Genomic DNA, 262,356 nt, shown 5'->3' with positions numbered 1-262,356 from the left:
AGACCAAACGTCATGTTCATTTTGCGATCTAGCTAGTTTTCAGTCAGCTAGTAGCCTGCCTAATGTCAGACCTCTTTCTCATTGAGACATGGTCTGGGAACCACATGTTCATTTTCTCGTATTTGAGGCGTGGTTTACGAATGCCCAGAGCCGTTTATTGGACGCTACGAATGTCTATCAAATGCGCCTGTACATAGCTCATAGCCAATCGTTTCAATTATACCAGATGACGTATGTAGAGCGAGAGAAATTCGACGAGGAAGAAGAATAAACTTGCGTTCTAAACTACTTAGAACACTATCTAAGGCTGCATCGAAAGGTAACTTCGTGTCTGCTGCCATGTTAGATCCATAGATGTAAACAAACTGCTTCGGTGTGTCGCATAGACGTCGTCATCGTCTTGCTGCTCCCTCCCCGTTCTGTGATTGGTCCCCTCGCTGAGGCGAAAATCTAGTCCGTGGAATCCAGGCTGCCTAGCAGCGTGAATAAAATTGCCCTGCGCACAAGGCAGCATGGGGAAACCCAGGCTAGTCAGCTAGTGCCATGCTGGTGAAATTCAGGGATTGTATGACATTTTCTATGGAGGTGTGTTAAGGGCAGGTTTTAGGATAGCGCTTCAGGGCTACTGGCCCCACAGTGTAAACACAGCTTGATTTTGGCCTTGAGGTCCAAGGCTATTGGCCCCGCCGGTACATAGTTAGCCCTGGCTCGCACTGGCCCGACATTGAAAAAAACGGCTAATGTCACTTTACTTGGAGGAGGGTTAGGGAGCTGCTTTTCCAGGCTTAAGAAGGCTTGCACACCCAGGTACATTTGTGTGCAAAATGTTATGGCTCTACCAAAAACTAAAGGATGCCAGCTTGGCATTGCAGTTTTTTGGTCCATCTTATTGGTAAGGTCCTCAGTCTGGTGGTGGTGCGACTGCAATCCCTCCACTTGTTTCACCTGGTATCTTAGGTCTCCTGCATCATATCTATTTGTCTCAGTCCAATTTCTCCCATTGTCTATTTCTTTCCTCCATCCCCCATTTTGTAGAAGCTTTCCAGTGTACACCGTAAGGAGGATGCTGGATTCCAAGCACAGGAGTGGAGGGATGCTGGATTCCAAGCACAGGAGTGGAGGGAATACCAGTATCTTTTGGACCTTTGAGGGGTACAGCATTAAATGTCACCATCAAGAGCCCTACTTAACTGGTCACTTATCCATGGGTTCCATAGTTCCATACTGTTAAGACTCAGCTGATCTCTGGGTTTTCTCTGCTTGTCCTGTTTGTCTAAGTAAGCTACTCTGTATTCTTTTTGTGTTTGCTTTTGTTTTCCTTTCTTAGTTACTGATTGTTACCTGCTGCACTTGTTCCTCATTTCCTCCCCTATAATTCTCCCTTTGACTGCTGTGTTGTGCTGGACTGGACTGTCTTAAGCCATTTTACCTTGCCAGTCCAGCATTTATTGTTCTGTACTACCTGTATGTTTGCCTGTTACCATTCTCTGTTTGACTCTGCCCTGTCTGTGACTTAATGAACCCTGACAGCATTGCACATTTATGAATGAATGGATGAATTGTTCTATTTATTTATTTTATTTGAACTCTCTTTAATAACGTGAAAGTGAAAAATGTGAATTTGGTAGGTCAGTATTATTTTCAAAAAGCTTAACAAAAGTATACATTTCTTCATTAGTAAATATTTTTATTTTATTTTAAATGAACAATGCATTTCTTAAACTGATCATTTTACATAATGTTACTCAGAACTTGTAAGTATTATTAATATAGTTTTTTTTATTATTAGTTTATATTTATTATTGTTAAAATTATCTATTCAAGTAAGTTCACTCTGCATTCATTGACTGTTTTATTTAGAAGTTGGGACTCACTGAGGTGCTATTTGTGAAATTTCAATTTTTCCCATTTATTGTAATATCAGTGGCCATCTTAACTATATACTGTCGCTGGAGTCTGCACATTCTTAAATGAGTTAAGTAATTCTGATTTTATGGTTTCCACCCATCTATTCATCCAGCTATCCATTTTCTGAAACGTTTTTCCTATGTATAGGGTTGCGGAAATGTTGGAGCCTGTCCCAGGGTCTCGCAGGGAAATACAGAGCAGTTGGTCTACCAAGAACCAAGAAGGATAAGGATTCCTGAAGTCCAAAGAGACATACAGTATAGAGGAATGGCAGACCACCTGCATGCTCCCAATCACCCTTCAAACTGTTTAGATTTTAAATTTCATGGAATAAAATATTGCTTAACTTGTCAAAATGTACTTTAATAGCACATTTCAAATGTGTGTTTCAAATGGCAATTTTAAATGGCATTCTGGTGCTAAATGCAGCTATGATTCACAGGAATTGTAAGTTTTCCTCTCTTTCACCAGAAAACCTTCCGGCACAACAGGATTTGGAGAACACTTGTGTAGGGCTTCAAAGCACCAAGATCAAATATTCTCTGTGAATGTTCAGTATTTTAAACAAAAACAATGGATTCCTATGGACCTATTCACACTGGGTACGGACATTATAGTATATGCATATGTAGTATGCTATAACAGTGCTTATTTTCTCATCTCATAAAGAAAGTGGTAAACGATCCTTTTGATGTTTTTTCTCACTGTTTTCCCTTCATTTCATCTAATATTTAATCTTTTTTGATAATGTTATAATTAAGTTATACATTATAATGGGAAACTGTCCCATGTTTGAAACAAAACAAAAACTGTCTGTGATGTTCGGTTTAGTTCAATATGATTAAATCAATAGTTTTAATAACTGTCAAATATGTGAAAGGGTAGTATTTGAGTCAAGAAAATATCAAATAATAAACGTGTTTTTATAAAAGATAATTTGTTTACCATTTGCTAAAGGGCTACTTTTTAAGTATACTTAAATGTTGTTTACATATATCTTGCTGTTTGGAGCTATGTATTTGCATGTAATGCCATTTTTGCTGTAACACTATCGTCCATGTATCTACACCAGTGATTCTTAAACTTCTAAATACCACTTACACCAACTAAATACCTTTGTCTGGGTAGATTGCATTTTACATGGGTGAAAGTATTAGGGATATTACACAGACTTACAGTCTTATAATGGCACTGTAGGCACTGTTACATATAATTTTCAAAACTCAACTGTTTTATGGAACTTTTGTCAATCGAAAGTTTTTTTGTTGTTGAAAAATGTTTAATCATCTAATTAATTGCCATGTTGTTAAACAACAATACACCTACTGTCCCCCTGAAGCAAGGTGTCCCCCAGGGATCCGTTCTCGGGCCATTATTATTCATAATATACATAATACCTCTTGGTCAGATCTTCCACCGTCATGGTTTTAATTATAATTTTTACGCTGATGACATTCAATTATATACTATCTGTACACCTGCTCTATCTGTCACAAATGACAAAATCTCTGCTTGAGTGCATGAAATAAAACTATTGGCTTTATTCAAATTTTCTAAAACTTAACATGGACAAAACTGAGATTATTTTTACTGGACCTCCGTCACTCACTAGCAAAATTCCTACCAACTTCACCTGTGAGATTGCTGGCTCTCACATCAAACCATCTAGTACTGCTAAAAATCTTGGTGTAATCTTTGACTCCTCTCTCTCTTTCCAGGCTCATATTAATTCTATCACTAAATCAGCATTCGTTCATTTACGTCGCATCGCCCAGCTCTGTCCCTTCATCAGTATCAAAGACGCTGAAACTGTCATCCATGCATTTGTCACATCACGTCTTGATTACTGTAATGCCCTTTTCGTTGGCCTATCTGCTAGCTCCATTTCCAAATTGCAATACATTCAAAACTCTGCTGCCAGAATACTCACCCACACCAAACGTTCTGCCCATATCAACCCAATTTTGTACGATCTTCTTGGCTTCCAGTGGCTTATCGTATTAAATTCAAAATCCTCCTGCTCAGTTTTAAATCTCTGCACAGCTTGGCTCCCCCCTATCTCTGTAACCTGCTCCACCCCTACACCCCGACTCGCTCTTTACGATCCTCTGACTCTAGCCTTCTCGTTGTCCCTCGGCATCGCCTAACTTTAATGGGGGGCAGATCATTCAGTGTTGTTGCACCCAAACTATGGAACTCTCTCCCCCGATCACTCTGTTGTGTTAATACTATTTCTGAATTTAAAACTATGCTCAAAACTCACTTATTTTCTGAATGTTACTATTTTTAAGTTGTACTACATTTCGTTGTGTCTGATTGTATTCTGCTGTATGCTGCCCCATCTACCGAATTCTCCTTTACTGTACTTTTACTCTCATCTACCTACTGTTGTTTTGTTTGTTGTCATTGTCCCTTGCCATTATTGTTGCTTGTTCATTGTAAAGCGTCCTTGAACCCTGGAAAGGCGCTATATAAATAAAACGTATTATTATTATTATTATTATTATATAATCCATTAAACATACTGTACTTCTGTCCATCACAGCCTCTTGACTGGCCTTTGCAGGCATATGGAGAAGCCTATTAATAGTAGCACAAGCAATAGTAAACAAGCATACATTCACCACAATCAAAACATTTAGAAGCTTTGCAACTGAATTCAAACTAATTATTTTGCAAATGATTCCAAAGTTTGCAATCAAATTCAATCACATAATAATTTAGGAATTTGGCCAGTGTAGTCTAAAAAAATATCTTGTGTGTTTAGAAGCATTTCGAACTGTACTGTCCTGTTCAAGCTTCATTATCAAAATTAAATATAATTTTCATTATTTTTCTTTTTCATTATTAAAGCCGTTTCACTTGAATATACGTCACAATAGGGAGACAATTGAAAAGACAATTGCAACTTCCATTTCATACCAACTTTAAGAGCATTAAGGGCAACCAATGGGCAACTTAAAAAGAAATCAGGTATTAGAAATATAAACACACACCTGAAGGCACTTTCATACAACTGGTTGTGAACTTACCACAGTTTGAAAACCACTGATCTCTATTATTTCACTAGATTGAAATTAAATACACTGGGGGCCTTATATCCAAGCAACAAATGTGCTGGAGCCCAAATCCCACCATTTACTCAGATATACATCCATCCGTCCACCCAGGGCTTGACATTAAAGGGTTAGTTCACCCAAAATTGAAAATTCTGTTAGTAATTACTCACCTTCATGTTGTTCCAACCCCGTAAGACTTTCGTTCATCTCCGGAACACAAATTAAGATATGTTTGATTAAATCTGAGAGCTGGATCACTTCTCTATAGGCTTCTATGGGATCGAAACTTGCCGGCCCAGAAAGTTAGAAAAGACAATGTTTAAAATAGTCCAAGGGCCCTATTTTAACGATCTGAAACGCGAGTGTCAAGCGCAAAGCGCAAGTAACTTTGTGGGCGGATCTCCGGCGCTGTTGCTATTTTCCCGGCGGGATAAATGCCTCTTGCGCCCGGCGCAAATCTAAAAGGGGTTGGTCTGAAGTAGCTTCATTATTCATAGGTGTGGTTTGGGCGTAACGGGAAATAAACCAATCAGAGCGACATCTCACATTCCCTTTAAGAGCAGGCGTGCTTGTTCTAAAGCGGATTCCTATTATAACGGCGGATTTGCCAGGCGCGCAGCAGGAGCGGTTCACAGCCGAGGAGACCGACGTTCTCGTCAGGGACATTGGGGATGGAGAAACCAAATTAACTTCGGTTAAACATGCGTATGATAATTTGGGTAAATGTGTAAGTTAGATGTATGCTTTTATAATAAATTGTCTATCTATCTATCTATCTATCTATCTATCTATCTATCTATCTATCTATCTATCTATCGTAATAATGTATGATTTGCAAAAATGAAAACTGCTGCTTCTGTGTAGATGAGAGAATCAAAGTGCGCGTTGTGCACATGCTACATTGATTATGGCCAAGCATGCCATGCGCCCTTAAAATAGCATATGAATAACATGCCACTGACTTTAAACTATTTTTTTCTGGTTAGTGGCGCAATTGTTTTCTAAACCTTCAAAATAGCATGAAGGAACGTTTGCGCCGGAACACGCCTCCTCTTTGCGCTGAACCGCCCCCGGGAGCGCAAGTGTATTTCTTAGTTAAAGCAGCACTCATAGCTTCGGGACTTCTTCGCTGTATTCTCGCTTTTTGCTCGCAGGTTTCTCTCTAGAGCTCCCCCCACAGCTTCGGAATAGATATTTGACAACACTGTTGTAAAAACTCGTTGTTGATTCTCAGACACCAGAGGCTATAGATCAACGACATCAAAGCAGATGGGACGTTCTTTAAAACATCTTCTTCATTCGGGTTCGGACAGCGTGAGGGAGCGCAATAATGACAGCATTTTAGCAGATTTCTTTTGGCCGTAAAGCAATTGTTTACATCGCGAGACCTGATATCACGTGAGACTTCCTGACGCAGCGGCCGGCGGCCCGCCGGATCAAAGTTGCAAGTGCGTATTTTCCGCTCACGGGCACCAGGGGGGTGCGAAACGACCACCATTCAACCCGAAATAAGTAATATAACCATTCCAATGACTCCGAAGCTGTTCAGTTAAGGTAAAAAAAGTTACTTAGTTCACCTTTAACCGACGTGCTTCTGTGGAGGGAAAAGTCCGCTTTGCGCGGGTGCAAAATAGGAATGATACATGCGTCGGTGCACAAAGTCAATTGCGCTGGGTGCAAGATAGGGCCCCAAGTGACTACAGTGGTTCAACCATAAGTTTATCAAGCGACAGTGTGATCTGATGTGAGTTCACGTAGTGTAACAGCGCAGCGCTTCTGTGTTGTACGTCACCACGTAGGCTACATGTAACTATTGGCTGACGCTGGTCATGTGTGTGATGCGTGTGACGTACAACATAGAAGCGCTGCGCTGTTACACTATGTGAACTCACATCAGATCACACTGTCGCTTGATAAACTTATGGTTGAACCACTGTAGTCACTTGGACTATTTTAAACATTGTCTTTTCTAACATTCTGGGCCGGCAAGTTTCGATCCCATAGAAGCCAATGGAGGAGTGATCCAGCTCTCAGATTTAATCAAAAATATCCTAATTTGTGTTCCGAAGATGAGCGAAAGTCTTACGGGGTTGGAACAACATGAGGGTGAGTAATTACTGACAGAATTTTCATTTTTGGGTGAACTAACCCTTTAACACCCGCCAAATGTGGGTGGATTTCAGCAGTGGCGTGTAACACAGTCACATCCACTAGCCACTCTGGCAGGCTGAATTTTATATTCAATTAAATAAATACTAGTGCAAAGTGCCCGTGCAAAATCCGTTTTTGTGTGTGTTTTTTGTAATTGTTGATTCGGTGTGTTTGAGTGCTCATTGTTACAATTACACAGCAAAAGTTCAGTGACATTTTTATTTGTGCATGGTAGAAAGCAAATACTGATACTGACATAATGACATACAATAAATATGGAAAATTGAACTACACGATTGATGGAGCAGGCTACACAGTGAACTCAGAGAAAACACTACGCTTGAGCAAACAGTTTGTGAGGCTACTACAAATGATGGCCATGAAAGAGACTGTGAACGCATTGAATAGGATATGTTTAGTTGGTGAATAGCATAGGCTACTATTACACAGTAGCGATAACGTGAAGCGCACCAGAATAAAATATAATATTCAGAAATAAACAGTGTAGCTGACTTACAGATTCAGTTAACATCCACAAATGAATAAGCGCGATGATTCAGGGAGCAGGCTACACAGTGAACTCCGAGAAAACGCTACTTAAGCTCAGCTGCTTTCTTCGACCCTCTCTGTCTCTGGTCCTGCGCTGTGCTCACTCAGTGTGCAGTGTGAGAGGGGGAGTGGCCAGCTGTGTTCACTCAGTGTGCAGTGTGAGAGGGGGAGTGGCCAGCTGTTCTCACTCAGTGTCAGTGTGAGAGGGGGAGTGGCCTGCGCTGTGCTCACTCAGTGCGCAGTGTGAGAGGGGGAGTGGCCAGCTGTACTCACTCAGTGTCAATAGGCTTGTTTGAGATGTGCCTTGCCTCGCCTGAAATGTATGCGAGAGTAGGCGGCTGCAGTGAGAGGATGAGTGAAAAAAGTGCAGGCAAGCCGGACAGTTCTCTCTTCTCGTAGTGGATCTGACACCTGCGAGATCAAAGATGGATATCGTGGGATTCACGCTCGTGCACAGTGTTGCTAATAAACTGGATGCAATTCAAGTTCTTTTGCTTTTATATGAAAATAAATAAAATGAACAAGACACCAAAAGTACTTGTTATTTAATTCCATTCCAAATACATGTTTATCAATATTTTTTTCTTTAATACAGACATATGTTTTATTATTTTTATTATTTTTATTTTTTTATAAAAATGTAATTGCATAACCCAAAGAGATCGCACTGTCAGATAGTTTGGGAATATTCACACATAACATATCAGGTTTTATGTGTATATTAGAGTTTTAAAATCAAACATTTTAAAAGAGAACAATACATCACGGTTGTTTAAACCAATGAGCATTAAGCTGTGTCGTCAGCAAGTCGTTTCCCATCGTGCTTTTGATCAGCACAGTCTGTGGAGGGCAACTGCACTCGACTGCAGAATCCGACATGTGCGCCTTGCGCTTGCAAGAGATTTTTGACATACGTCAGCATGACATCAGAGCAAGGCGGACCGCACTCGGACACATTTCTAACCGGCATGCATCTCGTGCTGATCACCGGTGATCGGTTCTGCGCAGATTTTGCTCATCTCAAACAAGCCTATTGTGAGAGGGGGAGTGGCCTCTGGTCCTGCGCTGTGCTCACTCAGTGTGCAGTGTGAGAGGGGGAGTGGCCAGCTGTGCTCACTCAGTGTCATTGTGAGAGGGGGAGTGGCCTGCGCTGTGCTCACTCAGTTGCTGCGTTCCAGTCCACTTTTAGACACGCACTCGCGAACTTCCCTAAGCACTTCCCCTCGGGGGAATCCCCGCCGCCATTTTCAAGTGCGTTCCACTTCGTGAAGTGGACGAGGGAAGTTTAGATGGACAGACCCTCGTTCCCTCGATTTTGACAGAGGGAGCGAGTCTACTTCATATGTACACTTCAGGCACCTATATGTCCCACAATGCAGTACGATTGTGACGTCACCACAGATCTCGTCTAATCACCACCACAACAAACAACTCTATGATATATTAATTCAAAATTTTTTTATTGAAAACAACCCAAAAACCATATATACATTTGGATGCTGCATTTAACAAATTCTTAAAGGGAAAACAAATGTAAATAATAAATAAACTCCACAGCTGATTCCAAGTGATCAAGGGATTAGGACGTTCCAATTCAGCCCATTGCAGTTTCCGCCAGTAGTGGGCACTCGCAATGACGTACAGCCGAGTGAACGAGATGGAGGGAAGTTAGCAAGTGAAGGGCATGACAATTTTGGACTGGAACGCAGCCAGTGTCAGTGTGAGAGGGGGAGTGGCCTCTGGTCCTGCACTGTGCTCACTCAGTGTGCAGTGTGAGAGGGGGAGTGGCCAGCAGCTAGAGCGGCAAAAGCCGATGTGTGCTTCTTTTACCGATATATTTACCGATATCTTTTGCATTTCTAATCCAAGCAACGTCAAACTTGGCACTGCACTTACTCGTGCCCCTAGCAAGACACCTGTCAAGTTTGAAATCCATCTGACTTACGGGTCGAGAGATATGCGAATAACAGACATACAGACAGACATACAGACAGACACACACACAGACAGACAGACTGACGTTTCTGTAATTTATATTTCATAGAAGCATGCCGCTTTTTTTTACATGCATGCAGGTTATGTGTTTCTTCCAGTGTTTCAGAGCGGCTCCGTTCACAGTAAATGCTGCTCCACAACTCTGTCTCTACATGTGCTGTTTGTTTGGGGTTCCAATAACGTGCATTTAAAGCATATAGTCTGATGCGTTTTGTGTTCAATAGCGAAGTGTTGCACTGTTATTATCTTAGCAGCTTGGTTAACAAACTACATATCTCTGCATATGCTGTGAGTTTGGGTTGCTAATAAGGTTCATCTGGGAAAGCAGTGTAATTTCACCAGATCTGTAACGTAAATTATATAAACCTACACCAAAACAGGAGAATACATCAATATGTTTCTAAATATGCGAAATTGTTGTTTAAACGACAAAAGTTTAAACCCTCGCTCTGTGTTTTGATTTCCACATTTTCTTGTTCAAGCTGTAGCATTTCTATGGTAAATAAGTGGCCAAATATTAAAGATTAAGTGGACATTTGGATTAAATGTTTGGACAATATTAAACAAGGATTTGATCAGGCTGTAAAGTGTAACAACGACAATCACCAGGCCATGGTGCCTCTGCACGCTTTTGTTATAATACATAACGTACATAAATTGATTATGTTTATAATGTATATGACATTATGTATTTTAAAAGGGTTGTTCAATAGAAAAACAAATGATTACTTCATTTTTATATTTTATTTGAACCCATTATTGTTATAATTGTTATAATAGCTTATAGCCTCCCATAACACCTGATGTACACGTTACATCATAAGAAGAATGGCATCTACGCTGATATTAGTCTCTGTGTTTTTCCAGAGGTTTACCGTACTCAGCCAATCCGGGCCGTATCCAGATCAGGTGGAGGACCTGCGCCTAGACACGACCACAATGCAGCCCTGAAGTGTCAGCAGAGACCGTGTCAGCTAGACTATCCCCTGCGAAAGCCTCACAACATCACAACGTGTTGACATGACAAAAAAAAATGTGTTGTCCTCTGTACAGATGAAAACGTTATCAAAATGATTCCCGTTCACACGCATCCGCGGAAACGACTAAAAACACTGTATTATGCATGCCAGACAAGTAATTGGCGATGCCACTTTGTGAAAAGAAAGACTACGTGCCTGCGCACATCGCATTCAAATGCGCATGCCTAGACTAAACACGTGCATACATTTCCTATTATCATATCACTGTAAAACTGCTTTGAAACAATCTGTATTGTAAAAAGCGCTATATAAATGAAGGTGACTTGACTTGACTATAGTATATGTATTTTAAGTCATTTTAAAGGAGACATATCATGCTTTTAAATCGTTCCTTTTTACATATAAATCATACATTTGTGGTCTATATAAAGCGGAACTGCAATGCTTGGGTCTGAATTCCTCATTATTATAGCTCCACAGGCCCCTTTTCTACCCCTTTTCTGATGTGCGTCTGAGAGCACCTTGTTTTGGTGCGGTCTCTTTAAATGCAATTGAGACACTTCATACCCCGCCCCCTCTCCAGGTTGCAGAGGTGACACTCGGTTCAACTCCACCCCGTTCGGCCATTTTTGTAGTTTGATAGCAGAGAGACGATTATCTAGCGGCACAGAAACTTTTTATTCACACGTTATTAACAAAATGTCAACAATGGAAGACTTGTCCATCCAGCCTTACATGTTCGAGCCAGAGTCGGAGCCGGAGCGAGATGAAAATGAAGACGACGAACCTGCAGAACAACGTCTTCATATGGATGGATGTATCGCAATGGTGTGTTACTGTATTTACACTAGGGCTGTCCCCGACTATGGATTTTCATAGTCGAATCAGAATCGTCATGTCTTGCCTATAGTCGACTAATAGTCGAATCATGTGTATGTGGGTGGGGCTGGGGGCGGGGCTTTAACGTTTCAAAGCCGCGATGTACAGAAAAAATAAATAAAAAATCACACAAAGATATAGAAGAAAATGTATAAAAACATTTTTGATCAATAAAACTAAGAAATAACATAAATAACTCCAGAAAGGCCACACTGCAGATTTGCATTTCACATGCAAATCAAATTAAATCGGCTAAATTACCTGTGCGAGCAGGCCAGCCTACAGCACAACATCGATGCACCGAAAAAATAAACCATTAATTCACTAAATTAAATTAGAACAGAATATACCTTTCTAATAAATAAAAATACAAAACGAAATAAATCAGAATCAAGTCAGAGGATGAGGAGCAAATGTGTGCAAAATGCCTAAAGAGCAGGGGAACATAATATTCAAAACACAAGCCACAAATAGTTAGATTAGATAACCCTGACAGATTAATAAAGAAAAGAAAAGAAAAAGAAATGATTAAAATAACGATAGTAGCCAGAATTTTCAACTTTGTCTTTTTAACTGCAGAAACAACAAAAATGCTAAACTGGAGAGGCAGTCTTTTTAGCTAAAAATGTTCACAGCATCCAAAAATAAAATTAGAACCGGCTGAAAAGTTTTGAAATCACTTGTACCTGATCGAGAGAACAAATCCTGAAAGTCTTTCACTATGTCTGTCCGTTGGAGTCTTTTCAAATTGTGCGCGCGGATAAAATACATTCTAACGTGAAACCCATGCGTGAAACATGTTAACGTTGGCCGGCAGAAGTGCGATCACTTTCAGATTTTCCTGATGCTAAATCCAGCCTTGGAGAATATCCTTTCTGATGGTGTACATCCACACTTTAGATTTTCTTATCCCAGACATTGTTAAAGATTTAAATCCTTGCCGCCAAGACGCTCCTCTGTCGGTCACGGATTGAAAGTGAAACTTAAATCTGTCACGGGGTGTTTGGATTTATTCACGCACGTTAAAAAATATTTATTAAAAGCTTCTTTCTTTGCACATTTTTATATACAGCATTATCATAATAGGCTGAAAAATAACTGAAAAATCGGAACAGGTTGAAAAATATGACCAAAACAGAAAATAAAGATATCAACGAAGCACCTGAAGAGAATAATTTCAACTTTTCTGTAGCCTACTTCTAAACACTCCAAATATACAACAAAATGCATTTAAGGGCTAAAAAAGTGGATTTAGCATGATATGTCCCCTTTAAATGCTATTGTTCATTAGGTATATTTTTATTATCGCAAAAAATAATTGATTACACGATTTATCGTCGAGATAATCGACTGATTACTCGATTACCAAAGTAATAGTTATTGACAGCCCTATATTAGTTAAACCATTTTACATTTCACCATTTTGGCACTTTCAGTTGAATAAATGAATATTTTTCCAGTTATATATTTTATCATTGAAGATTTCTTTCAAATAGTGTAAAAATAACGTTGCGTCTCGTGAGCTAAGTGAATCGGCACCCCCAATAAAACAATTTCCCAATAACAAAATTGTGGCCAGTGAAAATGAGTGGCTAGCAACTTATGAAAACCACTAGCCACATGCAGCTGCTGGTGAGCAAAAACGTTAATGGCAATTCCTGCATCCACCACTAAGTGGTGCTATAATAATTTACGTTTTTGCTATAAACTCCAGAATCAAAATTGCTTTCCTTTCCTCTTCCAATGTTATATTATATTATATTATATTATATTATATTATATTATATTATATTATATTATATTATATTATATTATATTATATTATATTATATTTGCCATTCTGAATTTTCTGGAACATCTACTGATTTGTTTGTCGAAATTTCATACGTAGCCTATAGTCATCATCTCACCAAAAGTTAACAGAATAATTCGGATTCGTCAAATTGATTCACAAACCTACTGTGGACACAAATTCAAAACGTAACACTCACTCGAGCACGCCTGAATGTCATCATTCTGGATATGTATCTACTTATGTAGGCTAATTAGACGTGCATTAGGCCTACTGAATAAGCTATGCAATAGCCTAAGTGTTCAAATTTTAGAACAACGCATTTTTTTAAAACAATTTTTAGTGTGCCACCTATTTTTACTGGACTCATGGCCATCCCATTAAAAATATCCTCAAGGCGCGACTGCTTGTTCTGCGTCGAGACCCGTAGAATAGCTTGTTCAGACCCATCTTCTCTATCTCTCTCTTTCACACACACGCGCAAAAACACACAATGATAAATTTACTGCAGGAAAGGGTCAAAGCGCAAACTCCGTCTTGCTATCTGTTGCATTCCATACTCCCCAGTTCTCCAGAAACTACCCTTTCTTTCTTTCTTTCTTTCTTTCTTTCTTTCTTTCTTTTAGAGAGATAAAACACATTGCAATGTTACAACAGGTGCATTTATTTAACAGGCTGTTAAAATGTGTAGTGTTCGAGTTCGAACCAATTAATCAAATATCGATGGTGTGCCACGGGAGCCTACTGCTTACAGCAAAAACAAAAAACAAAACAAACAAAAAATATTAAGAACCTAGCAGTTTCTGTCACAAGTATCGGGGCATAAATGGTATTTTAGTAAAGATTTGCATTTTCCCCCCACAAATCTGTAGGTTTTCATCAATTATAAAATTGTTCACGAAAAATAAATAAATAAGCCCAAAGTCTAATTTTAATGGGACATCTTTATAAGCCCAAGATGCATTGTTCCAAGAAATCAGCTGATAGGCCTATAATTAAATATATTTATTTAGGCATATTTAATAAAAACAGAAGAGTAAAATTATGAACATCCCATATTCATAACTTTGTCATTGCAATAGGTTATTGTAGCATATTATAATTGTGCACCCATTAAATCACTTACCGCTGACTTCCCGAGGCTCTGCGCTTCCTGTGGGCTCAGTGTCTACTTTACGTCCACATCTCCCGAGCCCTTGAACCAGCTGCTCCAGGGGCAACTCCAAATCCGGCTTTGGATAACACCGCAGACCACTAGAACATCTCGGTGTGTAAACGCCGCACAGCTCGCCCTCTTGCCGGGCACACACCGGACAGCAGCCGCAGCCCGGCTCGCGCACAATCTCCGCGCACGGCTCCGTGATCATCGGGCAAGCCGCCTGGCGCTCTGCGGTGCAGCTCGGACAACGGAACACCATTTCTGATCCAGCGGCGCCGTGAAAAGTCACCAGTCCCAGCAGCAAGCTGCAACTCACGTAGAACAACATCGTGTCCACGATGTAGAAACCCTGCAAATCGGAGGACTAAACTTGTGCAGGTAAGAAGTGCACGCGGACAGGTGAAGGCTAACTGGGGCTGCTGCGCGGGCTCCTATCAGTGTTCATATGCCGCTGACATCATAGGAGATGACAGGCGGGCTTGCAGCTTTGTCAAACAAATCCTCAAAAGGGCTACAGAGCCTTAATTGGGTATGTATTCTGTTAGGCCTAGGTCCTGTCTCAGTTTTAAAACAGATATTTTAGAATATATATTTTTAATCGTAACGTTTTGATGCATGTTGTTTATACTTCCATAGCACTTTTATTTAACCTTAAATTGCAGCTGGAACAAGAAAGTCATGATTAGCTCCAACAGACGTTAAGAGAATTCCTGAGCTAAGCTAAACCAGCAGGTTCTTGATATATTAAACGGCTTAATTAAATTAAATTCTTGGTGAAAATTACCCTCAAGTGGAATTCAAGTTAATAAAGTTCTTTATTTTCAACTGGGGGAGCCTCCTAGAAGAAGGCACACACAGCAAATATGTGAAATATTATCTCCACTGTAAAAAAAAAAAAAAAAAACAAAAAAACAACAACAACATGATTTATCAAAAAAAAAAAATCTGTTGTCAAATCAACTTAGATTAGATAAATTGTGTGGTTCAGACAACAGAGTTTCTGTTGATTAAACCAAACTCCATCTTCAACTCATTTTTTTTTATTCCAATGAACTTAAAATAAAGGCAACCAGGTTACTTACTTTTTTAAGTCAAACCCAATTTTTTTTTTTTTTTTTTTTTACAGTTACATAATATGTGCAATACAGGTCATGTGTATCGTATAGGCCTACAATATGTATGATGAAATGATTACATTTGAATGATTAATAATGATACATTTTTAATAATGATACATTACTTTCTAAAACAACTAAAGTGGAGAAAGGCAGTGGTCAGTGAAGTGTCCCTCACTGTCTGTTCAGTCTGGGCTGTATAGTTTGCAGTAAGTATGGTGCAGCAACACAGTTATAGGGAATACACAAATAAGTAAACTCATCTGTGTCGTTGTAGTCATGTCTACAGTCTCTGCACATATTACAATCCATTGGCATTATACAGTAAATATCAGTGCTGTACCTTTTATTGGACTAGCCAAGCTGAATGTTGTTGCAATCTCTAAGTTGCCTATTGATTACAGGGGCCAGGAGTCGAGGTATCATGCTTCTAGGGCTGCATGATTTAGGGAAAATGTCATATTGCGATTATTGAGGTCAATATTGCGATTGCGATATGCGATTGCGATATAATAAACAAATAGTTTCATGAGTCAACTTGCTTGGTTCTCAAGGAAAATGTACACACAGATTAGTGATAATGCTGGAATGTGTATTTCTCAACTCAAACTAGCAACAACAACTAAATGCACAGTGTTTTCAAATTAAAATAATATTTTTTATGTTACAATGTTTACATGGGACAATTGGTAGGCTAGGCTACTGTTTTTATTATTGCTTGACACAAATTTCACGATTTCAATTCAAATCTTGTGATTTGATTCCAATCTTGATTCAATATCGATTAATTTGGATAAATATAAGCAACAGTAAATGCATGTTAATTTTTCTCAAGAAAAAATCTCACCTAATGCTGTAAACATAAGGAGAGCACTGTCAGCTTATTATTAAAGGTTAAAAATTACAACTCAAATTAAATATAAGCTAATGTGTTTTTTACTAGGCAATTATAACAACTTTACAATATTTTAATGATATAAGTAAAAATATAATCAATATTTAATATCGTGCACATATTAGCAAAATACTCCTCTCTCTATATATAATTTGTCTAGCCAACTAACGTGCAATCAAATGGCTTTCCTGAGGTAGGCTAAATGTAATGTAATGTGACATTCTCCAGCTGTTTAATTGACCTCTTTCCACGGTTGAAAAACACTGATTAATCGATATTATGTATGAGGCATAAACATTTCGGTATACTGTAGGCCTACCTTTCAACACCTATTGTTCATTCGTGTTTATTTACCATTAAAGAGTAAGAGATGTTCGGTTCACGACCACGATCTGTCACGTCACATTTACACGCCAAAAAGCTATTTGTTTGAATTTCGTAATAAAATGGACAGAATCTGAGAGCTGAGAATTTGTTTCCAATCAATGATAACCTGCTCTGTCTAGTCTGTCGGTGTCAGTGTCCTCTTTGCTTCGCGATTTTTCTCTGCGTGAGAAAATGGATGTGTGGCGTCAGAGCATGCAAAGTGTAAATTGCTTGAGTCCCACGCTGAATGAGTTAGAGTTGACAGCCCTGCTCCCTCTGGTTATCTTATAGCCAAAATAGCGCCATATAGCCTAACAGAGGTTATTTTTTTTCTGGCCACCAGTTCAGTGTCCGTCTGCTCAACGTCCATCTTCACCTGTTCTCCACACTGCACACCGGAAAAAGTCACAACGTGACCATACGCGCCACACGTGCACTGCCTAAACTGAAACTGACTGGTCTTCTTTTTATTAGCAGTGTAGAAAATTGGCAAACAGCTCTCTGAGAATGGGTTGTCATGTCCACACATTAATTTATTTATTTCATAAAATCGCAGCATTTTGAGCCATATAATTGCATAGGCTTGACATCGCGATTGCGATATGTTATGATTAATCGTGCAGCACTATTACCAACCAAACAACTATTAACTCGTCCAGAGCAAAGCACACTCTGTTCCCCTCTGAGACTAATCGTTGCTTATTTAAGGGTACAGAAATAGAGCTCTGCTCCATGTGAGACCTATAGCTACAGTGGTTGTCGAAAATTTGGGATTTTTTTTCTTAGTGGGGTGCCCTCTTATTTCATGGAATTTTATATATTTGTGGTTGCCAGGCTTCCTTTTCGCCTTGGAGATTTTGATGGAGAAAGGTGACTTTTGATATGCCAGGTCTTGTGGGCGTAGTGATGAAGCAGGAGTGTTTATGCAGAACCTCATGTGTCATTAAAAAAAAAAAAGGAACTAGCTGCACCCACAGGCTCATACTGTGTTGCCTACTAAGAATTTGTGCATGGGTTTCTGTAGGATTTTGAGGGCTATAAGCCACAGTAGCCTATCTCTAGTTGGTTAAGTGCAGTTCTCCATCAAGGACATTTCTAAATAAACAAGAGAGATAATTACACTAATGCCCCGAGGAACCTCTATACTGCATACTCCACTGTAGCAAATGAGAACCTTTATACTTAACTAAGATACATGCACATAGATGCCGTATATTTAATCAGGTTCATTGCAGAAACATCTATATTATTTTAATCTGTTTTAAATTTAAATATGTTGTATTGGAAACAAGTGGATCTGAAACACTTTTTTTTAAGACTCTGGGACTGTATCAAAAAATCAAAAAATCTAAAATCTAAAAGGTCAGATATAGGCTATATGATATATGCCTGCATTTTGAGACTGTTAAAATGTATGTTAAATTGCATATTGGATTCTGTAACACTAAATGCATACTTTGGAATATTGTTAGTGTTGGATTTCCAAGAAAAACAGAATGGTTGTTTAGTCAATGTGGACACATATTTGCACATTAGCTACATGTCTACCATAAAAACAACAGTTACACAATCAGGTTGGTAGCTGTTTTTGCCCTTTAAGCCATTGTAAAGATAGACATGTAAAGATAGTGCTGTCAATGAGATAAGAGTTTAGACTGTGACATCCAGCAGCGAGGGTGAACAACTGAGCTTTGTGACACTTCCGTTTTGAAATAGTACAACTAATTTATTTCTGGTTATGTATATTTTCAAAGTGTTTTAGTCTTCTAGTTGACTAAATGCCATTTAAAATGAGTGTCGGCAAAAATATTAAAAAATCTGGACATTTTTAGTGACAGGGGAAATATTCTAATGATTACGGTGTAAGAAACAGGATAAAACAACATAAACGCAGGAGGGCGCGCTTAGTTAAATATCCACTTGTTTGGTTACTTCGGGCCGCCGTACCTTTAAGAAACAAGAAGATCATATGACTGTTACCATCAGGATGTCAACAAACGTGAAAGGGAATTAAACCTTACTGAATATAATGACGGATCAAAAACGGATATAACGTTATTTTCGTGGCTACGGCTCACGTATTTGTTGAAATATAAGGTATGTTTTAGCGCATTTTATGAGAACAGATATTACCTTAACATTATCGTTGGGGCATCAGGAAGAGATGCTAGTTTTGTTTTCCGGTTTACAAGGTTATAACGTAACAGTGTTGAAGTTTAGAAGTGCTAGCTATATTGTGATTGAAAATTTGCTATAACATTAACTTACATCTTAAAATATATAGAGAATGTTTAGACACCTGATTTTTTATACTCTGTTTTATAATATTTATACTATTTTGAATAGCTTTCTGACAGTTCAGCTAACGTTATTAGATATGACACTTGGCTTGCATGTGTTAGCAGTTCACTGGTGTGAGGAATTTTTGGTTGTGGAATCCCACCCTCTTTTCAGCTACATATGATTTCACAAGGGTCAATTTCTTGTTGTATTACCACTGATCTATATAGAATGTCATTATATAGATCAGTGTGTATTGCCCAAAACCTGTCTTTGTAGCAACTATGAATATTCAGATTAGAATCATTCCCATTTTGCTTGTAATGATTTGGATTATTTCTGTTAATATGTTTCACTCTTTTTAGGATGACATCCACTCAGGCCGGTCAGTCAACGGTTGTTCACAGACTTGCCACATTGCTGCGAAATAATGGTATAGAATCAGTATTTCAATTTTATTGTTTATTTTTGCAGTTTCACCAGGCCTAGTTCCAGACAGATTTATTTTTTTATTTTATTTTTAATGAGGGTGCAGTTAATAAATTGGTGTGATGTATGACAAATAGTACCAGTGTGACAAGTAATATATTGATGCATTCAGATGTATAAACTCATTATTGTTCTTTTTTTTAAATATATTTTTAAAAATCACACACAAACAAGATTTGTCTCTGCATGCACGCTGCAAGAAATGTAACAAAGAAGTTGTCCGTCCACTGATCTATATTTTTAAGATTTTTGCAAGGTTTAGATTTGGATTGTTGGTAAGTTAAGAATTAAATGCTTTTCTCTTTATGTTGAAGACGTGGACTGACTGAGATATAATCTGTAAAATCTGATGACGCTTTTGCATTAGTTTGAGGGTGCTTGGTATGCTCAGGCTTTTCCTTTAAAGCTGCCAGTTAGTTTCAATAAGGCGGTCATAACAATAAAGTTCTTGTTGCTTTCTGTATAGGTGACTCAGTACTGGATGGTTCCAGTACTCTCACTCTGCAAGTGGGATGTTTACAACACCTGACACAACTCTTTGAGCGGCACCTTCTCTCACGCACACATCAGCATGGTTTTCTGGCCCTGGCGTCCCACCCAGCAGACACTGCCTCTCTGCTGGAAGTCCAGTTCCTCTTTGACATGCTGCAAAAGACAGTATCACTCAAGGTACTGAAAACTCTGATGATGCTTTTAGATGAATAGTATATGGAATTACAAAATTGTTAAGTGTACAGTTTGATGCTGATATTCTGAGGAAATTTTACTCCAGATTAGTATTAGTAGTAGTACATCTTTTCTATTAAGATGTTTTAAGTGTCTTGACTGATCCTTATTTTTATTTTATTTTTTTGTTGTTGTTTTTTTGCATTTGCATTGAAATGTATAATAATTCTCCAATCCGATATAATGAGTTGTCATTGCAATGATCTGATTATGTGTGTCTTTAAAACAGCTTGTTAATCCACCTGGTGTGAAACTACAGTATGCTGTGAAAATCTTCCCTTTCAAATCCCTCAAATATTTAGAGGTATTTCAAAACAAACTAACCAAATTAATTCAGTTACATTTGTTGCATTATTCTGCATTATTGTTCTAAATATTGCTTTTTTGTTTGATTGTGTTTCTGTTCAGCTCAAGCGTATTCCTCCTCATTGTCTTGAGGGTCTCAGAGGAGTGTATTCTCAGCTGGAAGTCTTCACTTGCTCAAAAGGAGTCAGTTCTCTAGAGGTAATGTTTTCACCAACGGGGCATTGGCACAGTGACCATAAGTTTAACCATGTTCATATACAGAAAGTAACTGTGTGTGTGTTTAACAGGAGCTTCTCTCTCTATGTGGAGGAGATCTCAGCTCAGCTTTGCCTTGGTTAGAACTTCATACCCTTAATTTCAGTTACAATTCCATTTCCCGTCTCGACGAGTCACTAGTAAGAATCTCCTGTTTTCTGTAGATTATAGAGTTACTGATTTTGGAATCTGTATGTAACAATTTTCTAAATTGTTTAGAGTCTGCTAAACGTCCTGAAGTGGCTTGACTTGAGCCACAACAAGCTCCAAGATTGTGCTGAATTTTTAAAGGTAAATTGCTCTTGTTTACTTTTATGTTTTGTACTGTACTGTACTGTACTGGACAAAACTTTTTCAAATTTCTTGCTCAGATTTTGATTGAAAATCTGTGGATGCATGGGGGAAAAATATATATATATATGAAATGTAATACTAAACGTTTATTGGTGCTGAAAGCAAAATCAAATTAGCCAAAATAATAAACAGATGGGTAGACTTTTTGAAAGAGCTAAACTGCCCAAAATAACAATAGTGTGCATTTATTCATACTTTTTCTGTCTACATCAGTGATGGGCTACTAGTTCACACCCAATACAAATTAACTGGCAAGGCCCAATTACATGGTTCAAGTGGGGCCCCCTAGATTTGAGGTATGTTAAATGTTAGGATAGAGTGAATTTATTCATACCTTTTCTGTCTCAATCAAGCCTCTTACTGAACTGGAGCATCTGAATTTAGCTTATAATAACCTCCAGAGAGCACCAGCACTGGGCCTGAGCGCCCAAGCCAAACTCACCACCTTGATCCTTAGAAACAATGAACTGGAAACTATCAATGGTGAGTTTTCTGCTCATTCCCATGATGAATTACTTTGACTTTACCATCAATGGAAAGTAAATTGAAAAATGCATCTTTCTATCCTTTCATTAGAAAGTTAGTTGGTTATTTTACAGAACCTTTCTTTGCCATTCTTGTTGTTTGTTTTTTCTTTTATTGATTGCACTGGATGCAATTTCTACCAGACGTTAAGCTGTTGAAATTATTTTGAGTTTGCAGTTGACACATATTGGCTTTTTGAAATTGTTGAAAAGAATTTATAAAGAAATGACCTGAAACAAAACTCTGAAAATGTTATCTGCATTGGATTTAACAACTTAATCTTTATTGAATACTTTTTTAAAATTGTAGTTAACATTCGGTTCAATGCATATTTGTTTTTACAGATATTTGTTTTTAAACACCTACAATTTGCCAGAGCTCCTGATTGCAAAAGATTCTGTATATGTAATGCAATCATTTGTGTTTAGAATAGTTTAACAAAAAGAGATTATTTTGAATAAACATTCAGTTTACTAAAATAAAGGTTAATCTAATTTAATGTAAAAAGTATTGTCCTAACTGCAGGGGTGGAGCAGTTGTCTTCTCTTCAGTGTCTTGACCTGGCTTATAACCTTCTTATGGAGCATTCTCAGCTGGCACCTCTGTCCCTCCTTCATAATCTCAATACAGTAAGTTAGACCCACCTTGCCTAGCTAATTCTTATCTTAAACTCCCTTTTTTTCATTTTTTCTTAAGTGTTTTACCTCAATCTCAAATTTGAGTCTCAAAAAGACTTAAAAATGTGGGTATGTTGTGGATTTTTATGATTTTAACAGGTTCCAACAGTCTAGAAAAGACGCGTTTGAATACCAGTTTCCAGTTCAGCCAACTGGATATTATAGTCTCAATATGAATATTTCCTTCTGCTGCATGTGATGTATCTCTGATTATTTTGTCTTCCCCGTATAGCACCTTGACAGTTTTCTGATATCTTTTCAGTTGACTTTGGAAGGAAACCCTTTGTATTTTCAGAAGACACACAGGGCATCAACTGTCTGCCACCTCTCACAAGCTTCTTTCAAAGTGAGTCTTTCCCTGATCTTCAAAGTCATTGTTTTAATTGCTCCTTTTCTCAAAACTGTATATACAGTAGGAGTTCATATGTTGTGGCATCAAAAGAGCAGAATTCCTCCAATGAATTTTTAGTGAATTAAATATACAGCGTTGATTGTATTCATGTTTACCATAGCAACCACAGGGAGGTGCCAGTTTCCCCTTTATTTCTGATGTAATTTATCAGTAAGATGTTTTCTTGAAGCTCTTTCTTGCTGTTCTGCAGATGTTTCAGAGTTGTAAGCTGACATTTTAATGTCTACTTGTGTTTCAGCTCCAGCTGGATGGCACCCCTCTGTCCCAGTCTGATCTGCTGGTGGGTATCAAATGTCACTTCATGTGCCATGTCAGGTCATTCCACCCTCTTTGTTTCTCATGTGATTCATGCTGAATTGTGGGAGGCAAATCTCCTTTTAATTTATAGTAGAATAGTGAGTTTACTTTCTCTGATCAATTGGAGTTTGTGAACTTTAAAGGGCTGCAGGCATGGCCCAACAATCACCATGGCATTTGATGTTAAATGAATTACATGTGATGAAAAAAAAAATTCAAATGTAAAATACTACCGTGGTATTTTTATTTATTTATTTTTAAATCATCCACTGATATGCACTGTTTTATTTTCCACTATACTGGTATGCACTATATATGACATCCACTATATTTTTCAGGAAGTGTGTATTTCAAGTCAGGAATAATTTTTATTGTGGAGGAAAAAATCACATTTATAGCTGATGATTAAATGTGCTTTATAATATTTAAAATGGGACCTATTATGCCCTTTTTTAAAGTCTTGATTTTGATCTAATAGAATAGGTTTTCATGTTTGAATGTTCAAAAAACACATTATTTTCCACATATTTTACACTGTTGCTGCATCTCTCTTCCTAGTCTGTTTGCAACACTGTTTAGTTCCGGTCTCTATGAAGCTCCTCCTTCCTTATCTGGACCAATGTGTTGTGCCGCTTCGATTGGTCTACTTGTTTCGGAAATGTCACGCCTTTACCATAAACGCAACTTTTAACACACTACTAACGGAACTCAACCAGGCGTTACAATTTTTTTTTATGATGAAAAAGCAGCATTACACGCTAAAGAACATTACAAATGTAATAAAGCATAATAGGACCCTTTTAATATTGCATTCAATTGCACATTTTATTTACTTCTTCCACGTCAACATAGAAAGGTATTTACACCAGCATGATGTCCTTTTCAATGGCACCAAAGTCTTGAAAACATTGGTAAAATTCTGCAGTCAATGATGTTTATTGTATTGCTTATTTTTTTAGGAATGTTGACATTTTTAAAATGCAAGATAATTTCTGTTAAATTGATCCCCCCAAGATGTGATAGCGACACCCAGTGTCCATGCAGTATAATGAATTTATTTTCTTTTTTTTCACAATAACAGACAACATAATTTTTTACTTTTAAAACATCTTGCAGGCAAACACGGACCATGGTTTGGAACACCCATGTATTAGATGCACCGATCCTATGATTTCTAGGAACTAAATAATACGTTTTATCCATAAAAAAAAAAAATTTAAAAAGAAGAAATACATTGAAAAAGCAAATCTAGCATGAAAAATGTGACCCCCTTTAAAGTGGATGTTTTCATACAGCTGTCTCATAATTTTCTCAACATATTTATATCATAATTTGATATCAAATTTATTGTAATTAATTGTAATACATAAAAAGTAGTGAACTAAATTTAATTACCAAAAATATAATATTTAGCTGTGCTGGACAAATCTCTGTTAGCACTTGATTACAAGCAATTTTGATTAGCTTACAAGTAACTTATTTTGGTAACTTAATATAATGCTACTTTAAAGGTTCCTAATTGTGTTTCTTCTACAATAGGTCTACATGCACCTCCTTTCTGAGAGCCTCCTTTGCTGGTTGGTCAGATGGATCAGTCTGTTGTGAATAGTCTACCACTTATAGCGTGTGTCGGAAACAAAATGTCCATAACCATATCTAAATTTCAGCTCTTGAGGCTTCCTCAGCACTTGTATACTCAGTGATACATTTTGAAGGAGTAACACCGCACTCACGAACAACAAGGTGCCAGACAAACAAAACTGAAGATCTCAAAAAATAAATAAAACTGTCTGCACACTTGAATCCTTTCAGCAAATTTAATAGCCAAGCTTTCGGTCAAACGAAAGCTTGGCTATTACATTTGCTGAAAGGATTCAAGTGTGCAGACAGTTTTATTTATTTTTTGAGATACTCAGTGATACAAACAGTAATGATGGCGTGACCGTGTCCATTCGAGCACGAGTCCTCATCCTTTGGAAGTACATGCTAGGTGGATTTGCTTCCACAGTGCAGAAAACAGCATCTTCTCAACATATCGACCACACGAACCAAACTCTTTCAGGCCTCAGCTACAACTGCAGTGTTTGAGTGCGGTTCAAAGTAGACATTGTTCACAGGCAGCCAATGAAGACCATAGACTGGCATTATGCAAATGTGTTACAAACCAACGTATGTTCATGCAGGAATTTAAGACTGGAATTACTGAGGAATTACAGGCAGTGCAGAATCAGTTCTCTCTTTTGGGAGAAAGTAATTTCGTTTATTGTGCATTTTGATCTTTGAAACTTTGCAGACGTCTTACATTCACAAACATCTATATTTCACACTACATGATAGGTAAAATCTGAAAAAGTATAATAGGGACACTTTAATAAACATTTTCATATAGTTTATTTCATATAGTTTTATTTCCAAACTCAATCTTTAACCCTATTACCCAGGTAAAAAAAAAAAATATACACAAACAGATACTGATATTGTAGTTGCCTTTTAAAATGTATTCTGAAATATTGTCTTATTGACCAACAATCTCTTGTTTTTATTCTGTGGCTTTTGTGACATAATTATTATTTTTATTTTTTTTTACAGAACTTACCTAAATCCGGACAACTGGCTGGTCAGATGTCCCACACTTCTCAACATGTATTTGTGACACCTGACCAAAGAGGGCAGGAAGTGTCCAGTGGAGGTGGGGACATTACTGACAGTGTGACTGTAAGCATATCAGGGGTGACCCGAGTTCGAAAGAGGAAACACAAAGTAAGTCCATGTCTAAAATCTCCCCAATGTTTTTGTAGTAAACTGTTTTTTAAAATGAGCAGGCACAATGAACATGATTCCTCATGGAGAACATGAAAGTTCTGATGTATGATGCAAAGCATAACTTTTTGCCATTTGCAGAGTAAGGTGAAGGTGAGGAGAGCCAGTATCTCAGAGCCCAGTGACACAGACCATGAGATCAGAGTGCAGTCTGCTTTACAAGGTGATGAACAAATTACTTGAAAAACGTTAACTCTTCACAGGGCATTTTAAAATGAACTGTCTTTTCAGTGATCATGTTTACATTTTAAAAATGAATTGATGAGTTTTTGCTTTTATTAAGCATATGTTATATGATTGTCTTTCTCATGTGAAATGTTTGGTTCTCTTCAGATATTGTCCTCCCCCATAAGAAGGACATTGAGAGAATGGACAGTTTTCGAGAGCAGTTAGGGGAGGACTGGCTACGCTATCAGCATCATCTTGATGATACTCCAGTCAACCCAGCTTTCCCAGGAGTAGAAAGTGTAACCATTAAAGTGAACACCAATGGTTGCAGTACACCTCCATCTCCCCTGCTTAACACACCTTTAACCAGTCTGGAGTTGCTCCCCCCTCCGCTGCTGTCCTCTGAACTGAAAGAGGAAGAGGACAAAGAAGAGATGGAGAACACAGACTTGCAGCCTGAGACCGAGTCCACCCTGCAGTGGACAGGGCAAAGCCTCCCGAACACTGAATCTACTCTTGAGACAAGTCTAGGAAACACCCAGGCTCCAACTGAGGCCTACTCTGACCCACAACCACCACCAGAGGAAGATGATGATGATGATAGGGGAGGTCTGTCTATTATTTTCTAGGGATGCATTGATAGTGATAACTATACTGGCCAGATACGTAGTTATATTTATACTGTGATTGTACCAGCCAATATAAATTTTCACTAGCGTAACAGTAGTTCTGCAGTAGTCTAGCTTAATTTCTATGTACAGTACGTCATTGGATAGTTTCATTCATTCATTCATTCTCGCTTCTGTTCGACAGTTTGGAGTCCGTAAGATATTTAATGTTTTTGAAAGAAATTCTCACCAAGGCTGCATTTATTTGATCAAAAATACAGTAAAAACAGTAAAATTGTGAAATACTATTACAATTTAAATTAAAGCCGCAGTCCGTAACTTTTTGGGGTTAAAAATGATCTAAAATAAATGTTTGAGCAAGTACATAACCAGCCAGTGTTCAAAACTATCTGCTTGCCTTAGCTCGATTCTAAACGGTAAGCTTCTAATAATGTATTTAATTCCAGTGGTACTGGTGGATTTCCGCGGGAAATTCGAGCATGTCTTTGCGTCATTACATCACATCTGTACACATAAAGAAGGTGTCTCGGCAAGTAGGGTATATTGCGTGTGAGGATGTTGGAGGTGGAGATTTATAGCCTTTTCTCGCAGCACTTGATATAATTAAGCTGATCATTTTGAAAAATCAATTTGATGGCGGATCCAGAAAGGTTCAAACGACAATCACCGGTGACAACTGGAGATTCACCCGTTGTAAAATGCAAAAGACTTCAGACTTCGGAGTGGCTACAGAAAAAAAGAGACTGCATGTGGCAGTCATGTGGCTCATGTGGCAAGAGGCTCATGTGAAAACAAGGATAAATATCGGAAGGGCATTAAATGTAGTCACGCAATGCTGATGTTGTTAAACATTAACAATTTGAGAACAAAGTATAATTTGCACGGTTTGACGTGATATAAGTGATCGTTAGATTTAATCAGCGCGATTTACTGCAGTGCTTTTTTTCTCCTTAGTTGGTCAGAACAAAAGTGGATGTTACTTACTTTTTTCAGATGACATTTTCCAGTGAAAATTCTTATGTTGGTCATACTTCCAAAAAATAGAATCTGTGATTCCGAATGCCAGTATCCACACCGGCGCGGTGACTGACAGCTGCACATTCTCCTCAAAACATTGGATTAATCCGCGCTTTGCCGTGCCGAGGCACAACGCACGTACAGAGATGGTGACAAAGACGAGAAACTACAGACTGCAGATTTACCTCTTTTATTTAATTAAAATATATTTTACAATATTATTTATCCGGTGATAAAGCTTAATTTTCAGCTGCCATTACTACATTCTTCAGTGTGATCCTTTACAATGAATTCAAGCATGCTGATTTGGTGCTAAAGTTACATTGCCTATTAATATCAATAATGAAATATAATGATTTGTGGAAACTGTAGTAAATTAGGATTCTTTGATGCTTGAAGTTCAAAAGAACAGCATTCATTTGAATAAGAAATATTTTATAACATGTTAAATGCATCCTTGCTGATCAAAAGCTTTACTTTACACATCATTTGCTGGAACAAAACTTTATTAGTGTAAATATTGATTTTATGTATACTGTCAAATGCCAAAACCAAATGGTTCTTGTACTCACCTAAAAAAATCTTGTCATGATACACTTTTTTAATTTGTTTTATTTCATGGTCCCGGTAGAATAACACAACAACCATTGAAGGACCTGTCTAGTTTATGTCCAGAGCTCTTTTTCACTCTTGCACTTTGTTTAACAGTGGACCTATGCAGACCAATGCTGGTGGGGCTGCTGTCAGAGGATGTGGAGACAAATCAGAAAAGCGCCTCTGAACCACTCTTCCTACGAGTGTGGCAGGGTCACCTGCTGGAGGTAGACATGCACCAGGGGTGTGTTAAAACACGAGTGGAGCTAGACAGTTTGCGAGATGTTTTGACCACTGAGGCCACGTGCACAGTAGAGGTAAGATGACATTTTTTCTGTTCATGAAGCTGATTATAATTCTGCAGTTTTTTTTTTCTCTGTTTTACACTCTCTTTTTAAATCTTACAGAAGGTTGAGAGGACTCACCCAGCCCTAGAGCTCCACTTCCGGTACATTAGTCGTGAGAGACGTAAACGTTGTTATATAATGTTGGATGACAAGCCACAGGAAGCATTACAGGTAAGGAGGTACATTCATTATTAGACAATCAGACATAATCAACCAGTGCTTGGGATTTAATCCTAAATTGACGACAGATATTACAAGTTGGGGTGCACCGATCGATCATCATATTTAATATTAACTTTAAAACTATAATCACTTTTGCTTTCTTTAATTAGTGTCCTGTGGCCGTCATCTTAGCAGCTATAGTTCAGACATAATTTCTTTTCACAAAGAAAAAAGGTCCTGTTGTCGCAAATGTTTTGCTCCCACTGAGATTTACTTTAGTAGAAACAGTATTACAAGAACTGGTAAATAATTGTGTGATACTTTTGGGATATAGCTTTGCCCTATTCTTTCATTACTAATATCAAGAAACAGGATCTGAACTTTTGAATTTTGAACTGTTGATATCGAAAATGTATATCCTGCAACATATTACTCAAATCGGCTTGCAAATGAACGGCATAATTATTGAAGAATTCTACAAGTGAAAATTCAATTATAGATATCAAGAATAATTGTTTTTACTAGAAAAAAAAATAAAGAAAAAAAGATGATTTTTGCTATTGATGATGTGATTTTCGATATACAGAATTTGTGGTGTTACTAGTGGAAACGTTTTTTTATAAAGAATGATCATTTTAACTAGTGAAAATTTAATTGTAGATATCTACAATTCAAATCCTGCAAATGAATAAATGTTAAAGGATTAGTTCACTTTCAAAAAATGTTTTGCTGATAATTTACTCCCCCCGATGTCATCTTAGATATCCATGTCTTTCTTTCTTCAGTCGAAAAGAAATTAATTTTTCTACACAGAATGGACTTCAATGGCAACCAACTATTCCAATGTTCAATGCAGCTTCAAAGTCTCTACACGATCCCAGTCGAGAAATAAGGGTCTTATCTAGGGTCATTTTCACAAAAAAAAAAAAAAAAAAAAAATATATATATATATATATATATATATATATATATATATATATATATATATACACTCACCTAAAGGATTATTAGGAACACCTGTTCAATTTCTCATTAATGCAATTATCTAATCAACCAATCACATGGCAGTTGCTTCAATGCATTTTGGGGTGTGGTCCTGGTCAAGACAATCTCCTGAACTCCAAACTGAATGTCAGAATGGGAAAGAAAGGTGATTTAAGCAATTTTGAGTGTGGCATGGTTGTTGGTGCACAATCACAATCTGCTCAGTTACTGGGATTTTCACGCACAACCATTGCTTGGGTTTACAAAGAATGGTGTGAAAAGGGAAAAACATCCAGTATGCGGCAGTCCTGTGGGCGAAAATGCCTTGTTGATGCTAGAGGTCAGAGGAGAATTGGCCGACTGATTCAAGCTGATAGAAGAGCAACTTTGACTGAAATAACCACTCGTTACAACCGAGGTATGCAGCAAAGCATTTGTGAAGCCACAACACGCACAACCTTGAGGCGGATGGGCTACAACAGCAGAAGACCCCACCGGGTACCACTCATCTCCACTACAAATAGGAAAAAGAGGCTACAATTTGCACGAGCTCACCAAAATTGGACAGTTGAAGACTGGAAAAATGTTGCCTGGTCTGATGAGTCTCGTTTTCTGTTGAGACATTCAGATGGTAGAGTCAGAATTTGGCGTAAACAGAATGAGAACATGGATCCATCATGCCTTGTTACCACTGTGCAGGCTGGTGGTGGTGGTGTAATGGTGTGGGGGATGTTTTCTTGGCACACTTTAGGCCCCTTAGTGCCAATTGGGCATCATTTAAATGCCACGGCCTACCTGAGCATTGTTTCTGACCATGTCCATCCCTTTATGACCACCATGTACCCATCCTCTGATGGCTACTTCCAGCAGGATAATGCACCATGTCACAAAGCTCGAATCATTTCAAATTGGTTTCTTGAACATGACAATGAGTTCACTGTACTAAAATGGCCCCCACAGTCACCAGATCTCAACCCAATAGAGCATCTTTGGGATGTGGTGGAACGGGAGCTTCGTGCCCTGGATGTGCATCCCACAAATCTCCATCAACTGCAAGATGCTATCCTATCAATATGGGCCAACATTTCTAAAGAATGCTTTCAGCACCTTGTTGAATCAATGCCACGTAGAATTAAGGCAGTTCTGAAGGCGAGAGGGGGTCAAACACAGTATTAGTTTGGTGTTCCTAATAATCCTTTAGGTGAGTGTATATATACTTTTTAACCACAAATGCCCGTCTTGTACCATCTCTGAGATGCGCCACATATTACGTCATCACGTTGGAAAGGTCACATTTTTTTAATTTATTTTTTATAATAATAATAATAATAAATTAAAACTAAGATGTCGGACGATTTTGAAGTTGGAGGAGAAAATGAAATGACATTTTTCGGCCTTCCCTACCTTTTTGAACCGGAGTACACAGACAAATAACTTAGATAGATGACGTGACGCGTGACCTTTCCAACGTGATGACGCAATGTGTGGTACACGACAAGCATTTGTGGATAACAATTCATTACCATAATTCATTTTCCCACCATGGGAAACCAACGCCACCATGTTTTAATAATATCTTAGCACTTTTTCTCTTGGCCAATCGGAATCTTAGCACTTGCGTCATAATCTTGAAGCACACACACCATGACACACCGTCAACAACAGCTGAGCTCGCCATTTGCCTGGCTACCGTGCGAGTCTAATGGAAACTCACGCATGAATTTTCCTGCATTGAACTTGTTTTAGCGCCCGCCAAAGTGAATTTTTGTCCCGCCAAAGTGAATTTTTGTCCCGCCAAAGTCTTATTTGATCGGTGTGTGTAATGTAGATGAACGGCTGCGTTTGTGACAGGGCGCATGTTTTAACTAAAAGAACGACCAGAGAGAGAGAGAGCCGGTCGCGCGCGCGCACTCTCTGTGTAAACGACTTCACCGTCTCCAAACTAGGCGCTGTGTTGCTCTCTCTCCCTCGCACATATTAATCAAAATAAATCGACACGGTGGTAAAAGGTCGGAAGACCAAAGTTTCGTGTGGAGCATTCGGAGATTTTTTTCCCCTGAATTATACTGCTGGGTGTGAATTGTGCTAAATAAGTTTCCTTATCTTCTCTGAAAAGCGTTCCGGACATTCAGCTGACATAAAACAACACTTTAATTAAACGAAATAAAACTATACAGTGATGAAATGTTTTCTATGTTGACAACTTGACACAAATCTTGGATGTCCATGTCCTAACTGCTGGGGTAATCACACAACGCGCACGACACGTCCAATTCGCGAACTAATAATAGGTGTGTTCGACATCGGCTGCGGCTGGATGTAACCGATCGGCGAGAGTAGCCGCGTGCAGGCGGGGAGGAGCTGCAAACGGAGACGTGAAGTCGGACACTTTCTGGTTCCCGTAGTGACCGCTCACGTGGTGTTCGCGTACTTTACCACAGCTGAAGTTAAATAAATGCAATATTTGCCAAATAATACACAGATGTTTCAGAGACATTTTCATTCAATAGGCCTACTTTATGTACTGCTTCATACAGCGTCTGTTTGAACAAGAATAAAGTTCAACATAAGCTACTATCAATGAAGTGGAGTCTATACGTTTTTTAATCAGTTTTAATTTGATAAACATGACACAATATAACATCACAACGACATGAAAAGAGTATTTACTGTTATAAAAAACTGATTTGTGAGCTTTAGATGAACTAAAGGTGTTCGAATAAACACGAAACACACGTGATCGTTGTCATGCGGTGAATCCGGCCAATCGTGGAACAGCTGTGTCGTCATCAGCCCTCCTGCAGCCCAGTGCAGCCGCTCTTGAGAAGCTGCGCTGGCTGAGTTCTCCGGCTACTCTCGAATCGCTCTCGTGGTACTTTGATGGCATACGTCACAGTCACGTGGCGTCAGCGCTGTATCAAGTCGGACAAAATTTCTAACCGGCATGCACTGCTTCAAGTCAGCCGCCGATCGGTCTGCGCACAAGCGGCAACATTCTAATCTGAAAAATGAAGCCTACCCGGAAGTGCGAAAAACTGCAATACATCGAAAATCTGCTAGGGGCAGGTCCCAAAAGGGAGCAAATGTCCATACACCCCATGTTAAAATGTCCGTTTTCACAGCATAAATTCATGTTTTTATAGGTTGGTCCCATGGACTTTTATTGTATTTTTCGATAGGTTCCGAGTGCCTGACAACTGTGAGGGGGGTGAATTTTTTTCTAACTCGTTAGTTTAGATCGTATTTAGATATAAAATGTATGACAAATAAGGGCACGATTGACAGCTTGATTGACAGCTGACAACGAGCATAGGCTGCGCCGAGTGGAATTCCTGAAATTTGACGTCTCGGCCATGATCTGACACAACACATCATACCTGTAAGTTATCCTTTCTGAACATTTGTATTGAAATATGGCGCCGCCCATACCCCCCATAAACGGCCTCAAAACCGTTCTTCAGAAGTCTATGGGTGACGTCACAGACGCTTTGTCCATATTTTTTACAGTCTATGTCTGCGCAGAGCTGCATGAAGTCGAACAAGCACAATGACTCCTCTGAACCGATTCATTTGAATGAATCGTTAAAACAACTGATCTTTCCAACAGTGAACTCAGGAGACGTCTGAATCGGTGTATAACTAATCAGTAACACTTTACAATAAGGTTCTATTTTTTACATACATTATATAAAAAGTACAGTTTGCTAACTCAAGCTTAAACTTTAAAATAAATAAAACCACTTTTTTTTAAAAGCATTTTAAACATTTTTCCACACAGTGCTATCAAGAATCGATAAGAGAATCGTTAAAGAATTGGATTGATAATCAGAATCGTCAGTGGCATTATTATTGATAAAATCTTATCAAATCCCATCCCTATGTGAAGACAGTAAAATTATAATCAAACATTAAAGAACATACATGTTTTTTAATATATATATTTTTTTTTTTAAGAGTAAAAAGATGCTAACATGAGGTCTTATTGTGTCACTGTCAGTCTTGTTACATCAGTGCAAAACTAGGGTATGCAGATTAATTATTATTATTATTATACATCATTCATCAGCATGCATTGATTAATCTCATGGCATGTATAAAAAAAAAAGTTAGTCTGCAAAAGTTTAGTCTAGATTTTAACTGACAGAGTGTGTCCGCTTCCCGGACAATGTTAGGAAGATTGTTCCAAAGTTTTGGTGCTAAATAGGAAAAGGATCTACCGCCAGCAGTCGATTTTGATATTCTATGTATTATCAACTGGCCGGAATTTTGAGATTGCAATAGACGTGAAGGACTATAATGCATTAAGAGCTCACTCAACGCATTAACTAATTGTTCTGCATTTTTCATTAAGAGCATATGACTTAATTTATATTTTTAAGATGAAAAAATGTGGTTTTACAGAAACTAGACACGTGACTTTCAAATGAAAGATTGGCATCAAAGAGCACACCCAGGTTCCTAAACGACGACGAAGACTTGACAGAGCAGCCATCAAGTGTTAGACAGTATTCTAGGTTATTACGTGAGGAAGTTTTTTTTGTCCAATAATTAGAATCTCTGTTTTTTCAGAATTAAGTAGTAGGAAATTGCTAGTCATCCAATTTTTTATATCAGCCATGCATTCCGTTAATTTTGTGAATTAGTAAGTTTCGTCAGGGCGTGAAGAAATTTAGAGCTGCGTATCATCAGCATAACAGTGAAAACTAATGCCATGCTTCCTAATGATATCTCCTAAGGGTAGCATGTACAAAGTGAACAACAACGGTCCTAGTACTGAGCCTTGTGGTACACAATACTGAACTTTTGATCAATAAGACATCTCTTCATTTACTGCTACAAACTGATAACGGTCAGATAAGTATGATTTAAACCATGCTAATGAAATTCCACTAATGCCAACATAATTTTCGAGTCTATTTAAAAGAATGTTGTGGTGGATGGTGTCAAATGCAGCACTAAGATCGAGTAACACTAATAGAGAGATACAACCACGATCGGATGATAGGAGCAAATAATTTGTGACTCAAATGAGAGCTGTCTCAGTACTATGGTACGGTCTAAATACTGATTGAAAATCCTCGCAGATATTATTTCCTTCTAAAAAGGAACATAGTTGTGAAGATACTGCCTTTTCTAGTATCTTTAACAGAAAAGGTAGATTGGGGATCGGCCTGTAATTGACTAGTTCTGTACGATCAAGTTGCGTTTTTTTAACAAGTGGTTTAATCATAGCCAGCTTAATAGTTGTTGGTATGTATCCTAATGACAAAGATGAATTAATGATATTAAGAAGAGGATCTATGACCTCTGGAAGCATCTCTTTCAGTAGCTTAGTCGGTATAGGGTCTAACATACATGTTGTCGATTTAGATGATTTAACGAGTTTAGAAAATTCTTCCTCTCCTATAGCAATGAATGAATAAAAATTTTCCTTAGGGAGACTACAATGCACTGCCTGATGCGATACTGTAGAAGACGGTTGCATAGTTATAATTGTCTCCCTGATATTATCAATCTTATAAGTGAAGAAGTTCATAAAGTCATTACTGCTGTGCTGCTTGGAAATGTCTGGCTTTATTTTCATTAGTTTAGCCACTGTTTCAAATAAATACCTAGGGTTTTGTTTATTTTCTTCTAATAGAGTTGAAAAATAAGCAGATCTAGCAGCTTTTAAGGCCTCTCTTTATGCAACCGTGCTCTCTTTCCATGAAATGCGAAATACCTCTGGTTTTGTTTTCTTCCAGTTGTGCTCCATTTTTCTGGCTGCTCTCTTAAGGGCCTGAGTGTGCTCGTTGTACCACAGCGATGGACTATTTTCTTTAATCTTCTTTAAGCGCAAAGGAGCAACTGTGTCTAAAGTGCTGGAATAGAGAGAGATAAAAGTTTCTGTCGCAATGTTGAGTTTTTCTAAGCTATCTGGGATGCTGAGATGATGAAACTGATCAGGAAGATTATTAATAAAGCAATATTTAGTGGCAGAAGTGATAGGTCTAACATATTTGTAACACAGAGTCGGCTTTGCTGCCATGGCTAAATGAAGTTTACACGAGACTAGATAATGATTTCATCAACATTGATTCCATGTGATAATATTAGATCTAGAGTATGATTACGACAATGAGTAGGTCCTGACACCCGTTGTCTAACTCCAATAGAGTTAAGAATGTCTTTAAAGGGACAATGTGTAGCTTTTTAGGTATTTTATTATCTAAAATCTATATTTTTATTCATAAATATGCCCTCAATGGTGTACAAATACCTATGCCAATGTTCAGACTAATCCTCGTAAACGAAGAATTTATTATCTTTATATACATGGGACGGGTAAGTCCACGGAGGCTTCCATGTAGTTCTGCCATCTTGAAAAACTATAATAGCAGAGAGGGACAAAAAGTACTAGGCCAACGCGTTTCCACAACGCGTTTCGTTCAGAGCCAGCGTCACGTGACTGAAGCCAGCAGAAGCGGAGGAGCAGAGCAGTGAGAGGCGCTTGTCACTGCCGCGGCAAGTTTAAAAGGCTGCACTGCACGGTTATTTATACACCGTTCATTCATACATACATATGAGTCACAGGATAAGGAGTCCTCGTCGTCGAAAAAGTCCAAAATAGATCGTTAAAGTAAACGTGACCGGAGATTACAAAAACAAGGGTTACTGTCAGGATAGCTAATGCAGGAGAAAGCTTTCAAAAGAGACCCTGAAGTTGCCTGCTTTCTTCTCGACAGGTAAGTCAATGTTACAGTCTTAATTACAAGCTTTTTTTTCATTGCTTGGTTGTGTACTTTATTATATAGACAGTCGAACATTTATAGTTAAAAGTTAAACAGGCTCTTTGATGAATAGCAGCTATTGAGTAAAGTAACGATTGAGAAGGCTCTGATGATGATGATATCTAACAATGCACATACTTCAAAAAATATAACGAGTAAAGAAGGCATTACTACTAATTACCATAGTTAATGTTTTTGACAGTCAGTAGTTCATACTGTAACATTCTTTTTTTCGTTGTTTCAAGTTTCAGTTTGTTTTAAATAACAAACATGTTCACTCGAAGAAAAACTCGAAGTGCTATTATAAGACATCCTGTCATAGCTTTTAGGTACATAACGGCTACCGTAGATGCAACGCGCATTTGAAAAAGTGAGGCGCTGGAGAGCATTATTCGTTTGAATGCAAAATACAATTTCACCACTAGATGGGAGAAATTCCTACACAATGTCCCTTTAAATGCCAATCCCAATGCATATTTTTCATTATCTACATGTATATTAAAATCACCAACAATTAGGACTTTATCTGCAGCCAGTACTAACTAATAGATAGAAAGTCAGCAAATTCTTTGATAAAGTCTGTTTGGTGGCCTGTATACAGTAGCCAGCACAAATCTCAAACGTGATTTATCATTTACACTATATATTGTTACATTAAGCTCTAACACTTCAAAATAATTATATTTGAAACTAGACTTCTTAGTAATTCTGAAAATATTACTATAAAATACAGCAACACCTCCCCCTTTGCCTTTCAGACGAGGTTCATGTTTATAACCGTAATCTTGTGTGGTGGACTCATTTAAAGTCAGAAAATTTTAAAATTTAGGGGCACACCTTAAATCAGCTTGCAATGCAATTATTCAAATTTCCCCCAAAATAACTGTAATACTGACAAATTATTTAATAATAAATATACTCGACGTACAGATATTGCAATGTGCAGTTTTATTTTAAGTTCACAGGGCTCCAGACTAACATTTGAGGGCAGCAGCACCGGAGCCACTGAGTTCTACAAAAAATATCTGGTAGCACTGGGGCTGACAATAAAGCATTACGCTTAATTTATGGTGTAGATGAAATTAACTTTAATTAGTGTCATTCATAATGTCTTAATATTAATTAAAAAGCAAAACGAGTGAAAAAATGTATATTAGGGAGTGAAAACAGCCAATAAGTTCACAAAACAGCCTACTGTTTACAATGGCAATTTATTTAAATTTTTAAATAAGTGTTTAAATAAGAGATTTCCTACATCTTAAATATTTTAGTTTTAGGACAATCTTTGAAGGATGAACAAAAAATGTGTTGGTCATCATATTAAAAATAACATTTATATATGATGTTATAGTTTTGAAGTGCTGCAAAAAGATGTGTAGTACTTGTAAGCGTTTGACTATTTCTGTCACAATACCATAGTTATGGTTAGAGTTACTACATTAGCCTAAATCAATGGTGAATGTTTCTGATTTGTGGACTGAAAGCCTTTTATAAGTGTTTCTCCTGGTTTCCACGTCAGCACTGTTTGATCTGATATGGTTTATAACAGAGAACTCTGCGCCGAATCGGAATGTTTCTCACTGGATCTCGCAGCGATTATGTTATTAATTCTGAGGCGAATTCAATGGATTTCTTCACTGGATCTCCAGAGTCTGGATCTCCTAGTAACAGTATCGAGATCGGCCCTCGACTGGCAAGTTCGGGTCGCTGCGCTGTCTATTATTGGTCCGAACTAATCAACGGTCCTCGAAGCATAAATGAGGAGCGCATTTTCGTTCCGCTTTCATTTTGTTTGCATTCGCTGCTCGGCAACGTTGTGGTCACGCCAGCGAGACCTAAATAAATATTTGGTCGCACCGGCAGGAAAAATTGTCGCAAAATGCGACCAATTGGTCGTAGTCTGGAGCCCTGATGTTTGAGCTCTAAGACTATGTGCCATATTACTAGAGAGAAGAGCAGCACCATCCCAGGAGGGATGAATACCATCTCTTTTCAACAGGTCAGGTCTGCCCCAAAAACCTTTCCAATTGTCTATGAATTCTATATTATTTTGCGGACACCACTTAGACAGCCAGCCATTGAGTGAGGACTATCTACTAACTATACTATCTCATCACTCCGGCGAACAGGAAGGGGACCAGAGCATATTACAGTGCCTGACATTGTACTTGCGAGTTCACACACCTCTTTAATGTTAATTTTAATTGTGGACACCTTTTTAAAGTGAATTTTGCATAAAAGTTCCCCTTTAAGGATAAATGCTGGTTATTGGTATCTGTCGATCTTGGTGTTAAAATATCAGTGATCAGTATTGGCCTCAAATTTGCAGATTGGTCCACCATAAGCTGTGTGATTGACTATTTCACAACCTGTGCAACCTGAGCCTTTGCAATATTTGAAATGGTTGATTTTACCAAATCTACATCTGACAACAACGTGTTCTTTTTAAGTACACATTCCCACAAAATAGCATGCGTGGAATTTAAAGCAACGTGATGTTACCTAATTTACCTTATATTATCCTGTTTTTTTGACTGGTTTTGATGAGTTGATGAGAATTTTCTCTCCTCAGGTATTAGCAGAGGTTCTCTCAAGAGTCGCGGAGGAAAACAAGCAGCAAGTGGATGAGGAGAGACCAGAGACAGTTTGGCTACAGTGCCTGAAGTGTCAAGCTGAGTTCTGCCAGCCAGCCTCTGAGTCAGACAACAGCCTGAGCCACCTGGATGAGCTAAGGAATGACAGTAAGGATATGGCCCTAAAAATCAAAAAGAGCATTTCTTTTTTTCCTTTTCGTGAGCAAGGCCTTTGATGGATAGGCGGACCTATACTCCTGCCAGAACATTCCAGGGAGCGGCTCAAACACATGTACCTTTTACAACCTAAAACAATTACAATTATTCTCTCTAGTATGACATTGGTTACTTCCACCTCATTGCAATTAAACACCTTATTCAAATGGTCCATGATGGTTGAGGCTAAACCATTTGATTTATACTGGTTATTAGCATGGCAGAATTTTTTTAGGTCCTGTTCTTTTTTTTTTTTTTTTATCTCAGCTTTCAGTACAAGATAAAGCTAATAAAAAAAAACATGTATCTGACTTACCATAAGTGGGTGATCATCTTGTTGGAGCATGACTAAACCTGGCTGTAATGTCTCACTAAAGAATTTCATGAATACAGAATGGTAGCCAAGCACTGGGTGTGATCGCTTTATCTTGAGACTCCATCAGGCAGCCAATCATTTTATCATATGACCCATTTTCAGCATAACCCACTAAATAGAGTTTTACTTTTTTCCACTGTTACATCTTGCAGGTCATTTTTCTTTTAATGACTGGTTTGAAACACAGTTTATCCTCTGTAGCACTGCATAGTTTTAAAACATGCAAACCAGAGGTTCTAGGACATTTGTTCAGCTGCTTTCAGTCTGTTTGCTTGGCGTCCTGCAGATCATCTGGGCCAAACACATAGTTGATTCTGAATGGGGGCAGAGATCAGTGAAGGTGTTTATTTTAAAAGCATTAACATTCTTAAAATAAATCTGAAGGAAAGAGCATGTTAAACACTCTGTGTACATCTCTTTGATTTTCTTTTTATCTGCCATATTTGAATGCCTAAACTATATTATATGGACTGGATATCTCATGAGCATTTATCTTTTTATACCTTATATTTTTTTATGTGATTTTTATTATTTTCAACAGGTTGTACTGTCATCTGCTCAGAGTGCAATAGCGATCATGTGGTTCAGTTGGCTGTCCAATCAGCTCCTTCCACCAGTACACCATTGGAACAGAATGATGCCAGATACTTTACATTTGATGACAGGGACAACCCTGTCCTTCCCCTTCACAAGCAGGTCTGGGTTTGTATGGTCTTTTGGCATGATCTATACATGACAGTTCTCCATTACTATTCTCTTTTCACTTACTTGACTTGCTTCATTCCTCTAGGCATTGGTCCCAGGACAGTCTTTGCTATCCCGTGGCAGCCCCCTCCATTTGACTCAGCATTCAGAGGCCTCCACAGAGGGAGCCACATCTTACTTTCATACAGCCCATAGCTTCCTGTCCAATTGTTTGACCAGTCAGAATGAGGCATTGGTTGACCAGAGAACCTCTCAACTGATCAACTTAAGCACTACGGATGGCCAGGTGCAGGGTAGCTCAGAGGGGTTTAAAGAGAAGGTCGCTGACAACTCCTGCTACAACGGCTATCAAAAACATCAGGACCAACAGTCACCTAAGCACACAGAAGGATCCAGCAATGGTAGGTGGTCCACTCTGGGGATGAGGAGCAGTAGGGTGGTTAGAAAAATAAAGAAACTAAAGAAGATGAAACTACCCTGGAAAAAGACAGACTCACATTTTTATTTGAAATAACACAAAACATTGTAATTATTGGGCCTAGGCCTTTTAGGAATGGCATTTGAATTGCATCGAAATGAAAAAACGAACAAGTCTTAAAATGTCTTAAATTCAGTTTGATCAAATTTAAGGCCGTAGAAAGTCTTAAAAGGTATAACAATAATCTTAATTAACATTTTTTAAATTAAATAATTATCATCTTAAAATTGTGGGTGGAAAAACAGGAATCGTGATATGTCCTAATGTGATTATTAAACTCCACAATTAAACTAAAGGCAATGATGTGCTGTTTTATCACAGGAAGGTTTATCACAATAAAATGTTATTTAACACGTTAATTAAATATGTGTATTTTACTAGAACGTTTAAAAAATCTGGTCTTTAAACACCAGAAAAAAATCTTTAAACACATTATCGAATCAGCAAAAACCTATATCGATTGACCTCTAATTCAAATGTATTGTAGTGCCACCATCTTCAGTACGTATTGAATAAATCATGTCTTAAGTATTTTAAACTTGCAGTTACCTTGTTTTGCATTTGAATGTGTGCTGCAGCCTATTTAGTTAAGTAAAAACATGCTATTTTGTGATTGCATGGGTTTGTTCCGCATGGATGTACAGAATTAACTTTATTTATGCAGGTCTTACAAATTTCTTAAACTCTTACATTTGATTTTAAAAACTCTGCATACCCTGATTTAAACTCTTTGTCCAAACTGTGTGCTTTGTAAAGATGACTTAAACTATAGAGAGAAGAAGATCATTTTCCTCTTGTATTTGTAGATGTGACACACTAAATTAGTACCAGACAATAAAGCCAAGTGAATACCCAATATGGCAGACCTTCCTGGCCATAAACCATGTTAACCAAGTGTATAGATATAGCTAGAATTACAGATATTATATTGATATTACAGGTATGCTGTCATATTTTGATATTTTCTGGCACAATAGCCTTTACCTTTTTATCCCATTGAGGGATTTGATCATAATTCTTTTCATTCTAGGTCAATTTGACCTGCTGTCAGAGACAGTAGACCATCGGCTCCAGCTTTTCCTGGATGTGGAAGTGTTTGGGGGAGAAGAGGAGCTTCGCTGCTTTTTAAAGGCAAGAGAACCTGTTTACTATGCCCTCATGAACATGAACCGAAAAAATAGACTTGGGAATAGCGCAAGACAAATAAATGCAACCAAGTAGCCATGTTAGATCCTTTATTCATGAAGGTAAATTTATGCTACTTTATTGCTACATTTCTCACAGTCCACATTCCACCATATCACATGCTGAACCACATGTTCACATGCTGGCTAAAGTCATCATCTGTATGGAAAAGGGGTGCATTTCTTTATTGCGAATTATGAATTTCTCAGTGTAGTTTCATTATTTTACTGGTATCCTGCACTCTAAATATATTCAAACTTGCCCCTTTTGGCCCCTTCTGGGTGTCCTCTGCCTTAGCCACCTGGTTTTCTCCAAAGAAACAATCTCATAAGGAAGTCCACAGCAGGACCATGAGATTAAATTGATTTAATACACTCTCTCCACACCAGCCTTTTGCTCTCTCACAGTTTAGAGACATTGTTTTTCCCTTTGTTAATTTCAAATTCCAAAGTGCTGGTAACGCTTAAACTACGATCATTCCACCTCTAATGCACTCCAGCAAACGTACTCGGTTACTAACGTAACCTCGGTTCTCTCTAGAAGAGGGAACGAGTACTGCGTAAGATATCTTACGCTCTGGGAAAATCCTTTTTCCGCGAGATATTGAAGCCAAAAATTATCCTTAATTTTGTAATAATGCAAAACGCGTTGCGGCAGCATGCAGACATAGGCGAGGCAGCTCGCGCGCCTATTGGCTGCTCTGCGGCAACTGCAGCAGCCTATCGAGCGAGGCCTGGCGTGACGCCAGACCCAATCAGGGCACTTCGCGCCCGCTGCGTCACGTCCCGCCGAAATGGGCGTGGTCTAGGCCTATAAATACCGCTCGCAGGCAGCTATTATCTGGTTTTTCATCATCGAAGCAACCAGAGCGTGTGCATGCACGGCAAGATACGCAGTACTCATTCCCTCTTCTAGAGAGAACCGAGGTTACGTTAGTAACCGAGTCTCTCGTACTGCGTAAGATATCTTACGCTAGGGGACCCAATGCAAAACGCCGTGCATGCTGAGATCTGACACCAAAGACCCAAGGGCGAAAGCCCGGGGTACCTATAGTGCACAATCACTCAGGGAACTCACAGGGAGTCCGGGAAGAGGGAGGGGCGGAGCTGCACTCTTCCACATATGGCAGCGTCGCTTAGACGCGAATTTCATCATACAGACAGGGCGGGGTACGGCCTGAACTGATGGGGAGATGTGGGTCTTACACAGTTTGCCCAGGCACATCTCGTGCTGCTGCTTTTCACTGTCGATCATCGAGCTGTGCTCAGTAGACGCAGCATTCTGAGCTGATAGCATCAGGTCAGATAATACTGGTTAACTTAGACCGACAGCAGCCTGGCCTGCAGGGCGGGAACCTCTAGGTTGTAGAACCTTATAAATGTAGACGGGAAGGCCCAGCCTGCCGCCGTACAAATATCTTGCAAGGCAATCCCACTTGACCAGGCCCACGAAGAGGCCATGCCACTCGTGGAGTGCGCTCTGACACCCAACGGGCACTGCATGCCCTTGGAAGCGTATGTCAGCGCTATAGCATCAACTATCCATCTGGATAGGCTCTTGTTTCGACGCGCCCGCTAAATGAAACAAAGAGCTGCTCCGTTTGTCTGAAAACAGACGAGCGAGACACATAAGCTCGTAATACCCTGACTGGGCAAAGGAGGCCCGCGTCTCTTTCCTCATCAGGGACCGGTAGGGCTGACAGGGAGATAACCTGCGCCCTAAACGGTGTGTTGAGGGATTTTGGAACATAACCGTGCTTAGGTTTGAGTATAACTTTCGAGTCATTAGGCCCAAACTCCATGCACGTCGCGCTCACAGAGAGCGCGTGTAAGTCCCCTGTAAGAATAAATGCCTCTGGGTTAATGCGAATTAGCTCAAGAATATAGGGAATTTTGGCAATATTAATATTTATAACGCATGGTCATAATTCATAAATCGCATATGCATTTACTTTATCAATTATAGGAAATGCCTCGTTCTGTACTGTCTGATCATTACAGTTAAGAAGAAGCATTCCTGTTTACAAAACTCCAAGACAGTTTGTCTTCTGGCCACGAAGACAAAACCTCTTTGGGTTTATAAATTAAAACTACTCAAAGTAGTTTTATAATATAGAGCCTGTAGCTTTATAGATCTTTTGTTTCATTGACTTTATAAAAAGTGGGTTTTCAAACACAGAGACAGTTAAAAGTATAAATGGGTTTATTAATAAAATGGCACACGCTAGAGATTATATAAACTACAAACATAAACGTACGTAAAAATGCAAACAAACGAATAAACATTTAACCGAACAAAAACATGAAATGAAAGAAAGAAAGATATAGAGGGAAGATAGAGGGTAACTTAAATCACAGACCTAAGACCTAGACACCTGGAACAGCTTTTATAGGAATCAATATACTTGCGAGTTGTGGTACTCTTTCAGTGTGATGCTGAAAAGGGGACGCGCGTGCGCGTGTCCGGCTGGTTTGCGTCTAGCTTCTTCTTCTGGGTCGTTTCGCAAAACGATGTAAAGGCTCACTTGAATTTAACGTTACCGAGAAAGTTCAGATTCGTCTCCCGGGATGGGAGAGGCTGGAAATCTTAGTTGCAAAGACCGGCTGTTACGACTCGAACATGGGTTCGTTCGATGGAGAAGGCCAGGGCCTCCTTCAGATGTTCCTTGGAGAAGCGCTGCGCCGGGGAGGAGGGTCCAGAGAAGTTGGATGAGTTGAGAGCGGAAGGAATGAGAGAGCGAAGAGAAGAGATTTTGGACTTTTATCAGTGTCCCAGGTGCCGTCCCCTCCTTCGTGAAGGACGAATCAGCTGTCGAGATTTTTCGAGCGGGAAGATTCCTTTGTCCGGTTAGACACGCCCACTCGAATGAGTCATGATTGACTTTAACTGGAGAGGATTTTCTCCAGACATATGAACTTATAAAACAATGCGCATCACTGAATTCTGTTATAGGAATTCAACTCCGTTAGCTGGAGAGGATTACAAAGATATCAAAAATAGAATCTAGGCGTTGTAGCCATGCAACGATACATTATTATGCATTTGTATAGGCAATAGCAGTTCTATTAAGGTCACAAATAGGACATATGCTTTCCTATGGGTTACACACACCTCTTAACACACAAATTTATATATTTAGTACCTTTAGGAGTGACTTTATGGGTAAAAGTCCTTTTCTGTAGGGGGTTTCTGTTTCACAGTCCAGAGTGTGTTTGTATGTGTGTGTGTGTTGGAATGTTGCGACCCTGTTATCTCATGCATAGGGCTGGATAGCTCTGTGGTCAAATTTTATGACCTGCCAATGAGCTCGGGTTACGGGATGCGATTCTACTGGGAGAACATTCTTCAAAAATACATTTCAGATCCAAACACTCGAAGATCATAACTGTATGATCACAACAACATTAATCACGCATACCTACAGGAAATTCAGATACCAGTCTGAGTTACACACATTTTAAGTTAGACACAAAAGGATGTTGGTGTGTGTGTGTGTGTGTGTGTGTGTACGTGTGTGTGTGTTCTGGAATGTCACGAGTCTGTGAGGTTGTAAAAGTCACAGGGAGTCCAGAGCTGAAATGGGGGTTTTAGAGGGGATTCTAAGAAAACAGGGTTTCCTTATGTGACTCAAATGTCCCTCGGGGGAGCCACAAAGATGCAATTTTGACCGTTCAAGCAGACTTGGAGATCAGGATTTACTAATTTGAACAGCATGTGACCGCATGTCATAGTCATTGTCGTTACATATTCCCCCTTTTTGTTAGATAAAGACCTCGGAAGGACTTTATCGAACAACAAATTAGCGCAATGGTCGATGGCAAGCGGCTGATGACTGAGGACTCAGGTCAAATGAGGTTTAGGCGAGCCCCGGATCGGGACCCCCTTTTTGCGGTTCCATAGGAAACCACCAGACACGGCTTTGTGAGCTTTGCTGTGGCTGCTCACATTTGGTAGGGTCTGGTACAGGGTGAAAGCCAAGACGGGAGTCAGGGCGTGGTCGGTTGCTGTGGAGGTACACAGCGCAGCGTCAGCTGCGGTCCAGGTATGGACACAGGCGAGGTGTTCAGGCTGGGCGGTTGCCCATGCTTGGAGGGACTGTGTTGAGTGCGAGTCCTGCCTTGGTGTTCAGGACTCAGGGTTGCTCTCTCCGTGCGATGCCGGATGCCAGACCTGGTGAGTGTGGCTGCTTTCTCGCGAACCACTGCGGCCTGCATCCTGTTAGAGGCGAGAGGGAGAGAGAGAGAAAGGGAGGAAAAATTTCAGCGATGGAGGTCCTTAGTTGGTTTAGGCCAGTCTTTTTGGTTCGCTGAGGTTGGTATGCCACATGCTTTGATGTCCCATGCATGGCTTTTTGGCACATGTGGCGTCATTGTTACGCCTGGCCCCCCCTTGTGCTTTGTGGCTTTACAAGCTGTGGCGCTGTGATGGCAACAGGTGCACAATGCGTATTGAAGTTTTGGGAACGCAGCATGTGCGTGGTGGCAGACAGCTGTTTGAGGCACTGGTCGTCAGTGAGCTCAGATGGCCTGCGAGGGTGGTGGAGGGGTAAGTGGTGGCATAGGAAAAGTCTGTTCATCAGAGGCCCGCATGACTTTCTTTGTACACAGCGGAGGTAGCGTTTAGCGGCTCTGAGGCGTGCAGTGTAGTTGGTAAAGTTCGTTTGTGCTGTGTAATCACTGCAATGGTTAGGGTGGGTGGGTGGGTTGTCTGTATGTGGCGCAGACATTGGTCTGGTTACTCAACTGCAGGTCAGTCAGGACCTTGAAGCAGTAGGTGTCAGTGTTCGTTTTCTGTGTCTGTGTCAGACGTGGCTGCACTGTCTTCATCTGTGATGTAAGAAGACTCTGCCTCACCAGTGTTCTGGAGAGAGTGGTTACAGGTTCGACGGTCTGGGCTAGGAGTTCTGGACGGCGGGTGATGCTGGTTCCAGAATCTTTCTGAGCGGTCGGTCCGACGCTTTGGACGGGCACCGTCACCGTCGTGCTGCCATCTGCTGGCCTGGAACGGTGTTGATTCTCTGTGGTAAGGTCTGTGTGCAGACGAAGATCGTCCAGGGCATTTTGAAGTCTTTCAACTTCCTGTTGTAGCGTTGTGTCCGTCTCGTCCTCTTCCTCGGTCAGGAAGATTAGCTGGTCTAGCCGACTCTGTGTGTGGGCTCGGTCCTTCCGGGCTTCTGTGGCCTGGAGCTGTAGTGCGGCTGCCTTCTGTTCCATGTCGAGGCTGAGCCTTTCGCTGGCCCGGGCCTTGGTGACGAGGTTGAGTGCGATTTTCCGAAGATTTTGGCCAGCTGCTCGTGGTTGTACTTCTGGGTTGGATCGCAGGTCTCAAACTGGTCCAGGTACTGTGGGACTGGGTTAGCTCGACATCTCTGCTTACTGTGGTGAGAGAAGCACAGCACACACAAAAAGAGACACAATGCAAGTTTGTTTTAGGGTTAATGAGCTATACTCATACGGGCTATGCCGTTTATGAGAATTTCGGGGCTAACTGATGTCAACAGTTAGCGGAGCCAATTTCGTGGGTATGGATGAAACCCACAATAGAAATTTGGACAGGCGGTAGCCTGGGGGGGTCATCTTAGCGACGCCCGCTTTGATCGTCACTCTATTATTCAGCTTTTCCTGGGGTCTCTCTTAGGTTCTGTGTCTAAGTGAAATGAAAGAAACAAATCACAACAGAGTGGAGAAAGAGACAAGGTTGAAGGTAGGGAAGATCAGAGGGAAACACAACACAAGGAAGTGAATTGGTCTGCAATGAAATGTCACAAACAATAACACGGGGAGCGTTATTTAAGGAAAATAAATCAAATAAGATAAAATAAAATAAAATAAAGAGGCCTAAGCCTTATTAACACTGCGAGAGTTCCTGATCGGGCCAGGAGATGCGTGGGTTGTCGGGACAGGACCTCGAAAGAAGGTGTGTCTTAGAGAGAGAAAGGTGAGTCCAAGCACTTAAAATACACCCGAAGGAATAGCTAGTATTCTGTGGTTCCTAATAAGTGGATGGGTTCTATCAAATTTTAGTTTACCTGGGGTGAATAGAGGTCATCCAGGTGGAAACCAGCGGACGCGGTCAGACTCTCCGACGGTCCCAACACCAGACCGGGCGCAGTGTCAGTAACGCCGGACAGATGATCCCGCCCACCGGAAACCACCAGGGATGACTTTTGGATTACCACAGTGCACTGACTGGGTCCTGCCAATAGATACACAATAAGGGATTGAGAGGTTAGACTTAAAGTGAATTAAGGCTTTCTGTTTTCATCAAATTGAGTAAATATGTATGCAGGGGTCAGAGGCAAAGGCTTTACTAAAATAATGATACAATGCAAAGGAATTATGATAATTGGTTGTAATTATCAGAATAACCTACCCCCCCTTTGAAAAGGCTGGGGAAAGAGAAAAAAAAATTATCAATGAAATAAAATTCAAATAAACAACACAGGCTTGGGACGCAGGCAGAGGGATAGGCCCTGCAGTGGGTTTGTGCCACAAGGGAAAGGGGCGTATTCCTTCTCCGTGGTCCACCTGGTTGTTAGTGAACACAATTTAAATTAAAATTCAAACTAGTTTAAATTAAAATTCAAATAAGCATGCAAGGAGAGGTCCAAAATAATAATAATAAGGAAGGAAAGAAAATCAGAATGATAACAGTGATGTATCAATACTAAAAATAATCAAAACTGAAATTCAGAATGACTTCCTATAATCCTTACAATAACACTGAGGTTATTGGTATTGATTATAAAAATAATCAAACAAAAAGGGTGGCAATGAGACACTTCAATTGCAGGCTGGGGGTTAAACAGATATTGATAAGTCGACCCAAGATCGCCACACGGTGGCGTGCTTCTTCCTAGGTGGACCCTATCAATGAACTGAGTGAATCAAATCTAAGTTTTTAATTCGAAAAGTTTTCCCTTTTTTTTTTCGAACTTAACTTAAAGTGTGACAGTCAAAAACAGAAAAAGGAATTGTCTAACTCCAAATAATATCAGCATAAGCTAAGCTTGAATGCAGTTAAGTATTTGAGAGAGAAAATGAATGTAGAGAGAAAAAGAAATTGAAAGCAGGTATTATCTTAGAACGCCACGAGATGGCGTAGTTGCGCTCGCGCAGGCTGACGTCAGTGGGAGGCGACGCTCACGCAGGATGACGTCGGTGGGGGGCGCGTAATTTGAGCCCTGCCACACCTCTAGAGGCTGCCCTCTAGTGTCGGTGACGTGATTCAGCAGTTAAGACAGCAGATTTTTTTATCTGTGGAATCACGTGGTGTTTTGCGCTTCTGTTGCATGCGGAAAACTGACGCGAGTTTCACAACATGTGACTAACAGGAATTACACATTATACATTACACATTGAGACGGTTTTAGAATAAGAGCAGGGATTATCATCTTTTCTTAATTCATAAAACTGGTCTCCAATTACTCATTACATATAAAACGGTTTACATAAAAACAGGTATTAAAACTTCGTGTTTTAATCACTAGAAACTGTGAGCAAACAGGGATTGAACATCTATTTACTTAAGCTGTGAGCACACCAGGCATCAGAACAGCTGTGAGCAGGACTTATCATCTGCTCATCTCCCATAAGCATTAATCAAAATAGCACTTTTATGATTTTTGCGTAGGTTTACGAAATTGGATCGCGAGGCCAATTTCTGACCAGGAGCTTTATCGTTAACGTATTGTATAAGGCCTATTACGACTGAAAACTATCAGATTTACGTCTTCGTCCTAAAAGAGATCCTTCGTCTTCATTTAGTCGGTTTAAATCATGTTACATGTATCAACTGCAAAGAGTTTTGCTTCGTCTTTGCAGAGACAGATGTAATGTCATGAACTGCAGTTTTAGCAGAGCTGAGCTGGCTTTTGTGCCCGCGATCAGCTGGGTGAGTTCGCCTTGGCGACTTATCTCACAATTCAAAACGCGCGTATAGCCTACAATTATTAATACCAATAATACACATTCAACTGAAACTGAATTTGCCCACAAAAAATGAAGTTTGAAACTGCTCGAAATGTCTCCACCATAATACACATAAGAATAAATGCCTCTGGGTTAATGCGAATTAGCTCAAGAATATAGGGAATTTTGGCAATATTAATATTTATAACGCATGGTCATAATTCATAAATCGCATATGCATTTACTTTATCAATTATAGGAAATGCCTCGTTCTGTACTGTCTGATCATTACAGTTAAGAAGAAGCATTCCTGTTTACAAAACTCCAAGACAGTTTGTCTTCTGGCCACGAAGACAAAACCTCTTTGGGTTTATAAATTAAAACTACTCAAAGTAGTTTTATAATATAGAGCCTGTAGCTTTATAGATCTTTTGTTTCATTGACTTTATAAAAAGTGGGTTTTCAAACACAGAGACAGTTAAAAGTATAAATGGGTTTATTAATAAAATGGCACACGCTAGAGATTATATAAACTACAAACATAAACGTACGTAAAAATGCAAACAAACGAATAAACATTTAACCGAACAAAAACATGAAATGAAAGAAAGAAAGATATAGAGGGAAGATAGAGGGTAACTTAAATCACAGACCTAAGACCTAGACACCTGGAACAGCTTTTATAGGAATCAATATACTTGCGAGTTGTGGTACTCTTTCAGTGTGATGCTGAAAAGGGGACGCGCGTGCGCGTGTCCGGCTGGTTTGCGTCTAGCTTCTTCTTCTGGGTCGTTTCGCAAAACGATGTAAAGGCTCACTTGAATTTAACGTTACCGAGAAAGTTCAGATTCGTCTCCCGGGATGGGAGAGGCTGGAAATCTTAGTTGCAAAGACCGGCTGTTACGACTCGAACATGGGTTCGTTCGATGGAGAAGGCCAGGGCCTCCTTCAGATGTTCCTTGGAGAAGCGCTGCGCCGGGGAGGAGGGTCCAGAGAAGTTGGATGAGTTGAGAGCGGAAGGAATGAGAGAGCGAAGAGAAGAGATTTTGGACTTTTATCAGTGTCCCAGGTGCCGTCCCCTCCTTCGTGAAGGACGAATCAGCTGTCGAGATTTTTCGAGCGGGAAGATTCCTTTGTCCGGTTAGACACGCCCACTCGAATGAGTCATGATTGACTTTAACTGGAGAGGATTTTCTCCAGACATATGAACTTATAAAACAATGCGCATCACTGAATTCTGTTATAGGAATTCAACTCCGTTAGCTGGAGAGGATTACAAAGATATCAAAAATAGAATCTAGGCGTTGTAGCCATGCAACGATACATTATTATGCATTTGTATAGGCAATAGCAGTTCTATTAAGGTCACAAATAGGACATATGCTTTCCTATGGGTTACACACACCTCTTAACACACAAATTTATATATTTAGTACCTTTAGGAGTGACTTTATGGGTAAAAGTCCTTTTCTGTAGGGGGTTTCTGTTTCACAGTCCAGAGTGTGTTTGTATGTGTGTGTGTGTTGGAATGTTGCGACCCTGTTATCTCATGCATAGGGCTGGATAGCTCTGTGGTCAAATTTTATGACCTGCCAATGAGCTCGGGTTACGGGATGCGATTCTACTGGGAGAACATTCTTCAAAAATACATTTCAGATCCAAACACTCGAAGATCATAACTGTATGATCACAACAACATTAATCACGCATACCTACAGGAAATTCAGATACCAGTCTGAGTTACACACATTTTAAGTTAGACACAAAAGGATGTTGGTGTGTGTGTGTGTGTGTGTGTGTGTGTGTGTACGTGTGTGTGTGTTCTGGAATGTCACGAGTCTGTGAGGTTGTAAAAGTCACAGGGAGTCCAGAGCTGAAATGGGGGTTTTAGAGGGGATTCTAAGAAAACAGGGTTTCCTTATGTGACTCAATTGTCCCTCGGGGGAGCCACAAAGATGCAATTTTGACCGTTCAAGCAGACTTGGAGATCAGGATTTACTAATTTGAACAGCATGTGACCGCATGTCATAGTCATTGTCGTTACACCCCTATGCGCTTCACTGAAGCGAGAGCCATCAGAAACACAGTCTTGAAAGACAGATGTTTCAAATCAATTGACTGTAAAGGCTCGAATGGCGCACCTTTCATGGCTTCCAGAACCGTAGAAAGGTCCCATGCGGGGACTGCGGGAGGTCTGGGAGGATTCAGTCTCTTAGCCCCTCTAAGGAAGCGGATGACTAAATCGTTCCTTCCTATTGACTGGCCAAGCGTTGTTCCTGAGAACGCTGCTATAGCCGCCACATAAACTTTGAGCGTGGAGGGGGCCCTGCCCTTGTCCAACAGCTCTTGTAGGAAGGAAAACACCTCCGTCACTCCACAGTCTGTGGGTGACACGCCACGGGCTGTGCACCAGCCCGAAAACACTGACCATTTCGAGGAGTAGAGCCGTCTCGTAGACGGAGCTCTAGCCTGCGTGATCGTGTCTAATACTCCTTTAGGGAGTCCAACATGTACCCGTTGATGGCCCAGACATGAAGGGACCATAATTCCGGGTGAGGATGCCAGATCGAGCCGTGGGCCTGTGAGAGGAGGTCTCTCCTCACTGGTACTGGCCACGGGGGCAGTACTTGCTAACTGCAACACGACTGGGAACCAAGGTTGGTTTTCCCAGAACGGTGCTACCAGCAATACTGAGCATCCTTCTTCCCTGATCCGCTCTATCACCTGAGGCAGGAGAGAGACGGGGGAAAAACATAGAGCGGGCGGCGGGGCCACACATGGGCCAGCGCGTCTCTGCTCTTGGAGAAAAATTCCGGACAGTGAGCGTTTTCTTGAGACGCAAACAGGTCTACTTCCGCTCTGCCGAATTTCTTCCACAGCAGTTGGACTGTCTGTGGGTGTAGAGACCATTCGCCTGCCGGAACATTGTTCCTGGACAGCCTGTCTGGTCCTATATTCAGGAGCCCTGGCACGTGCGCTGCTCTGAGCGAGCGCAGGTTGCGCTGAGCCCACACCAGGAGGCGTTCTGCTAGCCTGTACAGGTTCCTGGACCTGAGGCCGCCCTGGCGATTTATGTAGGACACCACAGACACGTTGTCCGAACGGACCAGGACGTGGCGTCCTTTTATTTGGGGACAAAAACGCGTCAGCGCGTTGTTTACTGCCAGCATTTCGAGGCAGTTTACGTGCAGGAGCTTCTCCCGTTCCGACCACTGGCCGAAGAACGGTCTGCCCTCGAGCAGCGCTCCCCATCCCGAGATGGACGCGTCCGTGGACACCACTTTCACCCTCGAGGAAGTCCCCAGGCTTACACCTGACTGGTACCAGTCGTTCGCTCTCCAAGGTTTCAGAGCTGTGACGCACTTCTGATTGACCCTGAGGCGAAGCAAACCGGATGCCCACGCTCGGCGTGGGACTCGCGCTTTCAGCCAAACTGCAGCGGGCGTATGCGGAGCAGGCCCAGCTGGAGCACTGATGATGATGCTGAGGCCATGAGACCCAGCATCTTCTGAAACTTCTTGAGCGGGACAGACGCGCCGCAGCGGAACGAGTTCGCTGTGCGTTGAATGTCTACCGCGCGCTGTGGTGATAGTCGCGCTATCATGGACAGCGAGTCCAATTCTGTGCCCAGGAAAGATATCTTCTGACTGGGTGACAGAGAGCTCTTCGCCCAATTGACACTGAGACCCCAATTCTCGAGGTGATCGAGTAAAACGGTCGTCTGTTCTATGAGCACTGAGCGAGATTGCGCTAGAATCAGCCAATCGTCCAAATAGTTCAGTACTCGCATGCCTCTCATTCTGAGGGGTGCGAGTGCCGCATCCATGCACTTCGTAAACGTACGGGGTGCCAGGGACAAACCGAACGGGAGGACTGTGTACTGATATGCCTGGCCCTCGAAGGCGAATCTCAAATATCGCCTGTGACGTGACGCTATCTGTATTTGAAAATACGCGTCTTTCAGATCTATTGACACAAACCAATCTCCTTGGCGAATCTGCACGAGGATTTGTCTGGTCGTGAGCACCCTGAACTGTCGCTTCACAAGCACTCTGTTCAGTTGCCTCAGATCTAGTATGGGTCTGAGACCCCCGTCATTTTTCGGTACCAGGAAGTATCTGCTGCATAGCCCTCCTTCGCTCTGAACTTGAGAGAGAGAGAGGCTCTATGGCCCCTTAGTTCAATAGTTTCGCCACCTCGGCTCGAAGTAAATGTGCTACTTCTGCTTTTACCGTGGTCTCGACGCGCGCCGCATAGCGGCGAGGGCGTCGGCGAAACTGTAGCGAATAGCCTCTTTTTATAATGTCCAGCACCCACTTCGAAACCCCGGGCAGCTTTGCCCATGCGTCTGCATGAATAGCTAGGGGTTGAATACGAAGCGCGCTCCGCTCGCTCAGCGATGGAGAGGCTTCGGCGTGCTGTAACACAAGCGTCGCGCTCGTGACATTTGAGGCATGGGGCGCGCTGATAACAGCGGGCAGATTGCCCGCGCTCGACTCCTCTGCGGTGGTCAACCGCGAGGGGGAGGGCTGGGCGGTTCCCGTAGGAACTGTCATGTCTATGTGTGGATGTGGGCGCGGGACAGCGGGCACATTTATCACACTGAAAGCATCGTTCGCTTGAGTGAAGCGAATGCACGTTGGTTTCGTTTTTACAGAAACCGTGAGACATGCATAACGTGGTGTTAGTGGGCACATTCACCATGTTTGAAGCGCAATCGATCTGAGTCGATTCATGTGCGCGAGCCCTGTGTGACAGGCTGTGCTTGTGTGTAGAGATGGGCACTGGGCAGTGGGCATTCTTTCTACACATAAAGCACCATCGGCCGTGGCCGGGACACCAGAAAAATTCACACTTATGGGATTTATCTGGGTAGCCGTAAAAACGGCGTTTGTGTGCAGGCAAGCGTGCTGCGTCGCCGACTTGTTTACTGCAGGATACACTGGAACAGTCACATTTACTGGAACTGAACGAGCGAGAAGTTGCCATAGAAACAGAGAGCGTCAACATGCTGGCGTTTATTGCAGGCCTGCGTGCATTACAACAGGCTTGTTCACTGCAATATTGACATTTCCAGTCGCCTGAATTCCAGAGGGGAATGGGAAATGTATAGGAAAAAGGAGGTTGGTCCGTCCGCAGCGGGACCAGAAAAACTTTTTTCCTTACGCCAGTGACGCACGGAACACCATAGAAACGGTGTTTGGGTGCAGGCGAGCGGGTTGTACAACGCGCTCGTTGGCTGCAAAATACACATCTGCAGTCGCCTTTTCAGGGAACTGACAGAGCGAGCATTGACGGCATAATTTTATCTGCCGGTAGACCCGGGGATCGAACGCGGGTCTCTCGCGTGCAAAAACCTGAGAGTCTGCCACTGGGCCACAGGGGGAGACACATTGTAACTCAGTTAGCGCGAGTATTATAAGAGAGCGTCAACGTGCTGGCGTTTGTTTGCAGGCATGCGTGTATTACAACAGGCTTGCTCACTGCAATACTGACATTTCCAGTCGCCCGAACTTCAGAGGGGAATGAGAAATGTACGAGAAAGAGGAGGTCGGTCCGTCCGCGGGGGGACCAGAAACGCTCTTCTCCTTTCGCCAGTGACGCACGGAAACCATAGAAACGGTGTTTGGGTGCAGGCGAGCGGGTTGTGCAACGCGCTCGTTGGCTGCAAAATGCACATCTGCAGTCGCTTTTCAGGGAACTGACAGAGCGAAGCATTGGCGGCATAATTTTAACTGCCGCTAGACCGGGATTCGAACTCCGGTCTCTCGTGAGGAAAACCAATGATTCCGCCACTGAGCCACAGGGGGGAACACAAAGGCTTTCGGATGCACGAGCATATAAGAGCTCGTGCATCGGAGGAGCAGTCTCGGAGAAGGATGCCAGGTGAGTCCTCAGAGTCGCTCTTTTAGTGCAATGGGAGTGTGTGTCGCGGCGGCGAGCACACACACATACATAAACACAGTAGCAGAGAAAGGATATAACGCCGGATAGCGCAGCAGGAAGGCAAGGAAGGCGGCGCGGCCAGCGACTTCAGTGACTCGTCCCGCTGAAGGTGCTCTCTTTCAGACGGCGCGGCTTCTTCTCCAGCTCCAGCGATGCGTGTGCTTCGCTTGAAGGATGAAAAATCAGATAATAGCTGCCTGCGAGCGGTATTTATAGGCCTAGACCACGCCCATTTCGGCGGGACGTGACACAGCGGGCGCGAAGTGCCCTGATTGGGTCTGGCGTCACGCCAGGCCTCGCTCGATAGGCTGCTGCAGTTGCCGCAGAGCAGCCAATAGGCGCGCGAGCTGCCTCGCCTATGTCTGCATGCTGCCGCAACGCGTTTTGCATTATTACAAAATTAAGGATAATTTTTGGCTTCAATATCTCGCGGAAAAAGGATTTTACCCGAGCGTAAGATATCTTACGCAGTACGAGAGACCTCTCGTAAGAGAACTACTTAATTGCATTCTTTTGTATTTATACCAAACTGGCTTGAAAAGTTTTTAGTCGTGATTACAAGTGTTTGAAATCAATTCTGCATGTCTAAGTGCTTCATTCAGCATTTTTTTTAGAAGTTGTAATTATTTGTATTAACCTTTTTTGTGGTTTCACTTGATTTCAGATGTCCACTGTGAAGTTTGGAGATGCAGTGGAGTTCCATTCCCTCATGGTTGTGTCAGACCAGTACATCTACATCTTAGAAATCACCTCACAATCTGAGTAAGCAACTTCTGTTAACAACTTCAGTTTTGAAAGTGCAACTAACTATTGTTCACTAAAATCAACTTTTAAGTAGGTGTATTATGAAGTCTAGAAAAAAACAAACAAAAAAACACAAATTCTTTCCTTATTATGTTTTAGTGAGTTTTATGTGTAAGCGGGATAAATGTAATTGGTGCAATATCCAATCCACTCCACCTAATCAGTATCCTCAGCATACATTAGTGTCAAATTGGGTTTTATTTATATACACTGAAAAAAGTTCACATAAGAAGGCTGTATTTCTGTATGTCACCATGGCACAGGTAATCACAGCCATGCTGATATTTGGGGGAAAAACAGCATGATTGCAAATGTATAATGAGCTGTTGTATGACAGCAACAAGAAGAGTAATCTGGAGAGAATCACTGGGACTTTTGTGTTTTTCTGACAGGCTGTCAGTCTGTGTATTAGTGTGTATTAGTGATTTTCAGTGTTGTTGGACTGTTATATCAGCACTCTCAGCTTACATAGAAAATAAGATGGAAAAAAGATTTGTGCTTAGTGTCATGACCATAGACTGTAAAAAAAAAAGATGAACAACGCATCTCAGCTTTCTTCCACTGTCGAAAAATGAAGCCAAAATATCCGCAGTATCAAGATCCCGCCCACACGCTCCTGCTCCCACAGACTCAATTGCAAGAACAGCAGTCAATCATGACGTTACACCACATTTTTATAGCATCAAATAACAAACTAAAACTAAACTTACTTGAACATATATCTGTGTGATAAGTGGAATTTTTTTATTTGACTCGTTTTCGATTACATGGAGAGGGTGGGGTTTATGACTTATACTGCAGCCAGCCACCAGTGGGCGATCAAAATGCTTTGGATTCACTTTTCAGGACGTGTACGGCACACTTGGTCATGACAATGAAAAAGCAGCACTGACGCAGCATTTTAGAAGAAGCAAAAAACCTTAATGTACCTAACACTTGAGATTTGTAAATGTCTGGTGGATGATACAGATTGTCCTAAAAGTTGAACACAAAGTTTTGTGACATGTCAGCTTTAACAAGTTTGAATCTTGAACAAGTTCAGTTTGTACTGCTTTTCATACACCAAACTTCAAACTCATCAGCTTGTTCTTTCTTGAAAATTAACTTTTACCTTCATAGCGATAAATTCAGTTTTGAATGCAAGTACACAATGGTGTGTCTGGCATTTGATACCTGTGCGTCGTCACACCCTCTACACAATGCTGCGAGGGGCTTCTTGTCCAGTGTGTGACCGGTTTAACACTATATGTTTGCTGCATGTTCAGGAAATGTAAATTTAGTTAAAGGTTTTGTTCACCTAAAAATGAAAATTATCCCATAATTTACCTTCAAGGCATTCTTGGTGTATATGACTTTCTTCTTTCGGCCAAACACAATAGGATTTATATAAAAAAATATTCTGGCTCTTCTAAGCTTTATAATGGGAGTGATTGGCACCTTTTTTTTAAGCCCAAAAAAGTGCATCCATTCATCACTACCAAAAGTACCAATACCAAAAGTAATCCATATGGCTCCAGGGTGTTAATAAAGGCCTTCTGAAGCAAAGCGATGCATTTTTGTAAGAAAAAATATCCAGAATTATAACTTTAAAGACTGTAATCACTAGCTTCTTGATAACGGCTGTCCGCGCGTTCACAAGAGAGTCGAGTTCCGGCGGAAGAGTGAACTCTTGACCCGACGCATGACGTATTGAGGAAGTTCAGAGGATAGAACTAAACAAAACACCGGTCATGAATCAAAAGTCTAAAATTTGAATTTTTAAAGAGAAATGTCAGAGGGCCTTGAGTTTGTTGCCCAGCCCTATTTGTTTGAACTGCAAGAGGCGTCTACTCTCACCTAAGCTTACGCTATGCCTACGTCATTCGCCGGAACTCGACTCTCTTGTGAGCGTGCGGATGGCCGTTATCCAGAAGCAAGTGATTACAGTTTATAAGGCCTTTATTAACCCCCTGGAGTCGTATGGATTACTTTTATGATGGATGGATGCACTTGTTCGGGCTTCTAAAATTTTTTTACTATTCACTCCGATTATAAAGCTTGTAAGAGCCAGGATATTTTTTTATATAACTCTGATTGTGTTTGGCTGAAAAATAAAGTCATATACACCTAGGAAGGCTTGAGGGTGAGTCAATTATGGTATAATTTTCATTTTTGGGAGAACTAACCCTTTAAGGTTTAAAGCAACACTAAATAACTTTTTTTTTTTACCTTAAAATGATGTTTCTAAAATCGTTTCAGTGGTTCATCAAGTTGTAACAGGGTGAAAGGCACTTCTGCATTCGCTTTGCGGCCCTATATCTGCTATAACCGCACTATGCAACTTTGTCAGATCGAATAGCGTTTCTGTAGTTCGAATGAGACATAAGAAACTACAAATTTGACTTGCTTTACGGCAAGCGTTACAATAGTCATTATTTTGTTTTTCTTTCGTTTCTGATGTCGCAATACATCATACTTTCATAAAATCATGCAACATACTCTACCTTGTCTGTGGACATCGTTAATTCCAAAGCCAGTGCTGGATAAACAGCGAGCGTGCGTGCGACAGTAGGCTGCGGTAGGCTAAATTATTTACGACAGCGGTAATGGACAATTCTGCTTCTAACCTGTAGGGGGACCGAAGAGGAAAAGTTATTTAGTGTTGTTTAGTGTATTTTATCTGTAAATTCACGGACAAAGGGAATTCATCTGATTTAAATATAATATAATCTCTTTTCTTTCCATTTTCCCTATCCCTTTCTTTAACTGTCTCTCACTCCTTATGCAGTGGGCAACCCTCAGACTGGCTGCGGAAAAGAGAAAGCCATCGGTTGTGTGAACTCAGCTATCTGGAGGTGGGTCTGGGCTCTCAGAGCATCCATCTGGAGTTTGATGAAGGGGCAGCAGCGTACACACTACTAGTGCGAAACAGTGCCCGCTGCAAATTGTTCTTCAGCAAGCTTACAGGCAAGGCTTCCTTTTGCATGCTCTTGCTCTGTGGAAATGACAAATAGCAAAGACTTGGCTAAGAAAATGTATTAAAAACAATGTTGGGTGAGCAATGGATTAGCAGGTTTGCTGTTTGACTGATTGGTTAGCAGTTCAACATGACTAATTATTGTTTAATAAAACAAACAAAAGATTTGCTTCCTGGACGAAAGCAAAAGAATAGTTTACACAAGATTTAGAAGGAAGTACTGAATGAATGAAGGTGGTTTCCAAAAAAATGGGAAGTTATGTGTCCCCTTGAACGTATTGTTTAAGGCTACGTTCAGACTGTCAGTCCAAATCCGATTTTTGTGCATATCCGATTCAGATTTAGCTATGTGAATGGCAAAAAAAACACATGAACTGGAAAACCGTTTCAGTCTGACGGCTCTGCATGCAATGTAAAACTTAAACGTCAGACGTTATTATAGGAAACGTGCTGAAAGTCGCTGCCAAAACAAGGCTGTGTTGTTCCAAAGTGCCGGACGAGTAGAAAATGACAATATAACAGAGACATGTTTGTAAACATGTTTTTGGGTGTGTCCCTTTAAATGCAAATGAGCTGTTGCTCCCCGCCTCCATCAGAACGACAGAACAGTTTGCATGCTTTGCTTGAACTTTTGCCATTGCGTTAGAACTGGTTACACTGTTGTCGCTTGTGAAAACCAAATGGTGGCACCGTGGGTGGAGACATGCAGATTAAGGGGCGGTAATATTATAATAAGATCCCCTTCCTACGTCAGAAGGGGAGCGAAGTCTGATCTGCTTATTTTTTGGCATGCTTGAAGAGAAAGGCTCTCCAAAACAAAGTTACTGGTTTGTCACTTTTCACGTTTTCTGGGTTGGTAGATGCACCGGGGACCCGGTTATAGCACTTAACAATGGAAAAAGTCTGATTTTCATGATAAATCCCCTTTAAATAAGACCACACCTCTATTGCAAACCCCTCCATGTTGCGGTTGTTGTATTTTGTGTTTACCTACCAACACAACGTTATTGCCATAGAAACCAATGCAGATATTCCGGAAACCGAAAGAGCTGCATGGACACACAAATCGGATCTGAACAGTTGCGATACACACTTCAATAATTTTAGATCAGAATCCAATCGGATACACGAATAATCGGATTTAGAGCCTTTGATCAGGGTTGGAGCTGAAATATCCGGGAAGGTAGATCTCCTGGAACAGCATTGGAAACAAGGAAGAACAAGAACATAAAAAAATTTACAAAATAAAGATCAGTAAACAGTAATAAAATAATAAATTACAGACAATAGTAGGGGAGAGCCGGGACAGTTGAAACACTTTTCAGATAAATGTTGTTTTCTAAGATAAGGTTACAGATAGATTTTTTATTTTTTTGTGATCAACAACTCACATGTGTTCTCTTAGTATCATGTGTTATTCGCTACAAATATAGAATGATTTAAGTAAAATTTGACTTTAAACGGTAGTTGTGCTTTGTTTCGGCGGGACGATTGCAACACAGGGGTGGGAGGGATGAAGCATAACAGTTTAATCGGCAACTATTAATTTAATGCTTGTTTTTGTGAACAATACCTGACAAGTAACTTATGTACATATTGTTACAAACATATTTTGCAATTTATTTTAATTTAAAGGTTCATATTAACCATTTTTGTTCTGTCGCCCAATAAACAATAGGCGATAAGCCTATGCGCATTTTGTAATCTTTCTAATAGGCTATTTTGACGAAGACAGACAAATCCGTTTACAATTCATTTTTTTACATTTCTTCCTTGAGTCATATTGAGTGTTTGCTAGTTGAATAGCCTGTTTATTATGAAGAAAACAAGGTCAACCAGAAGACGATAAATACAATTGATTGAAGATTGGACAATTGATGATTATTAAAGAGATAACATGTGTTGCGTAATTGAAAATGAATTTGCATTAAAAGAAACACAAGTCTTGGAACAGTATATGAATCTATGAACAGTATAGACTTATGACCAGGTTTAACTGGCAGGATGCGCGGTCGGGACGGTTGAAACACTTGTTTCAACCGTCCCCGACAGCGCCTCCTGTCATTTAAACCTCTTTTTCCCTTAAACTAAAAAACTCTGATAATGCACACTTAAGGGTGTGTTGCAGTACTAATACACCTGCCGTATTATCATTACAATGGCACATGAAACAATAAATACAACTTGTCAGTCAAAAAAGAAACCACACAAAATAATTCACTTACCGCACTCAAAAACAGCTTTGCGGCTTTAACTCCAAAACGGCATGACGTAAAGAAGAAATGTTTTCGCGGGTATGGTAGGCATTGCGTCCTGTACGTGCTAACAAAATTTGACGTACATAACGTGAGTGGTTTTCAAGGAAATCTCAGTGTTTCATCCGTCCCGCGTTTCAATCGTCCCGGCTCTCCCCTACAAATAAATACATAAAGATACAAATGAAATAAACAGTGCAAGTTTTTCAGGTAGGTCTTACAGCAGTATTTAGATGAGAAATAATACAGAAATTGAATATTTGAGTTGGCTAATCAAATGTAAAATAACACTTAGGGCCCTATTTTAACGATCTGAAACGCAAGTATCAAACGCGAAATGCAAGTAACTTTGTGGGCGGATCTCAGGCACTGTTGCTATTATACCGGCGGGATAAATGACTCTTGCGCCCGACGCAAATCTAAAATGGGTTGGTCTGAAGTAGTTACATTACTCATTTGGGTTTGGGCGTAACGTGAAATATAAACCAATCAGAGCGTCATCTCACATTCAAGCAGGCGTGCTTGTTCCATTGCGGATTGCTATTATAACGTTGGATTTGCCAGGCGCACGCCAGGAGCGGTTCACAGCCAAGGAGACCAACGTTCTAGTCAGGGCCATTAAAGACAGAGAAGTGACATTGTATGGGGATTGGAGAAACCCACCCAAATTAGCTTCGGTTAAACGGGCGTATAATAATTTGGTTAAATGTGTAAGCTAGATTTATGCCTATTTTTTCACATCTTCATGGACACCAACAATGATTTCCCTCGTGTGGAATTGTTTTCCTTGTAATTATGTATGGTTTGCAAAAATGGCAACTGCTGCGTCTGTGTTGATGAGAGAAGCAAAGTGTATGCGCGTTGTGCACACGCTACATTATGGCCAAGCATGCGCCCTTAAAAGAGCATCTGAATAACGCGCCACAGACTTGAGACTAGGTTTTTCCTGGTCTGTGGCGGAATTGTTTTCTGGAACTGCAAAATAGCACCAGGGAACGTTTGCGCCTGAACACGCCTCTTTTCGCTGAACCGCCCCTGGGAGCGCAAGTTCATTCCCTAATTTACCGACGTGCGTCTGTGGAAGGAAAAGTCCGCTGTGCGTCGGGTGCAAAATAGAAATGATACATGTGTCGGTGTACAAAGTCAATTGCGCTGGGTGCAAGATAGGGCCCTTAGTTTTCACTTAAAAAAATTAAATACAGATTAATCCTTACAATCACAGTTACAAAAAAAGATACAAAAGTTATTCAGTCTCCGAGTGCACTGGGTGATTTTCTCTTTTGTTGTTTGATTACAATTACCATACCGAATTATTGTCTGCCAAAAGAAAGAACCAAATCCAAACTAGAGAACTTAAGAGAGTCAACAGTAATTTCAGTCTTACTTCCTGCACAAACCTAAGTAGGTTTGTAACCAATTTGCATAATGCCAGCCTATAGTCTTTATAGGCTTCCTTGTCTACTTTGACCCGCCCTCAAACACTGCAGTTGTACCTTAGGCCTGGAAGAGTTTGGTTTGTGTTGTCGGCATGTAGAGAAGACTCTTTTTTTCTGCGCTGTGAAAGCAGATCTACTTTGCATGCACTTCATCATTAATGTTTATGTCACTTATGTCTTATGTCACGTATGTCACGTGTATACAAGTGCTAGGAAGCCTCCGGAGCTGAAAATCAGGTATGGCAATGGCCGTTTCGTTGCCAATATGCGCTGAAAGCAGTAGACCAATCACAACAGACCAATCAGGGTTGCGTTTCTCAAAAGCATCGTAAGCAAAGTTGATCGTAGAGACCATTGATGGCAATGGTTTTACAATCTACTTAGGCTTACGATACTTTTGGGAAACACAGCCCAGAGCAGAGTAGGCTCTTGGAAAGGAGGGGTTTAGAGAGAATGAATCCTTAATCAAACCGTTTCAGACAATGAGAAAAGAGGTGATGCTGCAATGTATATTATGAAAAAAGTACAGTGTTTTTTCACCTTGGATGTAGACCTATTGTAGGAGATCTGCAAAACAAAATTAGCTACCTTTAAAATAGCATAATACTTTTAAGATAACTTGAATTTATGATTATTGCCATTGTCACTCTTCATGGAGCAGCTGAAAGGGTATGAACTTTCAACCACGATCCACCAGTACGCCAAGATCAGAAAGGATACTTGTGGAAACAGTAACCTTCTGGCACAGCCACTGTGATCTTTGAAGCTGACATATATCTGACACTCGTACACATTGCAGGAACTAGTTGCAACCAGACAAAAGACCAGGAGTATTTATATGTCCATCCCAGTGTTCTTTTATATGGTATTCATTTTCATCACATACTGTTGGAAAACAGAGGAACAAAAGGGTGTTACAAATATCACAATACAGGCAAAACAAAACATTGACCTGATTACAAAAAATGGTATATTGTTCGACCTGAACAATGAAACTGACACTTTTTTTCTTTTCTTTTTTTTCTTTTTCACAACAATCCATTTGGACCATTTTCTCACAGCAACTCATTTGGACCATTTCATTTGTGATTTATCAGAGCACCTGCACCATTTACATTTATTAATTTAGAAGACGCTTTTATCCAAAGCAACTTACAATTGAGGAATACAACAAGCGATTCATCTAAAGAGGCAATAAACACAAAAAGTGCAATTAATATAAATTTCACCCATCGTTCATGATATTACAAGCTAGAATAGGGAGAGATTAAGGAATAGTGAGTGCATAGGTGAAGGCATAGTGAAATAGATTTTTTATTATTATTATTATCCAGCAGGCTGCAGTTAAGTGCTCATGGAAGAGATGAGTTTTTAGCTTTGTAAGAAAAAATTATGTGGACGTAGAAGATCTCAAAATTAAAGTTTATTACAGCATAGCAGGGGCAAGGTACACAAAGCACCTTGGGTTCACCGGCGTCAGAATGAACACAAAATCTGACTCTACAGTCAGAGTATTGTTTACTGAATGACTGAGAATCTTTGTCCCAACCCTCAGCGCTGTCTTCCTGCAAATCTGGCATTTCTGGAACTGGGTTACACAATGTGACACCTAACAATGTCTTACTAGGGTTTTTTGTCAGTTGTGTCATTCTTTATCATAAACTGACAAGCCGCCTTTGCTTCCTCCAAATTGTCGGAAAATGTTTCCACAGATGATTTAAGCATACTATTGTTAGTTCTAAGAAGTGCAATCTCATTCTGCATCTTGACCTTTTCTTCTTTCCAGACCATTTCACTAGCCAGGTAATTTTTTGTGGAAATTACCCCAGTAATTTCGCTCATTTTCATCCTATAACTCATCTACTCTCCTCCTAGTTACTTTGTATGAAGCAAAAAAGAGTTTTGAAGCGCATTAGCAATTTTCACATTTTTGTTCTTAGGCATTTTGGGATCATTTTCAAACTTAGAGATAGCCCACTTGTACGGTTTATCAACAATATTCTCTATTCCGTCAACAATTCCCTGAGAACCGTGTTTAGTGATGTATTTAACAATAATTTCTTCCATTTTCAAAAGTCTTATCAGGCTTTAGAGTATCTCGTGATCTAATTGTTATTCATAAAGTCTGATTTAAATGACTACACGTTATCTAGTTCCTTTAAGGTATCCGTTAGTCTAATTATTCACAGCTCCAGTACTTCGGATGCAAATGAACAAAATAGCCACACTACCTGAGGCTTCTAAACTTAACCACGGCCACAATCCATTGGGCCTTAAATTTCACTACGCAAAACAGTTAAGAAATGTAACACTGTCACAGTAAGTCGGACAAAACCACACTATGTCTGGTTTTATGTTATATTCTTAAAACAACCTACTTAGCCACCGTACTTTGGGCTTAAACAATACAACCAATCTAATATAACTCTGCCACCACACTACTTCGAGTTGATTCAATTACTTTAGAATCTTAACAGAATTATAAGAGACCAACACCAAGTTTCAGTTACTTTACAAACTTTACACTTAAGCACTTTGTTTCAGTTACTTTAGAAACAACAATTCCAATACAACTCTGCCACCACACTGCTTCGGGCTGATTCAGTTCCGGAATATTCAGTTAACAGAATATTACGGAATAGGCTTAACTACTCCTCCTACTAATACTGAATACACCATATTCTCTTCTGTCCTTAAAATTTTCATTTCTAGATTCCTGTCTAGGTTCCTTGACAAAAACCAGCATAAAATAAAGAAAACAGCTTTTTCTTACCTTTCCCCACTTTTTGTTGGAAATCCCTCGCTGGGTGGCTCGCCAATGTAAGAAAAAATTATGTGGACGTTGAAGATTTCAAAAATAAAGTTTATTACAGCATAGCAGGGGCAAGGTACACGAAGCACCTTGGGTTCACCGGCATCAGAACCTAAAACATCCAAATATCAAACCTTTTATCCTGTTACAGTTTACCACTCTTAATGAAAATGAAGTTGCTCCTGTTGTAACAGTGTGGTCTGTATGTTAATGAAGTTGAGAAACCCCATTGTCTGAGAAGGTTCTCGGTGTCCCACACCCATTCCCATTCTACAATTGATGATGACCATTTGTTCAGGATGTGATCAACCCAAATGGTGAAGAAACAATATAACTTCATCTCTATGATAATTAAGCCATTTTGGGCATGAGCTTATTCTAAAATATATTTTGTAGTGGAATCTGGGTCGAGGCAGACTACAAATTCTTACAGCTTTTTCTTGAAAATTGTGAGTGATTCGGCTGTCCGGATAAGGTTGGGAAGATCATTCCCACCTGCAAGGAACAGTGAATGAAAACGTTCTTGAGAGTGATTTTGTGCCTCTCTGTGATGTTACCACAAGGTGCCCATTCACTTACACACCGGAGGCTCCTTGAGGGCTTTCTAGGTTTCGTTAAAGACCAGTCAAGCCGCTGTGCCCTGGACCATTTGCAAGGGTTTTATTGCACATGTTGGAAGTTCAGCCAGAAGAGAATTGCAGTAGTCCAGCCTAGAAATGACAAGGACCTGGATAGGGGTGGTCGATATACTGGTAGACACGATTTACTGGTAGAAATTAGTCAACCGGTAGAGATTTTGGACTATCGTCTCTATCGTGGTTATGCTCACGTGAAATTGCTGTGCTACGCAATCACGAAAGTTTGCATGCATTTTTAAGTAATGTGGTTTAAAAACAAGTGATTTTAAACCGTTGAAGTGCAATAATCAGTGAAAGACAACTCATTTCTCTATATGCTCATGCTGTCAGAGAGACGCGTGCACATGAACCCTTTGCTCATAAAGCGCGTGAGAACTGAACTGAGTGCTTTTTGCTGACTAATTGGGCTTAAATGGTTAAAAACATATACTTATGTGTCAAAGTGACCATGTATTTGTCATTTATGTATTAAAGGTGCACTGTGTAATTTTTAGCGGCATCTAGTAGTGAGGTTGTGAATTGAGCTAGCTTCTGAGTCTTGCACGAAGAACAACATAGTGACAAAACACGTTTGTCCCTTTAGGGCTACTGTAGAAACATGTCGCCACATTTCAATGTAATGGGACCTGCGGTGTACTGTATGTTGATAGAAATGGCTCATTCTAAGGTAATAAAAACATAACGGTTCATTAAGTAACATCTTTATACACCACTGAAAACATAGTTATGTATATGATATTGCATTTCTGTCAACAGATCCTCCAAAATATTACACAATGCACCTTTAAGTGAACATAAGCAGTTGAGAAAGAAAACACACAAGTATATTGGATCTGTGCAGTCGGTCTTAAAGTGACAGCATCCAAATGACCTGCTGTCGTTATTAATGTTAATCAAATAAAAAAAGAGAAAATCTCTCACTGCTCTTGACTGAATCACTTTTGTCACTTTGATAAGAATAAATGTATATTTAATTTATACACCGAAGACTATGTAGTGTTTTTTTATACATTTGATTACTTTATACAAATTATGTAGTAGCTATTTCTTATTTCTAGTGCTTGAAGTTTTTCAGCATTTCATTTTTGTCTTTGTTAGGGGTGCACCGACATTTCGGCCGCCGAAAATGTTCGGCCGAAAATGGCATTATATGGTTTCGGGCCGAAATAAAAAAAAACAGCCGAAAACGTAAACCGAAAATGAATGTCACCCGCCCCTCCCATCCGTGCGCAAGCGCTATCACGCGTCTGCCTATCAGAGGGCTATGTCAGAGGGCTGTCACTTATTGCACAATCGATCGGACCAACCAACACAAGTTTCGAAAACGAAAATAGGGAATCGATTTTAATGGCCTTCTCTCGGAGCGCGTCCAGCTCGTCACTATACGCTCGCAGCGAACTCGCGTCACACAGCAACTGCAGGTTCTGACACACACACACACACACACACACACACACAGCCTATTTCTGCATAATATAGTGCATAATATGTAGCCTTCAGTAATGTTTTTCATTGATCTTATGGCAGTCCACATTGCTGACTTGTGCGCGTCTCAAGCACCCTCTTTACGTTCGTCCTAATGCCTGTTTAGTTGTCCGTGGATTTGCCTATATTTGGTGTTGAAAACGGATCAACGCCAAATATAGGCAATTTACTAACGATTCAATGAACACTTATGTCTCAAAAATCGAACAGGATTTTTTTCACAAAAGTGACAGCCCTATACGAGAGGACACCAAAGTTGCAATATGTAACATTTGTTCTGCAAAAATCTCCAAAATTGTGGATTCTTTTTTGCACAACTTTTAAAAAACTATTTTATTTGATGGAACATAAAACTTGAAGAATAATATTATTTGGTTTTATTATTTATATTTATTGTTAAAAATATTTTGTTTTGTTATGTAACTGTTAATAAGAGTTTGATTATTATATTGTGATTTTTCATTTCAGATCCATTAAATTCAAGCAATTTAAATATATAAATAATATATATATAATACGTTTTTAAAAGAAGCCATTTTCGGCTTCAGTTTTGGTTTTCGGCCAAGTGCATCCTAAATTTTCGGTTTCGGTTTCGGCCCAGAATTTTCATTTCGGTGCATCACTAGTCTTTGTTTTATTTTAGTTTGTTTTCCCATATACTTGTAATTAGTTTCTTTGTTCTTTTATCAGTTTCAGTAAGCTTTTTTACTCCGGTTCGTATTCGTTTTTTGTGATATTGAAAATGTTGACAGGAATTATGAAATTTTAATCATAACCTTATTTAAAGCTAAAATGACAATATTGTGATATCGTTAACGTGAAATAAAATTGGTCATATCGCACACCACTAGGCCTGGACGAGAAGTTGTATTGAATGCTCAGTTAGGAAGGGCCTGATCTTCCTGATGTTGTACTGTGCAAACCTGCATGATCACACCAGAAAGCGTAAACTGTTAATGGCTGTGCTAGAAAGGATCTATGTTCTCTGTTAAGACATTGTCCTCCCAGGTTATTTTGAAACTTAATGTCTGAAATTTCACTCTGGAATTTCAGTTTCTTTGGTCAAGCAATGCCATTGTTTTGTGGTTGTTCTTTAAAAGCATCAAAAGTAACTTGTTGGTTGACGGGTGATATCTTTAAAAGTTGAAGGAGGATGTTTAATGTAAGTTATATTTTTGTTGTTGTCCGTCAATGCTCTTCGAATGACATTTTGACAATGTCTGCATAGCTTGACGCCACACTTGCCACAAAATAACTAAGTAGACTTTATTTTTAAGGGGGCACAGTGCACTGAGACTGTACTCCGGGATTAAGGCCCTGATATACTCACAGTGAAGTTATTTTTAGTTCTTCGCTTAGGGGTAAAAAGAAGTTCAAAATACTTGACCAGCGATATAGGCTACTGTTAGCGAACATTCCGGGGCTGCCCACACTTTAGATGAATATGTACAGTTGTAATCAAAATTATTCAACCCCTATTGCAAATCTGGTTTATTTGCAAAATGTACAGACTTTTCAGCTGTTTGCAATGAACAAATCAAACAAAAGTAATTGAAATAGCTCAAGTTATTGTAATTGAAATGTTTCAAGTGGATTTCGCAAATTCAACTGAAAATGCAACTTTTAATGACTTTAATGACTCCTCTCAAAATTGTTCAACCCCTGAATAGAATCCCTCACTACAGCACAAATCTGCACAACAGGTGTTGTCTCAAGCACAACTCATGCAACTAGTCAAGGGCTTCATCAGTTGCATCAGGTGTGTTTGAGCTAGAACACATTAAATATCTGAACTGGCTAGGTTTGTTTAGTGTCACGTTTGACTGCATGTTTGAAATATGGCTAAGCCGGTCACTTTATAAAAATTGTTTAAAAGCAAGCTGCTTTATAGTATAAAACATAAAAACAGTGTTATAGTCTCAGTTAGAGTTACAACTAAACAGTTTTTACTATAAAGCGCCTCTATAGTGTGTTCATGTTTTGACTCGCGGATGTCTGACCTTGACGGACTGAACAGAAGAAATTAACTAGAGAAGATTTCCACATCAAAGAAGGCGGGGCCTCAGAGCACACATACCTATTTTATGTAATCGCCACGGCAAGCTGTTTCGAACTCCCGAAACGAACACCGAAAAAACTTTCTATTGCCCTAATTTTGTTGAAATGACGTCACACCACTTTGTTCTTAAGTTTAGCTTGAAGTGTATCAGGGCCTTTATTCTTTTTTATATGACTTATTGATGCTCTGGCCCACATATTTATTTAGTGGGGACACTGAGTGTTCTGAGGTCTGGATGAAAATCTCCAAAATGATAACAGTAAAAAAAAAAAAAATAGTATGCTGTTCTATGTGTCTTTGTGAACTTGTTTCTTGAGAAAGTAGAGTAACAGAGGCTGCATTGTCTTCGATTCATGACTCATTTACTGTTGACTTTCGTTTACAATCTAAAGCCAAACGCGCTACAAGACTGAAGATCTCTGTCCTGTGTACGCTCAGGTTTCTTAGTTGCGTCAATTGCTGAATTTGAATTTGAATTTAAATCTGAATCTAGCTATGATCCCGGAATACATTCTCTCACAAACTAATGTACTTTATGTGGCAGTTGGAAAGTATTTTTGACAACGTGCCATCAAATAACATGAATGCTCAGTGCTCACACATGAATATGTCAGATGTTACACAGTCCAATATCACAACGTGCCCTTTTATTAGGTCACTTTGGCACTGCTTCATTTGCTGATGCTATGGGAACCCCACCCAGAAGTGATTATCTCTAAAGCACGGACAATATTCACACCAATTCATAGACAAATGGAGCTCTACAGTAGCTCTTTTTCTCAGTTGTACATCCCGACCAATATAACTGAAGCCCAGCACCATGTTATCCAGATTTTTGGTCTTCATGGTTACAATAACAGTTTATCTTAGCCCAACATGACATTTCCTCATCTTTTCAGTGAAAAAACTGGATTAGTTTCCCTGTTGATCTACGTGTATTCCAAAATGGAATCAGCGATACAGCTAAATAAATTATATTTTACTTTGTTGAGTTGTGAATATGAATTTGCAGTCTGTATTGAATGTGAGGCAATACAAACAAAATAATAGCAAAAAAACATCTTTATATTGAAGATAGAAAGCCCTCGTGTGCTGAACGCAAATCAACATACAATGCAACCAGTTACGTGTTTAGGAAAAATGACTATGAACCAGTTCTTAAATCGGTCAAAAAGACAAATCACTAGTTTTAATCTATCTGACGAATGCTTCGCTGAAATGAATCCGTCAGAGCAGCTAATCAATCAACATCTGATTCACTTGGTGAACTGCAAGGACTTTCAGTGATGGGCATTTTGAAATGTTTCAATATCATTACTGGTTAATAAAGGGGATCTACACACCCATTCTGACTCAGAAACACTGACAGTTTGGTCTGCTTAGTCTTTAAAAGCATGCAGTTTGGCTCTAAGATTGGGTCCATTACACAGATCCCCGCCCATCAAATCAAATAATGTGATTCAAGTTGGACTGTGCTGAGACAAGCTTTTAGGCGAATTGCTAATTGCCCCTATTATATTCATCAGAAAGACAGGCATGTGAAAAAAAGTCCAAAGACAACCTTTGGGGAAATCAATTTATTTTATGTACAGTATAGACACACAGTACAGAACAATACATAATATTCACACAGAATGTGTTTTGTGGTTAAAAACATGAGACACAGGACAGTGGAATAAAGAAGAAAAAATGTAAGGTCTAAAGACGTGGTTTTTAAAAGTTAAACAACTTTTAACTTGGGTTTATTGCAGTGAATTCAAAAAACACGTTCTTCATATGCAGCCCCTTAGAATAGCTGTTGTGGCCTGTAACTGGTTTCTTTTGTCTAAAGCTATCCAAATGTAATAGTGTTATCCGAAGGAGGACTTGAGGTTTAAGCTGAGAATAAGCTGATATCCCTGCCCTCTCTACAGTTCCTGAGGCATCCAGCAGTTATCAGGCAGTCAACCTTTCCAACAACATGTTTCCATGTTTGCCTCCACTCATGTAACACACCATTACCTGTAAAACCTTGTAAAACCCACTGTTTATTAACTCCATAACTAGCCTATTCAGAAATAAAAGCTGTAAGAAAACAGAAAAGGGGGGTGGTAGGAACATACATACTGTAAGAACTACGTAAGACGTCATAAGAACATAATCACAATTTAATCACACCTTTAATTAAAATTTGTAATCATAAATATATTTTCAGTTGAAGTTTAACATTTTAATTATTTGACATTTTAAACATTTGTTTAATGGCGTCTTTTAACTAAGTACTATGTATGAAGGTCAGTATCATCCATACCGATATTGATGCCTCTATTAAATTAATAGCAATAAAATGAGTAATTATAGCTATTGAACATTACAGTATTACATTACAGTATTACAGTATATTCACGTAGTTACTTCAGGAGATGCATTCATTAATTGTAATGTGTTAAACAGCAAACATTAATCACATAATTGATATATTGTTGAAATTACTAAAATTGGACTAAGAGCTGTCAAGCACATTATTAAAACCTGAAAGGATAGTGATGAACCATCATCACAGCAAAGAAAAATGTGGTCTGAAAACAATCTTGAATGGCCATGATCGGAGATCACTTAAACGTTTGGTTGAGTGAGTCGCATAGTAGAAAACCGACAGTAGAACTCACAGCAATGTAATAGTGAAAGTAAGAGCATTTCCACACGCACTATGAAACGAGAGCTCAAGAGATTGGGAATGAACAGCTGTGTGGCCTTAAGAAAGCCACTTGTTTGCTGAACGTAGAAAAGGGTTCAGTTTGCAAGGAAACATAAAGATTGGACTCTGGAGCAATGCAAAAAGGTCATATGGTCTGATGAGTACAGATTTACTCTGTTCCAGAGTGATGGGCACATCAGGGTAAGAAGGGAGCACATGAAGCGATGCATAATCCCTACTGTACAAGCTTGTGGAGGCAGTGTTATGATCTGGGGTTGCTTCACTTGGTCAGTCCTAAGTTCAGCAACAAAATGAGTTCTGTAGGTCAGCTGACTACCTGAATACTGAATGACTAGGCTTTCCCATGAATGACTATATATATATCCATCTATCTATCTATATCTATCATGTCCTTACAATATCAATTTTGTATCAGAACTCTTTGTATTGTTGGTCAAAAGTTACAGCATAAGCTGTTGGTAAGTAATTCATTCTTTTTAAGGCCTTTAAATGACTTTGACTGAAATCATCAAACAAATGAACAAATTATATTTTCAGTCTTTTTTTCTTTTTTTTTTATCAAAATGTTGGTGCTCCTTAGCCTGGGTTTCCCCATGCTGCCTTGGGCGCAGCGCGATTTTATTATGCGACCAATCACAGAACGATGCAGCAAGACGATGACGACGTCTATGCGACACACCGAAGCAGTTTGTTTATATCTATGGATCCAACATGGCATCAGACGCGAAGTTACCTTTCGATGCAGCCTTAGATAGTGTTCTAAGTAGTTTAGGACGCAAGTTTATTTCGTCTTCTTCCGCGTCGAATTTCTGTCGCTCTTCATACGTCATCTGGTATAATTGAAACGATTGGCTATGAGCTACGTACAGGCGCATTTAATAGACATTCGTAGCGCCCAATAAACGTCTCTGGGCATTCGTAAACCACGCCTCAAATACGAGAAAATGAACATGTGGTTCCCAGACCATGTCTCAATGAGACGAGGTCTGACGTTAGCCAGGCTAGGTGCTCCTATAATTTCTGCTTGCAGCTTTATTTTACCATGAAGTTGATTTACTGACACTATATTTTTTTTCACATGTGCCTCACTTTTGATTTCAAAGTTTGATTTCAAGATTTATAAGATAAAGTATTTAATTATCCAAAATTATTTAATAAAATGTAATTAAGCAATTATGTAAACATAATGTGTGAAAAGCTATTTTAAACACTGACTCTTTCATTTTGAGTTTAGAGTGTGTGAAGAGATTTTGCAGATATTCTTCCTAACTACAGCACTTTTTTTTTCATGCAGAAATTGCAAGGGAATTGGCCCCAAAGTCAGACAGCAAGCTGAAGGGAATCTCTACCACCCGGCTCAACCCACAGCACCACCTCTGGTATGCAGTGCAAACAGGCAGGCATTTTTTGCTCTCCAACTCCTTCTCTTTTTATCTCTGCCTCAGGCGTTTAATTTTTCTGTCTGCCTATCCTACCCAAAGCCCAGCATTTATGCACAATGGCAATCAAGAAGACCCTCTCAATTGCACACGGTTGAATTATTATTATTTTTTTTTTATTGTTAATTGCCACAAGGTATGCATATTATCCCATTAATCATTTGTTAACAGATTTTAAATCCTGATCTGTCCTTTAGGCATCTAGTCTGTGAGGACGCCCTGCCATGTGATAAAGAAGACAGCCATCCTCCTTTCCGGTACCTCTTGGCATTTCTTCAGCAAGGTGAGTGTTTATGTTCTCCAAGATGGAGAAATGCAAGCTTTTACCTGCTTCACCCAAAAATGTTTGTGTTGCTAGAGCCAGCAACAAGAAAAGTATGACGAATGAGATAAGGAATTATATGGTGACTACGGCATGTGATGACTTGCCCGTAACAAGAAAGAGCTACAAATGGTCAGGGTAGCTGAACATGTTGTTGTCAATTCAAGTCAAGTTAAGTCAAGTCACCTTCATTTATATAGCGCTTTCAACAATAAAGATTGTTTCAAAGCAGCTTTACAGAGATAATAGGAAATTAAAGTAACAGAGATTTTTTGGGCTTTACAGCAGCTCTAGAATAAAGTTATTGTCCAGCTAAAGTTAGTTTTTGATTGATTCACTTCAGTTGCAAAGATCATTATTTATTAACTTAGGAGCTGCTTACACGACACCATTTTAAATGAAAACAGAAAACGTTTAATGCGTTCTGGCCGTTCATTTGCACGACAACGTTGTTTGAGTTGTAGACTCAAAGAATGATTTATATCTAATACATTAATACAGAATTAGAGATCATTAGACTAAATAAAGCTTGAGATGGGTGTGATGTTCACCTTCAGGGAATTTATAGTCTGTTTGTTGCACATGCCCCTTCAGTTCCATTTAAAATGTGATTCACACATGACAGTTACAGTTCTTTAATGATTCATAGTACACACTTTCATCAGATCACTGTGGGAAATAGTGCTGCCCAGGTGAACACTAGGACACAAAGGTATTTGTATCAGCACTTGGTTTTGTTAGGGTCCTGCTGTTATCCTTGGAACTAAACTCTGAGGTCTTGATGGAAAAAGGGAGAGTCACAGAAAACAGATTTATCTCATTCTTCTTGAGAGAGTGATCCTACTGTGAGCGGCTGGTTCAGCTTTCAAGAGCCCCAGCCCCCTGCTGGCAGCCTGACTCTCCTCCAGAACCCCCCTATCGGAAGGGCTCGCAGCAGGCTTGACTTGTGGTGTGATAAGCATTCAGCTGTTGTGACCAAACCCACCCAACAATCTGACAGTGATTTTAAAAAGACAGGAATATAAAGTAACATCACTCATGCCCTCTTTTTCTCCAACGCACAGATTGTTTCACATAGTCATTTGTGATTTAAGTTGTGTGCGCATGCCAAAATGCTCATTAACACTAAAAAACACAGAACATTTTAATGAATAAACAAAGTACAGCTGATATCATAAACAGACTTTTTGTTTCCTTCCCTGCAAGATATTCTTATTTTATCTCTGTAGGTGGTCAGTGAACGGAATTGTGCTGCCTTTTGTGCATGTACTGTTGTTTGTGAAATGCATCTGATGTGCATGTATTTATCTTAAAAATGATTTCTCACTGCTTCTTAAAGATTGCCATTACAGTATATCTATATTTAAAGTTGCAATATGGAAGATTTTTTTTGTTCAAAAATTCATGGAACTGAGCAAGTACAATTTTTATTTTTATTTTTATTGATTCACTTCCATTGCAAAGATCATTATTTATTAACTTAGGGGCCACTTACATGACACCGTTTTAACTGAAAACCGAAAACTTTTTATGTGTTCTGGCCCTTCATTTGCACGACAATGTTGTAGACTCAAAGAATGATTTATATCTAATACATTAATACAGAATTGGAGATTATTAGACTTAATAAAGCTTGAGATGGGTGTGATGTTCACCTTCAGGGAATTTATGGTCTGTTTCTTGCACATGCCCCTTCAGTTCCATTTCAAATGTGATTCACACATGACAGTTACAGTTCTTTAAAAATCAAAAATTCATGGAACTGAGCAAGTACAAAAAAATCCTTAGAATTGTGCACAAGTACACGAATTGGTACTATATCATTTAGTAGTATAGTGTGAGTAGTGTGTTCACACTAAAAACTTCATATTGGACAACTTATGCACTCAAATCGTCCCCTTGGAATTATAAGGTTCTATCTGCGTTCTGAGCAGTTTTGAGATATTGAGCTTCAAAGTTTTTGCATTACATATAGGAACATTTATATGGGGAACAAGTTTCTTTCAAACATGAAAATAACAGGGACCCTAAATGTATTCTAAATATACAATATCAAAATCCTCTCAAATTTGTAAATGGGGATTTTTGGAATGGGTCAAATGCAGATAGAACCTTCTAATTCTAAAAAAACACTTTTCGCTTAGAATTATAAGGTTCTATCTGCCAAAACATTATTTGAACACTAAATATAAAATTATTAATGTTGTAACAATGTCTCAACGTGTTAGAAAGTAACATTTTATCCTTTCTATGACATTTATTTCATATTTTTAGCACTTCCATGTATTTAAGACATTTCAAATTAAGCAAGGTAGGTCTAAATATTTTGTCCAGTGCAGATGTAAATTTTTTATACCAATTTGGTGGGTAATTAAACACATTATTGCAGAAATTGTTACTTTAATCTTTCTTTTATTTAGACAGAAAGCAGCTACTGTAATACATCTGAGCAGGACTTTATTCCACCTAAAGTGGGCCAGGTAAAATGGCTTTCTCTCTAGACATCAGTATGGCTGAAATAACATGCTAACGTTTATTGTTGTAATTAAGACCCCATCAATTAAATTGTTGACTATTTGACCTTTAAGGCTTAATATTGTAAAAATTAAGACATTTTAAGACTTTAAAAACTGCAAGAAAACAGACATGCTTCAGCAAATTAATTCATAGTTTAATAATCATTGAAAAATTATTCACTGACTATATAATCACAAAAAATGTCGGACTCATTTTTTAAAGGGATAGTTCACCCAAAAATGAAAATTCTGTCATCATTTACTCACCCTCAAGTTGTTTCAAACCTGTATGAATTTCTTTTTTCTGCTGAACACAAAAGAAGATATTTTGAAAAATGTCTGTAACCAAACAGTTGATGGACCCCATTGACTTCCATAGTATTTTTTTTTCCCTACTATGGAAGTCAATGGGGTCCATCAACTGTTTGGTTACAGACATTTTTCAAAATATCTTCTTTTGTGTTCAGCAGAAAAAAGAAATTCATACAGGTTTGAAACAACTTGAGGGTGAGTAAATGATGACAGAATTTTCATTTTTGGGTGAACTATCCCTTTAAAACACAGAACTATAATACTCTCTGTGACTCATTTTTTAAAACACAGATTTATACTCTCTATGACTCATTTTTTGATTGGTCCTCGTCTGTGCATTCGAAGTGCTGATTGGCTCACGCAGATAGAACCTTATAGAGCCAAGTTAGAGTTTGACTTTGTAGATAGAACCTTTTTGTTTTTTCAATAAAAAGTCCCAAAATGTACACAACTTAAAAAAAAACATCACATAATGTAAATAAGTTGTCACAGAATAAGAATATGTGAATAACTCAATTTTGACATAAATGTCAGATAGAACCTTATAATTCCAAGGGGACGAAATGTTACAGCTTTAATTGCATAGTGGATGGGCAGGGGCTATTAGAATCCAATGTTGAATGACAAAATAACCTTATAAAATTCATACACTATATGGTTGAGTACATTCTGCAGAGGAAAAGTGTACAGTGTATTGTGCGTCATTTGGGACACAACTCTTGCATTACCCTGATTCACAATGGTGAGCTTTGTTATAATAATGATTTATTATTTGAGCTATCAGGAAATGTCAGTTTCACGTCATTCGTCATTGCTTGGTTATGTTACATCCGTGAAAAAAGAGAAGAAGGTCCAGTTATTACAGTGCCACGTGTTAAGGCCCTGATGATATACCATACAAACGAAATCTCAAACATAATTTCAAACAAAATTAGGCCAAAACAAAGTCCGTTTGGAGTTCAGGTCAGTCGAGGTCAGATGTACGCATGTAAAAACCTGAAAACACCTGAGACCTGCTTTATAGTAGAAACTTAAGTTGTAATTCTGACTGAAAGAGACTGACTGACTTTTTTTTTCATGTTTAAGCGTGTACAGCTACTTGCTTTAAAGCTTGTTATATAAAGTGCTGTATAAATAAATGTGAAATTACTTGACTAGAGTGCCAAATTGCAGAGCTCATGCAAAGATTTCTTTATTAAGGCCGTGTGTCCACCAAAGCATTTTTAGCCAGCTGAAAACACTAGGCACTCTGCTGAAAACGCATTGCTGTGGGCGCTTGAGAGTATTTTGCCAGCGTTGCGTTTTTTTCAGTTGAGACACTTTGCTTGTTAGGATACGGAATACGAATATCCGCGAAAGTGTTACTAGTATCCCATTTCACACATATTTTGTTTCTGTGTTGATTCTATTTTAAAATGTCGATACAATGTAACGTATTTTCTCTGGCTCTTGTTTTAAAATATTTTGTTCCGTTATTATGTTTGTTGTAGTCATCTGTTGACATTGTACAAGCAGAATGTGGCGGTTGGTCGGTGTGGTATTAGTCCCACCCCTCCTCCACTGTGATTGAACGGTTGGGTAAAAAGTGATAGTGATGAGCGCTGCGTTTTACCCAAAGTTGAACATTCTTCAACTCTCGGCAACCAGTATAAAACGCTGAGCGCTTCAGCGTGAATAAAAACGCTCAGTGTCTCGTTACGCTCATGGCGTTTAAAAAATGCGGCGCTCCCATCGAAAACAATTGGAAAAATAGACAATTGAAAACAATTGGAAAAATAATTCAGATTTACACAGAAACTGACAACTAAAACCAACTCTGACGCCATCTTTATTCTTTAGTTTAACTGACACAGAATGGAATGCACAGGATTGTCTGATATCAAAGGCAGCAACACAAGAAGTGAAGCTAACATTGGATTCAGATATGCCTTGTTGCCTTCCTACCTTGGAATGCATCCTCTGAAGTCAGCATTTTTAAGCTGTAACTGCATTACAGTATTGTGCTGCCACACTGGTCAAACTGCGTTATTGCAGGCCTTTACAATAAGTCTAAGAGATTCGACTATTTATTTATTTGTATTTTTTCTGGACATTGTCGATAATATCAACTAGTCGTTTCATCCCTAGCAACAACTAAGAGACTATACAAGATTTAAAAGTGATCCAGAGTTTGCTTTTTTTTTTTCTGGCTCGAAAGGTAATATATCCAACAATCTTTTTGCTGAATGTCATTGTCCACTGGTGGTGGTTGAGCAGAGACCTCGACATGATTGCAAAGTGCTTTGGGTGTACAGTAGTACATATGAAAAGCGCTATATAAATGCCTCATTCACTCATTCATTCATTCATTGTTGCCTAACTTTTGTAATGTTATTCGTTTTAAATCAGTTATTTGCAATGATTTAAAACAACAAAGGCAGGTACCTATTCATTTTAAGTTGTCTTTTCTCTTTGGCGGCCATGAATTTTTACATCATTAATGGCATTCTCTCTGATAAAATCCTCGCCTGTAACCAAGATACACCAGTACACCTCAAATCATTATATTCATCCACGCTGAAAAGCTAAGTCGAAGCCCAGCTCACATAATAACCAAAACAGTGTTCTTCCATGAATACATTTTTAAGACAACACTACAGTGTTATGCATCAACCACTAGTGGGCCAAATCTTCCATACTCCAGCTTTAAATAACTGTTGGTGTCTCAAAAAGGGGGGGGGGGAAGGGTTTCTTGTTGGGACAAAAGTATTTTACAAGGTTGGTCTTTCTGTTTTCTTAGATGGCTCTTTGGACTCTGTGAGTGTACTTGCCACCAAAGAAATGCTTTTTCTCCTTGATGAAGACCACCAATGGAGCAAGAGTCAACCTGAGGGCCAAATGAGCAGTGGGAAGGTGACTGTTCAGGAAACTCAGCCAATCAGTTGCCTCAGTTCCGTTCATCTGTTCTCATCCAATCCATGCCAGGTGGACCTAAAACTTTATGATGAGGTGTGTGTGCATCTTTACATGTTCTCACTTAAACCACAGAGAACTTAAGAGCAATTCTCTAAAGTATGAAACCATTAAACAATATGGCTACTATATGGATAGAATAAATGGAGGTTTTTGTTGCTTGTTTTATTTTTTTCACAGATGGCCAAGAAAGAAAAGACATGGTCTTTACATGCTGAAGATGAAGAGCTGGTACAAGACCTGGTGGACTGGATCACAAAGCAGTGGGAAAAAATGTTTGGCGTCAAACTGGCTACTATCAAGCAGTAACCTCTAGCCACAGTGCTAAAGAAAATGAAGATTCCTGCCTCAATCTACCTGCTTTTAATCTGTATTACTGTCTTTGAGTAAATGTCGACTGTTTGTCTTTTTGTCTCCAAATTACCCTCACAAATTCCCTTTTTACCTTCTCTTGGTTGTGCTAATGTCTTTGTGCAAATTGTGTAGTAACAGTGCTGCAATTCTGAGTGTGTTTTTGACTTTGTACAACAAAACACCAACATACCTTATAATACATAACTATGCATGCATTAAGTTGATTTATTTTGAATTTTGTAGATGTTTGAATATGGAATTGAAGGGGTGTTTGTTTCTCAGGGTGAAAAGCCTTTCATTGTGCTCTCAGAAAGGTTCATAATTGGGTTATGCAGGTCACAGGATAATAACAGCTTTACTTGAGTGTTCGTGGTGTTAATTCAATGGTAGTTGTTAAGACATGTTGCTGAACTAAATACCATCTTACTCTTTGAAACTTTCTGTTGAAGAAGTTTCTCAACTGTAAATGTGTACACATTAATTTTTCTGTGAACTAGCACTTGCATTATTTTTTTGTGTGTGTTGATTTGTTCTATAAGGAAACCGGCATACATGTATCTCATAAATGTAAAGTTTAACAATTTTTTTTTTTTTTTTTTTTTGCCAAGTTACAAAATATTCTATTCCAGCACTTCTATAGAGCATGTAAAAAGAGAGCTAGTGACTACACTTTAAAATGTAATGGTCACGGGAAAGGAAACCTCAAATGGCTGTGAAGAGCCTGAAGAGAATATTTAATATTACCACATGCAGTTTTGTACCATGTCATTTGTGTCATTCAGCTGTTCTTATTTCTTTATAATTGGTCTAAAATAATAGTGAAATGGCACATTGTTGTTAACAAAGTTGAAAGCATACTGTCAGTCAATTTGAAATGTATTTAATGTGTATTTATTTATCTTTGTACTGGTCTCCAATAAGGAAACATGATAACTTTTATTTTTGTAAACATAATAAAGTATTCAAATCTTATACATCTTTTCATTATGTCCTATCAATGGCAGAGAAATAAGGAAATGAAAATTGATTGTTGCACATAAGTTGGTAAAAATTTGTTTGCTAACTTCACGTTCCTTGGTTAAGTATTGTACATATTTTATAATATAGGTATATAGGCAAGTATTTTATGTTAATGACACATAAATTAGTTATACAGTAATTATTGCACTCCCTTACCCACCTCTTTTCAGTCCTTTATGACAAAAGTTTTTTTTTTTCATTCAGCAGACAAATTTTATGTAGAAACATCTGCACAGAAATAATTGAGTTAGTTCTCTGGTTCATATAAGAACATGCAAACATTTAGTGTAAATCTTGCATAGACATGTCAAGCCCATGTGTTTAATGTTAAGCAATTGTTTGTGATGTACTACATTTGCAGGAAAAGGAATGCCTCTGCATCTTTTGAAATAATGTATTTAGGTGAAATGAAAGGGACAAAAATCGTGAATATTATAGCCTATGTATGCATCTGGCTATTATATTTTGGTATTGCTTTTATTGGATGCCGATATAAGACAAGGTTGTGTGCCCTAAATGAGAATGTCTTGTGAATGTCTCACTGTTGAGAATGTCCAGTGAAATTCTGAAATTTGAATTGAGGTTGCAAACAAGATACAGAATTGCATTGTGAATTTGAATTAAAGGAAGTAGAATTAAACGTATAATTTTAACTAGAAAAAGAATGTTCATCAAAGAGAAACAAAGGCAAATAGTTACATCAGACAGAAATTATGCTACATAATTTATTATGTATTTCATACATTTAATTATTTTTAATAACTTTATTTTATAGTGACAACACTATTACATTTGTTTAAATTGTATAGGCTATAGCAAGTTAATAAATTCCCCTTCCTCTCATTTCAATTCAACTTCCATGTGGCCAATTCAGTTAATTTTCCTCAAAAAGTGATTTTTATTTTATTTTAAATACTACATTTTGGCCAAATCCTTACGAATTGTATGTTTATTATAATTAATATTTTACAGTGGAGACTGAAGGGTGTTTTGTCGGGAAACAAAGGAGCTCAGGTTTCAGATTTAAAGGCCTAATTAAGTGTGGGTGTAGTCAGAGGAGGTGAAAACTGCTTTGGATGGATGTTCACGTGATGTGGGTTACAATAAAAACAGTGTTTGGGTTAACGTGAAAAAAAAGTGGGTGGAAGTTAATTGAGAGGCAAGTGAGTGACACGCTGTGTCGGGTTTTGATCAAACGCACAAGCATTGTCCAACAGCTCAGGACAGGATAGCCTACTAATCACTTGATAGACGAAGGTATGTGAATGTTTTTGTTGTTTCTTACCTTGTTTAAAGTTTAATGGAGCTGCGCATATGACTTTTGTGCGTTTAGAATTCATTTCATTCATACAAAGTTGCCGCGTTTAAAACTTAAAAGAAAGTTTGACCATATCAGGTTTTTTTTATTTATTATTATTATAATCATTGGCACATGAAACAGCGAATTTAATGACTAGGTGTTTATTATATTAATCATAACATTCTTGTAGTTTAGACATGAACAATGTTCTGAATGCATGGTAAATTCCAACAAACGATACATTTATAGTTGCAGTATTACCAAGTAACTTAGTTTTGCATTGTTTTTATCAATTAGCTATATATTGTTTGCGTTTTTTAAACATCTGGTCTGTATAATATTGATTATGCGTAATGTTATAATTTTAGCCTCCTTTAGAAATTAAGTCACCATGGGCAATAGGCTATTACTTGTCACTTTTTAATACATTTTGCAAGTGTTTTCCAATACCCTTTCACATGTGTTAGAGTAGTGTCAGTACTCTAAAGGTTTTATTAATTCACTCATTTTACTTCAAGTTAGAATAGTCACACATCTATCAATGATCATACCTCAGCTGAGATTAAAGTCTTTATATTTTCGGGGGTGTTATGATAGTCTTTTCTGAAAAGTCTGCCATGAGTGATAGTCCGTTATGAGAGTGCTGCAGCAATGTAGCTGCTGTTTTTTTAATGGCCTATCTGTGCCACAAGTCTACAGAAAAACTGAATCATCATAGATCATTGTATTATGCTAACACACCTCTAAATCAGCGACACTCTGTGACTTCACTGGTTAAATAGTGAATTTAAAATGGGAATTGTCTGAGTACATAACTTTTCACAACACACTATTCTAGCTATCTCTTGACCACAAAACCCCAGTCTTGGTTCTTTATGTCAGATAGTGACCTGCCATGACTTGTCCTTTGCTTTGAAGCTCCAATAGGGTGAGGTCGCTGATGTTGGCAGGCAAGAGAAGCTATTCAGTCCATTTACATTTACATTTACAGGACATGACAAACATGGATTTAATGGTTTTCCCATGTTTGAAATACTGTCTTATTATTATTATGTCATTTTCATTTCATTTCTTTGGCAATATTTCATATTCAGTTAATATCATTATGTAAAATCTTAACCTGTGGCTCACTTGTAATGCAGTGAAATGCATGTAATGTTTATGTACATCAAGCTGCGTGTTATTAAAATCTGGTGAGAAACCTTAGGTTCACAACAAGTTATTCAGTCTGTTCCTGTTATAATAATAATAGTTAAATTAAGTTAAATAGAGTCTAATATTTTTACCTGTATATTTTTAAGAAAATATTTTTCTTATCTTCTCCTGTTTGTATGTGACAGATAGATCAAAAACACTTTTAGCCATTAATAGCTTTTTATGAGTTAGCCTTGATTTAAAAAAAAAAAAATTTTAGGGCTGTTATTAAAATATTTATTCACAATCAAAATTTCTGGCTAGTGTTATTTGTAATCCTTTTTATGAAAAAAAAAAATGCACGTGTTTTTTAGAAATGACGTTCGTATTAATATATGTGCACTGAATATGTATAAACTTGACACTGGACAGAGGTAGATTTTTTTGCAACAGTGCTCTTGTTTCACTCCGGCAAAGTTCTGTATATTCATAATAATCTATCTTTATCTATAACTCCAAAATGCTTGGGAAATGCAAACATTTTACGTGGTTACACCACCTGACATTTTTTGTCATTCCATTTTCAAAACTTTTCTGAATACAAATAGTGCTTTTATAAGAACTTGATGTGTTTTAAATGATTTTTTTTGTTTTGTTTGTTTTTTAATCGTATTGGGCACTTATACAGTAGTCAAAATTTAAAGTGGATCAAAGGTAATCAAAGTTGTCCTAAGGCAAGAACGGGTTTTGTTCAAAATTCAGGTATAACTTGGATGAAAGGTTTTGATCCACTTCAAATGATGACTGCTGTATTTCCCTTAGGCTAAACATGAACCCATTAAGAGTGTCTGAGTGTGAGTGTGTGTGAACTTGTATAGTTTTCTTTGTGAGGATCAGTTTGTCTTTTAGACCATCCTAGTGAGGACAGAGTAAAGTGATGACCTTTTGGCCTTTAATTTTATTAAGAATAAGTTAAAGTTAGGGTTAGGGATTGCATTATATCAATGAATGTCCTCTCAAAGATAGTCATGTGTGTGTGCATGCATATATGTATTGAACACTGACACCTGCTGGTGCTGTGACTTGTATTTCATCAACAAGTATAACATAATGAAGCACTTCATTATGTCCAATAATGTAATATGTTACAGTGTTAAACAAATGCAATTAATAACATGCATTGGTTATTGCATTAAATCTCAAACATGTTCACCATATTGTGCTGGACTTTTATTTCATGTCATCTGCAAAACATTGTTTCTGATACTTCTGTTAGCCACAACTGAGGCCATTTACTCTTATGGTTGTCCCAATTTAAATGCCTCTATGATTCTACTACCTCCTCCTATCTTCTGCAGATCTGACAGGTCTCCTGTGTTGGTGGCAACATGAGTTGGAGCTTCTTGACGCGCTTGCTTGATGAGATCTCCAACCATTCCACTTTTGTGGGAAAGATCTGGCTCACTCTCCTCATCATCTTCCGAATTGTCCTGACAGTGGTGGGCGGTGAGACCATTTATCATGATGAACAGAGCAAGTTTGTGTGCAACACTTTACAGCCCGGTTGTGATAATGTATGCTATGATGCTTTTGCCCCTCTATCACACGTTCGATTCTGGGTTTTTCAAATTATTATGATCACCACACCATCCATTATGTACCTCGGCTTTGCCATGCACAAAATTGCTCGAATGGCTGATGACGAATACCGACCACATAAACGCAAACAGTCTATGGTTCATCGTGGAGTGAGCCATGACTATGACGAGGCTGACCAGATGGGTGAGGAAGTTCCCATGATCTTGGAGGAGATTGAGCCATCTGAGAAGGATAGTAAAGCGGTATCTACAGCCAAGTCTGCTGCTGAATCCGACATTCCAGCTACGAAGCATGATGGTCGTCGTCGCATCAAGAGAGATGGTCTTATGAAAGTATATGTGTTACAATTAGTCTCTCGTGTTGCCTTTGAGATAGCCTTCCTTTTTGGCCAGTATGTTCTGTATGGTTTTGAAGTGGCACCATCATACATTTGCACTCGGAGCCCTTGCCCACACACAGTGGACTGCTTTGTCTCACGTCCCACTGAAAAGACAATCTTCCTGATCATCATGTATGTTGTCAGTATACTCTGCCTTGTGCTGACTGTGCTGGAAATCCTTCATCTGGGAATTGGTGGCATAAGGGATGGTCTCCGCAGTCGATCGACTCGGAGGTTCCCCGTACATAGGCCATCAACATCCACCATCTGTCATCGCCTTGCCAATGCCCCACCGGGATATCAGGCTGCCCTGAAAAAGGACTCTTCTGGCAAGCTTAAGGCTGAGTTCCTGGGAGACTCAGGACGGGAGTCACTGGGTGATGACAACACTAGTCGTGATCTAGACCGTCTACGGAGACACCTGAAAATGGCACAGCAACATCTGGACAAGGCATACCACTCTGAGGAAGTAGGGCCTTCACATAACAGCGGTCCAGACTCTAACAGCATTGCAGTTGAGCAAAACCGACTAAACCAAGCACAGGAGGGCTATGTCAGCGCTGAGGAGAAAGGTTTGTTTTGGGCTAGACTTCATTCTTCCACATCACTTTTTTTTTTAAAATGAACTCCAACTAACTTGCCAAATGTGGGTAAAAATCAACCATGGTATGCAATGCTTTGAACTAGGGCTGGGCGATATGGCCCAAAAAATAATAATCACGAAAAATTTTTTTATATCATTCGATATCGATAATTATCACGATAAAAGTCAAATCTTTATTTCTTTAAAGTTTAAAGGCAGATTTTTGCTCCTAAGTGAAAGTTGTAGAAACCAGAGTGTTAACTGTGGTTTTAAACTACTCTTTATTGTCAGAACATATCATGACAAACACTTGCCAAACTGGTGAACATTTCACAAATCTGAGGTAGAACATTCAAACATTTGTCATTTTTCCTTAACAAAATAAATATATTTATTGGACAATTTCTTAGTTTTTTTTTTTTTTTTTTTTTTTTTTTTGACTGTTTGAGTTTTATTAAACTTAACCATTGGTCATCCAGTAACATGCATTTAGATCATGACAACCACAGATGAAACCAGGCATAGCCTATAGCACCTCACTATCATGGCAAAATGTAACTTTATGGTTTCTATGGTATTTGTATGAAAAACAGTAGCCTAAATACATTATTAAATACTGTAATTATATTCCATTAGTCCTTCAATACATTGTCTACATTAATAATATAATACAATTCAATATGTAAATCCCACATTTCATGGTGCAGTTAATATTACTAGGCTAACGTTACAGTAAATCCATGGTAAATGATGGGAATTTGTAGACGGAAAAGCCTTCTGACTGTATCGTTGCACACAGTGTTTCTCCTGTTTGTCAGCGCTGTTTCATCTGCCTTTAAACTGGTTTAAATCGGTTTAAATCACTGAGACAGTTGTGTTCCTCGCTGAATTCAAGTGCTTCTCACTGGATTTCGTGACCAAAACCGATCAGAGTAAACGCCTCTGCTCTAGCAGAGCCCGTCTACGGAGAGCCTTGGCACTTCCTATTAGCCCCATTGTATCAATCTTGGTTGCAGTTCCATTAGAATTCCACTGGAGGTGATCACGGGCGAGTGCAGACTGAATGGGAGTCTATGGGGCTAGACCGCTAAATTTGTCTCTTTCACCCGATTGCCGTTGAGAAATCTCAGATTTTATTGTAGGTTTTGCAAGTTCAACATGGGTTATAGGTCGAAAATTTAATGAACGAGTACTTATGTCCTTTCGATTTCTTACAGGTTGAGTTGTTGTTGCCCATAACACACTAGCATTCTGCTAATGAACGCTGATTGGTCAGTGAAGGACTGATTACGACCAGAGATGCCGCTTGATGGCATCGTGGCATCCGAAGCGGGACCAGAAACAAACAAAACAAAAACTCTTCTAGCACGTGTATTTACCTGTGTCAGCTGTGTTGTCGATGCCTCGAGAGAAAAGAAAGTGCAGAGCGCGAAAGCACCAAAGTGACTGAAGGATTGCCGTAAAGCAGTATCTCTGGTCGTACGATGTGTATGACGTCATTGACATTTTAAAAGACTTTTAAAGCAAATAAGTGACTCTAAAAAATCTAACACCCAACAATGTGTAATTTCTTTGCATCTCCTTTCGAATACAACATTCAAATTACTAGACAAAAAATTATATCCTGAGAAAAGTGGAATTTGATGGGTATAGCGCCATAGACCTCCATTCATTCTGCACTCGCCTGCGAGCGACCCCGCATGGACAGAGACGTGTTACTGCAGCCAGTCCAGAAACCGGAAGTAACCAGAGAGTGCCAATTCTCTTCCTATTAGACATTCTCTGGCTCTAGTGAGTTCGCGCTTGCGCTGCCGTTTGGACTTTGAGCTGAGCGGATTAATGGTCCGTGTGGCGCGCAGTTCAAATGAGTTTAGTTCCGCTTTTGGCGCATAAACATTATCGAACATTTTATCGACCTCTTGATATCGTTTTATCGAGAAAAATTATATCGCGATAATTATCGTTATCGTTTTATCGCCCAGCCCTTTGAACTCATTACGGTGCTCACATTTACCGTTGCTCTGTAAAATCTTGCGAGCAAAATCCATTAATTTCAAAAGGATTTATTTTTTTGCGTGAGGGCAAAAAGGTTTCCTACATAGATTTAGCTTATTTTCAATTTAGAATCATGCTGCAAATTTGCTTTACCTATTTTATTTTCTGTGCGAGTTCATGACTACACTATTGACAGTGGGCCTTTTCTTGCCCACAAATGTATGCTGAAATACCGCTAATGTATCTACACCATTCGCTCACCGGAGGAGAAGCGCAGCGTAGCGTTGTATGTAGGACGAGGTATCGCAAAGTGGACGTGCACATTCTATTGTCCGTTTGTGGTCAACAATATTGTTATGTTTAAGGACATTATGATAACACCCAGTTCTGGCATGAAACTCTAGATGGCGCAGGCTTATAGGTCCTTAACTCATTTGGTAGCTTTGCATCGTCATCTACATAGCGCAGCTTATTGGTTGCTGTTGCATCAGCAGCCAAAGAGCTGTTGAGCCAATGTTTTCATTAGCTATGCTGACGTGTAGTTCATTTGATGCAGCATCAGAGCACGCTGTCTTTCTATATCATCTCAACAGCTTTTCACTTATCAATTAGGTTATGTCAATGATACATCAAATGATTTAATTATGATACTTGCTCAGGTGGTTGTTGGGTTTTTATCTCTATCAGCTTGCAATGTACATGTATCCATTACCATTATCATGCCAATCTATCCGAGAGTTGTCGACAGAATTAAGGTAATGTCTGTACTGTATGTTATTTTATGATTGTAGGCTAGTTGCAATTAAATACAATCATAGCTAACCTCAGTCACTGAACATTATACTGAATTACTGAATTAATTGTGAATCTCACCTAAAAATCCGGTAACAACAGCAATCTTCCTCCACGCAGCTGATTTCCGTATTTTGTCTTCAAAGAATCTGTGGTTCGTGGCATATAATTCAGGGTATTTCCTAACTTCTTTGAGTTTTTCATCGTCCCTTTTTTTTTATCGCTATGCTACTCTAGGGATGGGAAATGTCAGTCCTGGAGTAGGCTACCTCTGTCCTGCAGAGTTCAGCTCCAGCCCTAATCAAACACGCCTGAACAAGCTAATCAATGTCTTTAGGATTACTAAGGCTACAGACAGCTGAGTTTTTTTTTTTAAAATCAGGGTTGGAGCTAAACTCTGCAGGACAGCGGCCCTCCAGGACCGACTTTGCCCATACCTGAGCTACTCCGTGCTATTGAAGTCAACTGAAGTGTCTTATGACCTGATACCTCCAGTAGGTGGCAGCACACGACAGTGAATGTTACCACGACAGGCAAAAGTTACATAATGCTTTCGCACTGAGGTTAGTGTAATAAAAAAAGGGCAAAATGAAAGATTATAAAGGGCTACGTTTATTATACTTTTTCCCCCTATTGTATGTTTATACTTTATTCAAGCTGTATGAATGTAAAACTAAATGTATCTTGCAGTACAGAGTGAAGTCAGTAGCCCATGTACATTAATGGTGGTTTGGGACAAATATATAATGTAACTGAATGAAAAAATGTTAGTGGTGCTCCGTGTCGTGGCAGGATTTTGAACAGCCTCCTAAGTCGTAGCGCTGCACTGTGGACACGTGTGGCACTGCCGGCATGCGTGCATTCATAGAAAACAATGTGTTGGAATAAAAAAAAAAAAAATGTCAACCTGTTTTTACTCCCTAGGTGTCTGATTAAATGCCAGATATCCAAGACTTTTACGCATCACTATACAGATGCCATTGCAACGTTTACAGTAAACCCAAAGCTTTAAATGAGAAACATTTGTAGACGTGAAGTTCATGGGAATTTTATCATCATGAAATTATATGCTGGGGTATAATTTTGTCATTATGACATGATATTTTGGGGTATGAATTTCACTCATTATCAGACACCTTGGGAGTGAAGTGTTTCTTTAAATGGATGTCAATAGTGGAGAGGCTTCAATACACTGAATTCAGTTAGCTAACTTTTGTGAGGAAACGGTTGATCACTTTATGAATTTGCACACTGTGGCTAATTTTTAACATGTTTGCCATTAAATATTCACTTTGAAATTTGATATATTTGGAGTTTAAAACTAAATAAATGTTTTATAATAGAAGTTGCAGAATTTTTCAACGGGTTGAATTCACTTTCATTTGTATGGTTTTCACAAACAATGATTGACTGTCATAAAACTGAATGTGATTCAGTAATTCATAAACAGATTTTAAAATAAAAATATTTAAATCTGTGATTTCTGATATTTTTGTTTTGGATAGAAGTTCTGAATGTGCAATAACTTAATTTAGTAGCCAAAAAGGTAATTTCAAACCTTGTACATAAGATATGGATAATTATTTCTAGTCAAATATGGAGTGCATGTCATCAGAAATTGCCATGTTCTAATGTGTCCCCCCTTTCCCCCCCTTGTTACACTCTTTTTTGATAATTGGTGAATATTTAATAAAATGTATATTTAAATTTTTTCTGTTTTTAAAGAGGCTCGTGCTTGAAGCATGTTTTCCTATTCAGCTGGCTCTCCATCAAAAACAAACCAACTCCATGCTGAGATGACATTTTGGAGGGCAGTCGTTGACCGGATTTTGTGTTTTTCCTGTTCTTCTAACTCTTCAACGAATGGACTAACTCAAGAATGAGATGCAAATAATGGAGAGCAGTTATTGACAACATTTTGTGTGTTCTCCTCTAATTGCATATTAGGAAAAGTGTTATTTACAGTATTAAAACATAGCTGCCATATATAATGACAAGAAAAACACCAGTTCATAAAATGCACACTACTGTACCATTATCTTCCAAGCAATATTGCTCCCATGGTTTTTATAACAACAACACAAGAAAAAGAAACATTCCCTGACTGTAATGTTGAAAATATTTTCATGATTGTTAATTATTGTCCATTTTAGCAAATCGGTATAAATTGAAGCCAAAAACGTCCTGTTTTGAACAAAAGTCTTCCTGTTCAGATCATTACAATGAAAGAAAGATATATCCTTGTCTTAAAAAAAAGTAGTTTGGTTATGTTGCTTTTGGTTAAAGTCTGCCTGTGTGTTCTGATATTTTTGTAACATTGTCCAGAATGTAAATGTCTTAAGTTATGAGAGGGTGCTTTTCAAACAGCACTGACATTGTATTTAGAACACATGAATAACATGATTGCAATACATGTGACCAGTGTGCTGACCAGATTTCAAAACTACAAAGACCCTGGAAAATGCTTGAATTGTTTATTAAAAGGTTTCATTCTCTGTATTATTATACAAATAAAAAATTGTGGTGCAAGTATGCAACATGGTGTTATTTTACTTTTGGTACAGTGTCTGTGTTTTACATTGGATTTAATTTTTTAAACTGGACTTCAGATTTTGCAATGACAGATGCACACTATTTGTGGATTTGTTGGTGATCCAAGTAATATTTAAAAGGGATAGTTTAACCCTAAATGAAAATTATATAATTTACTCACCCTCAAGTTGTTACAAACCTGTTTGAATTTCTTTCTTTTGCTGAACATGAAGGATGATTATTTTAAAGAATTTTTTTTTTTTTTTTTCATACTATGGAAAACCCCATTGGAAGTCAACCCCATTGACTTAAATGGGGCCCATCAAGTGTTTGGTTAGCCATGTTCTTCTAAATATATTTTGTGTTCAGCAGAAGAAATACATTTGTTTAATGTTTGGGACAACATGAGCAAATGATAACAGGATTTTCATTTTTGTGTAACTCCCTTTAACTGAAACTTTTAGACCTTTTATTTAGTTTTGCAATACTAAATGAATAGTATTTTGACAAAATGTTTGAAATTATGTGCACAAATGAGATGAAGGCTCTTTTTTTACTGTTTGGTCAATTCTGTTTTCCTTAATTTGTAAGTCACTTTGCACTTCTGCTAAATTAATATCAGAGGCTTAGAAATACCCGTTATTCTGTATTTATTTATCTGCATTTTGCATTTTGGCTGCCAGGTTGAGATTATAGCCATAAAATCCAAATCAGTGACGCATGACACTGTTTAATGCTTCTATAAAATGAATGTGTCCTTAGTTTCTTAACTTCACCAGTTATCATTTTTTATCATAATCAAAATGTTACAATTGTATGCAAAAAATCTGGCCTGGTAGGTCAAAGGTCTTACTCTATTGAATTATTGTAGAGCCATTCTTTTTCACTGTGCCCTTGAGCAAACCTAAAATGCTTTATGGGACTATCCAAGTAGTTTGTAGCTTGTTTTAAAGCATCTGATATAACCCATTGTGCTATAATGCAGCGTTTCTCACCCTGGTCCTGGAGAACCCCCAACACACCACGTTTTAGTTGCACATTTGACTTGAAGCAGTGCTGCGCAGACCCATCGGTGTATGACATCAAAGTACCGCGAGAATGATTGGAGAGCAGACGGCTCTGTATGATTTCGAACTGGATAAATATTCTGAATGTTCCGATCCAATCTAAATGCTGCCTGAATCATAATCATACACTGTTTTCTATTTTGTTCTTAAGGTAAAAATGAATAAAAAGAACTACATAATAATGACACGTCTCTTTCAAACATTTATTCTTTATTGACATATATAAGGTGCATTTTTTTAATTAGTGTACAAGGTTAAGATTATTTACCCTGCAAATGGCGGTTTAATTCAAGTAGGCCTATAGGTTTCTGCAGGACAGTAATAGAAGTTACCAGATCAGGGGGCGAGGCCATAAACATAGGGGCGTTTTCACCACGTTACCTGATTTGCCCACGTCACAGTGAGGGGTGGGGTGGGGTCGGGTGAAGGGGATAATTTTCATTGAATGATTTATAAACACCCACCAGTTAGTGAAAACATTCACAAATTTAGAAACGCCCACTTTTGTTCTGCAGAGACCCCATGCTCGTTTAATTTAGTACAAGCTGTCTTATTTGCATAAAGAAATGAAAAAAAGTTATCGAGCAATATTTTTGCTAATTTTTGTATCAACAGTTGTCATGTTAATGAAGGTTAAAGTTGATCAAGTTAAAGTTACAAGTAGAGGTTATCTATCTACAGTATTTTCTTAATCCACAAAGCATTTAAAATAGCTGACTTGTGTTTGAAAAAAAAAAAAAACATTCTCACCCCTTACAGATAATCTTAAAGCTAAACAACTCTAGAGTGTTAGATGCAGTTGCACTCTTCTGGTATGATGTTAGGTAGGGTCTCGTACTTGAATGAGTATCCCCCGTCTGAGGTGGTGGTGAAACGAAGGGACTTCATGCTCTCTGGAACAGGGGCGCAGCACTGGTTGATCCCGAGTAGGGTGGTAGTGCGCTCAGTGCTGGAACAGTTGCCATGGCAGTAGTAAAATGTGAAAGCTTTAGGATGAACAATCCAGTTGTTCCAGCCAAGGTCCTCGAAGGAGATTTCGATCTGTTTTTTTCTGCAATCTGCGTCCTCAGAAGCAGGTCTCCTGAGATTTTCGATAGCAGCCGGTGACCAAGGGATTTTGGGCGCCCTGCGGGAGCGGTCAGGGCCGCTTGAGCGTGTGTGGAGGTGCAGAAAGGGTGTTTTATCTTCTGAATCATAGCAATTGCAGGATGGGCAACGGACCTGCAGCATGAAAGGGCCTTCAGCCATGGCAATGTGGAGATGGGGAGCTAACTTATAGGTGGTCCAGCCATCAGGGCAGCGTTTGATTGGACTGTCAGATGCTTGGAGCAGCTCCTGGTAATGAGTGAGAATGAAAAGGGGTGCTGAGATGTTGTTAGAAGCGATGGTCTCTCCAGCATAGAACCAGAAGTGGGCAGATGTGATGACAGAATCCTGGCTGTCCATAGAGGGCTGAAAGTAATAAGTAAAGTGACGGGATGCAGCATCTGAGGAGTGATCAGGCATATCCTTGCATGTAGACTCTGAAAGTTAATAAGAAAGGTTCGAATGTGTATCAAATGAAACAATGTCAACATGGCAAGATAACCCTGTTGCTTTAAAATGTGATTAAATAATTTAGGCGGATCAATGTGTCCACGATTCAATTTTATTTTAAAATCTTTTATACTATTTTTAACAAGCATTTAGATTGTATGACTCTAAAAATGTAATGTGGTGTAGGCTAACTATCAAGTAAAAAGTTTTTAAAAATTCTTCCACATAGTGAGCACCTCTTAACCATAAAAAAAAAAAAGTCCTATATTTCATTAGGTTTCGCTCTTGTATTAACCTTGCATTGTCTTTAAAAGAGTACACATTTCTGTGTTGCTTCACACCACAAGATGATTTGACTGACAGAGTATTTAAAATATTTATATTTTAAATATTTATGATATGATTATAATAATATTTATAATATGTAGTTATGTTATTCAAGTTGAAGCTGCAATATTTCTCTAAGAAAGCTATTGGAGCTTACCTGAGCTTGGGAACAGAATAACCTGTGAAGACTCCTGATGGTGTCTTCTTCCTACTCTTGTCTCCCTAGTCATTCGTGAAGCTACATGCTGAGCAACTCTGTTCACTGCTTGCCTTGTTGGTAGCTGCAGCACTGGCAGAGGAGGCTCATCCATCTCCAAACCTTCTAGGATCCGTCTTTTCAGCCAGCCAAGCACCATGTCACGCGGCAATTCATCTCCTTGACAGGCCTGGACCAGTGGAGGTGAAAACAAAGCCCACAGCATCAGGGCACAAGCACAGCTGGTCCAGGTCAACATCCTCAAAACTCAACAGAGGATAAAGCAGACTAAATATGACAATAAAAAAAATAAAAAACTATTTCAGGTAAAAGAGAGAGAGAGAGCTGGAATCAAGTTCAGCTAGGTTTAGTGTCTCCTCTCTTACACTAAGAAGTCTATGTTGTAGAAGAAGTCTGTAATATCTTCTTTTTTTTTTTTTTTTTACTTTAGCAAATGGCAACTATTTGTTTGGGTTCATGCTATCACTGTCTGGACAGGATAAAACAGCTTTTGAGATTACAATTCTTGGATACGGTCTATTTCCCTGTTCCCTTGCCCTTGGAGGAAATTGACACAGTATAACATAAGATCTTTTTTTTTTTCATTATTTTCTTTTTTCTACAAAAGTGGATCATGCTTTTATTCTTCCTGCTTGAAATGTTCAACCCATGTTTCTGATCTTAAATACAGAAGCCTACAATATTTAGTATGTGAATGAGATGTTATTGAATTGTGCCTTATAAGTCAGAAGTGTCCAATCCTGCTCTTGGAGGGACACCTTAATGTAGAGTTTAGCCCCAACACACTTGATTGGATGGAAGGAAAGTGTCATTGTTTAGTCAATGTCATGCTATTCTAAACCTTTATGTCTTCATTTCTTTTGTGGACTTGTGGACAAAATAATATATCTGAAGAATGTTGGTAACCAAACCATTTTGGTGACCACTGAAAAAAGTTTACAACATTGTAAAAAGTGATATATATTTTAAGGTGACTTGACTTGAGAACATGAGTTCCTACCAATTTTTTGGGACTATATATTATTTTGTGGCTGTATAGTGGCTCTATATTAGCTCAATTTATGTTATATTTTTGAGAATTCTATTGTTGCCTGTCATTTTTTTGGGCAAAAACATATTTACTCTATGTTCTTTGTAAGATTTTCTCTGAGAGTTTGGATACTATGACACCTGCTTTCCCATGAGTGCTTGAAAAGTACAGACAAGATATTACATTATCAAATGCTTGTGGCTTGACCTTGCTGTGCAAATATCTCTGTGTCTGGTGTTTGCCAGTTTTTGGCAGAACTGTTTTGCAATAGAAAAGATCAGTTCAGCCACTTATAATAAAAAAAAAAAGATCTTGGAAATTCTTATGTTTGAACTTTTGTAAGTTATGTTAACAGAAGCAAATATATAATTATGTTGGTAACACTATTCAATAAGGTTTAGTATAGTGTAAATTAGTTAACTACATTATTTAGCATGAACTAATAATGAACTGCACTTCAACAGCATTTATTAATCTTTGTTATGTTAATTTCAACATCTACTAATACATTATTAAAATCAAAAGTTACATGAACAGCCAAAGAACAATTGTATAAAGTTAACAAAGATTAACAAATACAGTAACAAATGTATTGCTCATGGTTAGTTCATGTTAGTTAACCCATTTGTGGCCAAATTTTTCTAAATGGTTTCATGCATATAATCGTGTTAATAGTGTCCTATGTAAACATGTTCTGCATTTATTTTCCCCAGGTTTTTTTTCTTTTTTTTCTTCTTGAAAATCCTATTTGAATGTTCGGCAACTATAGATGCCGGTGGGCAAATATGTTGTATGCACCCCCTCATTGTCAAATATGAATAGGAGGAGAACATTTGGCATCTATCTCAAAATAACTGCTTTCAACAGATCAATCTTTATTCATAAACACATTTATTATGTATAAAAGTCGAAGAACATTTGATGCGAACCCAAAAAAGCTGTATCTAGCTAATAATCTCTTGAATATGAAAACATAACAAACAACAAATCCATTTGTCTTAACCCTTGTGCGCTGTTCGGGGTCTTTTTGACCCACATTTCTAACTTTCATTCATGGGGATAACATGGATAATTTGACATGGTTTAGTGTACGTTTTTTGCCCATTTTTTGGAAAATGCAGTTTTAAAAGTAACAAATGATCAGTTTAACCAGTAGATGGCTGCAGAGCTCCACTATTTACTATTTGCTATTTTACTAACTGAAAGACATCTTTTCACAAGTTTTTCCAGTTGTATTCATATCTACATATTATTAAATCACAATTATAACAATAAAAGTTACTTTTTGTCAAAGTTTAGGCAGTTTTTATACTGAAAAAAAATCAGTTTTCAATCAGAAACAACACAGAACACACATAGACATAATTTGATCATTTGTCATCATGATCAGCTTTGATTCTATTCTAATGTAACATTATTGAAAACGGCTAAACTTTGACAAAAATAAACTTTTATTGTTATAATTGTGATTTCATAATATGTAGATATGAATCTAACTGGAAAAACTTGTGAAAATATGTCTTTTAGTTTTAAACTTTTAGTACTTTTAGAGCTCTGCAGCCATCTACTCGTTAAAGTGTTTTTTTTTTATATATATTTTTTTTTAACTTTTTAAACTGCATTTTCCAAAATATGGGCAAAAAATCTTACACTAAACCATGTCAAATTATCCATGTTATCCCCATGAATAAATTATAAATGGATTATAAAATCCCCTTTTATAAGGTGAATTTTACATAAAAAAAAAAAAAAAAATTGTGGGTGTTTTTTTAATTATTTATATACTTTTTGTGGAGAAAAATGTCCAAATGTGGAGTAAAAACATTAATACACTGAGTAAAATTACATTTGTTTTAAAAATACAAATAATTATTATTTTGTTACAAGATTACATTTTGTTGCCTGGGGTCTCTGATATACTGTATGTACTTACAAGGCATTTGCCCACCGGCAACTAGAGTTGCCATTTGGACTTTTGACTAAGTATACAAAAAACTATAGATTTCTTGTAAGATTTGTTTTGTTTGGATGATTCTAGAGACCTTCATGATTATATATATATATGTGTGTGTGTGTGTGTGTGTGTGTGTGTGTGTGTGTGTGTGTGTGTGTGTGTGTGTGTGTGTGTGTGTGTGTGTGTGTGTGTGTGTGTGTGTGTGTGTGTGTGTGTCAACAAAAAATACTTAGGGGAGACCGGGGACAGTTGCAACACTTTTTGCATTTCTCTCAATTACTCAGAGACTATTTGGACTAGACCAACCAAATTTGTATATATTAAACTTGCATCTGTCTGCTAATTACCCATACCATTTAAAGATGATTATATATGACATATCGTTCACAGTATTTATTTGAATGGAAGAAGTCAGATGTTGCAACTGACCCCGACCCAGGGGACAGTTGCAACACAACCCAGGGACGGTTGCAACATGTTAAAAATACCTTAAATTTCATTAATTAACTTAAGCTTTTTGTCTCAATGAGCAAAGAATTCTGAAAATATTAACTGTTTTAGGCCTACTATAATATTATAGTATTATTTCAATAATATTATTGTAGCCTATTATTTATTTGTTTAGTCATATTTATCAAATAACAGTTATTGAGTTTTGTTTGTTCATGTGTAGAACATAGGCCTACATAGATTCAGTGTGCAGGTGTTACAGATGCTATTCAATCTCTCCATATTTCAGTGTCAGACAGGAAGAATTTAACAATTTGCAATGCAACAAACTTTTATTAAACATGCAATTTATAACATGTTGCAACCGTCCCCAACCCTATCAGCCATGACAGAACATCATATGCCTGCTAGACACACTGACTTTGACACATGCTAACCATGTCACTTAGAAGTCAACAAAACAATAATTCAAACGAAGTAAGTTTTCAGTCACAGTATGACAAAAATATATCTCATGAAAAAATTTACTTTCATACCTCCAAAACAAATTTTGTTCAATAAATGCAGCAGCAGATGTTGAATATGTCTACTGTCTTCTTGGTGGGTGGAGGGTCTAACTGTGCATGTGCAGTATGAGTGTCATCACTCTAGCTTGTTTCTGATTGGAGAAAAATGACATGTTGCAACCATCCCCTGTTGCAACTGTCCCCGGTCTCCCCTATTAGGTTTTGTTTGGATGATTCTAGAGACCTTCATGATTATATATATATATATGTGTGTGTGTGTGTGTGTGTGTGTGTGTGTGTGTGTGTGGCCTGGTAAACCCTACATTATGGGGACAAAATGTCCCCACAAGGATGGCAATATCCGAAATCCTTGTTCGTGTGGGGAAATTTTTTGGTCCCCATGAGGAAAACGGCTTATAAATTGTACCAAGTGATGTTTTTTTGAAAATGTGAAATTGCAGAAAGTTTTCTGTGATGGGTAGGTTTAGGGGTAGGGTTAGTGTAAGGGAATAGAATATAAAGTTTGTACAGTATAAAAATCATTAAGTCTATGGAAAGTCCCCATAAAACATGAAAACACTATGTGTGTGTGTGTGTGTGTGTGTGTGTGTGTGTGTGTGTGTGTGTGTGTGTGTGTGTGTGTGTGTGTGTGTGCGTGTGCGTGTGCGTGTGTGTGTGTGTGTGTGTGTGTGTGTGTGTGTGTGTGTCAACAAAAAATACTTATTAGTAACATGAAAATGACCTTTCTTTTGATTTTTGAAAATGATTTTTCTTCGCCATGTTTCCTGGAAGTACGGGTAGGAAGTTGACAGCCTCATGTGACAGGAAGGAAGTGAATACCTTTTTTTTTCTTGAAATCCTTTATTTGGTTGTTTGCTTGCATGTCATTTAGACATAAAACATGGATAACATCTAGAAAAATACTTACAAAAGGAAAATGACAACTGTACACTGCTTAAATATTAACTAATGTTAACAAATGAAACCTTGTTTTATCTCATTATATAAAGTGTTACCATGCTGTCTTTGAACTAAAATTAGCTGAGCCCCCATTTTAAAAGTAGAGTCTTTTTCATGGCAAACACTTTGACTCCTTAGTTTTGTTAGTCACATTTAGGTTTAGACCAGTGTACCTAATGGGTGGTGTGGCTTATGCATGGATTGCTTTTGCTTCTTATAGTCAACATAATGGAATATGCATGACCATGGAAATATGTCTAAGCTTTCTGTACTGTGCCGGCAGGTGGGGAAAACCTACTAAGATTGCAGTTTGCTAATTAATACAATTTGCTTTTCCAGATTTGCTGTCTGTAAAATGTAGGAAATATCATATAGTAGCCTATAATTATATAGATATTAGTAGTAGTATTATTAATTCAATAGAAAACTTAAAACAATTAAACTGGTCATTTTCTTCAGTATAAGCACATCTGCATACTTTTCTCTGTTTCAACACAATAAAAGGCCCATGTTCCGTTATATTATTCCAAACTCTCCGGTAATCATATCATGTGGCTCATACTGTCTTTAACAAATGAATCAGTCAACATTCATTCAATGTCTTGTCTTCACACACACAAAACAATGGTGGTGGATGGTAACAAAGTGTCTGGTAAGTTTCAGGGGAGTGGAGGAGGAATGTCACATGTGTGTCACAGAGTGTGGTCACATTTATACTTGTCTGTACTTAAGAGCAAGGGGTCATGTTTTGTCTAGTTAGCTTAGACAGTTAGTCCCTGCTGGTAGATGCCATAACTACATTATTATGTGTGCAAAGTCATCTTTCTCAGTTGATTACCACTGAAAACTAATCATGTATTCTGCAAAAATAACATTTATGTAATGTAACAAAGCTCATACCTGTATTGAACGCTCAATTTTCATAGTAAAAGCATTACAAGAGGCTTTGGGATGAACTAAAAAGTTCTGCCTACCGTTGCTCCAGCTGTCACTTGAAAGCTGGTCATACTCGCCTGTCACCTCTACAGGGAGTCAGTGAAGTATAAAGGGCATGGGAGAAAAGATAGGGGGAGAAGAGAGAATGGAACGTGTTAGATCTTTAAATGACTTGAGCTCTAACATGCGCTACCCCGCCATCTAGTCAGCAAGGGGCCATGTGACTTGCTGGTAGATTGCTGGGAGAGAGGGTCACAATCCAAAAGAGGGAAGGAACACTCAATTACCCTCTCTTGTGTAAACAGACACTGGCACTGGACTAATACGACATGATCCTGAGAAGGCTTAAAGATTAAGCTGCAGTTTATGGAGATATACAGAGGCAATGTGTTGAGGTAAACTGTTACATGTAAAATATTGAAAATAATAATAATAATAATAATAATTTGTATAAAGAAGTATGAGGTAAGGCAAAATTTTCCTTGTGATTTACTATTCCACATTGTAATTTATTTATTTATTTATTTAAAAAAAAAAAAAAACAGTCTTTCTACTTTAAAATTTCATGGTAAATTCAATGTTACTTGCTCTTTGTAATTGATTGTGAAATTTACTAGCAATTTCTGAGTGAATATTTTACACCATTTTTTTCGGTGCACATTATGTACATGACATCTATTTTATTTAATTTTGAAAAAAAAAAAATCAGATTGCTAATTATTACTATATTAAATAAATAGTAATAAATTCTAGACATATTTTGATGTTCTGTACACATATTCATTTTGTGTTTATTTATACAAGGTTCTGTTTATTATGGAAGCTTGTTTCCGCCACAGAATAAAAATATAAAAAAGGTAATTGCAATTTTTTTATCTCACAAATCTGACTTTTTTGTGAGTTTACATCTCGCAATTATGACTTTTTTTTTTCTCAGAATTGCGTAAATTAAACTCGCAATTGAGTTATAAAATCAGAATTGTGAGAAATAAACTTGCAATTCTAAGATTAAAAGTCACAATTATCTTTTAAATTGTTTTATGGTGTGGTGGAAACAAGCTTTCATAGCTTTAGATATTCTGCAAAAGATAAATATTTTTTCTTTCTTTTTTTTAATTGCTAAATTTTGAATTATTTTTGCAGATTACAGATTTCATCATGACAGCCTCTGAAAAATTGGAGAACATAATATCTAAAGTCAATGGCCACAAAAGGAGTTATCTCACTACAACAGGGTTAAAAACGTATTAACAGTATTGCTCAAGATAATAATCACAATGAGAAAAACTGAATTGCTGAAGACAAACTCTAGTTCCATGATTTCCTCGAACCATGAAACACTCCCGGATCAGTACCCCGTCGAAGCTCCACCTGTATTCCTCCGAAAGCTGAAGTGGGCTGCTGTTGCAGGAGGTTGTGATGTCCGCCTGAGGGTGTCTGTAGGAGGCAACCCGAGACCGACACTGCATTGGTACCATAATGATGACCCTCTGATAAATGATCATGAGGATTATGATGGCTTGTGGATCCGAGATTGTAAACAAGCTGATGGAGGCCTCTACACCTGTGTGGCTGTTAATAACCTGGGTGAAGCTAAAACCAGCGCTGTTCTTGCTGTGCTGGACCTTGGAGAAGGTAAGATGTTTGCTGCAAGTATGTCCCTGAGAGTAAAAGCAGCACCTCCCAGAAACAACAAAGATTGATAATTGAGTTTCGGGTTGAAGAGTCCTGAATTAGTGGAACTATAGTGGAACAATGTAAGCTTTCCCAATGCATAAAGTTTGTTTGAAGCCAGCTTGACTGATTGGCTATATGATCTGAATTAATATGATGGGAGAGAGTTGTTTTGTCCTGACTCTCTTGGTATGATGCATGGCATAGACTGACGTTATTTCCTTCAGTGGTAATAAAGTCCTTAGACCTACTCTACTAGAAAGAAAGAAAGAAAACGTGCAAAAATTGTACAACAGTCACTGGGGCGGTGAATGTGATTCCACCAAGTACAACGCACAACCTGATTTCACCAAGTGCAACATTTTTCTGGATCAACATCTTTGTTGATCCTGAAACAACATTCTAATCAACCAATCGGATTTGAGGGACAAGTTTACAGTTTATGTCAAGTTTGGGCTTACAACCAGGGTTTGGTGCTTCTACATTACACTCTAAACAAAAATGGTGCTAAATAGCACTAAAAGTGGTTCATTGGCTTGTAATCATAGGGGAACCACTTTAAGTGCCATATAGCACCTACCTTTGTCAAATGGTGCTATGTAGAACCATAAGAGGTGCCATATAGCACCTTAACCACCCCAAAGAACCGCTAAAGAACCGCTGAAGAACCAAACTGGGCTTAACAGGTTCTTTAAATGGTAGTGGTGCTATATAGCACCTTAACCACCGCAAAGAACCCCTGAAGAACCGCTGAAGAACCATTTTTTTTTAGTGTGTAGTGTTATTCATCATTTCCCTCTGATTTTAGGGATAAGTTATGGGTAGGGTTATAGGAGTAGGGATAGTGTTAGGACAAAATTTTCAGACAGGAATGTTGTTCCAGGATCAACAAAACACATTGATCCTGGAACATCCTGGAACATTGATCCTGGTCTTACTTGGAAAAATCACGGTGAGCCACTGGGACAGTACCCTTATAGGGGACCTGTTATGCACCTTTTTATAAGATGCAACAGACCAAACTCTCAGGTGTCCTTTAGAATGTGTCTGTGAATTTCGGCTCAAAATACCTCATAGATAATTTATTATACCATGTTGTAAATGCCTATTTTTGAGTAGAAGGAAAAACATGCTCTTTTCGTGCATGTATCTTTAATTGCAAATGAGCTGTTGCTCCCCTCCCCGCTTTCCAGAAGAGTGAGGAGCCTTTACAGCTCTTGCCTCAGAATACTTACGTGTGTGGTAGATTTTTCCCTAAACCTAACTACATACCTGGGTCTCGTCTACAATCGACGTCCCCGAACGTCTACAGTCGACGTTTAGTCTATCTGGGTCTCGTCTACAATCGACGTCCCCGTTCAATAATATTTAGAGAATAATATATACTCTAGCGCGTCTACCGTCGACGTCGGCCGAGTCACCTAACTAACTTGTTTTCTGAAAGGGGAAACATACATCATTCAAAAACATACTGTAAACAAAATGCAAGAAAAACAAATGTTAGTTATGATTAATTAAAAAATCCATCACAGGTGACATTGTAGTTCTTCATCATTATAAAAGGTTATTATCTGCATGTGTTTTAAAGCCATATCTGTCTAAACTTCTTATATATGGTTTTCTGAGTGCACACACCCGAAGCACGTGCACAGAAAGCTGGATGTCAGACGGTGCGTCCCATGAGTATTAATCTAATTTCTCTTTCACGTCAATGCACAAAACTGTCAAATACATGCAATGTTATGTCAGAAACACACAGAGTTCACATAAACACAGTCGGTTATGTCTGTGAACATAAACAGCAGGGGAAGAAATCAAATGTGTATATTAGATCTGTGTGGCAGCAGCAGCGTAATATACAGTAAAAAGTGAAAAAGTGAAAGTATATTATGTGAAATATACAGAACCTACTGCTTAATTTACTGTTATTAGTTATGCTAATTGGGCAGAGTCCGTCAGCAGTAGTGGGTGGTGTCTAAGCATTTGTGAAGTCGCCTATACATTTGTGAAGTTGTGAAGGCTTGTACTGAGAGACTGCTTATTATAAATCGGGATTAAAACAAGAGTGGGTGGATTTTTACCATTATAGGGTGGTTGTGATGAACACACTCCCGACACACATGTATGTCCAAACACCATGTAAAAGTGAATTTTACATAATAGGCCTCCTTTAAAGGGACAACTTTCTACCTTATCTACCCCTAAAAGGTGCACAATAGTGCCTTAGAGTAATATGTTCCCTTAAAGTACTGTTATAATTTTTTTTGGGTTAAATAAGTTACAAAAATGTCCCATTAAGCATACTACCCCAATGACAAACTGTTGTATCTCTACACTCTTAAAATTAAAGGTTTATTGGTTTTACAAAAAAATCTTCAACCTCCATGGAACCTTTCCAAACCACAAAAGGTTCTTTATAGTGGGAACTATATATTATTAACTTTATATTATTAAAATCAGCAAGAAAAAAAAAAAAGAAAAAAAGATTGTTATAACATCTTTTCACTTAAAGGTTATTTTGGGAACCCGAAATTCAAGGTTATTCTATGGCATTTCTGGTAAAATCCTATTTTAGAAACTTTCTCTTGTAAGAGTGTAATAGTAAATTGCCATTTGTTTTCTAAGAGTGTAAATATGATTATCCATAGACCTTAAAGTAGATTTTTATTATTTTTATTATAGAGGTACACTGTGTAAACGTCAATGCTTCCAAACCAATTCAAGTCCCAGTTCTGTGAGTTATTGCTGTTCTCTATCTAAAATACACAAGAGCCACACCAACTACAACACAATAAATGGCTATGACAGCAGGGTCATCAGCTGTCAAAACACTCAGCGTCTCTTACTCTTTCTCTTTTAGGGACTGTGTGTATCTCGTCCTGTTCTCTTCTCTCCACAGTCTCTCTCTCGGTCTATCTCAGGGTATTTACAGCCTGGAATGTGCCAGAGATCCAGTTACAGATTTACTGTTACTCTGCTACACATCATCCTCAATTATAGATGTGGCTATGTTGGACTGCTGCCTGTGTTTTTATTTAGACCCACAATGATAACAAGTAAAGAGTTTAGGAATTACTTAGGATCATTTATCCAGTGATTCATTTATTTCCCATTAAGTGAATGAAAGGTTGCTTAATGAAAAACACAGTGGGATAATTATTGGCTTGACTAATAAAATACATTTTGACTTTGTATGAAAACTAATAAAGGGGATCACAGATGTCTTAATGGCTGGGGAAGCACACCTGAAGCACAAGCAATGGAATTGAAAAAATATGAATATGGAGATTTTTTGTTGTGATTTTGTTGTGAAATTCACAGATAGAAAGAAGAGCTATGATGAAGAGCTGTGCCAAACACTGAATATGCCTTCATGATAATCTGGTGGTATTAGTGAAAGGCAGAGTGTGAGAGGGGTCCTCTAAGGGTTCATTATACCACTCAAAATAGACCACTGGACTCTCCCAACAACATCAGTGCATTCTGACTTATAATCCAGTAAGAGAAACATACATGGACAAAAGGGTGAAATTTCCACACTTTTAGGGAGGAAAACATAAGCTTTACTTTTGTGGTCTAGGGATAAGTCAGGAATGACATCATCAGACTGGAGGACATGATAAGGCAAAAGCTGTTTGATCAGAGGGATGCTTCGAGTAGTGTGAGGAGGGGAACTGTTTGTTCTAGGGAGGAGAAAGAAGGTGAGTTTGGTTTGTGCAATTTAAATTCTGAATTCAGACCTATATCTTTGTGTGGCAGAGCCAACAAGTGAGTGCTATAAGTATACAGTTTGCTATGATTAGGTTTGTTAAATCAAAATATGTTGATCAAACTGACTAATTGTTTTGACCACACTACATAAAATGGTTTTGGCATATTTAACTTTTTCTTTCTTTCTTTCTTTCTTTCTTTCTTTCTTTCTTTCTTTCTTTCTTTCTTTCTTTCTTTCTTTCTTTCTTTCTTTCTTTCTTTCTTTCTTGTTTATTTTTTTTTTGTTTATTGTCTGACTGCAAACAATGTTTATAGAAAAGGGTTATAGTTGGGTTATATTCCCCATTGATGTCACAAAATAGTGAAGGCTTATGAATATAAATTCAGTTATGCAATGTATTTATTTTTTGTATTTGGTGGTGTGGGCTGGGGTTCAGGGGGCACACAAAGCCTACACAGAGTCTTTGTCTGCCTCCCTATTTGATCCTGCCAGTAATAATATTCCACCCTGTGCATGGATAACTGCGGTAATTCCATTTTCTGAATTTCCATGTCAAGACAGAAATGTAAACAGTATCATTATGTCTAATGATCACAGAGCTTATTTTTTTACATTAGCAATACATTATTGGACAGTGATTTGAAGGAGTAATACTTTCTTTTTTGGTCCATTCAAATAACCGAGTGAACTTGTGACATTTCATTTGGTAACTTCATCCTTGCATCTGTCACTGCCAGTCCCAAAATTGTGTAGGTCAGTGGATAAATCCAAGGACCAAAAACAAATTATTAAAGTCCAGTTTTCTTCAACGTTCATGGAACATCCTTGTGATGTTCTCATAATATTGAGTGAAAACGTTCTTAAAACAACGTTCATGGAACGTCCTTGTGATGTTATTTGTACTTGACTGATGTTCTCATAATGTTGAGAGAAATCGTTCTTACAACAACATTCTCAGATAGCAAAAATATGTTCTTAGAATGTTTTGCTAACATTCCCATTAAGTTATGAAAACTTTATTTCTAAATGTTTTCTGAACGTTCAAGACATCAGTTTTTTTTTTTAAAGTATTAATGCTTTTTTCTTTGTTTATGTGAAGTTAGAGAAACAATCAATTCTATAATTTTGGAAATGTTATGAAAACATTATTTCTGAATGTTTTCTGAACGTTCAAAATATCAATTTTTAAAGTATTAAGAATTATTATTTTTTCTTTATTGGTTTATGTGAACGTTAGAGAGACATTCCATTCTATAATTTTGGAAATGTTATGAAACCGTTATTTCTGAAGGTTTTCTGAATGTTCAAAACATCTGTTTTTTGTTTTGTTTTTTTAAGTATTAAGAATGTTTTTTTCATTTCAATTTTCAACATTCAATTCTATAATTTTGGAAACGTTATGAAAACGTTTATTTTTATTTTTTATGTTTTTTCCGGTTCGAGTCCTGGCTGAGCCAGGAGTTAGCAGGTTCCCTTTCTGTCAGTCACTACGAGTTACGTCAGAGACTGACGAATGGGGGTTTCGCTAAAGAGCCCTATCACCTTCGAGTTATTAGAAAACGAGCCAATGGTATGAAAATACCATGGGTCTGTGAAATTTGCATCGCGAACTCCGCCCCACCGTGTGGGTATAAAAGGATAAAAGTGTGTATGTGCTTCTATTTCGATCTTCTTCAAGCAAAAAAGACAGACGAGCACTCTTCAGTTGGTGCTGGTGTGACGGCGCGTTTCAGCAGATTCACAATCCTGCTGCTGGTCTGTGCAGTGGCTTGCACTCGGCTCGTGTTTCTCCCCTGGGCACTTCAGCACTGCTGAAAGAGTTTTTTTTTTTTTTTTTTTTTAAAGAGCTGCACGGGTATGTCTTTTTACAGATGTCTCGCCCGTGTGTTTCTGGATGTGGGCGCATGGTCCATCCGCCTGACGGTCACGAGCGCTGCCTAGTGTGTTTGGGCTTTAATCACGCTCAGGCAGCGTGCATGGATGAGTCATGTTCTCATTGCGGGAACATGCCCATTGCGGAGTTAAGATCAAGACTCAATGACCTCCGTGGATGTAGAATCCCCTCTGCCACACCCCAATTTATCTCCTCCTCGAGAGGAGATACTTTGGCTTGCGGCCAGGGTGATCTGAGGGTTACGGTGTGGAACAACCCAACGAATCTTCCCCGGTTCACACCCCCCTGCACATCGCAAGCTGTGGAGTTTACGGATGAGCCTGGTTCCTCTCGGGGACCCAGTGTTTAATTCGGGCTCAGGTGGATGACGCGGCGCTCCTATGACGGCAGCTCGGAGCAAGGGCACAGTTCTTCCCAGGAGCTGGTAGCAGGACCACTCCTTCCCCCGGTGGAGGGCCAGGATATAATATTTTGTTCTCCTCCCCCTGCTGCTGGCCTCACGGTCGGCTGCAACCTAAAATTGTTAAAGAAAGAACTGGCTCCCCTTACTCCGAGCCCCAAGAGGCCGCGGATGGCAGTGTGCGACGCTATGCCTCGCCACTCTCATCACCCTCTGTCGCCAGACCCCTGTCAGAGCAGGCCGCCGTGGAATGCTCATCCTTCCCTGGTCTCCTCTGCAAGGATGCGGAACTTGACCACGCCCCCACACCAGGACGCTACACCTCCCATTTCTGGGCTGGTCGTTCCGCATCACTGCCCCATCGTGGGTACGCTTGTGGTTCCAATGACCCCGCTGGTTCAGTTTATGGGAGCCTGGCTAGAGCTTCCCAATCTGTCCCGCTGGCTTGCACGAACAATCAGGCTCGGCTATGCGATTCAGTTCGCACGGTCTCCTCCCGGCTTCCAGTGAGTCTGCTATACCATGGTGGGTGGCAATGCCCCTGTCATGCGTGTGGAGGACGCCGCCCTACCAGCGAAGGGTGCGATCAAGACCGTCCCTCCAGCCGAGATGAAGTCCGGCTTCTACAGCCCCTACTTCATTGTACCCAAGAAGAGTGGTGGGTTACGACCAATCCTGGACCTGCACATCTTGAACCGAACCCTTCACAGGCGTCCATTCAAGATATTGACAGCCAAACGCATTTTCGAATGCGTTCGTCCGTTGGATTGGTTTGCAGCGATCGACCTGAAGGACGCGTACTTTCATGTGTCTTCATCTCGTAAAGAGTAAAAACCACAGGGGTCTTCATCTCGTAAAGAGTAGGGGTGTAACCCCGGTGTCCTGGCCACATTCCACCCATTGGCCCTTAACCATCATGGCCTCCTAATAATCCCCTTCCATTGAATTGGCTCCATCACTCTCTCTCCTCTCTCCACATATAGCTGGTGTGTGGTGAGCGCACTGGCGCCGTTGTACTGTGGCTGCCGTCGCATCATCCAAGTGGATGCTGCACACTGGTGGTGGTTGAGGAGAGATCCCCTGATATGATTGTAAAGCGCTTTGGGTGTACAGTAGTACATATGAAAGCGCTATATAAATGCCTCATTCATTCATTCATTCATTCATTCATTCATTCATGTCTCAATTCTTCCTCGACACAGACCGTTTCTACGGTTTGTTTTCGAGGGGCAGGCATATCAGTACACAGTACTCCCATTCGGGTTAGCCCTGTCTCCTCGCGTCTTCACGAAGGTCGTCGAGGCAGCCCTTGTACCACTCAGGCAACACGGGGTTCGCATCCTGAACTATCTCAATGACTGGCTGATTCTAGCACACTCTTGAAAGCAGGTTTGCGAACACAGGGACCTGGTGCTCCGGCACCTCGCCCGTCTAGGCTTTCGGGTCAACTGGGAAAAGAGAAAACTCTCCCCGTGCAGAGGATCTCTTTTCTCGGTATGGAAATCGACTCAGTCGCCATATACGCAGTCACTGCTGAGTCAATTTGAGAGCAAGAGTGCGGTTCCACTGAAGTTATTTCAGAGGCTCCTGGGGCATATGGCATCCGCAGCGGCAGTCACACCGCTCGGACTGCTTCATATGAGACCGCTTTAGCACTGGCTTCGCGAGTCCCGAGATGGGCATGACAACAGGGCACGTTCCGGGTGCTAGTCACTCGGGTCTTCCGTCAAACCTTCACCCTGTGGTTGAACCTCTCTTTTCTATGGGCCGGAGTTCCCTTAGACCGAGTTTACAGGCATGCTGTTGTTTCAACAGATGCCTCCACCACGGGTTGGGGTGCCATGTGCAATGGGCATGCTGCCGCAGGCTCCTGGATAGGACCCCAGCGCCTACGGCATGTCAATTGCCTCGAGTTGCTGGCCGTACTTCTAGCTCTGCACCGTTTTCGGATGTTGCTAGAGGGCAAGCACATACTGGTCCGTTCAGGCAACATGGCGACAGTAGCGTACATCAACCATCAGGGTGGTCTGCACTCCCGCCACATTCACATCCCTGGACAGCTGAATCATGCAGCCGACAAGCTCTCACGACTTCGGCCTTATCCCAGGGAATGGAGACTACATAACCGGACGGTTCAGCTGATTTGGAACAGTTCGACGATGCACAGCTAGATCTGTTTGCCTCCCCAGACACTTCCCACTGCCGCTGGTTTTACTCCCTGACCGAGGGGACCCTCGGCTCGGATGCATTAGTGTAAAGCTGGCCGCGGGGCCTCCACAAGTATGCGTTTCCCCCAATGAGCCTTGGGGAAGATCAGGGAGGATGAGGAGCAGGTCCCTTTGGGTTACGCCTCATTGGCCCACCCGGACTTGGTTCTCCGAACTGGTGCTCCTCGCGACAGCCCCTCCCTGGCCAATTCCTCTGAGGAAGGACCTCCTTTCTCAGAGACGGGGCACTCTCTGGCACCCTCTGGCACACGCGTCCCGATCTCTGGAACCTGCACGTGTGGGTCTTGGACAGGACGCGGAAGGTTTGAGTACCCTACCACCTCAGGTGGTGGCTACCATCACTTCAGCTAGAGCCTTGTCCACAAGGCTTATGTAGACAGAACGCAGTGTTTCAGGACCTCAGACCAGCTCTTTGTCTGTTATGGTGAGAAGCTGAAGGGAAAAGCTCTCTCCAAGCAGAGGCTGTCTCACTAGATAGTGGACGCCATTGTCTTGGCTTACCAGGCACAGGGCCTGTCATGCCCCTTAGGGGTGAAGGCACACTCGACCAGGAGTGTGGCTTCCTCCTGGGCTCTAGCGCATGGAGCCTCGCTAACAGACATCTGTAGAGCTGCAGGCTGGGCGACACCTAACACTTTCGCGAGATTCTACAATCTCCGTGTAGAGCCAGTGTCCTCTTGTGTACTCGCTCCCAGTAGCCAGTAAGTAGGACCTGCTCGGTGTCATCGATTGCTGCGCCATTCCACTCCACGGACTGGATACGTGCACTATTTTAGTTCTCCATAGACCCTGAATTCCTCCTGCACTGTTGATGCCATCACCAGAGTGCATGCCCGGTTGGTCAGCCCTCGTCATCGGTTAGGTGCCTCCATGTAAATGGTTCCCCGGTTGGGCAAGCCCCACATGTGTATATTCCACGGTAAGTCTCCTCTGAGCACGTGTTTTCCCTCGGCAAGACCCCTCTTGCCATCTCGAGGTTGAAACATTCCACCCTGCGGGCTAGATACCTCTGAGTTCTCTATATGTATCCCATACTCGGGTCATATGTGTATTCTAAGTCCTCCCTGCGGGTAAGCGCTGTGTCACATATTCCATCTGGGATATGCTACCCAGTGTACCTTGGTATTCTTGCGTCAGCCTGGCCCTTCATTAATGCTAGCCTCATGGCTTGCGCAGGACAATGGAAGACAGCCACATTGGAGAGATTAGATTGGGACCCCCATTCGTCAGTCTCTGACGTAACTCATAGTGATTGACTGAAAGGGAACGTCTCGGTTACGTATGTTACCCTCGTTCCCTGAACGTTCCTATAACTCGAAGATGATAGGGCTCTCTAGCGAAACCCCCATTTTTCAGTCTTTGACGTAACGTCTCCGTTCCCCCCTTCAGGGAAAGAGGGTTATATATACGTAACCGAGGCTCCAGGTACTCCAGTTTCCACCACAGTTCAAACACATGCAGTAAAGATAAAATTTGCGATACTCAAGTGTCTGTGTGTGAGCCCAGTGATGGACGGGCCATCCGTTCAGGGTGATTTGAACGTCCAGAAAACATTCAGAAATAACATTTCCAAAATGATAGACTGGAATGTTCCTGTAACTTTCACATAAACCAAGAAAAAAAACGTTCATAATACATAAAAAAAAAACTGGACGTAACGTTTTCATAACATTTTTTAAATGATTGAATGGAATTGTTCTTTAACGTTCACATTAACCAAGAAAAAAAACCTGTAAGTTTTCATCTTTTAAAAAACATTAATAAATAACATTTTCATGACCTAATGGGAATGTTAGCAAATCATTCTAAGAACATTTTTTGTTAGCTGGGGTGTTCAGATTCCGGCACTTATGTCTAGTTTGTTTTCGGTTCCGTGTCAGAGTTTGGACACTCACGCTCCATGTCTTGTCTTTCGTGTGAGCGCACAGGTTGTGTGTTCATTCTTTTGCCATGCTCTCTTGTTCCATGTGTGTTGTGTTCTGTTGTGAGCGCACGGAGTGAGCACTCATTCTCATGTGCTCTGTCTTGTTGTGTGAGTGTGCGGTTTCGAATTCGCTCGGGTCGTACGCTCTTCTGTCCAGGTGTGTTATTGTGTTCTGTGTAGCATGCGGTTTGTGTTTACATCGGCCACATGCTTTTATGATATGTTTTGTGTGAACACTCGGCTTATGAGTTAGCTGCGTGTTCGTGTCTAGTTTTGTTTGAGCACGTGGCTTGTGATTTGTGTATTTATATTTTAAATATCCCCTGTATATTTCCTTCAACTGAGAGCTCGCTTCATCCCTTACCACAACCCTAATATACACAGAATCAAGCGTAGTGTTAGTTCTGGCTGGTACGTCAGTCAAGCTTGCATCAGCTGACTCTCAGCTGATCACTCACTTCTATCTATAGGAATACAACGCATATCACAGCATAGATATATAAGCTCCTTCCGTATTATCAGCTGTTATCGTGTTTCTCGGGAGCTAATTACCCTCCTCCATCCCCAGCTCCTCCTCTCTGCCAAGTCAGGATTTGGCATTCTGATATTTCCCTTTGAATCAGACTATTTTCTCAAATTATGTTGTACATTAAAATATTGACATTAATGATATCTCCAATACAATTATGTTGGTTCTGTTCTTTTTAGCCAAAGGGAGGTTATTGCTGCTCTCCCTGCTCGTATCCATGCTAGGCGGCATGGATGCGCAGGGAGTACTTGCCCAGAAAAGAACCATACCGCCAATCCCAACTGTATGCAATTGTCAATCATCTTTGACGACAGTGGTCCTCACAGAACTGAGATTTCTCTGGATTCCCTGAATCTTTTCACTATATTATGTATGGTAGATGGTAAAATACATACATTCTTTGCAATCTTGCATTGAGAAATATGATTTTTGAATTTTTTGACAATTCTCTCATGACATTTGGCACAAAGTGGTGAGCCATGACCCAACTTTACTTGCAAAGACTGAGAAGCTCTTTAACACCCAAAAACGATACCCTCACCTATTCACCTGCTAACTGTGGACTATTTCAAAACAATTTAACTTGGATATTATATAATCTTTTCACTCTTATTTTGCCTCTGTCCCAACTTTTTTGGAGTGTGTTGCAGCCATCAAAATCAAAATTTGTATATGTTTAAAAAATACAATTATGTTGGTCAGTGAAAACATAGAAATCTTTTCTTTGTTCTTTTGTCAGTAAAAAAAAAAAAAAAAAAAAAAAGGTTCAAGAGAGTTAACAAATCACAGATTATGTTTTTTATTGTTTTTACATTTCTGGAAATGGGGTAGAAGAAACTGATCTCACACTGGACAGAGCTGTTACGATAGCAAGCCAGACTGAACCTGCTGCCAGTCAGGCTTAGTTCATTTCAAATTCACGCCAAGTTACCACCCCAGTACAAGCAGTGCAGCACACATTAAAATGCAGAACATCCAGGAAACCATGACATCTACCTCTTAATTCTGCTCAGGTGGGGAAGAGGAAGTCATGCTTTCGCTGTGGATTGGAGGCACACTTAGCTAATGCTGTGAACTGCTTGGCTGCAACTGCAACATGCAGGAAGTGTAAAACGATTGGACATTATGCTAAACTGTGCCATTCAGCGCAATCAAATATGTGTGAGGTCTGTGTGGTGTATGACATCAAAGTAGTCTATCGCGAGAATGATTCAAAAGCATACAGAGCCCCGGCTCTCTTGTGGTACTTTGATGTCATCAAGCATAGCGTTAGTTCTGGCAGGTCACGTTAGTCAAGCTCGCATCAGCTGACTCTCAGCTGATCCACATCTACCTATAGGAATACGACACCTATCACCGTATACAAATGTGGCAGTTCGCTCTCTTAAGCGCAACACAATACCAATTATGGCACAAAATAGACTACGCCACCCCGGAAAATGGGCCGGGGACCCGCTTGTACATCAAGTGCAAAGCACACAGATACGTGGTGACTGGGTCAGATAACAGACAACAAGGAAACGTTTCGAATCGTTTATTAAATACAAATAAGAAACACAATACCAAAAGGCATAATACAAACATACATTAGAATAAATATATCAACCATAGCACTTATCCATTTCAGAATTGGGGGTTCGGTTCGTCTGCCCGGTAAACACTGCAACAATTAGTACTCTCACCACACAGCACCCCAATCACCCTCTGTGAACACTGCAAGCGATAAGCACACCACCACCACACCAGAAGACGTGGGCGTGGAGCTGGCACCCCAACTCTGAATAAAAGGAAGAAAGGACAAATTGAGACATAAGCAACCATACACACACACGCACACAGCACTTTCCACGTAATAGTCTTTTGGTTTGTGGACCGATGGAATCAGTTGTTTACACATAAAAGTAACCACTCACTGGCCAGCGCTCATTAATAGCTTTCCAACACTGCGTTGCCTGATGATTACAGTATTTTAAAAGTATACCCTTCTCCGGTCGGATTTAGAAATACATGTAAGACATTCAAAAACAGACAATAACAATTTTACAAACGTAAATACTTTCAATGACAATGTTTCAACTAAAACAATTCAAGTAGAAATGACAACTCAGTTATTCGCCGCTGTACCCCAGCCCGAAGATCAGCACTGAATTTGCTAGATTTGGGATGCGTCACTACGGCCGAAAATGCGCTATTGTTCCGGCCGTCTCAAGACGGATGAGAGATAAGAGAAGGTAGCCTATTAGTCAGATGATCACAACAAATACGCGGTTCCAGTAATAGTCACTGAGAAATGGTCGAGGAGTTTCCGGCAAGGGGAGACACAATCCAATCGGTCGTCACTAAGCCCAGCTACCCCCACCAAGCCTGCTGCAGCACCTTCCTCGTATCACTATCAAAAATACAACGCACAACGTTTGTAAATTTGAGTTTATGATCTCATTAACCGGACATTCAAATAGGTATGACTTACCGCTTGTTGGTGACTCGCACCACCCAGTGTACTCCGTAGAGTGCAAATTACTGGCTCGCCATGACGGGCGTTAAGCGACACGTCTGATACTCCGCAGTCGCACTGTAAATTAAATGGGTCTTAACTTATCCTTCCCAACGCACATTAAAAATTAAGCAGCTACCAGTAATTCTTACCTCCCAATCCTAAACGCTGCGCGCCCAAATGACGTCACGTCCAGAACCCAGAATGACGCGCTCCCTTAGACGCCATTCTCATCCCTTTTATATCCGCCACGCATACTGAACCCGCCCCTAATCCTTATCATGGTGGATCGCATCACCACAATCATATAAGCTCCTTCAGTATTATCAGCAGCTATCGCGTTTCTCAGGAGCTAATTACCCTCCTCCATCCCCAGCTCCTCCTCTCATCAGTCAGGATTTGGCATTCTGATTCCCCTTGAATCAGAATAAATTCTCGAATTATGTTGTACTTTAAAATCTTGAATTAAATATATTTGCAAACTTTCATGTTGGTTCTGTTCTGTTTACCCCAAGGGGGGATATTGCTGCTCTCCCTGCTCTTATCCATGCTAGGCTGCATGGATGCGCAGGGAGTTATCGCCCAGAATGGAACCATACCACCAATCCAAACTGTATGCTAATTGTCAATCATATTTGACGGTAGTGGTCCTGACAGAAATGCATCTTTGCAGCAACACTTCAAGTCGCCACTTCACACCTTTAATCTACTTCTGACAGACTTGTGAGGTGGATTTAGTGATTGAAAGAGCATCCTCCATATCTATCCTGACCTACAGCACTTATGTACAGTACGTATCATTTCAGTAACGTTGTGCTGTCGCAACCCACAGCCAGGCTTGTGAAATAATCAAAAGCCCAAATTCCAGTGGTTGGATGTTTGTCAGCGAATGTTTCCCTACATGACCACTCAGTTCCTACTACATTCTTCATTGCGAACTAAGAGACACCACTCATGGAGAGTGACACCTAATGTCTGCACTACATGTAAGGATTGAAAACAATCAAGTCATGCCTCCTAATGCCCTTCCTGTCTTTCAGTGCACTGTTGCTGAGTCAACTGAGTTTGGATGTGCTAAAAACGTTATACACTACGTTAAACTGTATGAAACGTTACACCGGTGTGCCAAAAACTTTGCCATCTCTATCCACTTTCTGTTTGTAGTGCTGTGTCAGAGGAATTAAATGGCTCGCAAGCAGCTGGGGTGATATATAAAACCCTTTGATGCCTTTGCATGGCTTTCACCAATTGTTGTTATGCAGAAAAAGTCAGGTAAAATTAAGATGTGGTTTGACCTCAGAGAGTCAGTGATTTGAAGCAGTGATTGTGGAATCCTTTCCACTGCCACACATGGATTAACTACTCTCTGCTCTACAAGGTTCTACTGTTTTCTCTATCATCGACCTGACTAATGATTACTATCAAGTGCTGCTGAATGAGGACAGTTGTGACATCACAGCCTTTATTACTCATGACGGACTGTTCCATTTTTGTCGTGTTCCTTAGTGATTGGCTTCAGTGTCTTCAGCATTTGAGAAGACGGACATGACATTTCTATACATGACAAAGCACTTAAAGTCGTCTAGCAATGACTAGAAGCTGCTGGCTTGCAGCTCAATAAATGAAGTTTTATGTAACAAAGTTCGGTAGGAGCATGTTCAGGTAATCATCCAATCAGCACAAGAAGAAGCCAGTATAAATAAAGCCTTCCCTTACCTCCCGTCTCATGATCTCATTTCTCAGCATCCCGCCGCCTCCCCATCACCTCACTTTCGGCTGGGTCTACTCATAGATACCTACGAGCTATACATTCATAGGGGGGAGTACTCTGGGGTCGGGCCGAATTCCGAGCTCGGAGCCCTCCCCCCGGACAGCAAGCCAAATACGCATTATAATATTACATCAGATTTCATTAATATGTGAACTCGTGAAATACAAGTGTCGCTCATGGCAAACCAGCCTGCAAACCAGCCTGCTGTTCCAATGTTTCCACTACATTCATTCTGCGGTGGAATCTTGGCCACACCAAAAATCCTCCCCGCCACTGCAGCTTCTTAGTGACGTCCAATATTAGTGCATACTATTCTGTGTTATTGTTTGGCCCCACTAAAGGCCTAAAACATTGTAATACGGTTTTCGTGCATTATATTCCAAGACTTCTGAAGCCATTCGACAGCTTAATGCGAGGTAGGCCTACTAATGACTATTTTAATCATTAAGTTAAAGTTAATGGAAACTCATCTCTCCTTAGTCATTCTCCATTCAGACAGCGCGTCGCGTTCGGTTACGAGGAGTAACACGATGAAACTACAAGATCAGTGTTCCCATTATTATAATTTATTTGTAGATAAAGGTCTATGGTTTTGCATAAAAGGACTTTATTTTGTTGGAGTTTATAGCAGTTTCTAAATCATTCCATCTTTTACCAGGTGTCTAGATCCCAACACTGGAGTAGAGAGCACTATGTCACGGATCTATGAGAGAAACTCAAGCGCAGAGTGAGTGTTATTGAAAGACAGTTGACAAGATGAGAGATGGTGGGTGAGGAGGTGATAACGGTCCAAACAGTAGGCAGGGAATAAAGCACAATGACAGGCAAGCTGAGAGGGTGGCCGCTGAGGCAAGCCCAAGGTGAACAGACTGTTGTTCTGTGGTAGATGTGCAGCACAAGGCCAATGGATGCAGCAAGAGCCAGACAGGGTCATACAGCACACGTAGATGGACTCACAGGGCACGATGAGTCACTGCACCGGTCTAGCTGCTTGGTAGAGAATAGTGATGTTACATATGACACTGAAGCTTCAAAGCGCATGTCGAGTATGCAACAAAATTCTCATGAAGCTCCATGCTGGAGCGCGGATTGTTTTCCGAGAAACAAGTGATCAATGAAAAACTAAGCCTCACTTTCTTTCCAGTCACGTGAATGTTTCACTCTGCAAACAAACAGGGAACACAACAGACACAAGACAAGGGGCCCGTTCTTTGTACGTCGCTAACTCAGTTAGCTGGATTTGATTGTTGGCGATTTGGCATGATCTTGGATTGTTTGGTTCTTCGACGCTCATCCTGGACTTGCTGTCATAGCAACAGGTGCGCAAACTTAAACCTGCTCGTGAGCAGACTTATTTCATGTTAACAGGATTAGACTGCGGCTTCATAAGCGGAGCTGAAACGGGAAGTCCAGCGCAGCGCGGTATAGCGCACTTTCTGAGATATATATTTTTTCTCGTGACTCGTGAGATTGTCGTTTACATTATTAATTTGTTGGAAACGCACATTTATTTTCGACTTGTCGGAGTCGGGCTTTAACTACAGCACAAACTGTTTGCATTGCCCTAAGATTATTTGCGAGTGGCTCTTTCCTTTACACTATTGGAGATGCGGAGAACTTGATGGAAAGTGCTGTCTGTCGTGTCATTCGGAGTTTACCTGGCGCTTTTAGGTTTAAAAAACAGTTTTAGGTTTTTTTGTGGCAAGCAAGACCCAATGTTGTAAAGCAGTTTTTTTTAAAGCAGTTTTTTTTTGTTTTTTTTTTGGCTATCATAATTTTTTATGAAGATCATGCAATCATGACCATGCCGATTACAGTATATGTCACTCAGGCTTCACTAACGTGATTGGTACCATAGACTATAGGCTAGACCATAGACTGCCATCAAGGCCTCAATGAAGGGGATTATGTGAACAGAAAGGGGGTTCACAATGTAAATGTGCAGCCCAGTTACTATTGTGATTCTTAATATTCCAGATTAGTAATATTATATAAAATAAATAAAAAAAGGCAGTTGACTAAAATCTTCCATATCACAAATGTGAAAGCAAAATGGCCAGGATCTGTGCATGACTTAAGAATTTTCAGAGATTCACATTTATGCACATTACTTGAAAGTGGTAAGGAAAGTTCCACAATTAAATATCAAGCTTACTGTATTACATACACGTATGCTGATCCTAACAGAAGTGCATTTTTTCATAGGTGATTATGACATGTTCCTGCCTGCAGACAGGTGTTTTATGACCCCATTCCCTGACCCAAACCAGTTACAGTACAGCTCTAGCCAGGACAAGGGCACACAATGAAATGAACTTTGGCTAACTAAAGGGAAGATTTCAGTGTCTGAAAAGTCTGAGGGTTGCACACCTGACAGGGCCTGTGACATTGTTGCATGTGCCATATTACACAACATTGCCAAAAAAAAAAAAAAAAAACACTTTTCATTAAATGTTTAAGAAAAGACAAATATGCTTAGTTCCTGTTTTATTTCAGTTGTTCTTTGTAAAGAAAAGCCAGTGGTCAAGTGCCTGCAACAAGAGATATTAGCCTCATGCAACAAATAAAAAGGAAAAGTTGGCTATACACTGCCCACCTGTACTGCCCTACAGAGGCAAAAGACCTTAAGTCGCTAGAGTGTGGAACTGAGAAAAATGACTTTAAATATTTTTAGTTGTCCCGCCAAATTAATTATAGGTAGGACACTGGAAATCTGGCAAATAGATGTTTTAGTAATGACAATTATATACATAAAAAAATCTTGAGCTCAAACTTGACTTTTGACCACTATTTTAAAGCGACACTATGTAACTTTTCAACCTTCATAATATATTTCCAATATCCTTGTGATGGTACATCGACTTACAATAGGTTGAATGACACGTCTGCCATAGAATGACAGGGTCTGTATCGCTTTTACTGGCACTATGTAACTTCGGTGTTCGGGTAGTAACAACAGCACAAAAAGAACTACAAAATTCGACTGCTTTACGGCATACGTCACTTCCCCCACCACTTCGTCAAATTTGGACGTGAGAGGCCAACCAGCGTTTGTTTTCGGCTTTCGTGCGTATGTTTTTGTCATGGGGGCTGTTTACGCCTGGCCACTTCATGCATTTTCTCAGATCGGATAGCTATCCGATCGTGAAAAGTCCAGGTTTAAATGCCCTCCGAAACGCATTTGAATCCGATCCCTCAAACCACTTCAGGAGGAGATCTGAGACGCATTCCAGACGAAACTGGACAAGTGTAAATGCATATGGTTGTTGAAACCACATATGTAAATTGTACTCCTCCCAAAAATGCTAAAAAAATAAATAAAAAAAAACGTGTGAGAGCGTTGTATAGGCTATATGTTATATCCAGATATGACGACGCGCTGGAACACGCATCACCGCAGATGAGCAACTGCATCAAGCCAACGTGCAAACTATCGCAAATCAAAGTGAAAGTAAGTCGCAGACGCTTATCACACAATCTTCATCATTAAAAGTAAAGAAACGAAATGATCTTACCAGCTGTTACTGTTCTCTCTTATTGCGGTCTTTGATTTTGAAATTTTAGCTGATGATCTATAAAATGCAGCTCATATCTCGGTGACGTGCACTCCATTAAATCTGCATATAGCGCGAGAATTGAAGATCGAATTTAAATCCGTTTCGCAAAAATACATTTATGTGACCAGGTGCAAATGGAATCGTTTTGATAAATCAGATAGCTATGCCTCACGAATTAGTTTGCCAGCTGAACTCAGGTGTTGTGAGGTGTATTTATCACGTAGTGCTGAGGGATGACGCTGTTGATTGATTCCTGTGATTATCATGAGAACAGCTTTCAATATCTCACATAATTATCATAAATAAGCCTAACGTAGAGGTTGTAAATAGTGTAAACGAGCACAATTTGCAAACTATTATGATAAATTGCAATAATCATGTGTAATGACATCATAACGGCCAATGTTATGAAATAATGCGACGTACATAACTTAATTGATGTTATCTGGCATTTTGTAATGTTTACATTCCAATAAAAACAACACAAATTAAATCATACAGTAGGCCTAGACTATAGACTATTTACTTGTGATTTAGCTGCAATCATGTAAAAATGTTATAATATAATTTACGACAGTGCAAGTATTCCACAGCGACTCTAGGGGTCGCTGTTTGACAAAAACACAATTTCTACTTAGTGTGGCTTTAAAGTTACTGTACTCTGCCTTTGTATTGTCAGCAAAAAGTGAGAAGTCATGCCAAGGCAAAAGGCAGTAACTTCCACATTATCAATATTTGGTTGCTGCTGATCACCATTAACAAAATCATTATAGTAACACCTGTATAAAATCTAGTGATCATGGCATTTATTTTGTATGATTTACAATTATTTATAGCCATCTACTTATTGCTATCCTGTGCTTTGGTTGCATTCTGATGGCATTATTAATACATTTGACATGACAAAATACCTCCATAGATATATTAGTCCAGCGTTGGCTCGACCGTGTTTAGGGCGGGGCTGAAGTTGCCGTCGAAGTTTTGGCACTCTGCCAGCTAGATGCATGAGTGTTTCAACCAGGTCCGGTACCCGAACTGGGTGAGGCGGGGCTTTAGTTCTTGGTTGTATTCATCTGCTACGGCAATGTGTAACATTTTTCTGTCAACTCTGCATAATCCTTCACGATCGATATCGCACGTTTGTCGATGGAGCGGTTTCAGACCATACTAAATCATCTGACCGCGTTTGTGCAGGACAAAGCTCTGAGGACATCAGAAGTTAGAGGGACTGATGGCAGCTGTACAAAGTACACAGGCTACACCGTAATTTTAATTTTAATGGACATTAAAACAAAGGCAGATAACCGTACAATCTGTAGGTAGCATTATTTGATAGAACACCGGCACAGTAACTTCATATTGATGCGCGGCTAAACAAAGGCAGAGTATCGTAACTCAATTTGAGCGTTCCAAAACAAAGCCAAAGAGCGGTAACTGATGTTACGGTGTTCTGCCTTTGTTTCTCATGGGCTTTTGGAAGTTACTGTTAAGACAACTCATTATTTTCTCGAAAAAACAACGGAATTGATTCAAGATACTCATCCACATGATAAAGGAAGTCTTGAATGTGGCAAAAATATAAATAACTCATTTTCGACCAAAAACGAAGTTACGGTCTTTTGCCTTTGCACGGCAGTGTAGGCCTATGTCTCCTCTGTCTGTGCAGACTCTTCTGTAGGCCTTTCTGTAGATGTGGAATCCTGCAACTTATATTGCAGCCATAAAGCATACAAGTAGGCTATAAATTAAGTAAAGTTATTTATGCACTTGAAGGTAGGCTAGTTCCTCCACATGACAGTTATCTGAGAGGGTTTATTCACTGTCCAGTGCAATGGAAACAAATGGACATTACAAAGTCTTATAGTTCCTTTGGAAAGTTAGAAAATGTCCACTTACTGCACATATTTCAGCCACCACTTTCTTGGGAACAAGTGTTGGTGTATTATGTAAAAAAGTGCACAAAAGAGGAAAACACAATGTCATTAAAATGAACTACACTCGGAAAAAAATTGATCAATAACTCATGGCAAAATATTTTTACATTAACATAAGTTTATCAGTTTTCACTTTCACAAGTCAAAGCAATTCATCATTACTCAAGATTTAACAGTTGAAATGACTTTACGGCCTTAATTTAATGCAGAAAAATATATTTTACAGTGTAGGCTAATAAGATCTTTTCTATTTTTTTTCTCAGCCTTTTTCTTGGTTGCTTTTATAAACAGACAACCATTTATTTAACAGTGCCTTTTATAAAAGTGACTATAATATAACTAAAAATTACCATTATGTAGAATATTTTTGAACTTCAATCTTATTTGTTCCCATGTTCTAGTGTGGTGACTCTGATATTACAATGAACAAAGTAATTATGCAATTATTAAAATACAAAAATATAGGCTAATAAGTGATAAAAACAATTGTCTGCTACTTTTTGCCAGCCCTCTCGAATGACTTTTGCAGACTTTGAGGTGTTCCCTGGCGTTTTGATAAAACATAAAAATTCTGAATAAACTTCGATAATTAGTTCTTGCTCTGCTGAGGAGAAAAGCTGAGCCCGCTCTTTGGCCATGCTGAACAGCCAATAGCAGCGTTGCTGATCAATGTTTCTACTATCGATACATATCCCCTTTTAAACCAGCGCATGAACGCACAATTATGGCCCTGTCCCAAATGGCACACTTCATGTGCACTTTCGGTCTTGTGGACTTACAATGGCTGCCGCGTGCGCGTGTCCGTTAAGTCCGTGATGCGGGCTCAGCAGCAGACTTCTTCCCGACAGTCAAAGCGGCATTACGTCACGAAAGTGCGGACTCAGAGGAAGACCGCGAGTGCTTAGGGTTCCATTTGGGACAGGGCCTTTATGTGCACTTTCGGTCTTGTGGACTTACAATGGCTACCGCGTGCGCGTGCGCGTGTCCGTTAAGTCCGTGAGACCGCAGTGTGTCCCATTTCTCATTTTTAGATCTCAGAAGGGGGCTCGCGAGCACCCCCATGTGGTCGATTTGCGCCCTTGATGCGCACTTTTGCCGAGCCCACGCTGATGCGGGGTACTTCTCAATATCCCTCCTCGTCTCCTCTCTCCTCCGTCCTCCATCCTATGACCCGGAAACCGATCGAGCACAGCCATCTTGAAGGACATCTCAATTCTCTAATTGCACCGCGAGGAGTCGAGGATCGAGGAGTGAGGAGGCTTCCAGAGCAGTCATAAGTGAGTGTATCTTATGCGGAAGAGTTTTATCAACTAAAACGTGACGCACGTATAAATTCTCCTCCCCCTTCACATTGGTCACAATAATTTTGATTTATACTTTACCTTTGCAGTTTATATAAACCACACATCTCACATATTTCAACAGGGAATATTGCTTTATTAATATTTATTATGAATTTCTTAAATAAACAAACTTCAACAACATAAGGGCAGATCCTTTGAGCGCTGCTGATGACGCGGTGAAGTGACGCTCGAGCGATCAAGTATTCCAATGTATAAAAAAAGCTTTCATTCGATTCCTCCGTCCTCGCGTCTCTTCCTTGCAGCCTTTCCCCGCTTTCTACAGGGGGTGGAGCTGGGAAACGAGGATGCACAAATAAGAATTGAGAAGCACCCGCGGACTCCGCAGCAGACTTCTTCCCGACAGTCAAAGCGGCATTACGTCACGAAAGTGCGGACTCAGAGGAAGACCGCGAGTGCTTAGGGTGCCATTTGGGACAGGGCCTCTCTCAGATAACTCATTCCAGCTATACTAAGCATATCCGGCAAGTGTGTTCGAAGAACCTAATTAGCCAGATCATGATTAGCACGATGATATCATCTTGGATGTGTAATTTGATCTCGGATGTTTTAAGCAACGTACGAAGAACGGGCCCTAGTTATGCAGGCAATATCCACAACTGGAAACATGAGCAATAAGTAGCAGGTATCACAAAACACTCAATGACAACGAACTGGCAAAACATGAGGGAAAGAGAACACAATAAAGGGAGCAGAAAACATGAGGAACAGGTGACAATACTCAGACAAGGAACAGGTGAACACACTCACACAAACGAGAAGCTGAGAACATGAGGAAAGGGTGAGCACACTCAGACAAACGAAGACTAATCAATGACTAAACAGGAGGGTGTGGTAATTGGAAACAAGGAGGCATGAATAGAGGAGCACATGGCCAACACAAAAAAAGACAGAGCCATGTGTTCAAGCACAACACAAACAAAGACGCATTAAACAAAGACAAGACTGACATAACTGTCAGCGGAGAACCCTGACATATAGTATGAATTGTTCTTCACGGACACAGTAACTAAAATTGTTAAAAGAAAAGGCTCAATAAACTGTTGCATAGATACGCATCTGTATTTCTTACCTTTATGCTTTGAATTTATCAATGTGAAGCACTGCGCGCTGTGACTCCATTTTTGCCGCTCTGTATTGGAGCCTTTCATATTATAATACTAAACTATGTTGCTGTCTTATTAAAATGCTGCACTATACATTTAAAAGAAATGTCTTTTCATTTTCTATCTATATATATTATATAAATTCCCCACTAAATGTTTTTTTTTCCACTAAATGTTCAGATTTTATAAAATGATTGTGCACTCATGATTTTTATAAAACAACTTTTGCTGCTTATCCTCTAACCTAATTTATAATATTTAAATCTTTGCAAATAAATGGGGGCGTGGTCAGTGGGAATCACCCATGGCTGACGCTTTTGGATGACCAAACCTGCAGAAATTAAAAATTAATAAATGAATAAATAGATAAATGAATAAATAAATAAATACATAAATAATAATGCGAAGAAACGTAAAAACAAAACAAAAATAAATGACTATTTATACTTTTATTTCCTTATTTATGTTTGATTATATTTTTTCCACATTTATTTATTTTTTTCATTTATTTTATTTATGCATTTATTTATTTCCACTTTTATTTATTTTCATATTTATGTATACATGTATTTATGTCTACATGTATTTATTTCCGATTTTTATTTATTTATACATGTATTTATTTATACATTTATTGCTCTGTATGCTAATGAGGGGGGCGTGTTTTACCTCAGACATAGCAATCGAGCTCAGAGTGGCAGTGCTGAAGCTTTGAGGCCACAGTGACACCTTGTGGTGTGACCAAACAATACGCAAGAGGTTTGCGGACGTGACTTTACAGGTCACGCAGGGAATAAATGGCTTAGAGATGGGCAAAATGGCTAAAATCTTAAATCACGGGTTATGTCCTTTAATATCACCCTAACTGTATGTATATAGGTTTACCATACATAGGCCTACTCTTTATTCCGGGCATGGCCGTAAAACATCAGCTGGTCGGGATTTCTAAAATGTCTAGGCACACATGAACAGAATCCGCTGATAACAGACACTTTGCAACGGAAGCGCGTCAAATTATCCACTATTAACCACATTTTATGCCATGCATTGTAGATCCGTATACACAGAAGCTAACTGCATTTTTTATGTATCTTCCAAAAACAAGTTATCTGAGGTAACGTATAAATCATTAGCATACAGAGCAATAAATGTATAATGTATAAATAAATAAATGAATAAATGTAGACATAAATACATGTACATAAATAAATGTGAAAATAAATAAAAGTGGAAATAAATAAATGCATAAATAAATAAACAAATAAATGTGGAAAAAAATATAATTATACATAAATAGGGAAATAAAAGTATAAATAGTCTTTTTTTATTTATTTTATTTTTACATTTCTTCGCATATTTATTTATGTATTTATTTATTATTAAGTCAGTTTTGGCATTCCATACTTATCACATTTATCACATTTATTTATCTATTCATTCATTTATCTATTTATTTATTTATTCATTTATTCATCTTTAATTTCAGCAGGTTTGGTCTTCCATAGCGAACCCCCGTTTCTTCGCTCGCCTACTCTTCCCTCAAGGAATTACAGAGCGTAACAGTGAAAACTACTAGCCCCTCATGCTCAGAATCGGCATCCTAGACAGAGAGAACTTGAAAAGTTGCAAGTCCTGGTCCATTCCAACTATTACAATGATAACCATTAAACCACTTGAGGGTTCTTGCCATCTGTTTCAGGTCATCACAGATAGCTGCAAACTAGAATTGTGCAGTGCAAAGTGATTGAACTCTTACCAGGCTTGGTGGGCTTTATTCTTCACCAGATTTTTTTTTATTTTTTTTTGTACACATTTCTCAGGGTCCAAAAATACAACAGCAGAGGTCCTCTCTTGCCTTTATTCTACTGATCCTCTGACCTCAGCCCTAGAATCCATTCTTTCTCCTTCCACCATCATCAGTCCTAGAGGACCCTAGATGAACAAATAACCCACGCCAACCGGAAGCCCTGTCGACAGTACATTAATTTCTGTCAGCCTGCAGAATTCACTCCTGGACTCCTTTCGTTCCTCTCCATCCAGGGATAACCCAAATCCTTTCTCTCATCTGCATTCATGTCCTCAATGTCCTGGTGGCTTTTGACTGTTTCTCCAAGACCTGCTGTCTGGTTCTACTGTTGGTTTAACCAATAGCCTTTGAGACCGTGGAGACACTTTTACAACATGTCTTCTGGAACTTCGGCATCTCGGAAGGTGTAGCGTCTGCCCATAGTCCACAATTCATATCCCAAGTGTAAATGGCTTTTTTTCAAGCTGCTGGGCACCACTGCCAGTCTTTCTTCAGGCTATCATCTCCAATCCAGTGGCCAGTCTGAGCACAAGATCTAGGAAATCTCTTGATTTCTCCTATACTGTCATTAACAACAGCAAAATTGGAGCCGCTTCCTGCACTGGGCTGAATATGGCCAAAACTCTCTCTACCAACCATGTCACGCCTCTGCCCAAACTCTCAGCCTCCTTTCACTTTCTGCTCTCTTTTCCCGGCCTATATACCACAAACGGCTGTTCATTTTTAACTTCTTCATTAAGAACACTTCAAATACCCACCCCATTCTTGCCTCTGTTTTCTAGTCTTGCAAACAGGACTCTCTGGCTGCACTACCCTTCCGCAGTGTTCTCCTTATGACTCCATTGTGGATCCTCTTCATCTTAATTGTGAGACATATCCTTATCATTGGTTTACCTGCATTACCATTGTACCATCTTCTACATGTCTTGTATGTCAGTTTGCTCAATATGTTCTGCTTACTCATGTGTTCAGTAAATCTCCCGGCAATTGGGATCACACAGCCATCTGGCTCAGTCTGCTTGTCACAATTTAATTGACAATATAAAATATAGCAAAATTATTTAAATTTAAAGCTACAGAATTACTTTGCAATATAATAAAATATGAATTAACTGCAGTTGCAAACTAAATTGGAAATAATAAGGCCATTGCTTCAATGCATGAATTGTTCTGTCTTGATAGACTTAGGTGAGAAAATAATTGATCAACTACATTATTCTTGTCTATCTGGTTTTACTGATTAATGTGTGCCAGTTGAAGATTGAATATCATTCTCCATGTGTAACACAAAATTGTATTTATGTATATAAAAAATAAAATAATAAAATAAAAATTCATTGTGTATGCTAAATAAATATAGTAAAGAGGTCATTGTAGCAAGAGAAGCGAAAGCTAATTCTCTGTGTCAGCTTTCCTCCTTTCTCATTCAAGCAGCAGCACCATCGACATGGGAGTAGTGTGACGTAATCACTGCCTGACAGAATATATAATTGATGCTTTGTGCTGAGACCAATAGTCTCTCTTCACACCAGCACCAGAGACAAAGGAAGAGATGAGAGAGAAAGAGAGGGTGCACGCTAAGGCTGCTGAAAATGTTTTGCTTTGATTGCACTGAGATCTGCCTCTGTTATTGGCTGCTGCTTGTTCTTTGTGTCTCCCTTCAGTCTCTCTCCTCTACCACTCCCCTATTTATATCTTTATCTCCAAAGGGGATTGGGAGAATGCAAGTGGGTATCTGTTAAAGACAGTTTTCTCATCCCTTCTGTTGTGACTAGGACCGATCTGATCTCCACCTCCTGCTGTGCCTTGGAATATCCTGTCAACTTGGATTTCTGTTTGTCATTCAAGAGCTTCTGGGGGATCCTATAGAGCTTGGATGTTGTTGTTTACTTGAGGAATTTGTTTATCTTCATTTGTCACATGAGGATCATGATTGGATGTTTGTACTATTTTTAGTGCTTTTTGCATAATTGTGGATTCTGGTACATTCTTCCTGAGGTAAAAGCTCTGGGAAGGACATACAGTAATTGAGACTATTAGGAGTGTACACAGGAGTCAGAAATAACCAGGTGTCAGATTAGAAATAGACAGTGATATTCTCTGCAGAAACACTGACAGGTGATTCTGTTGTTTAGTCTGAAAGGGAGATTAAGTTCATCTGAGGCCATGAAGAAAATCTGGTCAAAGAAAAGATTCCAGGTGAGTCGAAGCATTCTATCCAGAGTAATACACTTCAGAAACTATACAAATTGACTTTTCGAGATTTTTCTTACATTTGGCAAATCAAACTCATAATGTAGCAATGCAAAATAAGTTGTATAGGTCTGTTATAGTTCCTTTTTTATGTACAGCCAGTACAATGACTTTAAAACAACAGAACTGATGGCACAGAGAACATTGTTGTTGTTGTTGTTGTTTTTTCATGTTAGACATTTTTTTTTTTTGTTATTTGCCTTTATTATGAATAATAAACAATGTCTTAGGCACTGAAAAGACTATGCCCAAAGGAACATCCTAGTTGCCTTGGTAGCAACGTAGGAGTGCATTTGAAAAGCTGCAAGCCAGCATGAGAATTGACAAAAGAGGAAAAAAGCATAAAGGAATTCTGTTTAATATACTATAGTTATCAGCCCTGTGTCATCATCACATATTTATGTACTGTTGAATGAAAGCCAAATGAATTACACGACTGGCATAACCCTATAGATGCAACAAACAGGCTAAGAAAAAATCTTTACTAATTAGCACTTCTCAAAATTAACAGACAGCCTTTTGTTTATTTTATTTTTTGTCTTTCCAGAGAGCTGGGCATTCTAGCTGGACGTTTGGGAGATTCACTCATGGTGTGTTTTGCTTACGAGAGAACTGTAGAAAGTCCAAAATCACAAGATTTTTTTGTAACAAATGTAACAATTAAAGGGTGCGCACAATCTTGCCGTAGATGGTTTAGCAGGCTTTAAAATAGCTGCCAAGACAATATTTCTGTAGGTAAATTTTTATATCACAAATTGTTGGGTGTCCCTATATAAGTAATTGACTGCAACACAGAGTAAGGCTGAACGATTATACAATTTAGAAATTTACCCTGTGTGTGTGTGTGTGTGTGTGTGTGTGTGTGTGTGTGTGTGTGTGTGTGTGTGTGTGTGTGTGTGTGTGTGTGTGTGTGTGTGTGTGTGTGTGTGTGTGTGTGTGTGTGTGAGAGAGAGAGAGAGAGCATGTGTGTTATGTTTATGCTCCCACACAAGTACATGTCTGCAGACATTGGTTTCTATAGTAACAGTCTTCTCTTGTCCACCTCTGCTTGCTGCCGTTATGGAAGTGAAGTTTTTCGCTTGTGTAGGAAGCAAAGCAATGGTAATTGTTGTTATACATTTCCAAAATCCTCATCTTTCATTACTGGGCTCTTGGATTGGTTTGAGATTGCAGCCATGCAATATTATACACATAACTGTTAAAATATACTGTAGGTTTTCATTTGGAGCTCTAATTTCAGTTTGATTTATATCATTAAACTTAAATTCTACATTATTTATTTTGCAAAAAGTAAAGCTTGCTCTGCAGAATGATTTCTTTCTTTCTTTCTTTCTTTCTTTCTTTCTTTCTTTCTTTCTTTCTTTCTTTCTTTCTTTCTTTCTTTCTTTCTTTCTTTCTTTCTTTCTTTCTTTCTTTCTTTCTTTCTTTTTTTTAAACTCCCAGTAATGTGAATTCCTAGAATTTCAACCTAGATATTGTATAAGATTTCCACATTATACATTCAAGTCACAGCACAACTTCAATACCACAAACTTTCAACTAAATTTCAAAGATTTCTTGCAGTCCATTATGAAAGCATCTGTGCTACTGTATGTATGTTTTGTTTGTAAAAATTCCCATTTCAACATGCCTCACCCATTCCTGTAGACTCAAACAGTACAGAAGATGAAAGTGCAGAGCCTCAGGTCTCCATGGAGATGAAGGAACAGTTCATGCCTCCTCAGAGGGAAGCAATCAACAGTCAACCGACTGGTAAGAACATACTGAGTGATTTTTTCTCTTCAGCAATATTCAGTTTGTAGCATCAATTTCCACATTTGGCCACAAATCATAAAAAAGGTGTTTTAACAATCACTATATTCTAACAATAGGGATGCCGTTTCAGATTAATTTACTGCATGAAACACTAAAATTGTGATGGGTAAACCATGGAAGCTTGTTTCCGTCACGGAATAAATAATAATAAAAATTATAATAATAAAAAAAAAAAAAAAAAAAAAATATATATATATATATATATAATTGTGACCTTTTATTTCAAAATTTATATGAACTTATATGAATATTATCTGACTTTTTCCTCATTTTGTGAATTATGTCAGAATTGCATGATATAAATTCGCAATTCTTTTTTTTCTTCTCCAAATTGCTAGTTTAGCTATATCTCACCATTCACCACACTTATTTTCTCTGAATTGTGAGATGTAAAGTCAGAATTGCGAGAGGTAAAGCAATTGCGACTTTATTTCACGCGATTCTGGGGGGAAAAAAAGTAAGAATTACTTTTTAAATTTTTATTCCATGGCAGAAACAAGCTTACAAAGTAAAGCTTAGAATTTAAAAATGTTTTTGAATTAATCAATTCATCTATTTAACCGATTGATAAAAATAAAATAAAAAAAAGATTTAATATTATTATAATATAACAGGTAATTATGTATTTTCAGGCAGGGGGAGAGCAATGCTTTCCCAAATCCCAAGTGATGGTCTAGTAGTGGAGAGGGAAATGCGAACCTTGGGCTCTAGAGCTCCTGGTCTTGAGGATCCCTTGTCACCTGGAAGGCAAGCAAATGCTGGGTGTGTTGAGAGCCCTCCGGTCAGACACCTGGGGATTGAAGCTCTTGTGCGGGCCTCACAAATTAGTGTGTACTACGTTGCAGTGGGGTCAGAGGAGAGTATGTCTTTAGCCAGTGACTACTATGGCAGTGTTTTGAGCCTCTATCGAAGAAGGACCTTTTCCATTTACAGTGTTCAAGAATGAGTGCTGGCATGTTGGATATGAAAAGGCACAACATAACTTGAATTAGGGGGTTAAAACATTTTTTATTGATTTTTTTATTTAGTTTACAAGTAATTTCCATTACATTATTTCTCATTTATTGCAGCCATTTATTTATGTTTTCTTGATTTCCACTTTCCTCAGACTCCACTTGCATCATGTTTTAATATGCTGTAAAAATGTTTGCCATGGCTTTTTGGTACAAACCTTTTTGCATGCCTTTGTTTTATTTTGGATTTATTCATCTTCCACAATGTTTTACATGTTTCAACATGTTTTTCTGTGTGCATGCTGTGTTTGACCATTTAGATTTTTTTACACTTTGCCATTTTATTATTTTTACTTTCCGTCATAACACAACATTTCCACAATTACCCTCATTTCAGGGGCCAATTGGACTTTAAAACAAGGGAAGCTTCTTTATTTGTCCAAACCCAGCCATTCCAAAAAGTTCAAAGCCCCATTACCTTAAGTGGTGTAGATCGAACAACTGCCCACAATGGCACCAAAACAGCCATGAATGGATCTGAACTCCCTGTTAAGATATCGAAAATCTCTGCTTCATCTCAAAGCAGTAGTTCCCAAGAAGCATCCTCTATCCAAACTCCCAAAGTGACACAGCCAAGTTCCAAAATATTAGACAAAGTGAGAGCTTTTGAAGAACAAAGACACAGCAGTAACATTCCAATGGTGTCTTCATCAAGACTTTCACGGGGTTTCAATCAAACATCATTCTGCAGTTCTGAGGATGGAAGAAGTAAAGCAGGGAAGCCCCAAGACAACATCAAGAGTGATGTAGCACTTAAGAGGTCTTTCTTCAAGCAGAAAGCATCCTCTCTGGAGGAACAGTCAACCTATGTAGAGAAAGGTTTTCAGAGTAAACTCTCAGAAGAGCTTCACCGAATAAAGAAACTTGTCAGAAAGTCCAACATCAAGAAAGCCTTTTCAATGGATCAGCTCACCCAGACTGACAAACAGTCTACTGGAAACATTGAGTCAGTTCAAGCCCAGATAATTCAGAAGGTGGAAGATACAAGAGAGAAATTTGTTTTACCAGAGGCAAAAAAACAATGCTCAGCCTTGCCAAATGAAGAATCATCAGAACTACCGAAAAAGAAAGTGCCAGAGGACTCAACACAACATGAATGGAAATCACCCCCTGATATTACAGAAAACCAATGCCGGATTAATTCTAACCCCAGGCGATTGTTAGACAGAAAAGCCATCAATGAAAAGGTTGCTTTCAGTAAAATACCAGGACAGTGTTCACCAAGGGTACCAAGGATAAATGTATCCTGCAAATTACCAAAGTCACCTGTAGAACCACCTTCCCAACCCATAATGCAAGTGGGTTTGTTGCAAGCACCCCTAAAACCTCCAAGGTTGTTTGGTTCAGTTTCCACGCTCCCAAAATCATTTAAGGAGAGAGAGGAGAAAAAAGACTCATCACTTGCACCTAAAGTAACCATACCTACTATTGTGGTTGAAAATAAGCCTGTGGATGAAGAGGCAAATAAAGCAGAGTTTGCTCAAAAAGAAGATAACAAAAATGAAGGAAAAACAGCCAGAAGAAACAGAGGTAAAACTTCTTCCAGAAACATTAAGTTAACCAGGTACAGTAGGTTAAAATATAGCGTGTAAATGCTGTTAAATGTCAAGCATTGCAGTTAACTGGATGAACGTTCATAAATAAATCTGATTAAAGGACATGTTTAAAGGAATATCCTGGGTTCAATATAGGTTAAGCTCAATCAAAATAATGTGGCATAATGTTGTTTACCACAAAAAATTACTTTGGCTTGTCCCTAATTTTCTTTTAAAAAAAAGAAAAGAAAAGTAAACATTTAGGTTATGCTGAAGTGCTTACAATGTAAAACGAATGGGGACTATTTTTAGATTATTTAACTGCAGGCGTGTGCAGCTTATAATTTTATAAAGGCACTCAGATTACTTCTTGTTAAAAGTTGTTTGTGATTTGTGCTGTTAATCTGTATAAATCACTGTTAAGCCCCGTACACACCGGGACGAATATCGGCGCGCGTTATTCGCCAGCGTTTTTCAACGCGTTTTTTGTGTTCACACCCAAGCGATTTTCGCTGACGATGAGCCGAGTGAACATGCAAATTCATTCCCTGACATTAGATGGCGCTTAATGTAAAACAGAAATACAATACCACTCCATAACAGTCTATACTCTGCAATACCACTCCATAACAGTTCTCTTTTAACAAGATTTTTGTAGTCGCTGTCGCGTTTGTCATATAGTTCTTTATTCCGAGACCAGCAGCTCTACATTCATCTTGCCTTGCATCTTCCTCGTCTTATTTCTTCCCGGCAGTGTCTGTCTATGGGCAGTGTAGACGCTACTTGGCGTATATCTTCTTCGCTGTTACGTATGTGTGCTCGGCAAGACCGTTTTGTGTTTGAGCGCCCCCAAGTTGTGTTTTACTGTAACTTCAGAAGCTCCAGACACGTGAGCAAAAGCGGCAATCTCATTGGTCGGATAGTTTTTGACGCGGCGCGTCAAACCAAAAAAACGAACCCGAGGCGTTTAAAAAAAAATTACGCTTTTACGCGTGGCGTTTTTCGCGTCGGTGTGCACACTCACATTGGCGCCCTTTGTTTAGTCACGAGGCGTTAAACGTCGGCGAATATCGCGCGCGAAATTCGTCCCGGTGTGTACGGGCCTTTAGAGCCGTTTTAAGGTTTTAGCTATATGTTGTCAAGGCTATAGTTACAATTCGATATAGTTTTCCACAGAATAGGTTAGTGAGCAAATTTTCCACAATAAAATCATGTTAACATATTATTTATGTCTTGTGGCTATATTGTTGAAACATTGAGTATTTTAATGATTATTAATTGGTACCATTCATTTCCATTGCAAATGGCTTATTTTCATTTAGATTTTTATTTATTTTTGAAAGAAAAGGAGGGACTGATAGAAATATTTTTTGTGTGGTAATAAACATGCCGCCAAATGCTGGGTATTGATCTTAACTTGAACTGAATGCGGAATACTCCTATAAAACTCAAAGATCAGACACATCCTATTTTACTGCATTGTAGGAACAGAATAAAATTGTGTTTTGAGCATAATGTTTAAATTTAGATCAATTTGTAACCAGAGACAGATGACTAGACATTGTGAGGTTGTAATGACTTCATGATAGGTTACCTTATCATCACTTGATCTTTGCGTAACAACTGTTGCCTGATCCTCCCAGAAGACCCACCAGATGACTTCTGTATGTCTGTGGAGGAGAACCCCGCAGAGGCCCCCATATCGGAACTTAATCGTAAGGATGTTATGGGAGCTTCTGGATCAGAGGTGATGCTTCAGAGCATCATCAAGGGAAACCCTGGCCCCAGAGGTAAGATATCTCAGACCTAAGCTACAGTATTATTTAAATGCTAATCATCTGGGTCTTTACAATTATCTTATGATCTCTTTGCATCAACATCTTCATGATCTTCTCATTTAGGACTAATACCATAACAAGTTACAGTGGAGACACTCAGTAATTAAATCATATAACATGGTTTGAAATAAGCACCCACCAAATGAAAATCACCCATTTCGGGTAATGCTGTCAACTTACTAGCCAATTTGTTGAGTTATGATTCATAGATTAAATATGAATCTATAATTAGACAAACCATCTCTACGAAATAGACATCAGTGGCTTGTAAAACCCCTAGAGGAAAGTTAATTTAAAAGCTCTGCAGATTCAGCAATTCTTCAATTTATAAGTCATGATGTAAATACTATTTTGTGCAGCATCTGCACAGATCTGTCTAACATTAGCATGATCATCACTAAGCAACAAATGACTCACACGCTGGTTGATTTGTGTCATATGAGAAGAGTTTCATAATAAGTAAATATATACAGGCCTATATACAATATAGGCAGTGCCATTCTAAGATTTAAAAACACCCAAGGTAAAAAAGGGTTTTGGACAATATCAGCATCAATTCTTATCTTTATCTTTATCAAAACAATTCATAAAAACAATCTTGCATACCCTTATGCAAAAAATAAATACAACAAACAAACAAAATAAAAAAGAAGCTTATTCAAGTGTGCTATACTTTCAGTCCATTTTTTAATGTTCTTCTCAGAAATATACTTTATGTACTTCTCAGAAATATAAATAAATTGCACTTAAGTATACTTGACTTATACTGACAGAAGTATGTTTGGCCTATAATTGTACGCAATCTTTTGATAGAGTATTAGGCTAAGTATTCTAGGTATAGGCTTTCTTGGCTTGTAGTTGTGCTTACTCTTTTGTTTGAGTAGCCTATTAAATAGGGGAGAGCAGGGCACAACCTAACACTTTTTGACTTTCTCAGTTTGTGTATATCCACTTAGGGTTCAGAGTATTTATTTTCTATTAATTTCACATATGTCTAGTACAATTATGTGGTTTTGTTTCATTAAGACAGTGTATACTTTTTTCTTTATTTACCCCGAAAGAATGGAAGTGGAATGTTACAACATGCCCCGTTTGTGGGGTACATTGTAACATTTGAGGGGCATATTGTAACATGACCATTTGACAGCTTAAAATGTTATCTGATGTCTTGTGCCCCGCTCACCCCTACTTTTTTCCACATAGTTTTACATACTTTCTTAATACATACATACTGATAAACTTATTGTTTGAAAAAACTTTTTTCGATTGTGGCTTTTTTAGTGAAAATTACCCACATTCAAGTGTTGATAAACAAAGGATGAATGTAGGATGAAATAAAAAAATTAAATAAATGGAAAGAGTTAAAGTACAGTTAAAGTTGCCTATAAAAAAAACTTTAATAAAAACTAAATAGGAACATAGTAGTATACTAAAAGTGCAAAAATAAAATAGTAAACTGTAAGTATGATGGTATGTTCACTTACATAAAACTTACAAGTATACTTGCAGTATAAAACTACTAAACTAGTAGTTCTGTCATGACAACTCTTGGGAGATTGGTATGGTAATAGAGAATGGATAATGAATAGTAATGATAATGGATACGACTGTTATGAACTGCTCCGAGACACGAAGTTTGAGATCCAAATGCAGCTTTAATTAAGGGGCAATCCAGACATGTAATCCAATATACAGGCAATGGGTCAAAACACAGGTAGGCCGTCCAAACAAACAAACAAACAAACAAACAAACAAACAAACAAACAAACAAACAAACAGGGGTCAGAGGCAAAAGAGTAATCCACGGAACAGGCAAAAAATCCAAAAACCAAGAGACATGAAACCAGGGAAAACACTCGGAAATGCAGTGCAACAACATACAAAACTTCGCAGTGAGTGAACATGGTATAACTAAAGGCCATTGCACACTGAGTCCGAAATTTTCGTATGCGTTTAGCCTTAAAATTCGTCACGCACAGAAACCTTGCACACCTTGAGTCCGATGCGTAGCCTAGATTTATTAAACCTTTGCGGGAAAAAAACGCAAAAAATACAAAATGGATTCGTCAAGCAGTGAGGATGATTTTGTTGCCCTCTTTCTTAAAAAGAGAAAAAGAAGGAGGAAATATTGGGTCCATCCAATCCTGAGATTGCGCCGAGAGGAAGGAGAGTTTCACCTCCTTATCAAGGAGTTGCGAAATTATCCCGCGCGATTCAAAATTTACCTCAGAATGTCAGTGGAACAGTTTGATGCTTTGCTAGCGATACTGGAGCCACATATTAAAAAGAAGACCACCAATTTCCGTGAACCAATCGATCCTGAACAGAGACTGGCAGTATAAGGTATGGACCATAGGTATGGACACACACACACACGGCCGGCGGAAGCGCTGGGCAGACAGAACAGCTGTATACAGGTTATATTTTATACCCAAATAATACATGATTAGTAATCGAATTGGCTGCTCAATCACACCTTAATCGATCCGAAATTTCGATCTGATTGAAAGGGGAGGTTTATTCCTTTTCTAATCCGATCGAGAGAACATGTAAACACTTGATTGTCAAATTGTCAATTGTCAAAAAAACTCTCAAAATACTGGCTGTGGATGCGAAAAATGCAGAAAATCGAACCCAATCCGAATATTTTTATTTGTGAATGACATAAAGTGAGGTCGAATTAATATTTTTTTACCGAAAAAAATACAGAAAATTTCGGATGCGAATTTCGGACTCGGTGTGCAATGGCCTTAAGAGGGTGATGAGACACAGATGAATGCAATCTGTGATGACGAGTCTGGGCAGTGAGTTATGGGAAATGTAGTTTGTGAGGGAGTGATAATAGTCTGGTGTGGAGTGCCCTCTGGTGGCTCTCAAGGGCACTCCAGCTGGTGACCGTTACAATGACAATGTTATTGTATTTGGTCTTGGCGGAATAGATCTGCTACGCTGCTGCAGAGCAAGTACCGAGACTTGTAAAAGTCAGTTTAAAAAGTTTGTTTAGATTGCCAATACATTCACAGACATTGCTGTGAGCATACATACATGCTGCTGCTGCTGCACATTTAACATACATGATTTAACCCCCCAACAAAGCAGGAGACAAGAGAAAAGACACTAGTGACCTAAGGCTGTGTGCTCCTTGGCTACCTTACTGACCAGCTTAACACTAGAAATACATGCTGTGCGGGGCCGAGCACGAGCAGGCATCAGCAGGGGTGGCATCACCAGACGTCTGCCTTGCCCACCCAATCATAATTTAGGAACAGATAGTATTAATCTGTTTTTACAATTTGTGCATTGACAATCACACGAAGTCGGGCAGAAATGTTTGTGTGCTATCAAGGTGTGAATTACGAGGAGTTATACTTTCGTGAATATGTATCTTCATATTTACTTGTCGCCTAAATATTAATATACAGCCCTGATTGATTTTTGATTCACACCAAAGATGAAATTAGCTAGAAAACCTCGCTCATTTAAGAACGTGCATTTATTGCATGGACGTAGCAAGAACATAATGTAAGTGTTTAAAATGCATAACCTAGTTAATTTGAAACCTTGCCCTCTTTAGCTTGCTGTTAATCCTGTTAAACTGAATGTACGAGGCAGACTGTCTGCTTAAATAAAAGGACTGAAATACACTGTAAAAATAAAAGGTGCCTGGAGGAACCTTTTGGGGTTCTTCACTTTGCCACTTCGGCGGAACCGTCTGTAGATCCTCTAGGCACCCTTTAAAAAGGGTTTCCTGAGGAACTCTTATATTAGGCACTGTGTGGTGCCTCCAGGAACCAAATTTCAATTTTATATTAATATATAATATTAATAATATTAATTTTGTATTAAATTAATTTCATGTTGTTACTATGGTTACCACCATTAACTTCTATTATAATAAACAAACTGAACCAAATACAAAATAAGAATTGTTTATTACATATTTTAGATCCATTTTAATACACTTCCATGCACTTGGAAAAAAAAGCTAGTAATAGATTAATATCAATGAATACACACAAAAAAAATAGTATAATACATAAGTAACATGAATAATCAACCATGAGTATACAATAAGCTACACAAGAAAAGACATCTCAACAAAATGCATGGAAAAAACATGTTCCAAGTAATAAATCAATGTAAAAAATAACAATTTTGACTAATTAAAAATGTCCATCTTCACTTAATTTTAAAACATGTTTCAGTCCGCTTGTTAAGTCTGACGTCACTGTTTCCAAGTCCAAAAGCTCTATCAGATGCCAAAAACAAACAACAAACAGTGCTAATATGCACTCATTGTGCTGTATTATTCCTGAAAATTATGATCCTAACCTTTAACTCTATTCCGAATCTGCAGATGGTTTAGTTATTCAGCTATTTTGAATCATAAAATGTTGAAGTCTGGGATGCCGTGAGACTGGAGACTGTAATGTACACTATGGCTTTTGAAAAGCTTAAATGTGTGACTTGAATCAACAGTTCCCATAAATGGTTGTTGAGTATTCTCAATATCTAGAAACAAGATAGAGAAAGTAGAAGTAGAGGCTTCGACCCGGAAACAGAATTCCTTATGTCACAACAAGCAGAAAACATTTTCCATTTTAACAGAGTTAAGGTGCAGTAAAATTATCTGTTGTTCTGTGAATGTTCACTGGTGAATTCACTCGATCAGCAATTTTGTGTGGTGCTTCATACATTACATCGCTACACTGCTGACAACGGTCAATGGACATTTTTGCCTGCGTAATTTCACGAAATTCACAAATGTGATGCACCTTTACTCGCTGCAACATAAAATGCAATCAATTATAAAATCTTCACAAGGGACACGTGAGGTAGGCTACTTAACGAGTTAGAAAAGTGAAAAGGTGCATCAGCTTCATTTTCCTGTTTGCTTTTCCTCTTTTCTGGTGAATGGTCCAGGCACTTCAGTGATTTTCAGGTCTACAGGAGGATTTTTATTCTTGATCAAACTTCTATTTTCAGCTACAACATTTACTGTTAGTAAGGTTATTAAAGTGATAGTTGGGAAATTTAAATAATTTCCTCAGCCTTGTGACGTTCCAAACCTGTTTGACTTTCTGTCTGTGGAACCCGAAAGCAGATCTCAGGCATAATGCAACCCGTCACCATTCAATATCACTGCATGAAACACAAGCATAAAAAAATGGTGTAATTCATTCATGAAACTATTCTTATGTACACTTGTCTAGTTCAGTTCAATGCAACAATTTATGTAAAAATGGTTAAGCTCCAAAAATGTCCCAGAAAAGATCCTAAAAATAATCAATGAGTTCACAACTCATGTGTTATGGGTTGTGTTGTAAGTCTTATGAAGCCATATAATAGCTTTTTCCTTTTTTTTCTTTTCGAAAAAGACTAAACTTGAAGTTATAATTCAGGGTTCCAATGTCTTATATTCAAATGCATATGATTAAGGTATAGCCTATAAAAAATGCATAGCATTATTGGCTCCAAACCTGTGATATTATTTTTCTGAGTAACATGAATGAGATTTGAGAGCATGAGGGAAGATTTTCAGAGAATAACTGATTAAAAAAGTACATGTGCAGTCAAACAATACAATTTCACACAGAGAAAGTTCATAGTAATAAAGTACTTGCATGTGGTGTATAGGTAACTTACTGTAATTCAATGTTGCCTCTGAAATGTTCAGATTATTTTAGAAATGTACTGGTTGTTCTGGGGAAACAAAAGAACAAAGCTGATTATTCACAACATAATATTTATTGACCAGTAAATGGCTTTAAAATGGTATTTGAGAGAATGGGGGCACCTGTAGTAAGTAAAGTTAGGCTAAACAAAAACAGACCAAACTATATTAACCTGCTTTTGTTATTCATAACAAACGTCAATGACGACAGCAGGAATCAGCTAAATTAGTTAGGCTATATCAGCAATTTGAAGACACAGTTGTACAGAATATGTTGAATTGAATGACTAAATCAATCTAAGACAATAAGTCAATAATTTCCATTTGTTCATTAACGTTAACTTACGTTAGATCAACGTAGCATCGCGGCTATAAAACCTTCATACCAGATACTGTGCAATAAACGAGTGGTAAACACTGTAAAAAAGTAGTAATGTATAATAAATTTAGTTTATATGTGTGTGTTTGAATATATAGTGAGTAGACTCTGTATTTATATTTATTTGGCGAGTTTACAAACCTTGTAACGGAGAGGCGAACAAACGGCGGAAGCTTTGATGAGAGTAGCCGTTACTTCAAATCCGATGACGTCGATCAACTGAGCTTTGTTGCGCGCGAGCAGCGCGAGGATCACTGAAGCGACGACAGCAGAGGAATAGCAGCAGTTTCGTGACAGAATAAAACTTTTCTCCTCCTGGTTCTTCTTCTTCAAATAATAATTTATGAAGAAGTAGGTAAAATTATTAATTTATTACTATTATTTATTCAATAATAATTAATGAATTCTTATTAATAATATTACCAGCAGCCATGTCACCCTGTAGCCCAAGACCGGTTGCCCACTGAAGCTAAGCAGGGCTGAGCCTGGTTAGTACCTGGATGGGAGACCTCCTGAGAAAACCAGGTTGCCGCTGGAAGAGGTGTTAGTGAGGCCAGCAGGGGGCGCTCACCCTGTGGTCTGTGTGGGTCCTAATGCCCCAGTATAGTGATGGGGACACTATACTGTCAAAAGAGCACCGTCCTTCGGATGAGACGTTAAACCGAGGTCCTGACTCTCTGTGGTCATTAAAAATCCCAGGATGTCTTTCGAAAGAGTAGGGGTGTAACCCCGGCATCCTGGCCAAATTTGCCCAGTGGCCTCTGTCCATCATGGCCTCCTAATCATCCTCATATACTGATTGGCTTCATCACTGTCTCCTCTCCACCAGTAAGCTGGTGTGTGGTGGGCGTTCTGGCGCAGTATGGCTGCCGTCGCATCATCCAAGTGGATGCTGCACATTGGTGGTGGTTGAGGTGATTCCCCCCTTCTATGTAAAGCGCTTTGAGTGCCGAGAAAAGCGCTATATAAATGTAATGAATTATTATTATTATTATTAATATTATTATAATTTAGTGTTATTGTTTAAGGTTTAAATTAATCAATGAAATAGGCCTATAGATACTAAATAAATGTAAGCTACCCAGGTGAAAAAGACGTAGGCTACTGTTAAATGTATTAAAAATGTATTAAAGTATATTTGTATTGTAGGCCTACTAAAAACACACTCAAGTACATTTTTAATAGTACGTATTTTTCACCTGGGCATTTATACTGAATCAAACTTAAGTAGCCTATAATAATAATAATAGGATAATAATAATCTTATTCTGGCCTCACTGAACCATTGGGTTCCTCCAGATGCTGGCTTTAACATAAGAGATCTTCCAGGAACCACTTAAATGTTAAAAGATCTTCCAATAACCCTTTTATCGCATTCAAGTTCCTCTATTTTCCCTCAAAGCACTTCGAGGTCTCATGGTAATGAAAAGGTGACTCCAGAACCTCTGAACTAAATACAAAGTGCTTAAAGGATCCCATAAGTTCCAGCAAGAACCTCAAAGATTGTCAATGCTCCTCCAGTAACCCTACTATAGGAGAAAGAGCTTTGAGGCACTTAAATTACATTTTGAAGTTCCTTGAGTATCCGACAGGATATTTGAGGCTCCTTTAGTTTTTACAGTGTAGGCTAAGCACGTGCGGTTTACCTTTTAATCAGTTAGGGGCCACGTTTTTGCGGGACGCAGTTCAGTGTTTTTAAAATAAAAAGGTATTTTAACTTGAGTGCCGCGTTTTAGAACGCCGCATCATGCACGATATTCTGCAAAATTATGGAAGCGAGATGAGAGCGCAACAGTCAATTACGTCTAGGGGGATGTTTACATTAAAAACGATAGAAAAGTAGCACAATGGAATGTAAAAAATACATTCTGTGTGCCATTTAATTGCCCCTTTCCACACAATTAAAGTAGGCTTCCATCGCGTTTTCTTTCCAAATTATCACTGGGCAGTAGAAAAGAGAAAATGTTAGCATTATACTCAATGTGAAAATAAGACAAAAAGGGTCATGTCATGTTATAAAATGTTAATATATAAATGAAAATAGATTAATTTATTATATATTTATGAAATTTATAATATAAATGCAGCTATTAAGAATATCTATATATCTATCTATCTACAGTATCTATCTTTTTTTCAAGTAGGCATCTTTTTAACATGTAATCCCATTGAATGTGAATGCTTGTTTTACTTTAACCTTCACATCCATATCTTAGACAAGCGTATACTCACAGAGATACAAACAATACACCATTGTCTGCTGCATAGACACAACTGCATAATGCTACATCACTTGTACATCACTCCACATGATGCTTAGTTTAACTGTATTGATTGTTCTTTTAGCATCTGAATCAACCACACACATTTAGCATAGCTAATGGTCACATTGCTCTTGGAATAAAATGATCCTCAACCACAACCTGGATGATGCGACGGCAGCCATATTGCGCCAGAACGCCCACCACTCACCAGCTTATTTGTGGAGAGGAGACAGAATTATGAAGCCAATGAGTATATATGGATGATTAGGAGGCCATGATGGACAGAGGCCACTGGGCGAATTTGGCCAGGATGCCGGGGTTACACCCCTACTCTTTCGAAAGACATCCTGGAATTTTTTGTGACCACTGAGAGTCAGGACCTCGGTTTAACGTCTTATCCGAAAGACGGTGCTTTTTGACAGTATAGTGTCAGTGGGTTAGCAGGCACACAGACCACAGGTACCCCTTTTCCACCAAGGCAGAGCTGGTGCTGGTTCGGAGCCAGAGCCTAGTTTCAAATCGGTTCTTTGTTTTTCCACCGCCAAAGCACCAGCTCCGAACCAGTAAAACTGGTTCTTAAGTAGCACCAAATCATTGCAGGGTCTAGAACGGAGCCAAGAAAGAACCGCTTGCGTCAGAGGCTGGGGCGGGGTTACCGTGGCCAACAAGACTGAAGAGAAACTTGTGACCGCCATTTTTAAATAGCAGCTAGTCGAGCTAATAGCAGCTCGATTATAATATCCGTCTATGTAAGTTACGGCGAGCTGCACGAACGCTTTGGATTCGCCGTTTGGATGCCGATTTATTTTCGCTAACCCATGAGCATCCATAGTAACGCAACGTCTATTTTTGTTGATGCCTTGTTCGAGATGCATCGGAGCAGCGTGGACCGATCAGAGCTGCGGGAGTGTTTGGAGATCATACGACTCCTTGTGCTTTTTGATCGCTTTCACAGTGCTTTGATTTCATGTGCTGATCGTTCTGCGAGAAGCCGATGCATCTCGAACAAGTCTGGTGTGTTTGTGTTTGGCGCTGCCGCACTAGCGTTGCTGGGCAACATGATACGTATGCAGTGACGTAAGATATAGCTCTGTTGTGGCTCTCTGGCCAGTGGAAATGCAAACCGGTTCTTAGTAAGCTCGCCAGTCGAACCAACTCCGAACTGGCAATAGCTCTAGCTCTGAACCAGCACCCGGTTCTTGTTGGTGGAAAAGGGGTAAGGGTGAGCACCCCCTGCTGGCCTCACTAACACCTCTTCCAGCAGCAACTTAGTTTTCCCAGGAGGTCTCCCATCCAGGTCCTGACCAGGCTCAACCCTGCTTAGCTTCAGTGGGCAACCAGTCTTGGGCTACAGGGTGATTTGGCTGCTACAAAGATTGCTCCGTTTAGGAATTAATAACCGGACCACACAATATGCGCAGAGATGTGGAATAAAACATCAATCACTTATCTTAGATGTTGATTCCAGGTGTGTTCTGAAAGCGTTTCTGAAAGCTCACTGCATACTGCTACCAGCAACACCCCGGTATTTGTTTGAAAGTTGAGTCGCAGCTCATTGGACGCTGATGCAACAGCAACCAATCAGCTGTGCCATGTAGATAATGTGATCGCTACCAAATGACTCAAAGACTTATCAGCCTGCACCATCTAGAGTTTCATGCCAGAACTAGGTAATTTACTGAGAGTATACTTCAAAGTGTACTTTCATAAACTAAACAATGTGCTGCAAGTATTTGACTAGTAAACTATCAGTATACTTATAAGTTCACTTGTAGGCCTTGTATAGTTTCAGTAGAAACGAAAAACCTCTAAACTAGTAGTGCACTCAAAGTTTACAATTAAAATACTTGTATACACTAAAAAGTGGGCCCATTTAGTCCCAAGTATATTGAAACAGTACACTTACAAGTATGCTTCTAGTATATATTAGTATATTAGTATACTTACTAAATAAAGAATACTAAAAAAATATACTTAAACATTAATTCAGTATACTTAAAATGAACTTGAAGTTTAAGGGTATAGCTATAAGTGTTTGTCCTCATTTTGCACAGAGTATGTTTCAAGCTTAGAGTGACAGAAAAACACCTCACTTTCATTTCTCGTGTTCCACAAAGAAATTAATCAGCGTCTTTCAGTTTGTTATTGAAAATGCATTTCATGTGGGCATTTAAGTGCGGAACAACAACAAGCACGTAAAGTTATGTCAAACCATACAAACTACAGTGAAAGTACCAGCAAATCAACTTATAATGGCACAGAAGCAACTTTCTTCTCTGCAAAAAAAGACCAGAGACAATAACTTTATAACACTGCAAAGGAAATTGAGGGTTTAAAAAAAAAAAAAAGAAAGAAAAGAAAAGACAGTGAGCCAGGTCCATTCAAACCAGGACATATTTACATTTTTGTCCAGAACTGTCAGGACAAGTACTGCTTAAATGATGTGACACCTTTCAACAAAGCAATGTTCCTGGAATTTTCCATGAAGCCGCAGTGTCTGTTCCGTGCTGAGGCCACTGCCTTTTCATCAGTGGAAACAAATTTATCAGGGACCACGTGGTACATCTATTATCTCCCCAGCTGTGGTCAGTTATCTCACTCTGAGCCATCTGCTTTTGTTCACTGGCCAAGATCCTCTGCAGTTTTTGTCTTCTGTTGCCAACCATTACACTGTCATTACAACATTAATGGTAGGAAATAAAAACCCAAGTGCAGTAATGAACTGTGAAAGTAAGAGTGGGTGGAATTAAATTACTAACATTAAGTACAACAATGCATTTTATTGTGATGATGTTGATAGCAAATTAATAATAGTAATAATGTCCGCATCAAGTTTTTTAATAGAATTTTTTTCAATAATACGATTAAAAATAATGAATTATTTTTTAATATTATCTGCATAATAAGTAGAGTAAAAAGTTGAATCACACTATACACCTACAACTATGGTATACATAAAACTATACATCTCATTGTATTTAGAATCCCTTAATCATAAAGTGAAAAAAATAATCTATTTCCTATTTATTTATTTTTTGATAAAAACTACTATTTGATAAATATTTTACGTTTTTCAGTTTAAAAAAAAAATAATTTTCCTTCTGTAAAAAACATTTTTCTCCATAAAATAATTATCAAGCCAACAAATGTTTGCTAGCTAACAATATGCATGTCATACCAACACCAAGCACAAGGTGTCACTATCAATATGCATAATAACTAATAGCTAATACTCACAACGTGACAGAATGTCTTGTAGCGTTTATACGCCCACGTATACATTATAATTAATTATTATTCATAACGGATTATGATCAATAATTAATTATTTAATTATTTTCAGAATTTACTGTAGCAGAATCAATAGTATGATCATTTTATCAGTTCATCCAAGGAACAGAAAGGATAAACAATTATTAACTCTAGGAAATATAATATCTTCCTGGCCAAGAAAGAATAATCCCCAGCTAACAGTAAATAAAGAAATAGCCTAAATCAAGGGTAACCGCATAGGTAACTTAGATCGAAGTTCAAGACAATAAATTCGTAAGCACATAACACAAGTAACACTCCTCTTTAAAATACAAACAAGACTTTATTGATTATTCTAACACATAAAACTAATATCTAACACAAACACACGCACACACACATTCATACGAGTTGCAGAAAGGAAGAGAGTGAGGAAAGAGTGAGATGATGAGTGAGATGATGAAATCTCAAGATTCTATATGCACTTATAAGACATGACCTGAACGAACCATCAATCATTAATTAATCCTTCTATCGTTTCTTAGACAGGTTATTAAATTTATATCAATACACCAGTTCAGCTTTTAGCCTGGAGGTTACTTGCTTGTCTTTTGCTTTGGGGATTCCCTTCGAAGTTTGTTATGTGAAAGGGGTTTCCCAGGTCCGTTGGTTGGTGGTGCTTGAATAGATGTCTGGGGCGGCCAATCACGTGGTGTTGGCGGATGAATGAAATGTCTTTGAAGTTGAAAGCGTGCGTTGCAGCCGTGAATCGTGGACCGAAACTTTGCAGCAAAACTTAACTTAAAACCGAGACTTTCAATCGGAAAAGAAAAAGGAAAACTCAGAAAAGAAAGAAAATTGAGACGAGAGTAGTAAGATGGCTTGAATAAAGCTGTTGAACCCGTTCTTCTGATCTTAATTTGGGTTCGTTGTCTCTTCGCGTCTACATGGTTACTCGTCTGTCTTAGATCTTCATCTCCCGCTGCATTTTTGTTCTGCTCTCAACATTGTTGCTTTTTTCTAAGAGCACGCAGAGAAAGAGCACGAGCTTTGTTCCGGGTCTAAGATTTTAAACTCAAAAGTTTGTCCCACCTCCTGAAGAGATCGGACCAATTAGACACTGGCTTTATTTGTCTCATCGTAAATCATGCATTATCTGGGATCTCCTTAGTCTCCAAGCTCTAGCAGAGAGTACAGAGGCCACAGTTTAGACATCATTACTATTATAAGAATACGAAAAATTTTACACAGATTTCAATCAAGCCATCTTTTGAATTAAGAACATACGATCGTACTGATAAGAAGCACGACACACTTTCATTCATGCAACTAATAGTTATAACAATTACATGACTTACATGGGATCTACTAAGCTTATTAAAAATGCATATAATTGGTAGAACAACGTAGGATTATGTTGTTGCATGATGTTTGATTATAAGTCCATCGAAAATTGTTCTTGAATGATTTTATGTATAGTTATAGGTAAAACCTCAGTTCTGTGGTTTGAAAAGATTGTACACCCTGAGGTCATTCAGAGGTCCTTAAGACAGATTTATTTATTTATTTATTTATTATTACAGGGACAGTGCATATTAATAAACATTTCTGCCAATATGCCAGAGTTAGCCAGAAGGCTATTTTTCATCTGCAGTCCCCGGACAGATGTTAAAAGTCACCCTAAAAGAGAGTAAAAGAGATGGGGTCTGTTTTGTTCATTGCTCATGGGACCTTGATCCTTAAGAAAGACGGGGTCTGTTAGTCGCAGGGGTCAGGTGACCTCTTGGTAGGGCCCTGAGCAGTACCATTTCTGAACAGATCTGTCTTGCAAAATTATCAGACGTTGACAACGTTCTTCCTTAAAGTTAACTAATAAAAGTCTTTGGTTAGCCGACTCTCTGGAGCCGGTGGGTGATTTATGGCTCTGGGTTGCTGATTTGAGTTTGGAATGTGAAGACTCTGTGTGGGACCTTGGTCTCTGTCTTTCTCTTAACCAATCAGTATTTGGCAACAAAGCTAGCATTGACCAGTTATTTCGTTAGTGCTGGGGGCTCTTCTAAATAGTCAGACCGGTGATGCCGGATCCGATGGCAAGATTGATGATGATCATGAGACGTTCTGAACAAATCTTCCCCCTTCATTCGCGAGAAGCAGAGAGTTTGAATTAATCTTCTGGAAGAAGATTAGTCTGTGTTTGGTTCATACTCGCAGTCGTTACAGTCTGTTACTATGTCTGTTGATTTGTAGTTGTATAGACTACAATCATAAGAAAAGCCATCTTCAAGCCATAATCAAAATACTTAATGGCTTTCATTTTATTTAATTTTTATTTTTATTTTTTTTTTTATTTTTTTTTTTGCATTTGATTCAAGGACCAGAACTAACTGTTCTCTAGGATATATCCAAATATGTATTGTCTAGTTTCATTACGGAATGCCATACCAATGAGTCTTCTAATGAACATGCCTTAGGTTTCAGGTGGCAATCGTTGACGTGTGACAACATGAATAATAATAATAATAATAAGGAAGACCAAGAATTTATAAAAGCGCAAGGGGGAGGAGGGAGAAAGCATTTAGGATTTTTTTTCTTTTTAGGATAGTTATGTTCCAATTTTGCTTTACAACAAACAAATGTGCTGGTATGGACTGATGAAAAAACTGATGATTTATAGTTTGTTATGCCTTTAATAGAAAGTTTTGAAATTTAAAAACATTTCTAGAAATACATTATTGCAATTAATTAGCATTTTAGAGGCTTTTATTTTGAATGCTGCAAGGACAGTCCTATGTTCTATTTAGAACAACAGACATGCATGGAAACAACCACACAACATATTGTAGTACATGATCATATTTTGCTCCTGTTGTTGAAAGTTCTAGAATGTAAATCAGATACAATTACATACATCTCCCATTTTCATTATTTACAGTATTCACAATATGTACAGAAGCTAACATGGTCAGCGTTTTAGAGACTTTGAGAATCTGTTCATTTTACGTCACACTTTTTGGTTACACTTTATTTTAAGGTGTCATTGTTACAGTGTAATTCTATATTTAAATATTTAAATACTGAGTACTATTAAGCAACTACATGTATTTACTATAGGGTTAGGGTAGGACTGGGATTTGGTTGAGGGCAGTGCTTTAAGTGGCCCAAAAGAGGTGCCGGTACTCTATAAAATTATTATTTTTTTTATTTTTATTTTTTTGCTGACTCCCCTCCTCCCCTGAGGTAACAACAACTGAAGGGGTTTTATATACAGCAGTCAACAGACGACCTTATAAAAAATAATAAATCCTTTTATTAGTTTGTGGATTTGTTTGAGCTAGAAAGAGCTACTGAACATAAATAAAATTTGCAAAATGGTATTGAAAAAATACCCTTAGAAAGAGCTACTGTATTAAGAGCTACTGAACATAAATAACGAGCTCGAACTTCTCACCACACCGGCACCCAGTTTGCAAGTCTAAATTAGTTGCTTACATTTAAAAAATGAGCATACAATAGCATAAAAAGTATTTTTAATGAACATAAAGGTCCATATTTAGTAAAAATCTTCACGAAACTTAATGAAATATTTAGTGAAATTAGAAAATATAAGATATTGTTAATTTATTTTGTATACACATTCTCATATCCATATATTTTGTTTTATTGTCACGAGTAATAATCTCAGGGTTTACTGGGTTTTACACGATTCTGTTTGTAGTGTGTTATTGGTGGTGGTGTACTAAAATAAACATTGTCACGTGTGTATAGCTTTCATCTTCTCACCGCTGATTCCTGATGGTTTAGAGGACAATTACTCGAGTCTCCCCCTGTCGTTTCAAAGAATAGTACAACGGCGAGCGCGTCAAGTATAAACACCTCGTCCGTTTGGGGAGGTGCGCGGATTGCGGGCGCAGTCTGCGGAGACTCGCGCTGCGGAGCCAGGCGAAAGTATAAACAAGGAGGAAGCGTGCATTGTGAAGTAAAGCGGCAGCGCAGACAAAGGATTAAAACAGATGTGCAAACGAGTGTACCGGTACGCTAAAAGCACGTTCTGGGCGCACGGACAGGTGGCGGTACGCTCAAGAGCTATATTTGGAAGTGGCGGTACTGAGTACCGGCGCGTACCGGCCCACTTAAAGCACTGGCTGAGGGTTAATTGCATGTAATTATGCATAATTTACTGTTTTTACTACGGTAAGTACATGTAACATATGCAACAAGGACACTGTAAAATAAAGTGTTACCCACTTTTTTTATTTATTACAGATTTAAATGAAAACAATCCATGATTTTCAATGTCTTAAGACATTTTAACCCCACTGCATCTTAAAGGTAGGGTAGGCGGTTTTCGGAGAGGCTAGCAATAGCAAGCTAGCTTTGAAAGCATAAGATCCCACCCTCCCTTCACAGCGTCTCCAAAACCACACCTCCTCCAAAACACATGAATGCGCATGAAATACCTCATGTCTCACATTAACTACCTCATGTCTCAAAGCACATCACATTACAATAAAAATGAACATAAACACCTTAAAAGAGCACTGACCAGAATCACCTGACTGCTGCAGGTTAATTTTGCGTTGATAGTATTGCCATTGAAACGCATAAATTCAAGTCATGAAAGCAGCATTAGAGCGATGTTTTGGTTCAGGAGGAACTGTGAAAGTTTTGGTTTGCGGTGCTCGGTAACTAACATCTGTCTAACTCTGCATAGCATAAAACACGCTGTAACTTGTGATGTCTGTGCAAGCAGGGTTTGCGGAGGTGTGAAATGCATACGTTGACATACAGTTAGGACATCGTTGCCCTTTTGGAATGAGAGCAATGATTAGATGAACATTTTAGTCCTACACCTTCCACAGACCATATATACATTACATTTAGACTACCTAACTTAGTGATTTATATCAGGATGAGAAATCTTGACTTCAAGAGAAAGAGACTTTCAACCAGCATAAAAAAATAAAATAATAATAATAAATAAAAACAATCTGTAACAAGTCACTTTTTATCTTGTCAATAAATGTTGATGTTTCTGCAAGTAATTCTGTTTCAAGCTAAGGCTTGAACTTCGGATTGTACATGACTTGTAACTGTTCTTTTCTGCCAAGCAGCTACTGCTGAGTCATCTCTGACCATTGCCAGACCAATGCAGGATGTGAAAGTCAAGGCAGGAGATATAGCCTTGTTTGAATGTTTCATAACTGGGCCACAGGCTTTGGATGTTGATTGGCTAGTCAATGGGAAGTTGATACAGCCAACACTATTTGATTGTAAGATGCAGTTTGATGGACATCGATGCTATCTTCTGTTTAAATCTGCCCATGAAGACTACAGTGGAAGCTATACTTGCAAAATCAGTTCAGCAAAAGGTAGGAGTCATACCTGAAGTGAGCATTGCTGTGTTACATCATATATGCATCAATAATAGGCCATCTATAATATAATATAATTAATATTGTTTTCCAGCAATGCTTATTTGCTTGTATAACTTCTGGATATTAACTGTGCTAATTTTTCCTACTTGTATGGTACAGAAAAACTCACTTGTACAGCTAATCTTCTGGTGATTCCATCTAAGGAGCCACTCTTCACACGGAAACTGGAGGTACTGGAGGCTACTGAGGGCTGGTCTGCACAATTTGATTGCAAAGTCAGTGGATTTCCCCCTCCTGAAGTCACCTGGACTCATCGTGGTAAAAATAAAGAGTCAGCTGCAGAAGATTTTTTTCTGAAATAACTCTGCTTGGAACAAAAGCAACAAAGACATTTGTCAACACTGATTAAAAATACCTATTTTGTGTCCTAGAACAACCTGTGGTGGAGACTGATAATATTCACATTCTCCAAGTAAATGGGCATCACTCTTTGCTCATCACTCATGTTAACAAGGAGAGTGAGGGATTTTACACAGTAATTGCTCGAAATGTTAATGGAAAAGCGGAGAGCTCAGCTGAACTCTATGTACAGGAACCTCGACCAGCCATATCCACTCACATGTAAGAAGACCAACTTTTCTTATCAATGTATAATTAACATTCTTTATTCTTTTTCTGTCTCATTTGTCTGTTCATTTTGCACTCAGGTCCAGGTTAGAAAAGATGCCATCAATCCCTGAGGAGCCTGAGGTGTCTGAGGGAGAGGTGGAACATAAGACAATGCCAGACTTCATAAAACCTCTCAGTGACCTGGAAGTAGTAGAAGGGAAAGAAGCAGTATTGAAGTGCAGGGTAACAGGCCTGCCATACCCCAAAATCATTTGGTTCCACAATGGCAAGATGATAGAGAGCACTGATGACGTAAAGATGATACAGTGTAAGTCCACAAAAATATTGTCAGAAGCATTTTAAATGATATTAGTGGCCATATAGTCTAACACTGCCTTGAATTCTAACTGGGAGCTTCTTATACGTTTACTACATTTATTGTCTCCCGAATATATGTCGTCTTTAATCATATCCTATCATGTACTGTACCTCTTCTAGACAGGGATGTTCACAGTCTGGTCATTAATTCTGTGTGTCATGGCCACAGTGGTGTATATAAATGTGTCATCTCCAATAAAGTGGGGAAGGCTGCCTGCTATGCTCATCTATACGTTGTAGGTAAGATGGAACTTCCTCTCATATATAGTAGTATTGTAACATTCATATCGTCGCTGTTGGGCGGAATCCTCGCATCTCCAAAACCATTATTTTTCAGGAAATTAAAAAAACTGCATTTTTGTAAAAGTTATTAAACATTGTATTGTTAAAGTTGGTATTATACCTTGTGTTGCTATCATATACTGTTGTGTACCAACATTAACACAACATTTCCCCAAAATCATGTTTAATTGGAGATACGAGATTTATGGCTTGGGAGCAGGGAGATACGAGGTTACGCTGTCATTGATAAGAACGGTACGGACCAGAGCCATAGAGAAAGAGTTGCGACACTCTTTGATGTCTGTCACTATGGCTGTCACGTGGTTCATGTAAGCCCCAATAGTTCCAAAACATACACTGGCTGTCATGTTCTTCTACGGGACAGACAGCAGCGATTGCATTATTGAACGGTAAATATAAAATAAAACACACACCCAAGTACTTTTTCAGCTGTTATAGCATTATTGCATTTTGTTAATGTCAGTTTTGCATTTGGAGATACGTTTTAGGCTATATTTTTGGAGGGAAAATCTTAGTGTTCATGTTCGCATGGGTAGTAGCACTGGCTTTAGCGGCTCTAACTTAACTTTTCCATATCATTCATCTGATGATGGACGTCTCATGATATTTATTTTAGCACAACTGGGCTGTATTAGGCTATTGATTCCCGTGATTTTGCTTATAAATTCCTATTCAGCCATTAGCCTACCTTCGTGATCACGCAAAGAGGTCTGCCGTGGCGGTCCGTTCAGAATTCGCTTAGAAGCTAGCTCACTTCTTCTGATGAAAGTGGCCACCCCCAGGACCACAACGTGAAACATGATCATGTTAAGACTAAGAATATAATTTTAAGATTAAGCCATACACATTATCAATTTACGCTTTTAAGTAACTTAAGCAATTAACTAACAAAACACTTGAAGACAAATGAAGGTTTTCATATAAAATATTTTTTATTAAACAATGGCAGACAACAAAAATGTGCTTGTGTGAGTGTGTGTGAACAAGAAAAACAAAAACCAGGGGCAGGTGATCCATGAAACAGACAGGACTGGTGATGGCCATAACAATCCTAGAGGAACAGCATTGTTCTCACAAGCCGCTTCACTCAAGACAACAAAAAATTATGAAAAGTAAGTATATCCCAAAAAATTTAATTAAATAAAAGTTGCTTGCTATAAAGGTGGTAGCGATTCATTACCGAACGAAGTCGCGCTAGCTAGCAGGCAGTGCTTGAAAATTGGTTGAAACAACCAACATAAAATATAAATAATTACGCTGTGCATGTACAAATGAAGACCAGTATAAGCGTCGCAAAGGGCCTCTGATACAATATAGACAGTTGACAATTCAAAAGAGGTCGATAATTCAGCAACTTACCTCTGGAACAACTCGACGCGCAGCAATGTAAGTGAATGGGGTCCAATGCCCAAATGACAGTGTTTGGAACTAATCCGATCTTCAAATCCCGGAAGTAGGCGGTTAAAAGCGCCGCCATTTTTTACAACGGAGGTCTATGGGAGTGTCGCAACTCTTTCTCTCTATGGCTCTGGTACGGACACACTGGTGCCAGCAGTGTTCATCAAAGTCTGCGGTCGTGTTGAGCCTTTTGACAAGAGACAAGGCTTTAAGAGCTAATCAAAGCTAATGATTGTGGCAACATACATCTTCCTAAACTCCATTTTAAAGGTTTAAGAGCTATAAGTAATGCAAAACAAAAAACGATGAACTGATTAGGCTGTCTAATAGGCGTAAATTAGCCTAATCTGCACGCAAACTTACCTTCGTGGTTCACAGGCTTCCTTCTGCACCGAAGCATTACATCTATCGATTTTTAACAAAACAAGCCTACTCAAATGTATCTAACCGAACTATTTTCACCCGTTATTGTCTAAAAAGCAGACAGAGTTATCCAAAGATAGGCTTACTTGGCGCCAGTAGACAGCCCTTTTTTCTTCCATAAATAAAAACCTTGATACTTGGGGTATTTTACATGCACAGTTGTAATAAGGATCCACTGGAGGCAAGTTGATAGATGAGAACCCATGTGCAGTTTTATTATAACTAAAACAAAACATGAAACAAAAACATGGCGTGGCATGAAAACGAAAACAAAAACAAAAACAAAAACAAAAACAAAAACAAAAACAAAAGCTTGAACATGAACTTTGCACAACAGCAGACTACAGGAAACAATACTTGACAAAGACACATGGTAAACATGAGGGCTTAAATACACAGACTAATGACAAAACAAGGGACACCTGTGCACAATGATCAGACAATAAACCAATAGGCTTGTTTGAAATGAGCAAAATCTGCGCAGAACCGATCACCGGTGATCAGCGCGAGATGCATGCCGGTTAGAAATGTGTCCGAGTGCGGTCCGCCTTGCTCTGATGTCATGCTGACGTATGTCAAAAATCTCTCGCGAGCGCAAGGCGCACGTGTCGGATTCTGCAGTCGAGCGCAGTTGCTCTCCACCGACTGCGCTGATCAAAAGCACGATGGGAAACGACTTGCTGACGACACAGCTTAAAGCTCATTGGTTTAAACAACCGTGATGCATTGTTCTCTTTTAAAATGTTTGATTTTAAAACTCTGATATCATGTTTTATGTGTATATGTTATGTGTGAATATTCCCAAACTATCTGACAGTGCGATCTCTTTGGGTTATGCAATTTAATTTTTATAAAAAAATAAAATAAATAAAAACACGTGTCTGTAGGCCTATTAAAGAAAAAATGATTGATAAACATGTATTTGGAATGGAATTAAATAAGAAGTACTTTGGGTGTCTTTTTCAATTTATTTATTTCCATATAAAAGCAACATAACTTGAATTACATCCAGTTTATTAGCAACACTGTGCACGAGCGTCAATCCCGCGATATCCATCTTTGATCTCACAGGTGTCAGATCCACTACGAGAAGAGAGAACTGTCCGGCTTGCCTGCGCTTTTTTCACTCCTCCTCTCACTACAGCCGCCTACTCTCGACTACATTTCAGGCGAGGCAAGGCGCATCTCAAACAAGCCTAATGACAAGACATGGCAGGATCACATGACAAACAGGGAATCACATGACAGACATGGAAACAAGACAAGAACAAAACCAGACCAAAACCGTGACAACAGTGCCAACTTCGAGTCAGTAAAATAATAATAAAAACAATAATTGAATGGTGGTGTCCAAAACATTTAATTCAATTCAAGTATTATATTAGATACATTTTAAAACTTCAATGCACATGGCTAATAAGCCTAGTAATAATAAGCCTAGTAATAAGTAGATATTTAAAATACATCAATAACTGATATCATAGTTTAAACAGATAAAATCATAGTTAAGGCTTGCTTTACATGTTGCTCGACAAGGATTTCTTAATCGTTGCGACTTTCAATCTTGAGGAAGAAGAGGTGGAGTTACGAGGATTCTCAGACAGTTGAAGTGTCCAATGGAGTTAAGAGATTTGCTCTCAAACTATTTTCAACACTTTAGATTGGTTAATAATTTGTAAAAATAACAGACCCACGTGGGGACTGACCAATAGCATCGGTTTGTTTTTTTTGCATCAGCAAAATTTGGACAGGAGGTTTCCGCCCGACAGCGACGATATGTGTCTGCCTCACTAACATTGTAGCTTCTTGACAGTTAGACTTCCTGAGCCACCTGATGGTCCTCCAGTAATTGGATCTGTAACTGGGAGAACGGTCTCATTGAGCTGGAAAGGACCAAAAAACCTGGACCCATCCATTGGTAAATTTGTCTTTTCTTAAACTACCCTGGTATGATAGTTCCTGATATTTTTTGTTTAAAGTTAGTTTATCATGTTCTATAATCTGTGATAATTAATTGACAACCAGGGGAGGGTGTGATAAGATGTGGCAGTGGGTAAATTCTGCCACCACCTAAATCTTTCCCCGCCTGAGTGTTTTTTTTTATTTTATTTAATTTTTTTAAGGGGGCTATCGGATGCCCATTTTCCACAAGCTGTTATGATTCTTTAGGGTCTTCATGTAAAGTTTGTGTTTAGTGTGTTTAGGCTTTTTGAGGTTTTAAAAAAAAGGAGTGAATGGATTTTTTTTTCATTGTAGGGTGCTTATGTCCACACACTGCAAAGACACATTTATATGCAAACACCATGTAAAAAGGAATTTTGCATCCGATGAGCCCTTTAAGTTGCCAGCCACCGCCAGCATTTTTGATTATTTCCACAAAACTTTCATGGACCCCAGAATATTTTGTTGTATGAATATCTGAACATGCAATATACTGTAAAGGCTGCCCTTCGAATTGGTGATATCATGGAGCAAGTTCAGCTTGGTCTCAGTTTAGCTCCTCCTACATGGCACAAGGCAGCCCCAGCTCAAAGGAGGAAGCTGGTAGTCAACGAGGTGCAAAAGCAGGAGGAGAGGATGAGATGTATAAAGGCCATTTCCCAGGCCAAGCAGGGAGAATGGATGAGATGGGAGAGTGTGGAACAACGCAAGATTGGCTGGCAAGACCTATGGTCAATGGAACAGAGTAGAATCAGTTTCCTCATCAGGTCAACATATAATGTTCTCCCATCACCACAGAACCTAAACCTCTGGGTAGGAGAGGATCCCTCATGTCCTTTGTGTTCATCACCTGCAACATTAAGGCACATTTTGACAGGGTGTAAGGTGACTCTTAGCCAAGGACGGTTTACTTGGCGCTATGACCAGGTGCTGCGATGTTTGGCCATAGCATTGGAAGACAAGCATAACATGACCAATAAGTTGCCACCTGTTCTATCAAAACATTACACACAAAACACAACATTCCTCCGCCCAGAAGAGCAATCATTGAGAAAAGATGTTAAAAACAATCCTCGCCCAGGACAACTGGAAGCTGCTAGAGACTGGAAAATGCTGGCAGATGTTGATCAACGGCTTATTTTACCACCTGAGATTGCCACCACTAACCTTCGACCAGATATTGTTTTGTGGTCTGGATCAGCACGCCTTGTTCACCTGATAGAGTTAACCCTTTCGCATGTACGATCACACCGGTGTGATCAGTCTAGGCTGGTCCCTGGAGCGTACGATAACACCGGTGTGATTAGAACGGTCAGTGCATGACGTGATCAACTGCTAAATTCAAATGTGCTTTCGCGCATTGGCTGGCGTTCAGAGCTGTCATATATCACAACTTTTCAGTGTTTTCAACCACATAATGTTTATTTTAGGTTTCAGACATACAAGTACTAAAAAAAATATACATTTAGAGTTTGTAAAATACACACTGATGTCAAAGGAAGAGGCAATAATAATCCTTTCCATTATAATTAGACACGTTTTATTCATATCAGATACACATTGTGTAAGTAACTTTAAAGTTTACTCTATTCTTCTCCCAGTTCACCAGTCACTTACTTTTATGTATTTCGGGAGAAGTGGATGAATTCATGTGTTGTAAATCCAACAGATCCGATTCTCTAAACTGCGTCTGCGGCACAAACTAAGATGGCGGTGCCCATCACGCATACAGCTCAACTAACGCAATCGTTATAAAGGTGTTTAAACAACAAAACACTTCCACTTGCATATATTTGACAATCGGAATATCAGATATTTCATTCCATATCTAACAAATTTGTGAATATTTTGAAAAAAGGAAAAATGACATAAAAGCAGATCATTCATTCAGCTCTGTTGTTGCTGCGTGCTGTGTGTCACGTGACAAGCAATGACGCGTCACCATGGAAACCATAAAGTGACACGTTCTAAATAACGGTCGCCTTGAAAAACTCACGCTGGGGGGTCAGCCAGAATATTTTTAAACTTACATGTGAAAGGGTTAACAGTGCCATGGAAGGATGCTGTAGATGAGGCGTATGAGGAAGAAACTGCGGTATGCTCAACTAGCCACTGAAGCGGAACAGCGAGGATGGAGAGTCCGGGTTTACCCAGTGGAAGTGGGTTGTCGAGGATTTGTGGCACACTCTACAACCCGGTTTCTCAGAGACGTCGGATACACGGACACACACACACACGGACACACACGGATACACACACGGACACACGCACACGCACACGCACACACGCGCGCACATGCACACGCACACGCACACGCACACACACACACACACACGCACGCACGCACGCACGCACGCACGCACGCACGCACGCACGCACACACACGCGCGCGCACACACACACATTCCTACCACATTCCTACCACATTCCTACCACACAAGGAAGCAGGAGGGAAAAATCGATGAGCAGGCCTTCCACACAGCTTATATCCACGTACTGAGTCGCATCAGCCCCGCCCATTAAAACAGCTGCACCTGTTACAATCAAATGAGCGTGGAGCGACAGAGGAAGGGGGAGAGAGAGAGAGAGAGAGAGAGAGAGAGAGAAAGGGCACCACACATGCGCACACACACTTGCTCTGAACAATAAGAATGAAACACAGTATTTACATTCAGAATCAGAAAGAGCTTTATTGCCAAGTGTGCTTGCACCCACAAGGAATTTTTCTTGGTATTGAAGCTTCCAGTGCACATATATATAAAAAAAAAACTCAAAAAATATTCCAACACGTAAACTTTATGAACACTTGAATGTTGGTAAGTTCCATAAAAGCAACATTTTGAACAAAAAGCTGAGAAAATCATGTGCAAGACTGCAACACGTGCATAAGCAATGCTTCTATCACTTGTTTCTGCTTCTTTTTCCCCTGTGTTTTGATCTGGAGATTGTGCACTCTTTCAGAAGATGCGTAATAGCATCCCACCTACCATATAACAGTGAAAGCATGGATTGCCGGAATATTCCATCAATGACGAGGAAGTGTTGTCCAATGACGGAAAATTCTGAGAATGGCAGTGAAAGAGTTAATCTAACAAATGATGAAATACATGTCCATATATTTAGAAATGGCTCATTATATACAGCTGTATGTGAATGAGAGTTGCACATGAGAAACATGATACAAAAAGTTAGATCAGGACTTTTTTGTCTAATTTGATTGGATCATTGGATTGTTGTTGTTTGCTAATGAATGCGATTATTACGTATTTTTAGCATCGCCCTGTCTCCCTTTACAAAAACACAGTATGACTTTTCTATTGGCTATTGAATTATTGCACATTTTGCTCATCATGATTATCTCTACAAATAAACTCAACTTTTATAAATTCTAAAGCCTAAATACAATAGGCAGGAGTAAAAAGCTGAATGTAGGCTATAAACTAACAACACCAGAGTCGCACAACTTCAAGGTCACAACTATTAAGCTTCAGTGTCTCTTTAAGTCTTTTAAAAAACATTTAAAAAAGTTAGATTAGTTTGCAAGAGCGTGGCTATAAACACAATAAGGCTGTTAATGCGGGATTAGTGAGGAGATGAGTTTACCTGTTCAGTGTGATTACATTTGATGTCCCTGACAAACTCTGTTGTTCCATTTGGCCACTTATTAGTAACCACCTTTTTCAAGTAAAAGCTTTACAAAATCACAAGGGGGCATTACTGATGTATGTTATGTCATAGAATAAAACATGATTATATCTTGAGCTTAATCAGAGATGTCCTTTCAGTCATTTAAACAAAAATCCATTCAAAAAATCCAATGACTTCTCAGTCATCTCAGTCAAAGTATACCTGTTAATCCTAGCCTCCCCTATAGCATTTTCCTTGTCCTTCATTCATTTCAGATCCTGCTTCACTCATGTATGTTGTTCAACAACAAGCTCTGGGCTCCACCCAATGGACAGCCATTGCCTCCAGCCTCAGAGACACCTCTTATACGGTTCCCTCACTTTCTAAGGGAGTGTGTTATTCCTTCAGAGTCCTTAGTGCCACCGGAAAAGCATTCAGCAAACCCTCACAACCCACTGACCTGGTCCAGCTCATTGACAGAGGTATAGAAAAAAATTGTGCTCAAGTTCTCTGTACTCACAGTAGATACATTCGTAGATATCCTTTACTTTTTGATGACATATTTTCATGCTGTTCCTGATGATTCATACAGCACCTTGTGGTATTCTGCACTGTAAATTAATGCAATTGTCATAGCCTTTTTTTGCCTTGGAAATCATGAACGTGTGTAGACTTGTTGAAATCATGTTTTCATTATTTTTCCCATATCTTAGGACAGTATTTACACAAAGCTCCAGTTTTCCTGGACAAACCTGATATTGTGTATGTAGTTGAGAACCAGCCTGTCACCATCACAATAACCCTTAATCATGTCCAAGCAACATGCATGTGGAAAAGGTTAGTGACAAATGCAAACCAAACATTCAAACTACAATATAAATTGTGAATATTAAGTATGACATTGTTTACCAGAAGGGGAGTGGTGCTTGTCAACAAACCTGGTGCATTAGAGATGACCATGCCTGATGATGACCAGCATGCCCTCCACATTGCCAAAGTGAAAAGCACAGATGCAGGGCAGCTTATCTTCATGGCAAACAACCAGTATGGCAGTGACCTCTGCACTCTGCAGCTGGTCATGGCAGGTGAAGGCTCACAAATTTTTTTTAGCTGCACATCAGCAGCAATGCATGGCAGAGCAGTAAAATAAATGCTACACTTATAGCACATGTACATCACGCAGGCAACTATTCAATGTGCAATTTGAAGGATTTGTAACATTTTAAGTGTTTTGCTAATCTATAATATGCCTCAAACTAAAATGTTTCCTGTCGGATATCATAATGGCATTAAGCAGATATTTTCATGTTTATGTAAAATTATGTACATCCTTTTTTTCTGAGATGTTATTTGAGAAGGGTCTCTGCATCTCGCATTACTACAAGCCATTTCCCTTCAAGTTATGCCTCAAAGAAACAACCCTTCCAAAAAAAGAAGTTTATTCAAGTGTGCTATTAGTATATCTTTTTTCAATAAAAATTAAGAATGCATACTATCAGTCTACTTTTTATGCACTTCTCAGAAATATACTTAAAATTACACTTAAGTATACTTGAGTTATACTGCGTTTACACTTTTGAGTAGACTATTAAATACTTTTTTCACATGTGTGCTGCACACACATTCAAAGCGCATGCACAGAAATTAAATGAAGATACCAAAATAAATGTTTGGTAAAAACCAAAATCTAAAAAAAGGATTTTAAGATTTATTTAATACTTCTTGAGTTACAGGCATGTAAACTTGGGGCAAAAAAACAAAAAACAAAACACAAGAAGTGCTTTTCCCCATTTTTTAACTGTCACCTTTGGCATAAAATGCAACAAAGATTGCTAAAGTACACAGATGTAACTAATAGACATAAGTACTAGGGCTGTCGCGGTGAAGGAATTTCCCTTGCGGTAATTTTGAGTGGCTCAGGGTGATATGCGGTATTATCGCCATTTATTTATTTATTTATATTTATTTGTTGCTGTATAAATAAGTGTTACGATGTGGTCAGCATGCACAAAAACAAGGACATTTTCAGTAACCAATGTAACCGAAACTAAACTGCGTCTCCGCACATTGTGACGGCAACGGACTGTCTTTGAGTGAGTCATTAAACCGTACATTCAACAAACACGTTCAAAAACGCTGATTCATTAAAAGATAAATGTAATGAAACAAGGTGTTAATTATTTTTAACTTTGAGCTCCACTTTTCAAGGCTCAGAGGCCATTCATGGAAAATACCCTTAAACGTTAAAAGGATGATACAACAAATATTTCGCTTTCCTTGGACACGGCAACCTTTTCACAAATATACTGTATATGACTTGACCTCAAAGACAGACGCAGGTAATTGCACGCGCTCAGTCGATCTCTTTCTTTGAATTTCAATCCTGCTAAACACTTTCTTTATTCCACTCTGCTCATGTTAATATTGAAATATTCGCCAAGTTCACTAAGCTGAACAGCCAATCAGAGTTATCTCTCTCACCGACGGCCCAACGCCAATTCAACATGTCGAATTGGCTGAAAAAAAACAGACGAGGACCAATTTCAGCCAACGGTGCGGAACCGTGCTAGCCTGGATGCCAGCCGAACTTAGCCCCGCCACCAAATTTGAGGTCGGGAAAATCGGTCTGGACTTGATCCGTTGTGGAGCAACTATGCTCGATCCAGAGCTGTTCAGACTAATCAAATTGTCAGGGCGGGCTTTATACGATGATGGACAGATGATCAACAGTAACATAATCATCCACGTCACCAAAGAGCGCTTGGGTTGAATTTGTTTACAACAAAGAAGGCTGCCGCTGGAGAATTGAGATGTGTAGATTCCGCCATCTGTTATAGAAGATATCGACAGCGCATTCATTTTAAAAGACGAACAGAGAACCGCGATCAAGGCATTTGTCGATCGGAAATATGAATGAAGAACAATGTCACTTACTCTGTTGCTCTGATTGGTTGTAGGTCTATTCAATTGAGTGCAGAGGAATTTTCTTTCCTGGTTCGGTTGAAACATGCCCCATAATCACAGCCCAATGGAGCAGTATCAGACTCATATTCTGACTAGAATATTCTAGACGTCAGGCTAGAACCGTGCGGAACATACTGAGAAAACTTAGTCGGCCGACTCACAAAAACTGCCCGACGGCTGACCGTCGGCTTGGTGTGTCCTGGGCTTAAGACATACCAATATCCATGTAAAAATAAAATAATGATGCTGCCATCTTTCTAAAGCCATATTTACCCCCTGTAATTTGGCTCCAAATCTCAGGTGAAAATTGTCATTTTGACCCTCCCTCTACAAAACAGTGAATTACTCAGTAAATATACATTCATGACTTTTTATGTTTTGGCTTTCTTCTTCATTTATGTATTTCTTTCACCAGAATTCTTTTTTCAAAATATTAAGCTGTTGAGTTGTCATGGAATAACGTACTCGGTTACTAACCCCAACCTTGGTTGGCGGCGTCTGTGAAAATCACCTTCCTCCTAACTGGTACCAGTTCTGGGCTCGCCAGGGAACCAGAGCTCTAAACAGCTGTGGTTAACCATAACGTGCAGGCGTCCTGACCGCCACGCATGGGCTGGCACATGGCACTTGAGCCAGTGCTGAAGGGGGCGTATATGCAGTAATCCTAAGTGGAGTACTGACGATGCTGCGGCCATGAGACAGAGAAGCCTCTGAAACTTCCTGAGGGGTGTGCGCGTGCCTACCTTGAAGGAGGCTATCAACTCTGGTGTGAGCCGAGCTCTCATCTGTTTTGAGTCAATAACTGTGCCCAGAAAGGTTACATTCTGGCTGGGTAACAGTTTGGTCTTGGGAAAATTGATCCTGAGCCCCAGGCATTCCAAATGGCTGAGGAGCAAAGATCTGTGTGCCAATAATTCGGTCTTCAACTGAGCCAAAATGAGCCAGTCGTCGAGATAATTCAGCATGCGCACTCCCTGTTGCCTCAGGGGAGAAAGCGCTGCGTCCATGCACTTTGTAAATGTACGGGGGGCCAGGGACAGACCAAACGGTAGGACCGTGAATTGATAAGCCTGCCCCTCGAAGGCGAATCTCAAGAATGGCCTGTGATGGGGCGTTATCTGAATATGAAAGCAAGCGTCTTTCAGATCCACCGGAAAAAAAACAATCCCCCGGGCGAACCTGCGCAAGGATTTGTTTGGTAGTTAACATTCTGAATGGCCGTCTCATGAGGGCTTTGTTCAGATGTGTTCAAGTCTAAAATGGGCCTGGTGCCGCCATCCTTTTTTGGCACAAGGAAGTAGCAACTGTAAAACCCCGATTGACTCAGCGTGGGGGGGACAATCTCTATCGCCCCTTTTGCTAGTAGATTTTGTATTTCGGTGCGAAGCACGTGAGCCGAATTGGAGCGAGTAACCTCACTTTATAGTGTTCATAACCCAACTGTCACATGCCTGTCCTGTCTTGTGCTGCACATGGGTGTTTTGTTATTTTGGGCCATGTGCTCATGTCATTGTCTGATCCCTCCCACTTGTTATCTGATTATTGTTGAGTTCTTCCACCTGTTCCCTCCTGATTAGTTTCCCTTTATAAGTCCCCTCTTGTTTGCAGTCTGTGTCGGTACGTTGTCTAATGTTTCCTGTTCCCCGTGATCCTGCAGTTGGTTTCATGTTCTGGTTTTGTTTTATATTTGCTAGTTATGTTTTCCCCCCTCGTGGGTTTTGTTTTGTGTTTGTTTTTCTTTTTGTAAATAAACCATTCTCCTGCACTTGAGTCCTCGCACCTTTTTGCACTCATCCCTACCATGACAGAACGTACCGACCATCTGAGGACTCAGCAGAAGAAATGGGCATCTTCCTTTTCCCATCTCCCTGCCCATCCGCTCAACAAGTGGATCAGTGTAGCAAACTCCTTTCGCTTCAACAAGGCAATGCCAGCGTAAAGGAGTTTGCTCACCAGTTTGTGGTTGTAGCGGAGGGGCTCAACATCAGCGACGCAGAGCTCAAGGACATTTTTAACACCAGCCTTAATATGCCTGTGCCTGCCTGGGAGATGGGAATGCTCGGGATATTGTCATTCTGGCAGTTTGTGGGGTATGTTTACCATCGTGGAGGGGAGGGTGGTCTTCCGCCCCTTGGCCCACCTCCCATTTACCTCACAAACTCCCAAGTCCCCAGTCCTCCGATGACCCCTTCGGGGAGAGGGAGGAGGAAGAAATGCTCCAGCCCATCTGCCACCTATCCTGAGGTGGAGGAAGGGGCGACAGAGGACCCGACTCCGGTGGTCCCGAGACGGAGGAGGAGAAGGAAGACCTCCTCCGTGACAGATCCAGTGGTCCCAGTTCCGGTGGTCCCAGTTCCGGTGGTCCCAGTTCCGGTGGTCCCAAGTCCGGTGGTCCCGAGTCCGGTGGTTCCAGTTCCGGTGGTCCCAGTTCCGGTGGTCCCGAGTCTGGTGGTCCGGAGGCGGAGGAGGAGGAAGACTTCCTGCCTCCCCAATGACCCGGAGGCCGTCCCCTCCGAGCAGCCCGCTGTCGTCCCGGAGGCCGTCCCCTTCGAGCAGCCCGCTGTCATCCCTGAGATCGTCTCGGAGTCGCCCACCATCAGTCCTGCCACGGCCAAGAGAGTGGTCTTCCTTTTTTATGCAGTGGCGGTACTGCAGGCGTGGAGGAAGCACAGGACGTCTGCCGATCCAGAGACTGTTCCTGAGCCTGTGTCTTCGGACAAGATGGCCGCCGCCGAGCCTGTTCACGTCATGCCTGCCGAGCCTGTGTCTTCGGACAAGATGGCCGCCGCCGAGCCTGTTCACGTCACGCCTGCCGAGCCTGTGTCTTCGGACAAGATGGCCGCCGCCGAGCCTGTTCACGTCACGCCTGCCGAGCCTGTGTCTTCGGACAAGATGGCCACCGCCGAGCTTGTTCACGTCACGCCTGCCGAGCCTGTTTCCCCTGACAAGATGGCCGCCGTCGAGCCTGTGTCTGTTCCGGAGCCTGAGCCGGTGGTGTCTGTTCCGGAGCCTGAGCCGGTGGTGTCTGTTCCGGAGCCTGAGCCGGTGGTGTCTGTTCCTGAGCCGGTGGTGTCTGTTCCTAAGCCTGAGCTGGTGGTGTCTGTTCCTGAGCCTGAGCCGGTGGTGTCTGTTCCTGAGCCTGAGCCGGTGGTGTCTGTTCCTGAGCCGGTGGTGTCTGTTCCTGAGCCTGAGCCGGTGGTGTCTGTTCTTGAGCCTGAGCCGGTGGTGTCTGTTCTTGAGCCTGAGCCGGTGGTGTCTGTTCCAGTTCCTGGGCCGGTGGTGTCTGTTCCAGTTCCTGGGCCGGTGGTGTCTGTTCCAGTTCCTGGGCCGGTGGTGTCTGTTCCAGTTCCTGAGCCGGTGGTGTCTGTTCCAGTTCCTGAGCCGGTGGTGTCTGTTCCAGTTCCTGAGCCGGTGGTGTCTGTTTCAGGTCCTGAGCCGGTGGTGTCTGTTTCAGGTCCTGAGCCGGTGGTGTCTGTTCCAGTTCCTGAGCCGGTGGTGTCTGTTCCAGTTCCTGAGCCGGTGTCTGTTCCAGTTCCTGTGCCGGTGTCTGTTCCAGTTCCTGTGCCGGTGTCTGTTCCAGTTCCTGAGCCGGTGTCTGTTCCTTTGCCGGTGTCTGTTCCAGTTCCTGAACCGGTGTCTGTTCCTGTGCCGGTGTCTGTTCCTGTGCCCTGGCCGCCCGAGGGAAGGTCTCCGCCCTGGCCGCCCGAGGGAAGGTCTCCGCCCTCCCTGGCCGCCCGAGGGAATGTCTTCGCCTTGGCCGCCCGATGGAAGGTCTTCGCCCTGGTCGCCCGAGGGAAAGTCCCCGCCCTGGTCTGTCCCTCCCGTCCCCGCCCGTCCCGCCCTGGTCTGTCCCTCCCGTCCCGGTCTGGTCTTATGGAGCGTCTGGTAGCCGCTCCGTAGGGAGGGGGTAATGTCACATGCCTGTCCTGTCTTGTGCTTCACATGGGTGTTTTGTTATTTTGGGCCATGTGCTCATGTCATTGTCTGATCCCTCCCACTTGTTATCTGATTATTGTTGAGTTATTCCACCTGTTCCCTCCTGATTAGTTTCCCTTTATAAGTCACCTCTTGTTTGCAGTCTGTGTCGGTACGTTGTCTAATGTTTCCTGTTCCCCGTGATCCTGCAGTTGGTTTCATGTTCTGGTGTTGTTTTATATTTGCTAGTTATGTTTTCCCCCCTCGTGGGTTTTGTTTTGTGTTTGCTTTTCTTTTTGTAAATAAACCATTCTCCTGCACTTGAGTCCTCGCACCTTTTTGCACTCATCCCTACCGTGACACCAACTCAACACATCGGGGATGGCTTGCCAGGCCTGGGCCCTTGTGGCTAGAGTTTGAATAAATTTTGGGGTTGGGCCGCCTAACATAGGGGGACCTAATACCTTTTTGTCATGTTTTGTGCACATATTCTCTTTGGGGCTGGCTTGACAGGCCTGAGCCCGGGACAGGGCCGCCTAGTGAAGGGGGACCGGTTACCCAGGTGTTTGAAACATACTCTTTGTGTGCTTTATTTGGGTCGCTGTAAAAACAGCGTTTGTTTGTATTGTCTACAGTACAGAAATCTCCAGCCACCTGAGCTGAACAGGGAGCTGGGAGATTTAGATGAGCTCTTTTCGAGGGCAGTCCGGCTACATGAGACTCAGACCCTCTCTCTTTCCTCCTACCGCTAGGAGGTCTTCGGAGGCTCAAGGTCCAACACAATGCTAGGTCAGGGGAAGAGGTGTTGCCGCCTTTACAGAGAGCTAACCGCGTCCGCAGCACCGAAATAGGCAGACTATTGCAATTAGAGCAGCCTCCGGCAGAAAGTACAGTTTCAGCATGGGCGGTTCCCAGGCATGTGACACACTCTGTGTGCCCGTCCGCCTCGTGTAGAAGGGATCCGTACGAGGTGCATGAAGAGTGAGGCATTTGGAACAACACTCGCGAAATTGCTCTTTTACATTGAGCGTCGCAGCGGCGAGCACACAGTAGCAAAAAGGATATGCATAGTTCGCTGGATGGCCACAGGTGAACGGCAGCAGAAGAGAAGCGGCTTCTTTGTGAGTGAAGAAGGCGCTGTCCACTGTGTACAAGGCTCATTCTTGCTGTAAAAGGCTTGTTTCCATGGCGAAGGCTTCAGATGAGACAGAGACGTGAACTGTCGCTGAAGGAGATAAAATATGATATTATTGTGAAATATGGACTTTTTATAGCCATAAGCCCCGCCCATTCTGGCAGCCTCTGACATGCTCTGGCGCACAGTCACCTGATTGGTTCGCGCGTCAGAGGCACTTCACCATGGGGTGTAGAGTTGTTGCAGCACAGCCAATGGGAGACGCTCTGCTGTGCTCGCTGTGCAGCTGCACTGCATTTTAAATATAGGCTACAATATTTCTCGAGGAAAGGAGTTTCCCCACTGCGTATTAGCTACGCAATACGAAGTGACCATTCTCAAAAGGGAACCCTATAACAAGATAATTCTGGGAGCCAAGAAAATTGTGAGAATTATCAAAAATGGCTTTTAAAAAATGCTGACGGGGAAAGAGTTAATGTACAGTTGAAATTATATTTCAAGGATAAAAAATAACACCTAAATAGGAACATAGTAGTAAGTGTGGAAATAATGGGCCAATATAAATAGTTAAGTATGTATATCACTTGAAAAAATTTACAAGTATACTTGCAGTATGTAGCTGCCCCTTGGTTTCCAAAAAACATGACAGGGAGTTTCTGACGGGTGCATTCTCTTTTATTAGCTCATCATGAGCGCCATTAAGCATGCCTTTACTTTAACTCGTTGAAGCACCGTGAAACTACACAAATAAATAACTAAAGTAATTCATACAATGAATATACACAATAAAAGACATGATGAAATAAATTCATACTTATGAATACACAGTACATAAACACAAAAAAAGGACATGAAATAAATAAGAAAACCTGAATCAATCAACAAACAGAGCTAAACGACCAACAACACCATGCAACAAACAAACGTCAGTCACAGTCAGACGCAGAGGACGCAGGCGCTGACTGTTCGCCGCTTCTGCTCTTGATTTTCTGCTCTTGATTTTAGCTGATCTTAGTTGATTTTAGATATTATATTTTTTAACCCTAGATTTTAGGATTTGTATGACCACTGGATTTGTATGACTGTGTAGCTTACCTGCTACTTTCCTTGCTCACATTGGCTTCATCAAATTGTCTCCTCGCAACAAGAGGCACCGACCCGGTCAATTCCCGGCGCTTTCTAACTCTCACTGTTAGTGGCTTTGTCCCGGACAGTCCTTCAGCTGCTTCGGTGAGGATTGGCATTGCTTTGCCTCGGATCACCTCCCCAGTTTCCATCCCTGCGCCGCCAACTCGTGGCAAGCGGAAATCGTCAGGCGAATATTCAACGCGATTGGCATCATGTTGATTTACTCCGATCTGCAACTGCTGAAATATAACAACTACTCCACTCCAGTATGCATCTCAGCCATCAAACAGTCTGGACTTCTGCGTAGGCCACGTTACATCCACAGAGGTTCCCGCAGAAAGTTTGTTTACACCAGGTCTTCTATTACATCTATCTGGTCAGCTGAGCGCAACGTCGCACGACTGTTACGTCATCAGAGCGCTGTTACTGCCTGGTCTAGTGTCCTTGGAAACACTGCGAGGCATACTGAGTGGGTCAGAAAACCAGGAGCGGATCACAGCCTGCTCAGGCCCGTGCAGAAAATCGCAAACTCTCCACACACTAAAATAGAACTGTTAAATACACAATCCTTGACAGGAAAAGCAAGCTTTATACACGATCACATCTTGGAAAATCGGACGGATTTCATGTGCCTCACTGAAACTTGGCATCAGCCAGAGGTTTATTCTGCCATAAACGAAGCCTGTCCCTCTGCTTACACCTACCTGCAGAAAGCTCGCAGCACTGGACGTGGTGGTGGTCTTGTGATAATATACCAAACTAAATTCAAACTGTCCACTTTGTCATTACCTGAGTTTTCTTCATTTGAATGCTTAGCTTTCAAATGCAAACCTCCTTTTCCGATGACAGTATTACTTATCTACCGCCCACCCAAACCAAACTCAGCCTTTGTTGATGAGATGCACGATCTACTCACAACAATTGGTCCTACATCTACAAACCTTTTAATACTTGGAGATATGAATATCCACGTTGACACCCCCTCTTGTCGCTCAGCTGCTGAATTTTTACAATTACTAGACTGCTTGAATCTTACACAGCATGTCGATGTACCAACACACACCAGAGGGCATACTCTTGATCTGGTCATCACTGATTCTGCTTCCATAAATAACCTGCAAGTGCGTGATCTTGGCTTATCTGACCATAAGTTAATTTCGGTGGAACTGCCATTTTTGCCTACTCACTCCAAGCCTAAACGTCAAATCTGCTTTCGTAACATTAAGAAGGTTGACCCAGACACTTTGACCCTGGATCTTCACCATCTCTCCTCTGCCAATCTTTCATCAGCCAGTGAATCAGTCACGTTTTACAATAATTCACTCTGCAGACTTCTGGATCTTCATGCCCCCATCAAGACCAAAACAGTATCCTTTGTACGCTCAGCCCCATGGTACACCTTGGAGCTGCGGAAAATGAAGGCGCGTGGCCGTATCCTTGAGCGTCGTTTCAAAACATCGGCACTAACTGTACATAGACTAGCCTATAGAGATCACCAACAAGCCTACTCCAAGTCACTTCAAGATGCACGGTCACAGTTCTTTTCGGACATTATCAACAACAATCCTGGAAACTCTAAGCAGCTTTTCTCTACAATAAACTATCTTCTTAAACCACAGACTAAAACTCTCACAGAAAACACAGAGGAACGCTGCAATAACTTCATCACTTTCTTTAGAACAAAAATTGACTCCATCCGATCGCATCTCCTTGGTTCCTCTGCACTACCTGCCCTTTCTGTCAGTTCACAGCCAGGTTTCTGCCACTCTCTTCATTGCTTCTCTGAAGTTTCACAACTTGAAATTGAGGGAATCATTAAAAAAATGAAATCATCTTCCTGTGCCCTGGACCCCTTTCCCACTATCCTGATAAAATCGAATCTTTCTGCCATAAGTCCCCTCATCACAAAAACAATTAATCACTCGCTCCAGTCTGGCCATGTTCCTTCCCCCCTCAAAATTGCGGCTATCACACCACTTCTTAAAAAACCCAGTTTGGACCCGGAAAATCTTGCCAACTTCAGGCCCATATCCAAACTTCCATTTCTTTCCAAAGTATTGGAAAAAGCAGTTGCTGCTCAGCTCCAGGACCATCTTCAACGCCATAACATGTACGATAAGTTTCAGTCAGGTTTCCGGCCCGTCCACAGTACAGAAACAGCTCTGGTCAGAGTTACGAATGACCTTCTGATGGCAGCCGATGCTGGCTCCCCCTCAATTCTTATCCTCCTTGACCTCACAGCAGCGTTTGACACTGTCGACCACAACATCCTTCTCGACCGCCTCCACAGTGATATAGGACTATCTAATTCTGCCTTGGACTGGTTCATATCATACCTTTCTGGAAGGACCGAGTACGTCAGTTTGGGTGGAGCTAAATCTCACCCACATGCTGTCACATGTGGTGTTCCTCAAGGGTCGGTACTTGGTCCAACTCTCTTTATTCTTTACATGCTCCCTCTTGGCCGCATCATCAGCCAGCATGGTATCTCCTTCCATTGCTACGCTGACGATACACAACTCTATCTCAAAATAAACCAAACCCCGCACCCCCCGGCTGCTCTGCCTTCATCTTCTTCAACACCACTTCTACTGACTTCCTGCTTGGAGGAGGTAAAGGCCTGGATGAGTCAGAACTTCCTACAGTTAAATTATTCCAAAACTGAGGCAATTCTTGTCGGCACTCCTCAGCAGGTTCAGTCGTCCCTGATAACCTCTATCACTTTTTCTGGAAAAGACATCCCTCTCTCATCTACAGTAACCAACCTCGGTGTAAAATTTGATTCTCACCTCACATTTGACAACCATATCAAACTTCTGTGCAAATCATCCTTTTTCCATCTTAGGAATATTGCCAAACTTCGTCCCACACTCACTCTTTCTGACGCCACTAAACTTGTCCATGCCTTTGTCTCCTCCAGGCTGGACTATTGTAACGCACTTCTGTATGGGATCTCTAGCAAGAGTCTGCAGAAACTCCAACACATACAGAACAGTGCTGCTAGGATCCTAATGAGAGTGCGTAAATATGAACACATAACCCCCATTCTTCAAGCACTTCACTGGCTCCCCATTTCCGCCAGGATCCAATACAAAATCACTCTCCTCACCCACCAATGCATTCATGGAAATGCTCCCCCTTACCTCAAGGAACTTCTCACCAAGCAAGCATCAACCAGAAACCTCCGCTCACAAAATGGCAATCGTCTCCGTCCTCCGAGAACCAAGCTCCGGACCATGGGAGATCGTGCCTTCTCCTCTGTTGCCCCGCGACTGTGGAACTCATTGCCAGACCACCTGAGGGTTCCACAGCCAGTTGATCATTTTAAAAAAGACTTAAAAACCTTTTTATTTAAAATTAGCTACAATTAATGTGAAACTGAACTGTTTTTATATTTAATGTTTTTTCTATTCTTGTCTTTTCTATTTTTATTTTTTTCTGAAATATGTAGCACTTTGGGATTTGTTCGCAAATGAAAAGTGCATTATAAATACAATTTATTATTATTATTATAAACGCATCTCACTCAGAAATAAAAACACAAAACAGCCTGTCAAGGGGGTACTAAGCAAAATTAAAATCTCCACGCCATGAGGAGAAGTTGCTCTTCCCTCTGCTGCAACGCTGTGTTGCGTGACATTTTTTAAAAGTGACCCACATATATGTAGGAAGTCATTTACACAGTATATAGCAACCAGTTCTGGGTAGATTACTTACAAATTGTAAACAGTTACTGATTCCAAATTACATGACAATGATTGTAGTAAGTAATGTAATCTAGATTACTAATTTTAGGTAATGTATTCTGAAATACTTTTTAATAACTTTTTAGATCATTTTTGACATATCTCATTTATCACATTGATTTGAATAGGATAATCTTGTACCATGAATAATTAATGAATAATTTCCGGCTATTGTGAGAATAACGTGATTATGTAATCAATAGAAAGGTAACTGTTTGTTTGATTACAAGTATTTTAAAATGTAATATAATCTAATTACTTATTTTTTATAATCTGATTATGTAATCCAGGTGTAATCAGTTACTACCAAGCACTACCCCTACACATTCACTTGTAGTATAGTTGTGGTACATACGAAAAACGTAGTTGTAAACTAGTTGTTTACTCAAAGTTTACTACTGTTACACTTAAAGTATATTTAAATTAATACTTTTATACTCTAAAAAGTGGGCCAATTTAGTCCCAAGTAGTACTACTACTTAATTGATATTAGTATACTTACTACATAAAGTATACTGAAAAAATATACTTGAACTTTACTTGAGTTCATACTTAATAAAATTAACTAAAAGTATACTTATTGTTGGTTAGGGAAGTCATTGACTGAAACAATCTTTTCAAGTACATTTATCGTATGTTTTATGTATGAAATGTTTGTAAGGCTAACTTATAGTGCTTTCGAATCTTATGAAGTATGAAATAACAGCTATAAATATCAAATCAATTGTACAATCAAATAGACCTATGGTAATAGGTAAAACCATAAAAACCATAAGGTTTTTAGCTAAAACCTACCCCCATCCCCAAATTTTACTCTAATAAAATTAAAATCTACTGTAGAGTTTCATAATTAATATACTTTAAGTACTGAGAAAAAGCAAACAGGAGGACTTATCTGGTGATCTATGTAATATGATCTGTATGCCTTATCACAAGGTGGTAATAGTGAAGCTTAAAAAGCAAGGAGAGTGAAGTAGAAGAAGAGCAGTACTACAGATGACATCAATGGGTGCTTCTCAATATCCCTCCTCGTTTCCTCACTCCCTCCATCCTCCATCCTATGACCCGGAAACCGATCGAGCTCAGCCATCTTGAACGACATCTCAATTCTCTAATTGCTCCGCGAGGAGGCGAGGAACGAGGAGTGAGGAGTCTTCAAGAGGAGCTACAGTATGAGCGAGGATGCACAGGTGTATTTTGCGGGAGAGTTGTATCGACTAAACATGACGCACGGATACATTGTCCTCCCACTTCACATCGGTCACAATAATTTAATTCATACTTTACCTTAGCAGTTTATATAAACCACACATCTCACATAGCCTATTTCAACAGGTTGTCTTGCTTTATTATTATTTATTTTGAATTTCTTAAATAACCAAACTTCAACATAAGGGCAGATCCTTTGAGCGCTGCTGATGATTCTGTGAAGTGACGCGTGATTGATCAAGTATTCCAATGTATAAATAAGCTTTCCTTCAATTACTCCGTCCTCCTTTTCTTTCCTTGCAGCCTTCCCTCGCATCCTACAGGGGGTTGAGCTGAGAAGCGATGAAGGAAACGATGCACAAATAAGAATTGAGAAGCACCCAATGATTCCAGAGGAAGGGGCTCTGATTACATCGCCTAATTGGCTGTTTCATTGTAGAGCGTAACCTGTAGTAGGGGTGGTTTGTGGGTACTGCAGGATGCAGTTGGACACACTTCTATACAATCATTAGAATGCAATGCTTTTCAGATTATGCACTCTAACAGACATCTTTGTATGATGTGTGATTATTAAGCATTTGTTGTAAAAACGTTCCATCGCGTTCAATCTAAATTTGGTCCAAAATTTAAAGCAAGTTAAATAAAAAGGTAGATTGGTCTAATTTGAATTGAAAAAGGGTGATTGCCCCTTGTAATGTTGCTGAGGAAGACAGACGAAGACGAGGATCTAAACGCAGGGTGATTTAATGAAGTAACACAAAACAGAGAACACAGAACTCAAAGAACAAAACCTTGGGAATCACAGAGAGATACAACCATTACACATACAACAACTGACAAAGTAACAAGTGAAACACAAGGGCTATATACACAGGGACCAACAAGCTAAACAAGATAACAAGGGGGTGTGGCTAATTAGAAACACCTGGGAAGACTAATAAACTAGAAAACTACAAAGGACTACAAAACATGGCACAGAACAGGAAATAAGTCCTCACAAGATAAGGGGGAACACAAGACAGGAAGCATGACAGCCCTTGGTTAAAACTGCAAGTTAGTCAGACTAGTTCTTAAGACACAGTCTTAACATAGTGCCTGTGTTTATGCAACTGTCTTGTAAGCTTTTCTTTTCTTTTCTTCAAAATAAGATATTTAAATAATCTTTAAAGATTTTTTTTTTTTTTTTTTTTTTTTTTTTTTCAGTACAAGGTAGCATACAATCTCTTGTGTGTAGGTGATAATTCTTCTGAAAAGAGCATGCATTTCATGATGGTCCAGGCTGGTATAGTGCTGGTCTATTTTGTGAACCAGAATAGTCATGCTGTTCTCAAGCAAAACTGAGCTGGTGTAGCTGGTCCACCAACACTCCCAATTCCCATGCTGGGGACTATTGTATCTCATACCTTATGATGGCGACCAGCAATGCTGGATTTTTCAGCAGGGAGAATCACTTTTCATGATGAGAAATAATCAAAACATTGCTTAACTTGTGTATGATCCAATAAAATCAAACTTCATAAGTCATGGGACATAAAGGGTAAAAGTTATATAATAAACTGTTTGTATAATCCAGTATGACAACATGTCAATAACATCAAAACTCTCATGACATCATCATACAAGCATCACACATTATTTTCTGGGGGCGAATTAATCCTTTAATTTCTTCGTACTTGAGTATTGATTGTCTGCATTGATCCTGCTTCAGGTATTGAGTTTTTAAGTTGTTTTTAAATTGTTTATTTGGTGTCCAGTGCCCCCTACATTTGAGATCATCATGGAGGACTTGGATGTCTGTGTGGGGGAAACATCTCGTTTAGCTGTTGTTGTAGATGGAAAACCTGACCCTGACATCCTCTGGTTCAAGGTACGTTTACACTCTTGAACATGTTGATTTCTATAGTCGTGAGAATGTGAATGTCTATAATTGAAATTCACTGGATATATTTATATATATTATTATATATATATATATTATAATTTTTTTATTTTTTTTTTGCTGTCCTTGATGATTTGTTCTGTTTGACTTTCAGGATAGTATTCTTCTTGTAGAAAGCAGTCGTTTTACCTTTGTGTATGATGACAGAGAGTGCTCGCTTGTTGTTCTCAATGCTCAGCCTGAGGATGTGGGGGTTTACACTTGCACTGCTAAGAACATGGCTGGGTCAGTGTCCTGTAAGGCTGAGCTTACTGTCCATACTGGTAAGTTATACAAATTAGTTTGAATATGGCTAGCCTCGCCAAAAGCAGTTCTAGTGAATAACTCAAGGTTTATATATATATTTATTCACAGCCAAAAATGTGGAGGAGGAAGAAGAAGAGCAAATGGAAGATGAAGGCACAATTCTTCGGAGGATGCGTAGGCTGACTGATTACTATGACATACACAAAGAGATTGGCAGGTCAGATACCATACAAGAAGGACACTGCTATTATTAGTAGTGATGGGAAGTCCGGTTCTTTTCCGTGAACCGGTTCTTTCGGACAGTTCGTTTCAATGAATCTGTAAAAAAAACGGCTCACCAGTTCTTTTACGTCCTCACGTAATGACGTCAATTCTATCACCCAATTCTAACACGCTAGGTGCACTGGAACAATCCTTCCTAAAACGCATTAAACTTTCGTTTACAAAGAAACCACAGAACCTACCACAGAAACCGAAAATTCTCGGGCCAGCAGCATGTGTCCAAATTTCAATCTTAACCGTTCTATTTCATCAGAAACGATCTGAAAACAGGGCTTTAAGTGTAAAATACCGAACTTGCCCTTTAAGGTGATGAAGTTACACATTACTACATGTACTTACTATAGTAATAACATTAAAGTATGCATAATTACAAGTTACTAACCCTAAACCAAACCTTAACCATAACTCTATAGTAAGTACATGTAGTTAATTAATCTACTTAGTAGCCTACTTATTTAAGTACAATGTAACTACATCACCTTGAAATAAAGTGAAACCGAACACTGTGTATATTTGGATCTGACAGGTCTGTAATGTCTTCATGTGTTCACAGAGGGGCTTTTTCATATGTCAAGCGAGTGACACAAAAAAAGGGCCAATCATTTGCAGCAAAATTCATTTCAGTGCGGGCAAAGAGAAAGACTTGTTCCCTGAGAGAGATGACCCTCCTGTCAGAGTTAGACCATGAGAAGATCATCCACTTCCACGATGCTTTTGAAAAGAGGCATGTAGTGGTCATTATTACTGAACTGTATCCTTTCCCTCTGATTAATGATCCTTTTTTAATAAGAAGCTGTTTGCTTGCATCATTATCCTTAAATGATTATAAAGGTGCCACGAAGAGCTTCTGGAAAGAATAACAAAAAGAACTACCATCTTAGAATCTGAGGTTGGTGTTTGAAGTGTGTATTCAGTTAAAATGAGTTGCTGCTGATTGATGCTAAAACAATGTAAGTAAATTACTTACAGATTAATATATTCCATAGAATTAATGTTTGTGTTCTATGTGCAGGTTCAGTCTATCATACGACAGCTACTTGAGGGTATCGCCTATCTTCACCATAATGACATAATTCATCTCGATATAAAGGTCATCAGATAAAACTGTATAATTTACTAAACGCTTTACTAATAATTTTAAATTACTGTTTTGACTTTTCAGAGAACAGTAATTATACAGTATGTGTGTATTTCAGCCTGAAAACATTCTCATGGCAGACCAGAAAAGTGATCACATTCGTATTTGTGATTTTGGCAATGCTCTGAGAGTCAAACCAAATGAAGAAATGTACTGCAAATATGGCACACCAGAATTTATTGCTCCTGAGATTGTAAACCAATCCCCCATCTCTAAATCTACAGACATTTGGTAAAAGACCATCAAATCACCTAACTCTTTGACAGTTGGTTAAACTTTCATTCTCTATATTTTCTAAAACAACCTTTCTCTCCATAGGCCAGTGGGTGTCATTACTTATTTATGGTATGTATAGCCTATTTGACGATGACATCACGGTTTTCTCCAGAGCGGCTACAGTATATACAGTATATAAATGAACTAAATTAATAACTTTTTTACAACAAAAATGAAACATCACAGAACTAACTTAAGCTGGACTGTGACGCTATTTTCTTCTGGAAACAAACTTTGTTGCATTATTTTCCTTTTATTTCTATAAAGCTGCTTTTGAAACAATCTGTATTGTAAAAAGCACTATTTAAATAAATGTTACTTGAATTGACTTGACTTTGAACTCTCCACTGACAGAATTTTGCATTCAACATGTGTAACATGTCTTTATCTTTCACATAATTCACAGCCTAACAGGAGTTTCCCCATTTGCTGGGGAAAATGACCGTGACACTCTGCTGAACATCAGGAATTATAATGTTGCATTTGAGGAAAGCATGTTCAAAGACCTTTACAGAGAAGCAAAAGGGTTCATCATAAAGCTCCTTGTACCAAACAAACTGTAAGTGTTTATTGCACCACAATTGTTGGTAAAATATGTCTGACGGTTGTAATTGTCATGAAGTTATGCTCTCTTTAATGTAATGTTCAACCATTTGTACTTTAGGAGACCTGATGCCACAGAATGTCTTTTTCATCCGTGGTTCAAGGTATGATAGAATATTAACAAACAGGCTGCAGTACCGATTAATGCAGTAAAACAAATTATTCATACACACTTCAGTTCATCACTTTTTGTAACTTTGACTCGACTCCTACCAACAGAAGCTGTGTACAAAATACAAAGCTGCCATTCAACATAACAAAACAGAGATACTGTGCCTTGAAATATCTAATACCTTAATGCAATCTGCTAGCAATCACATCACTACACGGCACACGCTAATTGCATCTGCAGCCAATGGGCTTGCTTGCTTAACATTTACAACCCCACTTCCGGAAAAATTTGAACATTTTGTAAAATGCAATAACATTCGTAATCTGGGATTTGTTCATTCTCTTGAACCTTTTTTGTTTACTGACAAAAGTACAAAGAAAAGGTGTCTTTCGAAAGGGAACTCGCACTGCGTCAAAGCGCTAGGGGAACGCCTCAGCGTGACTGATGACTGAAAACACTGTACGAACACGACAATCGTATTAGCCGGCGTCAGCCATGACGTCATGCTCTAGCGCGAACAGGAAGTATAAAAGGACGCCTAGAGAACATGTCATCCTCTTTTTCGTCTTCAGGGACTGGTTTACTGACACTGTGAGTAAAACGAAACTATGGCAACAAGGGAAGTGTGCCGACCCGTGTGAGAGGTTTCTCACACCTGGTGACACTCACTACCGTTTGCCGAGGCAGCGCGTAGATTACGAGCCCACTCTGCAATAAAGATTCTGTGACTAGGATCTCCCGTTGCTGAGGCAGCGTAGATTAAAGGTCTGCATTGCAATACAGAATCTATAGTGACTCGGATCTCGCGTTTGCCGAGGCAGCGCATAGATTACGGGTATACTCTGCAATAAAGATTATGTGGGTGCTGGCTGTGTTCATTGAGAAATATCCCGACGCACAAAAAAACCCCACAAAAAAACGTGCGTTTTCGGGTGTTTCAGCCTCACGCCCGTTGACTTTTTTCGAGAGAGATGAAAGCCAAGTATATTGTGAACGACTCGAATCTCGCGTTCGCCGAGGCAGCACGTAGGTTATGGGTCTGCAATTAAAGGGACACACACGATCTGTGAATCAATACTGTTGACTTTCTTCTCGAGGGATGAAAGCCAAATATATTGTAACGGCTCGAATCTCGCGTTTGCAGAGGCAGCGTGTAGATTACAAGACTGTATAAATAAATTATATATGTATTTATATTCTGGTTAACGGCTGTTCCCCTCCTGGATAGGATTGGTTTCCCTTACGGTGTGGTGAGATTGCTATAGGGACTCTAAAATCGGGTTGTGGTATCCATACCTTTGAGCTGGTGCTCAGGCAGTGGCCGTAGGGAGGAATGCTACTGTTAGCCTGACGTTTAAGCAGTAAGGGGCTTTAACTTTGAGTTAATGTGTTTGTGCTTGTACAGCCATAATAAAGCATCCCCTCAGCATGGCAGCGTGGGTATCTCGTTCCCCTAGCGTTTTGACGCAGTGCAAGTTCCCTTTCGAAAGGGAACGTCTCAGGTTACGACTGTAACCTATGTTCCCTGAGAACAGGGAACGAGACACTGCGTCTCGTCGCCATGCCTCCGGTCTGCTTGTACAGTCCCTTCAGACGAAGATTGGATGACATGTTCTCTAGGCGTCCTTTTATACTTCCTTGTCGCGCTAGAGCATGACGTCATGGCTGACGCCGGCCAATACGATTGTCGTGTTTGTACAGTGTTTTCAGTCATCAGTCATGCTGAGGCGTTCGCCTAGCGCTTTGACACAGTGTCTCGTTCCCTGTTCTCAGAACGTTTTCCAATATTTTCACTGAACAACATAATTGTATTTTGTAAATATAAACACATTGTGATATTGATGGCTGCAACACACAACAAAAAAGTTGGGACAGAGGCAAAAAAAAAAAAAAAAGTGAAAAGATTCCACTGAAATTACCTGGAACAATTTGTCCCAGGAACTTTTTTCAGGGAATCCAGAGAAATCTCAGTCTGTGTAGGGCAAGGCAAGAGACCTCCGTTTAATGTGCGTGACCTTTGAGCCCTCAGACGGCATTGCATGAGAAACCATAATGCTACTCTGTTAAATACTGCCACGTGTGCTCAGGAGTACTTTAGAAAACGTAACCTCGGTTCTCTCTAGAAGAGGGAACGAGTACTGCGTAAGTATCTTACGCTAGGGGAAAATCCCTTTTCCGCGAGATATTGAAGCCAAAAAATTATCCTTAATTTTGTATTATTGTAAAACGCGTAATAGGCTTGTGTGCCTATTGGCTGTTCTGCGGCAACTGCAGCAGCCTATCGAGCGAGGCCTAGCGTGACGTCAGACCCAATGAGGGTGCTTCGCACCCACTGCGTCACGTCCCGCCGAAACGGGCGTGGCTTAGGCCTATAAATACAGCTCGCAGGCAGCTGATATCTGGTTTTTCATCGCCGAAGCTAACCAGAGCGTGTGCATGAACGGCAAGATATGCAGTACTCGTTCCCTCTTCTAGAGAGAACCGAGGTTACGTTAGTAACCGAGTACGTTCTCTTACGAGAGGTCTCTCGTACTGCGTAAGTATCTTACGCTAGGGGACCCAATGTAAAACGTCGTGCGTGCTGGGATCTGACACCAAAGACCCGAGGGCGAAAGCCCGGGGTTCATATAGTGCATAATCACCAGGGGAACTCACAGGGAGTCCGGGAAGAGGGAGGGGCGGAGCCGCGCTCTTCCACATATAGCAGCGTCCCTTAGACGCAAATTACATCATACAGACAGGGCGGAGTACGGCCTGAGCTGATGGGAAATTGTGGGTCTTATTTATTTGCCCATAAGCATTTTGCGGTCGATTAGCGGGCAGTGCTCATCGAGCAGTGCTCAGCAGACAGTATTCTGAACCGATAGCATCAGAACAGACAGTACTGGTATATTTATACCGACAACAGCCTGGCCTGTACGGCGGGAACCTCTAGGTTATAAAACCTTATAAATGTAGACGGGGAGGCCCAGCCTGCCGCCATACATATATCTTGCAAGGCAATCCCACTTGACCAGGCCCACGACGAAGCCATGCTTCTCGTGGAGTGCGCTCTGACACCCAACGGGCACTGCATACCCTTGGAAGTGTACGCCAGCGCATGGCGTCAACTATCCATCTGGATAGGCTCTGTTTCGACGCGGCTAGTCCCTTGGAACGTCCGCTGAACGAAACGAAGAGCTGCTCCGTCTGTCTGAAGACAGATGAGCGAGACACATAAGCTCTTAATGCCCTGACTGGACAAAGGAAGCTTGCGTCTCCTTCCTCGTCAGAGACCGGTAGGGCTGACAGGGAAATGACCTGCGCCCTAAACGGTGTGTTGAGGGATTTTGGAACATAACCGTGCTTAGGTTTGAGTATAACTCTTGAGTCATTAGGCCCAAACTCCATGCACGTCGCGCTGACTGAGAGCGCGTGTAAGTCCCCTATGCGCTTCACCGAAGCGAGAGCCAGAAGAAACACTGTATTGAAAGACAGGTGTTTAAGATCAATCGTCTGTAAAGGCTCGAATGGGTCACCTTTCATGGCCTCCAGTACCACAAAAAGGTCCCATACAGGGACTGAGGGAGGTCTGGGAGGATTCAGTCCCTTAGCTCCTCTAAGGAAGCGGATGACTAAATCGTTCCTTCCTATTGACTGACCAAGCGTTGTTCTTGAGAACGCTGCTATGGCCGCCACATAAACTTTGAGCGTGGAAGGGGACCTGCCCTTGTCCAACAGCTCTTGTAGGAAGGAGAGAACCTCCGTCACCCCACAGTCTGGGGGCGACACGCCACGAGCTGTGCACCAGCTAGAGAACACTGACCATTTCGAGGAATAGAGACGTCGCGTAGACGGAGCTCTGGCCTGCGTGATCGTGTTTAACACTCCGCTTGGGAGGTCAGCGGGTACCCGTTGATGGCCCAAACATGAAGGGACCACAGCTCTGGGCGCGGATGCCAAATCGAGCCCTTGGCCTGAGAGAGGAGGTCCCTCCTCACTGGCACTGGCCATGGGGCAGTGCTCGCTAGCTGCATCAGAACTGGGAACCAGGGTTGGTTTTTCCAGAACGGCGCTACGAGTAGCACTGAGCATCCTTCTTCCCTGATCCGCTCTATCACCTGAGGCAGGAGAGAGACGGGAGGAAAGGCATAGAGCGGGCGGCGGGGCCATACATGAGCCAGCGCGTCCCTGCTCTTGGAGAAAAATTCCAGACAGTGAGCGTTTTCTTGAGACGCGAACAGGTCTACTTCCGCTCTGCCGAATTTCTTCCACAGCAGCTGGACTGTCTGTGGGTGTAGAGACCACTCGCCTGTCGGAACATTGTTCCTGGACAGTCTGTCCGGTCCTACGTTTAGGAGCCCTGGCACATGCACTGCTCTCAGCGAGAGCAGGTTGCGCTGAGCCCACACCAGGAGGCGTTCTGTCAGCCTGTGCAGGTTTCGGGACCTGAGGCCGCCCTGGCGATTTATGTAGGACACCACTGACATGTTGTCCGAACGGACCAGGACGTGGTGTCCTCGTATTTGGGGACAAAAACGCGTCAGCACGTTGTCTACTGCCAGCATTTCGAGGCAGTTTATGTGCAGAAGCTTCTCCCGTTCTGACCATTGGCCGAAGAACGGTCTGCCCTCGAGCAGCGCTCCCCATCCCGAGGTGGATGCGTCCGTAGACACCACCTTCACACTCGAGGAAGTCCCCAGGCTTACACCTGATTGGTACCAGTCGTTTGAGCTTGCTGCGCGCTGAATGTCTAGCACGCGCTGTGGTGACAGTCGCGCTATCATAGACAGCGAGTTCAGTTCTGTGCCCAGAAAAGATATTATCTGTCTGGGGGACAGAGAACTCTTCGCCCAATTGACTCTGAGACCCAGATTCTCGAGGTGATCGAGTAAAATGGTCCTGTGCTCTATGAGCATCGAGTGAGATTGAGCTAGAATCAGCCAATCGTCCAAGTAGTTCAATACTCGCATGCCCTGTAGCCTGAGGGGTGCGAGCGCTGCGTCCATGCACATCGTAAATGTACGGGGTGCTAGGGACAAGCCGAACGGTAGGACTGTGTACTGATATGCCTGGCCCTCGAGGGCGAATATCAAATATCGCCTGTGACGTGACGCTATCTGTATTTGAAAATACGCGTCTTTCAGATCTATTGACACAAACCAATCTCCTCGGCGAATCTGCGCGAGGATTTTTCTGGTCGTGAGCATTCTGAACTGTCGCTTTGCAAGCACTCTGTTCAGTTGCCTTAGATCTAGTATGGGTCTGAGACCCCCGTCTTTTTTCGGTACCAGGAAGTATCTGCTGTATAGCCCTCCTTCGCTCTGAGCTAGAGATAACGGCTCTATGGCCCCTTTGCTCAATAGTTTCAAAATTTCGGCTCGAAGTAGGTGTGCTACTTCTGTTTTTACCATGGTCTCGACGCGCGTTGCATAGCGACGAGGGCGCCGGCGAAATTGTAGCGAATAGCCTCTTTTTATAATGTCTAGCACCCACTTCGAAATCCCAGGTAGCCTCGCCCATGCATCTGCATGAATGGCTAGGGGTTGAATGCGAAGCGCGCTCTGGTCGCTCAGCGACAGAGGGGCTTCGGTGTGCTGTAACACAAGCGTCGCGCTTATGACATTCGAGGCAGAGGGCGCGCTGATAACAGCGGGCAGATTGCCCGCGCTCGGCTCCTCTGCGGTGGTTAACCGAGAGGGGGAGGGCTGGGCGAGTCCCGTAGGACTTGTCATGTCTGTGTGTGGATGTGGGCGCGGGATAGCGGGCACATTTACCACACCGAGAGCATTGTCCGCCTGAGCAGAGCGAATGCACGTTGGTTTCGTTTTTACAGAAACCTCGAGACATGCAGGACGTAGTGATTGTGGGCACTGGGCAGTGGACACATCTGCTACGTTTAATGCGCAATCGAACTGGTTCGATTTTATGTGCGCGAGCCCTGTGTGACGGGCTGTTCTTGTGTGTAGGAATGGGCACTGGGCAGTGGGCATTTTGTCTACACTCATAACACCATCGGCCGTGGCCGGGACACCAGAAAATACACTCTTTATGGGATTTATCTGGGTAGCCGTAAAAACGGCATTTGTGTGCAGGCAAGCGGTCAGTGGAACCGGCTTGTTGACTGCAAAATACACTGGAACAGTCACATTTCTTGGAACTGAACGAGCGATGAGTTTTGGTGGAAGTCCGGCCGCAGCGGGACTTGGACACCGTCGTTTCCCTAGGCGTGCTAGGACGACTTCGGGGCCTCAGGCTTTACCGCAATCCTGGGCCGCGGCCCACACGGGGCGGGGCGGCGGCCAGATGAGCGAGAGCGCGGTCTCGCGCTTCGGGCCTGTCGGCGCTGCGAAGTGGCGGCGGTGGGCAGAGGCTGAGGCTGTGAGCTCTGAGCAGACAGTTTCGTACGGCCTGCTGCAGAACTGGAGCGCTTCGGCAGGAAGTGCTTCATAGCCTGTGACGCTTTCTGTACCTCAGTGAATCTTTCCGCGAAATCTTTGACGGAAGTTCCGAAGAGGCCAGCGGGAGAAAGCGGAGCGTCGAGGAACGCGGCGCGCTCAGACTCAGACATCTCAGAGAGCGTTAGCCATAGGTGTCTCTCAGTCACAGTGAGAGAGGCCATGCTCCGTCCTATGGCCTGTGCAGCAGACTTAGTAGCGCGGAGAGCGAGGTCCGTAGCACTTCTCAAGTCTGGCACGCAAATTGCATCTGGTCCATTCTCGTCCAGCTTTCGGAGGAGATCGGCCTGGAAAATTTGCAGTGTGGCCATAGTATGCAGCGCTGACGCAGCCTGCCCAGCGGTGGAGAAAGCGCGACCGAGCAGGGTTGACGTCATGCGGCAAGCTTTTGAAGGTAGAGCCAGCTTAGCGCGCCGTCCAGCGGAGGGCGGGCAAAGGTGGGCTGCTATCGCTTCTTCGATCGGCGGCAGCGAATGGTAACCTCTGTTTTTAGCATCGTCAACAGCGGAGAATGCTAGCGAAACAGAAGAGCGCATTCTAGCTGAGAGGGGGGCGTTCCAAGACTTAGCGACTTCTTCGTGTAACTCAGGAAGAAAGGGCGCTGGTCTGGACGCAGGCGAAGCACGCTCCCCGGGAAGAAAATATCCATCCAGCCGGTTGTGAGCAGGCTGTTCAGGCGTAGACCACTCGAGGCCGAGGCTCGCCGCGGCCTGTGCGAGTATGCGCATCAGCTCTGACTCGATGCTAGCTCTTTTGCCTGACGATGCGCGGACAGAGGGCGCGAGATCCACAGAGCTCGCCCAATCCTCACTGCCCGATGCCAGGAGAGAGCAGGAATCATCCTCCCCCAATGCGGCTTTCTCATCAGCGTCATCGACGGAAGCGGCGGCAGATGGCGGCCGCTGTCCGTCAGGAAGAGACACTGACGAAGCCGGTGAAGCTGGCGGGCGAACCAGCGAGCTTTGACGGGTGGGGGAAGGTTCCGGGACCCGCTGAGCACGGCGCGTTTTTACGGCGCGGCACTACAGCGGGCGGAGGTGCAGTCTCAGTGAAATATGCCAGGCGAGTCCTCAGAGTCGCCATAGGCAGTAGCTCGCAGTGATGGCAGCCGCCGTCAGCGAGCGCGAGAGCTGCATGATCCTCACCCAGGCAGGAAACGCAGATAACGTGGCGGTCCCCGTCGCTGAGTGTGGCTCTGCACGATTAAGGATACCAATCAAGTGTAGGTCAAGTGACACAGTGGTAAACATGCCTCTGTCCTACCTGGTTTGGAGTGTGTAGCAGCCACTAAAATCAAAACTTGTTTATATTTTCTATAGAAATATTTTCTTTGTACATTTGTCAGTTAAATAAAGGTTCAAGAGAATTATCAAATCACAGATTCTTGATTTTATAGCATTTTACAAAATGTCCCAACTATTCTGGAAATGGGGTTGTAAATAATTTGGTTCTGTGTTTGCAGTAAACAAGTCTTGCAGCATGCTATCAGAAACCCACCACCTCCTCCAGCTCTAGCCCTATAGGTCTGCTATTGGTAATGTCATGTATGCTATTTGTATGTCACATGCTTACAGCAGCTTGCCTGTGCATGTACTGGCAGTAGCAAGTCTCTGTAATTGCTCTGCAGCAACAGCATAGCAGTTCTATTTTGCAAAGACCAAATATATTAACATTGTCATATCCATTACCATGGTAAAGTATTCCAAGAGTTGTCATGCTTTAAATGTTTAAACAATCTAATTGTCATATTTTCCTTAGTCACTGACAAAAGGAAAAAGCATCATCACAACATCACATAAGCAAGTACTAGCCCGACGGAAATGGCAGGTAAGCAATAATAATAATAATAAATAAATAAAAAAACATTTAAAAAACTTAACATTTAAAAAAAAAAAGTTCATTACCTTACTTCTTTTTACATTTCAGTGTTCACTTATTAGATACAAGTCTAAAATGGTGATGAGATCCATATCAGAATTGCTGGATGACACTTCAAGCCATGTGTCCCTTGCTGTGCCTAGAAACCTTAAAGACTGCTCACCACCTCCATCGTCGTCCTCCGACTCAGATGAGGACACTGATGAACTTCCTTTCATCCCTATGCCCCACACAATGATGTTGTTTTCTGGTTCCTGGATGTCTCTTACTGAGATTCACGAGGATGATGATAATGTCATCAGAGGATCCAATGATACCTACCAAAAAAACAGTAATTGGCTCGAAGACATCACAGAATGTCAGGCAACTGATCGACAGGAGAATGTAGACCACCTGGAGGTTGCAGAAAGGACTGAACACTTGAAAGAATCCTTGCAAAGGGGTGACAGTGTAGAAGCTGAACAGGTAGCAGCCAAGTCTAGAAGAGAGCTGATGCGAAGAGGGAGTTCTGCTGACAGTGCACTTCTACTGCAGATCACACCTGAAGATGGTAATTTGAATGATAATACAAAGGAAAGCCAAAAGCACATGAAAAAGGCAGTTTCCATGGAGCTTCCACACAGGAGCAGTAGTCCAAAGACAGGCAAGCTGAGCAAGGAAGACTATGCTCTAAAACTTGATCTTATGAGGCAGAGGTTGCTAAGAGGGGGCACTGTTGACAAGAATATGAGTGGTCTTCGTGGCCCCCTGCTTGAGACACTGGGTGTTGATGATGACAGGCGAACTGCCTCTTTGGATCGTAACTTCAGACATGCCAGGTTGAGTGCTTCAGGAGTTTCTCAGGCATTCACCACTGACAGTCCTAGGGAAACAAAAACTGTATCCAGGAATAGGTCTCCTTTAAGGGAGGGAAACTCAGAGTCAATTTCACTACATCGGAGATCTGGAGCCCCACTAGAGATTCCCTCCCTTTTTCTGGAAGCAAAATCTAATATCACAGATCAAACCAAGGCTGGTCCGACGCCTGTGTTTCCAAGAGAAATTTCTTCCCAGCCACCAACTCCAGACATGGATAATAAACAAGTGTCTAAAGAAGAAGAGGCTATTGGTAATGTCCATATAATAAATACCTCCCAGCCTGAATCTATATTAGATGACACTGAGAAGGAGTTAGAGAAGATGGAAGAACACACATTCTCTCAAGACAGTGTGAAAGGAAAGATTAATAAAAGTACAAAATTTTGTCTTGATATACTTCCACATGACATGTCCTCAAATTATTCAAGTAAAGTGCAGGTAAATGGAAAACAGGCATCCTCTCTCTCAGTGCTACCCACCCCTATCTTGAAAATCTCACAGCCAGATAATCAACCTACCACTGGACATCCAGTTGTTTTTGCTGCTGCTTCGTCTGCAAACCAGCCAACTCTTAGAACCGATATCAAAGATATTGATTCAGAGGAACTTTTTGAGGCAAGATTTAAGAAGAGGGAATCATCTTTGACACATGGCCTCAAACGATTAACAATGGCAAAGTCTGAAGAAAATTCGCCAGTTCTTCCACGGAGATCAAATGAAGAGGTTTATCGACCTGGCCCTGTAGGAGCCCCATTGGAGTTTGGACATAGAGGATTACAGGAAAAATCCAAGTCTGTCCAAGACCTCAGGGAGGTGGAGAAAGAATCTGGGCTTGGACTTTTTGGAAGATTCTCTATGCGTGCAAGGAGATTGCAACCCATTCATAAAAAAGGGAAAGACGAGACCTCAGATTCTGTCGCTAACAGACGACGGGTTACCTGGGCTATGGGACGTAGCAAGTCCCTAGACAAAAAAGAAGTTGAGACGGGAAGCTTTGATAACACTATAGATACAAACCAAGCAAATCTTGTGAAAGATAAGAAAGTTGCTGAATTGCCTGTCCTTGCTGTGCAACATAAATTTGAATCTAATGTTTCAGAAATATTTGATAGAGTGCATAGTAAGTCAAAAGACAGAAAGGACAAGGAAACTAGACCCCACGTTGATGCAGAAACTCTAAAAGAAGAGAAGCAATACATCAAAAAAATAAATGATTCCCCAGTTCTGGCATTGCGAAAAAAGTTTGAGTCAAAGGTATCTGGATTTTCTTTAAGAAAACAAAGTCAGCCTGACAAGACGGGGGGAGAAAAGGAAACTAGAAATGAAGGACAGAAAACACCTTTGCTCTCCTGTCATCGCCGCTCTCAGTCTGATGGACTCATTCACAAGAATGTGGACATTCCCAAGAACCAGCTTTCCTCGCATACTGCTACTACATCATCCAAAGAAACACTGAACTACACTTCTAGTAGTACTTCTGTAGAGTCATTTCAGAGTATGTATTATTCAGATTATGCAAAAAAAAAAATTCAGTTATCCAAAACTATTCCAACACTATTCCATACACTATTATAGTGTAACTTTATGAGTTAAGCTTTGAAAACTAATTTATGCAAATTATGAAGAGACATTAACTGCAAAATTGCATTAAAAGCATTTCTTTGTTGACAGCTCCTGAAACTGACATAAGGTCTAGGTGGGACAGATGGGGTTTGTCCAGAAGTAAGAGAGACAGGACACCATCTAAATCAAGTGCACCTGCAACTCCAAAAGAAGGTGAAACAAAAAAAAAATATTCCATTCCTTCTGCTCCTGCTATGCCAAGTGCTACAGTTTTGATCAGCAATTCCAATTAATAATTCATCCTTTTTTTTCTTCTTTCAGATTTTCCTCCAGTTTTCCATATTACACTAAAGGACCATGTTCTTCTTGAAGGAAATCCAGTCACCCTTAGTTGTCTTCCAGCTGGTAGTCCTGAGCCTATAATAGTATGGATGAAAGGTATTTTTCATTCATTGGTTTACTTTTAATTATGAAAAAGGTAGTTCTCCAACAATTTACTTTTCTCCGTTTCTGTTCGTAGATAAGAAACCTTTGGAGATTCATGACAGAATGAGCTTAGTGGCCTGCCCAGATGGAAGGCAACTTTTGATGATCATGAAGACCTCTAAGAAGGATGCTGGAATCTATGAATGTGTAGCCACTAATAACTTGGCTTCTGCAACTAGTTCCTGTATTCTTTCCTTAGCCTGTAAGCTATGGAAGATTGCTTACTATTTAGTATCCACCTTTTTCCTACGCCCTATGATGCTTTGCGCAAATTATACGAGTAACTTCCGTTAAACTGTAAACAATCAGTGAAAGGTTTGCTCTATCAATGCAATAATACGCCTACATTTAGATTTAGTTTCTCTTGGTCTGACGTCAGAAAAGGAGGAGGACAAAATGCCTGCAGTACTATAGGCCTAACAGTGTTAGCAGGGACCTTAGGAACATAGCCCGGCCTAGGATGTAGAAAAGCCTTTACCATGCCAGGCGAGAATTCCAGGCACGAAGGAGAAACCGAGAGAGCTTGAATGTCTCCAATTCTTTTGAGAGACGAGATAGCAAGCAGAAAGATTGTCTTAAAAGTAATGAATTTCTCAGAAACGTCTTCAATAGGCTCAAACGGAGCTAGGGAGAGGCCTTCTAATACAATGGCCAAATCCCAGGTCGGCACCCTCGTGCATACTGCTGGCCTCAGTCTCAAAGTGCCACCAAGGAAACGTGTTATAAGTGGGTGTCTCCCCAGAGAAACTCCACTCAAAGGGGGGTGGTAAGCAGCTAGTGCGCCACATACACCTTAAGTGTGGAGGGGGATAGCCCTGCAGAGAAGCGTTCCTGCAGGAACTCCAGCACTGCACCCACCGGGCAGTTAACCGGGTCCAACTGGTGTTCTCCACACCAAGAAATGAAAAGTCTCATCTTCAAGGCATGTAACTTCCTCGTGGACGGAGCTCTGGAGTGGAAGATGGTCTCAACAACCTCAGTTGAGAGACCAGAACTCATGAGCTGGGCCCCCTCAGAGGCCAAGCCCACAGTTTCCACAGTTCTGGGCGGGGGTGAAGAATCGACCCACTCGCCTGAGAGAGTAGGTCCCTCCTGATCAGAATCTCCAGAGGAGAGCCGTCGAGGAGAGACATTAGGTCCGCAAACCATACTCAGGCCGGCCAGAACGGGACTACCAACAATAGACTGACCCCATAACTTGTCAATCAAACCCTTTCCAGAACTCCTGGGAGCAGAGCAATCGGGGGAAATGCGTACAGATGTGACCTCGGCCACACCTGCACCATAGCGTCCAACCCCAGAGGGGCTGGATGGCTAAGAGAGAACCACAGTGGACAATGTGATGTCTCACTGTTAATAGGGATTAGAAGTGAAAAGAGGAGACAATTACATGTGAAAACAAAACAGGAAAGAGATGTGAGGATTTGGGGAGAAAAAATTGAGATTCAGAGCATTCTAGGGAATTATTCTTGGGATATATATTGTAAATTAAATAATGAGAGCAGACTACAAGTGTGCAGTATGTTGTTCACATTGTTACAGAGAAAAAAAAAAGAAAAAATAATCAGGAGGAAAATAATGCAGCGAATGAAAAGAGCTCTTGCCACAGATATTCTTGTGATATCATGCCACATTAAAATACCAAGCGTTACATTATTCTTCTGATGTCTACAAATAAAACAAAGGAAAACAGATTATTCAATCAAATTGACAGATAAGGGGCCCTATCTTGCACCCAGCGCAATTGACTTTGTACAGCAACGCATGTATCATTCCTATTTTGCACCCGCGCAAAGCGGACTTTTCCCTCCACAGACGCACGTCAGTTAACTAAGAAATACACTTGCGCTCCCGGGGGCGGTTCAGCGCTAAGAGGAGGCGTGTTCCGGCGCAAACGTTCCCTCATGCTATTTTGCAGGTTTAGAAAACAATTCCGCCACTGGGGATATTTTTAATTTAATACTGTGAAGCTGCTTTGATACAATCTGTATTGTGAAAAGCGCTATACAAATAAACTTGACTTGACTTGACTGACCGAAAAAATCTAGTTTAAAGTCAGTGGCGCGTTGCGCATGTTATTCATATGCTATTTTGAGGGCGCATGCTTGGTCATAATCAATGTAGCGTGTGCACAACGCGCATACACTTTGATTCTCTCATCTACACAGAAGCAGCAGTTTTAATTTTTTTGCAAATCATACATTATTACGATAGATAGATAGAATCAGAATCAGAATCAGAAGAATCAGAAAGAGCTTTATTGCCAAGTGTGCTTGCACCCACAAGGAATTTTTCTTGGTACTGAAGCTTCCAGTGCACATATACAAATACAAATACAACAAGAAACATAGTAATACAAATTCTAAGAATAAAATATATAAAAAAAAAAAAAAAAATAGTATAAAAAGTAAAAAAAGGGGTCACAGTTGGGTTTAGTCTGAATAAACATTTACAGATTATGAACATATTTACAGTATTTTGAGTAGTATGAATTATAATATAAATATAAATATCACCTGAGTTAGAGAATATTACACTAGACAGTGGGAGTCTAGTGCATGTTACAGATTATGAACATATTTACAGTATTTTGAGTAGTATGAATGATATAAATATAAATATCACCTGACTTAGAGAATATTGCACTAGACAGTGGGAGTATTGCACTTACAGGCATATGCATTGGGGGGCATGTTAAGTGTTCAGAAGGGAAATGGCCTGTGGAAAGAAACTGTTCCTGTGCCTGGATGTTCTTGTGGCCAGTGATCTGTGTCGCCGTCCTGACGGTAACAGTTCAAACAGGGGGTGTCCAGGGTGAGTGGAGTCTGTGATGATTTTACCTGCTCTCTTCCTCACTCTGGAAGAGTACAGGTCCTGGAGGGTTGGCAAGGGGGCACCAATAATCCTCTCTGCAGTCCGGACTGTCCGTTGTAGTCTCCTGATGTCCGATTTGGTAGCTGAACCAAACCAGACAGTGATGGAAGTGCTTAAAACAGACTCAATGACAGCTGAGTAGAACTGGATCAGCAGCTCCTGTGGCAGATTGAACTTCTTCAACTGGCGAAGGAAGTACAGTCTCTGCTGGGCCTTTTTCACAATGGAGTCAATGTGATTTGCCCACTTCAGGTCCTGAGAGATGGTAGAGCCCAGGAACCTGAATGACTCCACTGCTTCCACAGTGCTGTTCATGATGGTGAGAGGGGGGAGTGCTGGGGATTTTCTCCTGAAATCCACAATCATCTCCACTGTTTTGGGTGTGTTCAGCTCAAGGTTGTTATAGCTGCACCAGACAGCCAGCTGTTCAACCCCCAGTCTGTAAGCAGACTCGTCACCATTTTGGATGAGACCGATGACAGTGGTGTCGTCTGCAAATTTCAGGAGCTTGACAGAGGGGTCTTTAGAAGTGCAGTCATTAGTGTACAGGGAGAAGAGCAGTGGGGAGAGAACGCACCCTTGGGGGGCGCCAGTGCTGATGGTGAGGGTCCTGGATGAGAGCTTCCCCAGTCTCACTCGCTGCTGCCGGTCCGTCAGGAAGCTGGAGATCCACTGACAGATTGAGGATGGCATGGAGAGCTGAGTCAGTTTGGCTGTGAGAAGATCAGGGATGATGGTATTGAAGGCCGAACTGAAGTCCACAAATAAGATCCGTGCATAAGTCCCAGGTCTGTCAAGATGTTGCAGGATATAGTGCAGTCCCATGTTGACTGCATCATCCACAGACCTGTTTGCTCTGTAAGCAAACTGAAAGGGATCCAGCAGGGGTCCAGTGATGTCCTTCAGATAGGCCAACACCAGTCTTTCAAACGACTTCATGACCACAGACGTGAGAGCGACAGGTCTGTAGTCATTAAGTCCAGTTATTTTAGTTTTTTTGGGAACCGGAATGATAGTGGAGCGTTTGAAGCAGCAGGGAACTTCACACTGCTCCAATGATCTGTTGAAGATCTGCGTGAAGACTGGGGCCAGTTAGTCAGCGCAGGCTTTTAGACAAGCAGATGAGATGCCGTCTGGGCCTGAAGCTTTCCTAGTCTTCTGTTTTTTGAAGACTCGGCTCACGTCCTCCACACAGACCTTAAGCTCAGGTTGGATGGCAGAAGGGGGGAGGAGAGGGGTTGCAGGAGGTGATGGTGGATGTGTGAAGTGCACATCAGAGCGGGTGTGAGGTGTGAGTCTGGGCTTCTCAAACCTGCAATAGAATGCATTGAGAGTGTCAGCCAGTTGTTGATTCTCCACAGATCGGGGGGATGGTGATTTGTAGTTGGTGATGTTCCTCAGGCCTCTCCAGACTGATGCCGGGTCGTTGGCTGAAAACTGGGTTTTCAGCTTTTCAGAGTAGCTTCTTTTAGCAACTCTGATCTCCTTTGTCAGTCTGTTTCTGGCCTGGTTATACAAGATTTTATCCCCACTTCTGTAAGCATCCTCTTTGGCATGACGAAGCTGTTTGAGTTTCCCAGTAAACCATGGTTTATCATTAGTGAATGATAAGAATGTCCTGGTAGGAATGCATGTATCCTCACAGAAACTGATATATGATGTTACAGTATCTGTGAGCTCATCCAGATCGGTGGCTGCAGCTTCAAAAACAGTCCAATCAGTGCAATCGAAGCAGGCCTGTAGATCCTTCTCTGCTTCGTTGGTCCATCTTTTTACAGTCCTTATTACAGGTTTAGCTGATTTCAGTTTCTGCCTGTAGGTCGGTATAAGATGAACCAAACAGTGATCAGAGAGCCCCAAAGCTGCCCGTGGGACGGAGTGATACGCATTCTTTATCGTGGTGTAACAGTGGTCCAATATATTACTGTCTCTGGTAGGACATGTAACATGCTGTCTGTATTTTGGCAGTTCACGGGAGAGATTTGCTTTGTTAAAATCCCCAAGAATGATTAAAAGAGAGTCTGGGTACCTTTGTTCCATTTCAGCTATATGTTCAGCCAGCTGTTGTATCGCCGCGCTCACACACGCGTCTGGAGGAATGTAAACATTCGCGAGAATGAATGAGGAAAACTCCCGTGGCGAGTAGAAAGGTTTACAGTTTATGAAATGCACCTCTAAGTTAGGAGAGCACATCTTCTTCAGTGTTGTTACATCTGAACACCAACTTTCGTTAATGTAGAAACACAATCCACCACCTCTCGTTTTCCCCGTTAGTTCCGCGATGCGATCCGCTCGGAACAGCTGAAAGCCCGGCAGATGTAGTGCGTTGTCCGGTATGGCTTCACTCAGCCAGGTTTCAGTGAAGCACAGAGCAGCGGAGTTTAAAAAATCCTTGTTAGTGCGGGTGAGGAGAAGAAGTTCGTCCATTTTGTTAGGAAGAGATCGGAGATTTGCAAGATGAATACTGGGGAGTGCAGTGCGGAGGCCGCGCTCGCGGAGTTTCACCAGCGCGCCAGCGCGCTTCCCGCGTTTGCGTCTGACCGCGCGTTTGAACAACACCGCTGCCCCTCCGACGAGAATGTCCAGTAAAACGTCTGAGTAATCAAAATCTGTAAAAAAGTTGTCTGGTGTGTGTTCCCTAATGTCCAGTAGTTCGTCTTTGGTGAAACTGATAGGAAAAGAATGACTAAACGCAGAACAAACCAACAAAAACAACACAATAACTGGAGAGCTCCACACCGAGGCAGCCATCCGCGGCGCCATCTTGGGGATTCATATATCGATAGATAGATAGATAGATAGATAGATAGATAGATAGATAGATAGATGGACAGTTTATTCATTTACCCAAATTATCATACGCCTTTTTAACCGAAGTTAATTTGGGTGTGTTTCTCCATCCCCAATGTCACTTCTCTGTGTTTTACGGCCCTGCCGAGAACGTCGGTCTCCTCGGCTGTGAACCGCTCCTCGGCTGTGAACCGCTCCTGGCGTGCGCCTGGCAAATCCGCCGTTATAATAGGAATCCACTATAGAACAAGCGCGCCTGCTCTTAAAGGGAATGTGAGATGACGCTCTGATTGGTTTATTTCACGTTACGCCCAAACCACACCTATGAATAATGAAGCTACTTCAGACCAACCCATTTTAGATTTGCGTTGAGCCCAAGAGTCATTTATCCCGCCGGTATAATAGCAACAGCGCCCAAGACCCGCCCACAAAGTTACTTGCGTTTCGCGCTTGATACTTGCATTTCAGATCGTTAAAATAGGGCCCAAGGATTATTTGTAGCACAACCTTATAATTTGAAATTATTCTTTGCATTTTTTTTTTGGAAGTTTCCCAAACCGGAAGTGCCTCCCATATATATAGCTTGTCAGGAATAAGGTGTATAGCATTAATGCGAAACAGATGTTTAGGTGTTTTCAAATTTTGTTCATTATATGTGAACAAGTTATTTTCTTTTCTCATATATTGTTTATATCACATTTTAAGGTGTTCCAAAACCGCCAGGAACCCCAGAGATTCCCCAGATCTACAATAACACTGCTCTGGTGCAATGGAAACCATCAGACACCAAAGTTCCTTGCTCATACATACTTGAGAGAAGATCTGATGGTAGGGAATGTCTAATAAATCTTGCATATACTGATTTATTATGCTTCATAATAGTATGGATATTATTATATCTTTGTCATTTATTGTGTGCAGTGATTTAAATGTTCACGTTTTATCTGTAGGATATGATAAGTGGTGGACTGAAGCTACAGGAGTGACTGATTGTTTCTACAATTCCTCTAAACTTCCATCTGGATCTACCATCCGATTCCGTGTGGCATGTGTAAATAAAGCTGGCCAAGGTCCATACAGCAATGTATCAGAGGGAGTAAGCATTAACGTTGAAGGTACTGGGCATACAGTTCAGTTGTACTTAATTAATTAGCCTTAAAACTGATTATTGTTCTGTTGGTAATATAAGCTTTTATTACAAGAAATTTTACATTTTAATTAACTGGTTAATATCATTTCATTTTTATTTTCTGGATTAGGAAAATATATGTATGTGTATATCAATCCTACCTGTTTTGCAGTGGCACCACTCCATAAGCCTGCTGAAATGAAGACACACCCCTCTGCCTCTTACCCTGTTGTGACCACTGCTGTGACAACATCTGCTTTTACATTAGCACAGCCAAGTGTGTTTAGTCAGTCTATTAGTCCTATTATTGCACAGTCTAGTGAAGTTACAAATTCTTCCTCAGAAGTCCCTGTTTCTCACTCTTGCCCAAAGACGTCAATGCCTCCACTTGTTCTCCCCAAGCCAACGAACACTATCAATATGCTTCCCCGTGTTACGCAAGCCCAGACTGTATCTCCAAGGTCATGCACAGCTCCACCCTCAATAGGCAGATCAGTTTCCCCTGTCCCTACATATGTTCCAGCCACTTGCTCAGTTGCTCCAACCCCTGTCTCTCCCCATGTAATTCTGGTCAGCAGTATCAGTCCAATAGGAGAAGGAGCAAGCTCACCCACACCAGAGACACCTACAGGACGAGTGGTATCCTGCACAAAAACTGAGACCACTTTGAGGCAAGGAGTTCCTCAGAAGCCGTACAGCTTTTTGGATGAGAAAGCCAGGTGAGAAAATAAAATTACTTGTCCCTTTATTTATACAAATAATTCCCCCTCTATTTATACAGTTTACAAATCTGCAAGCACTTTCATGAAACACATTTATTTTTGATAGGGGTCGTTTTGGAGTGATAAGAGATTGCAGAGAAAATGCAACAGGGAAGATGTTCATGGCAAAGATAATTCCCTATGATCATCAGACTAAGCAAACTGTCATAAAGGAGTATGAGACCCTGAAGTCCCTTCATTGTGAAAGAATCATGGCCCTACATGAAGCCTATATCACACCTCGCTACCTTGTACTCATAACAGAGTACTGCCCAGGCAAAGAGATCCTGTACAGTCTCATTGACAGGTGTGTATGAGCCTTTCGGATATTTTTTTAGACTGTTTTATTTTAAATAGGATGTGAAAATGAAGTTCAGTTACTTAAGATGGGTCTTGGTTTCTCATCCAGATTCTGTTACTCTGAAGATGATGTAGTGGGTTTCATTGTCCAGATTCTTCAGGGTTTAGAATATCTCCACAACTGTCAGATTCTTCATCTGGACATTAAGCCAGACAATATCATGGTCACCAACCTCAATGTGATTAAAATCATAGATTTTGGCAGTGCTCAAAGGTTTAACCCTCTCTCACTTCAGCAATACAGCAGAGATATTGGGACTCTAGAGTACATGGGTATGTACATTGTGCAATTCTTATCATGTGATGTTTCTCTACATAAGGATTTAAAATACATATCCATGTCTTATTGACATTAATGAGATGTTTTCTGCCTTCTGCAAGCTCCAGAAATGCTAAAAGGAGATCTAGTAGGACCCCCAGCAGACATTTGGAGCTTGGGAGTTCTTTCCTATATTATGCAAGTCATCTATAAAGGAATTTACAAAACAGCCAACTTTACTATTGTATTATGGTGTATTTCTGAGAAAAACAGCATATCAAACAAGAAAAAATGGTGTTTATTTAAGTCACTTTGTTTACTGTAGGCTCAGCGGTAGACATCCTTTCCAAGACAAAGACCCAAAAGTGACAGAGATCAAAATCCATGCAGCAAAGTTTGACTCATCTAAGCTCTACCCAAAGGTGTCCCAAAGTGCCTCCACGTTTTTAAAGAAGATAATAAATGGCTATCAATGGTGAGTATTACACAGCCGGGAGCCAGTTGCAACTTAAGTTAAAACCACCCTTAAGTTAAAGAGTGTTCAGACTGTTCCTGGAGCCTCCACAGCATTGCACTTTTTAGATCAGAAGTAGTCAACCCTGCTCTTGGAGGGTTGCCTTCCTGCAGAATTTAGCTCCAGCCCTATTCAGATTCACCTTAACCAGTAGTCAAGGTTTTCAGGATGACTGGAATCTTCCAGGCAGGTGTGTTGGGGCCGGATCGTGCTAAACTTAGTAGGACGTTGGCCCTCCAGGAGCAGGATTGGACACCCCTGTTATTTAAGGAAACATGGCTCTACCATTGGAGAAAGCACAACTTGGTTCACGTGTACCTCAAAAAACAATCACATTATAGCTTTGATGACATTGAATCCCCCTTTTTTCAATCACTGTTTATGTATACCATAGACATGAATGACTAATTCCGTAAACGGAATTGTAACGTTCTGTTATAGTTTCATTTTCATGGAGTTTTAGTTTGTATTTGTTATTTACTGTGTTTCCTTTCATTTGATACCGAAAGCTTCATAATTCAGTTTCTGGTTTCTAAGTAGGTTTTCATTGGTTTCATTGGTTTATCTACACTGTATTTTGGTGTCATACACTGATCGGTCTTCACAGCGCCGCTTCAAGTCGAACACATTTTAAATCTGCAGTGGTCAGGTGGTATAGTGGCCACGTGGTAAAAGTAGCTCTCAGAAATGTTTCTTCCTTCCTTCACTTGTTTGGATTACTTATTTTTGTTTAATGAATATCATGCTGCATTTTAGATCCGCTACATATCACCGTCTCCCTTCATCATTATCTTCAACCATCCGTGACAGGATTGGTTGCAAAATTGTCCATGACATCTGTTACAAAACGTTTTAGTTGTAAACTCCAAATATAGCTCAGTCAAAAAAAAAAAAAAAAAAATGAATCGCAAACATGTTGAAGATTAGCGGAAAGGCTGTCAGTTCATTATAGGAATAAGACGTTTTCTCACAAAAGCAGTTTATTCAGTGTACTGAAGTCTTTTTTATTATTATTGAACAATTATATAGTAGATATGTGAAAGACACAGAATTTTGTTTTATACTGGATATATCCATAGATATGAAGAGAAAATGAGGGTAACCATGAAATATCCAATCATTTTTACTGATTTTATGGACTCTTTCCCCAGGTGCCGACCCACTATTAAGGACTGCCTCAAACATTCATGGCTTCATGACTCGTATTTAAAGAAACTGCGTCGACAGACCTTGACTTTCACTACCACACGGCTCAAAGAATTCCTGGGGGAGCACCAGCGCAGATGTGCTGAGTCAGCTACTAAACACGAGGTCCTTCTCAGAGTCTACCAGAGTGGGCCTTCATCCCCAGCCTCATCTACCAATCCTAGCTCACCAAGCACATCTATCAGTGAAGAAAAACAAGGACTTTGAACAGTATAAGGAAATTAAGTCTTTCAGCGCTGGTAAATGTCTGGAAATTCTACCCAGGAGCTTTCTCAATGACAAATAATATGAGTTGAAGAACAAACTGTACTCTATCTCAAGAAAAAAAAAGAAGAGAAAAAAACAGACTACATGTTAAGGGTGATAATAGGAAAGTTGGTCAATAGCTTATCGACAAGTAACAGTTGTATCAAGGTGACGGACATTACATAAAGAGCAATACTGGATTAATTAACTTTGGATCATTGATTGTACCAGAATGATTTTTATATATAATATCATTATCATTTAGTATTCATGTAGGTTGCAATTGGTGATGCATCCATTTAAACTTGAATTGAGTATCATTTTAAGAATTGCAGAAGCAAGTAATAAGAGCTGTCCATGAAGAAGAATACAGTAATACTGTTTTCTACATTTACTGAGAAGAGATTTTCTTTTGAGAATTATTTTAATGCAGTTGTCTGCAGTGTAAAATGCTGATTTGTCAATGTTTTAAATATATAGTGTCAGCAACATAATATACTTTTAAGTTTAGAAAGAAATTATGTTCCAAGATGTTTCAAAGTTTATTTATGAAAGCCGTTACTGTAAAACCAAGAATGAAAATGTTCTTCCTGCTCATTATGTCACTATATCTGTGTAAATCTTAGATGTATGTTTACATTTGATTTTATATTTCAAACTTTGTATATCACACTGTTTGGCATTTCTTTCGATACATTCAATTTCAGTGTAGAATTTTTGCTGTTTCGCTTTTGCTGTTTTTGAAAAAAAATTATATATATATATAGATAGATAGATAGATAGATAGATAGATAGATAGATAGTATGGGTACTATGCTAACAGGTATAAGTATATATTTACATATTTTTTTGTCCACTTTCTATGGAAATATTCTTTCAACAGAATTCAAAATAAAACAGGTTAATTGAAGACATAAAATCTACATTTCATAACAGATGGGTATTATTATTTTTATGGGATATCACTTTTACAACAGTTATTACGTTGATATAGTTGCATATGATATAAGCTTTGATATCAGTGCTTTTTTCATTTAACTAAATCCAGAAAAGGTTACATTTTAAACAAACATTACCTTTTTTTTTTTTGCGTCTATAAAATAGAACCTTCTGTCATTTCTGTCATTCTATTCTGTAAAATATTAAAAATTATAAATACTATAAAAAGTTTTCCATCCATATTAGACATTACATTCGTTCTCCTCTTTATCAGCATTTTTGAGAGAGTTGTTACATTAAATTATTGTGTGGTTCTACTACACAAAATGGCACAAAGAGGAAATGCTCAGGTTTTAATCCCTGTGCATCTTCATATACTTTCATGTCCACATTGAGTTTACAATCACACTTGCTTCCTATCACATTCTGTTCTGACTCCATACAGACAACCATCAGGTTTAAATTATGACTTTTCTCTCTCAAATATCAATCCCTTTCATGTGTGCAGTGGCTAGTCTATATCTCTTTCGATATAACCGTCTCACTTTTTAACTTTGAGGTAAACAGGTTAAAAGATCTAAGAGCATTACTTTAATTTGCTTGATATGATCACACATCCATTTATATATACTACTTCCCTCTCTTTTATACTGTCATGTGCGTGACCTTTGATAATTCACTAAAGCACTGTCAGTTTGGCACTAGTCTTGGCTTTCCCTGTGGTAAACTTGACTGTCCCACTCATGTCAGAGCTGGTGTTTTTGAATGTCAGTTTGTGGACTGTCCCTTGGTTCTCTATTCGAATATTGGGCCCAGACTGCAGGTTCTCCCCATTTAATGTCCAGATAGGAGGCTTGATGAGGGTCACGGACACTTCACACTGGAAGCAAGCTGTTTCAGGAGCTCTCACTTCCACATCCTCTATATCCTTCACCACTAGGATAGACTGGGCTATGAAGTCAAAAAGCAGAAAGTTTAAACTTTGACCTTAAAAGGGATAGTTCACCCAAAAATGAAATGTATCCCATGATTTACTCACCCTCAAGTCATCCTAGGTGTATGACATTCTTCTTACAGACGAATACAATCGGAATTATATAAAAAAATGACCTGACTCCTCCAAGCTTTATAATGGCAGTGAATAGCCGTTTCTGTTTTGAAGTCGATCAAAGTGCATCCATCCATGATACAAGTAACCCACACGGCTCTGGGGGTTAATAAAGGCCTTCTAAAGTGAAGTGATGTGTTTGTGTAAGAAAAATATCCATTATCGACTAAAATAACTAGCTTCTGACAGACGACCGTACGCATACTACGCAAGTCACCTTGCGCCACAAGAGTAACCCGTGACGCATGTATGACGTAGGATGTAGGAGTATCGTAAGTTTAGATGCCTCTCGCGGTTCAAACAAATAGGGCTGGGCAACAAACTCAAGCTCCTCCGACATTTCTCTTAAAAAAAATTTTTTTTAGACTTCTAATTCGTGACTGGTATTTTGTTTTGCTCTATCCTCTGTGCTTCCGCGTGCGTCATTACGTTGTGCGTCAGTTCAAGGTTTACTCTTTCGCCGTAAATCAATGCATATGGCCGTCTGCCGGAAGCTAGTTATTTTAGTCAATAAAGTTTTAAGTATGGATATTTTTCTTACACAAGCGCATTGCTTCGCTTCAGAATGCCTTTATTAACCCACCAGAGCCTTGTGGAGAACTTTAATCATGGATGGATGCACTGTGATGGACTTCAAAACAGAAATGGCTATTCACTGCCATTATAAAGCTTAGAAGAGCCAGGACTTAAAAAAAAAATATATAACTCTGATTGTATTTGTCTGAAAGAAGAATGTCATAAACACCTAGGATGACTTGAGGGTGAGTAAATCATGGGCTAATTTTCATTTTTGGGTGAACTAACCCTTTAATGCCATGCATATCTCTTTTAATTTCTCAAATCAAATGAATTTAAATAATGTCTTTATAATTTGTCCTATCTATTTAGCATACTTAAATCATTGATACATCATACAAATGGTCATTTTCAATCCAAACAATTCTCACCTTCAACCATCAGCTTGGCTGTGCATGTGTGCTCCCCAACCTCAATACTGTAGGTTCCTTCATCCTCCAATGCCACTTGGTGGATGACAAGTTTATGGTAACAGCCTTCTTGTATCATCTCCATGTGTTCTGTGGATTCCAACTCTTCATCCCCTTTGTACCAGGTGACGTCACAATTTGGTGATGATACAGTGCATTCTAGAATGACTCGATGCTTTTCCAGTGCTGTTCGATCCCTGAGGGGACGGACAATGCTAACAGGAAGCTCTGTGAAAACAGATATTGACAAAGGATTTTTGGTTGGATCAGATCATTGGTAAAACTTTACTATATGGTATCATTTGTTAACATTAGTTAATGCATTAGTTAACATTAACTATGAGCAATACAATTGTACAGCATTTACATTGTTAATGTTTGTAAATAAAAATAAAATTGTTCAATGATTGTTCATCTTAGTTCACAGTGCTTTAAAGAATGTTTTCAGATACAACTTAAAAAATGTATTAGTAAATGTAGAAACTAACATTAAGATTAACAAATGCTGTAGAAGTATTGTTCATTGTTAGTTCATCTTATCCAGTAACTAATGTTAACACATGACACCGTATTTGTAAAACGATACCAACTAATCTTTTTAATCACTATGAATGCAGAATTATACTCAAGTAAAGTACATATTTTATACAATACCTTCAACATCAAGATAAGCAACTGACTCCACTTGTTTGGAAACAAACTTGACTTCTCCAGAATCTTCAGCCTTGACGTTGCATATAAGCAGGAAGTGCTTTGTGCCTGTTTAAATGGTAAAAGAAAAATAACTCTTTCCTTTTTCAAGTTTAATTTAAAGTCTGATATTGTACATAATTCCAACTGAAAAATAATAAAGGATCAGTTCTATGTATATTTACAACATTAGTTCAGTTTTTCCTCACCCTCTGTACGAGTCTTGATGGTGGTAGTGGGACGTATCCTGCTGCCATTTTTGTACCATTCCCCAGACATATCTTCCATAGACAGCTCACACATAAAGACAGCATTCTGGTCCTCCTTAATACAAAGATCCTCCAAGCCAGTAATGATCTCTAATTCATGTTCTGAAAACAATGTGGAGAAAATGATTGTGTATTTCATATTTAGGTTATTACAAGCTTGGAAGAATATAAGTGGTCATATTTAAGGCACAGATTATCTGACAAGCAATTGCATAAAAATCACGGTCACAAATCACTGACATAGAAGTGACAATGATAAAGGACAACAAAATATATGCATGGGCGTAGGTTTAGGGGGGGACGCTAGGTACTAGTCCCAATCAATATTTTGAGATGACAAATTTGTCCCCACCAATATTTAGCAAGCTCCTTTGAACTGCTATTTGGATCTTTGCGCTGCTATTTGGATCGATTCCAACGGCCAAAACAACGACAGTACAAGAAACGCCGTAATTTGATTGGCGGCGGTGTATCTGACAGGCTACACGCGCGGGCCGGGACTACTTTTGTGCTTGCACTGGCAGCGAGCGAGCGGGTGGTGTGTGTGTGTGTGTGTGTGTGTGTGTGTGTGTGTGTGTGTGTGTGACGGTAAGTTACCAGGGCTGTCTCTCTGCCACATACAAATGCCAGAGTAAAACATTTTAATATTCCGTTTTTTGCCACTTTTTGTACTTTGTAGATAGATCAGCTATGCCACCCAAGAAGAAGAAAGGGGACATACGAAGCTTTTTCATAAAGCAGAGTGTAAGTAGGCAAAATAACTAGCCACACAAATAAACTAGCAGTAGTAGTGACTGACCAGGCTTTCAAATGCAGATTCTACTGTGGAAAATAGTATTGATTGGTGATAGTATGTGTTACCATGTTGTTACAGTTAAACCTAGCAGCAGCAATCTTTCAACTAAGGTTAAGAGTATTGATTAGGCTGTGCAGCACTGATAGACTCATAGAAGTCACGCTATCATGATAGAATGCTACGTTAGCAAGTCACTGAATGTTAATTAGCTGACCTTAACTTAGAATCTTGCAGTCAACATAAACAGTGGATCTGAGACATTTTTTGTTTCTACATTCTATTTATGTAATGTATTTGTGAGTGAGTGTAGCCTAAGAATTTAATATTTAAGAATAGAATATATCAATAGAATTTGATATAGAATAGTAGATACAATTTTAGTATTAATGGAATACTGTAATCATGGATAATAATAATAGATAATAATAATGGATTTGTTGTGTTGAATGCATACTATGATACGTGTGTATTTTATTCATTTGTTCATTATTTAATTACATATAGAAAACTCATTCCAGGGGGAGGGGGAGGGGGATGTCCCCACCAAAGCTGAGGCCAAACCTACGCCCTTGAATATATGCCAGCACAAAACATACTTCTACCTTGGAACAACAGATTTTTACATATTCCAGAGTTACAAGTATTAGTAAAGCTGTGGGCCCTTACATAGAACATGATCTTATTAAATTTGGCATGATACAGAAATTGTGACCAATGTTATTATTATATTATGATTTCTAACGGCTAATTGAACATAAAAAAAAGAAACAAGGACAGCCTATTTGATCCATCTGTTGTGGATTGGATTGTGAAAAATGAGCATTGCATACTGGAATGGAAGCAGATCTGAATGCGATTGGCTTAACTGCAGTATATAGCCAAGTCATGAATATCAAGGGAGCCATATAACAGGAATAGCAAGTTATGACTTTTTACAAGACCAAAAATATTTTATAAAGAAAATGTATAGACGGATGAATGATTCACAGAGATCAGTAATAATATGTTTTGATTTCATGCCAAGTTTAACGCCAGCTAACCATTCATGATAGTAAAGCATTAGCAAAAGTAGTGAGCCTCTTCTTTACTAGCAATCTTGAATTTTGAGTAGAAGCTGAAGCAACCAGAAAAATGTCTAGTCTCAACTAAAATCCTTCCCAAGACAACAGGACAATTTCACTGCCAGTGTGCATTCTCTCAAAGTTTCCAAAAAGCAACAAGCTGGAAAATGTGATGAAAACTGAAGTGATATATAGGCTTACCATAGACCTCAAGTTTACAGGAAGTGCTGAGATCACCTATTTCACAAGTATAAAGGCCCGAGTCACTGATGCTGGATTCCAAGATCTGTAAACAGCGCTTACGCCCCATGGAATAAATCCTTAAAGTCTTACTGGATTTCAGCTCCAACCCATTCTGCCAATCAATCCATAGAGAGTTCAGTGATAAAAAGTGAAAACATATTTAGGAAGGTACAGTGCATTATTTATTTATTTAGCAGTACCTTCTGCCATTTGACATCCACATTTGGTCTAGACAGCTCACACTCCAAAATGACTGAAGATTCCTCCTCAAGTCTGACATCAGACAGCTTCTTAATGATCATTACTGGTGTTTCTAAGATTTTGATGCACAAAGCTTGTTATTTTTGGCAATTATGTGACAAATATAAACAAAATATTTTATATATATATATATATATATATATAAAATATCAATATATAATATTTTGTTTATATATATATATACTATTAGTTTTTGTTGAATCCCAAGCATAAATGTTTCTCCTCTATATACCCACCTTTGACTACCAGTCTGGCAGTAGTTCTCAGACCTTCTGCAGAGAAGACAATGCTACCCGTGTCCTCTAATGTGAGGTTGGAGAGAGTGAGGCCATGTACTAGTCCATTGGAACTAACACGCCAGTTGTTATTGGGTTTGACACGCAGACCATCTTTTTGCCACACACCCTCCACATCAGAATGAGAAAGTTCCACCTCGAAGGACGCTGTCTCTCTCTCAAATGTCTCAATGTCCATCAGCCCCTTGCGTATGACAATCTTCCTCGCTTTAAAAAGTAGCATAGCTTATTTAGAATGCAATAATGCTTCTAATAAAAACTGAATACAAATTTGACATAATGTACTAGACAAGTTCAGAACTGTTAGGCCAGGGACCAGAACTATAGCTGATGCTTAAATTGAAATGCCTGCCAAGATTTTACATGCATTATTTTACTCAATATTATCATTGGATTGTATACTATTTCAGCAGTTATATTTAGTTCCCTTTCAGTCGCTCACGTTCGACGAAACGTCGACGTGACGACGTAATTGGGATCACTTCAGGGAGCCCTATCAACTTCGAGTGTCTACAGAACGAGCCAATGAACGTTGGCGTGCGTGAGTCGCGTCACGCGCCCCGCCCCGCAGCGCGGGTATAAACAGGAAGCGGGCGCACGCACACATTGTCTTTCACTTCGGAGCCGAGCTTTTGCTTTCACTTCCGAACTCTACAGGAAAAGATTGCCTTTGAGAACGAGAAGAGGACTCTCCTTGTGTTGGCGTGACGGCGCGATCAGCGGTGGCCGCGAGCATTGCAGCTCACAACTGCTGTTTTCACAGCACTATTGTTCTGTGTCTGTGTGTGTGTGTATCGGTTCGGTGGGCGTTTCCCTGTGTGTTCATTCACACCGCGGCTACCCCTGGGTGCCTCAGCACTGAGAGAGTTATTTTTCTATTTTTTTGTTTTCACTAAAAGAGCAACACAAGCGTGACCCTGCGTCTTTTTCAAGATGTCATTCCGCTTGTGCGTTTCTGGATGCCGTCGTACCCTGGCGCCAGCAGATGGCCACAATAGTTGCATCTCGTGTTTGGGCATTCAACACGCTGAGGCAGCTTTTGTGGATAGTTCATGTTCCCATTGCGGGAATATGACTATCTCAGCGCTTAGATCGAGACTCGCTTACCTCAAGGAAGGTGCAGTCCCCTCGCCTATGCCCCGATCTAGCGTTTATTCTGCCCCGCAGAATAGACCTACTTCGGTGCATGACCAGGGTGATCTGAGGATTACCGTGAGGGCTTCCCCGTCGAGTCAACCTCCGCGGGCCCCTCACGCCTCACAAGCGCTGTTGCCATTGGGGCCCCTTAGTGAACGTCTTGGTCCTTCTCCGGAACGACCAACCGTTTCCTTTGGGGCTCCAGCTGACGATCAGATGTCGATCGCAGCATCGGAGGGGGAGCTTCAGTCCTCTGGAGATGACGACTCGGCTGCGTTGCCCCCTTCGGGGAGTGTAGCATTGTCCGAGACGGATCCAGAATGGGCGGCTATGCTTTCCCGGGCCGCCGCGAAGGTTGGGCTTGCGTGGAACCCTCCACCACGTCCCGAACCTTCTCGGTTGGACGATTGGTTTCTCGGGGCAGGCCGTGCTGGTTCTCAGTGGGCCGCCCCGGTACCTTTCTTTCCGGAGGTGCATGAGGAGCTTTCTAGGACGTGGAAGGCACCGTATAGTGCCCGAAGCCGTTCTAGTGGCTCCTCCCCCCTCGCCACCCTCGACGGCGGGGCAGCTAAGGGGTATGTGGATATCCCCCCAGTGGAGCGGGCCGTCGCGATGCAACTGTGTCCGGCGTCCGCTTCCTCTTGGCGGGGTAATCCACGCCTCCCGTCCAAGGCCTGTAAGTTTTCGTCCGGTCTAACGGCGAAGGCTTACAAGGCCTGTGGACAGGCTGCTTCCGCCCTCCATGCCATGGCACTCTTGCAGGTCCACCAGGCCCAGGCGCTCATGGACATGAACGAGGGTGGTTCTGACCCAGAGCTCCTCCGGGAGCTCCGTGTGGCAACCGACCTCGCCCTCCGGGCGACGAAGGAAACCGCACGTTCAGTCGGTCAGGCGATGTCCGTGGTCCAGGAGCGCCACCTTTGGCTCAACCTGGCGGATATGAGGGACACCGATAAATATCGGTTCCTGGATGCCCCTCTTTCCCAGGTTGGGTTGTTCGGCGACGCGGTCGAGAGCTTTGCCCAGCAGTTCTCGGCCGCACAGAAGCAGACGGAGGCCATCCGGCACATCCTGCCCCGGCGGACCGCTGCTGCTCCCACCCGTCCGCTGGCCGCAGACCCTCCGTCTACTCGTCGCCGAGGTCGGCCTTCTGTGGCGTCCTCCGCTCCCGCTAAGCCCCAGCAGCAGCAGCAACCATCCAGGCCTCAGCATGGAGCAAGCCGTAGGAAGCCGACCCCGCCCGTCCAGGCCGCTGCCAAACCAGGAGGCAAGCGACGGTGCAAACGACCCTGAGACGGGCGGCCCGGAGGTGGATCAAGTTGCTCTTCATGAGATGGCGAAGGCGCCACTCCTTCCCCCGGTGGAGGGCCGGGCGGAGAATCTTTTGTTTCCTTTCCTTTTTGTTCCGCGGTCAGTGGTACCCACATTTTCAAAAAAAGAGCAATTTCTGAAACCTCTGGGCCCCAAGAGGGCGCGCTTGGCAGTCGACGACGCCGCCATGCCTTGTCACTCCCGAGCCCCTCTTTCATCGCCAGCGAGCAGCAGTGGCTGTGTTCCGGACGTACTGACGCCTCCGCTCACTCACTCTGCCCTTCGACGGAAGCAGGTATGTGCTGCACCACACACTCAGACCCCACTTCGGGCCGCTGTGCTGTCCGAGTCGGGTCCCTGCATTCCGCCGCGCTGCCCCACCCCGGGTACGTCTGTGGTACCGTTGGTCCCGCTTGCTCGGTCTCTGGGAGCCTGGTTAATGCTTCCCAACCCGTCTCGCTGGCTCATCCGTACCATCAGACTCGGCTATGCGATTCAGTTCGCCCGGCGTCCCCCTGCTTTCAAGGGCATTCTGTTCACCCGTGTTTTGGCGGACAATGCCCCTGTACTCAGGTCAGAGATCGCAGTCCTACTGGCGAAGGACGCGATCGAGCCAGTCCCTCCAGCCGATATGAAGACCGGCTTGTACAGCCCGTACTTCATTGTACCCAAGAAAGGTGGTGGGTTACGACCAATCTTGGACCTGCGCGTCCTGAATCGGTCCCTTCACAGGCTATCGTTCAAGATGCTTACGCAGAAACGCATTTTCAAATGCATCCGTCCCCAAGATTGGTTTGCAGCGATCGACCTGAAGGACGCGTACTTTCATGTCTCGATTCTCCCTCGACACAGACCGTTTCTTCGCTTTGCGTTCGAGGGGCGGGCATATCAGTACAAGGTCCTACCCTTTGGGCTGGCCCTGTCGCCCCGCGTCTTCACGAAAGTCGCGGAGGCGGTCATTGCTCCCATGTGCGAGCGTGGTGTTCGCATCCTCAACTACCTCGACGACTGGCTTATTCTGGCCCAGTCGAGAGAGCAGTTGTGCGAACACAGGGACATGGTGCTCAGTCACCTCAGCCACTTAGGGCTTCGGGTCAACTGGGAAAAGAGCAAACTCACCCCCGGGCAGAGGATCTCTTTTCTCGGTATGGAGTTGGACTCGATCGACATGACAGCGCGCCTCACCGAGGCCCGTGTCCAGTCAGTGTTGAACTGCGTGAGCATGCTCAAACTCAGAACAGCGGCACCACTGAAACTTTTTCAGTGGCTCCTGGGGCATATGGCATCTGCAGCCGCGGTTACGCCGCTCGGATTGCTTCATATGAGGCCGCTTCAACACTGGCTCCACGATCGAGTCCCGAGATGGGCGTGGCAGAGCGGTTCGTGCCCGGTCCAAGTGACTCCGCACTGTCGCCAAACTCTCAGCTTGTGGTCGGACCCTTCGTTCCTGCGGGCAGGTGTTCCCCTGGAACAAGTGTCCAGGCACTCTGTGGTCTCCATGGATGCCTCTGCCACCGGCTGGGGGGCCACGTACAACGGGCATGCAGCTTCAGGTCTGTGGACGGGGCCTCAACTGCATTGGCACATCAACTGCCTCGAGTTGTTAGCAGTACGTCTTGCACTGAGCCGCTTCAAAACGCTGCTACTAGGCAAGCACGTATTGGTCCGTACAGACAGCACGGCGACCGTTGCGTACATCAACCGCCAAGGTGGTCTACGCTCCCGCCGCATGTCACAACTCGCCCGCCATCTCCTCCTCTGGAGTCAGAAGCATCTGAGGTCGCTTCGTGCCGTTTACATTCCGGGCCTGCTCAACCGTGCAGCCGATGAGCTCTCACGGCAGCAGGTGCTTCCGGGAGAATGGCGACTCCATCCCCAGGTGGTCCAGCTGATTTTCAGGCGCTTCGGGACCGCTCAGGTAGATCTGTTTGCCGCCCCGGACACGTCTCACTGCCAGTTGTTCTATTCCCTGACCGAGGGGACCCTTGGCACGGATGCTCTGGCACACAGCTGGCCCCGGGGCCTTCGCAAGTATGCGTTTCCCCCAGTGAGCCTTCTCGCACAGACCTTGTGCAAAGTCAGGGAGGACGAGGAGCAGGTCTTGTTAGTTGCGCCGTATTGGCCCAACCGGACCTGGTTCCCAGAACTAGTGCTCCTCGCGACAGCCCCTCCCTGGCCCATCCCTCTGAGAGAGGACCTGCTCTCTCAGAGACGGGGCACCTTATGGCACCCGCGTCCAGACCTCTGGAAACTCCATGTCTGGTCCCTGGATGGGACGCGGAGGTTCTAGGTACCCCCTGCGGTAGTTGACACCATCACTTCCGCTAGAGCCCCCTCTACGAGGCGCCTCTATGCGTTGAAGTGGAACCTGTTCGTTGACTGGTGCTCCTCTCATGAGGAGAACCCCCGATCTTGCTCGATCAGAGCCGTGCTTTCCTTCCTGCAAGAAGGGTTGGAGCGAAGGCTGTCTCCCTCCACCCTTAAAGTGTTTGTTGCCGCTATTGCCGCACATCACGATGCTGTTGATGGTAAGTCTTTGGGAAAGCATGACCTGATCGTCAGGTTCCTGAGGGGAGCGAGGAGACTGAATCCTCCTCGCCCACTCTCTATACCCTCTTGGGATTTGTCTCTGGTCCTTTCGGCACTTCAGAGACCACCCTTTGAGCCTCTGCAATCAGCTGGGTTAAAAATCCTGTCCTGTACTCCTGGTTGCATTGGCTTCTATCAAGAGGGTAGGGGACCTGCATGCATTTTCGGTCGACGAATCGTGCCTAGAATTCGGCCCGGATAACTCTCACGTGATCCTGAGACCCCGGCCCGGATACGTGCCCAAGGTTCCTACCACTCCCTTCCGGGACCAGGTAGTGAACCTGCAAGCACTGCCTTCGGAGGAGGCAGACCCAGCCCTGGCTTTTCTCTGTCCCGTTCGCGCTCTGCGTCTGTACGTGGACAGAACGCAAAGCCTCAGGACCTCCAATCAGCTCTTCGTCTGTTACGGAGGCCAGCAGAAGGGGAAGGCTGTCTCCAAGCAGAGGATGGCCCACTGGATAGTGGATGCCATCGCCTTGGCTTACGAAGCCCAAGGCGTGCCCTGCCCGCCCGGGTTGAAAGCCCACTCCACTAGGGGTGTCGCTTCTTCCTGGGCGCTGGCACACGGCGCCTCGCTGACAGACATCTGTAGAGCTGCGGGCTGGGCGACACCTAACACGTTCGCTAGGTTTTATAGCCTACGTGTTGAGCCGGTTTCTTCCTGTGTGCTCGCTTCATCAAGCCGGTAACACCGAAGTTCCCGCTCTAGTGTCGGCTTGCTGCGCCACTCCCTTCCTAGGAATGGATACGTGCGCTTTTTGCTCCAGTCGAGTTCCCCAATTGGCGAACCCTGCGAGTTCCTCCGCACCCCTTCGGCAGTCGGACGTTGCGGAGCGTCCGACGGCAGGCCTAGTGCTCGTATGCTTGTTTAACTTGTGCTAGGCTGGGTTCCATATGTGGTGATCCCCGCGGCGATCCCATATGTGTATTCTTCCACGACCAGCTCCCTGCGGTGAGCCCGTGTCTTCCCTTCGGGTGGAGCCACCCCAGTGACATTCCATATGTCGCACTGCCCCTTCGGCCAGTCCATATGTGTATTCTCCACATGCTACCTCCCTTCGGGCAGGATGTGGCTCCGCAGCGTCCTTTCCCCTGGAAAGGTACGCTTTCTCAGTGTTATCCAAGAGTTCCACTGTGTGGGGTATAATGGAACAGCAGTTGAACTCCCTCTACGCAGGTCTTCCGCCCCGGCAGTTGGGGGTCTGAGAGTCTTGCGTAGGGCGCTGGATGTAGCAGCAACCGTGGCGTTTTCCATGGGATCCTAATTACGTCGTCACGTCGAACGTGAGCGACTGAAAGGGAACGTCTCGGTTACTAATGTAACCCTCGTTCCCTGAAGGAGGGAACGGGAGACGTAACGTCCCGTCGCCACCGTTGCTGACCATCGCTGCATGGCCGTCACAAATCTCGGCTCCTCAGCGAAAAACAATGTGTGCGTGCGCCCGCTTCCTGTTTATACCCGCGCTGCGGGGCGGGGGCGCGTGACGCGACTCACGCACGCCAACGTTCATTGGCTCGTTCTGTAGACACTCGAAGTTGATAGGGCTCCCTGAAGTGATCCCAATTACGTCGTCACATCGACGTTACGTCTCCCGTTCCCTCCTTCAGGGAACGAGGGTTACATTAGTAACCGAGACGTTAAGCTAAAACTCCAAATGCCCCTTTAAGTAATTCATGTGGCTTTGATAATTAATCTTAAACAATCAAGAGACATGCTCAGAGTTAGACATGCACAAGGCCACTTACGCTCCACATTGAGCTTGACCTGCGCACGGTCATGGAGGGTCTCACAGCGGTATGTCCCTCGATCAGACAGATTGAGGTTACTGATGGCCAAGATACGTTTACAGCCATTCTGGGTGAGTTTATGTCTGGGTCCTGGCTGGATCACCACCCCCTGCCTCATCCACTGCACCTCTCCAGACTCCAGACTCACTTCTGTCTCTAATGTAGCCTCTCCAAACTCCTCAGCCATCACTGCCTCCATTCTCCTTGTAAACAATACCTGTGCTTCTGTATGTAAATGTAAAAGGTTACTAAGTTACAAAGTCAAACATTAAAAAATTAGTGGAAAAAAACAAAACTGCCATTGAAATTAAACTTTCAACCAATCTTGAGAAATAATCACAAACTTTAATTTCCTAATAATTATATTAAACTTCATCCAAAAATGAAAATTCTATCATTATTTTGTTATCATAAAAGAAAATAGTTACGTCTTAATCTTCAATTAGATTACATTTATTTTTAAAGCACATTTAAATACAATGCATATTGTTTCAAAATGCTGTACACGCTCAGTAAACCGTCAAATAAAACAACAAATTCACAAAACATCAATCAATGATAAAATGTAGGACCCTAGACACTATTAAATGCTAAATAATAATACTATATTTTAAGAGCTGATTTATATGGAAGCTTGTTTCCGCCACGGAATCAATAAAATTAAAAGATAATTGCGAATTTTTATCTTACAAAGTTTATTTCTCGCAAATCTGACATTTTTTCTCAGAATTGCATGATATAAAGTTGCAATTGCGAGTTAAAATGTCAGAATTGCGAGATAAAAACTCACAATTATAAACTCGCAATTGTGAGTTGTAAAGTCAGAATTGCGGGATATAAAATTGCAATTATGAGAAATATAGATTTATATATAGTATATTTATTCTATATATACAGTAGATATATAGTAATATATAGAAATATAGAGTTTTATATCTGACAATTCTGACTTTATAACTCACAATTGAACAGACCAAAACTGATGTCACTATTTGCTGAAAAAGTCCCTTCCACTGTTGCTGTCAAATCTCAATCATGGCTTCAGTCTGTTCATCAAGAAACTATTACTTGGCTTTAGAAGACTTGGAATACAGTACACATATTTATGTTCTTGTTTGTAGAAATAATGCCCTTTTAATGGCTGTTTTTTTTCTTCTTTTTTTTTCTTTCTGTTTTCTGTATTTTAATGCCTGTTGTGTGTGTGTGTGTGTGTGTGTGTGTGTGTGTGTGTGTGTGTGTGTGTGTGTGTGTGTGTGTGTGTGTGTGTGTGTGTTTTTGTTGTTGTTGTTGTTGTTGTTTTTTTAGTATAATGAACATTTACATACCCTGGACCTTGAGACTGGCTTTAGAAATGATACCCTCAGCCTCTGCAGTGATCCGGGATGAATCAAGTAGCTGGACCTTCCGGATAATCAGAGTATGGCAGAGGCTGTTTTGTTCAATATGGAAGCGATCACTGGTTTTGATGAGCTGTCCATCCATGAGCCACACCAACTGAACATCATCAGGGGAGACCACACACTTAAAGGTAGCATCCTCACCCTCCATGACTGTGGTATTGTGAAGCTCTGTGAGGAATTCCACCACACGAGGCACTGCAGAGGGAAAGCAGATGGAGGTTATTGACTAAAGGCGGCCGCACACCGGACGCGCAGCTCAGCGCCGCGCCGCGCCACGTCTAGGACAACTGTCACCTGAAAATCCGATAACATCAGCAATTTTCTGATTTCTGTAAATAAATATAAAACTAAATGTATATTGCAGCACAGGGTGAAGTCCGTATATACATTAACTACGATTTGAGACACACACATGTAAATTTTATATAAAACTATGTAAATGGCGCTCTGTGGTGCGGCAGGATTTTGAACACGGTCCTGAGCCGCCGCGGACAGACGCCGAAAGGCGCCACCAGTGTGTGTACTCTCATAGAGAATAATGTGTTCGAATTTAAAAGACGTGGCGCTGCGCGGCGCGCCGCCGAGCTGCGCGTCCGGTGTGCGACCCCCTTAAGAGTGTTATTTAGTATCTTCCAACAAGTAACTTGTTTCACACTTACATTCCACCCTTACTCTGGCACTGGTGCAGTCATCTTTGGACTCACAAGCATACTCTCCGGCATCTTCTTTGGTGATACGATGGATTGTGAGACTCCTCTCCGTCTCGTTGGCACGGATAGAGAAGCGACGGCTGGGTATGATCTCCACTCCATCCTTCTTCCACTGGACATCTGCTTTAGCTTTGCATAGCTCACAGCATAGTGTGATCATACCATCTTTATGGGCCACTGTGTCAACCAGCGGCTTCACAAATTTAATTCGCATATCTGTAACGCATAAAGGTTACATGGTTATTATTATACATTGTATGAGTTGCAGTGCTACTATGCCTTTCCTTTAAAAGCTGAATATCTGTTCATGTCACAAGTAAAAGCATGATTGCAGCTACCAACCTCTGACCAGGAGACTGAAGTGCATCTCATCCGTGTTTGCATCACATGTGTACTCTCCACTGTCGAGCTTCTTTAACGGGTCAATGGTGAAAGTGCGGGTCAGGCCCAGGCTGGCTATGTGGAAACGTTCTCCACTGAATGGAGTCCAGTCTTTAAGCCACCGCACTTGAGCATTAGGTCTGGAAACCATGGCAGTAAGAGTGACAGCCTCTGCTTCATAACCAGTGACCAAGTTCACCTCTTCTTTGTTGAGGAACTCAATGGGAGGCTCTGGAGAAAAATATGTAATGTTGTCTTTATCATTTACTTTTCAAGATAGAATGTATTTTTATAAATATCATGCATTATTCATTCATAAATATCATTAGGCTTTTAGGGAGTCAGACCACATGATATTTTAATGACCATATTTTCCAAAAATTCATGTAATGTTTAATGTAATTGTAATGTTATGTAATTAATGTAAAACAAATAATGTGTAAGAATCATTGTATGTAAAAATGTATTTGAATAAATTAATAGATAGAACAAAACATGAGCGTTAAAGCAATGTATTCATAAATCAGATGAAATATATGTCATTAGCTCCCTGTACTTAAACACAATTATTGTATAAAAAAGGAAAATAAATACAGTACCTTGAACTTTAACAACAGTTATCAATTTGTCATCAACAGCATCACACATGTATTTCCCAGAGTCAGAAAGGAGGATGTTGGTTAAGGTCAGTTTCCGGAGTGTTCCGTGGCTTTCAATATCTGTGCGCTCATCAGGGACCAGTGGTTTATCATTGAATAGCCACTTTACTGGTGCGTTGGCTCGAGAAACTTCACAAGCTAAGATGAGGTCATCTCCTGTCACCATCTCCTGATAATCAGGATCACCAGAATTGCCAATGATCTTCACTAATGGCTCTGGAGGAGAGAGAGTTCAAAAGTCTGTGTCATCATACCTTTTGTCTGCTTTAGGGCTCATGCACAGGTTCAAATCAGTACAACTGAAAGACACTTTTTACCTTGTACTGTGACATGAAATGAAATGGTATCATCTTTAGCATCAAGGATATATTCTCCAGAGTCCTGCAACTCTGCACAGAGAATGACCAGGGATCTGAATGTCCCTTCCTCCTCAAAACAGAAGCGCTCATTCTCCTCAATAGGGCTGCCATTTTTATACCAGTTGACTACACCATTGGCCGCAGACAGCTCACACTCCAATACAGCGTCATCATATAACACAACCTTGTGCTCATTCTTGATCTGATCTTTATTCAGGATTTTTACTGGGGCCTCTGGAAGAGAGAAAGATTAAAAAACTTTTAGTGAAAAAAAAAGAGAAATACTTTTTTTTTAAAAGACATGTACTGTAACTAAGGTAACCAGGTAGTGGTTTAACATCATACCAGTAATTTTGACTTTAAAATCTATTGTGTCATCAATGGCATTGCAGGTGTATATCCCAGAATCCTCCAGAGCTGGACAATGGATAGTTAGCTTGCGTATGAGGCCATTCTCAGTAATTGTGATGTTGCTGCTCTCTTCCACCTTTACTCCATCTTTCATCCAGCACACCTTTGCATTATCATGAGAAACCTCAAGCTCTAGGACTACAGGATCACCAGCAATACTCTCTGTAATGCTGCCTGTGTCCTTGGAGCAAGAAAGTTTAACAGGGGGCTCTGTGGAAAAAAGTCTCATCAACATTTTACAAATTTACAAAAAGCAATCATTTTTGTTTGGCATTTCAATATCTTTATAATACAAGTCTCATAGTCATTTTATGTGTCAGACCAATTGGTTTAAAAGATTCTACCAATGTTACTGATTTATTTTTATTTATTTTTTTATATATATATATACAAAATTATAAAAATATAACAAATCAATTAACTGAAAAAAACTCTCAATCTGAACTATTAAGGCAGTTAGCTATAAAACCAAATGAACAAAATAATATGTGTCTGGATATCATAAAACAATAATCACTCTGAATATATTTTACTGTCTATTTCAGTACTACAGTAGATGTAACTGAATTTAATTTTATTCATTTTCAGTGTTCCCTTTTGAGGGAACTCGAACGGCGTCGATATGACACTTTGGGGAACCGCCCCTTACCGTAACGCGTCTGAAGTATGAATGAAACTAGTCCAATCCTGTTGGTGTTGCGTGATGACATAGAGTGTGACGGCACACCCGGAAGCTACAAAGGGACGCCGTCACACAACAGTGTTAGCTTTCGCTCTTCAGCAAGCGCTCTCTGTTGTGTGAAATGTCTGTTTGTTGTTGTTTGTCCTAAACATATCAAAAGAAAAGAGATGTCAAGCAAGCAGTTTCATCAGTGTGTGCAGCCCTGCCCTCGCTATATTATGGGTGGGGACACACACAATATGTGTGTTTACTGTTTGGGAGCGCAGCACGCCCGGCCAGCCCTCGAGGTGGTCTGCTTGCGGCCACTGTGAAGCACTACCCATCAGAGTGCTGCGCTCCCACCTGGCTATATTTGATGAAGCCGGCCAGGCTCGCGCTCCCCGCCGGGGCTCGCAGAGAGAGCTAGCAGATGTGATCAAGACTGCTTCGGCACTTTCTCGATCCTCGTCTGATAGCTTGGATCCCCTCCTTCCCTGTGCGGAAGCCCGCCCCACGTGCTTCCACTCCCGTGCTGCAGCTCTCTGATTCTGAGGAATTAGACGTGCTCAGCGTCGTAGAAGGGAATTTTAATGAACAGTTACCACATATTGTGCCATCTCAATCTGCACCTGTAAAATATGAGGAGCTGCTGGAGGTTGTGATGCGTGCTGTGGCCAAGTTGAATATTAGTTGGCCGCAAGAGAGACAAGAAGCGTGGACTGCAAGTAAGCTTGATGAGCGCTTTCTGCAGCATGCCGGGCTTTACCGTTCTTTCCAGACTCACAATGAGTTGTGTAAGTCATGGAACAGGCCATTTTCAGCGCGCCTGTCTAATCCCCTGGTGTTAGATTATAGTAACATCGTTGGGGATAAGGAGAACGGCTATGGGATGATGCCGCATGTCGAAGAACCTTTGGCCAGGTATTTAGCCCCTGATGCGGCATCATCTCTTAAAACCCCGGCGCTGCCTTCTAAGCCCTATCGCATGACATCTGGCCTAGCGGGCAGAGCATATATGGCGGGCTGGTGCGAGCCTGCACACCATGGCTATTTTGCAGGCGTACCAGGGCTGACCTGTTAAGGGACCTTGATGAAGGCGAGGGTCCAACCCTGGATGATATTGCCAAACTGCGCAGAGCAACAGACCTGTCTCTCCGGGTTACCAAGGAGACGGCCCCTGCCATTGGCTGCTCCATGGCAGCACTGGTAACCACGGAGAAGCATCTGTGGCTCAGTCTTTCTGGCATTAAAGAGAAAGATAGTGCTTTCCTTCTTGACGCAACTGTTTCTATGACTGGCCTGTTCGGCGACACAGTTAATACGGTCGTCGACAGGTTCCAGGAAGCAAAGAAACAGAGCACAGCTTTCAGGCAATATATCCCTCACCGCTCGAGGTCCAGGAAGGCTGCCGCTGGTGGGCAGCATCAGCCGTCATCAAGCTCCTCATACCGGCAGGGCCAAAAGGAGAGTGTCGCCTCTAGAGCTCCTCCTCAAAGAGCTTGGGACTCTAGACGGCACTCCCACCCGCAGCCTCCTGAGAAGGCGGATTTGAGAACCGTCCTTCAGTCCAGGAAGGCGAAGGGAAAGAGGTCCTAATTGCTATGGGACCTCTGAGGGCCGCCCCCCACGGGAGAGAGCGATACTCAGGAAACTGGTGTCAATATTCTGCCGCCAATGGCGCTTCGCGACACATCAGTTTCCAGCGAACGCACGCTGCTCTGTCCACCCCATAGGCTTGTGGTCAGGCAGCGTTCGCGTCCGCACAACGAGAGTCGTTTTCAATTATTCCCTGCCGGTCCTCCGCTTCAGGGTATCGTCAAGAGCTCTCACAAAACACTCAACAGGCATGGCAAAGCCTCTCCAATATATCACCATGGGTCCTGCACACTGTAAAAAAGGGGTACAGACTGCAGTTCCATGTTCGCCCATTGAAGTTCAACAGGGTGGTTTGGACTGCAGTGGACCCAGAGCAGGGTCAAGTATTAGAACAGGATGTTCACTCACTGCTGGCAAAGAAGGCCATAGAGTATGTTCCTCCACCAGAGAGGGAGTCCACGTTCTACAGCCGGTACTTCATAGTTCCATCTCGGACCAGAGTTTCCACATGGGACCTGGCAGTGGTTCTTGAAGGGTTGGTTGAGGCCCCCTTCGAACCACTGGAGTTGGCTGAGGCTAAGAACCTGTCGCTTAAGGTGGTCTTTCTCCTTGCCATTACTTCTCTTAAGGGAGTAGGAGATCTCCAGGTGCTCTCCATATCTCCTCAGTGCCTGGAGTTTGCTCCTGAGAGGGTTAAGGCCATCTTGCACCCTAGATAGGGCTACGTTCCAAAGGTGCCGTCTAATTTGGCAAGGTCGATGGTTCTACAGGCATTTCATCCCCCACCTCATGTGACGGTGGAGGAGGGTAGACTTCATCTGCTCTGCCCCGTTAGAGCACTTGACATATATGTTCAGAGATCTTCTCAGTGGAGAAAGGCGGACCAGTTGCTGGTGTGTTTCGGGTCGCCCAGGAAGGGGCTTCCCGCATCCAAGCAGACCATCAGTAACTGGATTGCTCAGGCTATTTCCCTGGCCTATCAGGTGTGCAGTTTGCCTACACCTTTGGCTGTGAGGGCTCACTCTACTTCCAGGGGTACCAATTCATGAGATATGTGATGCGGCTGGCTGGGCCACTCCGCACACATTCACAAGATTTTATAGTCTGGACCTCCCATCGACACCTGGTGCACGAGTGCTCTTGTCCTAGTTGTGCCTGAGACAGCTTCACACGGGGATAGGCAGGTGTTGTTGTGGAATAGTGAATACTCGTTCCCCAAAGTCTCGTATCGACGCAGTTCGAAAGGGAACATCTCGCATTATGACTGTAACCCTTGCTCCCTGAGAAATGAAACGAGAACTGCGTCCCTCTGCCTAGCCTCCTCCTGCCTGGGACCTACTTGCTTCATTGTGAAGCTAACGCTGTTGTGTGACGGTGTCCTTTTGTAGCTTCCAGGTGTGCCGTCACACTCTACGTCATCACGCAACACCAATAGGATTGGACTAGTTTCATTCATACTTCAGACGCGTTACGCTAAGGGGCGGTTCCCCAAAGTGTCATATCGACGCAGTTCTCGTTCCCTTTCTCAGGGAACAAGGGTTACCCGACACATTTTCAGAACTGATTTTAGTTTTTTGGTTTTTAATTCATATTAAACCTCTATATATAGTACTGTGTGTGTGTGTGTATATATATATACACAAGGCCGCATTAATGCACGGGCTTACCTGGGCTGAAGCCCAGGGGCCTCCCAAGTTCAGGGGCCTCCCATGTTCAGGTTCATGATGAGCTGAAATGGTCATATTGTTTTAACTTGTCAGATTTTGTCGCTGTATGTCGCTAGTCGCTTGTGGACATTGGTAGTGCTGTTGCTCTAATGTTATTGTTATGGTGCGTTCACACCAAACGCGAATAGCGCGTCAGGCGCGAGTGATTTCAATGTTAAGTCAATGCAAAGATGCGTTTACGCACGTCTAGAGGTCCCGCGGCGCGAATGAGGCGTTTGCACGTTTACGGTGCGTGTCCACTACAGCGGCAAAAGTCCGCTCAGTGCCGCTGGCAACGCTGTAACGTCTCCGCTTTGGGGTGTGTCTGTTGCAAGTGTGTTTAATCTAAGTTTTTTTAAACACACGGACAGTATAATCATCAGCGATGCACGCGATTATATTTAGAAATAGACAAGCTTTGTTTCCAAATGTACCAAGCAATGATCCTTTCAATTTTATAAACTTTTATAAACCCAGCCAATATAATCACAATTAAACATGTATATAACAACTGCAAAGCGTCTAATTTGTAAACAAAATGATTTACGCACTAAATCCAGCATAAACTCACTGAGACTGTCGACAGTTTATTTTCCATGCATTATTTTATTATATCCATGTTTGTGGTTAGTTACAGTAAATCATATAAAACAGTGAAATCGCCCTCGAACTCTTCTGTCTTGCCTGCACTGCACTCCAGACGGTGACGGGAGCTGAGCTCCACTGAAAGGCTTCTTTCCTATTGGTTGTCGCTCGCGAAAATCGCTTTTCATTTGCATAAAGTTGAAATTTAGTTGCTGTGTGTGGTTGTTAAATAAAGTGTCTTGTGTTTATGTGCTCAGTGATATGTTAATAACAATGTTAAAATTGAAAACAATTTTAAAAAACCTGTTGTAGGTCTCGAAAGAAATTAATGCATTCTGTGATGTAGATTACCTAGATATTACACTTTTTTTAAATGAGACTCTATAAATCGAGGGGATGGGGGGCCTACAAAACCTCTCAGCCCCGGGCCTTACATTAGGTTAAGGCGGCTCTGTATATACAGTATATATACAGTATATATATACAGTATATATATATATATATATATATATACATACATACATACATAAACTCATAAGGTCTAGAATAGAATATTATGAACAATTTCAAAAGTTGGGTGAGAGACACAATTACCTTCTATTTTCACCCAAAATGTGACAGAGTCATCTGCAGTCTCGCACACGTATTCTGCAGAATCATCTATTGTGGTACAGGGAATTACCAGCCTGTGGTAAATTCCTTCATCCTCCAGTTTCAAGTTGTCATTCTCATCCACCTCCATGCCATCACAGAACCAGCAGACTTTTGCGTTTGCATTTGATATCTCACAGCTCAGGACCAGCCTCTCAGAGCTCAGTATACACACCTCTACCTCTGACTCACTGGGAGACACAATGCGCACTGGAGCCTCTGGGTTTAAGAAAGGTAACAGTGTGTAATAGTTGACAAAACATGAATACATACATGCTGCTGAATTTCTTTTCTTTTTTTTTTACTACAATGAGGAATAGGTAATTACAGCACTATATTAATGAATATAACTCATATTTGTTTTGGATAATAACTGAATGAATTACTATATTGGTTACTATTTAATAAACAGCCATTCTATTGACTTTCTTGATAATTGTTAAATAATTATTCATAATTAAATTAATAATTTAATAAAAAAAATCTAGAAATGAGGCATAACACAGAGAGAAAGAAGAGGAAGAAAATCTCTTGAAACCTATGCTTTGATACTTACCCGTAAGAATGAGCTGAAAGAAAATCGAGTCACCTCCTGTGTCACATACATACTCTCCTGAATCCCGTTTGGAAGCACAGAGAATGGTTACCCTCCTGTACGGGCCTTCAGCACTGATTCGGATATTCTCACATTCCTGGAGTTTTAGGCCATCTTTAAACCAGTGAGCTTCTCCATTCGATCGAGAGAGCTCACAGTTCAGGACTATCTCCTCAGAGACATAACGTTCCAAATGGATGTCATCTTTTGGGTCCACAATTGTAACCGGAGGTTCTAGATGTAAGTCAGTCATCATCATTAGATTAGTTTATTTTTTGCCATTTAGAGTACTATGCTTCACCTTAGATTGTAAGATAATGATATATTAACATACTAATAACATACCTTAGATGCAGTATGATTTTAATGCAAATCTAATAGTTAAAGAGCACCACTCTGTCAACTTTACCTTTAATGTTGACAGAAAACGACATGGATTGTTCGCCTGCTTGGCAAGTATACATCCCAGCGTCTACCAGCTCTGCTGAACGGATTATAAGTCTTTTCATGGTGCCTTCAGACTGGATGGTGATATTTTCTGACTGAATAATTACAACTCCATCTTTAAACCAGCAGGCTGGTGCATCTGGTCGGGAAAGTTCACATGTCAGGACCACAGGGTTCAGTTCCATAGCGCTTTTCTGCCTCTCATCCTGCGTAATTTCTTTAAATGACACAGGGGGGGCTGATGGAAAAAAAGAGCATTTTAATGATTTAAATTAACAATAAAATACAATACACATTGTTTCTATAGCAACACTATCAATGACTTAATGAATCTGCAGCGGTCAGGTGGTACAGCAGTCATGTGGTCAGAGCTCTCTGAAAATTCCCAGTTTACAAGTTTGTTAATATTTTCTTATTTCGTAGGCTCCACTTTTGACTATCCTTGTGTAAGACTGCCCGTGTGTAACTTCTTTCCGTTATGTTTTGTGCACATCATGGACACACATAGACAAAACAAGGACTAGGCCTTGGACACACTTACACAATCGCATGCAAACGGGAACTCAAGACACGCACATACATTTAAACATATGATCTCTCTTACTTATTATTATTTACTCATTACTTATATACTCAAAGCGCTTTACATAGAAGGGGGGAATCTCCTCAACCACCACCAATGTGCAGCATCCACCTGGATGATGCGACGGCAGCCATATTGCGCCAGAACGCTCACCACACACCAGCTTATTGGTGGAGAGGAGACAGAGTGATGAAGCCAATCAGTATGTATGGGGATGATCAAGAGGACAGGGGCTAATGGGCAAATTCGTTTTCGTTTTTCCAGGAATGTGACCACTGCCACTGTCAAAAAAGAAAACGAATATTGTGTGCTTGAGTATAGTAATGTTTTCACCTTCAACATTCACATTAAATGTGAGCATGTCATTGTTTGATTGGCAGGTGTACACTCCAGAATGAGAGTACTCTGCTGACTGAATGACGATCCTCCTCATGTTGCCATCTGATTGGATATTCAGACCCTCCTCTACATGTAGAGCCTGTCCGTCTTTGAACCATTGAACAGTGGCTGTGGGGTGGGACACCTCGCAGTACAGAACAATGGGATTTCCCACCTCAGTGCTCTTCTTGGTGTCCATCTCTGACAATGGTAAGAATTTCACCTCAGGTACTGCAAAATACAAAATGAAGTATTTTCTGTGAGAAAGTAAGTCTGTCAATGTCATAAATCTTAAAAAGAATGCAATTAAGTATATTGCCTAGAAATATGAGTGCCTCTATCTGAGCAATTAACAAACTTAAAATCGGCTTGAAATGAAAATGAGAGTTTAGAGTTTTTTTCTAAATTCATAATGCTCTTATTGGGAAGGATTCCTTGATTGACTGATTGATTTAAATTAGATAACTTGATTTTCCTGTGAAATGTCAGATTTCCTTCTGTAGATGTATGCCAGACTTCTCCAATCATTTTGGCTCCGTGATTCCCGCCTCTTTATTATAATCGACTGCAACCTTGCATTCACATCTGCCTCTATCCAATCCCCTTGGACAGAACCAAGTCCCGCCATTTAAAAAAAAAAAAATTCTGATAAACCGTTTCATACTGTATGTCACAATATGAAGAAAAGATCTGTCACTATTTTTCATCATAACTTTAATTGTAACAAACTGGAAGAACTTCATGATGGGTATGATGTCTGTTAACATTTGAATACTCATAATTTATGGTGGCTGAAACCAAAAAATAAATAAAAATCACGATCCCCATGTAAGACCTGGGGCCCTATTTTGACGATCTGAAACGCAAGTATCAAGCGTGAAACGCAAGTAACTTTGTGGGCGGGTCTTGGGCACTGTTGCTATTATACCGGCGGGATAAATGACTCTTGCGCCCGACGCAAATCTAAAATGGGTTGGTCTGAAGTAGCTTCATTTTTCATAGGTGTGGTTTGGGCGTAACATGAAATAAACCAATCAGAGCGTCATCTCACATTCCCTTTAAGAGCAGGTGCGCTTGTTCTATAGCGGATTCCTATCATAACGGCGGATTTGCAGGGCGCGCGCCGGCAGCGGTTCACAGCCGAGGAGACTGACGTTCTCGTCAGGGCCATAAAACACAGAGAAGTGACGTTGGGGATGGAGAAACACTCCCAAATTAACTTCGGTTAAACAGGCGTTTGATAATTTGGGTAAATGTGTAAGCTAGATGTATGCTTTTATAATAAACTATCTATCTATCTATCTATCTATCTATCTATCTATCTATCTATCTATCTATCTATCGTAATAATGTATGATTTGCAAAAATGAAAACTGCTGCTTCTGTGTAGATGAGAGAATCAAATATGCGCGTTGTGCACACGCTACATTGATTATGGCCAAGCATGCGCCCTTAAAATAGCATATGAATAACATAACAAGCCACTGACTTTAAACTATTTTTTTTTCGGTTAGTGGCGGAATTGTTTTCTAAACCTGTAAAATAGCATGAGGGAACGTTTGCGCCGGAACACACCTCCTCTTTGCGCTGAACCGCCCCCGGGAGCGCAAGTGTATTTCTTAGTTAACCGACGTGCTTCTGTGGAGGGAAAAGTCCGCTGTGCGCGGGTGCAAAATAGGAATGATACATGCGTCGGTGTACAAAGTCAATTGCGCTGGGTGCAAGATAGGGCCCCTGACCTTTCATTTGTAGGGCAGCTGAATCTCGTACGCCAGTTGCAATAAAGGTGATTTCAGCTCCATCATACACATTTGGCACATGGTGGATTCGTAAGATGTGATGGTTCTTTGACTGAGTCATGGAGAACCGTTCACTATCCTGCAGCTGCTGGCTATTCAGGAACCATGTGCCAATCAAGTTAGCAGAGAGCTCAATGGAGAACACAGCATCCTCCCCCTCAGTCACCACAGCGTTCTTCATGGGGGTTTTGATCTTTGGACCTGGGACTGCAGACAATAAAATATAAAAAGTTATTTCATGTTATCTTAACACTTTAATCCACATTATCATATCTACTATAACATAAAAAACAATATAATACTACTACTAATAATAATAATAATAATAATTTCTGAAATGTCGTTATGTTTTTATTAAGACACTGCTGCCCTTCTGAGACATCACAGCTTTCAAGAAACAGCAGAAGTCATATCTTCTGCAAGCGCTAAACAAATCCAAAACCATAAGCAAAGACGATTTATTATGACTCCTATTTATTTAATATATATAATTTTTTTTTTTTTTTTGTCATTCTGTACTATGAATATTGTGGGCTCTTATGACCAACTGTTTGTTCCTCACTTGTACGTCACTTTGGATAAAAGTGTCTGCTAAATAAATACATGTAAATTAAGTATGTTTAAAATTACATCATTGACAGTTAATGTGTCAGGAGTAACATCACTACTTTTATGGTTTTAAATGAAGTCTCCAGTGTTACTCTGTTTAGTTGATGCATGCCAGCTAATTAAGCTCTAATTCCATTTACTAACAGCAGAGACTTTGATTCTGTGCCAAATAGAGAAGTAATTTACTTTTTACTGTTAATAAAAAAACAAAAAGCTGTATTATTTAGTAGTAATTTACTTTTTATTGTTAATTAAAATAATAAGCTGTATTATTTATTTATGCAAGTTTTAGGGGAATAGAATAATCTGCATTTTCTTTTTCACAGCAAATTTTATTCCTGCATTTCTTGTTTTATTCCTGCATCAGTTTTATGTTTCCATAAGGGTCTTTTTTTTTAAGTAATATTATTCTACCTTACTACAATAAGTACCTCATTCTTTTAGGTTTCTTAGTAGTTTGTAATGCAAATAATTTGTGACAGATTGGTATTACAGAAAGTTTGTGAAATTTTCATTACCCAGATGTACTACTTTTGGGAACTCCACATGTCCACTTCTGCCGTATTTATTAACACAGGAGATACGGAAACGGTAATCACCCTCACATGGCACACTGTCACCCAAGACTTCAGCAGATGTGCCTGTCTCTGTTGTCAGGCATCGCTGCCATTCCTGAGAGCCTTCTTCTTGTCGTTCTAGCACATACACTGACTTAGTGGAGCTTTGCAAGTTGGGTGATGGTGACCAGGAAAGGACAGCACCATTTAAACTGTCAGTGTTCATTTGGACACTCACAGGGCAGATGGGTGGGCAGTGTCGAGCAGCTGAATGAAAATAAAGATATCATATTCTAAATATCAAGCCCACACTGTAAATATGATATATACAGTATATATTCAAAAAGATCTAGTAGAAATAGATAGATTTTTATTATGCAATAATATAGTTTTTGAATTGTGCAACTTCTTATGCATCACAAAGCCATGTGTGCGTTTTCTCACTTTTGACCTTGAGTTTGGAACTTGTTGTTGATCTGCCTGCCATAAAGGTGACCGTGCCAGAGTCTTGATATGACGTATTGACAAAGACCAGGATGTGGGTTTTGCCAAAAGACTTGATAATGGTTTGATGTGTTTCTCGCAACTGCAGTCCGTCTTTAAACCAGCCGATCTCCATCTCATCTTGTTCCACCTCCACAAAGAATACTGCATTCTCTCCTTCCATCACTTCTAATCTCCGTGGAAGTTTCTTTACAATTGTACCTACCAGAAAAATAAGTAAATAAGATTATTCAGATCTTTCTATCTCATATGTACTGCATATCAAACTGCAATGCAAACTCTCATGTTAATGAGACATAAGTAAAATTATTTGTAATGATAATTTTTCATTTTATTTTAAAAGAAATTGAAATGAATTGCTGCTGGAGATGCAACACTAAATATTGTTATCGGCTTTTATTGTTGCTTTTGTCTATTTTGAAAATTGCTGGTGTTAAACTTGATTAACTGAATGCATTAACATTTTCACTATGAAAGCCCTAATAAGGCTTTATCTTTATGTACTGTACCTTTAACTGCCAATTCTGCAATAGTCTTTCCACCATCAGGCATCTCACACAGATAAACTCCATCATCATCTGCCCCAACATTCTGTATGGTTAGTCTTCTCCGCGTACCCTTCTGTTCCATGTTATACTTATTTCCTGGCTGCAGCCTCTGATCCTCCAGGTACCATGCAGTGGAAATGGACTCTTCTGGAACCTCACATTCCAGAACAGCAACATCCCTCTCCTTGACCTCTGCATCTTGCAGAGCTCGCTTAAATCGAACTGCAGGCCCTATTAATGTGAGAGATATACCATAAAAAGGCTTTCATTTTTTAAATTTGTCAAGTGACTAAAACATATCACACTTCAGATGCTACAGACATTCAGATTGCACTGTGAAACAACATAAATTGTTCCTAACACAACATATACTTATCTATACACAATAAACACTTTTTCACTAGTTCACACTTACAAATAAGTTAGATAGAATAAATACGTATTTGGCGTGCTGTCCGAGGAGAGGGCTCCGGGCTCGGTATTCGGCCCGAACCCAGAGTACTCCCCCCGTATTCCTGGCTGTAAAAGATTAAGCCAAGAGTGAGGAGTCGGGGTGGTGGAGGGATGCTGGAAAACTGTCAAGGAATATTAGGTGAGTTGACAGTGTGGATATATATACTTCTTGTCATGCTGATTAGGGTAGACATAATTGTTTGATGACGAGTAGATTGGATTGATTATTTGAACGTGCTCCTCCCGAACTTTGTTTATAAAACATCATAACATTTCACAATACCTGAGTTGGGATGTGGCAGGCCAAGAACAGTGGTTAAAAAAAAGTTGTGGTAATGCACTCACAAATAAAGAACATAATCCTGCAGGCTTACTTGCACCAAACAAAATCTAAGCTATGCCCCATTGCATTGTTAATAATATTGTAGTGATGCTGTCACTCAGGAATGCACTGAACCCTGCGGCTTTTCTCACCTTTCATCACGCATTGACACGCATGGACAATGTTATCGAATACATTAATCAGTGCTTTATTACTGACTTTTAAAATATAGTTACCCACAAAAGTCAGACAGACACTGTTATATCATGCTGATAGTGAAAAAGAAATGTGTTCACATAATGGTTTTTATACTGTACAAACTGTATATTCTATCTCCTTACACTAACCCTACCCCTAAACCTACCCATCACAGAAAACTTTCTGCATTTTTTAATTTTCAAAAAAATATTATTTTGTATGTTTATTAACCCATTCCCACAATGATCTCAGGTTTTACTATCCTTGTGGGGACATTTAGTTCCCACAATGTAATATAAACCAAACACGCACGCGCACACACACACACACACACACACACACACACACACACACACACACACACACACACACACACACACACACACACACACACACAAATGGTCAAAACTGGGTATATCTGCCTTAATAATATGCCATAGGCAGATTATGGCAGATGCTATTTGCACTGTAGAATGCTATGTACACTTTTTAAACAGCATTTTTGCACTAAGTAGCAGTGTTGGGTAAGTTACTCTAAAAAGGTAATTAATTAGCTAATAATTACATCTTCAACAGTATAATTAGATTGCTGTACTAATTACACTCTCTAAAAATGATTGGATTACTTATTACTAATTACTTTTTTAAATCCCATATCATCCTCGACCAGTTGAACAATAAAAGGATAGACAGTATTTATTGCAATTACATCAGAAGTAACTGTAATTAAATTACAGAAAAATTAAGAGTAATCTACTTGTTCAAGGGAAAAGTAATTCAATTACAGTAACTAGATTACTTAGTAATTAATTACACCCAACACTGCTAAGTAGTTAGATGCTATTTGCTAAGTGTAAACATTTGTTAGATGTTATAGTGGCAGATGCTATTTGCACCTTAGTATATAGTATATTATTAAACAGTATGCAATAAAACATAAAGTGTTTGTGATTATATTTATAAAAAAAAAAAAAAAAAAAAAAATTAATTATCTGGGGAGGGCTTTAGGGATAGGGAGAAGTAATCTGCGATGCCAGGTCTGCGCAACAATGTCCAATGGCCATTCAAAAAGAGCCCAATGAGCTGTACCAACAGGTTCTCACTCCCAACTCGTCACATATTGACGCTTGGTTAGGACCCTTTGGCGTGACTTTTTGATGCACAGCGTGCCCCATTACTTTCAATGAAAAACCTTTGGCGTCATACACAGACGCATTGGGCATGGAAATGTTATCGTCATGATGAAATTATATATTGGGTTATAATTCTGCCATACAGTGGCCCAGTAGTGCACAACACAACGCAATTTAAAAAGCAAATATAAGTTCACAACACAACGAAATGAATCCACAACACAACGGAAATGAGCCACAACACAACGGAAAATGTACAACACAACGGAAATGAGCCACAACACAACGGAAAATGTACAACACAAGGAAATAAGCCACAACACAACGGAAAATGTACAACACAAGGAAATAAGCCACAACACAACGGAAAATGTACAACACAGCGAAATAAAGGCGAAACACAACGGAAATGCTCCCGACCACTAGAGGGCTCTCGGAGCGCGATAAAGTTCGTTTTCTATGCCACTGAGTCTAAAAAATGTAACAACACAACTATTAGTTTTAACAGTATGTAAGTTAGCTAGGCTACGTTTACACTGCAGGCTGAAACGACCCAATTCCGATTTTTTTGCCCCTATGAGACCTGTATCTGATCTTTTCATGACAGTCTGAACGACACAGATCCGATCTTTTCAAATGTGACCCAGGCCACTTGGGTATGTGGTCCCAAATCCGATACATATCCGATCTTTTGAAATGCGACTTCAGTCTGAACGGCCAGGTCGCATGTATCCGACCCGCACGTCATTGATACGCGAAAAACGTCATAATTCTGCGTTGAAGTAGTCGTCGGTTTGAAAACGGACTGCATATTCGTCGAGCTGAGGTAAATCTGCCGAACGGGTCGACCTTGACGAGCCCGTTAATAAAAAAAATTTAATAAAAAAGCCCACAGCCATTATACTGTATACGTTATGTTAACTTATTTGTGCTGAATCTGATATTAGATAGGTCAGCGGCTGCTGTCTGGCTCTTGTGTAACGGTCGCTGCGCGCGCTCGTGTGCGTGTGTGTGAGAGAATCACAGTTAAAGTTTAGCTACTTCCGCAAACAACAAGTGACGTCGTTGACCGTTGAGTACTCTTCTGCGCATGCGGGTCACTTCTGGGTCATTTCACGTTCACACAGGAGATCACAAAAGGTCGCATTTAATTGGAAATGTGAATGGCCTTGCAAAAAAATCGAATTTTTTCAAAAAATCGGAATTGAGCATTAAGCCCTGCAGTGTGAACGTAGCCTAACCATTGTATATCGACATTTATTAATTCAAATAGCCTACGTGCATTAGCTGCATATTTATTCTCTAGAATGCTTTGACACGCTACCAGCGCATGATCCCTAAGGGAACGTCCACCAATTATTTCAAGTTGTTAAAACGTATAATTAAAATTACTTTTAACATTCAAAAACAGACATGTTCCAAATCCAAAGCTTGATTGTATTGCTAACTTAGTAGACTGACTTACTACAGCTGATTTTTCCCAATACCTCCCTTCTGTAACGATCACCAGCTGGAGTGCCCTTGAGAGCCACCAGAGGGCACTCCACATAAGACTCTCCTATTCACTCACAAACTACAGTTCCCATAACTCACTGCCTGGACTCATCACTTATCACTGATCACATTCACCTGTACCTCATTCACTGATTGCATTCACCTGTCTCATCCTGTTAGTCTGTCTATTTATACCATGTTCATTCATTCACTCACTGTGAAGTCTTGTTGTACTGTTAGTCTGCATTTCCGAGCATTTTCCCTGGTTTCTTGTCTGGTTTTTGAATATCTCGCCCTGGTCCCTGGATTACTCTCTTGCCTCTGGTCCCTGGATTACTCTCTTGCCTCTGGTCCCTGCCTGTTTTGTTAGTTTGTTTCTTTATTTGTTTGTTTGGACTGCCTACCTGTGTTTTGACCTTTTGCCTGTACTTTGGATTACGCCTTTGGATTACCCCTTCAATAAAAGCTGCACTTGGATCTTAACCTTCGTGTCTCGGAGCAGTTTATGACAGAAGACTTCGCCACTTCAGATCCAGCAGCCGAGAAAGAACCGAGACCCACCATGGACCCACTAATCAGTCTCTTCCGCCTCAGCCAAGGTAACCGATCCATTGAGGAATATGTTGACGAATTTTGTGAGCTCTGCCATGGGGTAGACTTGGACGATGCAGTCTTAAAGGATAGTTTCCGATATGGGCTTGAGGACATGTTAAATTATCTCATGCCTGACAACACCCCTCAATGGACTTTAGGTCAATATATTGAATTCGCCCTGAGGATAAGCGGCTCATCCTCTTCTGTGGGCCCTGTGGATGAGGGTTCCCATGAACTTACCACACCCGTTGAACCGGAATTCTGCTATACCTCCCCGTACTCTCGTTATGTCTTAGCAGAATTTCCAGAGCCCTGTCGCTTCCCAGCAGATCTTCCAGAGCCCCGTCACTTCTCAGCAGATCTTCCAGAGCCCCGTCACTTCTCAGCAGATCTTCCAGAGCCCCGTCACTTCTCAGCAGATCTTCCAGAGCCCCGTCACTTCTCAGCAGATCTTCCAGAGCCCCGTCACTTCTCAGCAGATCTTCCAGAGCCCCGTCACTTCTCAGCAGATCTTCCAGAGCCCCGTCACTTCTCAGCAGATTTTCCAGAGCCCCGTCACGTCTCAGCAGACCGCCCAGAGCCTCGTTACGTCTTAGCAGAATTCCCCGAGCCTTCTACTGTTGAGGGGGCGTTTCCAGAGACTGTTCCCGTCACGCCAGCCATCAAGCTAGTCACCGGATCGGTCTATTATCGTCCAGGACTGGTATCCAGTGTGGCCGATTCCCCGCTGAGGTCAGTACGTGTTGCCATAAGGGCCATCGTGCAGGAGTCTCGTCCCGCTGAGACTATCCTGCATAAATCATGTTTCACCGAGACCTTCCTGCCTGAGTATCTTCCTGCCGAGCCTGCACTTCACGCCAGTCCAGTCGAGCCTGCACTTCACGCCAGTCCAGAGCTGTGTTCATCGCAGGTCCTGCCCAGCACAAAGCCCTCACCGCTGTTCCTGCCCAGCACAAAGCCTTCACCGCTGTTCCTGCCCAGCACAAAGCCTTCACCGCTGTTCCTGCCCAGCACAAAGCCTTCACCGCTGTTCCTGCCCAGCACAAAGCCTTCACCGCTGGTCCTGCCGCCCAGCTCAGAGCCCTCTTTGCCGCTGGTCCTGCCCAGCTCAGAGCCCTCTTTGCCGCTGGTCCGGCCCAGCTCAGAGCCCTCCTTGCCGCTGGTCCTGCCCAGCTCAGAGCCCTCTTCGCCGCTGGTCCTGCCCAGCTCAGAGCCCTCTTCGCCGCTGGTCCTGCCCAGCTCAGAGCCCTCTTCGCCGCTGGTCCTGCCCAGCTCAGAGCCCTCTTCGCCGCTGGTCCTGCTCAGCTCAGAGCCCTCTTCGCCGCTGGTCCTGCCCAGCTCAGAGCCCTCTTCGCCGCTGGCCCTGTCCAGTTCAAAGTCCTCTTCGCCGCTGGTCCTACCCAGTTCAAAGCCCTCGCTGCCGCTGGTCCCGTCAAGCTCAGAGCGCACTGATCCTGAGCCAGAGCTTCACGTCAGTCCTGCCGAGCCGGAGCTTCACGTCAGTCCTGCCGAGCCAGAGCCGGAGCTTCACGTCAGTCCTGCCGAGCCAGAGCCGGAGCTTCACGTCAGTCCTGCCGAGCCAGAGCCGGAGCTTCACGTCAGTCCTGCCGAGCCAGAGCCAGAGCTTCACGTCAGTCCTGCCGACCCAGAGCCAGAGCTTCACGTCAGTCCTGCCGAGCCAGAGCCAGAGCTTCACGTCACGTCCGCCCGTCCAGAGTCTCGTCCCGCCGAGACTGAATCTGTTCCTGAGCCTGATACTGATCCTGAGCCTGAATCTGTTCTTCTTCCTCTTTCCACGCCTGTGTCTTCGGACAAGATGGCCGACTCCACGCCTGTGTCTTCGGACAAGATGGCCGACTCCACGCCTGTGTCTTCGGACAAGATGGCCGACTCCACGCCTGTGTCTTCGGACAAGATGGCCGACTCCACGCCTGTGTCTTCGGACAAGATGGCCGACTCCACGCCTGTGTCTTCGGACAAGATGGCCGACTCCACGCCTGTGTCTTCGGACAAGATGGCCGACTCCACGCCTGTATCTTCGGACAAGATGGCCGACTCCACGCCTGTGTCTTCGGACAAGATGGCCGACTCCACGCCTGTGTCTTCGGACAAGATGGCCGACTCCACGCCTGTGTTTTCGGACAAGATGGCCACCACCGAGCCAGTGTCTCAGGACAAGATGGTCTCCACCGAGCCAGTGTCTCAGGACAAGATGGTCTCCAACGAGCCAGTGTCTTCGGACAAGATGGCCGCCGCTGAGCCGGTGTCTGTCCCTGAGCCGGTGTCTGTTCCTGTTCCTGAACCAATGTCTGTTCCTGTGCCATGGTCACCTCCCTGGCCTCCTGAAGGGTCGTCGCCTCCCAAGTGGTCGTCTCCACCCTGGCCGCCCGAGGGGTCTTCACCACAGTGGCTGCCCGAAGGGTCGTCGCCTCCCAAGTGGTCGTCTCCACCCTGGCCGCCCGAGGGGTCTTCACCGCCGTGGCTGCCCGAAGGGTCGTCGCCTCCCAAGTGGTCGTCTCCACCCTGGCCGCCCGAGGGGTCTTCACCGCCGTGGCTGCCCGAAGGGTCTCCGCCCTGGTCGCCTGCACAGCCTGCTCCGCCCTGGTCGCCTGCACAGCCTGCTCCGCCCTGGTCGCCTGCACAGCCTGATCCGCCCTGGCCTCCCATCCTGCTGCAGTATCCAGGTCCTCTGCCGCTCCACGGGCCTGGCCCTCCATCCCGCCCCCGGGTCCGCCTCCGCTCCACCTCCCTCCTGGACAGTTTAGGAGCGTCTGGAATCCGCTCCTTAAAGGGGGGCTATGTAACGATCACCAGCTGGAGTGCCCTTGAGAGCCACCAGAGGGCACTCCACATAAGACTCTCCTATTCACTCACAAACTACAGTTCCCATAACTCACTGCCTGGACTCATCACTTATCACTGATCACATTCACCTGTACCTCATTCACTGATTGCATTCACCTGTCTCATCCTGTTAGTCTGTCTATTTATACCATGTTCATTCATTCACTCACTGCGAAGTCTTGTTGTACTGTTAGTCTGCATTTCCGAGCATTTTCCCTGGTTTCTTGTCTGGTTTTTGAATATCTCGCCCTGGTCCCTGGATTACTCTCTTGCCTCTGGTCCCTGCCTGTTTTGTTAGTTTGTTTCTTTATTTGTTTGTTTGGACTGCCTACCTGTGTTTTGACCTTTTGCCTGTACTTTGGATTACGCCTTTGGATTACCCCTTCAATAAAAGCTGCACTTGGATCTTAACCTTCGTGTCTCGGAGCAGTTTATGACACCTTCATTACAGTAAACAATTTTTTACTGTCGATTTGAAACGAAAAAAAAATTTCCCCACAATCCGTCGAACCAGCGTCCAACTCAGAATGCTTTGATTGACAGGAAAAGCTCCAAAAACAAGTCACCTTACACCAACAGCACCATACGAATTAAAACGGGGACGAAAATTTGTAACCAAATGGAAAGATGAATTCGGTTGGGTTATTTATGAAGACGGAGTAATGTTCTGTGGTATATGTCGGGGGCAACCCAACCTGGCTGACAAGTAAGTGACGTTAGCTAGCTAGCGTCGGCAGCCGTGTACTGTAAACAAGCATTAACAGCATTTGTATTGGTTAAATGTACATAGTTAAATATTAGCTAATATTCAGATGTAAAGTAGCTACACGTTTTAAAAGCCAAAGGCAGCGGCGCCCAGGATTTAACCCCTGGGAATCAAGGCGTCAGTCCGAAGATACAGAGGATGAATAGTGTTCCAGTTATGTTGCCGATATGACTTACCCACCTGGACAGACACACAGTCCATACTGAAGCCTGCATAAAGGTCAGATAGTTTTATTTTTTACACCAAGAGTCACCACTACCTCTGGTGATACACTGCACACCAGCGTGCAAAGTATTACTTTGTATTATGGAGTCTGGAGATCCTTATTTCTTGTTGAAGGGGAACTCTATTCTTGGGACACGTTCCTTTCTACTGTTTCAACAGAATTTTATTCATATTGATAGTGTTTGGATGCTTTCAATGGTTTGTTCGAATTCTGCATTAGCAAAACACAAAAAAATACATGATAAAATTATAAATCTTTACCCGGACAAGTGACTTTTGTGCATGGACAAGTGAAACATAAATTTACTTGTCCGAAGGACAAATGCCTCAAAAAGTTAATGTCAAGCCCTGCCTTAGGGATGCGCCGTGGTAGCGTGTCAAAGCATTCTCCAGTATAAATACGCAGCTATAATTCATGTAGGTGATTTTGAAGTATATGTTATGTCGATATACAATGGTTACATACTGTAAAAACGAATCGTGGTATAGAGTTCGGGATCGTTGCGTCACGCCGAAATGCATTGTGGGAATCACGGTACGGAAGTAGATGTACTGTATAGTAGGCAGTAGGTAACGTTGATCATTTGGTCATTAATTTAGGTTAATTTTTGGAAAATGGTTCAGTATTGCTGTATTGTGAATTGCTGTAATCGGTCTCATGATCGACAGGGCAAACGCCTCATAAATCATATTAGTTTTCCCTATTTTCGTCGGATGGCTTGGGTCGCCGCTGGTCGTCATTTTTACAGTCTATGGTCGTCAATATACTACCGGACGAAAACAGTGGATTATTGCACGTATGATAAATTACTCCTGAAGTGTAACAAACCCGCATAGACAAGCTTCGTGGCTCACAGAATCTGACAAGTGTGTGTGTCACCACTGATGCTTGGTTAACGGTGTGAACGATTGTTTTCTCCGCGTTTACTTTGTAGATCTGCAGATCTTGCACTCATTCATTTGTGAAATGCAAGTGAGCCTCCAGTGACAAGTTTTTAAATTGATCGGAGCAGAGACTTCAAACAGAAAGCACAAAGCCTTTCTTTAAAGTGAATTTCGTTTTGCATTAATTTGTATTTTAATAAATATATCTATATAGAAATGTCTACTTTTAAACAAACAATTCAAAACGAAAGAAAACAGACAGCTCTCTGCTTATGTACGTTAAACGTTAAAGTATGCAGTGTGCATTTCTCTCTGGCGTGTTCACTACAGCCAAGATCGCCAGTCGTCAACCTCATCTTTGCAGCCGACTGTGACAAAAAAACAACAACAAAAAAAACACTTGTTTATTAATAAACGATTAAAATGTGTGTGTGTGAATGTTTTTGCCGAGGGCACATGAAATTGTTAATCCGGCCCTGGATAGGAGAAAATATCAGGGAAACTGAGGCTTGGTAAACTTTCATATTACTCCAGGCTTTGTTCATAGATTCCGCCTATAATCTATTTTATTTTTTTTAAAGTAGCGTTGTTTGGCTTCATTATGAAGTTTGTCCGTATATGGTAAAGCCAACTTTTTTTTGTCACGGTCCATAACTCTTTCTGGATCCCGGCCGGCTACGCTAATATCTTATAAACAGGCTTTTGCGGTGCCTCTAAAATGGCCGCCGTTACCCACAATGCACCATTCCATAACATCTACGCCCGAGCTCTATTGATATATTAAGACTGCCGACTTAATAGAACAATGGCAAGGAAAACTAACTTTACTGCGCTCCGAGAGCCCTCTAGTGGTCGGGAGCATTTCCGTTGTGTTGCGGCTTTATTTCATTGTGTTGTACATTTTCCGTTGTGTTGTGGCTTATTTCCGTTGTGTTGTACATTTTCCGTTGTGTTGTGGCTTATTTCCGTTGTGTTGTACATTTTCCGTTGTGTTGAGGCTTTATTTCCGTTGTGTTGTACATTTTCCGTTGTGTTGTGGCTTATTTCCGTTGTGTTGTACATTTTCCGTTGTGTTGTGAAAACACTAAAAGCTAACGCCACACGCCTTACTCTCTACACTACTGCTCCTGTTATCAGACTGTTTTATTTTGTAATTTTGGTGGTCGGGGGTCTACAGTAACATATTAACTCATAATGAGAGCTAATGGTGATATGACAGTAGCTACCAAAACATTTTAGTTGTAAGATCCTTTAAGTAGAATGTTTTGATAATGGCGTATTTTGTTAGATTGCTTTGTTTCACAAAAAAAAATGCCAAATGGTCATAAAACTTAAAGATGTTTTAGCTTTGTTAGTTAAGTAAAATTAATAAAACAATTAGCCTAATTGGAGTTTGAGTTACCTTTAACTGACAGTTGCACTGCACTCAGTGTGTTTCCCAGTGCATTTGAAGCAGCACATATGTAGAGTCCTGTATCCTGTTGCTTACAGTACAGTACTTTTAGGGTGTAATATCCCTCTCTATCTTCAAAAATGAGATGTCTTCGACTTGGCACAATATTCTCTCCATTTTTCTTCCATACAATCTCTGGTTTGGGCTTTCCTGTGACATAGCAACGGAATTTGGCATGTTTGCCTTCTGTGACAGTGAACTTCTTAGCTTTCGACACATTCAGGTGAGGCTCTTTTGAGTGTTTGGCCCTTGAAAGCTGTGGTGAGTAATGACCATTGGTGTAGCCATTTGTCATGCTTCCCTCTCTTTGTTCTGGAATGGCCTCTACCAGGAGCACTGCCCCAGTCATCACTTCTCCATGCTTGTTGACTGCTTTGCACATGTAGACACCTCCATCTGGGGCTCTTGTTCTGAAAATCTTCAGTTGGAACCAGCCACCATCTTGCTGGCCCACATGGTAGTGGGCACTCTCATAGATCTCATTCAACTGTTTACCATCTTTCTCCCAAACCACCTGAGGCAAAGGCTCACCTGTCAGCTTGCAGGAGAAGGCAGCATCTTCTCCTCGGTCTACTCTTAGAGAAAGAGGTTTAATAAGAAAACGAGGCTTGTGGTCTTGAAATGGGTCTGCTTTCTGTACCACCACATCCTGTTGTTGTATCATCAATTTGATTTCTTGTTCTGGTGGAATCACTTTTACTTCATTTTGTTGTGGTGGTGGCGGTGGCTGTGTTTGCTGGAGCTCTTGAGACTCTTCTTCCACTTTAAGGGTAGCAGCTGCATATGTTTCCCCGATATTGTTCGTGGCTCTGCAAATATACTGCCCAGAATCTTCCATTGTCACCCCAGAAATGTAAAGGGTGTACACCTTGCCATCTTGGGTAATACGGTAACGACCCTCAGGAAGAATAGGCTCATTTTTCCGCTCCCAGATCACATCTGGTTGGGGTTCTCCACCAATCTGACATTTAAGCACAGCATCTGTTCCACGTTTCACCAGAACTGGGCGCGGGTAACCAAGAACACGTGGAGCACCTCCAGATATATCCATATCTTTTACTTCTTGGTAATCACTTATTCTGTGTTATTATTGGAATTAAGAATGGCACAAATTTCTGTGGCACATACTCAGCTCTGAAAAACAAAGTTCAACACTGATCATTATTTTTCAATCTGACATTTGTGACATTATTGTCATTGTCATGAGTTATGAGTTTAATCTGGGAACTTGTGGCTCAGTAAATCACACTAAAGGCATTTTCAGATTTTTATAATGTCGATGTGCTGAAAAGTTCTTCCTTTGCGTTTTTTTGTGTACAGCCGACAACATTGTCAAAGCGATCCCTGTTCATACGGATCCACAAAAAACTACTAAAAACGCTATATTATGCATGCTAGGCCAGTAGCTGGCGATGCCAATTTGTAAAGAAACAGGATGCACATATAGACTGAACACATAATATGCATAAACATGCATAACCATTTTCACAAATTCATGTTTTTGTAATTTACAATGCAATGCTAACAGTATAGTTTTCTAAAAATGTGCATTTTTAGGCCCCCAAAACGCTAAATTAAATAATGGTCCAGATCACAAGTAGTTCCTGCAGAGTGACTAGGTAACACCTGAGTAATTAGGGATGCATTTTATGACCATGTTCAGAGTAAAAAAGACAATTATTCATGTCTCAGACACATGAGAATGTTGTGTTCAGTAATCAACTGGCAATTATTTATGATTTGTCATAGTTAGCTAATAGTTCTTAATGTGGCTGATTTCATTCAGTAATTATTGATTACCAAACTATTGTAGTCCTAAATTTGTTATTACTTATGGATTAGTTAATAGTAGTAGCTGAAGTGTTAATTTAGCACTACGTATTTGGACTGCATTACTTCCTGAATTAATGAAGGACCGTTATTCTAAAGTGTTACCCTTTCCTTTATAACTGTAGTACAATTTAGGTATGTTTTCTGTGCTGCAGTGCAATGGTGATTATTTATATGCAGTGTAAGTGCAGTTTTCAGTACTGCTGTTATTGCGTCCAAATTAACGCACTTCTATTGCAGTTGAAGTACTGCAGTTACTTTTTTTGTAAGGGTACAATACTATGTTCGTTGTGAACTTTATATGGGATAGTGAGACATTCCTTGCATAAAGGAAGTCCTCTTACAGCAGTCAAGATAACTCCATTCCTTGCTTAAGACCAGACAGCTGGTGCTGTATATCAAGAGGAAGCTTTTAAATATAGTCTGTCCAAAAAAAGACGCAGGAGAGTTGGCCATGTGCAACATAAGACAAAGCGTGTTCAGATTAATTACTTTGACAAACACTCATAGCATCAGAATTCCTCACTTTTCTATAGCAGGGACTATACATCAAAATACCATTGCTGTTAGCATGAATACAAACATCCTAATCCATCTACTATTACATACAAATTACATTTCACATTATGGCTGCTTTTCAGTGGTTTCAATCCAAATCAGTAGAGAATGTTTTCTACTGTTTAAAGGGCATTTACACATGATGTGTTTTAAATGTTGTTCAATTTACACATGTAGATGTTTTTGTTTGTTCCTCGGCACCTCAAACTTTTTAATGTCTTGCACCATAATATCCTGTGCCAAGCAAAGTGTAGTTCAATTTAGAAGAAATCTTGTAACCTGTGTTCAGTTCATTACCAATTCAGGTAGTGGGCCACGATGATTTGTCAGTCTAAATCCATAATGACTGCCATATCAGTCAAAGCAGCATAGAAGATTACTGATTTATAATAATGTTAATTAATTAAACATGAATAAATACCATATAATATGTAATCATTAGTTAACATACATTCAGATTTTTATCATGACCATGAAAGTTTGATAAATATTCATATTTAAATGTGGACCTATTCATCTGCTAAGCATTATGTTTCTTCCGGATGACTAATGAAAGTTATTATAAATGTTACCACATACTTTTGTTTATCATATGTTCATAGTCAGGGCTCCAGTCAATTAGTGTTGCCTGTCAGGGTTATCTGAAAGATATTGGATTAGAATTTTATCTGAATATGTCTCATATATCAAATAGCCTATATCGGATGCTTATGCATTCTCTAATTCCTTTGTAGTTTGTAGTAATTCTCAGTTCCAAGTGCCTGCTTGTGTACATGTATGTTGTACTTTGATTCATGAATATTACAAGAGAACTTAAAAGGACGCTTAATTATAAAAAAATAAGTTCAATAATAAAAAAGGACGCAAAATATTTTGACCGTGTCCCGAGTTTTTTTTTTTTTTTTTTTTTTTTTTTGCGTAGAGCCCTGGGATACATGAGTGATGTTCAATTGTCTTGTTCTTTTTTCTCTCTATTTTTGTTGAGTTTAGGGATTAGCGGCATTATTCTAGTGATGTAATACATATCTATGTCGTATAGGATATTACTAAAAGGATGATACAGGTTACAAATTAATTTGTTTTAACAGTCATTTTATGTAGGATAAAAATGAACAGTCCCATACTTAAAATATTTTAGTAACATACATTTTTAAAACATAAACGTGATTCAATTTACTTAGTCAATATTTTTACGACATTGCTTTTAAGTGCAAAGGAAGACAAACACCATTGTAAAAAAAGTAAACATCAAATGTAAACTTACGTGTCAACAGAAGTATTAAATTAGCATTTAGGACCAGCCAAAACACTAATCTTCGGGACCTCTTCTTCAGACAAAGAGGATATTGACCCTGATGTCAGCTATTCTTCTAAGAAATTACCTTTGACCTCTTTTTTTTATATGATTTTGTAAAAAAAAAACGTTTAATTATCAGTTGCAGGAGGTCATGGAAAATATTCCACACGACAGGAGCTTCGATCTTCTTAATATTGATGTTAATCCACTCAGGTTGAGCTCCAATTCTTTCTTCTGGCGTGGTTTGTTGCTTGAGCCTGATCAGTCTGTGTGTACTTCTCATATATGCCTTTCAGTATGACTAAGCTCATCTCTTTTTCACTACCACCAAACAATGTATGTGTCACACAGTACTGGAGCCTGTGTCATTGGCAGCTCAGAGGCAATAAATGCTTTCACAGCTGCCACATCATACTAAAAATAGCACAGCTATCATCATTAGGGGAGCAGTGGGCTGCAAAGGTTAAATTTAGACTACAAAATCACTTGACCTCTTCCACTAAGGCTCTTTTGGCAGGGTCTGATTCTATTTGAAAATCTGAATACACGAAAACATTAACTCCTTTCCTTATCTATATTAACATACACAAAATTCAAAGTCACTCAATGAAGTCCTATTGCAAAGCTGCAGATGGAAAAGACAAACCTCACATTTGAGCTTTAATTAAAAAGTATAAAACTATTTTGATCATATAACAGAATATCAAAACAAGAGGCATTTGTTTGAAAGAAATATAGCACAAAAACACGTTTCAGTCAGACAATTTAACAAAATGAAGTTGGTTAAGCTTAACCAACTTTAACACTAGAACATTCTCAACATTAACATTCTGACCGCTCATACATTATTTGCATGTAATTTCAACAAGCTATATCAAATCTAAGAATAAATGGATCTGTAATGTTAGGATATGTAGTAATAAACATCAGAACACTGTTTTAATTCTAATGTAGGCCTGTGTGAAAATGTATTAGTTAATTGACAACCACAGAACAGCTATTGTAATTACAGATACAAAGTCGAAAGAGATCAATTTTCTATTATTTTCTTTGTAAAATGAAAACAAATGTATTCATCCTTGGATATTAGAATACAATAACTTACAAAAACATAGCCAATATGCATTTCAATGCATAGGTAAAACCTTTATGGGCACATATGAAACACATATGCCCCAAACTGGCCAAAACATTCTGACCGTCACGGGAAAAGAATATGAAAATATAATAAACTGCAAGAAAACAAACTGATTTAGTGACCAATATTTGTTTTAGTGAGCAAAAATATCATGCTGTAAAATTACAATGAAAATTGTATGCATACGGTCATAAGGTCGTTTGCAAATGCCAGTATGACTGTTATGGCCATTCAAGGTAGAAATACTCAATTATTTTGCGTCTTGTAATTTTAATAAAATAACAATGATAGAATAAAATATAGACACATTTAGGAAAGTCAGTGTCCTATAGTTACATGGGTTTTATTTCAACAAAGTTATTACATTGCAAAATTTTAAAACAGTCAAAATGACGGCCTAGGTAGTTCTAGTGTTAAAACAGGTAATCTGAAAGTATTATGGCAACAATGTTAACTGGTGACTTCATACAGTACATCCATGAAAAAACGATCTTGACGCTGTTACGGTACACAGGGAAAAAAAGAGACGAGGATCTATATTTAATACCTGTTTCGGATGAGACACAGACAATGGTCCAATTTGCTAATTTGGTTGCCAATTTAAGTTAATTTGGTTGATTATCTGAACGTGCTCCTCCCAAACTTTGATAATACAATATAATTTAATTAAACCGTTTTTATGCAAATTCTGTCACCCTCCAATATCATCATGACATGGCCTATAGTCAGGAAAGAAGACCCAAAAGCGGGAATATGTAGCAAACCAAACTATTTTTTATGGGGTTGCCTAATTGTGACTCCCGGCCTAATGGTGTCCTAGACCGGCATTAGCCTAAATAATTTGTAACTAAAACTATTAAAAGCATTTAAGTTAACTGAAATAAAGCTGAAATTAGGCTAAATAAATCGGGCCTAATAATATTAGTTTGAAAAAATTAAAGAAAATTAGAAATGTTGCCTTGCAATAGACTGAAATAAGTAAACTGGAAAGCTCTAAAATTATTAACTGGAAAGACATAACTAAACTTAAACTGAAATATAGCTAAATTATATATAAATAATTTTATATAGCCTCAATTAAACCTAAATAGCATTTAAAAAAAAAAAAAATTAAAGCGCATAACGAAATTGCTTAAAATGAATGTCTTTCGAAACGAGTAGGGGTGTAACCCCGGCATCCTGGCCAAATCTGCCCAGTGGCCTCTGTACATCATAGCCTCCTAATCAAACCATCGTTCCGACATCAGTCGCCCTTGGCAACACACACAGAGCAACTGACCAGCAATCAACACACACACCTGACAGCTATCTCCCTTCATCCCAACATCAGTCGCCCTTGGCAACACACACAGAGCAGCTGACCAGCAATCAACGCACACACCTGACGGCCATCGACCAACTCATCACTGGGGCCATATACCCACCAGTGAAGAAAGACCAGTTGAGTTTTGATCTCCCAGACATTCACTAAAGTCTGTTTGCCTTCTGTTTACCCTTTTCTCTTACAGAGAGTGATTAATGAGAAGGAACCTGGAAGCCTTCATAGAACTCTCTACTGGTCAAGTCCTTGCTGTCTGGCTGAAGTTTGCAGTCTTCACTCCACTTTCTCCAGCACTCTCACAACAGAAGCACAAGAGCACCAACACTCCTTCAATTGTCACTATTGCACAAGAAATAAACGCACCCTCCGGGTTTAACAACTTACGTGTTTGCTCTCCTTTTTCCCAAAGCCCCGCTACAATATACTAATTGGCTTTAACACTCTGTCTTCTCTCCACCAATAAGCTGGTGTGTGGTGGGTGTTCTGGCTCAATATGGCTGCCGTCGCATCATCCAGGTGGATGCTGCACACTGGTGGTGGTTGAGGAGATTCCCTCTTCCATGTAAAGCATTTTGAGTGCAGAGAAATGCGTTATATAAATGTAATGAATTATTATAATTATTATTAATAAAAAATGAAAAATAAAATAATACAAAGAAATTAAAGAAATTATTAATTCTGATCTTCTGTTTCGTAAATAAAGTTTGATTTGCCTTTCTTTTTATGACTATAGGCCATGGCATGATGATACTGCCAATTGTGATTGACATTTCAGCACTTCGTGGAGACGTACATTAATAGTTCTAAGCACATACTTGCAGGAGTTCAGGAACAACCTCGATCCATCAGGAAACGCCAGGTCACTGCTTTCCACTGCACTTCATGAAGGGTTTTTCCCCCCCAAAATCACATGCTTAATCTGTGAGACCTCCGGGGTACCCCCTGGCTGACCCACTGACCATGGTAGTGAGAGTGGATGTGAGTCTGGCTCTGAGCCCAGAAACCAATCATCTAGCTGTTAATGCTTAGGAGAGGGCTGAGGATTCCTCTCTGGCCTGATGCTCGCGGCAGCCCGGGCAAGAATGTTAGCCTCAGTCTGAACCACCACACCAGACCCAACAAGTCCAATCAAGTCATCCGGCTCTGAAGGCATAAGCCAACTGCAAGGACCATCCATTGGCCCAACGACGGAATCCAACGGCCTGGCGAAGGAATAATGCATGTATGTCTTTTCAGCACTCCAGTGAAGTTCACTTAATTTATTGGTATTTCGTTTTAGTATTAGTTTAGCTCTATGCATAATCTGACTCCAATTTCAAATGATAATCAAATTTAGATCGTGTTTCTGATTAGAAAATAATCGTAAATATTGATTATTAATTAATTTAGATCTTTGATTATTCTGGGCATTTCAAATATTCATTACGGACCTAGTGTCACTTTGAGATATCACGTCGCGAATGTGCGCTCACGCTCACAAACTAGCCAGTCCTGAAATAGTCAGAGGGTGCAGTGCAATTATTTTACCCTATAAGCGGCCGCACGCTGCTGACCCATAGGTGTATTTTTTTTTAATAGTTGCAGCGCACAACATGCTAAGTCAGGGAATAGTCAGAAATCAGAAGGTCTTCCTAAGATGTGCCCCATGGTCCATTCAAAGTGCCTTCAGTTTGATCTATCCTGGACAAAGATTTGCAGAAACACCAGACTGCACTTTTAATCTACTAAAATGAATGATTTCTGAAACTTCAGAATAAATCAAGATGTAACATTTATTTGCCAGGTAAAAATGTATCATGCCAATTACAGAAGTAAATGATTAAAAGCCAATTCAGAAAAATACATGACATCATTTACTCAAAGATGACTCTAAAAGTAAGTAATGTTTTCCTGACAGAGACACACAGTGGTGTGTCAGGGCTTTCCAACAGGAAAACACTGAAATAGCACTGTTTGGGGGATGATCCTGGTAAAGGGTCCCAAAGACTGCTCTGACACCCAGCCTTAAATACCCAGACGAGAACAAAAGGGTTATACAAATATTGTTTAGAGTTGTTTGGGCCAATCCATTGGTAGCACCTGGTTTCTTGAGATATCTTAAAGAGATATCACCCAGAGAGGAGAAACAGGATTCTCCTAAGTTCTCAATCTTTCTCATTAAACCAATGACTGCAATGAAATTAAGACCATTTTACCAATCAATCGCACTGAAGGCCTCATTATACTTCTGCGTCGGACCTACGCCGGAGCCTATACGCCGTAGGCAACGTGTTGGTTTTAATTTATACTTCTGCGTTGTTGTCCGCGTTGACGCGCACCTAGGGAGCATGTGAAACCCTGAGGGAGGGGTTCTAGCAGACCAATCACAGCGCTTGCGTCCGCGTAGAATTGACGCGTTGTTACATTTTTGGAGAGGTGCACGTCAGGGTACGCCAAAGGGTACGCGCGCTACACACAGCCTACGACGTAGCTACGGCGGCAGTTCGATGCAGAAGTATAAATAGGCCTTAAGACTCTTGATACCAAATGATACCAAACATGAAAAGGAAAAAACAACATATTCACAAGATACATCATATGTGATATATAGACATTCTTAATGAACTTTCAGTGACTTGAGGAGGGAGAGAAGGAGGGAGAGTGGGAGAGAGAGGGGGGTGCAGAGATAAGGAAGAAGAAAAGTTTGGACAGGCGATGTCCTGTGCTCTGTCTTTGCTATCTGCTGTCCAGGGTGCATTTTATGACTTTATTGCAGGGTGTGTTTTGTCTTAACAGGAAAATCAGTTCTTACACTACCCTCTGATGCTGTGATTGATAACTCATCCTCGTCACGAGTCCTGAATGAGAAATTAAACTCATCCACAAAAGAACAAGTACCACAACGTCCCCATGGCCATACTCTCACAATGCTGCCTCACGGCCCAAACAGTTGATTCACAGATCTTGGCCTTCCGAGGGACAAAGATGTCGACCACATTCAGAAATACATGGGTGGAAATCTTTAAAAAGATGCTGTTTGCTCTTTTAGAGTATTTTACTCCTTTAGATCGCAGTCAGAGCATCCAGGGGAACTTCCCTGCACTTATCTGTGCATAGGTGGGGAGACTGGCTCCGAAGAACAAATCTGAAAGAAGTGGCATGTAAATTCCACTCGCCAATTTTCATTGACCTTCTCTGAAGTAATCAGAGGTGTTTGGGGCTCCCAAGTGTGACTCTTATCACATCGACACAATGTGAGTGAGTTTGTTTCCGCCACAGAACAAAAAGTTATAAAGGTAATTGCGACTTTTATCTCAGAGTTGCGTGATATAAAGTCGCAGTTGTGAGTTATAAAGTCAGAATTGTGTGATATAAAGTCACAGTTGTGTTATAACATCAGAATTGTGAGATATAAACTCGCAATTGAGAGACTTCTTTTTTCAGAATTGGATGTTTATATCTCGGAATTCTGACTATATAACATGCAATTGGGAGATATAAAGTCAGAATGGCATCATGATATAAAGTCACAATTGTGAGAAAAAAAATCCTTAGAATTGGACTTTATAACTTGCAATTGCAAGTTTATATCTCAAAATTCTGAGAAAAGATGTTAGAATTGCGAGATATAAACTTACAATTGTGTATTATAAAGTCAGAATTTTATTTCTCACAATTGTGAGTTTATATCTCACAATTCTGACTTTGTATCTCACAATTCTGAGAAATAAAGTCAGAATTGTGAGATGTAAACTTGCAATGTGATAAAAAGTCGCAATTATCTTTTAAAAAGTTTTATTGTGTGGCGAAAACAACCTTCTATACAAATGATTGGCCTTACTTCTATATGGGCTAGTGGATGTGAAGTGAAGTTCTTTTGAACACAGAACATGCACTACAAGTATATCAATATATGTTTTATTTGTTGTGGTGTGATGTGAACTGGCACTGAGAGGCTCTTAGACATTATTGCTCAACACAGCATGACCAAACACTCTTGCTGTCAGTGTGGAGCAAAGGTGAAAAAAATTTGTTTTGCAATGAAACTCAAGGCCACAAAGAGATGCGACACGCAGATTTAATGTAAATTCGGAACAATACCAGAGCAGAAAACGGAGCCACGGAGCTTGCTTTAAGGTATTATGTGATTATTAGTATTGTATTAAGGTTTCTTGTAAAATAGTAATACTTTTTTACAATAGCTAGTGAAGTCAAGAAAGCTAATCAGATCTATCCTTATTATGTGTTCAGGTTTACAAAATAGTTTTAGCTTTACAATAGATTTTATACTCTAAATATTTTAATCACTGAATATAATATATTTTATGGATAGAATGGACAGAAACTAGATGTACTGTTCACAGTATCAGTGTCCTCTTGTCCTATGTGTATTTAGACAGGCCTATGTATGTCCCTGTTTCTTACTGGGGTAAGAAATTGCTTGTCTATGATCATCTACTGTAAAGATATGATATTAATGGTATTTATTTACTTATGTTATATTTTCTGTATTTTTGAAGGTTACTGGAGCTATACAGTTGATTCCAATGGAGAATGCCAAGAAATCTCTTGATGTGTTCTCGACCTCCCTGTCAAAGTAACAGTGTTTGTATTACGATTGTCCTTTTATATGCAAAGTTTTGTTCTATTAATTCATAATTAGAATAAGCTTCTTTATATGTGTTTGTGCAAAACTGGGAACTGAGTTTTCAAGCAAGCCATTTTGTGACTGTGTGTGTGTGTGTGTGTGTGTGTGTGTGTGTGTGTGTGTGTGTGTGTGTGTGTGTGTGTGTGTGTGTGTGTGTGTGTGTGTGTGTCACTGTCCACAGATGCATATCAGCCTGTGGTTCTATGACCCAGCAGCTCTTACCACGTTGGACTCAGCACGCCAGACCCTTCCGGGTCATCGACTCTGATCGCTCCATTAAGAAAGGCATCATGGCAAGTGACCTGAGAGACCTACGGAACAAGGTGAGGACACTCAGGACAGCAATTAAAAGGATCGGTAGAAACAAAAAGAATCAGAAATAATTATTTGTTTCTTTATATTAATAAATATAAATATAAATAAATATCTTAAAAACTAGAAAAGTGTGCTTGTCTATTCTGTCTGCATGATCTGATTTGCAGTATAACAAGACAACATTTATGTCAGAATAAGCATTGAGTCTTATTTAGTTTATTAATCTTGGTTAAAACAGATTTGCTGTATGTCTTAAATCTGAGACCCCTACATCTTTGCTACCTCTCAATAGCAAAATTGTTCATCGATACATACAAGATACATAGCCTAGCCTACTAACATACTCTATCTCTTTCAAATAACAAATAGGAAATTCAGTCCAATAAGTTTGCATATTTTTCATGTCTGACATATTCTAAAACAATACTACATGGTCCTGTATGACACAAAAAAATGTATATAAAAACTAGTGATTGAATAATTTCTAACAGTGAAGGTAAATTTTGTTAGATACATGTGGAGATCAGGAAATGCTCTTTCAAAATATTTCAAGCAAAATTTTGTTGTTTGTTCCTTAATCATTCATTTTCCAGTATTGTTAGCTACCTCAGTCTCTGAAAACCACAGCAACAGAGGAAGGTAGAATGAGGAGATTGAAATAAAAGTGAAATGTGAAGAAATTACAGTATGTCAAATTTAACTACACTATATAATAATGTTTCCATTAGAACTTTTTTTTTTTTTTTTTTTTGGCTTTTACCATTGTAGTGGTCAAATTGAATCAATATATGTGATCATTCAAATGTTGGATATTTAGTACCATGTGGAGCCAGCTCTAGAACGGAAGCACTGCATGAAATTCCATCACAGTTGCTCCAAAGCTCAAGGAAGGCATGGTTTTTCCCTTCTAGGTGATGGATGTATTTCACATGCATTGTGTCAGTGCTTTAGTGTTGGATGAGGATGGAACTGGAGTGGATACTGAGGACTTTTTTCAGACCTTAAAGGACAACACTGACCTCATGGTCTTAGGGAAAGGACAAAAGTGGGCCCCACAGCAGGTCAGTGTTTTAAACTGAGTTTCTGGATTAACAGCACACAGCAATATTTGTTGATATTGACTGTAACATTTGAAATTAATTAAATGAATTCTGTGAACAGTTTGTTCTGGTTCTCAAATCTGATTGCCTGAGAGCCTTTTCCAGGCATACGATATTCTACTTGTACCATTTGGAAACAGCTTCACTATTTGTGACACTCTGCTTGTTTCTGCCTGATCTATACTGACAGCATCTCTCACAGTGAGCTTCAATGGCGGGGGAGCAAAAACACAATTAATTTACAAATACTACTTTTATAGTGTCACATAATGTAGTTTAAGAGTATTTTTAGGTGAGAATGTAGTCGTTTAGACCTTAAATATGCGTTTTACATTCAAACCCCTGTTTGAAAATTTGTTTAGACGTAGGCTATTCGGAGATGTGAGCTAGTGGCCATTAGTGCTCATGTACCCGCCAAGAACAGCTTTATCTAGGCCAGTCCTTCAGGAATTTGCTGCTCATGTACATAGTGGTTAAACATGAGATAAAATTAGTTTTGGGTAAATCAAATGGGCAATCTTTGGTCTTATTAATTTGGCTAAAGGCAAAGTTAAGTTTCAGTAACTGAATCTTGGGCTCATCTCTTAAACTGTCAACTTTAGATTTTAATCCGTGGTGGAAGGAAGTAATTCAGCACAAAAGAGTGTTTTTATATCACATGACTATGAGTCATCATGTCATTATCTTCACCGCTCACTACCACCTCTCTCTGTGCCAGTTCCATGGTCAATCCAGCTCTGTACTCAGCAGAGGATTGTAGTGGTTTCCTGTTACAATGTTTGAATGAATGAGGCATTTATTTAGCACTTTCAATCCTCGTATCTCCAGAACCATTATTTTTCAGGAAATTAAAAAAACTGCATATTTTTTGAGTCATTAAACATTGTTTTGTTAAAGTTGGTATTATACCTTATATTGCTATCATATACTGTTGTATACCAACATTAACACAACATTTCCCCAAAATCATGTTTAATCGGAGATACGACATTTATGACTTGGGAGCAGGGAGATACAAGGTTACGCTGTCATTGATAAGAATGGTACGGACACAGACGTCGCTGCTGCCAGCAGTGTTCATCAAAGTCTGTGGTCGCGTTGAGCCTTTTGACAAGAGATAAGGCTTTCAAATCTTATGATTGTGGTTACATACATCTTCCTAGACTCCATTTTAAACGTTTAAGAGATATGAGTGATGCAATACCAAAATACTAGGCTGTCTAAAATAGGCGGAAATTAATCTGCACGCAAACAAAGTCTGCGGTCGCGTTGAGCCTTTTGACAAGAGAAAAGGCTTCAATAGTTAACCAAAGCTAACGACTGTGGTTACATACATCTTCCTAAACTCCATTTTAAAGGTTTAAGAGCTATAAGTGAAGCAGAATAAAAAACGATGAGGTGACTAGGCTGTAATAGGCGGAAATTAGCCTAATCTGCACGCAAACTTACCTTCGTGGCTCACAGGCTTCCTTCTGCACCGAAACATTACAGCTATCGATTTTTAACACAACAGGCCTACTCAAATGTATCTAACCTAACTATTTTCACTCGTTATTGTCTAAAAAACAGACAGAGTTATCCAAAGATAGGCTTACTTGGCACCAGTAGATAGACCTTTTTTTCTCCCATAAATAAAACCTGCTACTTGTACATGCACATTGCCAACTTCGAGTCAGTAAAATAATAATAAAAACAATAATTTAATGCTGGTATCCAAAACATTTAATTCAATTCAAGTATTATATTAGATACGTTTTAAAACTTCAATGCACACGTATAATAAGCCTAGTATAATAAGCCTAGTAATAAGTAGACATTTAAAATACATCAATGACTGATATCATAGTTTAACACAGAGTTATGGCTTGCTTTACGTGTTGCTCAACGAGGATTTCTTAATCGTTGCGACTTTCAATCCTGAGGAGACAAAATGCCGCAGAGTGAAGAAGAGGTGGAGTTACGAGGATTCTCTGACAGTTGAAGTGTCCAATGGAGTTAATAGATTTGCTCTCAAGCTATTGTGAGATTTTATTTTATGATTTATTTTTTTATGTAAATCGGGTAATTTGATTTGCTGTTCATGTGTGATGCAATGGTTACATTATGATTACCATCTCAGGTTACGACTGTAACCCTAGTTCCATGAGAAGGGAACGAGACGATGCGTCAATGACGCTTTGGGAACTCTCCTGCGTGATTGCGTCTGAAGCACCTATGTCAACTAGTCCAATGGCGAGAGTGGGCGTCACGGGCGGGTGACGTGACGACCAGGAAAGGATAAAGGACATCCGGTTTAGAACCGCGCTAGCTTCAAAAAGGGCCGAAGCAAGTCGATCACAGGGATGTAGGAAGTATGGCAAAGTGACGCATCGTCTCGTTCCCTTCTCAGGGTACTAGGGTTACAGTCGTAACCTGAGACGTTCCCTTTCGAGGGAACTCGCGATGCGTCAATGACGCTTTGGGAACGAGAATGCCCAACACGCCATACGAACCAGAACCTGTCTGTGTGAATACTGCACAACTAAGACAAGAGCACTTGAGAACCTGGGGAAGCACCCAGGTCGAAGTTGCAAAACCTTACGAATGTGAGCGGAGAGGACCAGCCTGCCGCATACCACATCCTACAAGGGATATCTACATATAATAAGGCTTCTAAGCCGCCATACTCCTGTCCTGGTCTAAAAGCACCACAGAGGAAACAACCAAAGGTCCCTAACAGGGAAATACCATCAAAAAGGGACATGTAGGCACTAAGGCCGCCACGTATACCACAGTGTAGAGGGGGATAACCCTGCGGAAAAACAAACCAGCAGTAACTCCAGCACTGTACCAATCGGGCAGTAACTGGGCCCCACTGTCCACAGACCCGCAATATGAAGGGAAAACCCATCACTAAATACATAAAGTTTCCTCGTGGAGGGAGCTCTGGAGTGAAATATGGTCTCCACAACCTCAGTTGAGAGACCAAAGTCAATGAGTTGGGCCCCCTCAGAGGCCAAACCCACAGGTTCCAAATCTCTGGGCTGGGGTGAAGGGTCACCCCTCCCACTTAAAACCGAAGGTCCCTCCTGACTGGAATCTCCAAGGGAGAGCCATCGAGGAAAGACACCAGGTCCGAGAACCAGTCAGCCCAGCCAGTACAGTTCTACTAGTAGTAGACTTATTCCGTCCCGGTGGACCTTCTCCAGAACTCCTGGGAGCAGATTAATCGGGGAAAGATGTACAGACGTAGCCTCGGCCATGTCCATACCACAATGTCCAGCCCCAAGGGAGCTGGGTGTGTGAGGGAGAACCAAAGTGGACTGTGCGTCGTATCCTGAGACGCGAAGAGATCCACTTGTGCCTGGCCATAAACCCCCCAAATGTGCTCCACCACCTCGGTGTGGAGGCTCTATTCCCTGGGCCTCAGCCCCTGCCTCAACAGGATGTCTGCTCCTACATATTTATGAAAGAGACCAATGATGTGTTGTCTGTACGGACAAGCACATGATGGTCCCTCAGGTCTGGGAGGAATGTCTCAATGCATTGAAGACTGCCATCATCTCCAGGCAATTTATGTGCCAAAAAGATGATGACTCCTCCACAGGCCCTGGGATGAGCGGCCTCCCATTACCACTCCCCAGCCGGTGAGGGAAGCATCTGTCGAGATAGCAACTCGATGGCAAAGAGCTCCCAACACCGGAACCTGGGAAAGGAACCAGCATTTCCTCCATATAACCAAGGCGCGGAGACACTGCCGCGTGATCTTGATCGTACGAAGTGAGTTTCCCTTCGGGGAGAACCCTCTAGTTCTGAGCCACCACTGCAAGGGTCTCATGTACAGTAGGCCAAAGGGTATCACAATGGACCTGCTGCCATGAGGCCCAACAGTTTCTCGAACTGTTTCAAAGTGCGTGACTGCTCATGTGGGATAGGAACCAGTATTTCCTCCATATATCCAAGGCGCGGAGACACCGCCGCGTGATCTTGATCGTACGAAGTGGGTTTCCCCTCGGGGAGAACCCTCTGGTTCTGAGCCACCACTGCAAAGGTCTCATATACAGTAGGCCAAAGGGTATCACATTGGACGCTGCTGCCATGAGGCCCAACAGTTTCTCGAACTGTTTCACAGTGCGTGACTGGCCTAGCTTCAACTCTTTTGTGGCTGTGAGGATAACAGCTACACGAACGGGCGAAGTGTGGCTCGCATTGTGACTGAATCCCATACCACACCAAGGAAAGTGGTTCTCTGTAGTGGAGAAAGCACACTCTTCTTGGCATTGAGTCTCACCCCAATTTCTTCATCTGAGCGAGGACGACATCTCGATGCCGAACCGCTAACTGCTCTGATTCCGCCAGAATCAGTCAGTCATCGATTTAGTTCAGAATGCGTAGCCCTGCAGCCTGGCGGGGCCAGAGCTGCATCTACGCACTTCGTGAACGTGCAGGGTGATAGAGTTAGACCGAATGGAAGCACCCGATAATGATATTCTTTGCCCCCAAAAGAAAACCTCAGGAACTTCCTTTGTTGAGGGAGGATGGAAGTAAGCACCTTTTAAATCTATTGTGACAATCCAGTCCTTAGATCTGATAAGAGTCACGATCTGTTTGAGTGTGAGCATATTGAACTTGAGTTTCATGACTGCACGATACAACAGATGAAGATCTAAAATGGGAACGCAACCCCCCATCCTTTTTCGGAACAATAAAGTAGCGGCTGTAAAACCCCGATTCTCTGTCGGGCGAGTACACCTGCTCTATAGCTCCCTTCGCTAATGGGCTTTATGCACAGCTGCACTACTTCCTGAACTTCAGGCAGGTCCTTTGTTTCCTGTCTGACATTATTGGACAAACTGATTAATCCAGGTGTGCCTGACCACCTGGATTAATCAGTTTGTCCAATAATGTCAGACAGGAAACAGAGGACCTGCCTGAAGTTCAGGAAGTAGTGCAGCTGTGCATAAAGCCCATAGAGACTCTACTTCTTGCTCCATTACCAGAGCCTGCTCGGGATGTACTAACGCGATTAGCACCCCGTTGTAACGAGGTGGAGGAGAACGAAACTGGATTCTGTAACCTCTCTCTATTATCTGCAGGACCCATGGAGATATATTCGGCAGATTCTTCCACTCTGTCAGAAAATCTACTAAGGGTACCAGTCTCTCGAGACTGGCCTCTGGTGTTATTGTAACAGCCACTTCGGTGACCTGAAGCATCCTGGCAGGAAACAACCGAACTGACTCTTTTTGAACCCCCCTCAGAGGGTGCGAGTTGGCACAGTGTCGTGGTGACACTGAGCCATGTGCTCGCTGGAGACCGCTGCGCCCCGAGGCACCAAGGGTGGCGGGGTTGGCAGAACGGCCTCCTGAGGGCACCGAGGTGGGGCGGGCACCATATACTGAGGTGTACACCGCTCCACCCCGGTCGGGGTTGCCCTCAGAGGTCTGACACCAGTGGCATCAGGACCTTGGCCGAAACCTTTTTCACAGAAAAACAGTCCTCAGATCCATCTTCTGCTTTAAAGGCTTCTGTTGAGAATGCCATTCCGGTCCCCAATCTTTCTGAGGGGGAGCACAGGAAATTACACTCTGCCCGTACAATGAGTTTGTTAATGGCTAGGGCTGCTCCGCCCAGCAGCCCCATTTACAAAGTTATAAACTCCAAACTCATTGTACACAGGAGATTGAGATGTAGAATCTTCAATTCCCTTAACTCGATGCTCAGCGCATCCATCTCCTCGGAGGTGGACAGCTGTAGCACCAAATTATACCATTTAATTCCTCAAAATTAAATGTAGTAAAAGATCAACCAGACAAGTTAACACGATCTGGATGAATTACTGAACATATACATGAATCTAACTAATGAAAGTCAGATAAGTAAATTTAAATGCAGCCCACTTATTTAATTCCTCAGAATCAAACAGCAAAAAAATCAACCGGACAAGTTAAAATAGTCTGGATGAAAGGCTGAATATATATTTATATATATAGGATTATATATAAAAAATAGTTTCAACATACAATAAAAGAATCATAAATTCATAGCTTGCAATACACTATGTATCTCTCTTAATGAATGCATAACCACTGGATTCTTATTGCAGTCTTTTTTTAAATAAACAGTAGCATGGGGAAACTCCCGATAGTGCACATACGTCGGTAATTTTCATGAATGAACGTAGCCCGTCCACTATTATTCTTATTCCAGACCCCGTAATCTACGCGCTGCCTCAGCACACGCGAGATCCGAGGTTGAGTAACAGAATATTTATTGCAGACCCGTAATCTACTAGCCTGGTAATACCAGACTCTGCTACTTCACTTTGCTTCGTATACAGAGTCTGGAAGGGCATAATAGAGAAGTGTTTTCTCTCGCGCGGGGGGGCGCTTGTCTGATGTTTAAAATCATTGGTTACCCGTAAGCCAATCACATAACGTTTGGTTATGGCGTGTGTTATGCGCATGCTCAGCCGCATCTAACTTCCACTGTAAACGCATGTATGATGCAAAAACTAAACCACCGAGCGAAATACCGGAGTGAACATGGCTGTGAATGACTTTTGGAGATTATGTGAAGTAAATCTACGCATCCACGGTACAATCAGCGTCTACGTCACGGTTCTCAGCCCGCCCTCTGTTCGTTGATTGGCCCGGCTGTTTTCAGGCCGGTGGAAAACTGAAAGATAGGCTGCTATCTCAGACTGACTACAGGAGCGAAATGAAATTAGCGGAAGTAGGAAGTCTGACGTAGTCAGGCTAGTAATCTACGCGCTGCCTCAGCAAACGCGAGATCCGAGCCAAAGAATCTTTACTGACTTTCTTCCCTCGAGAAGAAAGCCATCAGGAGCAGAGCTAACTCTCGATAGTGCAAATGTTACACATCGGGAATTTATGAATGAACACTGTCAGCCCCCTTTTACTAGAGCTGAACGTGCATGCTCCACTCCCAAACAAACAACACATGAATCGCGTGTGTCCCGACTCGTAATGAAGTGAGTGCAGGGAGGAACACACGATCCAAAGCTGTTTGCTCCCCATACTCCTGTCTAGATATATACTTGTGGTTGTGGACTACATCGATGCTCAGCACATCTACCTCCTCAGAGATAGACTGCTGAAACACCGGGCTCTCTAACCAGGGCGGAAGAAGCCGCAGCGCGGGCTTCCGATCCCAGAGAGAGAGCGCTGGATCCCCCGGGTAAAGGCAGAGAAAAAGCGGAGGCCGTCTCTAACCCTCCGCGAGATCCATTTGCGAACCCCACAATACCAGCTTCCATGCTGCCTCGGCAACACGGGGCCGGTACTGCGAGGAACGCGAGCCTGAACATCCTCCTCAAAGAGTGACAAGCGGGAACGGAGCGAGTAAAGCGATAGTAACTCGCAATGCTCATAGTCAGCGCCCTCGAGCGCTGACAGATCATGCTCCGTTCCAAACAAACAACACATACATCGTGTGTATCCCCACCCGTAAAGAAAGAGGGCAGGGAGGAACACACGATCTCAGGTTGTTTGTTCGCCATAAAATCTATGCTTGTGACTGATATAGTGACAGACAACAATAAATATGACAGACAGTATAACACAGAGCGCTTGCTGAGGCACAGAAGCTAGCGCGGTTCTAAACCGGATGTCCTTTATCCTTTCCTGGTCATCACGTCACCCGCCCGTGACGCCCACTCTCGCCATTGGACTAGTTGACATAGGTGCTTCAGACGCAATCACGCAGGAGCGTTCCCAAAGCGTCATTGACGCATCGCGAGTTCCCTCGAAAGGGAACTATGGGGAATTGGCGCGCTGACATGCGCAGTTATTGTTGTGTAAAAAGAAAGGGACAAAGAAAAAAGTGTGTGCGCGGATGAATGGAGATGACTGCTGTGTGTGTTACACGAGATGAGCTCGGATAATAAGTCAGTAAAGTCCCATATTTTCGTGTATGCCTGCATTACTACGTTGAACCCATTTACAAGAGACTGGAGCTTATGAGACCCCTTATGTTCCACAGCCCCTCTTACATTTCTGGTGGCAGCGGGTTTGGACGATGTGCACGGAGCGTGAGTGAACTTTCTCTTCGGCGGGCATTAAATGCATTTGGTGTGGTATCACGACGGTGGACATCGATAACGAGCTCAACATTTTTTTCTGTTATCCGCAATGGCTACTTTGCTTGGTGTTTCAACCGTGGACAAGTTGTGGGTGCGTTTTCACGGTAGCGTTTTCACAGAGGATTATAGTGTCAGTCTGACCGCGAACTTCAAAGAAACATGACGAGTGGAACGGTAATCCTTGTTTAAGTTACTGGAGATTTTTTATTATTATTATTATTTTTTTTTTTATTATTATTATTATTGGATACCGCGATAACCCAAGTAACAAACTGTTTTGTAATATGAGTGAAGCAGATTCGGCACGCGATTTGCCTGGCACAAGTAACGTTAGCTCACTTGGGGTGCAGCACTTCCATGGACATTTTCCGTCCATCTTTTGGGGGGATGGGAAAGAAGATTTTCTTCACTGGTGCAGACGTTTTGAAGTGACTTTTGACGTTTTGATAATGCCATATTAGCTACATTTTTGCCAACCTGTCTCGGTGGTACTGCTTTTAGCTACTGGGACAGTTTGCCTGGAGACATCAAGCAGGACTATATTGAAAGAAAAAAGGAAAGATGTTTTTGGCAAACGAGTTTATCTGTCCACATTTCAAAGTTATGTAAATACACGCACACGCCTACCTGGCGAGGCTCTCCAGGTGTTTGCAGCAGAAATTAGCCATTTGGTGGATGAAGCTTTTCCCACTTATGAGGCTAATGCCAGGAACGGAGCAAAATTCAGGCGTTTTGTTGATGGTATTGAACCCTATCGATAAACCAATCGACTCAGCTAGGTTTTGATTTTTGCCCCTTACTCAGATTTCTCCCGGCATTTAAAACACATTAACCCGCGTTCTTATTGAAGTGCGCATGTGAAATGCATCCAGAGAGAGCACTGGTAGGAGGACATATCGCAAACTCTGACTCTTTCTTGACCCAAGAAATTATTAAAACGTGTTCCCATCTTGTGCAGAAGTACAGTCAAAATGCTGCATATGTAACGACATGAGAGGATAATGTGTGTCCGTAAATTTCCCGCTGACATGTTGAAATTCTCTAAGTCAGATAGAAAAATTATTAAGATCTTTTTTTACCTCACTGTAACGGGAAATAACCTGATTTAGCCTATAAATAAACACTCCACCGTTGCTAGCAAAATAGAAAAAAGATTCTCATACATAAAACGAAGTAATAAA

General features: G+C 40.8%; 7 protein-coding genes and 4 long non-coding RNA genes across 14 annotated transcripts in view; 5 read left to right on the top strand and 6 right to left on the bottom strand.

Moving 5' to 3' along the window:
- igfbp2a (insulin-like growth factor binding protein 2a) overlaps positions 1-14,948 on the bottom strand; it is a 28,357-nt gene extending 13,409 nt beyond the window's left edge. Inside the window, exon 1 of the mRNA XM_082137003.1 lies at positions 14,440-14,948. Within this exon, the coding sequence (XP_081993129.1) occupies positions 14,440-14,800 (361 nt within the window). The 5' untranslated portion in view covers positions 14,801-14,948. The remainder of the gene's footprint in view (positions 1-14,439) is intronic.
- A 3,838-nt stretch (positions 14,949-18,786) lies between these two features.
- Positions 18,787-82,059, top strand: stk11ip (serine/threonine kinase 11 interacting protein). The gene is made up of 26 exons (XM_082136712.1): positions 18,787-18,945; positions 19,494-19,561; positions 20,084-20,286; positions 20,573-20,647; positions 20,752-20,847; positions 20,937-21,044; positions 21,124-21,195; positions 21,612-21,741; positions 22,309-22,412; positions 22,723-22,806; positions 23,111-23,152; positions 25,759-25,929; positions 26,071-26,152; positions 26,323-26,766; positions 28,512-28,714; positions 28,805-28,915; positions 39,233-39,401; positions 40,367-40,521; positions 40,616-40,931; positions 42,039-42,139; positions 56,714-56,811; positions 59,621-59,799; positions 74,487-74,571; positions 74,829-74,914; positions 80,561-80,769; positions 80,914-82,059. Exons 2-26 carry the CDS (start codon positions 19,495-19,497, stop codon positions 81,040-81,042), a joined length of 3,519 nt encoding a protein of 1,172 aa, XP_081992838.1. The 5' UTR covers positions 18,787-18,945; position 19,494; the 3' UTR covers positions 81,043-82,059.
- On the bottom strand, positions 59,806-74,480 carry LOC309474484. The gene is made up of 3 exons (XR_014197317.1): positions 72,486-74,480; positions 61,838-72,401; positions 59,806-61,753 (listed from the first exon to the last, which is right to left on the bottom strand). It is a non-coding gene; the product is annotated as an uncharacterized lncRNA (long non-coding RNA).
- Positions 82,060-83,222: 1,163 nt separating the features above from the next.
- Positions 83,223-92,426, top strand: gjc4a.1 (gap junction protein gamma 4a.1). Its single transcript, XM_082136964.1, has 3 exons — positions 83,223-83,364; positions 85,900-87,091; positions 91,615-92,426. The coding sequence occupies exons 2-3, from the start codon at positions 85,930-85,932 to the stop codon at positions 91,626-91,628; spliced, it is 1,176 nt and encodes a 391-aa protein (XP_081993090.1). The 5' UTR covers positions 83,223-83,364; positions 85,900-85,929; the 3' UTR covers positions 91,629-92,426.
- Positions 92,427-94,277: 1,851 nt separating this feature from the next.
- inha (inhibin subunit alpha) lies at positions 94,278-95,806 on the bottom strand (the record flags this gene model as incomplete). Its single annotated transcript, XM_082189500.1, has 2 exons — positions 94,278-95,011; positions 95,509-95,806. 2 exons carry the CDS (start codon positions 95,804-95,806, stop codon positions 94,278-94,280), a joined length of 1,032 nt encoding a protein of 343 aa, XP_082045626.1.
- Positions 95,807-101,640: 5,834 nt separating this feature from the next.
- On the top strand, positions 101,641-202,598 carry spega (striated muscle enriched protein kinase a). 2 transcript variants are annotated; one of them, XM_082136645.1, is made up of 38 exons: positions 101,641-101,799; positions 102,548-103,039; positions 131,696-131,800; positions 132,496-132,610; positions 133,214-134,406; positions 136,055-136,201; positions 152,927-153,187; positions 153,353-153,511; positions 153,625-153,814; positions 153,901-154,130; positions 154,301-154,420; positions 158,118-158,222; positions 162,148-162,354; positions 162,586-162,709; positions 162,785-162,957; positions 177,724-177,836; positions 178,003-178,171; positions 178,263-178,371; positions 178,990-179,187; positions 179,268-179,325; positions 179,449-179,526; positions 179,633-179,805; positions 179,893-179,919; positions 180,257-180,409; positions 180,515-180,557; positions 188,761-188,829; positions 188,929-191,233; positions 191,410-191,514; positions 191,623-191,739; positions 191,822-191,989; positions 198,157-198,279; positions 198,402-198,566; positions 198,753-199,299; positions 199,409-199,648; positions 199,751-199,974; positions 200,083-200,158; positions 200,286-200,435; positions 201,626-202,598. In XM_082136645.1, exons 2-38 carry the CDS (start codon positions 102,682-102,684, stop codon positions 201,885-201,887), a joined length of 9,159 nt encoding a protein of 3,052 aa, XP_081992771.1. In that variant the 5' UTR covers positions 101,641-101,799; positions 102,548-102,681; the 3' UTR covers positions 201,888-202,598. The 2 variants fall into 2 exon arrangements, with proteins under 2 accessions (XP_081992771.1, XP_081992770.1); XM_082136644.1 differs by having other exon boundaries at positions 132,496-132,625.
- On the bottom strand, positions 115,285-116,557 carry LOC309474493. Its single transcript, XR_014197327.1, has 3 exons — positions 116,412-116,557; positions 116,236-116,337; positions 115,285-116,154 (listed from the first exon to the last, which is right to left on the bottom strand). It is a non-coding gene; the product is annotated as an uncharacterized lncRNA (long non-coding RNA).
- On the bottom strand, positions 140,163-142,251 carry LOC309474530. The gene is made up of 2 exons (XR_014197367.1): positions 141,896-142,251; positions 140,163-141,391 (listed from the first exon to the last, which is right to left on the bottom strand). It is a non-coding gene; the product is annotated as an uncharacterized lncRNA (long non-coding RNA).
- A 516-nt stretch (positions 202,599-203,114) lies between the features above and the next one.
- On the bottom strand, positions 203,115-244,939 carry obsl1a (obscurin like cytoskeletal adaptor 1a). The gene is made up of 24 exons (XM_082136669.1): positions 244,559-244,939; positions 240,856-242,040; positions 230,501-230,770; positions 229,932-230,192; positions 229,449-229,754; positions 228,262-228,528; positions 226,478-226,753; positions 225,524-225,799; positions 225,076-225,348; positions 224,463-224,738; positions 219,255-219,530; positions 218,868-219,143; positions 218,491-218,766; positions 217,853-218,122; positions 217,460-217,726; positions 216,726-216,995; positions 215,359-215,625; positions 208,516-208,782; positions 208,219-208,331; positions 207,977-208,130; positions 205,859-206,020; positions 205,614-205,718; positions 204,921-205,187; positions 203,115-203,816 (listed from the first exon to the last, which is right to left on the bottom strand). The coding sequence occupies exons 2-24, from the start codon at positions 241,955-241,957 to the stop codon at positions 203,545-203,547; spliced, it is 6,549 nt and encodes a 2,182-aa protein (XP_081992795.1). The 5' UTR covers positions 241,958-242,040; positions 244,559-244,939; the 3' UTR covers positions 203,115-203,544.
- On the top strand, positions 237,238-237,988 carry LOC309474537. The gene is made up of 2 exons (XR_014197374.1): positions 237,238-237,417; positions 237,525-237,988. It is a non-coding gene; the product is annotated as an uncharacterized lncRNA (long non-coding RNA).
- A 6,075-nt stretch (positions 244,940-251,014) lies between the features above and the next one.
- Positions 251,015-262,356, top strand: part of cidec (cell death inducing DFFA like effector c) — a 64,538-nt gene continuing 53,196 nt past the window's right edge. For all 3 annotated transcript variants that reach the window (XM_082137023.1, XM_082137024.1, XM_082137022.1), the window contains exons 1-4: positions 251,015-251,166; positions 251,550-251,626; positions 251,859-252,000; positions 252,904-253,053. In XM_082137023.1, the coding sequence (XP_081993149.1) occupies positions 251,577-251,626; positions 251,859-252,000; positions 252,904-253,053 (342 nt within the window). In that variant the 5' untranslated portion in view covers positions 251,015-251,166; positions 251,550-251,576. The remainder of the gene's footprint in view (positions 251,167-251,549; positions 251,627-251,858; positions 252,001-252,903; positions 253,054-262,356) is intronic.

The sequence above is a fragment of the Leuciscus leuciscus genome (genome assembly GCF_965113295.1).
Source record: "Leuciscus leuciscus genome assembly, chromosome: 14".
In the NCBI taxonomy this organism is placed as follows: Eukaryota; Metazoa; Chordata; class Actinopteri; order Cypriniformes; family Leuciscidae; genus Leuciscus; species Leuciscus leuciscus.
The sequence above is the reverse complement of the archived record's forward strand: the minus strand, read 5'-3'. Positions and strand labels throughout refer to the sequence as shown.

Excerpts from the sequence above, each read along its gene's own strand:
- spega (XM_082136644.1), top strand. The coding sequence starts at position 102,682 with ATGAGAAAAACTGAATTGCTGAAGACAAACTCTAGTTCCATGATTTCC. Across the intron at positions 131,801-132,495 it reads AATCAACAGTCAACCGACTG|GCAGGGGGAGAGCAATGCTT; the intron begins GTAAGAACATAC and ends ATGTATTTTCAG. Across the intron at positions 188,830-188,928 it reads TAGCCCGACGGAAATGGCAG|TGTTCACTTATTAGATACAA; the intron begins GTAAGCAATAAT and ends TTTACATTTCAG.
- obsl1a (XM_082136669.1), bottom strand. The coding sequence starts at position 241,957 with ATGGATATATCTGGAGGTGCTCCACGTGTTCTTGGTTACCCGCGCCCA. Across the intron at positions 219,531-224,462 it reads ATTTTGGGTGAAAATAGAAG|AGCCCCCTGTTAAACTTTCT; the intron begins GTAATTGTGTCT and ends TTTTTTCCACAG. Across the intron at positions 216,996-217,459 it reads TGCCAGAGTAAGGGTGGAAT|TGCCTCGTGTGGTGGAATTC; the intron begins GTAAGTGTGAAA and ends TTCCCTCTGCAG.
- stk11ip (XM_082136712.1), top strand. The coding sequence starts at position 19,495 with ATGACATCCACTCAGGCCGGTCAGTCAACGGTTGTTCACAGACTTGCC. Across the intron at positions 42,140-56,713 it reads AGCTTCGCTGCTTTTTAAAG|ATGTCCACTGTGAAGTTTGG; the intron begins GCAAGAGAACCT and ends ACTTGATTTCAG. Across the intron at positions 74,572-74,828 it reads AACCCACAGCACCACCTCTG|GCATCTAGTCTGTGAGGACG; the intron begins GTATGCAGTGCA and ends TCTGTCCTTTAG.
- gjc4a.1 (XM_082136964.1), top strand. The coding sequence starts at position 85,930 with ATGAGTTGGAGCTTCTTGACGCGCTTGCTTGATGAGATCTCCAACCAT.